Consider the following 288,358-nt stretch of genomic DNA (forward strand, 5'->3'; position numbering starts at 1 on the left):
ATTATTTCATTTTAATCATGAATTTTAATTTCAAGTCCGTTATGCTGACTAGCAATGTTTGCAGAGAGTGAAACATGCATCTATTTATTTATATTTAAAGAAATACGATTATGATATTATTAATTTTAAACACACCTTTTACAACGGTTTTGAACTGCCAGTTTCCAGTGGTTTACACCACTGCGTCCACTGAACAAACATTAATTTAATTTCTGAAGAATGGACAAAGAATATAATGGCCATTTCAAAGCCTAAGGGCCATAAAAAATTTAAAAATAAAACGATTAGAGAGACGAAACCACGAACACAAGCAGCGCCGTGGTAAATTTATGGTCCAAAAAATAAACGGCATATTTGAGGATAGAATGGTAAAAAAAAAAAAAAGTGGGCGAAATAGCAGACGCATTCATCATATTGTTGAGGTTATGAAAACGTCACATCAATTTGTATGGTTGAGTTTCAAATGTGGTGTTTGATATTTCATACCAGTGTATTTAAATATGCTGTGCATTGCATTTTTTAAACAAACCTGCGTGTAAGTTGGTGTGAAATTTGTAAATAAACGCACGTGTCATTGTTTACGTCGGGTCGTTACCACAACGCCGAAATACCATAACGCCGAATGTCAAAATTGACCACAACGCCGACAGCTAGAAAACTGCTGTGTACCACAACGCCGAAATAACAACTGAATGAGTTTGTGTGTGTTTCTTAAATGTACCTTAACGCCGAAATACCACAATCAAACCTAACCTTACCTAACCTAACCTAACCTAGCGTAATATAACATAACCTAACTTAACCTAGCGTAATATAACCTAACCTAACTTAACCTAGCCTATCCTAGCCTAACCTAACCTAGTCTAACCTAACCTAGTCCAACCTAACCTAGTCTAACCTAACCTAGTTTAACCTAACCTAACCTTTGTGGCAGTCCTTCAATGACATTTTTCGGCGTTAGTGTATTTCGGCGTTGTGGTACACAGCAGTTTTCTAGCTGTCGGCGTTGTGGTCAATTTGGCATTTCGGCGTTGTGGTGCGTCGCCGTTTACGTCTACTGATTTGACAGTTCCGTTGGCAAACCGTTGAGCCGATGGTGTGCGCGGGAGACAGGAGTCGGTATGTGTGACATCATGTGCGACCCGCGCGGAAGACAGGAGACCGGCGCCTCGCGGCGACCTTGCCGACGGAGGGGGAGGGGAGGGGGAGTGGGAGGGCAAGGAGGGGGAGGGGACACGCGCGCACGCCCACGCGCGCGGGGGAACGCCTATCCCCGCGCGCGCGCGGCCCGGGAGCGAGCGTGACGGCGCGTGGGACCGCAGCTGTCCCGCCCAAGGATGGAGCGCGCGCCGGGGAAAAGGTTGCGGCGCGCGGCGGACAGCTGATTCGGCGACTCGAGCTGGGCGAGGACGGACAACTGGCAGTCGGCGCGAGGGACTCCAGCGAAGCGCCCGCGAGCGGTCGACCAGGTCGCGCGATCAGCGACGCGTCGCCTCTCAGCGAGCACTCCTGCTAGCATGTCGCCGCTGCGTCAACTCGCCGTCGTGGTAAGGCAGTTCCTCAGACTGGCTCGTTGTCTCTGGCCGCTTTTTGTCACGCGCAGACATGAACTATACCATTAGCACTCACTGTAACTATAGCGTATTTATGCAAATGGTAAGCGTAATATTAACACTATTTATATTATTATAATTTGAGATTTAAAAAATATTTATTCTTCTCAGCTCGATGATTATTATTTTGGAAATTAAAATTTAGAAAGCTATAGTTTTATTTAATATTTAAATTATCAAGTAGAATAATAGTATAAAATAAGTAAACAGAAAAATGGCATTCGAAATTTTGTGGTTAACTTCGATACAAACTGAATAAAAAAAAGTTAAGAACAACGCACAGAGATATTGTAAAATATCAAGGATGGATTCGTTCGTGGTCTATGGTGAGGCACTACACGTAGAATTGCCTGGATGAAACCGTGGGAAACCAAACAAAAACCAGGAATGCCATATCGGGATCCGAACTGCATCCTTCGAAATGAAAGGCCAGTGTTTAACCATTGTGCCGCACTCAGTATTGTGGCTTGAGAATTGGCCAAACTTCAATATATATTTAATTAGCGAGTTTTAAAAAAATGAACTATTTAATTTTGAAATAAGTACCTTTAAATTAAGTAACTATGCTATATTTTCTTTCGCTACTGTTACTAGTTTTATATTATTGCACCTATAAATTCTATCCCATTTAAGGACTGAACGTTCCATTTTTCGGCAAAATTAGGTAATTAAAATATTTCTTTTTAAAATTAGACTACGATGCTGATATAAAACACATCATACAGACTACAGATGAGTTTGAGATCAAGATAATCACATGTTCTCTCGCATCAAACAATATACAAGAAGGTGGGCGTGGTCATACTCTATGACAGCACATCCCTGCATTTTTTTTTTTTAAATTTTCATTTTAAAGAGACGTGGTTTATTATTTCACTTGTGTAAACTTAAATTACTGAGAAAGAGGGCAGTACGATATTTGATTATTGTTTCTTTTTTATGATTGTTATATAAAACTATATAAAAATTCAATTTTTATTTATATTAAATTTTTTATGAAAAATATATTATACTATTTATTTGTTTAGAGAACTGACCAACAAACTTGAGAGCTGTTTGCATAGATAAGTGCCTGAGGCTATACATAATGTGTAAAAGCAAATAGCACGTAACTCTATTGAATTCATACGATACGTGCGACTGATGATTAATGGAGCGATTTTTTTTGTTTCGTGAAATATCACAATAGAACAGTATGTCTTTTTTTTCAGTAACCGTCGAAAAATATGCCAATTATGAATCAAATTTTAAACTACGTACAAAACACAACAATTGCTCACGTTTTCAGTTAGCAAATCACAAATTGTGGCTTATTGGCCCATTGGATTAAGGGTATGATTCTCGCTAAGGTTGCAAGAAATCTCGGGTAAAAAAAAATCCAGAGGAGCTGTTTCTTTAATCTTCCAAACTGGAAATTTTGCTTGTAGGATATATTAAAAAAAAGTACATATGTGTTTAGCGAATTTAAATGGGGGTTGTAGTAAATATATACCGCATCATTGTAGCCGCACTTCAATTTTCCTAGACTGTGCACGAGACATCTTTAATTTTTAAAACCACCCCGGTGTGCTACTATCGAACCTACTATCTTTCAAAATTGATTTAATTAAGCGGTACCTTATGACCAAAACCGCTCAATATTAATGTATGAATGGGTGAAATATTCAAAATTATGTTATGTTAAATACGAATAATTTAGATCAGTTTGAAAAGTCTTCCAGTTCCCTTATCTTATGTCCTTTTACACGAGTAGTAAAAACTTACTTTATATTATATTAACTCATGTTTCAAAATATGTGTTTCCTAACAACATTTTATAATGTGTTAACAATATTTTTCTCTGCGATTAATTTGTAAATTCATCTCATTTAAAAGTGTAATCTTAAATTTTATAAATATCTTTACAAATAACTGAAGCTGGTTTAATTTTAAGCTTAAAAAAACCTTTATGTGAATATAATTTATTTTTTTTAGTATTATCACTAACAGACGATAGATCTCCAATAGTGTGAAATGCAGTAAGCAACTAACTCAACTTTGTGTCTCTACTACAGTAAGCAAAATTATTAGTTATTTTTTGCACAAAAAATTATTATTTTCTTGATATAACAAACAAAGGAGTACAACCTCACTCACTGGTTAAGTTGAGTTATTTCATTGCTACATTGCAATTTATATTTTTAAGGCAATATCTCTAAATTTCGCTCGAAACTTATAAAAAGGATATGCCAACTGCAACGTCTCATATTAAAAAATTTTCATTGGACTCAAAGATGATAAAGTTTTTTTTTTCACTGCTGGATAACGCATACAACTTAACTTTAGCAGCCTCGTTTTAGAAATATGTTTTCAGAAATTTTGGCATTGGCAATCAACCAGATATCCAGCATGCAGGAAAGGCCGTGGCTCCATGAAAGAGAGGTCAAAACATGCACGGGCATAACAACCCCTATGCGAATATTCGGGGCTGAAAACACAACCTTCCAAGTGGGAGTAGGTTATGCTACCTGCTTGACCAAACACGAGTATGGGACCTACCCTTGGTTGGGTTTTCTGGGCCACATCAAGTCCTTCCCGGGTGACGTCAGATATTACCTACTACCTGCTTGGCCAAACCCGAATATGGGACCTACCCCTGGTTGGGTTTTCCTTCCCGAGTGACGTCAGATATGACTACCTGCTTGACCAAACACGAGTATGGGACCTACCCCTGGTTGGTTTTTCTGGGCCACACCTAGTCCTTCCCGAGTGACGTCAGATATGACTACCTGCTTGACCAAACACGAATATGGGACCTACCCCTGGTTGGGTTTTCCTTCCCGAGTGACGTCAGATATGACTACCTGTTTGACCAAACACGAGTATGGGACCTACCCCTGGTTGGTTTTTCTGGGCCACACCTAGTCCTTCCCGAGTAACGTCAGATATGACTACCTGCTTGGCCAAACACGAATATGGAACCTACCCCTGGTTGGGTTTTCCTTCCCGAGTGACGTCAGATATGACTACCTGCTTGACCAAACACGAGTATGGGACCTACCCCTGGTTGGTTTTTCTGGGCCACACCTAGTCCTTCCCGAGTAACGTCAGATATGACTACCTGCTTGGCCAAACCCGAATATGGGACCTACCCCTGGTTGGGTTTTCCTTCCCGAGTGACGTCAGATATGACTACCTGCTTGACCAAACACGAGTATGGGACCTACCCCTGGTTGGTTTTTCTGGGCCACACCTAGTCCTTCCCGAGTGACGTCAGATATGACTACCTGCTTGACCAAACACGAATATGGGACCTACCCCTGGTTGGGTTTTCCTTCCCGAGTGACGTCAGATATGACTACCTGCTTGACCAAACACGAGTATGGGACCTACCCCTGGTTGGTTTTTCTGGGCCACACCTAGTCCTTCCCGAGTAACGTCAGATATGACTACCTGCTTGACCAAACACGAATATGGAACCTACCCCTGGTTGGTTTTTCCTTCCCGAGTGACGTCAGATATGACTACCTGCTTGACCAAACACGAGTATGGGACCTACCCCTGGTTGGTTTTTCTGGGCCACACCTAGTCCTTCCCGAGTAACGTCAGATATGACTACCTGCTTGGCCAAACACGAATATGGGACCTACCCCTGGTTGGGTTTTCCTTCCCGAGTGACGTCAGATATGACTACCTGCTTGACCAAACACGAGTATGGGATCTACCCCTGGTTGGTTTTTCTGGGCCACACCTAGTCCTTCCCGAGTGACGTCAGATATGACTACCTGCTTGACCAAACACGAATATGGGACCTACCCCTGGTTGGGTTTTCTGGGCCACACCTAGTCCTTCCCGAGTAACGTCAGATATGACTACCTGCTTGGCCAAACACGAATATGGAACCTACCCCTGGTTGGGTTTTCCTTCCCGAGTGACGTCAGATATGACTACCTGCTTGACCAAACACGAGTATGGGACCTACCCCTTGTTGGTTTTTCTGAGCCACACCTAGTCCTTCCCGAGTGACGTCAGATATGACTACCTGCTTGACCAAACACGAATATGGGACCTACCCCTGGTTGGGTTTTCCTTCCCGAGTGATGTCAGATATGACTACCTGCTTGGCCAAACGCGCTCGGTGAAAGTGTTTCGAGCAACACGGGTCGCTACCAGAAATAGCTCCCGTATTCAACAGCGCGCCCGTTTATACCTGCCTGGGGACTTGATCCACGCCTTCGCAGATACAGCACCTCTGTTCTCTGCGGGACCGGTCCCTGTGACGTAACTGTGGACGGCGGCCGATACGGTATTTCGCCAGAGAGAGACGGTGCGTGCTTCAAGACCTTCGCCTCGCTTCCAGCTCGCGTTTCGAAAAACTGTAGCGTCGTCTGTGTTTCGTGCTTCGTTGGGTTTCCTGTCTCTATTTTGGCACACGGATCACCAGTGCGGAAGCAAAAAGCGTCCTGGCTGGCCCGGCCAAACAGGACTCTGGATTCCTTTCCAGACGTCCGCCGTTCACAAGGAAGCAACTGCTAACGCAGACGTAGGCCCTACCTAATTTCAGTGTAATGAGGGTTCATATTCATTCGCGGGAAAATACCTGCCTTTTCATGTAATTGAGGAAGTCTGTGAAAAATGGATATATGGTACAGTGGGCACTTTTCTTCAGGAATGTTTTAAATTGTTTATTTTAAGGTGTTGTATTAGCGCAAAAAAAATTAACTTCGTAATTTTAACACCAGAGATGAGGGCCTTATATTTTCGATCACATTGTGTATTGCTGTATCTTTAAGGCCAAATATTTAAAACATTCCTTGTGGGAAAGAGCCATAGCTCTATAGACCCATATTTCCCAGATATTTTGTTGGTATATGTTTTAACTTTACAGTGGTTATGAAATTTTATTTAAAATAAAGGTGAAAAATCATCGATTATAACTTAATTTACGTAAATTTTTTTCATAGTATATTTTTGAAATTTTAAATACTTTCTGCACTTACATTATTTCTCATTCAAAAAATTATAAAAATAAAACAACATCTTTACTTCTTTTGTTTATACATGTAATTGGCCTATGTTTTAAATCCAGAACTAATTTATCCAAGACTCCATCTTTGTCTCGTGAAGGACGTATCTTTCTGTGGTTCCAAAAACCTCTCCGCCCACCTGGTTGACACCAAAACCTCACTAAACTTGAGATCCTCCCAGTTACGTGGCTTCTAAAAGACCAAGTCATTCGTCTCTTTCGCAACCGTTCCATGACTATCTTCAGCTCTGCTTAAGAACGGCAACACACGGTGTCCTCAATTTATTTTTTGCAGGATTTTCAAATTTTTGAAACTAAGTAAAGATTCTAGTAATACCTCCTTACATGTTTGTTCATGAAAAAGTGAAGAACATGGTTTAAAGTCTAGCGAGTTAGTTTTGTCTAAATATATGTTAAAAATAGCTTCTAAAAATCGCACCTAGGTAAATGTAGTTTTTAACGGTTTTAAATCAACTAGTAAAAATTAATGTTCCCAGGCTTTCACGGCCATTGTCTGAAGTAGCTTGGCTTCTGGGTTGTAGCTGCGTCCTTGGCGAATAATTAACCGACTTTTCGGTCGACATTGCAGTCGCCATCATCAGGGAACAATTACCTACTGCTCCCTGAAGATGGTGACTGCAATGTCGACCAAAAAGTCGGTTAATTATTCGCCAAGGACGCGGCTTCAACCCAGAAGCCAAGCTACTTCAACTAGTAAAAAAAATCAAGCAATAACGGTTAAATCTAAAACTTTACCCACTTCCTGTTCCCTGTTGCAGTGTAAATGTCAGCTGAAAACACGACATTGTCACTCATCGATTTTAAGAGTTATTAACAGGGACATTTAGTTTTCGCAAAAAAAAAAAAAAAAAAAAACTTAGAACACTCATTATATTGCAATTAGTTTTCTTCCTTGTAATTTGGTGACCGTATGCAAGAGAAGCAATTGCCCTCTTTGGCCGAGCCACTCAGGACGCATTTGCTTCCAAACTGAATGGCTGTGATGCGTGTGCCAACAGTTAAAATGTACCTGAAAGAAACTAAACAAATAACGAAACACAGACAGGTGCGTACGGAGAATTTATTTCATTTAATATCGGTTGGAAAAAGGGGCCAAATAAAATGGGGGGGGGGGGGGGGGGGGGGGGGTGGAAGCTTTGCCTGCTGTTTGATTTAAATTTTTGTTTCCGTTTGTTGGTGGGAATGATAGATTTTTTAAAAAAGATTTATTAGTAATACGGAGTTTTCCCAACTGGTCTCTAAATCTTTCTCGAGTTCTTACGCTAGAGTGAAACGCCTGCGCTTGCGTCACGAACGCGAAGATGCACCTAGTGAAAGCACGCAAGGTCACGATGAACAGGTTCCGAAGGCGCAAAGAGTTGGTAACGGTAAATATGTGGCCTTTAAGGCTTGGTCACACACAAGTTGATTTTTTTTTTTTGTTTTTACAAAATTACTCTCACAGGATGTCCATAAAAGAATGTCCCAGTTTAATGTAGACTATTTACAACTCATTAATCATATTGAAGATAAACTAACCTAGTTTTTTCTTACAAATGTTCAATGTGTGCACCTTTAGTTATATGGCACACATCCAACCTAAAGTCCAATTATTCCCACACTTAGTTAAACAGGTACGGAGTAATAGAAGCAATGGCTTCTTCAATTCTGTGTCTCAACTTTGGCAATTCATTAGGTAGCGCCGGAACGTAGACACGATCTTTTATAAAGCCCCAAAGGAAAAAAAATCGCTTGGCGTTATGTCAAGTGAACGTCAAGGCCAGCGAAAAAGAGCTCTGTCGTCTCGACCATTACGGCCAATCCAACGGTCAGGGACTTCGACGTTCAACCAGTCTCATACAAAGATCTTCTAATGGGGAGGGTCTCCATCCTGTTGCCAAATAAAGTTTACGTATTCACCCTCTAATCATTTTGGAAAGAGCCATTCTTTCAACATATCCAGTTAAGCCACCCCTGTTACGGTAGCTTCAGCGAAACAAAATGGTACGTATACTTGCCGTCGAGACACAGCGCCGAAAACTTTTAATTTTGGGGAATTTCTTTGGCGTTCTGCTAGTTCTTGAGGATGTTCTGCCCCCAGATACGAACTTTATTAGTGTTTACCTCCCCACTTAGATGTAAAGTTGATTCGTCGATCAACACCACGCGATCAAGAAAGTCATCTTCCTGCTCAAACACTTGAAGTGCAGTGTTACAAAGTACACCAAAGTCATCTGGCTTTAAGGCATGCAGCAACTGTGATCGGTATGGACGTATGTGTGAACGTGTTCTTAAAACCTTCCACACGGTCGTCTTTGACAACTGAAGTTCAAGACTTGATTTCCGAACAGATTTCTTAGGACAACGCAGGTAAGATGCTCTGAAACGGTTAACGTCGTGTTACAGACACCTTTGGTAGTCCCGTGCATTTCCCTGTACAAACACATCCGGTTGTTTCAAATTGCCTATATCATCATCGGATGTTTATGCCACATGTAGGATCACAATTAAACTTTAAACGATACGCACGTTGAACTGAAATTACAGATGCACTCCTAGCAAATTACAGAACACAATGCTTTACGCTCAGGAATCACCATTTTGCGTAGGTGGCGCTGTAATAAATAGTTCAAATCGTTAAAAAGAGCGACGAGTTATGTATGCAAGTTAAAATAAATCAATATAAACATATAATATTTACTAAACATTACAATAATTCAATGATTGCAATACATTTTTTTTATCAAAGGAAACCAGTTTGGTGATACTTTAGTTTGGAAAAATACTTTTTGTGCAAAGTTTACTGTAATATTTTACTTAAAATTGTATACATTTTTCAAACAAAAATCTTCAATATAGCATAATAAACATTTTGAAATATCAAGTATGAACACGTAGCTATTGTTAACTTGTGATAGTAAGTTGTGACCACTGTGACAATATTTATAGTGACACAGTAAAACAGGCCACAACTGTTAACACTAAAAATTAAATGCCAAAAAAAAATTACATTCATCACGCTACCGTTCTGTTATGAAAATGAATATTTAATATATATTATGGTATTTCTCCATTTTTTTCATACGTGGATTGTCTACATACGGTTAAAATGACATATTTGATTAAAGTTATTGTTTCCTTCACTGCAGTAAATAAAATACTATATTTTTGCAAGGAATGTTAGTCAGAAATTTCTTATGTATTACAATTTTACAGAAATTTAGTATGCAGCATCAAACGAATATAACATAAAGCAATAAAAGTTTATCACATCGTACAAGAAATATTATTACGGAAAGTTCACTTTAATACTACAGCTGAATTTTATAACAAATATTAATAATATCCAATACACCCTTTGGTGCCTAGATAAAAATGTATTAGTATGCTTTATATTGAATTGGTCGCTGACTGACTTTTTCAAGAATGAAATATGCATATACAATAAGATAAATATATAAGTATATAAGATAAATATATTAAATAAATATATTAAATATAAGTAGAAATATGTGTACGAGATATAGAAAGATAGAGAAGGATATAGAGATATATAAATGACGAGATAAATAAAGACAAATGTTTTTTATGTGTGTACTACATACTTCAAACAAATTTTTAAAAAAAATTGATTGAGGTATTGCAACGCATGCCGGGCAGTACCTAGTCAGTAATTATTACAGAAAATCCGTAATATATATATATATATATGAACAAACTGGGATTACTTACAAGTGTTGAGCCCGTATGACCGAACGATGCGATGCAAAGGCAGAACGCCTGACTCGCATACGGGAGGGCCCTAGTTCGACTCCTTGTTCGTTCATTTTTTTGATTTCGGGTCTCCCCTTGGGGTGTTCGTAACGACCCACAGGCACGCCGGGACGTGTGCCTTACGAAAGGCCACGGTTGACTCCTGCCCCGCCTGCCCTGACCTCTGTGGCCTGTGTTCGTCTCCACTGACCTCGTTCCCGACCGGACTGTCGACCAAACTGCACGCCAACCATCTTCCAGCAGAGTTCATAACACCACTGTGATATCTAACCCACATATTTCTTTCAGATACAGTTCAATACTAACTAAAAACATGGACATTTGTATAATTATTTTCCTCTGGATTGATCATACCTGCATCAATAGGTTATATGTAAACAAAAACTCATGTCGCAAATTAAATTTAAAAAATTTCGCTTGGAACGAAAAATTTTGACACATCCTTCGATATATTCTGTTAAATAAGCAATGTGTTTGATTGAAATTTGTGAGATTTGGGTTTTGAGAGTCGGGAAAATGTATATCTTTAAAAGTGTACAACCCATATCACAAAGATTATTATTTAATGAAAAAAAACGAACATGCTGAATAAACTCATGAAACTTATAATAATTTAGAACTTCTTTATCGATGGTATAAACATAAATGCACTGGAACAAAAGTGACCAATTTAAAGCATTTGAAAAATGCATTTGTATTAGTTAATTTCACGTAAGCTTGGTAAATATTGTTTGTAATTTAAGGGGGAAAAAATTGGTTTTCTGTAAAGTCGGTTTACGGACGATAGTTGAACGTGACAACGTCATAACAAAACATTGATGAAATCATTGCATACTTTTATGAATAAAATTGAATCATTTTTGTTGAATTATCACTATTTTGTATGGATACAAAGAAGGAGTGAAATGAATTCTACAATTTAATTGATAAATTTACTTATATTTGCATTAATTCATATATGTTTATTACTTTAACGAACAGATTATTTTAACTATAACTTTTATACAAGTTTGCTATTTAACTTCTTCCAATCTGTGTTATTCTGTTAAGGATAGGACGATGATAGGAAAAGTAGGAAACGAATGGGAGTGTTTCGAGTTTAATGTGCCTCGAAAAAGTCAAATCGATGGTTGTTCCAATCGAGTGGAAGAGAGATAGATGCGGCGCAAGCGTACAATGAGCGTAACGGGACAAAGCGTAACGGGACAATGTGCGTAACGGGACACTTTTTCGTGCGTGCAGCCGGCGTTCATCGATTTATTAGACGTTGTCACGTCAATAATATTTTAACCTACAACTTTGAACTACACAAATCCTGCATTGCAGCAACTGCTCCATATGGTGGCTGCCGACAGTGAAAGCAGACTTCACACTCGTCTAGTTGTGCTCTTTGGCATTGGCGTCCACAAGCCCAAGCAGGTGATGAGTGCCGGCCTTCTCGTTACTCGTACATGACTCGTTCAGCACAATAGTGACGGTTCCTGTGAACCGTGAGTCTGTGTCGTTCGTTGGGAAGCACCCTGTGACGCGTCGCCGGTTGCGTTCCGAACACAACACTGTGCTCGCCTGCTCGCGCTTTGCTACCCTCTGGCGTATGCGCGACGAGATTTGAGACATTCTGTGTAGTGATCTAAAATAGGGTCAGATTGAGAATTTTCTTGCGACACAGGATGTTTCGAAACACACGTTAAGCTCAGTGTAAACACGTGTTGCTCAATCCATCCGCTCCCAGACCGGTTCGCAACATCTCTCTCTCTCTCTCTCTCTCTCTCTCTGCCCGCGTGACCCTGAGCTAATGTTTTCTTCTCGCTGAAACCAGTCCATCCTGTGTGTGCAACGAATGATCTGATCCAATATTCTATCCTTTGCCTACCTCTACAGTTCTTGCTTTATTCTTAAACCTCCGTTGCTAAAGTATACGATGTCTACGTGGCACATATCACAGGCACTGTAATAAATGGATTGTGCTGTTTGTTACATACTAAATGCAAGAAAGTGAATGTACGCAGATTATTTAATGGAATATTAAAACTAATGAGACGACAAATACCCAGTAAACCAAGGTAAATTCCTCTCTTCCGAAGATTTTTTTTTTTTAATTCGTTCATGCAGAATCCAGCAAAGGCACGGAAATAAATAAATGCACGGTTATTGCTATAACTAGAGACCGGAAAAATTCGCGAATTCATTTCGCGATAGGCTAAAATACAAATAGTTATTTATACCTCAGTGCTGCCTCTGCTATTGGCTCACAACTCACCTGGATGACTCTGGGCCAATGAGAAACGCCCGACCAAAGCTTTATTGAATCACAGGCTGCTACGTTGGGACGTCTCACAAGACAGCAGCCAATGAGTGGGTGGCATTTGACCTAGTGTACGTAGAACTATGGAGTTCATCCTAGAGGTCATTGAATTCGCGATTTTTTCCGGTCTCTAGCTATAACTAGAAACCGGAAAAATTCGCGATTTCAATGACCTGTAGGATATACTCCATGATCCTCTACGCACGCGGGAAAATTACGTCTGCTCATTGGCTACTGACTCGTGTCGCCTGTTAACTGGGACACTAGTGATTCGATACTTCTTTTGTTAAAGGTTTTATTTGGCCGAGTATCATTCAGATAAACTGTGGCCCAATCACTGATGCAGTAAAAAGGCAAACGTTTTGGAATTCTAGACTATCACGAAATGAATCCGCGAATTTTTCCTGTCTCTAGCTGTAACTGTTGGCCCCCTCCCGGAAGTGTCCGAGGGGTGGTTTGAAGGATGCCAGCGCTCGGCGCGCGTGTGCGCAAACACTCGCACACTCGCCGGGCGAGCGAGAGAGGGGGGGAGAGGGGGGAGGGAGGGGGCAGCGCGCGGCGTGTTGCGTCAGCGCGCGGCGCTACAAGGAGAAAGTGGCCAGAGCGCTCCTGCGCGGACGCTAGGCCCTGCGGACCGACTGGCCACGCCCACTCGGCCCGTCTCACGGCGCGGCTACGGGCCCTGTCACACGGAAAGGTCACGCGTCCCACCCGATAATTACGTGTTCCGTAATTTCTTCTTAGCACAGTATTTTTCATAAAATAACGTCCCAGTCATACATTCGACTGTAAGCGTTGTAGAGTTTTGGTTCAAGGTCACGATTAAAGAGTAACTCGAACAGTTGTAGATAAGAGCACGCGCGAGTACTGCTTTGTTGTTTTTTTCGTTCGCAGCGCCACCTACGCAAAATGGCGACTCCTGGGCGTAAATAGTTTTGTGTTTGCAATATGCTAATTTTTATTTCAACGTGCGTTTCGTTTAAAGTTTCATTGTTGAAGTCCCCGACCGTTCGATTGTTCGCAATAGTCGAGACGACAGAGATTTTTTTTTTTTTTTTTTTTCGCTGGCCTCCACGTTCACCTGACATAACGCCATGCGATTGTATCTTTTGGGGATTTATAAAAGATCATGTTCACGTTCCGCCACTACTTAATGATTTGCCAGAGTTGAGACACAGGATTGAAGAGGCTATTGCTTCCAAAGTGTGCGGAGAATTGGACTTTAGGTTGAAGGTGCGCCATTTAATCAAAAACAATATTAAGGGGCCCATACATGGTTAGTTTAACTGTACGTTTATCTGTGTGACGTCGTGTCTGAACGATAACTGAAGCTACAGCGCAAGTTTTTTATACGTCCAGCCATCCAGGTTCTTGGACTGAGCCCAGGGATGTCGACCGATCACCGACAATCCTTCAGTTTTTCCATCCTTTATCTGTCCAGTTTTTATTGCTTGTTTAATTGAATATGTCAGTCGTGGTGGCCACGGAGAAAAAGGAGACCCTACAATATACATTGTCTCTTCCCGCATTGTGGGATTTAGAAAATCCCGACTACATCAATAATTTTATTTAAAAAAAATGATGCAGCGTACGATACGTTCCTATTCAACCACTCCTTTGTCCATACTCTTTTCTTTTTTCACTGATTTTCATATTTATTCTCTTTCTGCGGTAATGAAGCAGCTAGCTACCAAAAGGCAAAATGATAATTTTCTCTTATCGCCCATACTGCGCTTTTTTTTATGTTCAACATGTGGTATAACTGACACAGCTGAAGGAAAACTGAAGAACCTGGACTAAAAACTGAGGCGTGGTTACATACTCTCAGTTCAGTTAATCGTTCAGTTTTTTTTTCCTTCCGATCAGGATACAGCAAAACTGAGCTAGTAAGTGCTGCTTTACAAATTGCAGAACTTACAGCGATACGATTATTAATTGGGTAAATAATATATATAACTGTAGTATTTATTCCTTATTACTAATAAGTAAGTTACTAGGGACGGATAAACTCAGCGACACAGTTCCAGGAAACCGGGGAAGATATCCGCCGTGAACTAAGCAAGGAACCATCCCAAAATTGTGCTGGAGAGATTTAGGGACCCCATGGAGTATTGAAATCAGAATGTTCGGATTGGGACTTGAACCCATGTCCTCTTACCACTGTGCCATCCCACTCAGTGGCGTCTGTTTGCAAAGATCTTTGGTGGAGGTTGAAATAGTTATGTTCTCGCTTCGTCTCTAAAATGAGTTCACTATGAAATTCAAGTATTAAAATCACAGCATCGAATCTGTCAAGCACCACAAGGACTTGCGTCAATGTTTTATAGTCATACGTTAACCTTAAAAAATTATTATCACTATCTAAAGTCCCATAGTGGCTCACTTCAGAACGGAAAGACTGTGGACCAGTTCAGATCCTTGCGCTTAGAGGCGATACCACATTATGTGGAATAGCGAACGTTGCACCTATCGATTATCCGCATGCACACACTACTCACTGTCACACGTGGGTTAGCGATGTACCTTTTATTTTTGTATACTCATTTTGCAACGAGTGTTTTCTTAAGTAAGTGAACTTTAGACGTGCCTCCCTGGTAAAGTGATTTCGTGTTAAACGTGTAGGAAATTTTCTCCTTTCCTTCCTTTTTTTGTTGATGGGCATGTAAATGCTGGTTATTTGGCTGCATGAATATCAACAAACAAACAAAAACTACATTTAATGGAAAAAAAATAATTTGGAAAATTTTGTATCTTTAATCTTTCTGAAAGTTCTTTGAACTTAAATAAGTAAACGTGCTTGCCTGCACGCACTTAAAACATGTCACACGAATACACAATAAATCTTGGACTGTAAAACTATTTCACGTGCCGAACAATTATTATGTGTGAAATATTCATTTACAGAGACAATTTCGTGAAAATTTATTTCATTTTGCAGCGAAGAGTAAGGTATTTTATAATATATTTATTTGATTATGAAATGTGATAAACAACATATAATACTTGTTGAGATTTCAGGAGTTTATTTCTGAAACGAGACATTATTTTATATTTAAAAAATTCTGTCTGTGTTTGGAAAACCATTTGAGTAACTATCCAAGACTATTGTTGGTCCTATTGTTATTTTGGTAGGAACGGAACAAATACATAAGTCAGTTGGATTGTGTAACAGTTACTCTGCCTGTAGCTGTAGATTGGATGAAGTCTGTAGAAGGTACTTACCACAGGAGCTAGACGTCCAAGTAGGATGCGTAAGTGTTACCCAACACCCAACTCTAAGTGGAAGAGAAACGCTAGCAGAAAATTGTCTAGGAACCTACTAATGAAAGAGGCGTCGCACCAGCCTTTATCCGCTTCATAATAGTTGAAACAAGAAACGTGAAAAAAGCTGTTGTCTGCTGCTCAGAATATAAACATGTTTAACAAACGAGACCGGTAATTCCGCACACTCGAAAAGTTGTAATGACGTTGTCAAGCATAGGAAAAAATTATTTATTACGAAGAAATGTACTCACTTATAGCTTGAATAAGTTTTGTACGTTATTTTCTTCTCTGAAAGCAACGATATTAAACTGCCAACATTCCGTCATTAAAATTATTGCATTTCCATGTAATTTATCATTGTTATACTGCAATTCCTATGGATTTTTCACGATCTAAGCATTGGAAATTTCAGTTTGTTCAATTTCTGTGTCAGATTTATTCCACGAGTTATTTGCTATTCGTTGAATCGCAGGCAAATATTTATTACTAAAATGTTGTGCCTGGTTAACGAAGTCATGGTTACGCGCAAAATGTTCGTTTCACGTTTTCACACAGCTGATAATGTCAGCTGTAAATAATTATTATTTTACAAAAAATAAAATGAAAACGAATTGCCGAAACATTTTCTCGTAAATCTACAAATATTAAAGTTTAAATTGTAAAAAAAAAAAACTTTACTGGGTAATCTATAAATTTAATGGTTTATCTGAAGAATAAGTAGGTCCTATAGTATTATTTCAAATTATGATAACATGATATTAACTCATACCTTTTTTAGGTCTCTCAGATATTTTTAGAAAATGCACAACGTTTTCAATTGTAGCACTACTATGAAATATTTTGGCGAATAAGTTTCCAACGAATTACTTCGTAATTTGATTCAGTAAATAACTTTTCGGAAAATTTCTTTATAAATATCTGAAATCAGCAAAAAGGAATTCAATATTATTTAACATGTTTAATTTGCCTTTTGTTCACATGTGAATGTTCTCTCCTGGGTACCACGTAAATACGAATTGTATTTTTGACGTGGTAACGTCTTATAAATCCATGAACGCCGGCTGCACGCAAAAATTGTCACGTTCCGCCTGAGCCGAGCGTGCAAGAACCGGCCAACCACCGTGCGAGAAAATCTTCTATAATATCAAACAGGCTAAGGCGGGCTTTTTAACTAGTTGTTCGTGATCATATTGAAACAAATTATTTAAATTAAATTTGCAAAAACTGTAAATAATATTTGAAAATTAGAAAGTATGCAATTTTTCATCAATGTTTTCTTATGACGTTATCACGTAAAACTATCGTCCGTAAACCGACTTTACAGACAACCCTCTTTTTTTTTCAAGTGTTTCACTGACATTCTCCGGGAAGAGCGCTCATGCTCGACGGGTCGTTACCACAAAGCCGAAATAACAACTGAATGAAATTGTGTGTGTTTCTTAAATGTACCTTAACGCCGAAATACCACAATCAAACCTAACCTAACCTAACCTAGTCTAACATAACCTAGTCTAACCTAACCTAACCTTTGTGGCAGTCCTGCAATGACATTTTTCGGCGTTAGTGTATTTCGGCGTTGTGGTAATTCAGCGTTGTGGTACACAGCAAATTTTTTTTCTAGCTGTCGGCGTTGTAGTCAATTTGGCATTTCGGCGTTGTGTTATTTCGGCGTTGTGGTCAATTTGGCATTTCGGCGTTGTGTTATTTCGGCGTTGTGGTCAATTTGGCATTTCGGCGTTGTGGTATTTCGGCGTTGTGGTCAATTTGGCATTTCGGCGTTGTGGCATTTCGGCGTTGTGGTGCGTCCCCATGCTCGAGTCTTTGCTGCCGGAGAGACACGTCTCACGTAATGAACTCGAAGGTCGCAGCGCAGGCGGTGTGTTTGTTTGAATGGCGGCCTGGCACTCGGTTCCCCCAGGCGCGCTGTGGCGCGTGAGCTGACTGCGGAACGCGCTCAGGCGCGTAGAAAGTGGTCCGACATCTGGAGCACGTGACGCAGTTGCAACAATCGGCTCGCCATTACAGCCGGGGTCCCGCTCACGTTCCGACTTGTCTGGCTTCGTGTCGGGTCACTTCAAGCACTAACAGCACTTCGTGTCGGATCAGTCATCGTGCGCTGTTGCCAGACTTCCGCCATTCCGGCCCACCGCGTCAGTTCGCGGTCACGAGGTGCCAAGTCAATAGAAAAGAACGAGCGCGTGCAACTCAGTACACGTGATGGACGTGAAACCTCCTTTGGCAATCATAGCCTCGACTCGTTACGTATTTTCGTAAGGGGTAAAGCGTGAGAAAGGAAGAAAGAGAAAAAGAAGACAATTTTCTAAAAATAACACAGCGTTGGGATTTTTTTGGCTTTCATTTTGACGTGACAACGTCTAACAAATCGATGACCGCCGGCTGCACGCACGAAAAAGTTGTTCCGTTGCGCTGTGTCCCGTTACGCTCATTGTACGCTTGCGCCTCATCTATCTCTCTTCCACTCGATTGGCCTATGCGTCCGAGGAGAAGAAAGACAGCGACAGCACACAACTTACATCTACACGTGAACTATTTCGTCGACTGTTTATAAAGTGAAGTGAAAAGTTAAGTGGTTTTCATTGCTTATTACAACAACAATTTCGGCAATAAAGGTTAATTATTCTTGCATTTTAAAAATCTGATTACTAGTATAATTTCAAGTATTTATTCTTTTATTTTTAAAATAAAAATGATTCAATTTTATTCATAAAAGTATGCAATCATTTCATCAATGTTTTGTTATGACGTTGTCACGTTAAACTATCGTCCGTAAACCGACTTTACAGACAACCAATTTTTTTAAAGTATTTAAGAATTCCAACCTTTATTGTAGTTATTAGAAATTTGATTATTTTAAAAATTAAATTAATAAACATGAACTAACAAAATTATTGCTTACTTTAAAATAACTGCTCAGTATATTTATATTACTGATGAATTAATGATAATCAATTAACACTTAATATTACTCACTGGTGAAATAGTCCCACCATAAATAAAAACCGTGCGTTACTGTTTCTTCAAACAATTATGCCCTTTGGAACACGCAAAATCTCTGAACGAAATATGAAATTCATAACAGGTAGCGCTATCTATGCAGGAAATGCAGGGTCTGTCTCAACAGCACTCTCTACGCTGCTGGTTGAACAAGGAGGAACACGAGCGCGCTGGTAGCAAATATAAAATTTAAGGCATTCATAGCTGACTGTATAGGATACCTATATATATATTTTCTTTTTAAAAAAAAAAGCACATTAGCACACTCTTTGTCTTATTCTTTCGTTCCTCTATCTCTCTCGGTTCAATTTTTTCGGGGGTTGGTTGACGAATCATCGCACAAAGAGGGGAACGAAAACGAGCCCAAAAATGTATATAGCATAGTGCTCTCTTTATATCTCTTTGGCCAAGTACCTATTCTGTGTCCTTTTCGCGTCAGAAACATTTCACAAAAACGTTTCATTAAAATTCGGCCTTGAAATTTCACTCTCATTGCGCCCAAAGAAGTTTCACTTTAAAAAATAAATTACGCAGGAAAGTGTAGCGTGAACAAAAACTTTTAAATTACAGTCTTAAATCCTTACACTCTAAATTTGAATTTTTTTAAATTGCTCTTTATGAGATCAAGTTCATATGCCTGCAGAAAGGTCTGGCAACTTCCTATCCTTTGCCTTGGCGTGTCTCGTCGGCTAATGAAGCTCGCGGCGGCCTGCGAACTAACGGCGCTAGTAGTAGTGGAACCCATCATTAAAACTATGTTAAATAAGTGTTTCGTATATAATCAGATATTATTCCTGATTCCGTCTCAATTTTTGCCTCTTTTTTTTCCTCCCAGATTACTAGTTTTTCATTCGTTTGGGTGCTTGGTAAATGCCTAATCTGTACCAATACCTTAAAATTTCTCCGCATTTGTCAGTTAAGTTGAAGTGGCGAGAGAGAATGCCTCACTCTTGTATTGCGCCTGGGTTTAATGGCTCAAAACCGTCTCTTTTTTTTTTTCCTTTTTCTACGTTCCTAAGGAACCGGTTAAAAGAAAAAAAATGACAAGCTGCAATACTAGGAAAATTAGAGTTGAAATCAAACTTACATTAAAAAGATTTGCTGGATCTCAAAAATCACATTCGAAAGAACGACATTTTCTTGAATATATAAATGTATAGCAAACGAAAATTCTTAGTTTAAATACGCAATTAACATTTAAAACATGCTTTCTTGTGGGGGGATCCAAGTTTGTTTGGGTTCCGCACTCTCAACACTCCAACTGTGGTAAAGTGTGGTAAAGTTATACATTCAACCTCTACAAAGCTCCCAAATAAATTAAAAATCCTAAATTGTAATCAACGTTTAAAACGAAACAGAGTGTTAAAAAATAATGCCCACTTTTATGCGAAGCGCCCATTTAAAACGGAGTATTCTTACTCCAGAGGAATAATTGAAACCTTACCAATGCAATCCGTGACTGAAAGGTTCCGAATAAGCAGTGATTTCCATCAATCATGTAATGTATTTTATAATTTATAACCCCGACCACTGGTTCTCAGTAAAGTTCACCACTGACTTGTTAGACAACATAACCTTTTTCTAACGGAAAATTTATGGAAAATATATCACCTATTAAGCTCGATTTTCTGCATTTTTTGGGGGGGCCTGCGTAGTAGATAGTTTAGAGTTTGTGATCCAGCATCAAATTAGTAACATTTCTTTGAATGAAAAATCCCAGGCTGACTGTAATATGACAGCCATTAATAGAACCTGGTAGGCATAAAACACGTATGCCACTATGCTAAATCAGAGTATTTATTATAGTGAAATAAGATACAAATCATATGTATATCTGTTTGCAGATCAGACTATTCTGCTCTATTTGATCTGATAACTAAATGAGTGCAATGCTTTTTTTTAACTTAAATTTCTATTTATTTTGCAGTAACTCGCTGATTTTGCAGGTAATCTCACGACCGCAGGCACTGATTTTCAGCCAAGTCCACAGACTTGTCACTCAACAGAAATGGCAAAAAATCATTTTACAATAAAAATATTTTGTAGAACTTTTAATGTGCGTGTTAGCATTTTTAAACATACTGTTCTTAATTTGAACTTTCAGTTGAATTGAGCACTTTATAAAGGACTTTTCTCCTAAATTCATTTAAAACTCTTGAGCATAATTAATTTTACCAAGACACATGTGCTCTTTGGAATTTCAACAAATGTTTCTCATAACACTGAAAGAAGTGTATTTTGGAGGATGCTTTCTAAAATGATGAATGTTTTGTATGTCTTTAGTAAACCAGTTGCTACTCACAAAGTGAAAGAGTATAGTTGACGTGACAATCAGAACTCGGGAATTTTAAACCGTTTGTTGTAGGGTTAAGAAAGAAAACAAATGGCGCACTCACGGAGCGCGCATTGTGACGCGTCGCCGGGGCAGAACGCTTTGCACTGTGGGGGCGGCAGGAAAGGGAAGGCAGTTCGCACCGCGCCATCTTCCTTAACGAGCCGCCGGCGAGGACTGGCTTTCACCTCGCGCGACGCGACATTGTGCGAAGCGCTGACGCCCGCTTCCCACGGCACAATGCCGCCGCGCCAGCCCGTCCCAGCGGTTCCCAGCGAAAATTGGCGCATCATTTTATATTCAAACAGATGTTTCATTCAATTATATTTTTTTTAAAGAATAGGAAGGATAACCGAATATTCAATATTGGACTTAATTTGGTTTAATCGAGCTTACTAATGTGCGCAGTTAATACTGGAAAATTACACAGAAAACTGTTTACAAAAAAAAAGAACAGAAGGAACGGCAGAAGGGACGGCAGAAGGGACGGCAGAAGGGACGGCAGTAGGAACGGCAGAAGGGACGGCAGAAGGAACGTCAGAAGGGACGGCAGAAGGGACGGCAGAAGGGACTGCAGAAGGGATGGCAGAAGGGACTGCAGAAGGGACGGCAGAAGGGACGGCAGAAGGGACTGCAGAAGGGACGGCAGAAGGGACGGCAGAAGGGACGGCAGAAGGGACGCCAGAAGGGACGCCAGAAGGGACGGCAGAAGGGACGGCAGAAGGGACTGCAGAAGGGACGGCAGAAGGGACGGCAGAAGGGACGGCAGAAGGGACGGCAGAAGGGACGGCAGAAGGGACTGCAGAAGGGACGGCAGAAGGGACGGCAGAAGGGACGGCAGAAGGGACGGCAGAAGGGACGGCAGAAGGGACGGCAGAAGGGACGGTAGAAGGGACGGCAGAATGAACGGCAGAAGGAAAGGCAGAAAGGACGGCAGAAGGGACTGCAGAAGGGACAGCAGAAGGGACGGCAGAAGGGACGGCAGAAGGGACGGCAGAAGGGACGGCAGAAGGGACGGTAGAAGGGACGGCAGAAGGGACGGCAGAAGGGACGGTAGAAGGGACGGCAGAATGAACGGCAGAAGGAAAGGCAGAAAGGACGGCAGAAGGGACTGCAGATGGGACGGCAGAAGGGACGGCAGAAGGGACGGCAGAAGGGACGGCAGAAGGGACGGCAGAAGGGACGGCAGAAGGGACGGCAGAAGGGACGGTAGAAGGGACGGCAGAATGAACGGCAGAAGGAAAGGCAGAAAGGACGGCAGAAGGGACTGCAGAAGGGACGGCAGAAGGGACGGCAGAAGGGACGGCAGAAGGGACGGCAGAAGGGATGGCAGAAGGGACGGTAGAAGGGACGGCAGAATGAACGGCAGAAGGAACGCCAGAAAGGACGGAGTTTGGAAGCACGACCATGGAGTGAAGCCAGGAGTGGACAGCCGGGGCTGGACTTCGACGACCTTCTGTGACCAACCAACATGCATCACGTTCGCATCACCAGCCAGCACAAAGTATTCATATCTAACAAGCAAACCCACTTTATTTTAATGAAAAACTTCACTGTAGCAACACAACTCAATCGGTATGTTGTTGATGATTTCCATATCTTATTAGATTCGATCACCTTTGGTTGTTATTCCGATCATAAAAATGACGTTACAATGAATCCTGAATATTTCATCTATATTTGTACGTCAATCGCTTCGATGCGAAATTGCAATGGCCGGACGCCCAGCAGCGCGCGACTCGTGGTCACGGTGTCGCGATCAAGCGATCACGGGAAAGCGAGATCTCGAGGCGAGAGGGAACTCTTTCCAAATACGGCCAGGAATGCAACGGCGCGGCGTCCGGCGGAACGACAGCCGCCCCCTCCAGCCCGTGTTCCAGCCGACGAGCGAGCTTTCAGCGCCTCCTGACGGGAGTGCAGTGAGTCAACTGGGGCCGCCGCTGTCGAGATACCCCTGCGCCGCCCGTGTTCCAGCCGACGAGCGAGCTTTCAGCGCCTCCTGACGGGAGTGCAGTGAGTCAACTGGGGCCGCCGCTGTCGAGATACCCCTGCGCCGCCCGTGTTCCAGCCGACGAGCGAGCTTTCAGCGCCTCCTGACGGGAGTGCAGTGAGTCAACTGGGGCCGCCGCTGTCGAGATACCCCTGCGCCGCCCTGTTCCAGCCGACGTGCGAGCTTTCAGCGCCTCCTGACGGGAGTGCAGTGAGTCAACTGGGGCCGCCGCTGTCGAGATACCCCTGCGCCGCCCGTGTTCCAGCCGACGAGCGAGCTTTCAGCGCCTCCTGACGGGAGTGCAGTGAGTCAACTGGGGCCGCCGCTGTCGAGATACCCCTGCGCCGCCCGTGTTCCAGCCGACGAGCGAGCTTTCAGCGCCTCCTGACGGGAGTGCAGTGAGTCAACTGGGGCCGCCGCTGTCGAGATACCCCTGCGCCGCCCGTGTTCCAGCCGACGAGCTAGCTTTCAGCGCCTCCTGACGGGAGTGCAGTGAGTCAACTGGGGCCGCCGCTGTCGAGATACCCCTGCGCCGCCCGTGTTCCAGCCGACGAGCGAGCTTTCAGCGCCTCCTGACGGGAGTGCAGTGAGTCAACTGGGGCCGCCGCTGTCGAGATACCCCTGCGCCGCCCGTGTTCCAGCCGACGTGCGAGCTTTCAGCGCCTCCTGACGGGAGTGCAGTGAGTCAACTGGGGCCGCCGCTGTCGAGATACCCCTGCGCCGCCCGTGTTCCAGCCGACGAGCGAGCTTTCAGCGCCTCCTGACGGGAGTGCAGTGAGTCAACTGGGGCCGCCGCTGTCGAGATACCCCTGCGCCGCCCGTGTTCCAGCCGACGAGCTAGCTTTCAGCGCCTCCTGACGGGAGTGCAGTGAGTCAACTGGGGCCGCCGCTGTCGAGATACCCCTGCGCCGCCCGTGTTCCAGCCGACGTGCGAGCTTTCAGCGCCTCCTGACGGGAGTGCAGTGAGTCAACTGGGGCCGCCGCTGTCGAGATACCCCTGCGCCGCCCGTGTTCCAGCCGACGAGCGAGCTTTCAGCGCCTCCTGACGGGAGTGCAGTGAGTCAACTGGGGCCGCCGCTGTCGAGATACCCCTGCGCCGCCCGTGTTCCAGCCGACGTGCGAGCTTTCAGCGCCTCCTGACGGGAGTGCAGTGAGTCAACTGGGGCCGCCGCTGTCGAGATACCCCTGCGCCGCCCGTGTTCCAGCCGACGAGCGAGCTTTCAGCGCCTCCTGACGGGAGTGCAGTGAGTCAACTGGGGCCGCCGCTGTCGAGATACCCCTGCGCCGCCCGTGTTCCAGCCGACGAGCTAGCTTTCAGCGCCTCCTGACGGGAGTGCAGTGAGTCAACTGGGGCCGCCGCTGTCGAGATACCCCTGCGCCGCCCGTGTTCCAGCCGACGAGCTAGCTTTCAGCGCCTCCTGACGGGAGTGCAGTGAGTCAACTGGGGCCGCCGCTGTCGAGATACCCCTGCGCCGCCCGTGTTCCAGCCGACGAGCTAGCTTTCAGCGCCTCCTGACGGGAGTGCAGTGAGTCAACTGGGGCCGCCGCTGTCGAGATACCCCTGCGCCGCCCGTGTTCCAGCCGACGAGCTAGCTTTCAGCGCCTCCTGACGGGAGTGCAGTGAGTCAACTGGGGCCGCCGCTGTCGAGATACCCCTGCGCCGCCCGTGTTCCAGCCGACGAGCTAGCTTTCAGCGCCTCCTGACGGGAGTGCAGTGAGTCAACTGGGGCCGCCGCTGTCGAGATACCCCTGCGCCGCCCGTGTTCCAGCCGACGAGCTAGCTTTCAGCGCCTCCTGACGGGAGTGCAGTGAGTCAACTGGGGCCGCCGCTGTCGAGATACCCCTGCGCCGCCCGTGTTCCAGCCGACGAGCGAGCTTTCAGCGCCTCCTGACGGGAGTGCAGTGAGTCAACTGGGGCCGCCGCTGTCGAGATACCCCTGCGCCGCCCGTGTTCCAGCCGACGAGCGAGCTTTCAGCGCCTCCTGACGGGAGTGCAGTGAGTCAACTGGGGCCGCCGCTGTCGAGATACCCCTGCGCCGCCCGTGTTCCAGCCGACGAGCTAGCTTTCAGCGCCTCCTGACGGGAGTGCAGTGAGTCAACTGGGGCCGCCGCTGTCGTGCTCGCCGTCAAACCGGGCGGAGTGAAGCCGCGCGCGCTCCTCGACTGTCGGCAGGATTGACAACCGCGGAGGGGCAGGGCCAAGGAGAGCTGACGGTTAAAAAATGCGGTTTGACGCCGGCGCGGCGCGCGGAACAATGGGGCCGTGAAAACAGCGGCAGGTTCGGCGCGGAGGCGGGGCATTGTTGCCGCGCGCTTGTCGCGAGCAAGGTCATGCGAATGTCACGATCACGACAGTCCGCGCGTCGCTTTCGCCCGTGTCTTCACGAAACCGGTTTTGCGCAACGCCTGCACGAAACTGGAGCTTTCATCTTCAGATAAGGCCTACAGATCCCGCCTTTCTGTGTACAAACAAATGTGTAACGTAGAAACCTAAATTTTCTTTTTTTAATCATGCGATTCTTCACGTGACTGTAATCATATTTACTTAAATCAGTCTCCAAAATGTGTCAATGAGAATTTATGAGCGAAACTAAAAATACGTAACAAATAATCCCATGTAACAGCTTCATCGCTTGAAATATAAAAAAAACATTGTTTGTGACAGTCAAACCACTGATATATTTATTTTAAAAAGAATTTAATGATAAGTGTTTATTAGCGTTTGATCTCATTGGTGCTACTTATTATTTTTTTACTTGGGAAGAAACATCACTAATCAAACCTTACACGAATATGCCACAAGCTGTTAGATGACGGTTTAAGTAGACTTTATTCTCAAACTGTCGTGATTTAGACAGAGGAAACGATGCAGACTGAGACTCTGATGCTAAAATTGGGCCAAGTAGCGCGCAGTACCTAACCTCTGCTGACATTCAGGTTGACTGTCTAATGAAATAAAACGTAAAAAAAAAAAGTTTTTGCTCTGGTATACTCTTACCAAGACGCAGGTGTGTAATCAGGCTGGCAGGGCAAGTGGTTCACCTTGTTGGGGCACGAGAACAGGTTCGGGCGGCAGATTGCACATGCTGTAGTTCCGTGTTGCGAGCCCGGGGGCTGGCTGGCGGCGACCACCTGCCCACCGCCGCGCTGAGTCACCGCGGAAGCAGCTGTCGTCACGACGCACGAGCCGGCAACCCAGTGGGAGAGGCTTGCCCACTTGAGGGCGAGCACGCGTTATTACCGCGCCGCGCTATTACCGCGGGACGCAATAACTGCGCCGCGCTGTTACCGCGAAGCTCTATCACTGCACCGCGCTATATTCGACCGACGCAGTAACCGCGCCACATTATTACCAAGAAGCCCCTTGACTTCACCGCGCTGTAGTCGCTCGATAAAATAACCGCGACGCGCCATAACTTCACCGCGCTCTAGTCACTCGATGCAATAACCGCGAAGCGCAATAGCTTCACCGCGCATTAGTCGCTCGATGCAATAACTGCGAAGCGCCATAACTTCACCGCACTATAGTCGCTCGATGCAATAACCACGACGCGCCATAACTTCACCGCGCTATAGTCGCTCGATGCAATAACCGCGAAGCGCCATAACTTCACCGCGCTGTAGTCGCTCGATGCAATAACCGCGAAGCGCCATAACTTCACCGCGCCATAGTCGCTCGATGCAATAACCGCGAAGCGCAATAACTTCACCGCGCCATAGTCGCTCGATGCAATAACCGCGTAGAGCGATAACCGCAAAACGTCAGTAGCTCTTCCAGCGGAGCCCTCCCAGTGACCCAGGTGTCAGCACCGCCACGCGTCGCGCTATGGACCCACAGCTGTCTGCACTGGCGCGTTCTGCGATTTGGGTAAGTCACTCATGAATAGGGACTGGAAAAATTCGCGGTTTCAATGACCACTAGGATAGACTCCACGATTCTCTATGTACTCGGGCAACTATCACCTGGTCATTGGCTACCGACTCGGGACACCTGTTTACTGCGATTCTTATGATTCGATACTTCTTTTGTTGAGTGTTTGCCATTGGCTCAGAGTCCTTCAGGTAAATTGCGGTCCAATCACTGACGCAGCATTAAGCTAAACGAGTTTGGATTCCAGCCTGTCTCGAAAGGAATCCGCGAATTTTTCCGGTCTCTACTCATGAAGCACTCGCGAGGAAACTACTTTTCATCCATTCACGAAGAGAAATTTAACGCTATTTCCCAACGATCAAAACTGATTTCATAGTTAAGTCATTTGTGGGAGATGGGGTAGGGAGACTATAAGAAAATGGAATTGTATCCATTTTTACTTCGAAATTAACCCTTTCTACAGGACTCATATTAGCATACAAATGCATATTTGGCCTCCCTCGAAGTGTAGATGCGAGTTTTTGTTGATGATGAAACAATGGCTGTGCTATCAATCAACTCTTGTGTAAGTGGCTTCATGATAAATGGTTGTCTCGAGGCAAGTGTGCCAGCGCTGTTACGAATGACGTAAGGTTAAATTCGTAACGTGATATATTTCCATCTAACTGTGACTCGAATTTTTCAAAGATTAATACTCTATTGCATTTTAAGTCGATGCTATAACAATTGTATTTCTGCGTGCTTGGTGATCGTGTTTGCAGAGGTAATTCTTATGTAAATTAATAATTAGTTAATTACTGTTTACTGGGTGGGTCGTTTTACTAACAAATAACCGTATACTTTATATTGCTTATTTTAAAACACCGCTTTAAAATCAACAAACCCAATAAAATAAATCATATCAATCATTGGTCTAGACATAATAGCAGTTTTTATTTAATTAAATATAAATCAAGCGTGCCTAAAATTGTTTACGTTCATTTATAGTTTTAGAATGAATTACTCTAACAATGCTTTTGTATCGTTGTTTTGAAGAACTTAATATCCTGTGATTAAATTGTTTGGTTCGGTTTCCAATAAATCTCCAGTAGCATCACAGCTTTCAATGATGAGGAATCTATTGGCGGAGGGACAAAGGGACTAGACAGGAAGAGTTTGCCCCAAAGTTGATTGAGTGCTGGACAAAGTTTGTGTTTTGATTTTCGTGCATTCATTCTTTCAAACACAGTGTGAGAAAAAAGCTTATATTATAGTGCTTATTTAATGTTATTTTAAGTAATTCAATCATTTTTCGAATCTTCTTTAGTAACCCAGACTTTTTTTCGAAGTGTTACATACGAACCTCTCCCAAATAAATGATCTGCAAAACTTTCCAGCATCAAACGGTTGTTGATTCCCGTGATCGTCTTATAATGTTTAATTTTTGTATGCGATGAAAACGTAACTGTAAAAATGTAGCAACGGTAGTGATACCCAGTGCGATTTCAAGGAAGATTCATTAGCTTGTACCAAGTCCTTCGTGAAGACGGTTTGTGCAGTGGCTAGGAAGTCAATGAGACCATCAAGAGTCATAAGGGAGAGCTCACCCCATCATTCGATACGAAATTTACAGCGAATCTTACTTTATTTCAATGATCAGGGATACTCCAGCTATCGTACCTACTGGCAAATTGTTTTAATATTATCGTACGCTTATAACGAGATATTTTAACGGTTTATAGAATTTACACTTACTTGGCGTAGTAAAACAAAACTAACTTTAATTGTGCGTGCAAATAATTAATAGAAATAAAATAATAAAATGACTGGAGTGATAAATACGGTTGGTAAAGTATAAATTAAATCAAATTAAAAAAAATTAATAAATAATCAGTATTCAATATTAATATAAACACGCATTTAAAATTTTTTAATTTAGTAAAAAATCGAGATAAATTTTAGTTAGTAATTAAAATATTTTAAATATGCTGTATAATAATTAAAAGCCCATATATTTTATTATTTACAACCTTTTTTTTTAGTATGCAAAAATTTCGTTATATAGTGCGCGTGCACTGTAAAAATTTAATCTCCTCATTTTTTTATAATGTGCCTTAAGAAGTATAATTTAAAAATAAATTTTTTAATGATACTAGTTCAAATGAATCAGTTACTGCAAAACTTGTGTGCAAACATTAGACTCACGAAAGGGGAAATATATGTTTGCCAAGTCAAATAGAAAAATATATATTTTTTTTTTAATTTACATATGTCATAATTTTTACAGAAGTAAACGCACATGGACTATGACATAAGCGGCTGCTTGAAATAGCTGCCGACTCAGACACCCGGTTGTTTGAGCGTGAGCCGTGAGGCCACAACATTCACTGCTGAGACACGAGACTCGGCCTAACAGGATCCTGTCCCGCTGTTGCGGCGGCCAGAAGACCTTGCCGCGGGCGGCCTTTTACCCGCCGTTCCTCCAGCTGTCCGCCCCTCGCGCCGTCTCGGCTTGCTTCGCTCCGGTCTAGTGGCCCGTCCCGTCAGTGAACCTCCGTGGCTCTCCGACGCTTCACCTGCTGAGCGCTACAGGTCGTCCGTAAGAGAATGTCCCAGTTTCAATGCTATAACAGTTTAATTTATAGTACTTACAACAAATCATACATCAAACTGAAGTTAAACTAACCTTGTTTTTCTCACAAATGTTAAATATGTGCACCTGTAGTAATACAGCACACATCCAACCTAAATTCCATTCTTCCCACACTTTTGGTTAACACGTCCGGATTAATGGAAGCAATAGCCTCTTCAGTTTCTGTGTCTCAACTCTGGCAAATCATTAGGTAGCGGCGGAATGTAGACACGACACGAAATTTTACAAAGCCGAATACGAAATCGCGCGAAGTAAACATTACAACTAAACTGCTTCTAAACTACTATACTTTTCATTTTATTTCTAAATATATATGTCTAACGCAATGTTTTTTTTCATTTTAACTTTAAAGTGCTCCAAAAACATAAAAATTCATAATTTTTTTCTCGAAACTGCTTGTGTTCTATCATATAATCTTTCAATAGAACAAATTATTTGAAACAAGTAAAATTATCTACAACTTTTTGTGATTAAATCTATTAAAATAAAATCTTTAACATATACTTACATACGTTTCCGTAAATTCATAAAGATATATTTGTCGTGCAAGCTGTATAAATGCCAGAAAAACCCTGTTGATTACAAAACCGTTTGTTCATAACTTTCCACGGCGTCATTTCGTTGCAGTTTATATTTCAGTTGTAAAGACAGCTTCTTATGCTATCTATCGGCACTACGTTCGGTGGGCAGGATAATGCACGGTTGGCTGACTGAATATTTACCACGATAATTACTGTATCACGACAATACCTTACCTTACCTTACCTTACCTTACCTTACCCTACTCCACGAGAGGTGTTAAAGACAAACATCGTGGGACATCTAGCCCAGATTTTTCACCGTGTCTGTCAGTGCTGACATATAACTGTGCACAGCAAAAAAAAAAAAAAAGTTTAGCAAGAATGTCACATTTTAACAATACTTTTAAAAGTACAATATATAAGTTTAAAATACAAGACTCTCTTTCCAAAAATATAGAAAAACGAGATATGATGTGTACATATGTGTGTAAATATGTAATCATATTTCAATGATTAGCCTCTTTCAGTCACTAAATTTTGATTGGAAAGGCTTATTAGTAACATAAGGGAGGAAATAACTATCATGCCTCTTATATACTACCAACAATGGGTAGTACATGCATTACATATTTTGTCAGCAGCGATGGGGACGTGAAGTGTGTTGTCGACTGTCTTAAATCAGGGCCGATTTTTTTTTCTGGAAAAAAAAAGTGGGGGAGGGGAAAGCAAGATAAAGAGAGAGAGAGAGAATTTAGTTCAAGGAGAAAAAAATACTGTGGCAACCGAATTCCTTGCACGATTGATGTATACGTGCGTTGTTAAAGCTTCTTAACGTTTTCTTGTAAATCATGTTTGAAGGAACGAGCGACTGAAGAAACTCGAGACATAATTCATAATTCCCAGTGTCGGCGATGATTGTAAATGTTTCTGGAGCATGGCCGGCCGATACTCCCACCCCCCTCCCCTCCCTCGTAAAGATGTGCCCTTGATGCGAACCTTGTTCGCGAACGGGAAGTTTCGTCTCGTCGAACAATGGCGGGCCTGACTTCTTTCGAGAAGCGTTGTGTGCAGCATGCTTAACTGGGTACTTCTCTTTCTACTCGGTTGTCTTCCTCGTGCAGTGGCTGTTTGCGTGCACAACTGAAAGTAAATATCTATGTTTAAAACACCTGAGCACAAGGAATAATATTTATATATATATTTTTTGAGTTTTATGGTATACCACATGATACTTCGAATGTTCTTTTGGAAAATTTTGAATTATTAATTACGTTTTAAAAGTCAATACAAGGTCAAGACTAAACCACTCCACAACAGAAAAAGGTCTCTTTGTAGTAAGTGACAGTCGGGTAATGAAGTATTTTTTTTCTATAAAATTTTATGTCGTCTACAAATAGAAGTCCCACAGAATCATTTAATACTTTAACTATATCATAAATAAAGCAATTAGGGGAAGAGGGGAGAGAGTTTAACATTGTGGAACACCAGACTTTAAACATGTAATTCAGATTTAGAATTAAGAATTTAAACAACGAAATTCCCATCTTTTAAATAACTAATGAAACATTTGAGGTGTTTGTCACTTAATACTATATTCGATTATTTTTTGTAGTAATTTGTGATGTTTACTGTATTGAAGGCTATTTATAATTTGAAATAGCAAGCATCCACTTTGTCTCATGTTATCACTTCAGAATAAATTGGAAAAATAAAAGTAATTTAATTAGTAATTGTTTTGCCAATTATGTTACCATGTTGGCAATCAGAAATTCTAGTTTTTAGGTTGAAATCAAGGCCCTTAACACTAGCAAACCTATTTAAAAGAGATGTGGGCCTATAATTCATAACATTTAATTTGCTGTCTTTCTTTTGAGTAGGAATGACCTTGACTATTTTCCATTTATTGGGGTAAACACCGCTGTTAATACTGCTGTTTAAGATATACTACAGGATGTGAAAAAGAGCCAGAGAGCATCATTGTATTATGAAATTTGGAATACCATCTGCACTTGTTGACATTGTAGATTTCAAGGATTTGATTCCCCAAAGTAAAATACTCTCAGTGATAGCACACATGGGAATGAAAAAAAAATTAGTTGCATCAGGTGTTACACGATTGTGGTTTGTTAGTAGAAGATACATACACACTAGAAAAATAGTTTGCAAAACTGTTTGCAATATGTAAAGGGTCATTAGTAACTGTATCGTTGATATTGAGAGAGCTAGCTGCTGATCATAACTATCTTTCATAAATTTTACACAGCGCCAAAAATATTTAGGCTTATGTTTAACCTTTTTTTGCAGCCATTTTTTTTATATTGTGAAATGAGAGACTTAATTTCTTTACTATATTGTGAAAACAAGGCATGGTATTAGTAACATGTTTTTTTGACGTGATAACGTCTTATAAATCGATCAACGCCGGCTGCACGCATGAAAAATTGTCACGTTCCGCCTGAGCCGAGCGTGCAAGAACCGGCCAACCACCGTGCGAGAAAATCTTCTATAATATAAACAGGTTAAGGTGGGCTTTTTTAACTAATTGTTCGTGATTATATTTAAACAAATTATTTAAATTAAATTTGCAAAAAACTGTAAATAATATTTGAAAATTAGAAAGTATGCAATTTTTAATCAGTGTTTTCTTATGACGTTATCACGTAAAATAATCGTCCGTAAACCGACTTTACAGACAACCCCCTTTTTTTTTAGATGTTGATGCTCGTATAAGTTGCTTAGAGCACAAACAGTAATATGATCTAGGTTTCACAGTAACTCTTGCTATGTGCAACCACAATATACTGGTCATGTTCTCCAGTGCAACTCTAGTGGAATGCTTAGAAAGAGCAGGATGGAGTGGAGGAGTGGAGGAGTGGAGGAGTGGCGGAATGTAGGAGTGGATGAGTGGCGGAGTGGATGAGTGGATGAGTGGCGGAGTGTTGGAGTGGAGGAGTGGCGGAGTGGCGGAGTGTCAGAGTGTCAGAGTGTCGGAGTGGCGGAGTGGCGGAGTGGCGGAGTGTAGGAGTGGCGGAGTGTAGGAGTGGCGGAGTGGAGGAGTGGAGGAGTGTTGGAGTGGCGGAGTGGAGGAGTGGAGGAGTGTTGGAGTGGCGGAGTGAAGGAGCGGAGGAGTGGCAGAGTGCCGGAGTGGAGGAGTGGAGGAGTGTTGGAGTGGCGGAGTGGCGGAGTGGCGGAGTGGAGGAGTGGAGGAGTGGAGGAGTGGCAGAGTGCCGGAGTGGAGGAGTGGAGGAGTGGAGGAGTGTTGGAGTGGCGGAGTGGCGGAGTGGCGGAGTGGCGGAGTGTCGGAGTGGCGGAGTGGAGGAGTGGAGGAGTGGAGGAGTGGAGGAGTGGAGCGTGCTTGTCTGCTTGCAGGTGGCGGCCCTGGCGGCGCTGCTGGTGGCGGAGCGGAGGAGTGGCGGAGTGGAGGAGCGGAGGAGTGGCAGAGTGGCGGAGTGGCGGAGTGGCGGAGTGGCGGAGTGGCGGAGTGTCGGAGTGGCGGAGTGGAGGAGTGGAGGAGTGGAGGAGCGGAGGAGTGGAGCATGCTTGTCTGCTTGCAGGTGGCGGCCCTGGCGGCGCTGCTGGCGGCGGAGCGGAGGAGTGGCGGAGTGGAGGAGTGGAGGAGTGGAGGAGTGGCGGAGTGAAGGAGTGGAGGAGCGGAGGAGTGGAGCGTGCTTGTCTGCTTGCAGGTGGCGGCCCTGGCAGCGCTGCTGGCGGAGGAGCGGAGGAGTGGAGGAGCGGAGGAGTGGCAGAGTGGCGGAGTGGCGGAGCGGAGGAGTGGAGCGTGCTTGTCTGCTTGCAGGTGGCGGCCCTGGCAGCGCTGCTGGCGGAGGAGCGGAGGAGTGGAGGAGCGGAGGAGTGGCAGAGTGGCGGAGTGGCGGAGCGGAGGAGTGGAGCGTGCTTGTCTGCTTGCAGGTGGCGGCCCTGGCAGCGCTGCTGGCGGAGGAGCGGAGGAGTGGAGGAGCGGAGGAGTGGCAGAGTGGCGGAGTGGCGGAGCGGAGGAGTGGAGCGTGCTTGTCTGCTTGCAGGTGGCGGCCCTGGCGGCGCTGCTGGCGGTGTCTGCGGCCGCGGGTAAGGGCATGGGCGGCTGGGACGCGGACCCCAGCACGCAGTACCACATCCAGACGGACGAGGGCGACGAGCGCTACTTCCGCTACCAGACCACCTCGGGCCAGTACCGCAAGGAGAAGCGACTTGCGGACGGCACCGTGGTCGGCACGTACGGCTGGGTCGACCCCAACGGCTACCTGCGGCTGCGCGACTACGTGGCCGACAACAGCGGCTACAAGGTGGTGCGCACCAAGATGGTGTACGTGGGCAAGGACTCTGGCGCCACGACGGCCCTGCCCGCCGCCCCGGAGACCACGAGCTCCGCCCCCGCGCTCGGGGACCCCTACTCGCTGCAGCTGCCGCCCGTCGCGTCCAACGACATCTCGCCGCCGCAGAAGCCGCAAGCCGCCGGCCCCAACACCTTCCTCTACACCAGCAGCAACCCCTACTTCTCGATCGCGAGCGACCGCAACTTCGGCAACGCCCTGACCAGCGGCGACTACCACACCCCGGAGGCGAGCGCGAGCATCCAGAGCTACCAGAACTACCAGAACTACCAGCAGCACCCCTTGTACGACGGCATCGCGACCACGCACAACGGGTTCCGCTACTACCTGCCGCGGCACTACCACGAGGAGGAGAACTCCGGAGGGCAGACGCGGGCCGGCAGCTTCGGCTACGTCGACCCGTTCGGCATCCGGAGAGTGGTGTACTACAACACGTCCCCGGACACGGGCTTCGTGCACAGGAAGAACAACAGGTACGTGGGCTTCAACGCCGCGCCGTACGACCCGCGGCTCTGAAGACGAGTGACTGTGCGATCCGCTGTGCGAATATACGTGACTCCATCACCCGCGGAGAGGCAATCCGTCAGTGTTTAACACAGAGAAAAAAAACTCTTCGCGGCTCGAAGATGATTTCAATCAAACAAACTATACGTATCGTGGTATATCTGTAACACAACCATTTAGCGTAGTCTATGTAGATATCATTTCAGGTTACCTAAATTCCTGAAGAAAAAAAAACTGAAAAAAATTTTCAACTGCCGACGTAACTAATGAGTTTTAGAAATAAAAACATTTCGATGTTTTTTTTATCAGTGTCGCCTAACAACTCACAAACCTACGCGGTATTAAGTGATTTTAGTGGTATTTTAAACATTCCAGTCATCTTAAAATTGTGGTAGAAAAAAAATTGATAGGGTGAAAATAGCACTTCCATGTTTCAAATATATTTTCTTTGGTTTCTGAGCTTTTCACATTTTTGTTAAGATGACACAGGAAAAAAATATATATATGTTTAACTAAATAAACTAAATTACAGGTACGGTAACTGTTCTCTTTACCTGCTCAGTTAAGTGAACAGCAAAGATATGAACTGGGTATCATAAAGTTCTGACAAATTCCAAAACATTTTTTCAGAACTAAATAATTTACTTAATTTACTATTTTTATGCCAGTTACGTTTAGAAGAAAACTACAAAATGGTTCCTACACACGGGTTCAGAAAAAATCTTATTTTTTGTGTCATGTAGCCTATTCATAATATACAAGTTTGGTCATAAAGTCCACTTTCACTTTATATATTTCGTTAATTCAAAGATTAATTGGAACATGTAACTTAAATCTAGGTAAATTTGTTTAAATTTTAGCAGAGTTTAGGGAGAAACATACATTATTAAAAATCATTACTGAATTTACCTGGCTTAGTAATAATAATTTTTGTCTAAACCCTAAAATAAAAAGTAATGACTAATAATTACGGCTTTCAAAATAAATACATTAGCTTGGATATTCTTGTTTGTCACTCTTAAATTTTTAAGAGTGTTTGATAACATGTATTTTAAACATTAAAAATATCATATTTTAACGATAAGAAAATGGATACTAGTAAAATATTCTAGCAAATATATATTGTTAATATTTTTATGAAGATTCTATGTTGTCTATGCATGTCCTTGTGTATTTATGTGTATGGTTTTGTATAGCTAACCATGTTTTGTATACAGAAATAAATGGTTGTATGATAAATTATACTGCAGTCATGATGATTCAAATATAATTTGATTTTGTAACTTAAGCATCTGTTCTTATCATCTGGCTTTCAACCACAAGACCAATATTATTTAAAATAAATGTTCATGCTTAATATGTGTAACTTTTGTATGTATATGATAATTTTACGTTTTCATAGTAGGCTATATAACTGTATTTAGTAATTCTGAAAAATTAAGTCGTAATTTTTCTATGAATTTAGCAAAAAAAAAAACCGCACACAGTTATCGAGATGAAAGAAACCACCTCGTTATTTTTTAAAAAGCATTTGGTGCATTTGTTTACAGTGTACGCTGTACATGAGAGGATGACGCACAAAGATCGTGTTAAGCTTACGAGATTCAGATGGAAGGAAAGTACGTGCTCAAACTTAGTGCGCAGCTTGTGACAGTGTTCTCGCGACGTACTAAGACACGCTCCTCCAGGTTCCAAATGATATTCGCAGTCTTCTTAAAGACAGTTCCCTCGCAGCAAAGTTGGATTCAAGGAGATAAAAAGTCTTTCAAAACATTTAGGTCGCCATGGCTATCCAAGCCAAATTTACGAGTAGCATACTTGTATTACAGGATGTCCATAAATAATGTCCCAGTTTCAATGGTATATTATGCAGACTATTTGCAACAAATCATATATAAAATTGAAGATTAATTAACCTAGTTTTTCTTACAAATTTTCAATGTGTGTACCTTTAGTAATAAGGCACACATCCAAACTAAGTCCAATTATTCCCACACTTTGGATAAACAGTCCGGAGTAATGGAAGCAATAGCCTCTTCAATTCCGTGTCTCAAGTCTGGCAAATCGTGAGGTAGCGGCGGAACGTAGAAACGATCTTTTATAAAGCCCAAAAATCGTTAAGTCAGGTGAACGTGGAGGCCAGCGGAAAAGAGTTCTGTCGTCTCGACCATTACGACCAATCACAACGGTCAGGGACTTCGACGTTCAGCCACTCTCGTACAAAGAGTTTCAAATGGGGAGGGGCTCCATCCTGTTGCCAAATAAAGTTTACAGGTCCACCCTCTACTAATTGGAAAAAAGAGCCTTCTTTCGCGCTGCAAGCGAGAAAACAACGCAGCAGTATTCGCGTATGTGCTTGTCGAAAACTCTTGATTTACTCTTCAATTGTCATCTTGAACCAACACTTTACAGCGCTTACAGTTGATACTATTAAATTTTATAACTGGGACATTATTTTATTCACATACTGTACTACTACAGTCTGCTCTGCTCTTATACCTGCCAGATATGCAGTACACCACTGTTGTGTGGATCGCCTGTAGCCTACCTGCCAGGGGCGAGGGACAGCTGCATTGCAACATCTTATAACAACACGAAACAATCCCCCGGAATATTTTTCGAAGAATTTGTATATTTGTACATCGACGCACAATGTTATTTTTGACGTGACAACGTCTAATAAATCGATGAACGACGGCTGCACGCACAAAAAAGTGTCCCGTAACGCACGTTGTCCCGTTACGATGTGTCCCGTTACGCTCATTGTACGCTTGCGCCGCATCTATCTCTCTTCCACTCGATTGGAACAACCATCGATTTGACTTTTTTGAGGCACATTAAACTTGAAACACTCCCATTCGTTTCCTACTTTTCCTATCATCGTCCTATCCTTAACAGAATAACACAGATTGGAAGAAGTTAAATAGCAAACATGTATAAAAGTTATAGTTTAAATAATCTCTTCGTTAAAGTAATAAACATATTTGAATTAATGAGTGTAAATAAAAGTAAATTTATCAATTAAATTGTAGATTTCATTTCACTCCTTCTTTGTATCCATACAAAATAGTGATAATTCAATCAAAATGATTCAATTTTATTCATAAAAGTATGCAATCATTTCATCAATGTTTTGTTATGACGTTGTCACGTTAAACTATCGTCCGTAAACCGACTTTACAGACAACCAATTTTTTTTTTTTGCTAGCCCTGAGAAATCAATAGTACAATCTTGGTAAACAGAATTATAGACAGGTTTTAAAAAAGGGAAATTTTTTTTTTCCGATATTCCCTAAAATGAATATGTTTCTTATATTTATCAGGCATGGCATTTTTTAAAAGAATTATACATTAAATTTCGTTTCAAAGTTTTGTATTATAAGTTTATTTGCAACATGAGAACACAAGAAGTTGGCCGTCACCGAGGTTACAGTTCACACGTCACTGAAGAGAACTGAAAGACTAGCTCACAATATTTTTGTGACTCATATTGTGTTTTTTATCAACTGTTAATTTACTTAATAAATATAATGCACAGAAAATTTATATCATTATTCAGAATTGTTGTTTTGAAGTAGAATGCCAAAATTTAACTACAAGATGTTTTCATTCAGTATTTACTTTTAGTTAGTACGTACGTATTCAAATCTTTTGTAACTAACTTCTAGCGTAATAAGTATATTTTTTATTCTTCACTTGGCTTCATGTTGACACGTATTTACCGAGATGTCACCCCTACTATATACCACCACAGGTTTCTCAACATTAGGAAACTTCATCGCTAGATTAGCTTGTCTTCTCCGGAAGTAAATATAGCTATGATAATGAACAAACATTTCTAAAAGTTAAAATTTCAGGTCCATAAAGGTGCACGATGTAACATTACACATGCAACATCTCCGAATACCTCGCTACCAAAAAGACGGCAAAACAACTGATAAAAAACAATACATAATCTGGATGCTATTAAAATATCAAATTTAGAGGAGTTATTTTTCTCGGAAACTTGTTATTTTTTATACTTACATTGCAGATTATGTTAGTTTCATTTAATCAGCGGTGGTTTTATTTATTTGAAATGACATTTCTTCACAACATATTGTATGACATTTTGGCCAAATAAAGACAAACAATAACTTATGGAATCATTTTATTTGCAGATAAAGTCTGTTAACGACACACAAAGTTGTAGACAGTGTAGGATACAAATTACACAAAGCATAACAAACAAATTTTTTTAAGTGATAAGAAAACTTAAAACACCTACAGCAGTGTTGATTTTCGTTGACTTCAGAGGTTATCAGGAGGAAAATCGTTCCAACAATGACATGATATTGTTAATGACGATCTTGAAATGTCAACAGCACAGGCTGATCTGGTTTATTGATGAGGAGCGACACAGCATCCAACATGCCTCCTTCCCAGCCAATCTTGTACCTTCGAGCCACCTGTAATTGGCAAAAAAGGCAACTGCAGTATCCTCCGCTGGTATCACGTCACTGGTTCGAGCAACATGGGGCTCCAGTGCTCTGTCGCTCACCTTCAAAAGGAGAACCTGCATGTTCTGCTCGGCCAGTCGTCGGGCGATGCAGGTCCTCGGTCCGTGGCCAAAAGGCAGCACCAGGTACGGACTCGCAGGCTTGTGCGCCTCCTCTCCTTTCAACCACCTTTCAGGGAGGAAGTCGTGTGGGGACTCGAAGTACCTGGCGAGTCGACAGGAGACCTGGTTCTGCGTCACCACCACAGTCTTCGTTCCCGCAAAAACACAAAACAAACAATTTTCTTCAAACGATTCAGACAACAGGGAATTTTGACTTAATGCCATTTCTTGAACACACGCCAATGCAGTTTTGAACTGTTTGTCATGGAAAAAAAAAATTCAAGAACGCAAATTAAGAAATAGAAAATAAAAATGGAAACATAAACCCCCACAGATAACAAGCCTAAATCAGCACGTCAAACAGATAGACACAACGATGAACCTAAACCGGTATTATGGACAACACAACGACTACAGCACAGACGAACACATTTGAACTTGAATACCAGACAGCACAAAATTTCCGTGAAAGGAATTTTAGTCACGGAAACAATTATAACAGTAAACGCAGGCAGACAGCAAAACCTGGATACTGCAGCAAAAATACGAACACAACGATGAAGATAAGAAGATATTATGGACAACACAACGACGAACACAGTAGGTATCCGATGACATAGAGTAGTCCATAATATATTCGTATATTTGCTGCATTATTAAGGTTTTGTTGTCTTCCCGCATTTACTTTTATTGTTGAAACTGCCTCATAGTTTTTAGCCCACTGGGTTCGTCTGTACGGTTATTAATTTTTTCATGACCAATTCCTGCCACGGAATTCTTGTTCTGTTTGATATTTAAGTTTGAATGTGTTCGTATGTACTGTCGTCGTTGTGTTGTATATAATACCTATTTAGGTACATCGTTGGTTTTAACTGTTAAACATAACTGATTTAGGCTTGTTCTCTGTGGGTTTATGTTTTAATTTTTTTTTTAATTTGCGGTCTTGATTTTTTTTTCTATGACAAACAGTGCAAAACTGCAATGGCGCATGTCAAAGAAATTGTATTAAAACAAAATAAACCCATTCACAGACAATACTTCGTTTAAAACTAACACGACATAACTAATAAAGTACACATTTCAAAAGTATCTGAACAATTTTTTTTATAGTAAAAGTGTTTTTAGTTACAAAGTTAAATGTATTGACCTTTTATCACAAACTGCGCCCGCCGAAATTGCGGTGATCGAAAACACAAGCTGCTTGCGCAAACAAAACACGATTATACGAGTCCCGCTATTTCTTAAGTAGGTCGTGTGTACAAAATGAGTTTTAGGGAATTCACTAAGTGAAATTAAAATCATTAATGATAAAATAAAATTTTAATCTTAATTTACTTGTTTAAAATTTAAATGGAGTTAATTTAACAGATATTTTTTACATAAATCATCAGAGCAAATCAGTTACTGTTTTCCAACACCAACCATCTACATTACCAAGACACTGAGACTAATGCCAGATGCAAGCTGATTCGGTGTCTGTCGCTGTATCGAAAGAACACAGGTGTAAGTTTTGCAGCAAGGAATTTATCTTGCGAAATAATCGAAGACAACACGAGAATAATGACTGTGTTAAAAATTTACTACGCAATATAAGTTGTGTTCGATGTATCAAGTCGTTTACACGAAGAGAGAGCTTAAAAAGACACGCTAGAACTTGTAACGCCAAGCCTGCGTACAAGCTAGAGGACAACAATGGATCTACTAGTCTAAAGAAGAGTGATCTGCATTACGTCAATAAGTTTTCTTGTCTTGAAAGAGATTATGTTCATGGAACTTGCGATCTCGACAAAAAACTGAAATTGAAGGACGTTGATGATTTATGGAAGAATGAAGACAATGGAAGAATCCTTAATGTGAAATGTGTGAATACATTTAAGCCGAATTCAAGTAGATCCTCCGTACTTTGTAAAAATGATGGACTCTTAAAAAGGAAGCTGGAAGACAATGAAGAAGCTTCGACATAAACGATATAGAATTCTTACAGTAATCTGGGTGAAGACGATGCCTTCTACGATGATGGCGACAGTGACTTTAAGGCTGGTGACAAAAGCAAAGACTGTGATGAAGCACCCAAAGCTGGCAAGATCGAAAGCTGTGATGAAGTCCTGAGACCGGAACGTTGGAAACATCGTGTTAGAATAAATAATTCTGATCATGCTTATGATTAACCCTGGGACGAAAGTGATCTTAAAAATATTAATAACATAGATTCCAGGAAGATGACGATAGCAGGTGACATTAATTAAGCTACATGGGAAGATTTTAACATATTGGTTGACAAGTTAATACTTCTACATGCTTCGCTTTGTGCAGGAAACTATTCGCACATCAAAGAAGTATCATTCATACTCAAAGAACTGAGAAAGACTGGCTACATACAATAATGACTTGTTTAACTTGACTTGTTTAATGTTGTGAAATAAAATAAATAATTTAATTTCAATAATTAATGTTTTATTTCTTGTATTCTGATTTCTAAATAAAACTTAGTTCTCGTAACACAGATTCCTTTTCTTTCCTTCTTTTTTTTTTTTTTTTTTTTTTTGGTGCTTACAAATATGCTTCCTTTTCTATGATTGTCCTTCATCTTCGTCGAATGTGCTTCCGATTGTGCTTCCTTTTCATTGATTGTGGTTCCGATAGTGCTTACTTTTTGTTGATTGTGCTTCCGGTTGTGCTTCCTTTAGTTTAATTTACGTTTTAAATGTGCGTCCTTTTTGATGATTGTGCTTCCTCTTTGTCGAATGTGCTTCCGATTGTGTTTCCTTTTCGTTGAGTGTGCGTAGTAAAAATTTGTAGTGACTCTGAATATTTACTAGTTCAAAACCTCTTGGTCTTGATAAAATATTTTTCAATTTTCTTGGTCCTTTAGTATGCATAAAACATGTTACGTTGGTCTAATTTATTGTAATTGATTTTATCGAATTGATTTTATCGATACTATAGGTATGACTGTTTAAAGACTTTATTTTGACTGCTTGAAATAGGTTATATTAGCTATCGATGAAGGTCATGAGGTTCGGAAATGTCTAATCTATACGTCTGGCATGTTAATTATCTGGTCTCGTGGTCCGAAGATGCGTGGCCTATATGTATAGCATTTTACATGAACTGGTCGGAATGTATTCTAAATATCGAAAATTTGACTTCCATGTTAGGCAAAGTGAAAACGTATTTAATTCGTCGGACAAGTATTTTGGCGAGAGTTGTTTTACGTAGAGTGAATGATTAATAAACTCCCTGAAAGGTAATGGGAAACAGAAATTCAAATATATTTTAAGCTTTAGTAACCTTTATCTTTATCCGAGAATCAAACCAAGGATCAAAATCTATCACTTCAATCATTATTTTAATAAGTTAATTTTTTAATGAATTTTGGAATTTTCCCTGAATTTATATCTATATAAATACGAATTTCCAAGATGGCGGCCATAGTGACTTACTGAAGGCTAGTTGGCTAGGAAACTAAGCTTATTTTATGACTTTCCACCATATTAATTAAAATTATTTTTACAAAAATTTCATTTTTTTTCATCGCCCAGGGATTTAACCAAGGACATGAATTGATCGAATCAATCAGTATATTGATTGGAAATTTATTTAATGAATTTTGGAATGTTTCCCGAATTTCTAGCTAAATAATTACAGAATTCCAAGATGGTGTCCAAATGTCAAGATGGTGGGTATCACAGTAATAATAAATTATTATTGCATTCTAGCAGCTAAGAATTAAACTAATATGATGGCAGCGCAATCTAGCAGACGAAAACAAGGTGACCTCCAGCAGACGAAAACAAGATGGCGGACATTACATCATACTAGCTGATGATATATATATATACCTAGGCATTAGTGGTAGGTCAGTCTGCCGGCAGCTTCCGTAGATAAAGGCTCTATCGAATTATTTTTATTTTTGGCCTCACGGGGTTCGAACCGAGGACTTCGAGCTCCATGATGTAAGTGCGTTTTAAAATAATTTGTATTAAAAAGTTATTAACAATTTTTTTTTATAATTTTAAAATTATTTTCCATTAAAATCGGATAATTATGGTTTTTCAAGATGGCGGCCATAACAAAATTGCAACTTTATAAAATACAATATGGCGGCCGTAACGTTAAGTGTAACGATGATGTCATACTCATCCAAGATGGCGGGCGTAACGAAACATACAACCATTTCTAGAATTCAAGATGGCGAAACGATATGTGTAACATGTTTTTTAAAAGATTTTTATTAACAATGTATTATTTGAATTTTTTTTATAAATTTAGGAATTTTTTTCATTAAAATCGGATAATAAATATTTTCAAGATGGTGGCCGTAACGAAAATTGCAACGGTGACGTCATAATCATAGATGACGTCAGAGGCTTATCGGAGGCTGTAGACATGGATTATTAAGCCTCAATAAGGAATTTGCGTTCCTTATAAGGCAAAAAAAAAAGTCTTTTGTTGTTTTTTTGAATTTCTAATTTTTGAATTTTTGAGGAATAAAACGGGAATTTTTCCCTCGAAAAAGAGAAAAAATTTGAGATTTTATGGCGGAATTATTTTCCAAAAAAATTGGTTGTCTGTAAAGTCGGTTTACGGACGATAGTTTAACGTGATAACCTCATAACAAAACATTGATGAAATGATTGCATACTTTTATGAATAAAATTGAATCATATTTATTGAATTATCACTATTTTGTATGGATACAAAGAAGGAGTGAAATGAAATCTACAATTTAATTGATAAATTTACATTTATTTGCACTCATTAATTCAAATATGTTTATTACTTACTTTAACGAAGAGATTATTTTAACTATAACTTTTATTATGTTTGCTATTTAACTTCAAGATCGTCGAGAGTGTTTTACGCTTTATCGCAATTACACATTTAACGACGAAGTTTGTTCGTCGTGAGATTAAACGTAGAATTTAATAAAAATGCCCTTGCAGTTAATAAAAAAGTATTAGTAAGTTTAAGAAAGAATTTCGGCTTTAATCTCCAACCCAGACGCTCGTGGTGCGCTGGGGCCGAGATTAAAATTCGTCGAGAATATTATACGTTTTTATGTCTTCCAGTGCTCAAAATTACATGCAATTGTAGCCCCTGGCACGAAATTTTATTTATAATTCATTAATAATAACGCCCCTCGCGATAAATAAAGGCAAATATGTATTAACGAGTGCCTGGTTGCCGCGGAAGCGGCTAGATAGCGCGATTCGTTCGGTTCGCGTCCATCACCGTAGATGGCAGCACCGTAGGAGAATAATATTATTTCGTTTTTATAATACGATTTTATAACAAATACGCATCCCAAATACACCAAACTTATTTATAATGTGTTACAATACTTTTTAAAACGTGCGAAAGATCCCGGGTGTAATTTGAATTATTATGTGTAACTGTAAAACACCATTGTTCGTACGAAAACGTATTTGAAAATTCAACATTACTTTTAAATAAACTTACCGATTGTGCTGAAAATCGGTGGACGATCGTTAAATTACATAATAGTAATAATTCAAACGACGAAAACATGATTGAAAAGTCAAATCGATGGTTGTTCCAATCGAGTGGAAGAGAGATGCGGCGCAAGCGTACAATGAGCGTAACGGGACACATCGTAGTGGGACAATGTGCATTACGGGACACTTTTTCGTGCGTGCAGCCAGCGTTCATCGATTTATTAGACGTTGTCACGTCAAGAACTGGAAAATTTTGCGAATTTTGGGCAAATTATGAAAGTCAAGACCATCCAAGATGGGCCAACGTAACATCACAATCCAAGATGGCGGTCGGCACCTCCTGCGAGCGCCTGTGCCAGTATGCCCTATTATATGCTACTCACGTGGGATGTGTGTTAATGCCTGACCTTGATCTAAATGTTGCGTTAATCACGGTTATATATTTGTGTGATTGACTGTATTAGAGGCCTTGCTACTCTTTTAGTTTGTTACGAGATCATTTCCGTGTATAACATACGTCATATTCTACAATTGTTATTACATGTATGCATTTACAATTTAACATAAATTATATATCTATGTATATACAACCTGTTTTTATGTATTTATGCCCTCGGGTTGTTATGATTATTTAAGTGTTTTGAAAAACACGTCCATTAAACCAGGCTACGCCTGCAGTAGCCGATTTCCACATGGTAATATATTTCCTTGTTTATCATACTTATTATTCTGCCTTGAGAGTTCCTGTGGTTGTTTTGCAGCAGGTTTTCAGACACACAAACTGCTTCTGCTTCTCCGTTCTAGCACGGAGCTGTGTTTCGCTTGTTTCCAGTGTTCTCGTGCGGTCCACATTTGTAGTCTCTTATGACGTCTTGTCCTAAGGGGCTGCATAATTATACTTGCTGAATGTAGTACGGCTGCTATACAAACAGAACGCCAGAGCAAGAAAATATTTAAATCTGTGATTTGATTAAAATTTTGAGTAATTTTAAATTACTCTCTGACTATGGACATTGTCCTTGGACCTACCGAACTATACTAAACAAAAATGCTTAACTTTTACAAAAACAATTTTTAATAACTAGTAAACAAAAAATTAGTAACTAACCAAGAAACTTTTAGTTTATTTTACAAAATATCTCCGTAAGTTCAAAAAATATGCAGTCTTGTGCCTTCACAAATATTACTGAAGCCACAACGTAGTTTCTACTAATAATAAAAATCCACAGTTTCTTATTTTCCAATTTATTTCTGTAACTAAGCAAGGTTTTTGTATTAACTACAATCAATATCTTGTAATATTGGAAATATTTCTGTCGTTAACTAGAGAAGATATTTGATTTAACTCCCACAGAAAAAAGTTTTAGAATTAAGGAAAAATATTGTGGAAAGTTCAAATGGACGAATTTTATTCGTACAAAACCTTAATGCGGAAACTAGTAGGTATACCTTATTTTTTGTGAAGATACAAAAATATATTTTGCAAATTTCAAAGAAATATTTTGTAATATTGACAAAATTAATCCAAAGCAAAGATTTTAAAATAGTTTTTGACAATTTTTTTCCAAAATTAATATTTTTTTATATTTGTTTCAGTGTAGGTTATTTTTAAAATTCGGCATATTCCTTGGCAAAGTAATTTTTGTTTTGCTAAGAATAACAAGATAGTAAGAACCTAAATATCTTGCAGATACAAAAAAAGTGATACTTAGTTATTATAACAATTCTTTTCCATTTTCTGAAAATGCTTCATGGCCCACCATAAATTTTGATGACTCTGCGTCTAAGTGTTTCCGCACATACCTATCAAACAGGTTAAGGTGGGCTTTTTTACTAATTGTTTGTGATTATATTTAAACAAATTATTTATATTCAATTTGCTAACACTGTGAATAATATTTGAAAATTAAAAAGTATGCAATTTTTCATCAATGTTTTCTTATGACGTTATCACGTAAAATTATCGTCCGTAAACCAACTTTACAGACAACCCCCTTTTTTTTCTTTCATTTATTTCGTTACAATTCAAACATTCGTATCATTGAAACTCGATTCAAATAAAGTCATTTATTTAATCTCAATTGGGTTCTTTTGATGCTGTTTTATGTAATTTTACTTCATTTTATTTATTCAATTACATTTGGGTACAAATCAATTCATTTGTATTGTATCAATTCATTCTGTTCGATGAAAAAGTTTTGGATGCTTATCGGTTTATGTGGTTGTTTCATTTCCATTTTAATCGTTTCAGATTATTTGGGTTATCTGTAGGGACCGGAAAAATTCGCGGGTTCAATTACCTGCAGGATGAACTCCGTAGTTCTACGTACACTCGGTCAAATGTCACCCACTCATTGGCTGCTGTCTTGTGAGACGTCCCAGCGTAGCAGCCTGTGATTCGATAAAGCTTTGGTTGGGTGTTTCTCATTGGCCCAGCGTCATCCAAGTGAGTTGTGAGCCAATAGCAGTGGCAGCACTGAGGTATAACTATTTGTATTTTAGCCTATCGCGAAATGAATTCGTGAATTTTTCCGGTCTCTAGTTATTTGTAGGGACACCTGTATTTCGCGAACACATTTCGTGTCAAGGTATTTCACAAAATACTGTAGCTTTTTCTAAGAGTCATGGCTAGGGCCATGAAAATTTCGCGATAAGATCCCGAGAGTAGCTGGAAGTTAAAACACTGTAGCATCGTCCGTGTTTCGTGTTGGGTGAGTTACTTTGAGGTGCATGTCGATTTTTACAACAACCAATCACACTAATTCAGTGTGGAAGCAAACTCGTCCTTAGTGGCTCGTGCAAAAAAGGCAACGACTTCTCTCGCAGACGGCCGCCAATCACAATGAAGAAACCGCTGGTGTGGGTGTACCTTGTTGCAGTCTAGTAGGCGTTCAGATTTTTTCGCGAAAATTTCCTGCCCCTAGTCGTGGCGAATTGTGAGGGTGCAGCAGTACGGTGACCACATTCTCATTGGCCCCGTCAAGAGCGGGACGACACCTCTCACCGACCTCAGCCAATAACCACAGGAGAAAAGCTGCAGTACTTTGTGAAATAGCTTGGCACGAAATGTGTTCGCGAAATACAGGTGTCCCGAGTTACTAGTCAGAAGAGAGGTTGCTCCTCCCGGCACCGCGCCACTGCGGCAGCCCACGACGGACTGGGCCCCGATCCAGGGTGCTGACTGCGCAGCGCACCACGCCCTCTGTGGGCGGGAACCTGCGCCCTGCCTGACCCGCTGACCGTGAGAACCAGTTTCGCAACCAGACGGCGTCACCGAACATGTGGATCACGCCAGGTCCGGGAGAAATGGCAGCGAGCAAAACAAAACAATAAGGTCACTCTAAATTTATCTCTTTCGATCGAAAACTTGTTCCCAAGGAAAAAACTAAATTAATGCTCGATAAAAAAAATATTAGCTTGCTTTCATCGCCCATAAATTTTGTATGGAATTTTTTTCGTAGCTGTTTGGCGGCTAATACAGCGAGTTTTTACGCTTACAGCCTAATAAATGTTATTTCCTAAATCCACTCTTGTGCTAATGTCACGTCCTAAAAATAGTTCGGTTGGGCCAAAGATTTTGGTTTTGATTTCAGCCCAAATCGGAGATTGTCTAGTTTCGGAAGAGAACAATCCTTGAGTTCAGGACTTGGCGTTGTGTTCTCCTTTCGTCGCTGCAGAGTGCAAGACCGAGATATTACTACAAAATCATGACCCTTAACTCTTATCGTTCATTGTAGTTCTCTGTCACGGCGACGTTGCCAGTGTGTGGACTTTACTTCCAGGCGGTGGTGGAAGTCATGGTGGTTAAGCTAAACATGATGACAGTTCATTAAAGCTCCGTGTGCTAATAATTTTTACTGCAAATAACAACTAAATTGATCCTAAAAGCAATATTTTGCATGACTTTTTTTTATTATTCTTGTTTTCATTCTTAAACGCAATTTTTCGTTGGATTCGTTAATCCTCGCCGTTGAGTAACGTGTACAACACGACACTGGCAGCATTCGTGATGCTTTCACTGGAAACACGCAGTACGGCGCATGCGCCACGCTTCAGGAAAAGGAACAGCTGATACTGGGCACACTACTCGCTGCGTTCCCCGAATCCATAAAGCCGAGCGTAGTTGACTCGACCATGACGTCACCAACTGTTAGTCACCACTTCTGGCACGCGCAGGCACATCCTTCTTTCTTTCTTTCTTTTTTTTTCTCACGGCGTCTAAGGCAACGAGAAACACCCCGAGAAAATCATCCTGCACACAAAATCATGATGCAAATAGCTTCACCGCTCTCAGGAATCACACAGTAGTTCCTCTTCGTCATCGTCGAGAGAAGAACGAGGCGAAAAAGGCATCTTCACGGCCCCTTGCACACGGACCACTCTGTCGCACCACTCAGTGGCCCGTGGGAACGAGTAAGCTGCAGAGAAGCGCCACCGAGGAGAGTGGTTTTGTCTTGGATTCCGACGAAGAAGCTCTTATCCCTGCTCTTGTCGTCGTTCGGCGCAACAGCAATCTTTACGGAAGCACGCAATTACACCAGAACGGTTGCCTAGCGGACAGATCCACCCAATGTAGTAGAAAAAATCTACCAACTGCCGACTTTCGCGAGCTAGAGTCTACTTAGAAAGTTATTTTTGTCATTGTCACAAATAAATGGAGTATTCTCCAAGACCGTTGAATGCAACCGTGCGGAATGCTGAAAACATCATAAAGGCGTGTTGCACGCTACAAAATAATGAGATAGAGGAATGGCGAAGACTCTTGACAGCACCCTGAAAGTTGTGACACTAGACGAAGGTACATATTCCTTAACTTGATTCCTGGCTGCACATCTGGCTGAATGGTTTTCACATTTGCTTTTAAATCTCCACATGAGCATCTTCGACCCCTGTTCGCGCCCGACACACTGCACTCAGTATTTTGTACTACATTTGGGAACCAAAATGGCTGCCATGACATGGCCGACAACAGCAGACGACAAGACAACACTGCTGGCCTTGCACTCAACGTCGCACACATTCATCCAAATTCTTGTGATCTCTCTACCTTGTTTCATTTGATAATGAGATAATACTAACTCCTTTCGCTCTTTGTAAAAGTGACATTTGAACCACAGCTTTGAAACAATGAATCTTAATTTTTTTAACCCCTCCTACGTTATTTTCAAAACTGGACTTGCAAAAATAAAAAAAGAAGATAAATTACTAAATCAATTTCTTGCTTAACATACAGCTGCATTTTCATATTATCGCCTTCGACTTTGTACGTGCATGCTCGCTAGACCGCACAATCCGCACCTAGACTCAATGTAGCGGCACGGGCTTTAAAAAAAACAAATCTCGCTGTGAAATACAGCGTATTCACTTAAGAACAAGTACACATCTGCATTGTTTAACTTGTGTGCAATAAAAGCACACACAGCGAAAGATAGAAACCAAATGTTTTGAAAATATTATAATAATGGAATGTGCATAATGAATTACGCTATCTCCCTTGCGATTTCTGTTTGGTCAGAAATTTTCTCAGTAGATATTACTAAATAATATCTAATTAGTTGCGGTCAAAAGTCACCCTATATTGGATAATTATGAACAATGTGTGATCTCTAACAGATCGAAAATAACGTTCAGTTAATGTCTCGTGAGACATTTTGTGACCCAGTAGCGAATGCAAGAGAGATGTTGGAATATATTTACAGGAAAATCTCTTAATCAACGGTAATGACAAGAAAAGTAATAACAACTTGGTGTATGAGACCGGCTCTTAAACTGATAGAACTGCAAAACAGATAACTTAAAACTTTGTAACAAAATCGTAGTAGCGCTACCGTTGTTTTTTATTTACAGTCAAACTGCCTGCATTAGAGCTGATTTGGCTTCGTCGAATAAAAAAAATTAACTAAGGTTACATAATGCAACTACTTCGCAAACGAAGACACAATATAGATGCATTGAATCCTGATACAGTTCACAAATCAGTTTGTTAAAAATAACTTGCGTACCAAACAGAAAGTCATGGCGAAATTAAATATAAAGAAAAAAGCGATCACTTTGTTAGCTATGGGTATGTAAATCAGTGGATTACGAACAAGACAAATAAAATTAAAAGAAAAATTCAAACATACATACATATCACTAAGTTATTTTCATAAATTTACTTTCATAATGCATTCCCATCAATAAAATGTCTTATATATAATAAAATAATTTATTACTTACTCCTTTTGGTACGTTGTAGCCTGACAAAACTGCATCTTGAGCAAGGATTCGGCCAATTCCTACCGATATGGGATTCAGTCTAAATGACTCCTTGATTACCGCTTTTGTGTACTGAGCTTCAGAAAGCATTTCAGCAGTGACAAGGCAATCGACTCTTGACAGCAGTTTACAAGATTCTTCGTGTAACTTCATCTGAGCGTGAGGGTTCTTTGCGAGATGGTACAGAGCAAAACTCACTGAGTTCGAAGTCTGAAAAAAATGAAACAATGTTTTTATTTGTATGTATAAGTAAAAATTATTGCGTACAAAATGTACCACGCCTGCCCAACAAAATTGTAACAGTCAAGTTACAAATTATACAAGTAGTTTGAAGAAGTCAGTTCTAGTATATCTGCTTCTATGCAGCTTTAAAACACGAGTACTCAAACACGGACTTGTGAGGAGACTGGAAAATGTCTAGTCCGCTAAGATGGAGTAATAAAATTATCATTAATAAACCATCTCATCCACAACGATAGTATTGATTACATATATTTTAGTTAAAACCTATAAATGATTGTCTTTAAGAAAAAATGGTGGTGGTTACAGCAATTAAATGACTGTGGATTTTTTTTTTAAATATTTTTTCCATAAGGCTCATAACAACTCTGTTGGGAAATATAAACACACCCCTACATACATTGAATGTCTTTAAAAAATAAATGGTGGTCACAACAACAAAATAACTGTGGATTTTGTGGATTTTGTAATTTATTTTAACAAAATTTGTGAATTTTTTGGTCTATTAGGTTCATAACAACACTGGTAGGAAATATAAACTCGACCTTATACACACTAACATACTTTAGAAACCTACACCCGATGATGACATCCATCAGATGAAATCAAGATGCCTGCCTCCAACAGACTATAATGTATGGGTAGGAGTGGGGAGCTTGATGATGATGGCATCGTAACGAAAAGTGCAACGCACAGGAGTGATGAGCTCGATGATTAAGTCAAGTTTTTAAATTAAAATTTTATTAAAATATTTTTATAAAATTTTTCCCGATTTTCTAAGTTAATATTTGAGGATTTTCAAGATGGTGGATGTGAAGTCATAAATCAAAATGGTAGAATGTTCTAGAAAAATAAAATGGTGACATATTCTAGAAAAACAAAATGGCGGAATGTTCTAGAAAACAAAATGTCCGCCGGGGTCAAAGGTCAAGGTCAAATCCAAGATGGCCTCCGGAAGTGACGAAATCCAAGATGGCCGCCTCGAATCCCTGAATCCCGCGCCATGAGCCACTGCACCAGAACATACAATAATTACCTACTTACAGTGTGCGTTGCAGCCCTTCTTCCCCTTTGTATCCACTACTGGTCTGAGCTGTTGCAGTGAACTGTGGCACAGGGACAGTAATGCACATTAAAATTTAAAAAAAAAAAAAAAAAAAACGTAGTGTTCCGAATGAGTTATAACTCTGGCTGCAAATCAGCTGAAACTGTTCTGTTGGAATTATTTAAATTCTAATGAATATTTGACAGAGAGAATCATTAAAATATACCGCGGTTTTCTATTGAATCACGCAAAAGAAAAAAAAATACAGGACGTAAGGTCAAGACACTTCGATGGCCATTTAAACAGCAACAAGCCACACTCGACGTATTGTCTAATAGTCTGATACATAGGTGTTGGAATGCAGTTTTGGGATGGCGACACATTTGAATGTGTGCCAAAGGGACAGAGCACAAACTTGTGTTATTAAGAAATTTCCAAAATAATATTTTACTTGAGGAAAGAGACACTTCGAGGGTAATACAAATATTTCAAAGTGTTGGCAATTGAAACCGAGAGAGAAGAGGATGTGACGTTTCTATATTAATCTGCTAAACAGAAGCATCAAGATTTTACGTGCCCAGAATCAGGTAGTTGTGATGGTAAGTACTACACGTAGCTTCATTACTGAGCACCAGACAGGCAACAAAAACATCGCCCCGTATTTCTTCCTGCGTGAGATAAAAATGAACCCTGTCGAACGTTACTCGCAATCATCGGGATGTTAAGTGTTGGCTACAAATGTACGGAATACTTTTTTCCGTTGTGAGCGCTGTCTCTAAATCTTGCCAAAAGTTTGCGATTCGCGCGGTTTGTTGGCTGGCGTGGGCGGGAAACTTTCTCCTGCCAACTCTCTCCAATGTTTCAATAGTAACGCTTGGTCGCCTGGTGCTTTTACATTCACACAGGCGTTCGGTGGCCTTGGACTGTTAATAACACCGATGACCGAATAATGTCTGGGTTTTTTTTTGACGTGACAACGTCCAATAAATCGATGAACGCCAGCTGCACGCACGAAAAAGTGTCCCGTAACGCACATTGTCCCGTTACGCTGTGTCCCGTTACGCTCATTGTAAGCTTGCGCCGCATCTATCTCTCTTCCACTCGATTGGAACAACCATCGATTTGACTTTTTCGAGGCACATTAAACTTGAAACACTCCCATTCGTTTCCTACTTTTCCTATCATCGTCCTATCCTTAACAGAATAACACAGATTGGAAGAAGTTAAATAGCAAACATGTATAAAAGTTATAGTTAAAATAATCTCTTCGTTAAAGTAATAAACATATTTGAATTAATGAGTACAAATAAAAGTAAATTTATCAATTAAATTGTAGATTTCTTTTCACTGGATCTTTCCACATGGTACAAATTTGATTAGTTGAATCTAAAGTTTAATTTTGCATTGTAAGTGTTTTATAGAGTTTCTATACAAATGTTGTCTACTTTTCGCTGAGTTTTGTCGCGCGATATAATTTTGGTATGTGTTTTGATCCGAAGCTGTGATTCACAGCTAACTTCACCTTTTATGTACTCCATGTGTTTATGAATTCATCTTTGTTGTCCATTCTTGATATTTCCTCACAGCCAGTGTAAACCAACAATGGAGTTATTTCAATGGAATTATTAAAATATAACATTAGCACTGTTCATTAACAGTTAATTATGATCCAATTGCAAACACTAAGATACAGAAATGGTTTTTTTTGTTTAAAAACGTAAATATCTTTAAAGCATGAGGTCAAAATGTCATTTTCATGGATTTAATATAACTTTGTAAAAAGTTTCCTTTTTACCAGCGATTTCTTAACAAACTTTTTCAAAATAAAGTTCCAAATATTTTAATTTCATATTATGATTCATTATCTTACTTAGCAACTTTTATAGTTTGGCACATAAATGTGTATGTAGCCTTTTAAAATATAAGCAAAAATTAAAGTCGTGCTCATTTTAAAAATAATTTATCTATAGTTAAATTATTTGAAAGATATTATATACATGTTTTTAAAAAAATAAATTGCTGTTAAACTTTGTAACTTAATGAAAGAAAAAGACTCCTCAAAAATGTGAATTCAATATTTAATTGTCTTTAATCAAATGTGCTTTACTTTAATTGTAGGAAAATATTTTGGTAAGGTTAGTTTCAAATATTTGTTAATGGAATTTGAGAACTTGATTTTTGAAAGAAAAATGTATATATATATATATATATATATATATATATATATATATATATATATTTATATATGTATAACAAGTAACATGATTTAGTACTTACAGTATCAATTCCGGCAAGTATCATATCTACAGCCATTCCAATGACATCTTTATAGTCAATATCTGGCGATGAAAGATACGCTTCCAGTAACGACGGGTGATGTTCTGGACTGCACTTATTCGCACATTCTTTCATCAACTCCATTTTTTGCAAAACCAATTGAACGGCAATTCTTTAAACAGAATAAAACAAATCCAAACAATTTCGTATTACAAAACCAGTATTTGTGGCAAGAGCATAAAAAAATCATCTAATTATTTAGGCCTTCACAATAATAACTATTCCAGTTGAGGAGTTTCGTAAGCTATTTACCAGCTCAAAATGCGCACTAAGCCCCAAAACCAAGTCTAAATACAAAATCTGACTAATAGAAAATAGGTTTTCCGATTGGAGGAAACTGAAGTTGCAGTCAGTAATACACTTTAAAAGCATTATTGTTTTCTTGCTAATTAACTCATTTGCTATTCCTGAATACCTCCATAAAGAACCATTGGGCTTGGTGGATCATTGAAAAGTGCATCTAAAGGCTCGCTCTCACAAGCCATGTCCATGTTTTTTTCTTAACTTTCTCGTTATTAGCTATTATTCTTATTTAAAGACTATTTCTGAAATTTTAACGATATCTCCCTTAGTTGTTCTGTCACTTATATTTTCAACTGATACCAACTTATAATTTAATGGGTGTAAAAAGTCGCGCAAGTGATATTAATTGCCAATTGGAGATATATTGGAAGATAACTTTATTACCTAATCCTTACAACCAAGGCAGAACCAATGAGAAGCATATAAACCAAGCATCTTCAAAACATAAGACTTTAGAGCAGTGCAACACAACTTAAATTCAGCCATCATCTTGACTGCAAGCAGAAATTAGCCCACCATTATTCACCAACACTGCCATTACGTTAATGCCATGCGGCTAGATTCGGACATTCAGTTGTCCGCTTGGCTACAATCCTTGTGCTCATCTTCACGCCCATCATCGCACATTGACGAACATCCTCCGACTCATCGTTGCAAGGGAAGATGGTTAAATTTATGGCTACGTAAATTATTACGTAATCTTCGTGAGTGCATAAAAGACTTTAATCACGCACCGAAGTCATTGGCGCGGAGTGCCGGGAAGCCTACAACTCACGTAGTTTCGGTTCCCTGCAAGAATTTCCGAAGATTTCCGAAGTTTTGCGTTTTGGTATTAACGCCACTTCAGCCGCTAAATCAGAAGTTTCCAATGAAAACAAGCATGTTGTGACTGACCTAACCTAACCTAACCCTTCGATTTTTTTAAATTTCAATTTTTGAGAGAAATCCGAATTTGCACGAACATGGTAGGGAACCGAAACGACGTGAGTTGTAGCTTTGAATATATATACTGTATAGAAGTCGCGAGTGGATAGGATTTACTCTACGTTTTTCAGAAGCGCATGATGAGCAGCTTGGGAACTTCACCGCTGCAGTGCGCTGCCGTAACGCCCTGTATCGTCTTAGTTGTTATTTACACGTTAGAGCGCAGCGCTGTCGCCCGCTGTCATTCCCCGCACCCCTCACCTATCATTCACTGCAGCTCAACGTCGTTCTAGGGGAGGGGGAAGGAGTGTTTGAAGAGTTCGACACTTGTCCGCTAGGGACCACCACAAGTCGATGCCCTAGAGATGGTGGCGATTGCAGCGGTGAATTAACCAACTACCTCAAAACCGTATTAGAAATTTTAACCTGGGCTGGCGACTTCTATACAGTATATATATTCAAAGGTTGTAGGCTACCGGCCGCGCGAGGAGGGTAACTGGAGGGGGAGTGACGTCAGAGGTCAGCTGGTGGGGAGTGCGCGCTGTGCTGCGGACGGAGTCTTGTCGGGTGAGCCTCGAAAGTGAGTTCGGGACGAGCACAGTTTTCAACATGCCTACTAGTTCATGAAGCTGTGGGCCATTATCGTGTGTGCGTCCAGCCCAAACTGGGCCACCTGTGTGCCTGCCAGACACGTGCGGTGTTTGGGGAACACGCGAACCAAACGCACCGTTTGGCGCCTTTTCTGTCAACAGACTTTGCGAATAAGTGACGTCATCCCTGTAATCTGGCCCCCGTTTAAGATATAACTTCCCTAAGTCTACGTGGGCATCAGAGCTGGATGTTGCAGTATGGAACGTTCGCGAATTTATGACTAAAACAGTTCTACCTTAATTTTTTGGGGGACTTTTGTGAAGATACTCCTTTGTAGACGGGAAATACGTGAAAGCGATATCACGTTTAAGCTGCGTAATGAAGGTGAGCACACACACGCGTCAAATGAACTGGAACTTTGTGAAGAAACTGAAAGACCGGACTATAGAACTTGTTCTAAACTAAAATACATTTATATTTATTTTGTTATTCACGTAGCCGAAATACTGTACTTATTTCATTTTTACTAGCTTTATACCTGTTTGTCTTTTACATATTATTTTACAATGTTAGGTAAGCTTGCACGCAGTTGTCATTTTGTATTTTAGCTTTTTTCTTGTGATTTTAGCGTTAAGTTTTTATCTACAGCCAGTTAAATGCCTTTGTATATTTTGCCTGAACGGACGGGATTCGTATTTTTGGTGCTGCTACTGGAAAATAAGGTAGTCAACTTTTACACTGCTATTCTAATTTCTCCACTCCGTCAACTTTCGTTTGTAAATTTGTTGGTTGGGTTTTCAGAACGCTATTATGGTGTGAGAGCAGGTCAGAGATAAGTGCGGATTTGAGAGTTATTTAAAATTTTACTCAAAATAGTATCGCGACTCATATACCTCGTTTAGGGTAAAATTTCAATCCGGATTGAACCTGGAGTGGAGTGAACTCGGAGTGAATGTGTAACGAACATAGACTGAGTAAATGCGTTTATGGTAAATATCACAATCCAGATTGAAATGTAAACAAGATCGAAGTTGGAGTCAACATGGACTGAAAATGTTGTCCTTTCCATTTAATTATTTTCTGTTCTGTTGTTCTTTTGAACCCCGCACTGTCCATTTCTGCCTTCACCAACTCAAATATCTCACCTTTCCTATACTTTTTTCCGTTCAGCAATCTTGAAATATGTTTTTCAATCATTACGTCCAACAATAACTCTACTTCCATCTCTGTCCACACATATTTCTGACCTTATTTTGCCATTTTCACAAATTATGCCTGAAATGCAACGAGACCAATAACAAACCATGCAATATGGCGGCGGCTTGCTCCTGCGTGTATTCTTTTCACTCCAGTCCATGTTTAAAGTAAAATCTCAATCCGGATTCTTCAGTACAGTCCACCTCAACAAGTGGAGTGGATTATCTCACTTCACTCCAACTTTAGTCCACAACAAAGTGTTTTAAGTAAAATTTCAATCTAGATTCCTCACTCCACTCCAGGTTCAATCCGGATTGGTGTCCTGAGTTGTGTTCGCTGACTTGAAATGCGAGTAGTGGCCACAATATAACCGATACGTTCCTTAAATGATTCATGCAATGGAGAATTTTGATTTAATGCAGTTTTTTTGGACATACGCCATTGCAGTTTTTGCACTGTTTGTCATGGGAAAATTCCGAAAATCAAAAATAACTAAAAATATGAAGATGAAAAATTCACAGAAAACAAGACTGAATCAGCTGATGAAACTAAACAAGTGTTATGGACAACGCAACGACGACAACACGGACAAAAAATGTTCAACATATAAATATCATACAACACTGTATATTTATATGTTGGACATTTTTTGTCCGTGCTGTCGTCGTTGTTTCATCGTTGGTTCCGTTTGTCCGTAATCAGCTGATTCAGTCTTGTTTTCTGTGAATTTTTATCTTCATATTTTCGGAATTTTTCCATGACAAACAGTGCAAAACTGCAATGACGTATGTCCAAAAAACTGCATTAAATACAACTTATGTGTAACTTACAAACGTACTACTTACTGCTCCATGTAGGAATGCGCTTTCTTCAATTTCCTGAAAAGAGGGGTATCAAACCATTTCCACATCTGCAGGCCATTGTCTGTGCTTAAAATGCTGCTGTTTATGGAGTGTGCTGCTTCAATCAATTTTGATGATTTTGACATGGGACTTTTCTCCGATTCGCTGAAGCTTTCAAGTCTGATGTCAAAAGCAACCACGCCAATCACTAAAACAAAACAAAAACTTAATGGAAAAGAAATTTGCTACAATTTTTGATAAATAATGTATGTAGGCTGTTAAAACAAATTAACTAACAGCGTACTTACTCTCTCTAAATTAATGAATATGATGAGAGATTAAAACGTTTTCACATGAAGATCTACAATATCACTAAACTAATAACATCATTGCAGTGGACAAACTGAGTAAGAGTTTACCAGCCAACTTCGACTTCAGGTTCATCAAGAAATAATAAGTTGTAAACCTTTATAACTTTTATGAACTAAATTTCTTCCCAAGGCCTTCAAAGTTGGAGCTGAACGAAAATGATTATTGCAAATAATAGAGAAAGGGTTTGAGCTAGCACACTAAGGCTTGCTGAGTCAGGCAAATAAATTGTAAACAAAACATTTGCATGTCAAACAAATGGAGAAATATTTTGATTTTCCTGAAGTCATGAATGTGCATTCTGGGCTAAGTGTCTAAACAATGTTTTACAAAACCATTTTCTACAACCACTGCCAAACTTGACGCTGAAATAATTGAACAAGAAAGTTCCGTGGTGGAGTGGTCAGAGCACATTACCGGCGGGGTCGAACCCGGAATTTTCCACAAGTGGAAAACGTGGCAGGCGAGTTTCCTCGGGGTACTCCCGTTTCTCCCGCCAATTCATTCCGTCGCTGATCCATCCCTTATCTAATCTCAACTCACGCATTCTTCGGGCTGGTCGGAACGACAGGTCTGTCCCTCGTGTTGTGCAGCTGGCTCCTGCGAGAGTCAGCTCCATTCCATCCGTGCGCATCCCAACACCAATCATTTGAAAGACGTCATCAATATGGCAGTTCTCACGTCATAACCACCTTACATTCTTACGGGACCAGCTAGGGGTTGTGGTGGTTTTTGTGCAGTGAACTTCCATCCACAACATTTTAAAGTATTTTAAATGTATCTTACTGTCGATTTTCATTTTCAATTGAAGCTACACCTTTGTTTACAAAACAGTTCGTTGAAATGTTGTTTATCCAAAATACGTTAAAAAAAAAGAGAGACGTTAAACGACAGCGACAAGTTCTACGAATGTTTATATATTAGTTGAATTAAACATTACCCCAGACACTCAATGCTAGCTCTTGAATACTTTCTCCATTTATGCAATATAAATTTTTACGAGCTCCAAATTAAAAGGAGTTCATCAACCTTGGAAAGCGTTTTAGGTCATAAGTCGTATGTGGGTTTTTTAAACTCTTTTTGTTTCGTACTGAACCTGCCTCTAAAGTTTGTAGGTTGAATTCTGACTCAACATGTATAGCAAGTCAACTCCACCTCACGTGTTACCAGTTCCCGAGGGGGGGGGGGGGGTTTCTCCTCGGTAATCGTGAACGCGAACACTTCACGCCCACGTGACTAGATCACCCAGCCTCCCCCACCCCCCTCCCCTAGATTCCAATGTTTAATTTCTATGAAAAAAAAAGGGGGGGGAGGCTACAACTACTTTGTCAGCTGTTTTTCTTTCATTTTCTTAGCATTTGTTGGTGAGAATGATAAGATTTTTATATAGTAGATATGTTTAATATGTCGGAGCTTAAAAACAACACTGATAATAAAATACACTGTACCTCTTCTGTATGAAGACTTATTCAACAAATACAAGTGATTGAAATTTGTTCAAGCATTCTTCATCAATATGAAGATTTGGGACATAATGACGCTGGGTTTTTCCCCAGTCTGTATTTTAGCACTTATTTACTATGCTCTTATAATTTTTTGATTGATATAGCACAATCCACTAATAGAAGATGTGATAATGGTTTATCTGCAGTTTTCAAGTTAACTTATTGTTAGAAAAAAATTAATGTTTAGGGTATTTTTGTATCTTTGGTATATTATTAGGTTGTTTCAGAATTGACACATCTAATAATATATGTTAACAAATCTGGCTCATTCCCAGTGAATGAAATATTGACTGGAGTGCTCAGAGATAACCCAACGTCTTACAGCAACATCCCTCACGTTTCTCACTGGCGAAAATTCCTGGTTTGACTGCACTGAGACTCGAACATGGTTTACTTCGGAGGGAGGAAAATGATCTGACTTCTTAACCACTGCGGCAAAGTTTTTGTTCTCAAGATTATGGTGTTAACCAGAAGGTCTTGCTGAATAAGCTGTTTCATCTCCAGTTTATTATACGGAAACAACTTTATTATAGTCAAATCTACGAAAAATTGACTAAGCTCTTGCCTGCAGCAGACAGTAACCATAAAATGGCAACCTATCGCAAAGCAATGGGCATTGGGTTCCATAACTATCGTCCGTGCTGTTGTATGATTGGATAACTGCATCTACGTGATAAGGGTGAATTTCCACTATGGAAATACTTAACCCAGGATTTAAAAATATTTCTGATAACCTCTATTTGAATTTAATACATTTTCATTTCTTTATAACAATACTGCAAGGATTGTAGTACTTATTAATGTAGTATAAAATGGTCGATTGTTAACTTTTCATATTGTAGCTGGTTCTTGAATCATATATTTTATAGTCACATTAGGTCATGACTAAACTAAAGGTGTATGCACTACACCCACATGAACAAATATACTTCCAAACAAAATATCAAGCGAGGTTACTCACATTCTAGAAAAAGCCGAGACAGTTTAGGCAGTACATCTCCAGCAGTTTTATTACTGCTCTCATTAGATTTCAGTTCCTCCAAAAACTCACTAATAACTGTGTTTGTCGTCGGGAGGTATCCCCTTACACACTGCACTTTGCTTATTTCGCGCTGAAACGCACTGCGCAGGCGCCACCATTCAGGTCCGTTTCTGAAACAACACGATTTTCGGCAAGCACGAACCATGAATATCAAACATTATAAATACTTGACAAATTTTTAAACAGCCTCTAAATGTTAATAACTGAACACTTACATCTTAAAAATTACTTGAAAAGATTAAAATACGAATACTTCACTAAATTAACTCCTTGATTTCTAGTGCGTTCGGTTACCGATTTTATGAAACAAAAGTATTTTAAAATATTCCACTGCAAACCAAAAACATTATATTAATATTTTCGCTGAAATAAGTGGTCACTTATTTCCCTTAACCTTTATTTACTTCTTAAAGTACGTCCTTGCTTGAGCACAATGATATGCCAACATAATTACACTGAAGTTAAACCACAGTTTATTATGTTAAACTACACCAAATTTGTAAACCCACATGAATGAAAATAAGTACACAACGCAAACTTCACCAACTTCCTCTTGTTAACATATAATTAAAATTATTTATGTATTAACACTCCCGGCATCAATAGAGAAGCTCAGCAATTTAAATATGTTGGTTAAATTACTAAAAACTCCCGAATACACTAAAACTCTTTGCTTTCAATATTAAACTGAGCTACATAATCATGGCATATTGTTTTCTTTACTGATGCAATTGTCAGAGTCTAAATTACATTACAAGATCTTACTTTTAGTTTAGTCATCTTTGAACTTGTAACAATGAAAGTTTTTTTCCAAGTGAGGACCAACAGCAAAAACACTCAACAGAATCAAATTTTATGAGTTAATGGACACGGTAATACTCACGTTGGTAATAAGCCACCTGTGTTGAAAACTTCCGGCTTATCCTGCCTACATTTGGCCAGTGCAAGATGACTTCTTCGCTCCGGGTAACGTCCTTCAGCTTTGAACACTCGTCCAATGTCTTCTGGACTAAACACCCACACTATAGGGACACCAGGTACAATTTCTTCCCTCACAATTTGTCCATACTTCTGATATTTACGCAGTCCATTCCAGTGGAGGCGAGTGAATTCGTATTCTCCTAAAAAAAAAACGTCATAAGCAAATATATGATCCTAAGATGCACGATCACACAGAGGCTTAGAGTGACAGGACCTTCAAAATTATAGTGAGCTGATAAAAACTGGCATACTTACTCAGCATTCATTAACTGAATAGTGCCGAGATACGGGTTCGAACTTTGGATCTCACGACGAGACCCTCGTCAGAAAAGAGTTTGTAAACGTGTTCTGTGATGACATTGCTCTTACTTAGATTACAAAACATGTTCAAACTCCATAAATAATTCTGAAGTTAGCATCATTAGCATCATCATATCCACCTCGGTAGGTGTCGGAGAATCTCCAGTGGTCGTCATCGATGCAGATGGATTCAACAAAGTTGACGCTGATGATGAAATTGTAGGCATCGAGGTATCCTCTGCAGGCTTCACTAAATCAAGAAAGTCTCCTGTATTGTTGTGACTGTAGGTGATGTAATTTTAGGCATCGAATCTTCTCTGCTAGACAAATTATATTTACAGAAGTGTCCAGTATTGCCGCGACTTAAGGCGATGCTGATGCAACCAACACCGAAATATGCATGGTTGTCGGCGTCGCTGGCATCGGGATCTCCGCTGACAAATGGCACACCTTCCATGAAGAACAATATTAGCAATGCTGATTCACTGACACAAATTAAATTCCAGTTTAGGTAGCGAAGAGTGTTGATTCAAAATTCACCAAAGCAACTAGAGAGGAGTATGATGGGTAATGTGCCTTCAAAATTATTGGCTGATTAAAAACCCATTAACTGCAATCAGTCACACCCCTCTTCCCGTGCCACCCATAAATTAGTATAAATTAAATCAATCAAGGTCAATTACTGATCCCCTCAATCCCAATTAGTATAGTCTGCCCACTTGGTCTAGTGGCCAGCAAGTCTGGCTGGTGGGCCAAGGGGCCCGGGTTTCTTTTCCCAGCCGGAGGGATTTGTCAAACATTAGCCCTAGGTTCAAGACCGGGTGTTTGTGATGTTCATTTCACATTCATCCTGCGGAAGTCGATGGCGAACCACCGCAGAACCATCCTCCCTTAGCAAGCATAGGCACGCCACGGCTGCCTTCACTGTGGTGTTGCCTGTACTCGGGACACTCAGTAATGGGCAAAACGACTCGTCATCAGCAACATCAACATGCATACTGCGTACATAACAAATATAAACTACCTCAGCAGTCAGTTTCTATGTTTACAACACCTCATACACTCAGAATATAGGCGTAATTAATGTCAAATTTGACATCTTTAGGCCTAAATGTATAAAAATTGTAGTAATTTAACAGGATTTTAGCTAGTATCATTGGCTGTACATGGTGATAAGAGATAACTTTTACTTTTTTCGGAGAAAATTAAACTTTTTTTCTGTCAACATATGTGCTATGGTGGGAATGTATACAAATGTATCTATATATATATATATATATATATATATATATATATATATATATTCCCCCTTTAAGTGTATAAATAAATGTAGCAGGTGCCGATCCAATATTTTTAACTTACCAATCATGGGCGCATATTTCCACAAAGTTCCCACCAGCGGCAGACTTCGAGGTCCAGGGATGTCGCAGAAGTTTTTAGGTTTCACTGATGTGCTCTCCAATCTAATGCATGTATTGAAACGAATACACGTGATTCTGAAATTTGAAAATTTGTCCATTCGCATGATGTACATGCTCAACATGGAATATTTTTAAAGTCAAGCACCCAACTGCTGTTAAATCAAGTCTCTCGACCAGCCCTTGATATGCTTCTCTTTGCCATTAGGCTGGTTTACGTATATGTATGTTGAATTAGAATTAAAATATTAAATGCCCACACTTGTTCTGATGTTTACTCCAGTTGGATGTATGGCCAACACCAATGAACCTGAAAAAAAAGTGGCTTCTGTTATTAACAATTTGAACTAATAAGTATTCAAATACTTTTACCTGTAACAACATAGGGCCCTACCTACCGTATTCTATTTACGTATATTGCACAATAATATTTAATCTGTTTTAACAGTATTTAAATTATAAAACTATTAATATGAAGGTTCTTGTATAGATACGGGACATTTTAGTGTATCTATTAGTACAGGAAGATTTTTACCTTTTAAGTTGTAAGAATTATTATAATTATAGTTTCCAACATTTAAACTGGTAAATATTTCAACTACCAAAGAATACGAAGGATTTTTGAATTGTATACAACTTAGCTCTCGGTATAAGGCATTTATTTGTTTGGTATTGGTAATTCCGTGAAACTTGAATGGAAATCTATGAACGGAAATGTGTCACAAAGATGGCGGACCAAATGTAGCAAAATAAAACCTTGTATAGTCAATTTCGTAAACATTAAGGGCCGTACCAAACGTTTTGTTATAATTTATATTCATAAAAGAAATATTGATAACATGAAAAATACACAATACCATTTTGACGTTCTTAGTTAACATTGAAATGTAGATATTGGTTAATGTTAGTCATAAGTATTATGATAAGACATACAATTTTGGCTTGAATACATTTGACGGCATGTTGAATAAAATACTTTCGTGGTTATATTTTCACTTTTATCTTAAAAGTTGGATCGGTTGAATAAAGTTAAGGTATTCGTTTAAGCAAAAACATGAACATACATGTACTTAGTGATATAATATATGTTCAAAATATGTTTGGTTAAAAATGTTTTCAAGTATCTATTTGACTGCAAAATTTAGTTTCAAAAATACTTAAAAGATGATGGTGCATTCCTAATGCTTTAGATAACCAACAAAAAGGTTAAATAACATTGGCCAGGTATTCTCGAAAACCATAATCCTGGCTACTAAATTAAATGTTTTTTTTTTGTAATGATTACAACTTATGACTATCTAATTTTACAAAATGATTTCCAGGATAGTTTCATAGACGCTTATGGGCGCGCTCCAGGTATAGTCCCGGCCACCACGCCGATGTGCGCGCACCAGGTATAGCCCCGGCTACCACGCTGATGTGCGCGCATCCGGTATAGACCCGGCCACAACGCTGATGTGCGCGCACCAGGTATAGCCCCGGCCACCACGCCGATGTGCGCGCACCAGGTATAGCCCCGGCCACCACGCTGATGTGCGCGCACCAGGTATAGCCCCGGCCACCACGCCGATGTGCGCGCACCAGGTATAGCCCCGGCCACCACGAAGATGTGCGCGCACCAGGTATAGCCCCGGCCACCACGAAGATGTGCGCGCACCAGGTATAGTCCCGGCCACCACGCTGATGGGCGCGCACCAGGTATAGCTCTGGCCACCACGCTGATGGGCGCGCACCAGGTATAGCCCCGGCCACCACGCTGATGTGCGCGCACCAGGTATAGCCCCGGCCACCACGCTGATGTGCGCGCACCAGGTATAGCCCCGGCCACCACGCCGATGTGCGCGCACCAGGTATAGCCCCGGCCACCACGCTGATGTGCGCGCACCAGGTATAGCCCCGGCCACCACGCTGATGGGCGCGCACCAGGTATAGCCTCGGCCACCACGCTGATGGGCGCGCACCAGGTATAGCCCCGACCACCACGCCGATGTGCGCGCACCAGGTATAGTCCCGGCCACCACGCTGATGTGCGCGCACCAGGTATAGCCCCGGCCACCACGCCGATGTGCGCGCACCAGGTATAGCCTCGGCCACCACGCTGATGGGCGCGCACCAGGTATAGCCTCGGCCACCACGCTGATGGGCGCGCACCAGGTATAGCCCCGGCTACCACGCTGATGTGCGCGCACCAGGTATAGCCCCGGCCACCACGCTGATGTGCGCGCACCAGGTATAGCCCCGGCCACCACGCCGATGTGCGCGCACCAGGTATAGTCCCGGCCACCACGCTGATGTGCGCGCACCAGGTATAGCCCCGGCCACCACGCCGATGTGCGCGCACCAGGTATAGCCTCGGCCACCACGCTGATGGGCGCGCACCAGGTATAGCCTCGGCCACCACGCTGATGGGCGCGCACCAGGTATAGCCCCGACCACCACGCTGATGGGCGCGCACCAGGTATAGCCCCGACCACCACGCCGATGTGCGCGCACCAGGTATAGCCTCGGCCACCACGCTGATGGGCGCGCACCAGGTATAGCCCCGGCGACCACGCTGATGGGCGCGCACCAGGTATAGCCCTGGCCACCACGCTGATGGGCGCGCACCAGGTATAGCCCTGGCCACCACGCCGATGGGCGCGCACCAGGTATAGCCCCGGCCACCACGCCGATGTGCGCGCACCAGGTATAGTCCCGGCCACCACGCTGATGTGCGCGCACCAGGTATAGCCCCGGCCACCACGCCGATGTGCGCGCACCAGGTATAGTCCCGGCCACCACGCTGATGTGCGCGCACCAGGTATAGCCCCGGCCACCACGCTGATGGGCGCGCACCAGGTATAGCCCTGGCCACCACGCTGATGGGCGCGCACCAGGTATAGCCCCGACCACCACGCCGATGTGCGCGCACCAGGTATAGTCCCGGCCACCACGCCGATGGGCGCGCACCAGGTATAGCCCCGGCCACCACGCCGATGTGCGCGCACCAGGTATAGTCCCGGCCACCACGCCGATGTGCGCGCACCAGGTATAGCCCCGGCCACCATGCCGATGTGCGCGCACCAGGTATAGCCTCGGCCACCACGCTGATGGGCGCGCACCAGGTATAGCCCCGACCACCACGCCGATGTGCGCGCACCAGGTATAGTCCCGGCCACCACGCCGATGGGCGCGCACCAGGTATAGCCCCGGCCACCACGCCGATGTGCGCGCACCAGGTATAGTCCCGGCCACCACGCTGATGTGCGCGCACCAGGTATAGCCCCGGCCACCACGCCGATGTGCGCGCACCAGGTATAGCCCCGGCCACCACGCTGATGGGCGCGCACCAGGTATAGCCCCGGCGACCACGCTGATGGGCGCGCACCAGGTATAGCCCCGGCCACCACGCTGATGGGCGCGCACCAGGTATAGCCCCGGCGACCACGCCGATGGGCGCGCACCAGGTATAGCCCCGGCCACCACGCCGATGTGCGCGCACCAGGTATAGTCCCGGCCACCACGCTGATGTGCGCGCACCAGGTATAGCCCCGGCCACCACGCCGATGTGCGCGCACCAGGTATAGCCTCGGCCACCACGCTGATGGGCGCGCACCAGGTATAGCCCCGGCGACCACGCTGATGGGCGCGCACCAGGTATAGCCCCGGCCACCACGCTGATGGGCGCGCACCAGGTATAGCCCCGGCGACCACGCTGATGGGCGCGCACCAGGTATAGCCCCGGCCACCACGCCGATGTGCGCGCACCAGGTATAGCCCCGGCGACCACGCTGATGGGCGCGCACCAGGTATAGCCCCGGCCACCACGCTGATGTGCGCGCACCAGGTATAGCCCCGGCCACCACGCCGATGTGCGCGCACCAGGTATAGCCTCGGCCACCACGCCGATGGGCGCGCACCAGGTATAGCCCCGGCCACCACGCCGATGTGCGCGCACCAGGTATAGTCCCGGCCACCACGCTGATGTGCGCGCACCAGGTATAGCCCCGGCCACCACGCCGATGTGCGCGCACCAGGTATAGCCTCGGCCACCACGCTGATGGGCGCGCACCAGGTATAGCCCCGGCGACCACGCTGATGGGCGCGCACCAGGTATAGCCCCGGCCACCACGCTGATGGGCGCGCACCAGGTATAGCCCCGGCCACCACGCCGATGTGCTCGCACCAGGTATTGCCCCGGCGACCACGCTGATGGGCGCGCACCAGGTATAGCCCCGGCCACCACGCTGATGTGCGCGCACCAGGTATAGCCCCGGCCACCACGCCGATGGGCGCGCACCAGGTATAGCCTCGGCCACCACGCTGATGGGCGCGCACCAGGTATAGCCCCGGCCACCACGCTGATGGGCGCGCACCAGGTATAGCCCCGGCGACCACGCCGATGTGCGCGCACCAGGTATAGCCCCGGCGACCACGCTGATGGGCGCGCACCAGGTATAGCCCCGGCCACCACGCCGATGTGCGCGCACCAGGTATAGCCTCGGCCACCACGCTGATGGGCGCGCACCAGGTATAGCCCCGGCCACCACGCTGATGGGCGCGCACCAGGTATAGCCCCGGCCACCACGCCGATGTGCGCGCACCAGGTATAGCCCCGGCCACCACGCCGATGTGCGCGCACCAGGAAAAAAATTTATAGTTTTTGTTTTTCTAATATGAATACATTACGCTCGACATTATTTTAAGGAATTATAGGCTACGTTAAATTTTGTTAAGGAGTTTCGTATTAAAGTTTAATGCAACGTGAGCACAAATTTAGTTTTCTCGGTACCGAGATTAGGTGTTTACAAATCACTGAGTCTCGCTCAATTTTCTTTGTGAACTGTAGTTTTTTAAACACTCAAAATTCAAAAATTTCAACTGCTAGGTAATTTTTTTTTTGAATTTTGGATAAAATGTAGAATATAATTGCAACGTCTAGAACAAACCCCGTATCCCCCCCCCCCCCTTTTTTTTTTTACAAATTCTCGCGTCAATGCTTCGAACCATAATACCTTTTGAGTGTGCTAATGGTAAACAGATCTATTGTTTGTCCAGCTACAACAAGCCTTTCGAAAATCTCTGACATATTTGACCTTAAAACTATGCTTGAATCACTTTAGCTTGCTAGGCACGGCGTGAAAGACGCGGTGCGACACCAAAATATTGTGTTATTGTGAACATGCTATTTTTACACGCGCAACAAGCAATAATTGCATATCTTGCAATTATATACGCACCAAACATCAACTCCATCAATGTTTGTCAATTTTTAATCCCATGTTTGTGTAATTAAAATTTACGATCTATTTGGAAAAAAATCACTGTGTGTGAACACATTTTAAAGATTTCACATATAAATTCAATTAGAGGATCCTTAAAAAATACACGAATAAGACTATTTTTACCAATGCACAAGTCTAAACATCTTTCGAAAGCAAAAATTTGTTTACGCTCATTTAAGAAACGTCATGCCCGCGACACGATAGATATAGAAAATCTTTGTAATGAGAACGTATGCCACGCCCGCGAATTTTTTTCGCGCTGATATGTTACAAAATGAGTCGAGCGTTGATTGGTTAGCGTCCGACGCGCAATTGTGATCACAGCTTATCACTTACGCTGCTAAATGATAGGCCTACACAGGGGCGTAGCCAGGAGGGGGGGGGGTTAGGGGTTCAACCTCCCCCCCCCCCCCTAAGCACCAAATCATTAATTAATTTCTTATTCATCACTTAAACAAATTTCATATTAAAATTAATAAAAATTTTACCACTACAATATTTAAATTAAAGTACCGAAAACTGCTAAAATAGCACTATTTTACACCTTAAAATCCAAATTTTCCCGGGGGAGTATCCCCCGAACCCCCCGCTTTAATACGGGGGGGGGGGGGGGTGGCATGCTTCTTAACACCCCCCATACACAAATCCTGGCTACGCCACTGGGCCTACAGTGGTGGATATAGAAAAAACTCGTTGGGGTGGGTGGGGGGGGGGGGGGGCGAGGGAAGACCGCTAAAACATCTTGAGCTATGGATGTAATAACAAATCATCAAGTTATTTCGAGCAAAATATTTAGTTTTTATCTATAATAATGAAGTCGTTCTGGGTACGTGTATGAAGGCGTTCGAATGTGCATTGTACAACATGGACGGTGGGGTTGCGCCCATCCCATGCCATGAACCGCGTCAATCATGTTGGTGATTGGGTGAGTTTGGGAGGACATACGGTTCTTACATACGTACTGTCGCGCTCTAACACTTCTTAACTGATTACGTTTCTATTTTGAGGTAAATACTTAAAAGTTTCGTTTACTACTTTATTCAGTCAGTTTTAAATATTTTACGGCATAAAACTATTGGAAATTGTTACTAGCATCCAATCACGAGGGACATGGTTCTATTTTAACAGGGCAAAACTTTTTTTATTTATTTATTTATTTATTTATGAGTAGAAGGTAGCCACATGGCTTGGGGCCCACAACATATTCTTACTTTGCTGTATTCATTAGCTCTGTGCATTGCCGTGTGAAGTAAAACTGTATAGGTACCTGCCTTTAAGATACTAACATTTAACATTTAGCATCATTTGAGCAATATCGATATTTTAAATTTGTTCGCTCAGTACGAAATTTATGCGATTTTCGAACTTTGATAAACACTTGCCTAAACACGGCTATTGTATGGACTAAACACAAATTATTGGTACCAATATTTTTTCCTGTAAAAACTCATGTTTCAAGAAAAATTTTCCAAAAATTTGTAGGTCTTATTTAACGCAGGGCCTATAAAAAGTCGATATATTGTACCCAGACTCATTACATAAAACTATTATAAAATAAAGGACTGGTTGGAAGTGAATTGAGATAATTTAGGTAAGTTACAAACATGTAAAGTATATAGTGATAAAAATATAAAAAAACAGAACAATAATTTCATTATAGTTTATGCGTGTATACATTTTCCAAAATAAGGCTAATTTTGTTTGACGACGGCTAACCTTTGAACGTTTTAACCAAGGTGAAATGCGTATTAATTAACTTGAGGTAGGTAGGCATATTATAAAATCTAAACAAATACTTAATACTATTCTCACAGTCGTGATATTACTTATAGAGCCTCTCCAGTAACCACGTATAATAAACATTAACATTAGGTTCACTTAATGCGGTAGTAACTGACAACTTTACGTATACTCACAATTATACCTGGACTAGCACCGGCAAATCATTGCAGCGCGAGTACGCACGTGTTATGAAAACACGCGAACTCCCAACACAACAGTTACTTCCAACGCAACAGCACGAACTCGGAACTCCGGACCACAGGTGTGCCAACCTCTACTGTAAAATATCACCAGGCAGGCATTCGGGCACGACACAAAGGAGCAGTAAAAGAGAGGTTTTTTTTTTTTCTTCTCCGGGTACGCTGTCTCCTCTGATCAACAAAAGGTTTGCAGAACTCCAATAAAAAAGTTTTGTTTGAATGGCCAAAGTAAGTGAGTGGCCCCAAAATCTATTCAACAAATTTTTCGCGTCCGCTTACTGAGTTGGTGTTTTTGTTTTTACTCTGCTGTGCATATTTTAAAAGGAAAAATTATTTTAAAAAAGTTTATACAGCGCGCATTTCTGCTACGGGTATGAATGTTGTGCAAAACTTTTTGAGGCGCATTGCACCATTCGGCAGTGGCTCTTGCTGTCAGGAATGCGAAACGGAATAGGTAGCTACTTGAACACCCACCACAAACAAAGCGGACAGTCACGTTATGAATCTCAAAATCATCTGAGCAGCTTCAAGAATACGTTGCTTAAGCTCCTCTCGTATCTAAAATTCTACAGTCGCTATGGAACACTGTTTACTGAAGTGAAAACTTAGTTAGCCGCGTTGAGCGATTTTTTATAGGGGCAAAATAATGGGTTCGAATCACCGACATGCGTGTTGCGCCAGATTGGTGACGCGCAGCGGCCTGTGTACATGTATACATGTATACGCAAGGGCGTAACAACAGGGGGGGGGGGGGGGCAAGGGTATTTTGCCCCCCTCTGAAACCTTGAAGTGGGGGCAAACGGGGGCAAAGAAAGTGCTGTGTAATAAATTTTTAGATAGTAAAACTGCTTAAATAGCACCATTTTCCACCTTGAAATACAAATTATCCCGGGGGAGGACCCCCGGACCCCCCGCTTCAATAGGGGGGATCGATGATTCTTTATAAAAAGGTATATTGCCCCCCCCCCCCCCTTTTGGAAATTAAGTTGTTACGCCCCTGTGTATACGCATTTATACACTAATACATTGTATATAGGCCTACTCGACTGTATCATGTGCGTGTCGGACGTTTTTTGGATGGTTAAAATCTTGTGAGTTCGCGTCACCGACATGCTGTAGTAGCAGTAAGTGAAGTTAAATTGACCACGTGAAAAGTTTAATTTGTGTATACTGTGCATTGCCCAGTGAACACATGACCTAGGTCTGACATCACTGGTAAGTCATAGCTAGGTAATGATTTGTTAAGTAATTATGACATACCACTGACATCTGTTGTGACTAAAAAATTATGTAAGGATAAATTAGACCATGCTGCCATTATGCTGACATTGATAGAAATCGAGGTATAGATAGCTGAGAAAATCGGTATGAAAACTTCTGAAACCCTCACCAGATAAAATAGAAATCAAGAATTTCAATTTTCTTAATTTAAACGTAATTTTTTTACAATATTCTTCCGAAAAATAAAACAAGAAAATAAAAAAAAGTATAGATTTTATATATATTTTATAGCCGATAAGATAGAGTCCAGCTTTTATAAAATTGCCAACTGCGTACATAATTATTTTACACGTGATCGTCACCTTTTATTCTTTCTCCCTTAAATATTCGACAGAATGCATTGTAATTTTGTTAGAGCCGTGGTTTACGACTAGTTTATATAAACTTACTAAAAATACGTGGATGTTAATCGGTTGCGTAGCTTTGCGGATAGCCCGCAAGACTGCAGAGTGTTAGGTACTAGGCTCGGATCCCGACTGTTGAGATTTTTGGTCTATTATTTTTTGTATTTGAGTAAGATTGATTTGTTTCATTATATATTTATAATTTAATATTAATTATGATTTCATAAATAATCATAATAATAACGACACTCGAGTTCTTTTATTTAGTTATTTATTATTATTTTATTTTTTAAAAATAAATAAATAAAGGATCCGAGTGAAATTCGAACCTGAATCGCTAAGCATTTGAAAATACTATTACTATAGTAGTATACGAATGAGGTCCCTGGGACACGGGTTCTGGATGTGGTTCCGGGTGCCGACCGAGCTATGACGTCACGTCCATCTCTGACGTCACGGCGACCATCTCTGATGACCTTGACCTTTAACTTTGACCTTGACCTTTGACTCTCAACATTTGTCAAAATTTACCAATATTTGCCCAGATTTGCCAAAAATTCCTCAAAATTCGCCCAACATTTCCATTTTTTTTTTTTAAATTCCGCCAAAAATTCTCAAAAAATTCCACAATTCAAAAATTAGGATTTCGAAAACCTCATAAGTCATTTTGCATTAGAAAGAACACAATGTCCTAAAAACGGCTTAAGAATCCATGTCTAAAGCCTCCGATAAGCCATTTCTAGGAATAAGGATACCATGACCGCCATTTTGAATTATGACGTCACCGTTGCAATTTCTGTTACTGCCGCCATCTTGAATATCCGTAATTTTTATGTTAAAAAATCGGGAAAATTTTTAAAAATTATAAAAAAATTAAATTATCGAACCCGACGAGGTAAAAAATAAAAAATGACGACCGATCCTTCCTCCACGGAATCCGCTGTCAGACTGACCTCCCACCCCTTATTTCAAGGTATATGTCGACAGCTAGTATGACAGCATGTCCGCCATCTTGGAAATCTTTATTTATTATCCGATTTGAAGAAAAAAGTTTTTAAATTTATAAAATAAATAAATATTTTTTAATAAAAAATCTTTTAAAAAACCATTGCATGTTTCGTTACGACCGCCATCTTGAAAATCCGTAATTTTAATGCTTGAATTTCCGAAAAAATTAAAAAAAAAAAATTTAATTGCCTACTTCAAATGTTTAGTTACATAATCGATTTCGGTCCTCGGTTCGATTCCCGACGAGAGTAAACCAGTAATTTATTAATATATATAAAAAAATTCTCAATAAAAAGTAATAAAAACATCTTACGACACACCCGACATTTTTAATTATGTCACCACTTGTATCAATTAACGTTAAAGGCGCCATCTTGAAAATTTTTATTTATTATCCTATTTTAATGAAAAAAGTTCAAAATTCACCAAAAAATAACTTATTAATTTACTGATTGATTAGGCTGATTCCCGTCCTTGGTTCGAAACCGGTAAAGCAAAAAATAAAAACAAATGACTGATCCTACCTCCACGGAAGTTGCCTAGACTGACCTCTCACCACCAATAACAAGGAATATATCGTCAGCTGGTATGACGTCATGTCCGCCATCTTACCTTCATCTGCTGGTGACCACCATCTTGTTTTCGTCTGCTAGAGTGTGCTGATGCCATGTTAGTATGATTTTCTGTTACCATACCTTTGACCTCGACAGTTGGCATAGAACTTTGACCTTGACCTTTAACTTTGACCTTGACCTTGAAATTTGACCTTGACCTTGAAATTTGACCTTGACCTTGAAATTTGACCTTGAACTTAAACTTTGACCTTGACATTGACGACCATCATGGGTCCGACATTTTGTGTTCAGTACATGCTAGCTACCACCTGCTAGAGGGCATTGCCACCATCTGGTTTTCGCCTGCTGGAGGACACCATCTTGTGTGTACTCGTCTTATAGAGTGTATTACCATCATACTTGTTTAAGTTTTACCCGCTAGAGTGCAGTTATCATTTATTATTACTGAGGTGTCCACCATCTAGATATTTGGACGCCATCTTGGAATCGTGTAATTATTTAGCTAGAGATTCGGGAAAAAATCCAAAATTCATCAAAAAATTCACTCATTAAAGTAATGATTCATTCGAAACTTGGTTCGATCCCTGGACGATACAAAATTAATTTAATATAACATAAATTTAGCATAATAGTGGCAGGTTCGAGAAATACAATATAATATTTATTACTTAATTTATATTCTACTGTAGGATCACCCTGCGAAGGTTAGCAATCTTATAAACATTTAGGTCTACGTACCCGTGAAATGACTAATTCTTAGCTCCAATCGGTTTATACTAGACATAGACCAGCCAGAACGTTTTACTGACATAGTACTCCTCTTCTTGACATAGTTTCTGGACACCATGTTTAACAGTCTGCTTCACGACGTCAGAACTGTAAATTACTGCAGCCGATGTCTTGAATGCACACTTCTTCACTTTTGTCATCGAACATATATGACTTTCCATATATAGAGTCCAGCCACATGTTATATTTTAAAGGAATGTTTGTTGCTACATCATCAGTAAGCTTATTTATAATATTGTAGCCTCTCGTGTTAAACACTCGAGGGGAACAAGGAGTAGGAATGGAACAGAGTGTGGCGTAAAGTCATCTAAAGCTATTACAACTGAATGGTAACAACACATTTATTATTGATTATACATGAAATCATTCATTACAACTTCATTACTAACAAAAACGTAAACAGTCGATATTTGCGGCGTGGCTCTGATTCAAAAGTCTGCGAACAGAAACGTTTAAGAATTATTGCAACATGAGACACGTGAATGCAGCTTAACAAATCCACTTAACAATTGCCCGTGCTCTGATACTTGGCACGCCGCTTGGCGCTGGGTACACCGTCAAGAGAAAAGCTAAGTTACAAACAACGTACATAAATTCCCAGAGAGCAAATGAAAATAACTAACAAAACCCCTCGACTTATGGAATATTATTCACCTCTGTCAATGCGCAAGTTAGCAAACTTCAGCATAATCATTACTATCAATTAACTAAAATACTACTATTTTTACACAAGATGACTAATACATAAAGCACCACTATATATGTTTTTACGAGGGTACGCAGACCTCTAATTATTAATATAACAGGTCGTCGACTTCGTTTACTCTTGTCGACACGTATTTCTGCGGGAAAGTTCTTATTCGTTGATGCAGAGGTTACCATTGACTATCTCCCCAAACTATCATAGCGGGAGAAATGCTCGTCGTTGTGGGCACTGGCGTTATTCTTCACGTGTCACTGCCGGGTTTCGCACCTAAGTGTTGTATGTCCAGTCAGTTGTCAAGTCTTTCATCGGGACTCACAAGCTCACACCGCCGTCTCCAAGCCTTGCCTCCGTCACCACTACCCCTCTTCTCACTCTAAGTTTTCTACCCACTCGGTCTATAAGTGTCTACGACGAAACAGTACTTTACCAAGTGGTAGCTTCTTCCAACGGGCAGTGTGACGGCAGGCCGGCGAGACGTGTTGACGGTGTAGCTTCCTTCGGCAGGGAAGGCCAGCAGGGACTCCGGCTGGTGTCGCTGGTGGTCGCGACGAGTCTCCTAACTCAACGCAAAATGGGACCCCTTTTAAACTCTGCGAACTGCTAGTATCAAACATGGCAGATTGTTCTCGGTCGGGGCAACCGGAACCGGCGCCTTCGGCGATGTCCGGTTGGCAGCCCGCCAAAACGAGCTTCCCCGTGGGCTCCCGAGCGGCTCCGAACGTCATGCGCGCAGCGCGCGAACACTTGGCTAGTGCTGGTTGCATCGGCGCGCGGTTAGGCGCCGCGCGACATATCTTGATGTGCGTATGCGGAGCACACGCAACAATATTCTGCCTGATACTGCCAAGGAAAATAAAAATGTCTTTGGCTCCAAATGCTTTAACAGCTCCATAGCTCCAAAGTTCCAAAGCTCCAAAGCTCAAACAGCTCCATAGCTCCATAGCTCCAACAGCTCCAAAGCTCCAAATTCTCCAACAGCTCCAAAGCTCCAAATGCTCCAACAGCTCCAAAGCTCCAAATACTTCAACAGCTCCAACAGCTCCAAAGCACCAACAGCTCCAAAGCTCCAACAGCTCCGAAGCTCCAGATTCTCCAACAGCTTCAAAGCTCCAACAGCTTTAAAGCTCCAAAGCTCCAACAGCTCCAAAGCTCCAACAGGTAATGTCCACGCAATTGACACGCAATGTACGCGCAATACACGGAATGAACACACAGTACACACCGTAAACGGAAGGAACACCCAATGTCCACGCAATTGACACACAATACACGCAATGTACACGCAATTTATGCAGTGTACACGCAATGACTACGCAACATTCACGTAGGTCAAGCATTTAATGAAAAGGAAGCACATTTGGGCGGAAATTCTACAAAACGGAAGCGCATTTAACGAAAAGGAGGTGAGTTCTCACGTACATTCAACTCGGTAGGATGTGATCGTCAATGTTAATTTAGGATATAATGTCTCCAACAGTCTATGAATCCAACATTTTTTTGATCCAAAAGTCATTGGCTCCAATAGTCATTGGCTCCATTAGTCTATGAATCCAACAGTCGTTTGGCTCCATCAGTCATTTGCTTCAACAGTCTTTGGCTCCAACAATCAGTGACATCAAAAGTATTTGACTCCAAATAGTCTTAGACCCAGCACTATTTGACTACAAGACTAGGAGTCTACGAAGATCCAAGACTACAGAACTGCACGTCTACATGAGTACTTGACTATGCAGCTACATGTCTAAATGGCTCCAATTGCTGCATCTGTCTTCAGTTACAGTTGGCTGCCGCCATATTGATTTATTTTGACCCACTAAAGAATACCAAAGTCATTCAGCAGACAATCAACTATCTTAGCGTCCACCATCTTGTCGGCCACTTTGGCCACCAAATTAATAATCTTGAATAATCAAACAATAATTTCTGAAAAAATTCCATAAATAAATAAAAATATTTATTAATATGTATTAAAAATATTTGATAATAAGTATTAATATATTGAATTTTATATTTATATTAAATAATTCGTTCGATAACGGTCCTCGGTGCGATCCTTGGTCGATGTAAAAACAATCAATTAATGCTCAAAAATACTTATTAAAATTAAACATCCTCACTACTAACTAGGGCATAGTAAAGACAACTTCCCCGGCTGAATAATATGTTAGGTATGGTACTATCACAATACCGGCCATGAAGGTCGTATTGGTGCACTTTATGACTACTAGAGTGCCAATTACAAGCTAATAGGCCATTCACCTCCAAAACATGGGGCCTTCTACGTGGATAAGCGTATATTATTTAAAGAAGTCGTGGCCAATGTCAAGCATATAAGACAAACATCTTCGAAACATGAATCCTTTTTCGTTATAGTTGGTATGAATTTTAACCAAGTAATGTCCATTGTGGGGCCTATAGGTAAAGCATCTTCGAACCACGAGGCCTTCTTTTTCGATTATGATAAAACTTTCAACCAGGTCATGTACTACATGTCAGGCGTATAAGCCAAGTGTATCTGAACCACGATGACTACTTTTTCATTACCTTTCAAACAAGCCTCGAATTATATCAAGCAAACAAGACAAGAGTCCAGGACTGCTAGACCTACATTATGTCTAAAACCTGGTGTACTTGACGTTTACTATGAGGTGTATTGTAAGCAATTACACCAAAAATCTTTGAAACACAAAACTAAATATGATTTCACACCAATCATATTTGACTAAATAAATATTAGTTTCCATATTCATCATGCTTCAGCTTAATGTAGAAATTATACAAAACCAAATAAAATACCCCGACCCACGAATGATCACAGGATAACTAATTAGCATTAATACACTTATTAATTCTATCATGGTATACTGCCACTCGTATCCTGTCGTATCCTATCGTATCCTGCAAATCGTATCCTATCACATCCTTCCAATTATCATTACTATATTCTAACAATTGTATCCTCCCATAGTAGTGTATTATTTGGGGCTCCGGTGGCTGGGTGCTGGGTGCGGTGCTGCTGCTAGGGTCCACCATATTGGATTCTGATGTCACGGTGGTCATCTTGGATGACGACCTTTGAACTTTAACTTAACATTTGAATTGTCCTATGACCTTGACCTTTGACATTAACTCCAACCGCCATTTTGTTTTCTATAAATTTCCGCCATCTTTAAATCTATAATTTTCTGCCATATTGGAATCGAGCACCCCACTTTCTGGACATTGCACTATTCGTTATGGTGACATCACCATCTAGCACCCCACTTCCCTGACATCATACTTTTCGTTATTGTATAAATTTCCGCTATTAAGATGTCACACCCGCCATTTTAAATTATAATGTCACGTCGGTCATCTTGAATATCCGCAATTATTATTGTAGAAAATCGGAAAAAAAATTAATTTATAATAAATTATGAAAAATACAATTTCAATAAACTTTCAATAACAAATGCACTTAACTCAGACAGCTCGGGGTCCTTGGTTTGTACTCGACAAGGACAAAAAAAATCTTCCCACTGCGGTGGCAGCCGGCAGACTGCTTTCCCACCACTTTCGTCAAGGCAGATATACTAAAACAAACAGTGATGTCAGGCTGAGGACTTCTTTGGGGTCCCATTTTTGCTTGATCAACATGGTTGCTAGTGTCTAAGAGCCTTAGCCTTTAAGCATCATGTATTGTTTTTCGTATGTCAGGGATTCTTTGTGCGTATGACCATGTAGCATGGGCAAAAATTCATTAATTTTAGCGTTGTGTAGTGTAACATCATGATAGGAAGCAAATCAGTATAACATGTCAGGCAACCATCAAGTGACTATTAGCCTACTTCTCAGTGTCATGGATTTTTATTCGCATATGAGTGTTTGCTTTGGTGTATGACCACATAGTATGGGCAAAGGTTAAAATGTTTTATTATTTTATACCGTAAATTCAGATTAGAGTTCAAATAACTATAACATACAGTCAATCGCCATGCAGTCAGTAGTGTAATACACGTCACAACTGTAAAGCAGTACATGCCGTAGCGAGCTCCTGACCTGGGAAAAGAACAGGTCATTTATAAGAGCAGTACATGCAGGGCCGGCGCGTCCATATAGGCGAACTAGGCAACCGCCTAGGGCGCCAAGTAGCTGGGGGCGGCGCAGCACGACACATAACAGCTGATATAATATGTTTAACGATTATTGAAACTAGATGAAAATGGATTTTTGTAACAGTTTGGAATGTTTATATCTTAATATATATATAAATCCAGTGTCCTGATGTTTGTTTCCAGTGAACTCTTCACCAAGTCAACCAATTTCGATGAAAATTGGCATTTATGTGTATTTTTTCCAACTTGAGAGATAGGATAGTTTTTATTTTGATTAATGGTCTTAATAATTTATAATTAATTATAAATATTAAATAACCGATCGCCATGGGTAAACAAAAAATCATAGGTCATAAACATACAGTAATTGTGTGACATTTCTCTATGTCCAACACACTGTCATATAGCGCTATCCAGTTTGCTTTGAGGCGATTGGTGCACGGTAAAAAAACGGTCACAGGCCCGAAAACAATGAATTTTGTATCATAGGATCACTAAAGAGTCTAGATGCCTGTGTGGGTGACCGTTACTATGTAGGGAGGTCAGGAGCTTAGTTCCAGCTCTTCAGTGGCGAGATGGCCTTCAGACAGGAAGGGTGTTGCTGGCGGTCACTCTGCAGCCTGCCATCTATGAGAAAGTAACAGAACCTCGAAGGTTGTATCTCGCTCTCCCTCTAACACACAGCCAATACAGTTCTATCGTGCCCGGAGGAGGGGAAGGTGTAGCAGGTTTCTCTTTCACTCATCCTTCGCCATGGGGAAGCGGAATGGATTATTTTTTGTCCGCAACTGCGCACGAAGTCATGTGGCTGAGAGCTAACCTCTACCACTCCCGCACATCTTCTCACTCAACTCGCTCATTCTTTCACACTATTTCAATAAATCTTTTCAAATCTTCAGCATCAATACTTTAAACCATTGCGCTTCCTACGGATTAATTATATTTAATGCACGTGCCCGAATTCAGCTGCAAAAAAATAAAACGTGTAGTCAATTTTTTCTTCAAAAACCTTCCGAAACACTGTGTGTTAAAAAACATTCTGAAAGCGAATTTTTCTAGATAAATGGAAATTCTAAATCACCTACGCCACAAGGATACATTGTGCTTTAATATTATGTAAAGAAAACACCTCTTAGTTTAATAGTTATGTAAAGGTGGTGTGATATGTTTTAGATGTCGCAACATCTTATCATCCATGTAGAAGAGTTACCCAAAAAGCTAACAAGACTATTGCCATGGAAATGGAAATATGGTTGACATATTTTTCAAATGTTTGTAAACAGTAAACAACATATAAAAAATCTTATAACTGTAAAATTAAAATACAAACAACCCTATAGCAAATTTAATTTCAATATGAAAAAGTCTACAATAATGTTTACAAGAAACGAAATTGCAATAGCAATACAAAAATATCGCAATTTTGTTACATTGTTAACATATATATTATTTTTAATGAAGGCAATAAAAATGATATACTCAATATTTGGAATACAATAAATACCTTAAGCCCTACATAATTGCTGCGATATTCACAATAAATGCTTTTCTTAAATATAGTAGTTAAAAAACATCGTAAATAAATTATGAACATGCATATTATGGTGAAGGAAAGTGGACACAATCACACTGAAAAATCTTAGAGGGTAGTTTTCCTCATCTTATTTCTTTCTTTGCGTTTTTGGTCTTGTTCGTTAAAATATTTCATGTTCAAATACTTGATACGCATATACGTTCTTGTCCTGACAAAACAGTATATAACTTCTTCTGGATATTTATTTTCAGTAGTTCCGCAAATAATTTTAGTCAGTGATTCAAAAATCCGCTCTTTTTTGCACAAATTGTTGCCAGAACATTATCAAAACACATTTCAGCGATCTTTATTAATTCAAAAAATTCATTAGTGGGACATTTTAAGTTACCCTTTGATTTTACATGTATCCAGCTATCGTCCTCCGAATTGAAATCCGTAGTGCCAAGGTCAGGATATTTATTTCTGAAACGGTGAGCTATATAGCCAGAAACATATTTCAGCCCTTCAAGAGAAATTTCGTCACTTGAAAGGGGTCTGGCCTCTAAATCTAAGTCTATTTCTTCCATGTCAGCAAGATCTATTTCAAAAGGTGATTTCTCTTGAAATGTCTTTGTGAAATGCATTTCCTTACACAAAAGTAGTTCTGTACTTTCATTCTGATAAGCACTGCCCTGTTCCATTTCATTTGACGAAAAATCACTTACCAAACACATTTCGTCTGTCTTCTCATCCGTGTTTTTCCGTTCAGCAAAAACTGCTGCAGAATGTTTTCACAATATGTAGTTTATAATTCTGTATTTAAAGTCAATGGGCAACAGATGCGTATTTTGATGTCCCATACCTCTAATATACGGAGAAAAAAAAACAAAAAAAAAACACTCTAACACATCTTGGTTCAGTTTAACTGTTAACAAACATTTAGGTTAACAGGTCCTATACATATTTTCGAGTGTTTTACTGACTGAGTTATACTGGACATTAATTAAATTGATCGCTGATATTTATACTTTTAAACGATATTTATACTTTTAAACGAAATTTTGGATTTATCATTTTATGTGAACTCTAATGCGTTAAAAAGTGTAACGCAACACTACACACAGGTAGTGATGTCTAGTGCACTGCCCTATGCACATTAGTTAACAAAAAAATAAAATAAAATATTAATTACTGATAAATAATACCTAGATGTCGTGATACAAGTAACACGTGCTTATCTGATATATATCTCAATTAGAATACGAAAGAGGAAGACAAAATAATTAACTGATTTTAAGACTGATTTATTACTTACACACGAATAAACAAATACCACGTATCCCTCAATACAGTAATAATTCCATTTGACCAAAATATCACTCCGATTTTTTTTAACTATCGTTGCCAGGTACATGGGCACGACTTCGCAAATGTCAATGTTTCACGTAGAGTTCAAAAATGGATTTACGGTTCGAAAAATTCACTAACTCATAAATTAAATCAATTGTCCGATAAAACATAAGACCTATAGACTCAAGACCACTAAGATAGTTGTGCATTGTATGTTCATATGATCGTGCCATTAATAATACTGAGAGGCTAATTAATTTAGTAAATATAATATTTAATAGCGGCTGGTTTTAGTTTATCCCAGCAACACCAATAAAGTCATAATATCAATCGGCAATGTTAAAAAGTTGCAGGGCGTCAGTACAGCGTTAGTGATAGAGTAATAACAAAATGGCCATAACTGGACTAATGATATCTTCTGACGTTAATAACTTTAAAATCACGTATTCCCGTTCGCAACTTCACATACCATCAGCAGTCTGATGATAACATTTTTATACATACTATTATTACCGCACACGTAACATAACTTATGGTAGGCCCGCGTCAGGAACGTCCTGACGCGGAGCTGCACGCACCAAAACGGCCAAAACCAAGCTTCTTTTTAGTAGCAACTTTTACAACAATAGGCTCGAGGCACTTTTTGAAAGTTCCGCCGAAACCTCGGGCAATTTCTGGCCGTGAAAAACGTAATTCCAAAAGCCGAAATTACTTAATAATTACATAGAGAAAAGCCCAAACGTCTGTAACAATGTCAGAAATATAGTTCAAAACCCAAAATAAATTAAACGTATAAATTTAAATAACGTAGCACAGAATAATAAAACTGTAAACAAACATTTGAAGTATTAAGGTTTCAGTGTTCTGTGCAATGTAATATTACAAAAGTACATTTGTAATTAGTGTGCCCGACATTCTGGCATCGCTAGCTAACATTTCAATTTTTTTTATTTCATATAACTGGAATAGCCTAGTGTTGATTTCATGTTCTAAATAAATTTTAATACATATAAAATCTATTTTTTGACGTGACAACGTCTAATAAATCGATGGACGCCAGCTGCACGCACGAAAAAGTGTCCCACTACGGATGTCCCACTACGGATGTCCCACTACGGATGTGTCCTGTTTGCTCATTGTACGCATGTGTGGCATCTCTCTTCATGCTCATTGTACGCATGTGTGGCATCTCTCATCATGCTCATTGTACGCATGCGTGGCATCTCTCTTCCACTCGATTGGAACAACCATCTATTTGACTTTTCAATCATATTTTCGTCGTTTGAATTATTAATATTATGTAATTTAACGATCGTCCACCGATTTTTAGCACAATCGGTACGGTTATTTAAAAGTAATGTTGAATATTCAAATACGTTTTGAACCAACAATGGTATTTTACAGTTACACATTATAATTCAAATTACACCCGGGATCTTTTGCACAATGTTTTAAAAAATATTGTAACACATTATAAATAAGTTTGGTGTATTTGGGATGCGTATTTGTTATAAAATCATGTTATAAAAACGAAATAATATTATTCCCCAACCGTGAACAAAATTTTTATAAATCTGTATATACCATCTGAAACTGTAATTTTCAAAAATTGCTGCGTGGCTGTTCAGTTAAAAACGCAATTATCCAATCCAAAGATTATCGGTTCGAATCCCAGCAGCTGCGAATTTTTTTTTGTACTTGTAAATAAATACGGCGCATGCAACATTTCAAAAGTAATAAATATATTTGAATTAATGAATGCAAATAAAAGTAAATTTATTGGTTAAATTGTACATTTCATTTCACTCCTTTGTATCCATACAAAATACTTATAATTCAATAAAAATGATTCAATTTTATTCATAAAAGTATGCAGAGATAGATTTTATCATACAAAAGATAGAAAAATTAAAAAAAAATTTCCTCAAAGAATATAATATTTTTAATGCCTAACTGGTTTGGTTGCAAGAACCTATTACGGCTCAGTCTCAGGCCGAATATGATATTTCCTATTCTTCTGGATCAATCATTTCATCAATGTTTTGTTATGACGTTGTTACGTTAAACTATCGTCCGTAAACCGACTTTACAGACAACCAATTTTTTGGTTAAATTTAGATCTGTCATTCTAGTGTGCATATAGCATACCCTAACTAACCGGAATACACAACTGATGTTCTATGCTGTCAAAACATATTAATCTGGAGGGTAAAAATTTATTCAGATGTGTAAACAACCACCACAAAGAATAATCACCGTGTCAGTATTCAACTTCAAGTCAAAACATAACCGCTAAAAAGAATTTCGCTGTACGAATTTTTCTGTACAGAGACAGATTCCTTGCTTGAGCGTAGATAGACTCCACTATGAAGCGCGACCTTGACAGACCCTTCGTTTCTTCGGCCTTCTCTCTCGTCCTCCCTCTACACCCCATTCTTCCCCCTCCCCTCCCTCAGGCAGCGGCCAGCCGGCCGGAGCTCCGCCGGACTACCTGGTTCCGACAAGCGCCGCCCCTCAGCGCCACATCGCGGGGACATTCTCCCGGTGGCGAGAGTTTTACACGCAGCACTAGAACTGACACTCCAGAGGGCGTGTTTTCAGTCGGATCGTATCAAAAACAAAAGGATATGAAAATATATACATAACTCAATAGTGTTCTGCCAATTATGTTTTCATTTTCATTTAAATTTATTCTTTAAATCGCTCCTGAAGTAGTCCAGCAAAGATTGATAGAAATTGTCAACATTAAACTGTAATTTTGACGATGAAAAAAAAATTTCTTACTGTTATAGGTGCAGAAACCTATTCGTACACTCGTTTCTTGAACTATACTTAAGTTTAGCATAATTATGTGTTTTATAAATAATTCTGGCTTGGAATAAAAATAAATTCATTTAAAATGACATAACTCAGTAAAAAAAGTTTATTAAAAAAGATCCTAGGTATATTATGTCTTAAAAAGAAGCATCAAAAATAAATATGTACAGATAAATTAGTTTTGTAGTAATATTTTCCATGCACCAATCGCCTTAACTCGCAGACAATAAAGCTCCATGTCTTTAGCCCGGGCAACGCCGGGTACTGAAGCTAGTATTGATATAAGTACCTAATTATTTAAAGTCCACGGTGACCTGTTTATTATTTGTAATAAGTTCAAAAGTAAAAAAAAACACAAGCCTGCTTACATTTGATTGTTGACAAAATCTTAGGCTTACGTGATGTATTTTGAGTAAAAAAAATTTTGGGGTGTCCGGCCAGGGGGGGGGGGGGGGGACATTAAGGTTTTTCGCCTAGGGCACCAATTTACTTTGCACCGGCCCAGATAACATGTATGAGAGCCCTGCTGTAATAAACTGCACTTCACCTGAAACATTTATTTTATTCCAGCACCGTTATCAGCATTATGGAGGCGTATTACAGCCTAGAGTATTTTTGTCTGTGCCTCCGCCTACCCCCTTGTAGCCACATGACGATGTCACATAGGAGACTCGAGAGTCACAGCATTTGTGTACTAGCACAAAGCCCTCCGAACCCTGCTAGTTGGTGTCCAGGCTCACCAAAATCACCAATCAATACCCTGGAAAGGTGGCAAGGCATCAATATGACATCTTAGACAAAATATCGGTAATCGACTGGCAAAATTACTTGGGCGTATCTCAACGATTCCGACGAATATGACGAGTCGGAGGACATGGTTGGTATTTTTTGGAGTAGGTACTGAAAAACTCTTCATTAAGACTGTTTTCATTGATAAACTGCCCTCATACATAGTGTTACTGCTAACATGTCTTGTGTTATTTCGACATGGCACCTGATACACGAATGTACTAATGCTGTGAAGGGACTATGGGCCCTCTGGCCTTAGGCTAAACATACAATGGGCAGGCATTACTACAATACTGCATTGAATTGAAAACAGTGAGACTTATTACATGATGCAACATTTGCAAATCATTACAGTTTACGAAAACATACTGTGGCCAACCCCTAATGATCATATGCACGGCATAAAGACAAAGACCCTAAATCACTGTGCAGCAAAATTACAAATAAACCACTTAACTCGTGGGGAAAACATTACGTATTATGCAGTATACTATCTTATGGCGCGCGGCCTTACACTTATGAATCATGTGGACGAAACAAATAGCGGGCCCCGAAAGTCTGTGGGCCTTAACTAAGCATTCTGAGAGCGCACATACCACCTAAATGGCAGCCCTGTGCGGACGAAACAGAGAGTCTTGGGGACTATAGTTTGTTACGTGAGGTCTGGGTCGCTACCCGCGCCCAGAATGAAACACAAAAAATTATGTATTAAATGAAAATGTCCCTCGCATGGGCACACATTAATAGGTTATGTGGCTGGTGAATTCAAGCCAGTCATAGTGGGCTAACTACTTAGTCGATGGAAAAGGATTTTGAAGAATTTACATTATTGCTGAGATATGGTTCGTGCTGAACAAAGACTTATGAGCCCAGCGGCGCAGACGCGACTAGCACAGGCGAGAGCGAACTGACCGAGACAGAAGTGCGTGCGTGACACCCCAGCCTGGTTCCTGCGAAAATGTGCTGTGTGCAAAATGAATAAGTGAAGCCATGTTTCCTGCCTAGTCGCAGATTTTACAGTTAATTAAAGTACCTACAAAAAAATTTATCAAATATCCCATTCAGCAATGTGATGCACAAATTAATTTCAAAGTGAGGAAAAAATTGAAAATGTAATATAACTCAGAAAAAAGCAAACTTTGATGGTGTGACATGAATTAAAATATTTCTGAGTTTATTAGTCCAAATTTATGTTAGGTTGAGAAAATAAGAAACCATTTTCTGCCTAATATTATTGCCCCTTCTTAAAATACTATTGTCAAATATATTAGATGGCATAATTTTGTCAGTGATACAGGGCTTTTAGAATCCATTTAATATGCAGACTCTTTTATAGAAACTCAAGTAATCCAATTTGTTGAACAAAAATAGCTGTGCTAGTGATGTTTACCGTTTCATTATAACCCCCTAATATTATTTGACGAAACATTGTTGAAGGTTTTGGAAGTGAAAGTTTGAAAGTGCGTCCGGGGAAGGGGGGGGGGGGGGGGGGGGGGCTTTCAGTACATAAATTTCCTGCTGTAATTTTCTTTCAAAACACCTAGTAAAATAAATTCTGGGAGGGAAATTTTGGCCTCACTAATTAAAATCTTAAGTTCATTGCCTATTTGTCTTTGGTTAATTGAATGAAATTAGGCAAAAAGATAAAAATAAGAGTTGTATCGAACGATATTTTTTGTAATGTTAGTCTTGTTTGAAAATATTGATATTTTTGTAGGGAAATTTACCAGAGCGTGTTGGTCACACTGGTAATGGATTAAATCATCTTAGAATATTCATATGTTTGCAATTATGTAAATGAGCAATAAATGGATGTAAATATTTTAGGAATGGAAATTGCATGAATACTGCAAGTAAGTTATTTAGATAATTGTTATTTATAACCTATGAATATTTTAAATAAATTATATTTTACTACTTTTTTTTTACTTTCAATGATATGTTTGTGACTAACCTTAAAACATGTTTGCGAATGATTGTAGCAGTTTAAACAACAGTTGTTTGGTGTTTGATACAAAAAAATGTAATCATTTACGTAACTAGCTTTTTTTCGGATGAAGGTGAGCTAATAAAGGAATTAATTTTTGTGAGTTGTTTACATCCCAATACCAATCATTTCAAGACGTCATCAATATGGCTGTTCTCACGTCATAACCACCCTACATTCTTAAGGGACCAGTGTGGGGTTATGGTGGTTTTGTGCAGTGAGCTTCTATCCACACAATTTTTAAAGTATTTTACCTAATCCAACCGACCATTCTCATGATATCACACTATCTAGCTAACATAATACTTGCTAAAAGGTAAACTATATGAAGTATCACAACACCCTGTGAGGTGAAATGATTCAAAACATTAGGTACATTAAAATTATTGTTGAATATTGTGGACAGTTGGTAATTTTGGGTTAGCTACATTTAAAATGGGTAATTTCTATACTCATGGTAAGACAATTTAAACAGTATTTTAAATGTAGCTCATGTAACCAACTGTCCACAATATTTTACAATATTATAAATGTAGCTTACTTAACCAAACCAACTGTCCACACTATTTTACAGTATTTAAAATGTTGTGAACCCAACCTAAGCAACCGTTAAAAAGTTAAAGACTAGAATTATTATAATGTCCTTTTACAGAACCATTATAAAACTGTCAGTAACTACAAAAACCCATTTTCTCTTTTTGGATGCACCTCATAAACTATTACTGTTAATGTACCTTATTGGAAAAGTTCTTGAGAGACTAAAACAAAACATGGTCTGGATTTACATACCTAATATGATAAACTAGACCAGGAAGTAATGTTGGAACGCTGGTTGTATGAAAATAGTTTTATACTTGAAACAACTTAAGTAAATGTGGCTACCACTCCTACCAAATACTTAGCCTCTAATCATCACACATGGTAATGTAAATGAAAGAGATGGGAGTTTTCCAGCTCATTTGTACGTATCTGTGTCCGCGTATGGGCCATTGCAGTTAACTCTTTTCTTTGATTTACGTATTGATATGTGTGATCCTCTTAAGTGTTATATGATGGCCCAAAAATAACTTAAAACAGACACTTAAAAGTTTTAAATATAGTTCCAGCACCAAACATGCTAATAGCCAGTCATCAATTACTTTGGCATCATAATGCCTTACACAAACATTATCGCTTAAACGCACTGCATCAAATATGCCGATATGTGCAGTACATCTTGGTGGTCACAATGATTTCTATTCTGCATTGAAAACATAATAGTATGACAGGAAAATTGTCAGAACACAATAAAACCCATTTATATGTGAGCGTTATATTTTGAGATTTACTGTATAGAAAAGTCGCTACTGAGGTTTTTTGGAACAACTTATAATTGTTAATAGTGTTTCTGTTAGAGCAGCTTAGGTGATATTTATTTACAACCATGGTTGAAAAAAAGGGGGTTTGTTCCAGTGAAGTCTATTGCTGATTCTTGATGTGAAATTTCATAAATGGTTTGTTTTTAGTTTTACTGCTAATATTGACTAACCAACTAAAGGGTTGTTGCTATTTCCACTGTTTTTTAAGAAATTCAATACAGTAGTGGGGAGAGTGCAAGTGCAGAGATATTATAGGGTGAAATGAATTACTATGGAGGAAAAAAAGTAAATGCAAAACTTCTTAAAATGACTATTTATAACAATTGAATACATTAACCCCACAATTTTAACCTCAGTTTAAAAGCTTAGACAATCCAGTCCTACACCCTGTCTTTGCAAAGGACGTACATAGCCTGCCTTGCAATTAGTGTTAGTACCTATATAGACAAACTGAGTTTGAATAGGATCCTATAGTGATAAAACATAAGAGTTTAGCAACAAAATGAAGTAAAGTGTAGCAAAAAAAACATGCAGCGCTAGAGACATTTATGTCCTCCAATCACTAAATCCCAGAATACATCTGAAATTATGCTACTTTTATAGTGTAACTGGGCATTTTAACGAATTGGTTTTGCTGATAGCACTTACTAAAATGATGGTGAATCTTAAAATACTGGATTGTTTCCATATAAGTCCTATATACATTAAATACAAACACTGAGTAATTTGGTATTTATTTCCATAGCAAAAATCCCATGGGACATTAAATAATCCTTGTTCTGATAGCAGTATGTAATTCATTATAATTTGTATGTTATTTATTAATAAGCAGTTTGTTCACTTCTTTCCTATTGTAAATTATGGCACATTTATTTTCATATTTTACAGAATGTTGTTCAACACATTTTTTTTTAGTTTGTGGTTAGTATTATTATGTGCTTACTGATATAACCCCTTTGAATATCGGGGGGAGGAACCATGTCGTAGATATTAAAATGTAACCTTTTTTTTTTTCCAGGTTAGTATGAATGCTTGTCACTAAAAGTGGGGCAGCATGGCATATGTGAATGTAGCTGAATGGAAGCCTGAACAAGTTACAGAATGGTTGAAAGGTATATGTACATATATATCTGATGATCATATATCATGTTCAATACAACATACATAGCTGGACGCATTAAAGCTGAAAATAGTTACTCCTGTGCTGTTTATCTGAAGTCATTAATTATAGGACAGTCACTAAAAAATTATATCTAATATTTTACTATTGGTGTTAATGTATTTGCTAAGGTTAAACCTGTAGTACGTATAACTTTTATTTTATTTAACGTTGGAAATGAGTTAATGGTACATTTTTTCAAATGTATGCAGTCAGGTAGGCATGGTCGGGCAGAGAAATTTGACTTCGGGCGGGCTCGGGCGGGTAATTGTCCAAAATTTTCGGGCTCGGGCAATCTCGGTCGGGCATCAAAATCAGTTAATGAAATAAATTTTGAACATAAAATAGTCGTACTTAAGTTTGCATTGACAAACCTGAACTGTTTTTATTTATTTACTATACCGCACTGATATGAAAGTTAAACATTAAACTAAAAAATAGAGTGCATATTAATCTTGGAAATAAAGTGCTTATTAACTAAATTGTGTTTGGGTAGCTGCTTGAAGGTTCATTGTCACTGTTGATTGTTTGACCTACACTTCCACTGGTATCCATTTTGGTAAAATAATGACATGAATTAAATAGAAACAATTCACAACCACTTTCTGCAAATGCCACGCAACTACAATGTGTGTAATTAAAGTCAGCTTATAATCCTTCTCGCACACAGCAAGCAGCTCCACCGGCCTTGAACACTACTTTGTGACTATTGAGCAGTGAGCATCCGCCGTGCGTACACGCGCGCGTGTGTGTATGTGTGTGTGTGTGTGTGTGTGAGAGAGAGACGGGCGACCAGCTGCATCGTTAGTCAGCCAGCGAGAGTAACGGTAAATGTTGACCTTGACCACTTCCGCTTGCTGCAGGGCTCGCTCTCTTATATCTGTCTCCCCCTCCCACAAACACACTTGCTGACCGGGCACCTTCTTTATCTTATCTCTCACACACACTCACTTCACCGGCTGGTGCCGGGACGGTGGCGGCGTGGCATGTTCCTGCAGCTGCCGCGCGTTCCAAAAAAAAGAAGCTTTGTTTACTTGCGCCGTGCGGTATTGCCGTTTTCCAAGGTGCCTGATATTTTCGGGCACTGAAATACCCGCCCGGAATTTCGGGTATACTTGATACCCGAAACACTGCCCGAAATTTCGGGTACCCGACCATCCCTACAGTCAGGTGATTAAGAAGTTATTTATAGAAAATGATTTTAATTTGATAATTGTTAGTGTGGTGAATGCCAAATCAGCAGTGTGGCCAGAACAGCAAATGTTTTCTTCCTGAACCACGACTGGAATACCAGGGATTGCTGTGCTGGTGTCTAAAAGTAGCATCCGGAGGGCCAACCTGCTGGAGATAATGTATTAGCCAGGGTGACTGATGCAGCTTATTTCCCCTCTGGTCAATGAGAAGGCTTTCTTTCAGAGACGAACAGAAAATAATTTTAAAATTGAAATTTTTTTATTGTTATTTAAATTTTGTTTTAGAGAACATGTTGTACAGGTCAACCTTGTTTATTCGGACTAAATGGGACCCAAGGTAATCCGGACAGTTGAGAATCTGGATAATCCAGGTAATATGGATAATAACTAATAAGCAAAGTAAAATTTTTAAATACCTAGACTTAATGTTTGCTACCGGCTGCTACGATAAAAAACTATGTTTTGTAACAAAATTGCTTAGTATACATTCCATATATTGTTTACAGGTCGTTAAAAAGTACAAAAATAACTTTTCACATAACTTCTCAGCAAAGAATTTGTCAACTTTCTTCTGTTACAAACATATTTGATTGAAGCACGGTCAGGTACATTATTGTGTGCGTACCATCTTTGTTTGCACAGATGTAGAATATAATAAATTGTCATTTATATGTGAACTGTAAATAAAATGTCTACAAATCTGATTCGGATTATCCGTAGTTCCGGATCGAGGGCTGGCTGGCTGGATAAACAAAGTTTTACTGTATTTGTGTAGGTATAAATGTTAACGAAACAAAATTTTAATCCAGTGGTAAAAAACTGGCTGAAATAAAAAAAATTAGCTGCTGAGACAAGCGCATAGATGGTTTTGAATGCTGTTCGGTGAACATGGAGTGTTCCGGGTCGCTGATTCGGCAGATCCCAAGACGACACGGTGCGAGGAAAAGGAGGACGCTTGAAACAGCCATGGAGATGAACTATGTTCATTGGACAAGGACAGTGTTCGATCTTCGAAGGGCCGGCACCCATTTAATTTTCTATGATTTGGGTGTTGGAGGGTGCAGAATGCCTGCCTAGATCTACTGACTGGGCTTTCAAAGGGTTGAAGTAGAATTAGTCTTTCCTGGTGGTGTTATGACAAAATCACAGTAAATTATAGTTCCTGCACCAGAGCCACTATAAAATAGTAACAGTAGGTTGCAACCCTTCAGTATTCAATTGAAATTGTTGTGGTGGTAATTATCAAAGAAAGTTTTATTTCCAAGAGAAAAAAAAATATTCATATAAATCTGAAACTTGTATTTTTGAGTTTTATTAATTAGGCTTGGTGGTTCTGTAAAACAGCGATGTAATATTGCAATAAATTTTTTACCTGATAAAAGATGTTATTTTTGAGAAGTGTGTTAATATTAGTCCACCATTTGTGGCAAGTATAATACGGAAAATTACGTACAATTTTCGTTTGTGTTTTGGGAATGAAAAAGAATTTTGGCCAATTGCACTAAAGTGGTTACGATGTATGATTGCAAATTGAGTCCGGGAGTAAAACTGCAACTTGGAACTTTTTTTAGAAAAGAGGCTTTCTTTCAGAATTGCCAATAATTAATTTCAATAGGGTGAGTTCTACAGAGTAGGAACGTATAGGTGCAGTTGAAGTCTCTTTGCTAGTGTTTTCTTCAGAGATAAGAGGTTTCATTATGTAATTATCAATTTAGTTGGGTATGCATATGTTTTAAGATTAAAATGACACCTTTGAACGGCATATACAATCTTCTTTTTCTGCAGAAAACGTCAAGTGGCGCCGCAAGATAGTTCGTGTCTGAAAGGTCAGGGAAATTAGTCAATTCAGGTCTGGAATGCCTAGAAAAAACAGGGAATTTTGGACTTAAAAAAGCTTGTAGCAACCATGATAATTTCATTTGGGTTGGGGGGGGGGGGGAGACACTTTGCCTGCTGTGTGCTTTAAAATTCTTTTACCTTTTGTTGGTGGTAATTACAGATTTTTTAGGATTTCGGGGTGATATATCTCTGCATCCCCCGCCTACGTACATCCCTGGTAGTTTGGTATATAAAATTTTGGGCTGTTAAGTAATTAACAGAAATTTTTTGTAGTTAAAAGATCCTCTATTATTTTGGTCCAATGATGGTAAATAGTTGCTTCAGCTAGCATAGAGCATGTACCACTGAGCTCTGCTAATGATTTATAGTAATGCTTAAAGAATTTTCAAGATATTGCTGACAGAAGTCACTCAAAAGATATTCATATTGTGTGACAATGTTGATCAAATTGGTTTACTAGCATAACAATTTTATTAATATTGTTTACTTGCACTCATACAGCCATTGCAGTTGACAGTCATATAGTTCTCTGAATGCTTACTGTTATGGAAATGTCTTTCTAAGCCTCGAACTTCCACAATTTTGATAAGTAACATTTCATGCACATAATTCACTGAGCAGTAGCATATTCACTCTACAACTCCTGATATTCCAGTCAAATGTACAATACTTGCAGTCCTGAATGACTGAAAAATTCTAATTATGTCATCTAGATAACAAGAGGCAAATAAATCTTGCTGTCAATTTTGTCCAGCAATATGGGCGGGAAGGATTGCCTAAAAATGTTTAAATTTCAACCTCTGCCGCCTCCTTCTCGTAGAATGAATGAACACAAGGCCTAGAGCTAACAACGGGAGGGTCCAAGTTGGGCTCACTAATTTGGCTTAAACTGTGTGAGCATAAGCAGGTTGGTGCCCCTTTCAAAGTCCTGAAATATCTCGCCTGAGTGGGCCCTAGGAAGCGAGAAAAAGCTCTTTACCGTGAAGATTTTAAAGTAGAGTTAGAGGGATAATTTTTCATGAATCGTCAAATCAGCGGCGTTGGGCAGTGGTCAATAGCATTGTCTGGTACTCCACCGGCTTGGGTTCAATACTCGCTGGTACTGATTTTTTTCCATTAAATTTTTATTTTATTTATCACAATATTAAACTGTTAGTTACATACAGAATTTAAATATATTTAAAAAGGCAAATATATAATTAGGTCAGGTTTTGAATAAAAGAAACATTTACAAAAATTCTATGCTGCTTTTAATTTATTATCAGGAGAAACATTCCTTTTTTTTCTTTTTTTTTTTTCATTTTCCAATAAAATACTATGTTTTTATGACAAATCGCTGCAGACACGTGGCGAGATGCTGTTCACAACAGTAGAGACTTTTACAAACTGTAGGAAAAAGGTATAGTAATAGCCGACTAGGGGTTTTAAAACCACTGCCAGAGTCATGTGGTCTGAACGCACAAAAGCGAACAAAGTAAAAGGATCAAATTGGGATGTAATGACTTCTACAAAACTTTGCTATTGAAGGACAAAAGTTAAAATCACAAATCATGCTCTGCAGTAAATACAATTCAAAAATGTATTATTTTAAAACAATTCCTTTGTAAATATATTAATTCACTAAACTATGTTAAAATTTACTAAATTGAATAGATACATTTATACATATTTGATTATATACATTTAACTGTTTAAATGTATTTAAATCTGTAATTAGTAGTTTAATATTGTGAGAAATAAAAAAGAAAGTAAAAAATTGCACCGGTGGGTATCGAACCTGAGCACGCGTATTGCCAAACAATGCGCTTGACCTATGTGCCACGCCGCTGACTTGACAATTCAAGAAAAAATATCCCTCAAACTCTACTTTAAAATCTTTAGAGAGCCTTTTCTTGCTTCCTAGGGCCTACTCAGGCGAGATACTTCAGGACTTTGAAAGGGACACCTGCCTGCTTCTACTCTGACAGTATAAGCCAAATCAGTGAGCCCAAACTCTGGCCCTTCCCTTGTAAATAAAATGATTTGTCATACAATGAAAAGTTTGAATTTCGTGTAGTTACCATGGTAATGTAAAAGCTAAACACAGTTGGTTCCCAACTTAAAAGTTGCATTTATACTGTGTATAAAGTATTGATTGACAAATGATTTTTGAAATGCTGTTGCATTACTAATTAAAGGAAGGAGTATTAACTTTTTACAGGACACTTAAAAAACTTGCTTGGACTTTGCTTGTGCTGTCAGGGGTTTCATAACATCTAAAAGAAAATCAAGAAATGTAAAAAAAAAAAAAAAACACCATATGCAAAAAGTAACTATGAAAAGGTATCAAATGCTATAAGAATAAATCTTGAAAACTAATAAAGGACACTAAAGATAATTTTAACCTCATTATCGGAGTTTGGGGTATTGATCAAGAAACTGAGGACAAATGCCCATGACAGACAAAGCAGACAAGGAATTTGCAACCATTTTTTTGGGTAATAAGATCATAAGCCTAAGATAAATGAAAGATATTACAACAAACATTTTTAAAAAAAGTTGCTGAATAATTGTTTTTTTTGTATTTCAGGTTTGGATAACACTGTGTTCCAGTATGTTCATTCTTTCTTGAACAATGAAGTAAATGGACAACAGCTATTAAATCTTCGCCCTGATGATTTAGATCATTTGGGTGTTCAGAAATTAGGTCACCAAGAACTAATATTAGAAGCTGTTGAACATCTAAGAAATTTTGTGAGTTTTTTATTTGGTCAAAACTTTTATTTTTCAGGGTTAATGTTTCTTGCTGTACCCCATGGTTTACCTGTAAACAAAAAATCTATGAGAAATTTACATTTTGTGTCTTTGATTTTAAGTAAACTTTTTCACTGATTCTATGGCATATAAATTGTGATATAGATTTTTATATTAACAAAAACTTGAACTTGGATCAAATTTTGAGCATACCAAATGTAAGTGTGGGTTGCGTTTTAGCGCTCTTCTATTGATATTCGTTAAGCAGCAAACATTAGTTGCCCTCATTTGTTTGATTTTCTTTGTTTTCTGTATAATCTTACATTTACCATCATTTTGATTTATTTTCTATTTCACTATTCAATCACTGTTATCTCTATCTTTATCATTGCTATCATTTTTGTCATTTCCACTGCTCTCATTACATTAATCCTTATCTTCTGCCTTATATTTGTGGTCAGTGTTTTTTTGCTCATCTTCTTCAACCTCATGTTCATCTACCTTCTTCATCTTCCTCGTGTTTGTCTGTTGGAAGTGTTGTCAGTGATGTGTTGACTATTATGTCACCTTCACTATGGGTTTAACCCACCTTTACCACTCGCTGTCTCTCACTCAAAAAATATGAAGCCCTGCAAGCTGACTGCGAATGAAGTCATTCTGCCAGCACCAGAGTTTTATTACCATCACATTTTTATACACTCGTACTTTACTATTACGTTGCATGGTTAGGTAACAGAGAGGGAGATATATATTTATTATTTACTCTTACATAATTAGTCATACACTATCCTATAAGTTAACAGTGTGTGCTGAGTTTACAATTATACTATTTGCTTATATTATACTAAAAAAAAGTTCCATTTTTCATGCCATAAAACCCAGATTTCCTACAATCTGTTCACTTTTCCCTGAGAATTACGGTTGAATAATAGTCTTCTATACTTAAATTGTTGAAATTTTTTTATTCACAAATTTTGTTTAGTAATTGCTTTTATTAAAATTAATTTTTTTTTATAATGGATATTCAATAATTTTCTGATAATTTCACTGTCAAATACAGACTGTGAAATTGGCAGTGCTATGTGTAAATGTATGGGCTAGAATTGTTTACGTACCACTAAAAAAAAAATTTTTTTTACTATCTCTTTGGCAGATTCTTACTGCTACATACAGTTTTACCAGAAATGTGTGACAATGTTTGGTATCAGTGTGACAGTGCTGCTTTCATTGGGGCAGAATTGCAGTTGTAAGTACATATATTAATACAGCATGTAATTCCAACCGAGTAGTAAATGGGGACTTTTTTGCAGGGTTGCTTGAGATCATGAAACGTGTTAAGAATAGTGGTGAGTTTCTGCCATTTCTCCTCTGAACCCATATAACCAAGTGTATGGGTTCAGAACCAGTCAAGACTGAAGAGTTTTAAAAAGGGCTGTCAAAAGTCCAGTAGCCCAACCTTTGAAACTTGTGCTATGTAAAACTTCCCCTTAGGGTGCTGGTTACAAACATCGCTACAGTTCGGCTGCTGAGCTACCCTTAGATACTCCTACTATGCTTTAGAAAGAACCATAAGCTTTGTGTGCCCTCACAGTTCCTCTAAGACATTACAGAGTTGTTATGCTTTGCTACATGTGCAAGCTGCTATTGTACCTTGAATGAAATGTGTGTAGCGTGGGCAGTAAAATGTATGTCTGTAAACTGTTCTTTAAGTATCTTTTCTGTTGTTGAGCATATCAAACTCTATCAACACATTTTCCCATACATAGATTATACTTATTCCCATCCAAAACTCTGAAAGATAGTCAATTTTTGACCAGAGTTTTCATCTTAAATCTGCCCACAGAGAATACCAATGGTGGTTGAGTAGTCAGTTCACTTGCCTCAGACCAATGTGGTCTGGGTTTGATTTCCAGTGGGGTCAAACATGGATTTCCCGTAAGTTGGAAACATGGTGGATGTTGCCGTGAACCAGGGGCGTTTTCTTGGGGTACTGTTCCGTTCATGTCACTTCATCCCTCATCCTCTCTAAGACCTTGATGTGGATGAAACATTGTAAGCCACAATTCATTATTTTATTCTGCCCACAGAGTGTAGTGACGCTGTTTGTGTTCAAGAAGTTTTCTCTTACTTTTGACAGCACTATGAACTGGACAGAGAGAACCTTCAACTTCTGGCCCTGCGGTTAGCTTGCAGAGCACGTAGTTTGTACAATGAATTGAAGCAGAGATCTGATTTACAGCCCCTGAGCACTCAAACCTTGGCTGATGTTGCTTATGTCATTATGGCTGTGAAACCTCTTGTGTGTTGGCTGGACAGGTACGTTCGACTTTGAGTTGTGTTTTTTCTTTAATTGTATGTAATGCAAATACTGCTATTTTTTAATGAAATCAAAATGAAAATTCTTTGTTAAGGTTCACCTCTGAATGAAAATAGTTTTCACAAAAGTGAGAAGTAATTTTTTTTATGGTATGTGAAATAAAAAAAATTAGTTTAATGAAATTTTAATTAGCCAAAGGATAATCAATCACTAGGCCTACTTGACAAACTGATCAAACTCTCATGTAAATTTTTTATACAAATTAGCAAAATAAACCCTATTCTTATTTTTATTTAATTTTTATTTATTTATACCATTAAGGCTTTTGATTATGGTAAGTACCATAAGGCTATGGAAATATCATTTGCACATTAATCATTGTAATATTTACAGTTTACGTATCCAAATGTTCACTAAAATCAAAGTGAGACATTGATAAACTGAAATCACATTTGCAACAATATAATATGTACATGCTTTTAAAAGATAACAAGTTTTAGAATTTTTTACATTTAGTTTGTACAGTTCAAAAAAAAATTTTAAGATACATACATCTGTTATAAATTTGTGCATGCTAAACATTAACAGAATGTATACAATATGTACCTAAATCAAGTATGATATAAAATTGTTACTATGTACTTATATACTTTGGAAATAGAGCAGGATTAGGATATTGATATTGCTCCTGTACACAAGGTAAACTACCCAAACCTCCAATCATCCTTTCCCACCATCACTCTATACCAATACGTATTTTACCAATTTATATTCACATTCATTGGTAGTTCACAAAATGTTTCCCTCTTTCTGCAGTGTATCCCATAAACCTTTTTTTAAATTGTAGAATGGATAAGATAAAAGTATATTTTTAATAGTAGTTTTAAACTTGCCAATTTAGTCCATTTCCATTATTTTATATTGTAGCAATCGACAGAGGCTATAGCAAATTGTCTGTCTCTGTATGAAAGTAAAAAAAAAAAAAAAAAAAATAGAAAACTATAATGAGTTGGCTTTAACTTCATTGAGGGAAAACTGTAACTCGAGGACATACTCGCTTAGGCTAGCAAGAGGTTTATTCTTACAGTACCACTTAACTTGATAAAACAGTTTTCATTGTAGGATCGAAACAAATAGGTCTGTCATCCTGTACGGGATATCTGGTAAGAGGTGAATTAAAGGCGTTTTTAAAAATAACTTAACACTTATTTAAAAACCCAATTGCAATTAAAATTGCAATTAAAATTCACAACTATCTCTCAGTTATGACTCAACGTTATTAACTACTGATCGACCATACAAGAGAGAGAGCTACACCAAACTCTTCCCTAATCCTTTCTGACGTGTTAAATTAAGAACATCTAAAACCAGAATTTATTATTACAGCTATGAAAAGATAGTTCTGTACTCACGTTTTTAAAGAAGCTGAACATTTCTTGATCCATCACTTTAAAACTAACATAGGGGCCTCTCCTGCCCTAGAAAACTCAAAAAACTTCACATTTTCAAACTTGTTCTCTGCCGACTTGCTGCTAATTTGGGCTGCATCCCTACCAGTGAGGCTACCCTGACTACATTTTTATCTAGGCTACTCATTACCACTGATGTGAGGCATAGCCTCTGCCAGAGTGAGCCTAAACATGACTACATTACTATCTAAGCTACTCATTACCACTGATGTGAGGCATAGCCTCTGCCAGAGTGAGCCTAAACATGACTATATTACTATCTGAGCTACTCATTACCACTGATGTGAGGCATAGCCTCTGCCAGAGTGAGCCTAAACATGACTACATTACTATCTGAGCTACTCATTACCACTGACGTGAGGCATAGCCTCTGCCAGAGTGAGCCTAAACATGACTACATTACTATCTGAGCTACTCATTACCACTGACGTGAGGCATAGCCTCTTGCCAGAGTGAGCCCTGAGCTCACACCAACTCCCGCTTAAATCCCCACGTACGGCCGCGCGTACCAGAACAATCCGTGGGTTGTTAAACCCAAATTTCACAAACAACTAATCAGGACAGCTGAGCAAGCTACCCCCTTCACCCAGATGTGCTCCGAGACCGTGCTGCTTGTTGCGCCAGCGCACTCTAGTAATCTCGGCCGGTGACCGCGCAAGGCGCACGGCTGAACAAACAAACTACAATGTGCGTACCGCGCCCGCCACTTGTCTTAATTACTGGACACGTCACCCGTGCGGTGAGGGAACGAGCAGCCAGCCCAGAGTCCCTTCAGTGAAGTCCTAAAAATATTGATTTCAAGAGCCATGGGAAATTTTGACCCGCGACAATGTGGTAAATATATTTACGACTAGTAACACCCCAGCTTCGCTCGGGTAGATAAATATTTTTACAGAGAGATAATGCATTTTGATGGCTTAGAATGAAAACCTTGTATCTCATAAAATGCAAATTTTACAGCAGAGACAAAAAACCGTGCTTCTGATATACGTGGTTTCTTTTTTTTCCCGATAGAAAGCAGTAGGATGCACATTTTATTTCTTTCAGCCAAACATTTTGTGAGATACGAGGTTTTCCAGCCAAAAACATAAAAAAACGTATTTTCGTCCAAAAATTGAGATACAAGGTTTTCATTTTAAGCCATCGATTTGAAGAATCATAATATTAACTAATATTTAAATTACTGCTAATTTCCAAAAAATTGCAAAATATTTTACAGAAAAAGTAAGGATAGGTACTCAAGATGTATAAGATAAATAAATGATCTGTTTATTTTACATAGTCCAATTTGTTTATTAATTTTTTTTCACCTTCTGATCGATTCCAAATATACTGACACTCCACAATCCCTGATCTAGACAGACACAGTTGTCCGTGAGAAAAGCATTCATTTCTTAGATCAACACCAACATATTTATATATTATGTTTGACCCTGAGATTTTTTGATGCAAATTAAATTTTAACTGAAAAGTGTAGTCACTTAATTAGAAAAGGTAAGTCGGTTAGGATCATGGGAAGTTGAGGAATGTGCACTATTTGCCCAACTGCTGGTCCTGTGAGGATGGTTTAAATTATGTTGTTCCTGAGTGCTTTAATTTGCAATCTTGTCCCATTGCATAAGTTTGGAGGGTGTAGGTTATGCATCAAACTAATGGGAATCCCAACTTTATTTTTAAGCAGTGAAATGGAAGTCTGATGGACGAGGGTTTTGAGAAAATCTAGTTTGTCATAAAAACACATGTGAGCAATTCCACTTAATATCAGCACAGATATTTTACCTTACCCTCTTAGATTTCAATGTTTTTTGGTTTACAGCTTGCAAACATGAAGTAAATAAAAAAATTTACTTTTTTTAAATTTTTTTATTAGTAGTTTTGTTTTTAATTAATTGGCAAAACTTGCACAAAAACTAAAAATTTTCATGTTTCTGATTGACACACGAACAACCTCTGAAGCTACCGTCTTGCTCCCGGCTTCAACTCGCAGGTCTGCCACCCTCTCTGCACCGCACGTCCTGTAAGGGTTGCCACATGTAGTCTTGCAGCCCGCTGGATGCCTTCATCGCCCTTCCCACGGTGCTCGAGACATTTGACAGGACAGCTGCTGTGATCTTGCACTAGCGGGGTTTACCCTTCTGTTCCTCTGGGTTCTCTACCAGTCGCCTCTGTACGGTCACTGGTACCTTCGCTGGCTCCATCAGAACAGTCTGCCGGCTCCGTTGGAACTGTCCCTTCGGATGGCATGAGCCGATGCGTGGTGGTACCGCCACGGCTGGTCCAAGCACTGTCATCAGTTCATGTAGATGGACATGCCTGTCATGCCGGATGTGTCACTTTGCTGCTCGGTATTTAGTCCACGTGACGTCCATATGTGTAGCCATTCTTGTTTTGTTAAGCTAAAATGCGTCGGCTTACTTCTGAAACCTCGTAAGTCCAGATTTTCCCAGTTTTATATTCCGGATGTGTTTGGTGTATTTTTTTTTTTTTTTTTTTCATTTTTTCATAGTGCATATGCTGATAAAACCTTCGTAAGTCAACTCTACTCAGTCTCTTTTCTATTCACAAATTATAAAACCTCATATCTTTTGTCAGTCGAAACCGTGCTCCAGAAGCTCATAAGTTCCCCTGTAAAATTGACTGAAATGGAGTTACGAGGTTTTAGAAGTAAGCCGACGATTACAGTTCCTGGTATCCAGGGGGGGGGGGGGGGGGGGGGGTGCTATATGAGAACCAGTTTGGAACTCCGCTGCGCACTATGTCACGCTGCACTCATGGTAGCCTGCCGCGTAGAAACTAACATGACTCAAATGAATTTCCATAGCATTGCGTGTGTGCACATCTGTATGTGTGTGGCTTTGTGTTGTAATGGGAGCCCGAAAAACATATCTTAAATATATATTTCAGAGTTTGTAATAAACTATTCGAACATCCAACAATGATTTTGCAAGTCTTTTACATGTACATATGCCCCTTGAAGTAACGTAGTTTGATTTGCGCAGTTTAGATGTAACGACACCAATTAATTAGGGCATGATTTGAAGTAGCTTGGTCATAGATTGAATTAGTGCTGTTTTTTTACATGGATTTTTATTTCCCTGTAGCATTAAATACAGTGCTATGAATTAATAATGTAGCGAATCAACAAAATTTTGCTCTGTCCTTAATAGCTATTTGCTTCCTTCATTGTGTATTTATATCTGACGATATTTGTGTGTTCAGCCAACGTTTATTTCACGCCATCCCACATGTCAGTAGCAGCTCTGGAGAGTAAAGCTAAAAGTTTATCTTGCACCTACAAGGATGTGGTAGTGGCAAATGCATTAGTGGCATATCATGGCAGACATACATTTAATAAACAGTCGGGAATTATGTTAATCGTTTAAATAATCTTTATATTTATAGAATATGTCAAGTTTATGCTTTTTTTAAATCTTACTAGAACTTAAATGTATCTCCTAAATAATAACATTAGTTTGTAGCTCATAAATGTTGTTAGTGTCTATTTAGGAATGTTATGCCGAAGCCCGGTTATGGAAACAATGTGGTACGTATTTTTTTTAAAATTAATATATTATGTTCAGTGAATAAACGTTATTTAAAATTGATTTTAATGTACTTCAAATGTATTAAGACATACATTTGTACCATAAATTAATTTTAGCTGAGCCCATTTTTGGTTAATAAAATAATATTTCTGCAAAAAAAATCAAATAACCTTATGTAATCTCAATATTTAACATATTTTTTAAAACACATTTTTTTTGTTAAATGTATACACCTAAATGAATGCCTAGTCTACCTTTGAGTGATAGCTGAAATGAACTGTTCCAGAAGAGTTAATTTTCATTTTTTATTAAAGGAGTATAATTTGTTTTGGCTGTAATAAAAGTTTATGACAAAAATTCATGCAGATGTGTTATGCTGCTGAAAACTTGTAGCTAGTGATAATGACAAAGTCGCTTTGAATGTCGTCTGCAAACGGCTGGAAATAAATCAGTTCAAAAGCTACTACAAGACTAGTATTTATTTATTTGCAAAATCATATGAATTGCATATGTGAGAATAAACTTGAGTAATTAACCTAAGATGTATTACATTTTCTATATGTAATTAAAATGCTAGAGTCACTACCCAGCCAATCTGTCCAGACTGCAACTGTGGCAAACAAGAGGCAACAATAGTTCGCAAATGTAAGAGAAAGCTAAACTGGAATATGTACCTGTCGCAGAAAGGAAATTTTGTAAAAATCACAGTTTACTATCACACCAATTTAAAGTGTCCAAATGGAAAGGTACATTTCATAAATAAATGAAAATTATAATAAAAAAATTGTCTTCTGAAATTATACTTTACAACTAGTGTAACCTGAAAGAAAACAGCACACAACCACTAGACATAGTCAGGTGGTGATACCTGCCATGGTTGATTGCGTTTGTGTGTATCTCAGTATTAAAAGATGCAATAATGATACTTTTTTTTTTACTCAGCTGGGAAGATTAAACAATAACAACAGATATAAGAGAGAAAAAAAAATTGAGTACAAAGGCCACTGTTTGCATCTTTGCAAATGTGTCTTTGTAACCAACTTACTCATGTAATGACAGACAATTACACGTACAATTATGTATGTTGAAGGTTTTTGTGCCTTTTATTTAGTTTAGTATGTGTATAAGTCAATATACAATCTATTCTGAGCCATTTTTACCCAGTAATACAATAATTGCATTAACAGTGCTTATTTGATGTACTTTGTCATACTAAAATCACAATTACAAGTCTCATTCATAAAAAAGAATAGACTACAGTTTAATAAAATATTATGTTTTTATAAAGTTGACATATTTAAAATTAAATAATATCCATATATTGCCTTGCCAAAAAATTTTAAAAGACTAACCAAAACATAAGGAACACAAATGAGAGAAAATCTGCTCAGATTCTGGACAGACTACTGCTTGACTACAAGAGGTTACAAGTAAACTACGGTATTAGCACCATTAGAGAAAAGAAATGCAAAGTTTTTATTTTTGCATTTATTACCACCAATATATTTATAAGTTTAAATAATTAAACAATTTTAAGTTATTGCACAAATATTTGTTGCAAACATAATCAAATAACACATTGTATTGTTCCCACGGTAAAAATAAATTGTCAACTTCCAGTCATTGAAAGAAAATTCTTTTTAAAAATGGAAAGATTCATCTAACCAACATTGCTAACCATAAATGTCTTATATACACTGGGCGAGCTAAAACAAAATTTTATGTTCAATTCTGACCCTGTGTGTGAGCTCAGTTTGAAATTGATCCACTGCAAATAATTGAAGCTGTGTACTAAGAAAATTTTGAAAAGAGAGTAATTAATTAAATATTTATTAGTTGAACCTTGTGAACTATTTTAAGAAGCTACAAAACTAAATTTCACCCTAATGGAGATCAGCATTACCTGGCCACAGGAAATTCAGGCCGGCATCTCTGCGTTATTAAGACTCCAGACTGTGAGGACCAGGCTTCATACAAATACAAACTAATCAACAAAAAAAAAAAAAGAATTTAGTGTATTGCTGCATCGGCCGCCTTTGTCAGCTGGGCATGCAAACCATGCCTAGGAAATATAGAAATATCATCCTTGTGCTTAAGGCCACCAAACACACTTCACTTCCACTGCGTGATGCTACAGCCTGACTATTGGACTGTGCAGGTGATTCCGAGCGTGCTAGCCATTTACAGCCCAGCCTGTGTGCATCATGCCCCACTCGCCGCAGTTCCTCGCACACATCCTGCTCCCCGCAGCTCATGCCGAAAATAACACACTAAAGACTCCCCAAAATTTATATTTTCTACTTTATATCTAAACAAAGTAAAAACTAAATGAGTATTACGTATAAAAACAATGTTTAAAATAGCTTCTGTGACAATATGTAAATACAGCCTTTCGAGTAAGTCAAAATTAGTGAAAAACTGTGCCATGCTTCTGCCTAAAGTGCAGCATCAATTAGAAAGTGTTTACAGTTGTGAGGTGGTGTTTAGTAGTGCTCAGACCAATTACTCATGGGCACAATACACCTCTACTGCATGCTGCATCATTTTGTTAATGGCCTTATGGTCTGGAAGCTTTGCAGATTTCCAGTGCTGAGTCCTAGGCAGCAGATTACAACACTGCCTTTTGAGTTTAAAAAAAAAATACATTAATGATGATTGCAAAAAAAATTTATAGTACTGTAAAAACAGTTTGAAAATGGAAAATAAAATTGTTGGTAATTAAAAGTTAATATTTTAACAGGCTTTAATTACTCCCAATGAATGCATTTACAGTGCATTCCAGTTGAATGAAAATATTTGTTCTTGCTAAGTGTCTGGTTTGAGTCAAGGTGGGATTAAAATGTGAAAAATATGACTTTGCTGGTTATAGTATGTCATAGATGTAATGCAAGCTTTGATTAAGTATGTTTAGGTTTAATTTTGATACGTGTTCGGAAGTTAATAAAAAATTATTTAGATTACGAATACACTTTATATACAGTACTGATTAACGTTAAGTCAATAAAATTAGGACCACAAATCAGCCTAATTGCGGCACTGGGCCTGACAAGTATGGGATGGAGGTGTGTGGCACATTGGTAAGACACTGGTCTTGCAGTCCAGAACACCTGGGTTCAAATCCCGTCCTGCCATCCTGAACTTGGTTTTCCATGGTTTCCCGAAAGAACTCCAGATGAATGCTACGGTGGTTTCTTATCGTCAGCCATGCCTGATTCTTTTTCCAAAATTCCTCAATTATGGCTAGAGCAGTATTCCAACACACAAAAATAAGGGTTTAGGTGTTAAATATGTTATAACTGTAACCTAACCATATTCCTAGAGCAAACTACTGCTCCCAAACCCTTAGATAGGTCAGGGTTGGTCACTTTATTTTAGGAAACAAATCCTATCTGATGCGAAAATTACTGCACATGCCCAGAGCTCACATTTTTGATGATTTCCTCCAGATGGCGGAGCTACATCTGGTACCATGAACTCTTATGTATTCACTTTCATGAGCTTCATGTACCAAGTGTATTGGTGTGCCAATAAAATATTTATGATAGAGAAACTGCTCTGGAATACATTTTGTATACTTAAATGGGCCATAACTAGAAATAATCGCACTTAAAAATACCTCATAAAATTAGAATAACAGCCTTGAATCCCATAGTTTCTTCTCAAATCCTGTTGGGTCTCGGTAGCAGAGTGGAAAAATGTGTGGTAACCAGGAGCACGAGTATGGATAGTAATGTGTTGAAAACCCTGCATTGGGGAACTTTTATTGCATATGAACACTGTAATTCATGTAAAATATATTATTTATTTGTTTGTGTGGTTGCTATAGTACTTCTAATATATAGCTGTCTGTTGGTTATTTCATGGCATATAGAAAATAAAATTATCAATATACATAATTAATTGTACATCCTCTAGGCCGTGAAATATTTTTGTGTTACAAAAATTGTGTTAGTAAATTTTTTTTTAATTAAAAAATACTTTTTATCAGGTGTAAACCGTACACACTGATTTTTGTTGTCTTCCATTATTCTCATGTAAACGTAAACAAACAAATGTTGTGTAGAGGTACGTCAAGTAGTGTGCAATTGTTTCTAGCCTCGCGGAGGGCACCGTTCATTAAAATGGCTGCCTATCTGTTAACTTACTGGGATTAGATTTGGATATGTTCTGGAAAACAAACTGCGAGTTAGCTTTTGGCTGTACCCTAACATGACATCTTACCCGCTACCTTACCCAAACGTCTTGGAATATCGCCGTGAAAGTTGCCATCTCTAATGACTCCAGCTGTCAAGGAGAAGTTAGTCCAACTTAATTACTTTTTTTCATGCAATTGCACCCTATAAGTGCAGATGTGCTCATGGATAAAGTAAAATATTTTTGAAAAACATCAGTATTGTATTGTTACAATCAACCCTACAGGATCGAGAATCATTTAAACTTATCGTCACAGTAAATTAAGACATTGTATTATTAAAATGTGGCATTATTTTGGTCTTTTTATGTGTTATAAATTAAATTCAGAAGGATCCTAAAATGTAACTGCCTTCGAATTAAATTTTTGAGAAAACAAAGTAGTTTGGATTCTGCCTTTAGTTACATATGTGTGGATGTGACAACTTTGTTAAAACTGTTTGGTTTGATTCTTCTACTGTTAACTAGTAAATTAATAATAATTAATACCATTTAAGACTAAGCAAACAGCTCAAGACAAGATAACAAGTAAACATATCATCAGTGTACTGTTAACTTATGTATGTTGTATTACTTACAAACAGTGAGTACAGGTAATGCCAAAGCTGACTATACTTGGTGCATTTGTTGAATATACTCTTCAGCCTATCATTCTCTGTCACTCTGTACATGATCTCTAGCACAGGGCTAATTTAATGTTGTGGCTGGAGCAGTTTTCCATAAACTCTGTATGTGGTCTCTAGCACAAGGCTAATTTAATGTTGTGGCTGGAGCAGTTTTCCATAAACTCTGTACGTGGTCTCTAGCACAGGGATAATTTAATGTTGTGGCTGGAGCAGTTTTCCATAAACTCTGTACATGGTCTCTAGCACAGGGTTAATTTAATGTTGTGGCTGGAGCAGTTTTCCATAAACTCTGTACGTGGTCTCTAGCACAAGGCTAATTTAATGTTGTGGCTGGAGCAGTTTTCCATAAACTCTGTACGTGGTCTCTAGCACAGGGTTAATTTAATGTTGTGGCTGGAGCAGTTTTCCATAAACTCTGTACGTGGTCTCTAGCACAAGGCTAATTTAATGTTGTGGCTGGAGCAGTTTTCTATAAACTCTGTACGTACACAAGGCTAATTTAATGTTGTGGCTGGAGCAGTTTTCCATAAACTCTGTACGTGGTCTCTAGCACAGGGTTAATTTTGAGGTTGTGGCTTGAATAGTTTTCTGTATCATGAGCATGCTGTGAATATTAACTCAGAGTCACGGTGCTCATGATAATAAAATAATTAATTTTACTTTTTTTTTTAATTTTTCATACAGTTTTTTAAGCCTGAGCAGTCTAATAGTTATCTGGTACTGCATAGACTACAATTACAACATAATAATTACTTATTTAAAATTTTAATTTATGACATTAATGATTCAAACTTTAAAAAAAAAATTATCTTTATAAAGCATCCATGATGGAAATGGTTTTATAAATATTTTGTGCAATCATTGTTTTTAGAGTTATTGCAGTTAGTGTAATTTTAATGTGTTTTTTTTTTAATTTCAGTCAAGCTTTATCTCTTTAAGTGAGATCATTAGAGATGGTAACACACGACGATACACTTGAAGAATATACATATTTTCGCACATGAGCAAAATAGAGTAAGGAATCATCCCATCATTCGCCTAGAGTGATTTCGAGAACCCACGGAAAACAAAATCAATGAGGATGGAACTGGGATTCGAATGCATTTCTTCTGGAATGCAAGTCCAATGTCATGCCACTAACCCACCTTGTTCGATAGAATGTAATTTATAGCCTTGGTTATTCTAAATTAAATAAGAATATATTTTATTTTTTGACGTGATAACGTCTTATAAATCGATGAACGCTGACTGCGCACACGAAAAAGCATGACTCATTGTCACGTTCCGCTTGAGCTGAGCGTGCAAGAACCGGCCAACCACAGTGCGAGAAAATCTTCTATAATATCAAACAGGTTAAGGCGGGCTTTTTTAAAGCAGCAATTTAAAAAATTTATTTATTTGTCCAATTTCATCATTTCAAATTAACCATTTATTGATTTGATTTCAGTTTATTTCTATAACTAATTGTTCGTGATTATATTTAAACAAACTATTTAAATTAAATTTGCAAAAACTGTAAATAATATTTGAAAATTAAAAAGTATGCAATTTTTTATCAATGTTTTCTTATGACGTTATCACGTAAAATTATTGTCCGTAAACCGACTTTACAGACAACCCCCCTTTTTTTTAGAAACTATAAAAATTGTTTTCTTATCAAACCTAGCATGAACTGAGAGCATGTATTCACGTGTGAGAACTGCCACTGGAAGATGTCCGTTCACGGCAGCAGGCAGGTTCGTCTGCATGCTGCGTACTCAGGATCTGGATGGCAGGGCTGCTTCACACACCAGGATTGTCTTGTTCAGGTGCCTTAGGGGTCGTCCATTAATCACGTGATGTTTTTTTAGTAAACTTTTAACCCCCTCCTCCCCCCTAGTGATTTGTGGTGAGGTTTTAGACTTACCCCCCCCCCCCCCCCCCTGCAATAAATCATGTGTATTTATTTGGTACAAAATATTTTTAAAAATTTCAGAATATTATCTTTAAATATAGGTATAATCTAATTTAATTCTGGAAAATTAAGCACAGTGATAAAAATGTCCAGACACACATTAAGGTTGCAGGTTTATTCTCACTGGCATAAAAATAATAAAGGAAAGGCTTATATGTGATTTACGCATGTATTCGGCGCCAAAATCACAGTCTTACTGGCGACTGGCAAGCCGAGCCGGGTGGTTCATGTTGCGGCGGGCGGGGATATTGTTGCCTGGCTACGGCGAGTCAAGGTCACGCGTCGCTTTTCGGTTTAGTAGAAATCGGCCGAAAAAATAAATACACGTGATATCTCTCTACACCACCCCCCTCCCCCCTTGTGATATTTCGTGAGTTTTCCCGACCCCGTCACCCCCCCACCCCTTTCGAGCCTCACGTGATTAATGGACGATCCCTTAACAGGTTCAGTGGCCAGACCTGCATGTTTCCGGTCTCATCTGAGACGCCCGCACTCACCATGTAGACTCGCAAGGCCAGTGGGTCTGTTGGAAGGGACTCCATTGCGGTGGCTGGCCATGCCACCACTGCACAGTGTACAGTTGTGCCCGCGCGGGGCGGCATGCAAGACTCACACTTATGTTGGAGGCCCTTCTCTTCGAGACTGTCGTGCCACAGCTTACTTTCACAGAGCATGGTGTGACGTGTGGACTACATCACACTGTTGCAGTCCTCGTGTTCTTACTAGGCACTTACTTAAATAATCCCTGAAAAGCCCAGGAAGCAGCTCAGGCGGGCAGAACATCAACACCAGAAACCCGGAGATGAACACGAGCATGAACATTACAATAATTTAATTACTCCCAAAGGAGTAGAGTAAAGAGGATCGAGTGGTCACTTAATTAAAATTAAATAATAAAAAAAAGTGTGTTGTTTAAAGTAAAACCTTTTATTTGTTAGCACTCTTTTTTCTTTGATGGAACTCGCACGCACAAACACAAAGCAACCCATTCGTCTGCCGGTAACTGTACGTGCGCAAGCACCTGCAGTTATAATTGTTTTGGAATCATGGCTTCTAAGTGAGAGCGTAATTCATCATGTTCAAGTATTTGAAACAAAACTGGAAGTATTATGGCATGCAGAATGTCATGAAGGCCACACTTATGTTGGTCACATTTTAGTTTTAAGCAAGTCAACTGTGCGCACAATTGTACAAAACAAGGACTCTATCAAACGTATATAAGTCTGATGCTGTTGGTTGTACTATTGAAATATATTTGACATTAGGTACCAGAAAAGTAATGAACAGTTGATTCACATGAGAAAGGTTGTTAAATGATTGGTGTAATAAAAAAAATCACAAGCCTGGCAGGATTGGTGTAAACCAAGCGGTGATACACGAATAAGCACTTGAATTTTTGAAAAATTAAAATGTAAATATCCAGACAGTAAAATCGGTTTCACTGCCAGTAAAGGATGGTTTGGAAAGTGACGTGAGGTGAAGGTCACGCCAGGCAGGCAAGCCAGCCAGCTGATTTGTCATACATGTATTCAGTTGTACGCTTATGAAGATAAATGGTGTGACACATTTATTGTTGAGTTTTATTCTACGCATTTGAATTATGTAAAGAATATTTCCCTACACATTATGGAACACATTTTGTAAATTAAATTAGCCTTGCTATTTGTGGAGACTAATGCTTCAGAATACGTGATTTTGAATAACACGAACATTTTTAGGAACACATTAGTCGTTCTAAGTGAGGGATTGGTATATAGCCCTTGGTTGCTTAAAAATGAATTATAAATGAATTTGTTACTAAAATAGAATATTTAGCAGCCAAGTCGAGTGTTTTTGTGTGTATAACATTTATTTCTTATAAAATTTTATACCTGCAAAGCACTCTTGAACACATGTACAAAAACACGAACACATATCAGCCAAGCACAGATGATATAAACGCTAGTGGAACAGATTCCAGCTCTGTCTCCTTTTCGTCTCAATTAAGGAAGAATAATTATGCACAGTGCAGTTCTAAGATAATAAACTACTATGTGTACAAACAGCTCTACGGAAGCTGACAAACTATTTACTAGCACATTTTATTCAATAAAACATTAATTACAGAGGTAAGTCATGCATTAAATAACATATGAGGAGATAATTCATAAATTTATAATTTTCTTTTCGTGATAAAATATATAGTTTACTCGCACTTTATTTAAAAACAAAGTATGAATGTATAATAGAAATACATAGATGATGACTTGGCAACTTTCCAATGAATGGTATTTTGAAAAACTGTAATAGTTAGGAGAAATAGGGAATAAAATTATTTATTTTGGATAAAGGAAATCTAAAATAAAATTTAATACAAACAAGACAAAGGTACTGTACTCTGACGGACTACACAGATTAAGGTACAAAAAAGACTTGGGGTGATGACCAAATGGTTTTTATTCAACTACCTAGCTATTATTGAAATAAAAGTGGCGGTGTGTAATTTAATATTATTGTTTTGCATTTTGCTGTATATTTATATATATAAAAGTACATTTACAGGAAAATGTTTAGGACCACCCAAATAAAAACACATTTCAATTTACTATTCATCCATTTGTATTATATTATGTTAAGAAAATGTTAAAAAAATCAAAGAGACTAAAAAACAAGTAACCCTTACACTCTCCAGGACCCTCTGAGGTGATGCATCCCCAGATCATGACTGCATCACCTCCGTTTGCACTGCTGGGGCAACACAAGCTGGCAGAAATTTTTCAGTTTTTGTTCTGCGAATCTGAACCTTATGTTGGAGGGGGGGGGGGGGGATAGTTCAAAACTGCATTCATCAGAAAACATTACTCCCTCCCAAGCTTCTTTGCACCATCCCAAACGCTGTCTACAAAACTCGCGTCACTTCCTTTTTGTGACAGTCATTGAGAAGTGGTTTCCCGATTCCAGAAAATGATCTTAGGCCTGCCTCATTTAATCTATTGCGTACAGTGTGATCTTTTATGGCAACATTGTCACAGGAGGCCCTTAGATCTCTCAGAAGATCACTACAACTAGCATTTATGTCTTTCCAACACAGTTCCAATAACTTACGGTCTTGTCTAGGTGATGTTTTCCTCGGGCAGCCTGAACTTGGCCTCTAAACAACTGTTCTAAACTCATTGTATCTCTTAATTGTTTGTTGCACACAAGTCTCTGACTCTTGCAAAACCTCTGCAATTTGTCTCTGTGTTTTTCCAACCTTTAGTAAACCAATAATTTTCCATTTGGTTGCTCAGTCACAGACTTTTTCCCCATAATGAAATTGTTATCTCCAACTCTGTTAAACAAACATAACCTCCAAATAATGAAGAAAGAAACAAATGAATAGCAGGAACTGACAAAACAGGTGTGCCAGCCTACACCCTACACCCTACTTTATATCACATAAAAAAGAACACATGTTGCCAACATCATGGTGACTGTAAAATTACAACAGAAATTCATTTTTTTCTCTTTGTTTTTCCTTCTCTTTTTTTTTAAAGTTGATACTTTTTTTTCCAAGTCTTGCATACATTTTCCCTTGGTATATTCACTTTGGTGAAACAAACTCATGCCTGTATCTTAACCCATTTCGAAACTATGATTTTTTTTCATTAAAGGATATTGGAATTTCTTGTCATTTATTAAAACTTCAAAAGCTCTGTAACTTCTTAACCATTTTAGCTACATTAGTTTCATTGATACCAAAATCTTCTACTTTTCAAATAGATGAAGGTATTAACATAAATTAAAAACAGGACTTTTAAGGTTACTAAAAATTAAAAACCAAATTACACATTTTTAGACCTAACTTCAAAATGATAAAGCAACATATTTTTAAGTTTATAATTTTTTTTATTTTTTCCAAGACTTACATTCAATTCTCCTTGGTGAAACAAAATCTTATCCATATCTTAACCTTTTTTTTCTTAAAGAATTGCTCAAATTTAGGTCATTTTATAAAAACTTAAAAAATCTGTAACTATTGAACCATTACAAATACATTAACTCCAGATATACCAAAATAGTCTATTTTTTTTATGTATATTTAAGGAGAATTAACAGAATTGTATGATAGAAAATAATTTAAGACCCACAACACTTAAACTGTTTTAGGAGTGGTCTCAAACATTTTTCTGAAACTAAGTTATAAGTAATTGCATAATGTAAAGAGAGTAAATGCATGCCTCTAAAAAATATCGTAATCTTTTAACAGCTGCAACCCATTTACTACAAATCCTATTTGGGTGTATATGCTTCACCTTGAAGTGTAATGTGAAATTATACAGTCTGTTCAGAAAAGAAGTATTCTTGTGGTCTTCATAAATAAAAATCAGTGTTTGCGAAAGTGTTGTTTATAGTGCTACGAAGGCACCAACATGCCTAAAGGAAGGGTACAAGACACATGGCATGCAATACCATCATGATATGTCAGTGTTTGTGTTAAAACCCTATGACCAATAATAGCAACTGTTTCCTTGAGATAATTTAAGTGTAAGTCAAACTTTGCATTTCGGTAAATATTTACTTGGGCGGTATTTCCGAAAAAAAATGTTAAAAATCCGAAAATACCTTTATTTTATGCTCTTCAACTTCCTCTTTTCATTAAAATCGGCGGAGATTAGAAATTCCAAATACTTTAGGAGATATTGAATTTTTAAATTTCTTCATATGTAGTTGAGCGGTATTTGCGAAAAAAAATGTTAAAAATCCGAAAATACCTTTATTATATGCTCTTCAAATTCCTCTTTTCATTAAAAGCGGCGGAGATTAGAAATTCCAAATACTTTAGGAGATATCGAATTTTTAAATTTCAGCACAAAACCAGCGCATTCCTGTGGCGTGCGTGCACCATTGTTTCTTGTTTACGTACGAGTATCTATTTTTTTTATTGGATAATGATGTCACGTGATTGTTCGTGATAGGCCAGAATTCAAATGAACTAATACGTGATTATTTAGTTCAATTATTGTTTAAAACGGTGTTTAATTACCGCCTCCAACTTAGGTGAGTTTTTAACGTTTCTAATTTTAAAGTCTTATTTGTTATTTTGATATTGTTGCGCAAGTAATAAATAACAAAAAAATTTACGTGAGTTGTTACTGTACATCCTTTGTTACGGGTTTGTTAGGTAAGGTCAGTTACATTATAAATAATTTAAAACTAAAGAATAATTAAAATTAATTCACATTATTTTTAATGTCGGCTTAGTTTGAAAGTATTTATAATGTAACTGACCTGACCTAATCGACCATTTTAGTTTACTGTTCACCCTCTGTCCGGGTTTGTTTGGTCAGGTCAGTTACATTATAAATATTTTAAAACTAAAAAGCCATTAAAATTAATTCACAAAATAATTTTTAATGTCGGCTTAGTTTGAAAGTATTAATAATGTAACTGACCTGACCTAATCAACCATTTTATTAATTACGCATTCACGATTCACGTATTCACGAACACACGGCAAAATAACAAAAATGGCGCCGCTCGAATGGTTCCACAGGTCTTGTATTGCAAAATTAAAAAATTCGATATCTCCTAAAGTATTTGGAATTTCTTATCTCCACCGCTTTTAATGAAAAGAGGAAGTTGAAGAGCATATGATAAAGGTATTTTCGGATTTTTAACATTTATTTTCGCAAATACCGCTCAACTACATATGATGAAATTTAAAAATTCTATATCTCCTAAAGTATTTGGAATTTCTTACCTCCGCCACTTTTAATGAAAAGAGGAAGTTGAAGAGCATAAAATAAAGGTATTTTCGGATTTTTAACATTTTTTTTTCGGAAATACCGCCCAAGTAAATATTTACCTGCATTTCACATGCAGAATCAAACTAGCATGGCAAGTTTAACATGGCAAGCGTATAGTTCAACTTTTAGGCTTTGCAAGTTCAACTTTCTCTTAACTAATTTAAGCATACAAGCTTGCAATACGAGCTTTATTTAGCTTGAATTAAGTTAACATTTTAAGCCTGCAACAAGTTTCAAAACCATCTGCTAGTAAACTTCCTGCAAGCTTTCCGTAAGCTTGCCATGTCTTGCTTGCTACAAGCTTATTGGCTTACCGTGGCAATATTGCTACAAGTTTGCATTGCTATATGGGTCATTATAATTTTTATTGCTTCAATATATGACACATTTAATAGGTTTTTAAATTACAAGTACTGGTCTGCTATGGTTGTTTTTTTTTTTAACACCTGTCACGTGAAAAATTATCCCAGAAAATATGTTTACATATTTTCTGTGTGTCAACAGAAGCATTCAGAAAATACATTCCTAATGAAACATATTACAAAATGTATTATAACTATGCTAGTTGCCCTGAGTACTTGATTTGATTGATATAAAAAAATAGTTCACTCAATAACCCTTTCAAACAATAACACTACATGCATAAAAAATTAACTGCACTGTTTCACATGTACATAAAGGAATCGTTTGGATTTCACTTGCTTGTTTTAGATTTCACTTCTTTTAAACATGCAATGTCTTTCTGGAAAAAAATTACTTATTATTTCAGTGTTAAGAGATCTGTACACTTTACATCATAGAATGTATAATCCTTTTTTTAGATTTTGTAAATCTTACACCAGACTTACTACACTACCACAAGTTTACATGTAGAAAACTAATATTGAGATTGCAGATTCCTGAATTATGATGTCACTGTCTTCTGACCATGGATTTGCAGGTGGCACAAGCCCATTTAATATAAATGACAGCAATGTTTCTAAAAAATTAGGCATGTGTTCCATTATTTGGCTACAGTTTTAGAAGTATCAATCACACATATTAAGTAGTTATACTGCTGGAATTGCATAAAACATACAGCAAAATTAGTGTGTGATTTTTGTCTAATTTTAATTTTAGAGTAGCCACAGATAATTTTTTTGCTATATTCAACAAAAATGTTTTTTTTTTTTTTTTTTTTTCTGTTTTCCTTACCTATAAATATAGTTGGTAGAGTAGTTAAACGAAATGCATACATCAAGAGTTTTTAAGTGTCTTTTCTTATTTGATATCAACCTGAGTTCGATAAGACTATCTAGTGTTTCACAACATGAGAAAGAGTCAAATATTGCAACTTGTGGATATTAAAAACTTAAGGACCTAAAAATAAAATTAAAATATGAACATAAGAAAAGTCTGAGTATTTTTTTTTATATGCACCGAGATGAACAACACAATGCCAAATATTGTTTTAATTTTTTCCATGGTTTCAGGTCACATACAGATTGTCCATAAAAGAATGTCCCATTTTCAATGGTATATTATAACCGTTTAGTTTTCAGACTGTTTACAACAAATCATACATTATATTGAAGGAAAACTAACCTGGTTTCTCTTATAAATGTTCAATATCTACATCTTTAGTTTGTACGGCACACTACCAACCTAAAGTCCAATTCTTCCCACACTTTGTTTAACACATCCGGAGTAATAGAAGCAATAGCTTCTTCAATTCTATGTCTCAACTCTGGCAAAGCATTAGGTAGTGCTGGAACGTAGACACAATCTTAGCCCGAAAGGAAAAAAATTGCATGGCGTTATGTCAGGTGAACATGGAGGCCAGCAAAACAGACCTCTGTCGTCTTGACCATTACAACCATCACACAGTCGAGAAAGTTTTCTTCCCACTCAAACACTTATAAATTGCAAAGTTACAACGTACACCATAGTCATCTGGCTTTAAAGCATTTAGCAACCGTAACCGGTATGGCCGTATGTGTAAACATGTTCTTAAAACATTCTTCATGGTAGTCTTTGGCAACTGAAGTTCAAGATTTGCTTTCCGAACTGATATCTTACTTTCCAAACAAATTTCTTAGGATTAAACAGGTAGATGCTCTAGCAAGTTCAACTCCTGTACAGACACTTTTGGTCATCCTGTGCTTTTCCATTTACAAACACATCCGGTCATTTTGAATTGCCTATACCATCAGCAGATGTTTTTGCCGCATGAGGGATCACAATGAAACTTGGAAAGAAAAAAAAAGCACATTGAACTGAAATTACAGATTCACTGTTAGCAAATTGCAGAACACAAAACGCTTCACGCTCAGGAGTTGCCATTTTGCGTAGGTGGCGCTGCAAGCGAGAAAACCACAAAGCAGTACTCGCGCATGCGCTTATCTAAAAACTGTTTGAGTTACTCTTTGTGACCTTGAACCAAGAGACTACAACGCTTGCAGTTGATACTATTAAAATTTATAACTGGGACATTCTTTTATGGGCATACTGTACATCTAATTTGACTGGCTAGTTGGATTTGTTTGTTTAGACATGTACTTGGGTGACAATTGTTTTTTACGATTTCATACTATATGGATAAAATGTACACTATAAAGATTTTTTGAAATAATTATAGGATCATAAAAGGCTTTCTTCAATTTTACAAAGAATAAAATAGTATTTTTTAAGCTTTCCTTCACTGTTATGTCCGTAAAAAATTTTTTATTTGGTCTGGCAGTTTCACAACAATGTTTGATTTTTTTTACTTTTATTTTAGGTCGCCTTTCTCGGGACAGTTCAACTATCAGGAACGTAAAGATGACTTACTGCACCTGAGCTTACAGATTGCTACGTGTGCTCAGCGAGATCGCTTTGCAGAAAAACCTGTGGAAGAGATTCGATCAAGCTGTAAAACATTGGCTGAACTTGGGGATGAAATAATACAGGATATATTTGACCCATTAATACTTCAGCCAGCTTCCCTGGATCTTGTTACACTTAAGAAGAGAGCCAGTGATGATTTGGTAAAAAAAACTATTGAACACTATTTCTTGTGTTTTCAGTAGTCTAGAGAGAAACTCTGCCAGATTAGATTTTGGTACCCTTAATAACTACCAATGTTTATTTTCTTGTCAGTTAAGCAGTGTTATGCTTCTGTATAGTCTAGAGCATTTTGTACTGCCCACTTAAAGTGTCTTAAACAAAGAAATATTATGTGTCTGTTGAATACTAGCCAGTTTTTAGTTTTGCATATATGTAGAACAAGTGGTCAGCAGAGACCTATTGGAATATATATTATTGCCGTCGGCCGGGGCTTCGCCCTGAGCCTGGACAGGCTCCGCTCCCTTCCTCACTTTTTCCCCCCGGCATTTCACAGCGAACGTGTGTTTGTTTTGAATTGCGCGCCAGGACCTCCCTCATGAGGGCGCTGTAGAAGCAGTGCGACGGCCCCTAATCATGTACCTACCTAATTAATTATTGTAACCTTTTATTTTTAGCCCCAGTGTTTTTATGTTCAAGCCAACGTGCTCTTTTACTTAATTTAATAATATATTCTAGTTTTACAGACGTTGCGCGGACGAATCCGCACGGACCGGAACTTGACCTCAGTTGTGATTCTTTTAAGTCTCACGTTAAATAATTACAGAAGTGTTAATGGTTTTTAATTAAGAGTATTGTGTTTTGTAATTAAATGATGTGTTTTGTAATTATCTTCACTTTCGCCGGGTCACGGGATCATTAATTAACGTAACGTTTTTTGTACGGCGGAAGTGCGCCATTGCGAGGGTTGCGTTGCCAGTTCCTCTTCAACAGCCATCGAGAGTAGACGCGTCAGCACCCCGGGGGCCGCAATCTTTGTGCATCTGATCAAGTATTTCTGTTTTATAATTTGTTCCTAAATAATTTCAATCTCTAGCCCTCGGGGCCGCTCTCGGTCGGTGGGACGTTTAATTAAATATTTATATAACTCGTTACGAACTTCTTTGTCGCAGTCCACAGGAGACTCATAGCGCATGGCCACAAGGTTGGCCCATGCTTTACCTAAGCTGATCCGTGCCCAGGCCTTTTACTGTTTTAATGGAGAACGTGTAGGGAGGCGTGAGTTATGTTATTAAACCTAAATTTTAACTGAGTCGTGAGTTATATTTTACGTAATGAGAATCCAACCTTTGTACGAGTGTGGCGTGCCCGACGCCTAGAGCGGGCCAGGTTTAGTGTAGATCGACATAAGGGAATCAATAGGGCTGGTAACTCATCCCACATGGGTCACGTCACGCCCTGAGAGAGAGGATCGGCCGGGGTCCACGTGCCCATTTCACATGGTGGCGCTCATATAAACATCTTTCCCCGTGAAGCAGTGGAGAAGATAGCCCTCAATATATATATATATAATATATATATAATATATATATGTGTGTGTGTGTGTGTGTATTTTCGTAATCTATGTATTGTTTCATGGTAATTCTTAGATTTAAAGTTTTTTTTAATATTTTGTAAATGCCTTTTCTCTGAGAATGATATTTTTTTATTCATCAGAAGCCAAGTATAGTATTTATGGTGTATTATACAGAATAATACAATATTTAAAAAAAATTTGTAAGAAATTGAATATTAACTCATATTGATCTGGCCGTCAGATTAGTTTGCAAAAATAATATCTAGCCCTCGAAAAGAGGGAAGTTGACCATCACCGCTGTAAAGTAAGTCACCGACTTACGAACAGTAACATCTGTAGATGTTGCTTACAGCAGTTAATAGAAAATATGGCTTTAATGCTTTTCAGGACTAGAAAGAACAAGAAGTATAACTGCATAAATAACTGTAGAACTTTTGTTGGTTTTTTTTTTTTAATGAAGTTGTATTTCAATATTTCATACTAAGACAAAAAAAATAATAAACGAAACTCAGTAGAAACCCTCAATATCATAATAATCCCATGAAGTTATATCAAATAAACTAACACAACAAGAATACAACAAAAACCAACTGAATACAATTGAAAACACTAAAAAAAAAGTGTGTAATGTAACACTAATACATAAAAACCTACCAAATAAAATAGAAACCTTTAGAAAACCTTAGACCCAAATAAAGAACATGACAACAGAAACTTACAAAAAAAATCAAAAGTAACATTAAAAAACAACAGTATGATTTACAACAGACACAAACAAAAACAAACTCAAATAATTGAAAACAATATAACATTACACATCACAAAACAATGCCTTGCAACAAAAAAAAACATAATGGAAAACCGTAGGAACGATAGTAATCAATAGAATCCTTTACAACAGAAACCCAACAAAAACCAACAGAATACAACAAAAAGCACTCAATTACAACATAAAATTATGTAATGTCTCACCACAGAAACCACCAAACAACAGAAGCCAACAGAATGCTTTACACCAGAAACTAATAACACCCAACAGAATACAATAAACCCACTGAAAAACAACAGGAAACAATAGAATGTCTTACAACAGAAACCAACAGACACCACTAAAATACACTGAAAATTACAACAGAAAGTAACCAATTTCTACTTTGAATACAACAGAACATCTTGTATTGTATTTATGTTGGTTTCTGTTATATTATGTTGTATTTTTTTCTTGTTTTCTGTTGTAAATTTTTGGTAGGTCTATCACATTATGGTGCGGAAAAAAATCAAACTTAATATATCTAACCATAATTTAGAAAGAGCGAATGTCAAGCCAAGCCATAAAACGGGGAGCGTTAACTCCAAGCACTGCAAAGTGGTTGGCGTCGGCTGACCAAGAACGGGGGAAGAAGTAAGGAAATAGATGTACACGGCAGGTGGTCTATATGTGAAATCCACTGGGGCAAACACTAATCGCAGTGACTGCTCAACTATTATGCAGTATAAATTTTATAGCTGATGTGTTACCTTTCACCTGAAAACCTTGACTACCAGTTGTAGACATAGTTTCTGCTGCTGCTATCTGAAAATTATGATCTAAAGTGGTCCTGGTTCCAACCATTTTAAATACAAGCTGCTCCACAGTATTCAGGAATTTTTATCTTTATCATATTTATTCCAGAAAAGCATATAAATTCCTGTGTACATGTTAGTTGAATATAAATGCATAGGATATGTTACAGAAAATAAATCTCTACTTGTTATTTGTTATGCGTGTTTTCAATGTTTATGTGCAGGGATTTTTTATCTTGCCGTCATTCCATGGAGTGCATCAAATTGCGGAAATCAACTTCAGTTCTCCAGCTCACCAGTGTGGGAAAATAGAAAATGGGGATGAAATTGTCCAAGTTAATTATCAAACGGTGGTAAGTGTAGTGTTCATTCTTACTGTTCAAGATAAAATTTTATCTTAAAAGTTCTTTATGTAACCAAAGTCCACTTTCTTGATGTAATGTGTTACATGGTGTATTGACACGGTGTTCTGTGTTATTTTGGCTTTACCGCAATTCACAATATAATTTTGTCCCTACTTATGAACCCAAAGCATGGCTCGTAACGAGCATAGTTCAAATAAATTATTATATATGTGTATTGCTATTAGAATATTAAACTTATGAAAATATTTGTCAAAATGAAATGGTTTTGGTGAAATATGTATAATAAAATATCTAAGTGTAACTTTTTTTCCAAACAGGCTATATTTATGAATATACAGTACTAATAAAAAAACAATAACCCTGGAATCTGCTGTTTCAAAAACGAAATTAGCCTAAACTCATAAAATCTTGTCCTTACTCATTAATAATGCATCCCGGCCACTTGACTAAACAATCAAACCACATGCATTATATTCATAGAATACTATGATAGTTTATATAAATGTTTCAATATTTTTTTTTTTCAGGTTGGCTGGCAAACTAAGAAAGTAATGATACTGTTTGAAGAGTCACCAACGGAAGTATTCTTGACCTTGAAGAAGCGTCCTCGTCATACAAAAGTATATGGGCAAATCTACATGAAACCATACAGGTTACCAAGTAAGAAGAGATCAGCTCCGTATTCACGTTGGAATGATAACCTTCCTTCGCCACGACCAGAACTTCTCACGATTCCAGATTTTGAAATTCCACTTTCCAAGTATGACTTTCACATAAATTTTCACTGCATGCTTAATTTGTACATTTATGTATATTTAAGTACTTGTGTGCAGCATACATTTCTACAATTATCTTTGTTTGCAAAACAAATTATTATATGATGTGGCATTCTTCCTCGTAGGCAATGTTTTCTTTGAATTCCATCCAGGAAGAATGAATACCATCACATTCTCAGGACTTTGCTATTTTTATGATTAGATGGTTTCATTTTTTAAAAGAAATATTAAAGCTAGGGCTGATCGGTTCCCACATTTTCAGTTCGGTTCGGCTCGGCTCGGTTTTTTGTTAAAAATGTCGGTTTTCGGTTCGGTTCGGTCACTACTTCAAAATTTTTCTTTGAGCTGTCATACCAAAAAAAATTCCACTATAGTATTTGATTACTTGCAATATCTTGCAAAAGTTTCATTTCTTAGGGGAGTCACTTTCTCAGCAATATAAAAGTTATTTTCAACTACTATTTGTATTTATAAATAAGTTTATATGCTACTGAAACAACCATATGTGTAAAAAGGAACAGAACAAAACAGTTTAGAACATTAATAATTAGTATTACATTAACCTTGTTGCCAGCTTCACTTTCATTTGAGTTTAACACCTAAATCTATTTAAGACATAAGTATAAAATCAGTGAAACTTACAAGTATCACATGTAAAAAAATAATTTATAACATTCATAAAGAGAAAACCTTGGAATCACCTTCACTATCATTTCAGTCAGACCCCTAAATAAATTTAACAGAGAAGTATAAAAACAATGTATCTTCCAAATGTTACTTAATTGTGTGTAAAAGTAACAATAAAAAATCACAGCATTTATAAACATAACCCTGAATACAAATTCAGTTTTATAGCAGGCACATTCACTTTCATATCAGTCAAATCCAGAGAATCACTCATGTATTGTATCATAGAGTATTGTCACTTTTTGTTGAGATGAGATAGGTACTGTTTGTTTTGTTCAATGAAAACAAGTTTCTCAATGGTGTCAGGATTAAGACACTCCCTACGCATTGTAACAATATTACCTGCTGCTGAAAACATTCGTTCACTAGAAACCTGGCTCGCAGGGATGCTAAGATACCGCATTGCAAGAGTTGAGAGTGCTGGTTATTTCTTTTTGTTGGTTGCCCACCACGCGCAGGGATTACCTTTCTTAATAATAGGCTCTCTTAAATAGTTTGTAACTTCATCATGTTCATGGTTTTCTTTACAAGCTACCTTAGCAGCACGTCGTAAACTATCCCAGACAGAATTTCCTTCCTGCTCATCCGAAGAAATGTCTACAGAGTACTCCAAATCATTGTTTTGGAGAGCACTGGTCTCATCCTGCAAGCCTCTTGTAACTTCACTGGTCTCTTCGTTTGTAAATAAAACACTTTTAAATCTGGGGTCAAGAACTGTGGCGTATAGGTACGTTTCCTGTTTCCTAACATCTGAAAAACGTGAATCTAGTTCTTTTAGCAGATTAGCAGCAAAGACTTTGCCTTTGGAATTTTCCTGACCCAGAAATATATTCAGTTTATCCTTCACACCATCTAGCAGGGGGATAACACATGATGATGTTGGGTACTGTTCTTTGCTTATTTCCCGAGTTGCTTCTTCAAATGGTGCCAGCACTTCAACATAACCTTCCAGAAGAGCCCAATCAGAATCTTGCAGTTTCCTTAAGTTGGTTTCTGCAGAAGCCAGTTCAGCAGTTATAGAACTTCTCAGCTTACAAAGGCGCTCAAGCATAGCATATTCAGAGTTCCAACGAGTAGGAACATCTTGAACAACTTCAAGTATGGGTTCGTTGAAAGCTTTTTGAATTGTTTGGAGTCTGCTTCTTGCTTGGCTGCTTTGGGAATAATGTCCAACAATACGACGTGCTTTCTTGAGAATTTCTTCCATACCTGTGGTGTATTTTCTGGCACTTGAAATTACTAATTGCAGTGTATGGGAAAAACAAGAAATACCTATCCATGCAGTACGAGAAACAGCGTTTACAACATTTGGCCCATTGTCAGTAACTATGTAAACAGGAATTTCTTTGTCCTCAAGATCCATGTGCCATGTGTTCACAATTTCTTTTAGCTTTTCGCATATTGCTTTTCCATCTTTTGGTCCATGGAAACACGACATTCCTAAGCACAAGCGTTGAATCTCAAAATCATCCCCCATGAAGTGACATGTTAGCGAAATAAAACTGTCCATGGACCGACTAGTCCATATGTCTGTAGTAAAAGACAATGATTTTATCTTGCCAAGGTTACTCTGTAGAACATTATTGACATCTTTCTTCAATGTGTCATATATGTTGGGTATCACACGCCGGTAGAATGTGTGGCGTGATGGAACATTGTAGCTGGGCAGAGCTTCTGCCATTATATCTCTAAATCCTTCTTCTTCAACAATTGTGAAGGGGTGCATGTTAACAGCTATCCATGTTCCAATTTTGGTGGTAAGAGCTTCACTCTTTGTGCTATCTGCAGGCCATTTTTTTTGTTTTTTGGAAATCACTTCTGCTAGAGTTTTTTGAGTGGCACTACTTTCTTCACATTTGTGTTTTTGTGCTTCTTTTACTTCCTGACTTTTTGTGAATTCAAAATGTTTGTCAGGGTGCTTTTCAAGGTGTTTAATTAAAATACTAGTTGAACCATACTTGGTTTTATAGGTGTTGCCACACACTAAACATTTTGCACTGCTTATTTTATTACCTGAATCCAGCACCTTTTCGTAATACATCCACACATTTGAGCCACTGACTTTTCTCTGCAGCTCATTTCTAGGCTTCGATTCATTGTCGTCCGGTTTTGTAGGTGGAGAAACCTTGCTGATCTTATTTTGCTGTTTAAAAAGTGGAAAGATTGCCACTTTATTTCCCCAAGTGGAACAGCCGGGCGTATTGATGTTAACTTCTTTTTCTGGTTCAGTCATTGTAAAAAGAGTTACTATTATCTTACCATCCTTGCGTTTTGCTACAATTTGTAACAATAAATAATAAAGAAACTACTTTCGGTCAGCTTGTACTAGTTACATTCACGAGCGTCAAAATGTAAACAAATGCAACCTGTATGGCTGTAAGAAAAGAATTCCCACCTTTGAAAAAAGTTTCCCTATTTATTTTTAAATGTTCCGTTAAACATGATTGTCAGACAACGTCTGGCTGTATGGGCTATTAAACCATGAATATTAATTATCGTCATGAAAAAAAAAACTAGCAAAGCTCTTGGAAATGAGACCACTACTGGAAAACTCAATGTACAATACTGTGTACGTGTGTACGTGCGCAGACGTGGTAGACATGACTGCATGGCGCCATATTCACTAATAAAAAATTCTCATTACCTACTTGCTATTTTTTCGTGACCTTTTAACCTCTTTTACTACTTTTCGTAACTGAGGATATTTGTGGCAAACATAATTTGAATTTATGAAATGTACTGGAATAAAATTCAATAGCAATAATGTGATTAAAAGCAATATACAAATAAAAACTTCCTACTGTAGCCTCTATGCCGGGAGTTAATGGACAAGCCAACATAAACAAACGTCTTAACCAAGAAAACGTCTTAACCTACCAGTGCATTAAAGGCAGAATGAATCATAATGACCATATTTTCAAAATACACAAGTAAAGTATTCATATTTAGTATGCGGTATTTACTAGGATTTTTTTTCCGTCACGTGCGTAACATCATCATCTTTGCGGAACACGGGCGGTATTATTTTTAATTCCTTCGTCACAGATGTTCATAGTTGCCTCCAATTACCAAGACGTAGTGGCAAAAAAGAATTTTTATTTTACGAGAAATCAAATACTCTAGACTATAACGACGCAAAGGCGCAATAATCACGCGCGAATAGTAAGCAAACTACATCTAAAGGGTCTGACGACATGCACATTCATTCTCCAACTGCCATTTGGAACGGAACTTGGAAGGCAACTAATCGATCCTAGCGCACGTATAGCGCATTCTGTGATGTGAAAATAGAACTGAGTGACGCCATGCGTCGTGAGCGCCCTGCAGAATACGAACGGAACTAAGCAATGCTACGAAACTTCTACCGTTTTAGCTTACGAACCGGAAATAAATAAATATTATTTTAGTAACGGAAGTGATATATCCTTTAAATAAGAAAAAACCATATATTTAAGAGAAAATAGTAGTATTCCGACAGAAACTTCCGACGTTAAACATAGGAAATAGTGAACTGTAAGAAACGCTTAGACTTTACTATCCCATGGTTAAAATGGCGAACATTAAGAGAATAGATGATTTAAACGTTTTATAGTGAAAAACTTAGCATGCGTCTTAAATGTGTTTTAATGTATTATGCAAGTGGTACGTTTCTTATCCAATATGAATGTTAAATACATTATTTGGTAGATACTTGAAGTTAGTTTTTAATGCCCTAATAAAAACCGAATCATCGGTTTTTTCTGGGAATTCGGTTCGGCTTCGGTTTTTACTAAAATGACCGAACCGAACTGAAAATTCGGTCAACCGATCAGCCCTAATTAAAGCTATAGCAAAAGTCTCAATAATGTTTTAACAACAGTAACACAGTTTCATTTACGAATGTATATTGCATGTAATAAACAAATGGACGGTCTCCGGGTAAAAGGTAACAAGTCACATTTTGGTGATGTTTAGTCAACAAGTCACTTAAACTCTTAAGTATACTTAGAATATGTAATGCATTTTTAATCATTGGCATCTATGTTGGTAAATATGTTGGTAAATAAAAGAATAATGCAAGAAAAATTTAAGTATTTAAATTCAATTTTTATCTAAGAGTTTTTTTGTTTCTCCTGCAAAAGGTGAATTCTTGACTTGTTACCTTTTACCCGGAGACCGTCCAAATGTTCATGGAGAAAATAATAATTAGTGTGCTAATTCATACTAACTATGACAGCATTTGATTCATTTTTCATTCAAATCATTTGTTTTATTTTATAACTGTTTGTTTTGTGCCATCATGTGGGGTGCTGGCTGGTTGGTTTGTGACTGCTTGCGGGCGTTGCCTACCTGCATGGGTGCTTCCTGTAGGTGGGGCCCACCTCTACGTAGCGCAGACTTGCAGTGACTATATCTCTAGTGTAGTTGTACATTTGTCAATTTTGTCTTTTGTATTTAGTTTTTTCGTACCCACCATAAACATGGTGTCATAGCTGCCGGTGGGCATCTCGCAAATCTTAATAATTAAATAAATAAATTCTTGTAAGTTTCCCACTTGCATTCAATTTACACATAATCCTCACAACTACATTCAAGGCTTAATTGTTCAAATCCTGTTATGAATGCTTGGCTCACATCAACTTGCTTCTCTGGAATTTATTTGAGTGGAAATTTTTTGAACTTAAATTACTTAAGGCTGTGTTTTTAACTTATTTGTCATTAGTTTGTGAACTGTCTAATGTCCCAAGGCTTCTCAAATTCTGCTATGGACACAGCAGAAACATACTAAAGCATAAGGAGAAAATAAACTTATGCTTAAAGTGATATGAATTTTTTCACCCATTAGCCCCACTTTTTTTTTACCCCTTGAGCAATGGTTGGTGTTATCAAAAAACCTTACTAACAAAAATATTTGCTACTACTCATAGGATGTATAATAACTTAAATGGATGCAATATTTTTCATATATACTATAGAAATTTTTATGTTGTTTGAAAATTCTTCCCTATTACACTACCAAATATTTGTACAACCCCACTACCGTGTTTTATCACATAATTGTCACACATTTTATACTAATATCAAGTTTGTAAAGTAGGGGTGTGATTTTTATGCGAAAAAAGGCATTTTTGTTAGGTAAAGTTATTCATGAAAACCAAACGTATTCATTTAAAGCACGCTTATTGAAAAAGAGTATACAAAAGCACGCCATACAAATTAAATTAATAAGTCATGCAACAAAAACATTTTGTTCAACTTTAAATAGAAAAACGAAAACCATGACTTAAACGTGAGCCAGAACTATGCATAACAATCGTCGTAGTACACACTTACCACGAAAGAGTGCGGGCTATCAAATGTAGTTAAATCGGCACTAGATAGAGCAAAACGTTTCATGCGATCGGCGAGATATCGAAATTAATATTCGACTATGCGCGCTATATACGAGAATCAACATAACCAAACATTTTTATAGGTGGTACACGACGACAAAGGCGAACAGATAAAGGTTGTAACATTTTAAAAGTCTTTAAAAGAAAATTTACACATCAGACAACTTCGTATTCTTGTTAATTAAATAAGTAAGCGGTAATATCAGAATGAATATTACATTTAAACTTTAATATACATTGTTTTGTATGGGAAAACTACCTACACAAAGTGCTCGTAATGATATAGTGGGACCACATCATGCAACGTTTATGTGAGAATTTTTTTTCACCAAATTTTGATGGCTTGAAATAACTATGCGACAATTAGGTGCATGCAACGATTATGTGAAACACTGTATGTACCCCTTTCGGCAAAATGGACTATTCCCACAATTCGTCCGACAGTCAACAATAGTGAAATTGTGTTTTGGAATGCAGTTATGTGAATGCCTTGCATTAAAAAATTTCTAATTCACGGAATATATTTACAATACACTGTTGATTTCTCACCAACACTAGTTGAATGATGTTATGGTAAATAATTATTGTGTTTACTTAAGTTGTGCATTTTGTGTAATGTTTCTATGTTGTTTTGGGTCAGGCACTGTAAGAATTTTTTTTAGTAAATGTTTATTTTTATTGTGTGTGTATTTAATTATGAATTTGTGTGTTGACAGAGGTATTTCCAAGAAAGCTCTACCTCACGCACACTCCCAGTTTGAGAGTAACGTCGCCTTGTCGACGTTCTCGGAAGAGAAGAAAGAAGAGGGTTTGGAAGATACGTTTGCCAGGAAGGTTGTAAAGGATGACGACGACGAGGATCATGAGGATGATGATGATGACTCGTTTCTGCCAGAGGCAGCAGATGAAGGGCAGACGTCGCCAACTAGCATGAGACTGTACCTGCCCAAACCGAGGGTCACTGTCCAGCGCCGAGCCACAGTTACGGGAGCAAGTCCCACGAGCAAGAGAGCACCTGTTAATACTGAACAGGTAGGTCCTAATTGGTACTTATGAAAACTCCATTGTAGTGTTTTGATTTTTATCACTGCATTAGTTTCAAAAATATCACATGTGTTGTACAAAAATACGTAATTATGAATAATTTTGTATTACTTGAATCTAAAATTATTTCTTAAATATGATTTATTTGCATGTTTTAAAATGTTTTCTTGACTTGTTTCTCAGCTTCCAGTCAAATTGTAAAGGATATATTAAAACTATTATCTTTGAAAGATTTGTGCAATGGGAGTGCATGACTTTATGTAAGCTTTTGGACATACGCCATTGCTAAAGCACATGTATGCCTGAGGACGGGAGCAGATAGCAGATCCCGAAACGTCGCTTGTTTCTGTTTTAGAAAACTATTGTGTTTGTTTCGTCTTTTTGTTTTGTCGTGTTTTTGTCTCGTTTCAACTGTTGTGCTGAATTTCTTTGGGTTCAGTGTTTTTGTGCTGTCATCATTTGTGGGGGTTTTTTCGTTCTGTTAGTCCATTTTCTTTGTTTTTCTTTGTTTGTGACCATATTCCTGTTATGGAATATTATGTGGTGTTTATATCCTGTTGACAACAGCAATTTTTTGCTTAATTTGTGTTTTTATCTTTTGTGTTTTTTGTAGTTTTCTTCTACAGACATGCATGTGCTTTAGCAATGGCGTATGTCCAAAAGCTTACATCAAGTCATATATTAAAACTGTCTAAGGCTGAGTATGTCTCATTAAAACAGTGCTTAGTGAACAGGTATGAAATTAAACAATTGTCAGGGCTGCTCAATCAAGATTTTTCGGGAAGTTAAAAGGTTATATAATATATATATTTTTTATTGTCATCTTTAATTAATATACTCCATTTTCTCTTGTTTCCCGTATTCAACTGTTGAGAGGGTAGTAACATGTAATGTGATCACATTTTTAAGCAGCGCCCGCCCATGGAATTAATTTTATCAAACCCGTTGTAGTGGAGGAAACTTGTGTAGACATGGTGGAAACATTTGGAGCATACTGCAGTTGAACTCTGCTAGGTTTTCTGGTAGATACAAAACAATAATTGATGGAATGCATATACCCCTTCCTTGTTACTTCTAGCTTTGCAACTTACTCCAGGGATGTTTATTTTGACAGCTCTGACAATTATGTTCTCCTGCGTGGCTTTCAAGTTTGTTTTTTTTTTGGGGGGGGGGGGTGGGGGGTTGCCTCTAAAAATACAGAGATTTTTAAACATGGACAACAAATATTTTGGATTAAAAAAAAAAAAAAAAAAAAAAAGAATTCCGTAGAGATTAAAAACGACAGAGAAATTCTTTTGGTGGTTTTTAATGTAATACATGCAACTGCCCTGGCAATGCCCCTTTCCTGAAATTACATCCCCAAGATGTGTAAAAGCTTTTTCGCTCTTTTATTTCCAAAAGTGAAGGCTCATCTCCTTTTAGTGAGGAAAGTTGAATGCCAAACATACGAGTGACGTTACTGCAATGTCATTATAACAGCCAGTAGAAATAAACTTACTGATTTGAATGTCTAAGCAAATGCTTACTGGTGGCCTCAACTAGAGCGTTGTGAATGTGTACTCATAGTGCCAATATATAAATACTAGTCCATCCGTTTGTTTTAACTTCTTGTTTTCGTTTTCGAGATGCTGGGATAAGTATTTTAGCAATTTTAAGTCGGTACCGTCAGTTGGGGTAACATTGGCCCAAGACAAAAAACATGTTAAACCATGTTACAACTCTTCAAAATATTTATTAGATGTGATGATACATATGTAACATATGTATCATCACATCTAATAAATATTTTGAAGAGTTGTAACATGGTTTAACATGTTTTTTGTCTTGGGCCAAAGTTACCCTCAAAGGGCCAATGTTACCCCAACTGACGGTAATAAAAACAGTATTGAAGTATTTTACGGATTGAGCACGTATCAAAAAGTTTACTTAGTAAAGCCTTGCGTTAAGTTCTATTGTCTCGAGGGGTTAAATTTGACTATAATGAACATTTATCTACTGCATTAGTTGTTCATTCAGTTATTAAAACTGAGTCTTTCATGTTGAAGGGAGAAGGTTGTGTGCTTCAGGGAGCAGACAAATGAAGATTTCCCATTATGAACGTGGTTGGAATAGGTAAGGGGAATAATTAGATGAACACGTGTTTGTGGGATAGTTAACCAAGACTTTTAAAACCACAAAACATTATTTTCAGAATTTTTAAAATATTTTTCACAAATTTTAATGTACTTATCTTGATATTAACTCAAGACTACCCTTTTTTCTGTTTTAAGCATATGCTTCACTCTTCACACCAAGAATTATAATCCAGGTTATTTTCTTACACTGCCACAGAAAACTGCATGTTACAAACTGGTTTATATAGTATACAGTGAACTCTCCATATAGCGATTCTCCCTATAACGATACTTTCTCTATAACGATTGATATTGACATTAACGTTTGGTCTACCATAAGAACAACATATTTTTTCTCTCTAAATAACGATATCGTTCACTCTCTATAACGATGTATTTACTTAGAACACTAATCAAAATACAGTAAAACATTACGATGAAACCAAATTTCCAGTCGTACCACTTGACGAGCGATCGCCAGTTGGACTCAAGGTCAATGCCCGTAACCGGTTATTTCCAGTGTTTAGGCGAGGGGGTGGACGAGTCCACTAGTCGGCGCGGGGGTGGGAGGTCAGTGGCGGGCGAGGGGGTGGTCGAGTCCACTAATCGGCACGGGGGTGGCAGTTCAGTGGTGGGGAAGTTGAGCGCGCGCCAAGCAGCTCAGTCAGTTTACTCAGTTAGCCACGTCACGCCTGGCTGTTCATATCGGAGCTGTTTTTGTACACCTTACTGCACCGTGTAAGTTAATGAGTGTTTTATCAGTTTTATTCAAACCATTATGCTACCAAGAAAGCGGAAAGTGCTCACCGTGGATGAAAAAGTGTCATTAGTTAAAGCAATTGAAAATGGTGAAAAACAAACTGATGTTGTGCGGCAAACGGGGCTTTCCCAATCGACTGTGGCTACCATTTGGAAGGATAGGCGCAAGTGGCTTGACGCAGATGTGCATGGGGATAAAAAGAAAATGCGAAAACCTCAGTATGAAGACTTAGATCGTGCTATTCTGCAGTGGTTTCAACAGCAACGCATAAATAACATACCGCTCTCTGGACCTTTGATAAAAATGAAAGCTGAGTTTTATGCAACAGAGCTTGGCATTCCTGATTTTAAGGCTTCTGAAGGTTGGCTGAGCAAGTGGAAGCAGCGCCACAACATTAATTATGGACAGATCAACGGGGAGGCTCGTGACGTCGATAGGAACACTACAGATGGCTGGCTAGAAAAGGTATGGCCTGATCTTAAGGCTCGTTATTCAGCCGAAAACATTTTTAATGCTGATGAGACGGGTCTATTTTACAAGTTGACACCAAACAAAACTTTAAAATTCAAATCAGAAAAGTGTATTGGAGGAAAGTTGTCAAAAGAAAGAATTACAGTTTTGGTAGCGGCCAATATGACAGGATCGGTAAAGAGAAAACTTTTGGTGATTGGCAAATCTAGAAACCCGCGTTGTTTAAAAAACATCAAGCGTCTGCCTGTCACCTACAAGTCAAACAAAAGTGCTTGGATGACGTCTCAAATTTTTGAAGAGGAGTTGAGAAAATGGGATTCTGAGTTGAAGGGGAACAAAATCTTGCTTTTGGTGGACAACTGCCCTGCACATCCAATGATTGAAAACCTCGAAAACATAGAACTCTGCTTCTTACATGCCAACACCACAAGTGTCCTTCAGCCCATGGACCAAAGTGTTATCAAAAGTTTGAAAAGTCATTATAGGCGCAGGCTTTTAATGGAACTCGTCGAGTCTAATGGGAATTTCAAACCTACGATCCTAGACGCCATACAAATGGTCAGTAGGGCATGGGCAGAGGTAACGGATTAGACCATAAAACATTCCTTCAAGCATGCAGGATGGCTGAAAGATCCCGAGCCAGCAGATGATGAAGATGACTTGCCTTTGGCCGTTTGGGTTCAGCAGCTGGAGCTTCCTACAACATTTTCAGAAGAGGAGCTTCTGGATTTTGAAAACATTGATGGGCAAGTGGCTACAGCAGCGGGTGTTACAGACGAAGACATCCTGAATTCTGTTCGTGTTGATGAAGATAGTGATCAGGAAAACATTGATCCAGAGGAGGAGCCTGAACCAGAACCGGTCCCAACTCCAAAAGAGGCATTGGAGGCTGCTAAAGTACTGAGAAGATTCTTTACTCACCAAGATGATCCTGTGGCTACGGAAGATGTCGGTCGTTTAGAAGATAAAGTGAGGTCATTGCTGTGGAAAACTAAAAAAAGGCAAACGACGCTAAAAGACTTCTTCCAATAAACTGTATGAACTGTATGTCTTGTTGTGTTATGTATGTACGTATTTTGACATTCTAAATACAGAGTACTACATATGTACTAATGATTGTATACACTGTATCATTGTATCATTTCATATACATATGTAATTTACTACTACATGTGTACATATGTGTGTTTGTGGACAATGTAAATATAGTACTGTATATTGTATTTATACTGTTTAATATGGTGTTTTATTTCAGCACACTACTCCATCCAAGATTTAAAAATAGGTTTCTCTCTGTATAACAATCTTTCTCTATAACGATGAAAATCGCTGGTCCCTTGGATATCGTTATAGGGAGAGTCCACTGTATAAGTATGTGACAACATTCCTGCATAACAATTCTACAGATATTTTTAATAACTTAAGCAGTAATTTTATAATTAATTATATTTTACTTTTCTACATGCTCTCATATAGCATGTAGGGCTATGTTATTTATAACAGGTAGGCCTACCACAAAGAACTACTTTTATGCTACATGTTAATAATTCATTCGACATTTCAACAGTGTGACAACCGTGATACAGTATTTTATAGGTTTATGTACCCTGAGCAGTACTGTATAGTGAAAAATACTGTAATAATTAATCTCTTACGTACCCTCATGTAGCAATAAAAGCCAAGCTACAAATAGACCTACCATAAGTAATCACTTTTATTCTACATGTAACTAATTATTATAACATATGAAGAGCAGAAAAATGTATACAAAATCAAGTATATTTAATTCCCAACTTAGCCCTTACTAGTTATTAGAATTACCCACAAATGTGATTTTGTTCCTAACACAATTGCTAGTGTTTGACAAGGAAAACTTTGTTCTTCTATTATTTAACATGTAAATCCATTGTACATTTCATTTTCGAAATTCCATATCCATTCATGATTCATTCTTCCGTAGGGAGCAAGTTACACAGGCTCTACTGATGCAACTTTTACACCGTAAATAACTTTCTTGCAAAACATTACCACTTAGGCAATGCAAGAATTTGAAGGTATAATCCTTCATGGATTATTCCCATCTCTTTTTGCTAGCACAAAATAGGTGCTGCAACTTGAGAATTTTTTGAGTCAAGCAGTACTTAAATGGGACGAGCCACATTAATTGTGCATTTGAATTTTCACAAATCATTTTTTTAACTTAAGAAACCACTCAAATACTACTTTCTCTTCCTCTGATGAATCTAAAAAAAAATAGCAAGTACCAGCAGTATTGGAACTGCAAATATCCACATCTCAGACATATGTTAATAATTTTAAGATATATATAATCAGTATACATTTCAAATTGGTAATTTAGCAGCATGTCAGAAGGCAAACTAAACTGATGTTCGCTAAATGATACGGTGGTGAAGCTGACTCATTAGAATATTTAAAATGTCAAACGTGCAACAGAATTCTCTCCCGCGTTCACTACAATAAATTATCGTTATTTTATAGCTGCACGGGCCACAATTATTCTCGAATTTTACGTAGAAGATAGATAATCAATAATGTTTTGTGGAAATATTGCCCTATTGTCTGCCATCTGGATTAAAGAAGCCTTTAGTTTCAGCTCTGGCTTGCTTATTTCTCACAACTTTATTTTCATAAAGAAAAGGAGGCCTTGAATAAGGAAGGTTGAAGGTTAATTCTGGCATGGTAGTTAAGGCTCGATCTGTCACCCATATTGATGTTTTTAATTTTCTCATCATTGTTTTTATTTTAGGGCAATTTTTGTATATTTTAACATGTTGCCGCCCTTGCATTTGTTGTCCTGTCCCAAATATTTTCACCAGATATTCACTTAGTGTAATATAATGGGCGTAAAAAGTGGTGCAAGTTTTCTTAATTATTATCACTTGTGCAAATTTTTTACACCCATTATATTACACTTAGTGAATATCTGTTGGAAATGTTTTTAACAGAATAACGAATGCAAGGGAGGTATCATGTTGGTTTTAACAGAAAGAGCCCAAAATAAAATAAATTATGAGAAAATGAGAAAAATCAACACAGTGTGTGAGACCAAGCCTAATTGCTCCTTTATTATTATTATTATTATCATCATTATCATTATCATTATCATTATCATTATTATTCAAGACCATCTTAAAGATGTGTATGGCCCTAGTTGTTGGAAAGCTATAGCAAGAAATATTTTTAACATCCTTTGACTTGAAAATGTCTCGAGTATGTCGTATGTTTTATCTTAATTTTTCAGTATGTGAAAATATATTAGAAGAATTCAATACATTTATTTTATTAACTTTATTGCGCCTATGTAGGTATTATGATTGCTTTTGAAACAAAATGCATTTGTTCTGTGAGAATTTATAGAAACACCATTGCAGAAAAGCAAGAATGACAATTAATGTAATGAAATATGTACTAAACATAAAAAACAATGTTTACATATTGGGTTATTCTTGTTTTCTGCATAATTTTTCACCAAATAATGTACCTCCATTAAAAGAAAAAATTAAAAATGTTTTATCATTTATGTTACAGTTTTGGGCGGAGCTACGCCTGAAGCATCACTGGCGAGATTGTGGAGTAAATGAGAGCACAGACAGAGGAAAAGGTGATCTTTACCAGCTGAGGGATAAATCAGCAAGTGTTGAAAATGGTTTGTCATTTCATGTCTCACGGCCATGCACTACACTTGGAATTTCAACATTTGCTTCAAAGGTAAAATGTTCTCACCACCCTACGGCTCTGATAAGTGAAGAAAAACTCTGCAAAGCTTCAGAAGCAGAACCGAGCCAGACTTTGGAGGAAAATTGTGATTCGGGTCATTGTGTTGAAGACAAGCATCATGAAAAATGCCATTTTAGTTCAGAAAAACATCTCAATAAAAATGAAAGTTTTGCTGAAGAGAGTGCTGTAAGTGTAGCTGACCAAAATCAATGTTGTGTTGAAAATTCTACGGGTACTTTAGTTTCAAGCGATTTCTCACTGGCCTTTATGCCTCCTACTTTTACTGATCAAATTTGTGGTAGAATAACGTGTTCTGATTCAAGAGGCTCAAATTTTTCTGCCATTAATTTTCCAGTTGTTGATCAGTTTAGCTCTCGTACAGAAAATAACTCTGAAGCTGTGATAAAAGAAACGCCTGCGGAACATAATAGAATGTTAACTTGTGAAAATAAGGACACTACAAGCATTTTGCAGAATTACTGTTTAGATCATTCAAATGAAAATGTTGGTGTAAATCCTGATGAGTGTTTAGGTTATCAGTCGACACAGATTTCAGGCAAAGAACGAGGAAGACTCGACAAAAGTTTTAGTACGCCAGCATATGATTTACTGGAGTCCTTAACATTTCTAGAGAAAAATGCAGATTTGCATAAAGATAGTGTTAAGAGAGAACTGAAAAAAGTTAAAAATGAAATAGTAACAACAGAGGTTAATTATTGTACCTTACAAAGTGAAGTTGATCTAAGCAGCATACCTCAGTTACCTGATGTTCTAAGTATGCAGCCTACAGTGTTCGATAATGATTTTAGGACTCTTGATGCTAATGAGTGTAATGGTTTGACTGTAGCTGATCAGTTTGCTTCTTGTGCGAATGGAGTGTCTGAACCAAGTAGTTCGCGGTTGTTTTGTGAAGAAATTAATAACAGATATACCAGTACAGATGGTCATTTACAAACTTCAAATTCAGAAAATCACCTGTCAAGTAATGAAACATCTAATTTATCTACAAACTCTGTTCGAGGAAATTTTGACGAAAATTCATTGTTTCTTCAAGTGAACACAGATATTTTTTCTTTGGGTAACATTACAAAAATTGTATGTGATTCACAAAGTAACCTACATGAAAATACTGCTACCGAAAAGCTTCACTTACCTCACGTACCTGGAACGCCGTGTATTTTTTTATCAGACGAGTTTGATCAGACAATTTCTTGTGATGATAGTTTCAAAGGAGTATGCTCACATTCTTGTAAGATTTCAGAAAATCAGAAGTCTCTAGTTTGTGTGTGCAAACCAGGGAAAACATCACAAGCATCTCCAAAATCGGACACTTTGAGGTGGCCAGTGAAGACGGCTCACAGTCAGGGCACCGTAGGCACTGGTTTGGGTACAAAGGGCGGCCCTCCAAGCAGGTCTAGCAAAGGATTTCCTGCAGCCTGTTTCTCCAGCCCACGAAGCACCAGAAAGAGAAATGCTTTACTATCAAGTAAGTAATTTTTTTAAATAACATATTATGTACGTCATAATCTATCTTAATTGTATGGATATTAACTTTTAAGAATCAAATATTAGCTCTAGAACATTATTTCTCCTGATACTATATTCACGCTCTCAAATAAGCTTTGCACCCATAATATTTTGACCATAACCAAATATTTGTTGTTTAGAATAAACCTAGCACCAATATTTTGAAACAGGACGTTTGACAATATTTCAGATTTTTATTAAATGTTTTTTCAGGACTTATGTAATTATTCAAAGTTATAATTTTGTTTAAGAGTTTTTCTAAACTAATAGCATTTTCGGTACCAGTGTTTATGTCAGCTGATTAATGTTTTAAACGCTCTTTATTCTTACTATATGATTTAAATGTATAAGTATTTCCAATAAAAGATCATTTTTCAAATACACATCCTTATAGTATATATTTTATTTAGGGATTGACTGTGATAATATTTTTACTGTGATGCGAAGAAAAAGCATCATGACTGTACACTGGCTACTGACAACAGCTGTTTTGTTTAATGCAGTGAAGCACCACTAACATCCCAGCCACAAATGATCAACATTAATTTATAACAAAATTAACTGAGAAATTGCTGAATAGGCACATGCAACAAATTCTCAATTTTCAAATAAAAATTTTTTGAAAAAACACCATCACTCAAAAAACTTTTTTTTTCCTCCAGTCATGTATACGACTTTCCACGATAACGTAATTTCTTCTTGCAGCTTGATTTCCCATTTCCTTAGCCTTTTTTAATGATTTTAGGTTTTTTTAACAAACCGTAGATGATCGCAGCCACAATCAGTCAGAAATTACTGCATCTTTCTCACAGAAATACACACAAAACACGTTCAGGATGTCCATCGTCCATTAAACAATAGCAGGTTTACAAACTTTGGAACTTGACTGACATTTTATGAAAAATTATGCGCAGGTTATCCGGGTAAATATCAGCTTACTGCCAGTAAAATAATGTTTTAGAATTGTTGTAACCATTTAGTGAAGTTAAGACCTTACAAATGGGGATTGGAAAATGTTCTTATTTAGAAATGGCAGAAAGCAATACTTTATAAAACTGGAAAGAAAATGTTTTTTAATCAAGTTTTTTGACATAATTTTATAGTTATAACCCTAAAAATTATTTTCATTCATGATTGAAGGACACCGCTGAAAAAAAAAAAATGAACATAAACTAAAATAGGCTAGTTGGCTTAGAATGCTGTAATCATAAATTTTTTAATGAAATATTTTAACATTCAAGTCATTATTTTGATGAATGTTAGGAGCTGTCCATATGATTTTTCATCCTCATTAAACAGCACAAAATTCTATAAAAAAAAAGAACTTTTCAAGTTAGGTTGCAAGTCTCTTCATTGAGCAAACAGTGGACTTGTTTCATGTAAAAATCATAGTCTTTGTAGCATGCCGAATCTTGGGATAAATTGAAGTTTTAAATGAAGTTGAAAAATATCAACTGCAAACTTTTATTATTTGGTTTATCCAGTGATATGTTTGATTGACAAACATTTATACATCTCCCAAGATTTGCTGCTGAAAATTGTCAGAAGTTTTTAAAATCAATATGTCTGACAAAGAAAACCTCCAGGAAATCCAGTCAGTAACCTTATCAAACGCAAGTTTAATGTTTCATTTAATACTCTTGAATCTTACTTCTGGGAGTGAAAAATATTTCACAGGAAACAGATTCTTCAACAGCTATCAGTTCCAATCAATAATTGGAACTGAAGACTTTTTTTCTGTCATCATTTGTCCATGCTCCTTTAATTTTGGCTTACATTTGATTTATTATTTTATTTTTTCTCTTTGTGATTTGAAATGCAAAGACTATAAAAATTCCAGGCATTTAAAGAAAAAACACTACAGTAGAGCACCCCTCAACCGGAATCATTTGGGAGAGGTCTATTCCGGTTATGGGAAAATTCCGGGTAAGGGGAGTTGCAGTAGGGCCGGCCTCCGGGCCGGTTGAATGACCTTCATTCAAGCAATCTGGCAGGTACTTGTTTCTTATCTCTGTGGGTGGGTGCGTGCGTGAGCGAAGAGGACGATGAAGAGGGTTCGGGGGAGGTAGTAGGACTACAGCTGCAGTGTTGTGTTACTTCTGTGTTGACGTGCAAGTGATTCACACTTCCTGGAGAGTGTATAGTCACTGCCACACACAGTTGCACAGTTTACATTTCACATACACAAGAATAACACTTCAAGCATCTCGTTTAAAAACACAGAGATAGAGAAATACAGGTAAATGTAGACTGTTTAACCATATATTAACGTATAAATATGTACATAATACATATTTGTATAGGTACTAAATTATTGTCTATAAACTGAAAGCATCACACGTTGGAAGTTAATGTTACTCGCTATCACGTGTGTCAGCGTGTATAGTGAGAGTCGGTGTACATACTCTCGGGCCGGCCGGAATTTTCCGTTTACTTGACATAGTGAAACAATAAAACTACTTATAGCATAAACATCTTTATAGTAATTCACGTCCGACGCGAAAACCAGCGGTGTATTTACGCAATGCGCGGGAAAGACTGGCTATAATTAGCTCTCTGGCAGACGTGCGCGCGCACGCCTACAAGATATGTACAGTCGGGCAAAAGCAAAAACGCCTCGTTCCAGTGCGGAAATGTTATGGTGATATTTTGTAATGTTTTAATTTTTTTGGAAAATTAATTCCGGATATCGGGAGTTCCGTTTGTGGGAATTGCGGTTGAGGGGTGCTCTACTGTATTGCATTGTCCAGGTTCAAACATTTTGATCTTAGTGCTAAAATTGCATTGTTTTTGAGGGTTATGGTTAGTTGTATAGATCAAGAAGTCAATGTAAACAATTATGATTTTTCTTTTGTTTGTATTAAGTGACTTAAAGAATTTTTGTATTGGATTTATTGCAATTTTATTATAATTACCAAAATTTTAGAGGGTTATGAACCAAAGCCAATAAATTTTTTAAAAACTCTCTAAATACTCATTTTTCTATCATACATCTTAAAAAACTTGGCTAAATTAAAATAATATAAACTCTCATTATTTTAGTGATAACTTTAAGATTTTTGGAAAAGATTGTAACTACAGTACGACTTCAATGAAGCGTGGAATGGGAGCTGTAATAGCTGTAAATAAATTTAATTTTTCAAATGTATGACATAAAAAATTATCTTTATTGTCCTGAAGTTGATGCAGTTTGGATAGAAATTGATATCGGACATCAATCGAAATTTCTAAGCATAGCAAATATAAATGACAAGTTAAAATCCTACTCATCGAAATTTTGGAACTTTATTAAAATTATGAAGGAATGTTACAAGCCGTCTCCTGTTATCTAAAATGATTCTGAAATAAGTGACCTTGAAGCTATACCTATTATTTTGGTAAGCACTTTGCTATAAAATCTATGATCAGTACAATTATATACTGTTACAACCACAAATGCATAAAAATTAAAATAACTCACTACCACCAACTATTACCATCAGCTTTTTTCTTTGGGTAATAAAATCTCTTAAATCAATAAAATCTTCTGGAGTTAATGGCATTTCTAACTTCATTATTAAAGGCTGCATGTTTATGTTTTTTCTGAACACTGTAAATATTTCACAGTTTAAGAATTTGGTTTTGTCAATGAGTTACATAAACTCTTGTTTTTTTGTTTTATAATTCATGTGTATTTATAATTAGTCCATTTTTATGCAGGGTATTGATTGGTAAATTCATAGTGGCTGTGATTATTTTTATTTTAATTTAATGCAAACACAGTGTAATGTTAATGTTGTCATACTGCATAAAAATTATGTATATCACTAGAAACCATTACGTCTTATCACTCCATTTAGTGTTTGTTCTATAATTTCATTTTTATTATTTTTTTTGGTTTGCAGTTAAGTGATATTTTGATGTTTATGTAGTTTCTGAACACTGTAAATATTTCACAGTTTAAGAATTTGGTTTTATCAATGAGTTACATAAATTTTTGTTTTTTGTTTAGTAATTCATACAAAAACATATTGCTAAATTTTTTTAATTTGCATTAAGTTAATCAGATTGGATGTCAATTTCATGAAAAATGTTTCTTTACCTTTCTTTCTTCCCCAGAAAGACGAAACGTGAGTGTGAAAGATGTTGGTTGTGGTGATTGTAAAGGCTGGTTACTTCATCGTTTCCGTTCAAGTGGGGCAGGTGCTACATGGCTCAAAGTATGGTTTATATTAAAAGATATAATTTTTTATGGATTCAAGACTCCACAAGCAACTAAAGCCCACATTATGATTATTTTACCAGGCTTTACTGTGTGTGTAGCAGAAGAAGTTAAGTCCAGAAGTTTTGCTTTCAAGATTTATCACACAGGCAAGTGAACATTTTTCTTTTTATTGGTTTACAGGTATTTTTGAACTAATGTTTGGCTGTACAACCTGTTGGGCGAGCATTTAAAACTAAATGATAACAAATATTTTTTTTTACTTTTGGGAGATGTATGCCAAAATAAATTTGATGATTTTATTTTGGATAATAAAATATTTCTAATTTTTTTTTAATTTGTGCTTGTAGTAGCTAAGTGTATATATCTCTAGAGCCACAGTTATGATACTTTTCCAGACCTATTTTGATTTATTTAATGTAATTCCATTTCTTTTGTTATCACAAAAGGTGTATTATTTTATTTGAGATTTATGTGTTGTCAACAATCTGTAAATCACACTGAAATTACTCAAAAAAAACAAAGCTGAAGAAATAATTGGCTACTTCCCGGATTAAATATTCTGATATCTTGTCACATTCAAAGCTATTCAGGAAGTTTTATACAACTTATGTGACTTTGCAGCTTAAAATCTTCATTCTACTATAAAATTTCTTGATTCACTTTAAAATACAATATGACTCAATGATTAAAAAATTCTGACTGAAAATTTTATAATTTAAAAAAAGCTACCATAATGTTGTAAAATAATTGTTATTAAATTGGATTGAATTTCGGTCCAGCAATCATTTTGGTTTCCATGGTTCCTGAAATCACTCCAGGCAATTGCTGGGGTGGATTCTTAGAATAGAGCATGGTTGATTCCTTCCCCAACATCCCTGATCTCTGCCTTAAGTTACCGTCTCTAATGACCTCGTCTGTGAAAATAAAATGAATAAATTTAGTGATGGTATCACAGGGTGTCTACAGGTCACGGAAGTCACGGAAGTCTCCAAAAAGTAACTAAAATGAAGCGCTGGTCACGGAAGTACCGAAAATGTGGCGCAATTGTTGTGGAAGTCACGGATTAATGTTTATTTACCCGTCGTACGTAACGTTTCGATACAAATCGATAGTTTGCGGGTGTAGAAATCGACATATGCTCATCGATAGTCTCGCGGAAGCAGACGTTGATATCTTCTAATCGATAGTGCTTTCCTGTTTGCTGTTTCCTTTGTCTTCGAAACACGTATGTTTGGATTTGTTTGTAGATTTGTAATGGCTGCCGACTTGTGTTGTGTAAAGTGGCGTGGGTTTTACTAATTATAACGTCATGTAGTTGTAATTCTTGTGAATATAAAACCGGAAAGAAAACGTTTTCGTTTGTGTGCCAGTTAACTGAGTTTATAGTAAAAACGTTCCGTGCGTTATTTACCAGTAAATCGATGTGTGCTTTTCTAATTAATCGCCACTGCAACGTTTTAGCACGTGGTACTAAATATAGATCGGCCAAAAGGTGATTCTGTAATTGGTGCAAAATATTTCTTGACTTTTATGTATCATGTGCTATTTAGGAACATGGAAGAGTTTGTTGTAACAAAAAGTTACAGTTAATTATTACTTAAGTTCTGGAAATTCTGATTGACACGTCTTCACGTGTTTATTTATTTATATGTGTGAAATATAAAAGAAATGCCTGGAAAGTGCAGTTTCCAAGATCAGTGGTTCAAAATGCCTTGCGCAATAGAAGGAAATTGGACGTCTTGGCTTAGGCCTGTAGAAAAGTCACAATACAAAGCTTATTGCACTATTTGTAGAAGCGACTTTGGTATTTCCGATGGTGGTGTATACTGTGTTAAAGTTCATGAAAAGGGGAAAAAACATGTTCAGAAACTCCTGGAAATCTCTAAAGGTAAGCAAACATTACTGCAATTTTCTAAGAAAAATGATGCTCCATCTGTGTTGGCAACAGGCACTTCACCAATGAACACTGAAACACAGAATGACTGTTCTAGCGGAACAACTAATAGTGATACTAAAAGAAATGAATGTGCAGGTACTTCTGGCATAGGCCTAGGCAATTTCATTTTGAAGGATGACGTAGCAAAGGCAGAAATTGTTTGGGCTTTAAATAAAGTAGTTACTCATGGGTCTTCACGTGGCTCAGGATCAAGTTCTGAACTGTTTCCGTACATGTTCCCCGATAGTTTGATTGCAAAAAATTTCATGATGCAAAAGGACAAATTGTCCTATGTTATTACTTATGGTCTTGGACCTTATTTTCAAAGTAAACTTGTAGATGAAGTAAAAAATGCAAATTTTTTTGCTATTTCCCTCGATGAAAGTTAAAATAAAATTAGTCAGAAAGGTCAAATGGATCTGATTGTACGTTTCTGGGATGAAGATTGCAATGCAGTTGTGACCAAGTACCTGACATCAACATTTCTTCAACGAGCAACAGCAAAAGATTTGTTGGAAACTTTCACAACTACTATGGCCAATCTAGGTTTGCCCCTAAATCACATTTTGCAAGTATCTGTTGATGGGCCTAACGTGAACTTAAAGTTTTTACGTGACTTGCAAGACAGTATTGGTAACGAGCTGGATGGAAATGGAAAGCCTTTTGATACTGGAACATGCCCTTTACATGTTGTGCAAGGGGCTTATAAAACAGTACACACTACAGTAGGATGGAAAATACATGAATTTTTGCGATCTGTGTACTATCTGTTCAGGGATTTTCCGGTTAGAAGAGCTGAATACACTCTGAAGACTGTTTCTGAAGTTTTCCCACTCAAGTTCTGCCAAGTTAGATGGGTTGAAAATTCAAGAGTACTTCAAAGAGCCATTGAGATGTTTCCATCACTTGTGAAATATGTCAGTGCAGTAGAGAAAAATCCCCCGAATTCTCAGTGTTATGTAAGAGTGAAAGAAGCCTTGAAAGATAAGCTATTGTTTGCAAAGTTGGAATTTCTTCTATCAGTTTCATTGAAGCTAGAGCCTTTTCTAACGAAATTCCAGTCCAATGATGCTTTATTTCCGCTGCTCTATCAAGATACGTTGTCTCTCTTGATAGGCATTGGCACTCGCATCTTGAAGAAAAATGTGGTAGAAGACATCAAATCGGGTGTTCAGCTGACAAATGTTGATGTATACAATTCAGATGTCTTGAAAGCTGTGAGCAATATAGATATAGGATTTGGTGCCAAAGCAGCATGCAAAGACCTTAAAGAGGTTGTAGTGTTGTTGTTTAGAAATGAATGCAGGTGTTACTTACAACATATATTTTCAAAGTTTACTGTGAAGTCTCCACTCAAAAGTAAAATTGTTAAAGGAGCATCCTGTTTATCGCCTGAAGTCATCAGAAGTAGTCTATTAAGAAACTCACGCATTACCACTGCATTAGACATTTTTGTGTCAAATGGACACATGGCTCCACATGTAGCAGACTGCATCAAACGAGATTACTTGATTGTTTGTGACAATGCAGCTGTTAAAGATGCTATAGAGACATATGATTGGAGGTCTCAAAAATTGGATGCCCTTGTTTTGGAATTAATTTCTATGGCGAAGGTGGACAATGCTGCCCTGATTCAGTTTTGCAAGAAGATTTTAGTTATGTTTCATGGCAATGCTGCAGTTGAGAGGGGGTTTTCAGTGAACAGAGAATGTCTGGTAGAAAACTTGTCGGAAGCCTCTTTGATAGCACAGAGATGTGTGTATGATTCTGTTCATTCAGAAGGTGGAGTTAAAAATGTCCAAATCACTAAAAAAATGATCCATTCTGTAAGGAATGCATCTGCCAGGAGACAGGAAGCACTCAGGATGAAAAACATGAAGAAAGATGAGGAAGTAGAAGCAAAGAGGAAAGCCAAGTCAGAACTGAAGGAACTGCAAGCTACAAAACGCAGGATGTTAGAAATGCATAAGGAGGAAATGACCAGCATGGAGGATAGGATAACATTTTTGAAAAAGCAGGCTTAAAATTATGAATTATGTTTCTATCCATATCCACAGTGCAGAAACACATAGGCCTACAAATTTAAATATTAACTGTCAGTGTTTTTTGGCCAGTGTTGACATTGTGGTCTTGTATAACAACTGCTAACACCCGGGACTATTAAAAGGTAAGCACATAAAACTGTGTAATATTTTTTAGTATATTTTGTTGCTTTTTCGTTATTTTCAATAGTGTATGTTATTACATAGTCAATAAGTTGCATTAAAAATATTCCTTTTTTCTGTGTGGTATAATGTGAAACGTTTCTGAAAACTTTTTACCTAAAAATGAAACGTGTAATTCGAAGTATCAACTTTTCTTGAAAAGGTCACCAAAAGGTCACCAAAAAGTCACCAAATTAAATTTTCTGTTGCCTGTAGACACCCTGTATCATCTGTTGTATCAATCAAGACCTCTTCCTTGCTCATTTTTAATTTGTAAAGTAATATGTATATGAATGTGAACTATGTTAATTTTATTACTTATATCTTTTTTGTTGTAGGTACTGTTTTTTACTTTGCTGCAGAGACTGCAGATGAACTTGGAGTTTGGCTAGAGTGTCTTTCAGGGGTGGCCATTTCTCAGGAATTGGTTAAACGACCCAAAGACATGAACTCCCACGGTAAGCTGAATTCGTGTAAGAACCATTTTTTTCGCTGTTGGTACCATTTTTTAATGGGGCTTAGTCAGGTCTATTGAACCATTGGTTACATTCCAGGTTGGCCCGGCAATACAACCCAGAAAAATAACAAGACATTTTAATCACTTGAAAAGTTTATTTTTATATACGATGATTTTGAGGTTTGGTTTTTTATGTTCGTATAGTTGCCAAAATTGAAGATAAATTATTCCCTTCGGATAAAAAAAATTTATGTAGTTGCATTAAAATTTAAAGAGTTCAGGGTAGTCTTTTATTATTATTCCTCAAAACAAAAAAAAATAGATCATAACTTACATAACAGTTCCAGATGATGTCACATATTCACTATAGCGCATCACTCGACTAAACAAAAAAAATTCAAGTTCCTTTGTTTCAATTTTAAGTTAAGCCTGGCCCCGACCATCAGGCGTGAAGTTGGCTATTCGTAACTTAATTGTTTCCGGCGAGCTGCCGACGACGCGACCACACATAGAGACAATCGAGCGACAATTGACTTGCACCACACTGTTACCTTCCTTTGCAAAGTTAGAGACAAAGGGAGGCAACCCCGTGGGCCGACTGACCAATCACAACACAGTATTTATTACCTGACCACATAGGGAAAAATGTTTTTCTCTAAAAGTCTGGGAAGACACATCACACCACCTCAAGGCTCGCCCTGATTGGCTGGCGAGGCAGCGCCCTGAGAAAGTTCCAGTCTAGTGCTGCGCAGTCATGCGCCCACGTGCTGGGTTTTTCCAACAACGCACTAACTTGAGGCGTGAAAAATAACTTGCTGGCGACAGTGTCGCGCCTGTCTTCCTTTCTTTTGAAACCTTCTAGAATGTTGTAGAAGTTACAGTATTACTACCCAGAATATGCTTTAAAATTTGACAAAACGTAATTAATACACGTGTTAATTTTAAGTGATAAAGTAAATTACAGTGAAACAAATAATAATAATAAAATACACTAAATTCAGCTTTATATAGAATCCAACCTAACTCAGTAATAATATTAAAGCACAAACAAAATTACTTAAATTACTATACATAATATACATACGTACAAAATAATTATGAAACATTCAGAAAACATCAACATTAAACATTCTCAGCCAAAGTGTTATTGATAGTAGAGGGCAGGAATCCTGCAATGTTACACATTTTATCAAAATTTTTAATAATATATTGGATATCAAACATATTATCTCATACCTATCAACAATAGTCTATCAAAAGTTATGCAGTAAATTTCTTACATTGCTGTCTACATAAAATTTTACTTTTTGCTTCCTTGAATAAGCATATTATTTTTTTCTCGAGTACATAACTTAATTAAGTATAGTCTTTTCTCTGAGTAGAAAGTTTGATATTTTGATGCTTGAGTGACTGAAGGTTAGGTTATCTGAGAAAAATCACACACATTGTAAAAATAACCTTTAAAACATGTCAGCATGACCATGAGGACTGTTATTTAGGAAGATGAGGCTTGGCTGAAGACTTTGAAAGCATAGCATCAATTCTGCATGAGTCAGTATCATGCTGCACTTTCATCCTTCCAGTGTAAGAGAAACAATTTAATTTCATTATGTTCAAAATTATCTCCATCCAAAATAAATGACTCGTTAGGAATCATGCCTGTCCCAGCTTCCAAATATTCACTGCTAATTGAGTTTAAATATGGAGAGAAAAAAAAACCAACCCTCTATTATAATAGTTATAATGGGAGGGGGTGGTGGTAGTAGTAGCAGTAGTAGTAGTAGTAGTAGTAGTAGTAGTATTAATGTATAACCCCTTATTTATATTTTTCAAGGGACCTCTAGAAAAGTTTTGTAAATTGCAGTAAAATGTAATTCAAGGGAAAGTTTTTTGTCTGTTAATGCTCTAAATTGTACAGTGAATATTGATTCAGTATGTTATGTATTGATTAGAGGTGTGCGAAGCTTTGGAAAGTCGGAAATCAAATCAAAGGCTAATCTTCTACTTCTTCTGGAAAATTAAAAAAAAACTTTGAAGATTTGGAAGATTTTTTCTTAGAGTCTAATACCTTAAAAACATTCTGAAACACTGTTGTTAAGGGCCATTAATAACATCCGTGATGTCTGGCTAGCTGCATTTTTTACAACGGAAGAGAACCAGCCACAGTCGTTATAAATTGATTAGAACTGTCAGCACGATGCTCTGCCCCCCCCAGTGTTGTAACTGCTGCCGAAGATGTTTATGTGGGCAGTTATCTTCTCCCACCTACCTAACAAAAAAAAGTGTGGTGTTAGAAGTTTTTTGATTTTAGGCACTGAATTATTTTGAAATTTATCGTAACAAAAATTAATAAATAATCAGAATTCAATATTAATTTAAACATGTGTATAAAATTAATTATTTAATTTAGTAACTTAATTAAATTACATTTTCATTAGTAATAAAAATTAATATACTGAATTTTTATTCTGATTTATTATTCTTGATTATTTATTAAATAATAATGTAATGATTTGTAATTTATAATGGAAATAAAATATACAAACAGGAACATAACCTCACTTACATAAATACTCTTGATAATACACTTGAAAATTTTACAAACACAATTTATATCACTAATAATTATAATAATAACGAAGGTTTTTAATTATCTGAAGCACTATTCAATATCAATAACTAAATTTCTTTATGCGACACTCACGTAGTTCTGCACTCGCCGCTAGAATTTGTTACCGGAGCAGCCACGTAGACTGGTATTAACTTTGTGTTGGATATCTTAAATTATAAGTTTTAGACCACAGGTTTTGGTGCATCTGTGGCCACGCGGAGCAGACAATAGATCTGTTGGCCCTTCTTACTATGCATAACAAGCAATTGCAGGATTTTCATTAACAAACTCCAAGTGAATATCGTGCCCAAGTGATGAACCTAGAATTTTTGTTTCACTACGAGTTTTAGTTGGTTTTGGAGTGTGAATGTTATAGCGTTGTAAAATGGCGGCTATGTTCAGTGTTTGGTAAAAAGAGAAAAATAAATCTGCAAACTTTATCCGTGACTTATTTTATTTATGCAAGGCAATCTTAAAGATAAACAGACTTAACCTAAAAAAGTAATATTCTGTGGAACTGAAATTGTTCTTCTGTATTGTCACAACGTAAATAGCAAGATATAAGTTTTTTGGGTGTAATCAAACATTGGTTTGAATTTAAAATAAACCCTACTTCAAGTAAACTGCATAAATTACAGGAAAGCAGAATTATTAACAACATAAATTTGAGGTTTTACAGTATAGCCATCTCTGGATAGTTAAACACACAGTGTATGAATGGTAAACTTAATATTATAATATTTATAGCTACCGTAATGAGCAACTAATGTTATTTGGACAGTTTTTAAGTATATTCTGAAATTTTTTGAAGCTATTTATTTCAGGTTTAAATTTCTGGGTAGGTTAGCTTTTGAATAACATCTCTTAATTAACATTAATGTTTATGTTAGTATCAGGATAGAAATTTTTATGGAATGAATGAATTAAAGGTTAATTTAAGTCCTAATTTGGCATGTTTATGCTCAGAGATTTAAACCGAGACATCCAAGAATATAGCAAACCCTAAACCATTTGAGTACCGACTTGGTACTCATAAATTGAGTTTAAACCTTTGACCCTCGTCACATGAGCACAAAACCTTAGCATTCACAGCTACCAAGGTTCACTATATTAGTTTTGTAATGTATTGTAACTGTTTAAGAAAGTAGAGACTTTTATGGAAATCAAATCATTTACTTACTTTGATCATAAATCTGTATCATGAAATAGAAGTTGTTTGTAAATTAATACTAAAAATTGTGATCTTAAATATATATTTTTTGTTTTGTTTAGATCTCTACTTTAGTGAAACGGATGAGGATTCTGATGGTCAAAAGGATTGTGATTTTGAAGCTAGCATTCCTAAAAATTCTTCAAAATTTAATGGTATTCTTGGCAACACAAATCAGCAACCTGGAAAAGTCTGTCATAATTCAAGAACAGAGTCCAAGAAGTGAGTAAATAATACTTTTCTACAATTTTTATAAGTTGTTATAAATATTTCAACCAAGGTGAGTTCATGTTCATGACATAAAATCTGTTTTATCTGTTGTATTTAAGAAGTCTTATGCTACAGCCTAAATAATTAACAATATGAATGTGATGTAGTCATGAATAGACTAAGGATTAGAATGAACATGTATATTGTAGATCATACATGTTTGTAGAGTTGTGGTACCAGGTTGTCAGTCCTGTTCTGTTCCCAGGGCCTCGACTCCCAACCCCTTCTATCATTAAATTAAAAAAATCTGTTTCCGCTCGTTTGCTTTTTCACAAAAATCTTTGGAACTGAATAGTCAAAGGCTATGTCACGTTTTTGTAGGAAAAGCAGATGGTGGCCACAAGTATTTGGTACTATGCAGTTTTGCCGGCTCTCTACTGCTATATTCGCTCTACAGGATTCGTAAGCCGCAGGCAAGAAGATTAGTGTCACCTGCCCGACCTAATGGGTGTTCTTGTGCATACACTGTGCTGTCGATGCAGTATAATGTGGCTGTTAAGTGTATTTCACACTTTCGTGTGTAGATGATCTGCAGTTTACCAGGGATGTAAACCAATAAATACAAATTTATACAAGATGGTGCTTACATTTGCAAAAACCGTAAATGCATTTTTGTTTGTGTTTAGGAAGGGTGTGATGGATTTTAGATTTCATCTGTCAGAATACAAATTAACATACATTTGAGTGAGAAGAGCAAGTGATCTGAGAATAATGTACATTCTAATATCACCCTCTAATTACAAATATTTAGCTTTTTTTTTTGACGTGATAACGTCTTATAAATCGATGAACGCCGGCTGCACGCACGAAAAAGCATGACTCATTGTCACATTCCGTCTGAGCCGAGTATGCAAGAACTGGCCAACTATCGTGCGAAAAAATCTTTATAATATCAAACAGGTTAAGACGGGGTTTTTAAAAGCAGCAATTTAAAAAATTTGATTTATTTGTCCAATGTCGTCATTTCAAATTAACAATTTATTGACATTGATTTGATTTCAGTTTATTTATATAACTAATTGTTCGTGATTATGTTTAAACAAATTATTTAAATTAAATTTGCAAAAACTGTAAATAATATTTGAAAATTAAAAAGTATACAATTTTTCATCAATGTTTTCTTATGACTTTATCACGTAAAATTATCGTCTGTAAACCGACTTTACAGACAACCCCCTTTTTTTTTTACCTTAGAGATACAATTTTATTCAGGAAGTTTTACCATTTAACAACTACATGTTTATATGAAGTTAGTGATTTCTTAATATATCAGAAATCTTATCATTTGAAGCATTCTTGAATAATTTTCACCTGTAAATACACAACAGTGAAAAAATACTTTGTAAAGTACATAGAATACATTCATATACATACATATTATCTAACAGCAGCTTCGTTGTAACAAGGATTTGGTTGTACCGGATTTTATTGTACCGGAGTTTGTTGTTCAAGGTTTTACTTTATTTATGTTTTATCTAGGTCAAGGAAACACATTAACACAGATATTAATACAGCCATAACATCTTTTTTCGTTGTTAAGGGTAGGCAAACTGAACCTTTATGAATCCTAATACTTGAATTCTTTGTATGTCTGATGTAACTGTAGGAATTTTTTATTCTGTGCATTCATATAAACTTGTTTTATGTGTGCAGTGCAGGAATATTCTCTCGGTGACAGGTCATAAACAGTAATGGATAATGTGTGAAAGAACGTTGATATCAAATGACTGAGACTTGCTACAAAAGCATCTCTTTAGTAAAACTTAAGTTGTAGCCGACACTATAGTCGAGTGATCTGGTACCATTGTGGGAGTGGGATTAATTCTTTGTAATACAGTCATTTGATTTGTGAACAAGTGTGAAGTGTAAGGGTGTGCGAAGACTTTTTTTTTCCTATTTGAATCAGAGTTGATGAAGAAGATAAGTATTCGCCGAAGATGTAATCGAAGTCAAAGATCACTTAAATATTTTGCTACATTAAGAAAAAATCCATAGATAAACTTTGAGTGCTTGAGTAGATGTTCAATTAGCGTATACTAAGTAAGAACAATGTAGGAAACATTTAGCAAGTTACCCAACTGCCTCTGCTTGTAAATAAAAAGCTAAAATTGAGAAACCAAAAATTATACATGTAATAGCAGGATTAACTCATAAAGTACATTTCAAACCTGGACAATTTAATATTATTGCATATATCTTAGCATATGTTCAAATATCTTGAAAACGGGCAGTTTTGCAAGTTCTGAAACACTGTGTCAGGAAATTGGCCCTGTTTTTTTATTAAATGTATAAGTATACAACCCTCAGTAAACATAAATAAACTGAAAATTTGATATGAAGATTCTTGTCTCTCTCTCTCTCTCCCGCTTTATCATGTACACCTTAAATAAACTAAACAATTGTAACATTTACAAGCACTTAGTATAATGTTAATCTGCTATACAAATAGAGTTTAGCATCAGCTAAATACAGTTGTTTGTACATATCATGATTTCATATTGCTGATTTGCAGAAATTTAAATTTTTTGTGAGAAATAAAATGAAAAAGGTGAGTAAAAGAAAGAACTCAACATCAAGATGTGACCAATTTATGACATTTCTGAGTTATAAAGAAGTGTCGTAATTTTCTATTCACATGCAATATTTGTACATCAAATTATTAGATACTGCTACAAATTTCCATATTTCGCTAATTTTTCTAATTTTTGCTGTGATATAAGGTCCACATTCTCTCTGTTCGTGCCTGATGACAGGAACAGATGTCAGTTCTCAAAACGTCGCAACTGTTGTCATTGGAAACCTTCTGTGTTAGTGCTATCGTTGTTGTGTTGTGTTGTGTTTATATGTTTGCTGCATTGTCCAGGTTTGTTGTCTGCCTGCATTTAATCTGTCTGGTCGTTGTTAGCTTACTGTGTTTGTCTGTGTTGTTATATTATTTTTCATGACTAAGTTCCTTCAATGGAATTTTTGTGCCGTCTGATTATTAGAGGTTGAATATGTTTTTGTCCGTGCTACCGTCATTGTGTTGTCCATGATACTTGTTTAGTTTCTTCGTTGGTGCCGTTTGTCCAACATCAGCTAATCCAGTATTGTATTCTGTGAATATTATTATTATTATTTTTTTTTTTTTTTTTTTTTTTTTTTTTAATATGACAGACAGTGCAAAACTACAATGTTGTATTGCCAGCATTAAATCTGACTTCAAAGCTCAAATTTAGTTTGTCTGTGTTAGACTGATAATAGTGCTGGCATTCAATATGAGAGTAAAAAAGTTTGTAAATTCAAATTGAAATTAGCCATTGAAATTATCTAATCAGATTAAAGTCAATGGTTTATCATCCTCACTCTCTGTCTCGCACAGACTAACTGAAACTGATCTCTTAGCTTGTAAATATTAGGTTTGTATTATCATAGTTCAGAAACTAATTTGAAATTAGATAATTTAAAATAATATAAATATGTTTTCATAAATAAGTAGTTTTTCACCATTTTTAAATTTTCATAAATGAATTCTCTTTTAAAATAACTTTCCAAGTTAACAGAGAAATTTTTCTTACAGAATGAATAGTTAAATTTTACCAGATTAAAACTTTTTGTAATGTTAGTCATATGCAATCATTTTTTGTTTACCCAAAAGTATAGCTTGTTTGATTTTACTTTGAATTAACAATAGTAGGGTTATTCATGATTGTGTGACAATAATTAGAACAGAGAAATTTGGTAATTTGAAGCCACAGTATGTAATAATTTGGTGCAGGGTGGCATTTAAAAAAAAATGTTTAAAAATATGCCTATAGCTCCATAACTAGATTTTTTTTCATTCAGAACCATCATTAATTGGCCTTACAACTGTTCACTGTTTATGCTTATCACGCAATATCGTATTCAACATTTATGAGTTTTATTTTAGATTTAACTTCCATTTAGGGAAAAAAGATAATACTCTCTTTTCATGATAAGGTGAGACTTTTTTTTACCCATCCTTCAGCAAACATTCAAACTTTTGTCACCTCATTACTGTCACCAGACTTACTTATCATGTTTAATTTTTATTTTATTTCACAAAATATCCAGCTACCTAAGTCTAAATGTTAACTGAAGACCTGGGAGATATGTCTCGATTTATCTTGAACAGATTGTAACCACCACGGATGTTATTTATTGCCCAAACAGCAACAGTGTATTCAGCTTTTAACGTATTCTGCTCTAAGAAAAATCTTCGGAATCTTCAAAGTTTATAAATTTTTCCAAAATGAAGTCGAAGAAAATTCCTCTCTGATTTAACTTTGACTTTCAGGAGCTTCGCACACCATTACTTAAGTTTTTTTTTTTTTGTGTTCTAATTCTTTATGTGCTTCAGTAATATTCTAACATGTATTAGTTTACTATATTTATGTTATAAAAGCATAGAACAATATTCTAGGAATATTTTTTTGTGTATTTGTGTTTCTGACCTGTTGGAAAAATATTTTTCACCTTTCCTCAATTGTTTTCTGTTTAGAACTGATAGTCCAAAAATATTTGGCTCATTGAAGAAGATAGTTTCTAAAGCAGATAATAATGGTCCTGCAGCATATTCTGAATTGCCAGAACCTACTTCTGCTAGTTTGGATCGAAAATATTTAAATTTCTTGGGTGGAATGCGAAACGGTAATGTACCTGTGCCTACGGCTCAATTCCGCAGTTACCGTAGATCCCCAAAAAAAAGACTCGTACAGGAATCTGGAGCAGGAGACAAAAATTCAGATCAAATATCTAATGATGTGTATCTACCTAGCAAAAGTGGTAAGTTTATGCCTCCTCGAGTGAACATTTTGGATACTGAAGATATGTCAACTAACGTAAAACTTGAAACATTGTGTATGGAAAATTTCTCACTCGAAGACACTTTCAAGTCATGTGACACTTCTGATGCAAATGTTAGAGGACCACCCATTTTTAAAAAAAATCAAGGTGTAAATACGCTACCAACTTTAGAAAGAAGAGAGAAAGCTATGCTTCAATCCCACAAATTTCTCAAGGAACGCAGTGCTCGTGATCGTCAAATTCATGCTTCGAATCCAACTCTCCAGCTTTCATCTGATATGCAAAATTATCGCTTAGCAGCAGAAAGACTGAGAAAATTTGGATTAGGTCATAATCATCAGCAAGAGGACACGTCTGGTTTCATAACTCTTGAAGAGTTGATGATTTCTCGTCAGGAAGAAGAGAAATTTAAAATGCACCAATCAAAATTAGGTTCTGTGAGCAGTATTGGGTCTAAAAGTAATTCACCCCATCAAAATTCTGATCCAAGTAATGGTAAGTTTTTTTCAATGGTATTTTTTTCTGGCATGAAATAACAGCATTATTTATAATAATACAAATTACACTAGAAATGACAATAATTTGTATTAAGATAGATTAATTTTTAAGGTTTATTTAAACTAAAGGCCATTAGAGTCAGTTAATTAAAGTAAATTAATCCAGGAAACAAAGCTACTCTATCTAATCTCACCTGTGTGTTGGTGAATAATCGTTAATTGCTATTGCAAGTGTGGGCACATTTTATTCAACTTTCTGTATTGGCAGTTGTAAAAGTAGTATAGATAATATGTATAGCTGTAGTGAAACATCCTCTTCATTTACATATTTGTAATTATCAAGGACACTAGAGGCCTTCCAGTTCATTATTTTGTATTCAAAGCAAATGCAGTCCAGTTTGCATTCATTGTAAAGAATTTGGTAGTTTCCATCATATGAAGCTTCTTCTGTTCCCTAGGTACGTTTATGAATTTTAGTTATTTGGGATTAAAGTTTTATTATTGTTTAAAAAACTTAATTTGTACCCAAAAACGTAATTTAAATTTTTGGTGCAAATAACAGTTTTTGGGAGTATAAATTTTAACATTTTCTTGACATACTGTTTTTTAGTACTTTTTTTTTGTTTTGTTTTAATGTTGCATTTAGAATTAAGTAATGGTATTTTTCAGAGTGAGAAAGAGTACTTTACCTCGTAAATGTGTATATCAGCAGGTTTCTTCAGTCAAAGGTGGCTGGCTGCCTTTAAAACTTTGTGTGTACCTGTCTTGCAACAACTGTTCTGTGTTCTTTCAGTGTTAACAAATGTGCAAATTCTTTTATGGTCTTCAACCCGTGTACGAGGGGGGCCCAAAAAAAAGGGAATTTTTGTCATAAAAAATTTATTTATTACCTTTTTTACAAAGTTCCTTCAGTCGCCTTCAAAGCACTCTCCATTAGATGCAATGCAACTTGTCAAATTGTTTTTCCCGCGGTTTGAAGCACCTCTGTAACTTTTCAATTGTGATATTCTCCAGTGCCCTTCGCCAAGCTATTTTTACTGCCGCCACATCATAAAAATGCATCCCTTTTAGATTTTCTTCAATCACAGAAACAAGAAAAAATCACATGGGGCAAGGTTTGGCGAATACGGAAGGTGGGGAACGACAGACTACCCCTGAGAGGCCGAATAGCGGTTCACTCGTAAGGCCGTGTGTGCGGGGGTGTCGTGATGAAGAAACCAGTCACCTGATCTCAGGCGTTTCCTTCGCACATTCTCTCGCAAACATCTTAAAACTTCCAAATAAAAGTTCTAGTTAACAGTCTGGCCAAGGGAAACAAATTCCAGATGCACAATTCCACGAACATCATCGTTTTCGTTTTAACATTCGACATCACTTGTCTTGCTTTTTTTTTTGTCTAGGGGAGTTGGAAGTCTTCCACCAGCTTGACGCATGCTTGGTTTCTGGGTCATACCCGTAACACCAACTCTCATCACCTGTAATGGCTTTGGTCAAAAAGTTTGGATCACTTTCAATCTCTTTTTAAAGTCCTGGCTCAAATTCACTCAAATGTTTTTTTTTTTTTTTTAATCCTGCTTGAGAAGGCAATAAACAAATTAAGCGGTGACAAGTCTCATTTTAAAATCCTCAGTCAAAATCCGCTGGCACGAGCTCCAACTCACTCCTGTCTCTTCTGAAATTTCGTCAATCATGAAATGACAATTCTCGTTAATTTTTTGGCAGATTTTTTGACGTTTTCATCGTTTCGAGATGTTGAAGGGCGCCCAGAACGAGCATGGACTTCAACACTCACCTCACCATGTTTAAAGCGTCCAAACCACTCAAAATCTTGTGTGCGGCTCATAGCAGCCTCCTCAAAAGACTGTCGAAGCATTTGGTTAGCTTCCGTTGCCTATTTTTCAAGCAGGAAACAAAATTTCAAGCACACTGTTTGTTCTTTTAAATCTGCCCTAACAATTTTGCAGGCAAAACACGAGAACAGTAATAGAAAAACAATATTACGATCAAACGTTAACCTACAAACTGATGCCGTCTACGAATGGCAGCGCTCTATCAGTCTGGTTTCTTTTTAGGTCCCCCCTCGTATATGTGCGGCAGGAAGGTAGATTATAATTATTATAAATGATGGGTGCTGGCTATCTTAGGCACTATTATGATAGTGTACTGAGCTAGTGTTGCTGCCAAGACAAGTGAAGTGCATGCCTAAATCGTCTAGGCACGTCTGGTCTGGCCTAGTGAGACACTAACGCCACATTTATCTGATACCTTACTGAAAAAATAAGTCATACTGCTGTGGTTTTATGCTACCCACTGTCTTTTTATCTGTCTTTCTCTCTTTCTTTCTTTCAAGAACATGCGTGGGGCACACATTAAAGTAGTTTCAATACACACTGTTTCTGTGATACACAATAACTGCTCATTTAATGTGATAAAGTGGTAGGCAAAAATGATATGGCATATTATATACCAAAAAATCAGGCACATAAATTACATTTCACTCAGGTGACAGTCTTTCTTGCCTGTAGATTGAGCGAAAAGCATGCAGGTCCAAAGTTTCATAGTTGGTCTGAGTAGCACAACTAACACTCCACACTGCAACCACATAGCAATGCCAAATTTGTGCAGCTTGGTTAAGCTATATACCTGAAATGATTAAGGGGGCTTGTAAAAATTGTGAAGAAAACTATTCAAGTGTGTGTAGTATTAAAATAAGACGGAAGCCAAGAGATCATAAATTACAGGAAAGTTTTGACATTGTTTTTACAGTAATACACTTATTTTATTATTTGACTAGGTTTTCATAAAACTTACCACTTCACTGCACCAGAAGATGGTGAGAACATTCTGATGGAATGGGTCACTGTTGACAATTTTGAAATCTTGTTTTGAAGGTACAGTTCATGGAGGTAGGTACATCTTCAGATGCCGTACTCTGGACAGGCCTAATATTTACCCATCAAGGATCATGAAAGGTGCCAAGTAGAATTTTAGTATTTGGTCAACTAAGGTTTATAATTTAATTTTGGCAGTGATTTTGTCGTGATTTTGTATTTCCTACATTTTCACTTTGGTCTCCCAGCGTAAATACTCCCTTATTTCATATAATTATCTACTTTTACAGTCACTTGTCACTTTTGTCAACCTCTGTATTAGTTAAAATCAAACATCTCCCTTTTTACAAACTATTTTTGGATGAAAATTAAACCGTATTAACGTTAACAAGAGTTATCTGCCAGTGCTTCAAAAATATTAGTAGAACAAAATTATAACCTTTTGCTAATAATACCAATTAATAACCCATTAGGATATTACTAATCATACCAATAAATTCTTTATGATGGCTAAGCAAGAATATTTACTGACAATCCCTTTGTGTCATGTAAATAAACAATACCGTAGTTATCTTTATTTTTTCTCATAATATATGCTGGATGGAAGTTTCACTCTCTCCTCAATCGGGTCCTTGATTGGAATTACAAATTGTTTATTTAACTAAACTGTTAACTCTAGGACATTGGTCATTAACCCCTACAAAATTTTAAAGAATCGTTAAAACCAAGGCATACAACTCACCAAAAAGATATTTTTTTAGATTTTGCAAGTACAGGGTATCAGTGTGTCTACAAGTCACAAAAGTCACAAATAGTAAGACAACTGTTGACTGGCCAGAAAAGCCATAAAACTTAAACAAGCCTTTGCTAACTTGCATTTTGTTTTTAGACTCGTTACTTTAGTGTATTGTCACACATTATGTATAAATAGTTGGAGACTGTCCACTTAAATCATGTGGAAATTACCTCTAAAAAGAACTTTAAAATAGCACATTCCTACTAATACTGGTTCTAATGCACATTACATTTGCTCATGTTTAATTTTGCTGATTTATGTATGGTATAAAAAATGTGTAAGAATTTTTTATTAAAAGGTCCTGAAAGTGGTTCACCTGATATTTTTAAACATGCTGGGTATGTTATAGATTAATAATCATAAATTTGTGAGGTGCTGAAACCTACCAAACATTAATAATGGAGTAAAATAGGTGCAGCATGCTTTTCGTCACACTGAATTATTGTTTTTTTAATTGGTTTTATGTATTACCATGGCTATAAAATGTATTTTCTTGGATTTTGGTACTGGTTTCAATTTTTTTTTTTTTTTTTTTTTTTTTTTTTTTGTGAATGTTCTGCTATCTAGTAGGTAGTTGGAAAAGTTAGTCTAACTAAACAAAACCGAATGCAGTAGAAAAAATTCTATTCTGGTTTATTATATTAATTTTTCTGTGTTTCTTTTTGTGGATAAAATATCAATTCCTTATGTTTTTAAGGTTTTAATTTCAAGGAGTTTTGTATTCAATACACACAAAGATTTTTTAAAATCACATTTTTAAATTACTTTCCATACAGTATGAAGGCTCGTTTGTGTATTGTAATTTATTTTATAAGAATGGTATTTTTTTACTGCCTAGTATACCATTAAATCATTATCATTATTTAAGCATGTGTAGAACACAATGTATCTCAAGCTTTCTCTTGATATAGCATTGCTGTGCTAAATGGCAATCTGATGTGTTTTATATAGCATCCTTGCACTTTAAGGAAAGTGTAAACTTAAATTTTTTTCTCATTTATAACAGCTTAAACATTTTATTCTAAGGCAAGTAGCAATGACACAAATCAATAGTTAAATTACTACATTTAATATATTCAACCAAATGTTTATTTCTGTCTAAAAAATTTTTCACTCCAATGTAACATACACGTGATAGAATGTCTCAGCATGCTAATTTATAGTTTCAAACCATGGAGATCTGCTTGAAATTTTTTTTGCAAGGGTAAAAACATAGGAGCTTAATAAATATGTATATATTTTTGTGCATATTAACAAAATTTAGCTGTTTTATGATTTTGAACTCAGTGTGATTTTTCATAAATTTAGTTAGCTTTTTATAATGAAAAATAGTTGGTTTTGTCTTGTCACAAATGTCAAGCACTTCAAAACACAACTTTGTTCTTTAACAATTATTCCCAACCAGCTGCAAACTGCTTAGCCTTCACCTATTGTCTTTCACGGGTTGTAACTTTGCTTAGTGCGCCGACAATTAACTTGCCGCGGGGCGTCATGAACAGGCGCTGTCGGAAACACGAATTAAATTAGGTGTGGTGGCTCACATCTGTATAGCTTATTATTTAGAATTACTGTTACATCAAAACAAGGCAGTTTAGACTCGCATAGAAATTCTCCGGCTGTCAGCTAGCAATCATTTTAACAACATGCTAGAGTGCAAACTGAGCGAGCTTTTCAGAATTCCCACAGCCCAGTCACTTATTTTTTTTCTATGGCCAGTCTTTGTCAGCTTGGTGATTTATGCCACAACTAGTCCATGGGAAATGCATTCACGCTATTTCTTAAAACATGCCCAAATAACAAGTAGGTAAGCATAATTAACATATGCTTTTTGCAAGCATTGCTTCATAAGGTTCTATATTACATAAAGGATTTTGTGCATAATGATGCTATTGTTTTAACATGAATGGGTTTCAAGATCAATTAAAGAAAGTTTAAATCATTCATAATTTTTTTATTTGGATAATTTGTTATTAATTTATGGCACACTTTCAAGGCCCACGCTTAGAACAATAGCTTAGCCATATGCAGTGCGATGTCTCGAACTTTCAGCCAGCAGTGAGTTATTTTCAATGTGGATGGCAGTGATAAAAAGTTTGACATTTTTAGCATGTATTATGTTCAAAAAATTTGGCTTGATTCCATTATACATGGTAATTATATAAATGACGTGAGCTAAAGAGAACTGAATTTTCTAGTTATATTCCTGGTACCTTGAATCAACTCCAAATTGGCATTTCACGCAGTTTCTATTGGTATTCGAACTGGACAACACTTTGTGGGCCCTTTTTGTACTTATTAACTTAAAAGCATATTTCCTCACATGCAATTGCATCATAACAGAATGTCTTTGTCTGGCTGAATATATATTTTTTTTTTTTTTTGCTATGTGCATGCAATTCTTTCTTTCCTTTTGTGTCCACTCAAAGATCCTCCCTGGCATTCGCTTGTACTCTCAAATGTATACATATATGAATGTGCTTATATTCGTGCTTGTACATTGATATTTATGCATATATGTATGTAGATACATTCTTTTTTAGTTTTACTTTGTAAGCTCTGCACAGTCTATGAAATATTGAGATATGGTTTGTTGAAATATATTTATTCTATTAATTTTTCTAGACAGTTCCACAGCCAACAGTGAACTGACACCAAATGGCTCAGAAGTTAGTTCTGCAAGTGATCTGCATAATGAGATGCCACCTGTATCAGTGAACAGGAAAGGAAATTTTAGTAAGAGACATTTCTTTCGAGACAACCCTCAAGATGTCAGGTAATGTAAAACTTCAGTTTCTTTGAACATGAATAAGTTTTTATAGATTGAGAGATTTTCTTCTAATTTGTGTGTAGAACATAACACTTTAAATAATTACTGTGTGAATGTAATTTGGATTTTGCAGTTTTAAATAGTTCAAAGGTACATAATTCAGACTTCAGTGTGCAGTTAACAAAAATAATTAAGTAACTGTTGTATTTCAATTAATTCTCAGCTACTCCTGATCCAAACATAATTTGCCGCAATAATTTTTGAAAAATTTGCGATGTATGCCACTGAAGGTTGTATGTCTCAGATGACTGTTTGACTTGACACACAAATGCATGTAAACTGTTTCACAGTTTGGATTTCCTGGGTCATTTTCTTCCCAGCTTCTGCCTACCTATTGATTAGTTTCCTTTCCTTTTTCTCATTGTCTCATGTTCCTTCTCCAACCTTGCTTCCTCAAGCCTTCAGAGCCAGGTATTGGGAATCTCCCCTTTCAACCTTGTGGGCAACAAAAACTGATCATCACTGTTGAAAACTTAGAACAGTAAGTTTACAGTTTTTTTATTATTATTTTTAAACTCACTGTCATGCCACCTAATCTAAATTAGTGTTTTCATTGGGATTGGGTTTTATTCTAGCGTATTGTTTTTAAATTCTGGGTGGGCATCACTTGGCCTAAAATATTTATCTTAGAACAGTTGCAGGACGGTCATTTGGCCTTAAGTTATTTGGCCAAAAATCATGTCACCCATTGTAACTTGGCATACAATTATTTGGCTTGATGAAACTTAACATTGATTCATTTGGCAAAAAATTCTTGTTCTGAAATAGTTTTGCCTAAAGTAATTAAGTCCAAAACTAATTTGGTTGGTTTTAGACCAGCTGGTAGGTCCTTTAAACTCCCCCTTCTCAGTCATGTTGACTCATCCCATGTGCTAGTACTTTAACTTTAACCGACCATGCATGGTCAATATTCGTTCTGGAATTTTATAGCTGATCTTCAGTCATTATTACAATATTCATCCTATTTTTTTCCTTAACGAAGTGAGTATTAATCCCTTGTACACATGAAGTACTGCATTCACCATCAACATTTTTTGTATGGAAGTCTAACATATGTATGACTGTTGTTATAAAAAGTTTGTACTGTAATTTTTTTTTTAGAAAATACAGTCAAATCTAGAATCCTTCAATTGTGTTTGGTTTACAATCTTTCTGCGTACCAGCACAAACATTAGTCTTGTGGGCTGTATAGTTCCAGTTTTGTTTGCAGCATTGTAGTTTTTACTATAATCATAGTTATTTATGGTCAGTATGGAAGCAGCAATGGTGCTACTTCAGGTGAAATGGACATTTTACCTGCCTGGGTGCACCATCACCGAATACGAAGAAATCTTTGTTTCTTGCGACTGCATGGGATATGCTGTGTTTAAAGAGCAACTTTGGCACCGACTTCATAGCCGTGGGGACTGCTGCAGATTAACTTTCTAATTTTGATGCTGAAGCAGGTACAGCCCACATGGCCTGTTTTCAAGATCACTTTACGTAGTAATGGCTGCAGTTTAAATTTTTAACTCCATTCAACATAAACGTTGCAGAGCTGGTTGAGGTAGTATTCTCTAGTAGCTCTCATGTTGTGCTCCCCAAAATTAATCTTCCAACCTTTGATGAAAACCCAAAATAGTGGGTGGATTTCTCCAACTATTCACTATACCATTCACTTATAATAGGCCATTAACACCAATAAAAAACTAGTTCTTTTGAAAATATCACAGTGTGGAGCCTTTAAGCATGATGTAAGCATTGCCAATTTTGGCACCAAATTTTGAAGTTACGTAGGATATACCTTCCTTGTAGTATCAGAATGAAAGACTAATGGTATCACTACACGTTGAAGCCTTTTTAGAAGCACCCTCTGCTTGATCTGAATCAACACCATCTTTAAGGTGAATGGTGGTGGTTGACCATAGCTGTTGAGAATGTTTCAGGGCTTGAAGCACTTAAATACCAGTCAAGCATTGCGATCTGCTTTTACTGCCTCACTTGTCATGGAGATTGGATTTACTATTACGAACTCAGTGAGAGTTGATGATACCAAAGGATGAAGTGCCTAACCCTTACAGGATTTGGGAAGTTTCTGAAAAAACATTGTAGGACTCTGAAAGTAGTTTACCAGTTAATGGCCACTTCAGCCCACCTGATACTAGTAACATGGTAATTCAATGGCATTAAAAAAAAAACAATCCTCTCAGCTAGAATTTTATACTTTCTCCACTTCTTGGTGATTTTATATCAGAACAAGTCAATTAGAATATAAAAATATATTATGTTCATATAAGCCTTTTGCCTCCAAAAAAATATATTATTTTTATGTGAGCCTCTAACTAGAAAATTTCACCTCCTCTCTTGGCTCAAAACCTCATATCTACATGTACAGTAACAAATTTATTTCAAGAATAATTATCATACTGATTTTTTATAAGTTCATGCTTTGTTTATAGTATATAAATATTCTTGTCTGTTTACTCACAATATTAAAAGGAAAAATTCATACAACAACCTTCAACAACTTATTTTTATCACGAAATGCAAATATTTATTAAAAATATTTAAATGGGCTGTTCGTATAGAAACTTTGGTCCAACTCATTTATTTGCATATCGTGAAATTAGCATACAGAAACCTCATGTGCTCTGTAAAAAATTGGAACTCAACAAGTTACCAAATATTTCAAGCAAGCAATAAAATATCCTATAGTCTAATTAACTTTGTAGATGCAGAAAATTTAACCATCCTTCTGGAGAGTAATAATTTCCAAATCTTTCCACTCAGGTACTAGAAAGTAGCACCAGAGAAAAATCGCTTTAACACCCATAAAAGGTTAATGCCAAGTACGAACCCGATACGCAAATCGTACAAATTTAGGTTAGCTGAGTTGAATTATGGCCAACTCGTAAAAAAGGAAAAATGTAACTTAGAGTTTGAAGGCCGCACCCATCAGTAGGAAAAAAATTTATTTCTTCCAAAATTTAATTCGTAGAGAATGCCTCAACAACGATCACACAGCTCCCCACTATAAACGCACATAGCATTCGATTCATTTCCTATTTTGACTTCGACAACTACCATGCAGTTACACGAGGCTAGACAGCAACATTTCAGAGATGATGTTCTTTAGAGCTGCAGCCACAGGGTTGTTTTGGTCACCCCTGGACAGTTCTTAGAGTGCTTGAGAGACAGCGATAGAGGCTTGGGTGACTCCATTTCGTGCTAAGATGATTATAAACAAAAAGCGATGTAAAAACTACTGTGAAATTTAAATTGTTTTCTTTTTAACATAACCTTTTTCTTTCATGATAAAACACACAAGTTTTAAAAAAATTCCAATTATTTTTCACCATCCTTGAACGATTTTTACCGGGAGCCGACCTAAACACTTCTTACCCCACACGTGCCATGGTTGGCTAGTTTTTAGTTAAAATATTATTTATCTTGTTAGTAGACTCTTGGTGTGCAAGTATAACCTCTAATACACATCGTATTTCAGGCAACTAGCTCACAATCAGGATGTGTGAGGACAAGCATGTGTGGCCTTTGCATTAGGGTAGAACTAACCTCATAAAAGTGGTAGGTACAGAAATAAAAATACCTAAACTCTAAAATTGGCAGGATTATAAACACCTTAGAATATTTTTAAAAAAACATTGCTGCTTAGTAAATCACTTGTTTCTATTAACAATTTTTTTTCCATTTCTTTAATGATTTCTTTACCGAATCCTGCCTGGGGTCTCTTTTTTAAGTGAGTCTTAATGAACACCAGCGGGTAGTAAATCACAATAATATAGCAGGTTGCTATCTTTTATAATGCCAGGAACTATATATAACAAAATGTAACAAAAATCTTACAAACACATAAACAAACAACGAACACAAAAGATAATAAAGTATCCTTAGAACCACAGATACAGAAGAAGCACTTCTTAGTCAAATGATTGCGAGTCATAAACCAAATACTGCATACTAAGAACTCAAGATATCGAACAAACTATTGATTGTGGAGCTGTCAGTGTCTGGCTCCTTGCATTCATGTAGTTTAGTACTGAAACATATTATCTTAGGTGATGGTACCATGTTTCTGAACAGCAAATGTCACAGATGTATATAAACCAAACAGTAGTTAAAAGAACAATATGCAGACATTTTCCAATGTTTTCTTGCAATTTTCAGATACAAACTATAATTTAAATTGCTGTAGTTTTTTTTTTTTTTTTAATGTCAGTTTCACAGTATCCTGAATGTTTGGTGTTGAATTCTCAGTATTTTATAAAAAAGTTAAAAATACTTGTTTCCTCCCAAAAATCTTTTTGAAATTCGCTTAAAAAAATTTTCATTATTGTAAATGCAATAAATGTATGTCCCGAGTGATAAGGTGTCACCAGAATAGAGAAGAGTGAAAACTAAAACTAAGGCATAACAAACTATGTATGTGCATTAACTATCCCAAATATTATACTATCTCAAATACATCTCCACATTGCTCTTGTGATGTGTTTTGCTGCCGTGTACATATTTTTTATAGTATTTATGTTTTAAGGTATTCTTCATGCCAGAGTGACTATGATAGCTTAAAAACTGACAATAGTAATCTGTTTTGTGGCCTTAGAGTTAACATTTGTTTTAATATTTTAGCATTTAGCTCTCTGCTTTGCTGTGGTTTCAAAGTATGGTCACTTAAAATAAAATGTACATTCTTGTTGGCCAAGCTGGTCCACCAAGCCCACCAACATAATGGTCAGGAATGTTGATTAGCACTCTAAATTATTGACTGCAGCAGCTGCTTGGGGTAGTAACAAGTCCTTATGTTTTTGATTTATTGTCTATCAAAATTAGCGGTTTAACTGTACATCCTGCACATGGATACAGTTTCTTTTAGCGGTGGTTATTATTTTTCCCTGTTTTATTTTCTTGGTCGTGATTCTTGGTTTTACTGTTGTAGAGTTACAACACCGCACAAACAGCCGAGCAGTAAAACACCTGCCGTGCAGAAGGTGGCTACAAGACTGGAGTCGACTGCAGCCATGAGTTCCAACCGGAACTGTGATACCCTGAAAGCTGCAGCCCAGTATCAGCCTCCACCAATATCTCAAGTGCTTGCGAGCGGAAGGAAAGTGCATCCGAAAGAGGAAGGCCCAAAAATGAAATTAGCTTTTGAAATGCATTTAGGTGAAAATAAGTTGCCAACAGCCTCGAATAAGGACACATCCAAATCCTCGAAATTTCGAAGTTTATTTTTGTTCGCAAAAAATCAAAACATTATGTGTTCACCGGATGATGCTTTCTTGTCGAGTTCTGGAGAGCCATGCAAACCATTAATAGCATCACCAAAACTTAATAGGACATTTCTTTGGGATAAACAAGTGAAGGGCTCAAAGAATTCCTCCAAAAAAATAAATTTTAATTCAGTGACACATTCTTCATCTTCTAATGTACCATCAGGGTGGACTGCAGATTTACCCAATCTACAAACAGACTGCAGTATTTCAGAGATGAAGGTAATATTAGTATTGTAAGTTTAGTAAATTTTCTGGAACGTATACTGTATTTACTCGCATAATGTCTGCAGTAATTTGGCTTCATTTTTGACCAAAAAAAAATGGGGTGCGTACATTATGAGGTGAAGTCCGAAAAAAAAATTTTTTTTCCTCAAAATTTTACATGTTTTGTGTAGAGTAAAAAAATTGTTCTCTCATAATTAGTTTACTAGTACCCTGATTTTACGTATGCTCATGGTTCCGCGGATTGCATTAGTAAAATCGCTGCTTCGTAAAATTGGCACCCTTCCCTCGACCCAGTTGAAAAAATATTAACGGCGGCACACTACTTCGCAGAGCGCTGCTGACTGGGGACCCTCCGCAGTGGACGTGAGAAATGTGACAGATGTTGAGATAATTGGGTGCCGGCGATTAGTGGAAGACGCCACTCATTTTTTTTTTCTTCTCTCACTCGCATGTGCGCTCTTACCCTCTCAGTGACCGCTCCGGAGAATGAACAACTCAAGGTCAAAGCATTGTTGACAGCATTGGTAAATTTCCATCCCGTTACTGTGCCTTTCAGGGGTGGCCAAGGTTGCTTTATCTGGTGCGGACTTTATGCGAATTTTAAAAAATTCCATTTCAAGTATTTAAAAAGAAATGTGCAGACATTATGCGATGGCGGACATTATACAATTAAATACAGTAGTTCTTCAATGTATTTGAATATTTCTCACAGGATAAATGTATTTTCTGTGCTTTTATTCTATATAGAATCATGCAGGATGTTGCGTCCATGATTTTGGAGGCATCACCTTCATGTGCCAAGGGGTCAACAGTTTTATCTGAATCCCTGCCTTGGCTCCATGGTGGTTCAATGGTGTGAGCACTCGTCTCCCACTTAGGAAACTTGGGTTCGATTCTCTGCAGGATCAAACTCCAATTTTTTTGCTAGTGGAAAACATGATGGGCGTTGCCATAAGCTGGGTGGTTATCTTGCAGAACTCCAGTTTCTTTCATGCATGCATTTTGTCAATGCTCAATTTCAACATTTCAACCCCATACCTGTCTATTGACCCTGATATCAGTGGGGCATTAATGCATAATTCATTCATTCATAATTCATTCAGTTGCATGCACTAAGTCAGTCCCCAAGTATTTTGGAGCTCTCTATGTATTTCAAAATGTATATTACGCTGTTATCTTTATTTAGCATAACCATGTCATTTCTAACCTTGACGTCATCTGGGGCTGTGCGTTCCACTTCTCCTGGCATGTGAACTCCTCGCTGTGTGCGTCGCAGACTCCCGCAAGAGACGCAGTCGAGCTAGTGATAAATAATAATTAATATTGTAAGCTTTTTTTTTTAAGTTAATAGTGTTTATGTCCTTTCAGGTATTATAAACAATCAGACATTTTCATATTTAAGTACCACTTAACAGCAAAGCACCCGGACTGCCAAAGGCCATCTTAAAATTTTATTTATCAGAGCTGTAATTGTTTTACATAAATTGCTAAAGGGTTTAAGTCCGGCTTAATTATTTTGTAATTTTAAGGGAAGTATTGTATATGTTTAACTGACGCACATCAGCGGCACGGCTCGGGTTCGCCTGACGGTACTTTCAGTTTGGCGTCTTTGCGCTGACGAACCACTTCGGCGGCCAGGTATCTCCCCAGTTGCTTCGCGTCGCCACCCGAGGTAGGGCACTCTCTGCACTCCGGGAAGTTCATCTTTTGTGCTAACTGACCGTGGTGATTCTGTTTTCATATTTAATCTAAATCGTTTGCTAATATCCTCGGAGTCTATCTCGGGGGCGCGGCTGATTAGTTAATTACGTTTACATCCGCTCGGTAGAGTTTGTCAGTAACACAAATCTTTTGTTCAGCCACAAGGTGTCCGTAAGCCAGTCATGTCACGAGGCGTTTTGCAGCTTACTTATTGTAATTATATCTAGTGTACAAGAGATGTGTTTCACATACCTCGTGTTTTTCATACTCGTCTTGACCACACGTGTGTGTGCGAGTACCTAGCGGTTTGTGGGACACCGTTAAGAGCCCAAGTAAGCAGTCAGCACAGCGTGCCTGACTCTTAGATCAGGCCAGGCTCTGGTAGTCTTATAAAGGTGAAGGGGGAAACGAGTCACGTCCCCACACTGGCGATGTCACGCCTAGAGAGCAGATTCTCCGCCGGGTCCATGCCTCCTAGACACGGTGGCGCCCACAAACTTGCTTAAAATGTTCGCTAACTGAACCCCCGCCACATCACCGTTGTTTGCTTTCCACCGGAGCATATTCAAACTGTAATCATAATAATTGGTCACTGGATCTTGTGGATCTTGTGGTTCATTATACACCCCTCTTAGTAAGGGGTTTCGATTTGCATGGTTTTGAAGTAATGATGCCAATGAATTAGGACGTGATTTTAAATAGTGCTGTAATAGATTCAAAGTGGAACTCTTTTTCATCTACTTTAATTTTTATGTGCACATAATGACAATGTAACTTGCAACATTAAACACAAATGCAACGAATTTATAACATGATTAATCATAAAATGATAGCTTACGCTTTCCTTAATAGTATTTTCTTCCATCACTGCCTATTTACTTGAGCCCTGTTTAAATGGTACAATAATTTACGTAACGCAGAAATATTTCCAACACACATGTGTGTCCAGCCAAGGTTTATATTACGCCGCCCCACAAGTCAGCACTCAGCAGCATCTCTGCTGAGAAGGCTAAAAGCTTGCATGCTGCGCTAGGGGCAAGTCATGTGGTTAGCGATTCAAGTGTTATAGTTGGCAGACATGCTTGTAGTAAACAACAGAGTTGGGAACTACAACTTAAATATTAATCTTATTTAACTGATAACATTTGTTAGTGGACTATTTGAGTCATTATGCCGAAACATATGGCCATAGCTTTTTCTCAAAAAATGTAATTCTTTATTCTGACCAGGAGGTAACTTAGATTCATCATCTCTAAAAATTTACACCATATCCTTAATTTTTTTAATGCGTTCAAATGTGTGGGAGTTGGCATGATAATAAGCTTATAAGATTCGAGGTTTCAAATTGCATTTCCACTTTAACTTACAGTTGTTTATCTATCTTAGCTATGTTTAATGTATGCCATTTCACAATGATATTATTTGTTCTTAATACATGTTCAGATAGTAGTAGCTAATTACTCATTTCTGCACTTACTACGTGCAAAATAATTCTGTACAGTGTCAAAATAAATACTCTTCAACATTATTTATGTGAAATTTATTTTCTTCGTAATATATACTCGATTTTCAGAAATACCCTTTCTTCTTTTACCGTGGTTTTGCATACAACTAAACTAATGAAAATTACTCCAGTTATCCCTTTCAATGCATTTCATAACTGCTCCACCTTGCCATTAATCCTTGTTTGTTTATTTGTCATGTTGATTTCTCTAATGTTTATTATTGTTCCCATACACTGTGTCCAAGTGTTATGTGGGATTTTCGATGGATTTTACTTGAAGGTTTGATATATTTGACTGTGGTGATTGTTTTTATTATTATGTTTGTCTATGTTTGTTTTTGTTTTTTTCAGCCAATGATGGGTGTAGCAATGATTTCAAAAAAATCTTGCAGAGCGGCAACTGCGCCATCTTCGTCGTCTCAGAGCAGCTCGGCTCCGGACTATCCAGGACTCAAATACCCTCCAGTGTTTGAACCAGAGACATATACCCTCTCAAATGCCAATACTCTTCTGAAGTCCCAGTGCCACCACCCTTGTACGAACAATAAATCATGTGGCTGCAACACGCTGGATAACAACCAGCAAACAGGGTAGCAATAAACATTGCAATATTTTGTTTTGGTCTGTAAAGTAACATGTTTTCCTTTAAAACTATTATATTGCAACATTTCAGTTTTAGGCTAAATATGACAATCAATTTAAACTTCACATTCCTGCATGATTATGCTGTAAAATAGATTTTTTTTGTATCTGTTTATGCTACTAAAGTACAGGTCCAAACCAAAGATTCATTTATTTAGTTGTGAATTCAATTTTTATTGTATTCCATAATAAGCATCTTTGTAGCCAAGATGTTCTACAAAGCTTACTCATCATAGTATTTGTAATTAAACTAAGAGTATTAAAATGTGTGCCTAAGAATGAAAAATACTTTCAGCTATGTTGAAAATTCTAATAAGAATATAGTATTATGAATAGTGCTCATATGTATTTTCCTACATCTGTTAACTTTTTAAAAAAGTGATAAAGTAAGTTTTAGCATTTGTTACATAAATAATGGTTTTAATAATGTTATGCATTAGTTTTTCTGTGATAAAGTTGAGAGACTGAATTTAGTAGTTCTTTGTGTGGTATGAGATTCTTCTGATTGACATACCCAGTAAAGTCCACAAATGGTGCTTATAAAATATTGTTTTCGGGGTGGTATTGTTTTATAAAAAAAAATAGTAGTAGTTTACAATTTTGTTATGATTGCAACATTATCTTTAAACTAGCTAATGACCATTGGCTTCGTTCATGCCAGTTTTAGGATATTGCTGATATTTTATCATTCCAAGAAATGTATGTGAATGATTCCAAACATTTTTACTAAAAAATTGGACAAAATAAAATTTCAGGTGTATATAAGATACCATTCGTAACAAGACTGCTTACGGTTGAACTTTATATTGTGAAAATTTGTGATCCTGTTTTGAATATAGATTAAGTATACTGATTTTATAACTTCCTTTTTAGTGTTATGCCTTTACAAAATCACACTTCCTACTTTTACAGTTCTAAAATTTGCTAAACATGTGCCTATTTTTTTTTAATTAGATGCCATCTTTTACAGTTTCAGTGTTATGTAATTTGATTATTTGCACAGAGTATTTAAAATCAAACTTTCCCTTGTTTTACCTAGATACAGATACCTACATTATTTTAAGGTTTTTGAAACAATCACATTTTTTATGTAAAATGTATACTAAAGTTATCAAAATTATTATCTTATGAATTAGTAGATTAGTATGTAGTTATGCTTAGAATTAATGAAACAAAACTCACAAAATTTTTACCCCTCTTCTCTTTTCCCAAAGGGATGTGTACGTGAAAATTCAGAACCACGTATTTATTAAATGCGGCAATATCTGTTAACCAAGTAAAACCAAACTCATCTCGTTGTTCCTACCTCAGGTATTAATTCAAATATATTTTTACTACACTTACATTTATATTAAGTTTATTTTAGTATTGCCAAATGTACCGTATACTGATTTAGTGGTTTACAATGCATTTCTTTCTAAAACAATACTCACCCCTGTTACGTTAGAGTTTAAATTTCAAAAAATGGTATATTAAATTCACTTAAATAAAATTAGTATATTATGATTTGTTTATAATAAAACCATATTTATACCTTTTCCACCTCCTTAGAGGTAGAAATTCAGAAATTGGTAAAATTGAGTTTGTAGATTTTATGTGTATATAAATCATACTGAATACTTTACCTCCTGTTTGATTAGCTTTGGTGATATGACTTTTATGAAACAAACTAAACTGACCACGATTTTACCCCCTTTGTGATCAAATATAGAAAAATGATAAAAACATGCTATGAAACTCATTATGTTGGTTATTCTTGCTTAGTTTCTTACAGCCTGCTTGATTTGCTTTAGGGATATGATTTACATATTATATTATTGTTATTGAAAATCAAACTTAATCTGTTTCACCACCATTGCATTGGAATTGCGAAAACTGATTAAAACACGGTACACATTACATTATGTATGTTATTCTTGCTCATTTTCTCACCTCAGCTTGATTTTCTTGGCGATATGATTTATTACAATCAAAACTAACTTTCCCCCTTTTCACTACTGTTGTGATAGATTTTCTAAAAATGTGTAAAACCATGCTACGTTATTAATTATGTGTATTATTTGTCCTCGGGTTCCTACCTTCTGTTTCTTTGTGAATATTTTTTTTAATATATAACTTAACTTACAATTTTTTTTTTAATATATAACTTAACTTACAATTTTTTTCACCCCCTTTGTAGTTTAATCTCTAAAAAAAATTTCAAACACACTATGTAACACATTATGTAAATTATTTGTGTTGAGTTTCTTATGTCCTGCTTGATTTACTTCAGAGAGTTAGATTATTTTTTACTATGAAACCAAACTTATCATTTTTCACCCCTTTTGTAGTAGAATTTCAATAAATGGTTAAAACACCCTAGGTAACTCATAACGTAAGTTAATGTTCAGTTTCTACCTACCCCTATTTCACCCTCCCGTGCAGTCACATTTTAAAAAGGGGGGGGGGGGGGGGGGGAAGCAAAAACAAACATTATTCCTTATGTAAGTTATTCATGCTTATTTGGCTACCTCTCGCTTAGTATTCTTTCAAAATAGTTTTTTTTTTTTTTTTCTATAAAACCTATCTTTTCACCCCCTTAGCAGTTTAATCTCGAGAAAATATAAAAACATGCAAGATAACACATGTTTGTTATTGGTGCTCAATTTGCAACACCCATGTTTATTGATTTGCTTAGGAGATGTGATTTTTTTTTGTGATGTAATAAAACTCACCCCTTTAAAGGTTGAATTTCAACAACTGAAAAGAATAGGTACGTAACTTTACATGTATGTAGTTCATTCTTAGTTTCTTACATGTACCTAGTTCTAGTAAAATTGTAAATATATATATTTTTTCTTCTTAAAATTAAACTTAATCCTGTTACACCCCTTAGGGTTGGAATTTCTTAAAATGGTATAAAGTCTGTTAAGTGTTTTGGTATGTGTATTATTAATACCCAATATTGTAACTTACCTTGTTGAGCTTCGAAGATATGATTCATTATTTTAAAACCATATTTATTTACCCCCTCATGGTTGGAATTCTGTAATTATATGTAGCCTAGTGTTTAAGTTTGCTAAATACCATACTTGAAAAAAAGTTTCGTCCATCAAGTGGTTTTCGATTGATGCCGGAACAAACAGAAAAACAAACTGAGAAAAATTTAAAAAAAAAAAAACATTTTTGACTGCCGGGTGACATGTGAAAGTAAAAATTCGTAAATCTTTGAAACTCCCTGGTGACGCGCTTCCCTTCCTTCGCTCCCTTGCACTAGCCCACCCAGATGGGGAGATAGCGTGGGTAGGAAATGTCAGAATGAAAACAAAAGATTTCTTTGTGCCGATTTTTGTTGTCCTCCTTTACACTAAAACACAGGGTTGATAATTTCATTTAAAAGTCGACCTATGGGGAAAAAACAGGCTCAGTATACTTTTAAAACGTATCTTAAATATACTGCAGTGATTTAAAGTTGCCTAATAGTACCTACTCATTAACTGTAGGTATTTGATTGTACTTTTACAGCCATCCATCACTTATAATGCAACCAACAAATCATGTATTAATTATAGGTACTCTTTTAACAAACCTCAGGTAACTTGGGAGTTAATACATATATACCTTGCAATTGCTATGGTATGTTCCATTTGCTGAGTTAGTTTTTAATTGTATTTTATAATTTATTTAATCTCTTGTGAACAAATATTTAAATTCCTATCAAGTAGTTTTTGATTGGTTTACCTAAATTAAATACTAGCCCTGTAAAAAAAAAAGTTATTAGTTTTTGTTTCTGGATATTGTAGAGTGCTGCTCCAGCTGTCTAGTTTGACCTGAAGCAACTGTGCTACCGAGGGGGTTTGTGGTTTGATTATGGTAAAGTGGGGTGCTGATAAGTCATAATGAAGAAATAAACTTACCTTTTATTAGGACGTAATTTATCTTTGTGAGACTGTAAATTATGTATAGGTTAACCTAAAACAGAACCGTAACTGAATCGAGAACCGGGAAAAATGTATAACCCTACAAATCACTAGGATGTATACACAGAGCGCTGAGATTAGCACAGCTCAGTAGATACGTCGTGAGACTTGCCAATAATAATAAAATAAGAAATATTTGTTCCTAAATAAATTCCTGTACATGTTATCTCAATTATGGTATTAAATTAGGAAGTTTACGAAAGGTCTGAGAATCTAGTTTTAGAAATTTTTAGTAATTTTTTTTCAATTTTTACAAATGCATCTTATGAGAACATTGTCATCCATTGCCAACTCTCGTAGTACGGGTGTTTCATTTCACTTTATAGAACTATACAACCGATAGATAGCATTTGTATTTGAGCTACCAAAACTCAGGGACAGTTTATTTTCTGTTTAAAAATTTTTATTTAAATTTGATGGCATGTTTTTCCTAATAGTGGACACTTTTCAAGAACATATATTTTTCATTCGCCATTGGAAAATTTAACTGATATGTAGGTTACGTCCTTTTCATAAATTTACAGATGCCCATCTTTCAAAATATTTGAGGGTGCTTCCTAATAATATTTTGGTGTTTGTGTATCTCATGTTTTTTTTATTTATTTATTTATTTTTTTTGTTGTCCAAGCTTTATTTTCTGTGTGTGTGTTTACCATTCATTTATTTATTTCAGTCCATGTACAGATTTTCTTGAGCTAGTCATAAAACATCACTTTTACAGTCACTCATATTGTAAAAATATTAATTGAAATACTAATGCAAACATAACAGTAAAAAACACAAACTTTCATACTTAATCACTTGCACATATGCTGCATGCAATGCCTCACTGTGCATGCATCAGTGTAACACATGAGAATGTAATATCACAGCAGCTGAAAGGGTTTTGTGGAAACCTCAGCATTGTTCGTAATGTTTTGAGAAACTTTAAGGACAGACATGTTCTCATAGCGTGTGCTTAGCCTGTGTGTGGCAAAGAAACGAAAATGTCCTTGGGTTCAAAGAAAAATGAAGATTGTATAAATAAGAAATATTTTCAATTTTTAATAATTAGTGAATACTATGTGAATTAATGAGTATGTACAACATTTTATTTTTTACAACCAGCATTGCATTAATGGAGAATACATTTTGTAATGCTATACTAAAGCATACATTTTATGCATTATAAATTATGAATTCAGTCTTTTAACTTTTAAAGTTATGCCATATTTTATTTTTATAGTAATTATGCAATTAGTAAATATTTAAATTATATATGTTTAAAAAAATGTAAAGTATTTCTTTTTCCTCTGACAAATATATGTGTACAAATATGTGTCTCTGTATGTACAGTAAGTGTGCGGAAATTACTTTTTTTTTTTAATTTGTGTGGTTGTATTCAACACCAAACTGAGTGAAGAATGTCATTGAAATTGGGATGTAAAACCCATTCATTTGAACTAGGATATAAAGTGGGCTTGTCACAAACAAGCATGCAAACAAACATGTGAGGCCTTGCCGAATGCCACTTTGCTCTAACCAGTCCCTCTGCCACTTAGTCCTAGCAGATTGTGCCACTGCACACTTGCACTGTAGTTTGTTTCTTGCCGTAGACAATGATGCTCGCGGAGGTAGCAATGGAAGAAGAGGTTGTGCTAAGTTGTGCAGTGCCTCCTGAGGTTTAAGTGACAGGGCAGTGCAAAAGCTGACACCCAACAGGGAGGCACATGCAATTCTTAAAAAGAAAATAAACTCTCCAAAGCAAAACACCAAAACCTCTCGTGAACTCTATATCGGCAGGCACTGGATCTGTAAACACAGGTAAACTAGTAGAAAAATTAAGAACCGAGTAGTAATAGCAGGCTCCCAAAATGTACTTGCGCACACATTTTTATTGATCCACAAAGAAAGTAAATTAAGACTGCTGCTTGCAAATATTTGCATAATTACCAAAAACTGTACAAAAAAATTATTCCCTAAAGTTACAAGTACTAAATCGTTGCTAAATATTGCAGCTGACACAACATGTTGTGCTATATGTTTAATTTTACAATGTTAACATTCATTATTAATAAAGACTTTACAAATTGCAAACAAAACTAAAATTTAAATGGCCCATTTATGTTACAGTCCCTGTGTCAAAAAATATTACGGCACACCTTAAGTCCCTCATTTTACAACAATAGTAAAAATAACCTTTATTAAATTATTCTTGCATGCTCCTTTAACCTACGCGGTGAGTTGTCGCACACAAAAAAAGGGCAAGACATACTCCACAACGCTCTTTTCTGCAAACGCCATGCATAAGTTTTTCAGGTACTGTGCATGAGAAGACTCGTTAAAACAACATAGTGCTAGAGTTCGTGAAAACTCAGTGCGAGTACACCACACAGTCTCACCAGTTATGAGCGTTGGGCGCAGGCCAACTTAACTAGGCTTGCAAAACGTTAACGCACAACCAATCTTTTTCCACTCCAAAACAAAGGCCAGTTCACAGTTTTGTTTATTACAAGATGAAAACACATTAATACACACACACATACATACACACACACTTTTTACTTAACCAAAAAAATTGACAGATTAAGTAAAAACAAAATAATAACTTTTAAACATAGCAACATGTGACGGGAATGTCACACTTGTGATTGGTCAGCTCCAGTGTTTCGTCATTTGACATTGGCATGCATTACATCTCATGTTCACTGATTTTTTTCCACTCTATTTGGTATCACGAAAAGTAAGATAGGAAATTTCCAATACCTGTTTTATTTATGGTTTATCATTTGTGGGTGTATATAAATGTTAATTTTCTATTTATTCAATTATTTTTGTTGGCATTTGTACATTTGTATGTTTAATTTTTGTATATCTTAAGTAAGCTGTATCATTGTATTTTCTTAAAAACATGTTTTATTTTGATTATCATTTATTCAAGGAAGAGATTATGATCAGACATTGATTTAAGAATAAAACAAATGTGTATTTGTTTTCTACGTGCATTTCTAATTCATGGTTATAGAGACACTGAATATGTAATGTGATTATGGGCTTACTAATGTCCTGAAGTTATGACAGATGATCTTTGACGTACAGACATTTTTGGCTTTATTTCTGTATTTTTATTTTGATTGTAATGTGTATGTTGGTGTTCAAAAAAACGTGAAAATACAGAAACCTGAAAATATTTTCATTCAATTTTTAGACCTCAAATAAAATATGGGGGGAAAATGTTAGTTCTTATTCCATAATTGCAATAGCTAATTTAAGTTTAATTTTAGATGTATTTCTGTTCTTACTAGTATTAAATAAAAAATTGAATGTTTAAAAAAACTGCATTGCTATCAGTATTTTGTCCAGCATACAGTTAGGAAATAGTAGGTTATTTAAATTTATAACCTACTTATTCTTTTACAATTTGTAATTTTGATTTTACATTTGCAGCATGTCAAAGGTAAATAAATTTCACACAACATACAGTCTTACCATGCTTAATCCTAAGACCAACATTTGTATGTTTATTATTCATGCCCAATATCATGTCATGCTTGATTAGATTTGATTAAAAAACCAAATTCACCCTCTTTTTGCCCTTTTATTGTTCAGATTTCAAAAAAGAGAAATAAAAATTAACTACATATTTAACTTTTTATGTATGCTATAGATTAGTTTCTGATATAAGATGTTTTACGATAAAACAATTTTCAACACTTGGCGACATCTAGCGGTTACACAATTAACAAGAAAAAAAAACACAACACTATGTGACACTGAAATGGTTACTGCAGCAGTCTCGCGGGACGTGGGTCGATGCTCGCTGGAGACGGCCAGTGCCGAAAGTTAACGGGTGGGGGTGGGGGGGGGGGGGGGGGGGGGGCTCGATGAGCGGGCTCCTAAGTTCGGCGAAACACTTACGTTAGTGATCACGATGAAGACGGTCGGGATAGGCCCGGTTCCGCAAAATAGGCACCGAGTCGACGTGGGCAGCAATGAATTAATAAAAAGTTTTAAATTTGAAGATGTAGTACAGAATAAATATAATCAATGAAACAAACTTGAATGCTGCCCACGGACACACGTCTGTTCCCGGCGCAGAGTGGTTGGAGACTGCCGAACATGGCCGCCTCGCAAGGAAGAGAAACTTTCTCTTCTTTGTGAGTCGGCACCAAAAACTTATAATAATTTAATTGGTTACATGATGAGTAAAAAACATGCTCCAGGTGCTTGATTAAAATGTAGCATCTGGTAATTGGGTGCTTAAGGCTTAACAATGGTTTTAATGTATTTAATTATTCAAATTGTGACATCAAGTTGGTGACTGTAAATTTACTAACATATTGTCCCACTGCGAATTGTTTTAGAGGGATTTCTCCTTGTCTGACTTGATCATAGTCACGGGCATTTTAATTAAGGCCAGTGGCCGCAGTGACTGTTAATGAGGTTTGTTGTCTGCTCCGTACGTGGTGTACTCGCCCGGAGTGGCTACGACGCACTTATTACATGTCGGGTAATTAGTAATTTCGTACTAATGGCTTTTAGCTTAATTGAATAATGGGTTTCATTGCGTCTATTGGGGTCACCCCCGAGGGGCTCGCCTGACTCATTCCGGCTGGGCAAAGGGGCACGCTCCAAAAACGGGATACGGTACTGGCGGTGCGGAGCACGGGCTTAACGGCCATGGTCGGTATGACGTCAGATGGTAATGTATTCTATAAGATGAGTACACACACAAGATGGAATCTTCCGGCAGACGAAAACAAGATGGTGGCAATGACCTATAGCAGGTGGTAGTTCCTGGTAGCATGTACTGAACACAAAATGTCGGATCCATGATGGTCGTCAAAGTTTAATTTCAAGGTCAATGTCAAATTTCAAGGTCAAGGTCAAAATTCAAGATCGAGGTCAAATTTCGAGGTTAAGGTCAAAGTTCAATGCCAACAGTCGAGGTCAAAGGTATGGTGAACAGAAAATTATACTAACATGTCGCCAGCACACACTAGCAGACGAAAACAAGATGGTGGTCTCCAGCAAACGAGTACAAGATGGCGGATATGATGTCATACCAGCTGATTATATATATACCTTGTTATTCTTGGTGGTAGGTCATTCTGTAGGTGGCTTCTGTGGAGGAAGGATTCATTGTTTTTTTATATTTTGCTCTTACCGGTTTCGAACCAAGAACGGGAATCGATCTAATCAATCAGTATTCTAATAAGTTAATTTTTTGGTGAATTTTGATTTTTTTTCATTAAAAACGGATAATAAATAAAGATTTTCAAGATGGCATCCATAACGATAATTGATACAGTGGTGACATTAATCAAAATGTTGCGTGTAGTGTAAGACGTTTTAATTACTTTTTATTGAGAATTTTTTTAATATATTAATAAATAACTGGTTTACTCTCGCCGGAAATCGAACTGAGGACCGAAATCGTTTAAATAACTAAGCATTTTAAGTAGGCAAATTATAAAATATTTTTTGGAATTTATTCGGAATTTCTAGCATAAAACTTACAGATTTTCAAGATGGCAATCATAACGATAATTGCAACAGTTACGGTACGTCTTAATACAAGATGGTGGTTCTGTCTCGAACAGGTGATGATATTATTACTTCAAATTAAAAAAAAAATTACAAGCCCGAATATGCATGTTATTTTATATATACCTTATTTAATTCTCAATCTGGTAAATGTCTCGATGGCCGTGCGGTTAAAGGTGTATGTTTTCCAACCTAGAGATCAGAGCTGCGATGGTTCGAATCACATAGCTTCCAATGTATTTTGCATTAAAAATTAAATTTAATATGTCGATAAAGACCACAATAGCTATGGTAGGTAATGGAACATCGACCTTACGTGATGAGACAGAGCGATGCTGGCGTTCTCTAGGAAGAAACAGCAGAATCAAAGTCAATGGTATCCAAGATGAGAGGCCACTTGCTGGGCCTCAGTCTTACTGCACCTTTTTATATAATTTCTTTCATATTTTCTATTGGGTTTTAAATATTGGTTTGATATCTTTCTTGTTATTTAAGCCAGTCATATTTATTTAAATATTTCTATGTGTGTATTTTTTTATATTACATTTTTGTTTTGGGTTTGAATCAGTTTCTTTTATACGCTACAAACGCAATATCGATACTGTTTTCTCGGACGGCCACTGCGCGCGGTGTCATCGGCTGCTAACTGACGTCACGATTGCCGGACGAGAGAACGGTGGAGTCTACTGCCGGCGGGGCTGGAAGACACATCGTGGTACGACTCCGCGCGGACGAGCGAGGTCTGGCCGGGAGGGCGAGCCGAATGCCTGCGGAGATGGAGAGGCAGCCCGCCACTACTTGTGCTGGGACATTGAGCACTACGATTGTTGAGGACAAACGGGAATGATTATACTACGGATCGCCGGCACTGGCAAGGTAAAGAGACGTCTGGTAGATTTGGATTTGGCTCCCGCCCACAGTGTTACACAATTGGGATTTGACTGAAATCCACAAATTGGAAGACTTAAACATTCGTGCACGAATATATATTTGACCTGAAGACGTGTGTGGTACATACCTTTAAGGTGCAATGAATAGGCCTACGTTCCTCTCGTTATATGACTTTTATTTAGGAATCCGGAAACAGACAATGTGATAGCTAACCCCTAATGATAATGGATTTTGCCTTTACGTGAGCTGGCGTGTAGGAACTTGTGCGTTTACGCAGTGGCTCGTCCCGCATGCACGGATGCTATTGACATAGTTGTATTGTGGTATAGGACAGGAAATCAGCTGATCGTTTGTGACTCTCAGAAAAATGTATACGTTAAAAACTATAAACTCTTTTACGTAAAATATGTAATTAATTAATAAGACACTTGTTTTCAATGATCGTATCAATAATTTCTGCTTCTGAAATGACTTATGTATTTTATCTACGCTTGTAACTAAGTCTTTTGGTATAAGATTTTTGATACTCACTTGTATTAATAGCTACGTCTATAATTTATTATCCCTGTAAAGGTATTATTTTTTATATTATATATTCTAACTATTTATTATTAGCTTCCATATGAGGCATACTGTCAATTACCATATGTTGTACCATGTTGAAGGATTATCTAGTTAACCTCTATATTTGCTTTAAATTCTTTCGCATAGTTAGTTATCCAAGACTAGCCCTTAATGCTTTTACTTGCCTTTTATGTTTACGTCCGGCTACGGCGGGCTACAGATGGCAGCCTCCAGTAGAACAGAAAAAAATCAAGAGTGACTCTGGCGCTCTCTAGGAACTGACGCCTTCTGCCTTCTGCCGAGGTGATATTAAGTGTGTGGTGTTGCTTTTGGGCGCCAACTAGCAATATTAACTACGTGCTAGTGCGTAGCCGAGACTCTTGGCTCAGGGTGTGACGTCGCCACGTGGCCGGCAGGCAGTAAGGGTCGTTCCGCCAGAGTTACCCCCGGCTGTTTTAGCCACCAGGGACGCTATGCTACGGACGTTGTAACAGATACGCGGAGGCTCAATTTAGAGTGATTTATTACAAGGTACGCTATACATGCGCTGTGTCGTGCATGGCCCGCTTACTGGGAGCGGGGCTCTACAGGCCACGTTTCTGATGGACTTGTGCCGCACTACCCTAATGTTCCGTGCACACTTCACACTACACTAACCTTAAACAGTTCCGGAATTTAAGTAATACTATTTGGAAGTTACACACAGTTCAGGGATCCACGTAACACAGGGAGTTCCGGTAAAGGGCACAAATTAGATAAGGCTATCGGTGAACTCAGGTCGACTAGCCGGGCTGTCCGTGAGGCTCGGAGCTGACGGGTTTAAAAACTCACGCAATTCCGGTATAAACGGCAAGGGTGGAGGTCGAGAGGCTCCGAGGGCGTCCCGCGACTAGTCTCCTTGGATGACGGTGATCAACTGGCGATGGCTGTGGCGTCCGTATGACTCCCCAGCCTCGCTCCCGCGAAAACGTGTCATGTGCAAAAGTAATCCCGGGCTATGCGCGCCGCCTGATCGCGCTAAAGTCCAGAATTACATATAACATTTAACCATAGCCGTTACTCAATTAAGATTGTTTTCAAGAGAGCTGAAAGTTAATTACAATGTCCAGATAATGAGGTCACCTCACGGTACCCCCCCGTGGTCGACTATCGCGCGGGCGACAGTCGATTAGGCGGGGCAGCTTATGTTCGAGGCGTTGCACCACCCTGCACCCAGGTGCGTTCACGTCGCACATGCTCGGGGCGAGGCAGCGACGTGCCATAGCGGTCTGTGCGGATTCGAGGAGCACTAATGGTTGGCGTCAGAACAAACAATGGAAACAAAGTCGACAGTATCCAAGATGGCGGCCTCCAGCAGAACAAAAAAAATCAATATGGCGGCCATGACGAAAATTTCATCATGAGTGAGTGGAATGCTCGATTTAAAGATGGCAGATCCAATATGGCGAATCCCAGATGGCAGATCCAATATAGCTGCCGGGGTCAAAGTCAAAGGTCAAGGCCATGGTTATCCAAAATGGCCACTGTGATGTCACAATCCAAGATGGCCGCAGTGATGTCACAAATCCAAGATGGTGGTTCGGCACCAGTCACCACAGCCTGAAGCCTGCACCAGCTCTGGCTATTACATACTACTAACACTTCAATTTAATGTGTTACCATAACGGTGACAGGTTCAAAAAATGAAATTAAACATATTCACAAGAATAAAATATTTTTAATTATTTCTACAAGCACAAAAACAAGAAAAATAACAAGTGTTCCTTGATTTATACAGTCTTCCTTGAGTACGGAGCGACTGCTTTACATGTCTCGGCATGAGTTTTAAGGACAGCTTCACCTGACAGTTGATTACCACATACATAACAAATCAAAGTATTTTGTTTTGTTAAAAGAACAATGCTATATTTTATGATGCCTTGCAATGAACATGGGAAAAAATGTCTTGCCACAGATGAATGCACAATCAGTCCATGGCAATTCCTGATATGCCTTTTAGATTTTCAGTATTGTCAAAACTGGCTGCAGCACTTTTTGCACTGATATTTAATAAGTAGTATGTAAATGTTCCTCCGAGCGCAGGCTTCAGGCTGTGGATTGTGATTGTCGGTCCGCCATATTGGGTTGTGACATCACGGCGGCCATCTTGGATGGTTGTGACCCTTGACCTTGACCCCGGCGGCCATTTTGGATCCGCCATCTTGGATCCGCCATTTTGGATGACGTAATTGTGTGTTCTCGAAAATTCCGGCGATGTGTTTTCCGCCATATTGGATGATGACGTCACCGTTGCAATTTTTGTTACGGTCGCCATCTTTAACTTTTTTATTTATTATCCGATTTTAATGATTTTTTTAAATTATAAAAAAATTCAAATAATAAAAATGTAATGAAAAATATTTAAAAAAACAAACATTAACGACACGGAGTTCGGAGTCCTCGGTTCGAACCCGGCGAAGGCAAAAAAAATTAAAAAATGGCGACCGATCCTTCCCTCGTGGTGGGTGCTGGCATACTGACCCCCACCACTTTTTGCCATTCATATATATCGTCACCTAGTATGACATCATGTCTGCCATCTTGTCTTCGATGCTAGAAGCCATCATCATTGTATCGTCGGCGAGAGTGCGCTGACGCCATGTTAGTTTAATTCTTACCCGCTAGAGTACAGTTATAATTTATTATTAGTAAGGTGCCTGTCATCTTGAAAATTAGGCGCCATCTTGTAATCGTGTAATTATTTAGCTAGAAATGCAGTAAGAGTTCCAAAATTCATTAAATAAATCACTCATTAATTTACATATTGATTCGATTGATTCCTGTCCTCGGTTCGATGCCCGATCGATGCAATAATGTTTAATTTTATGTAAAAAAATAATAATTTCAATAAACCATGTTCAACATTCGTAAAGAGACTTTAAATCCTTTACCATCATCCTATCAGACATCAAGACCAACATATTGGAAATTCGTAATTTTAATGCTAGAGATTCGGGAAAAAGTTCAAAATTCATTAAATAAATTTGTAATCTATATACTGATTGATTAGATCGACTAAGGTCCTTGGTTCGATCCCTGTCCGATACAAAACAACTTTAATATTTTAAAAAAGTACCACTAAAGTGGCAGGTTTGAGAAAATAAAAACCACAAGTTCTTTTTAAAAAAAACTTTTACTACATACATACTACACTACTACAAGTACAAAAAAACACACAGACAAATAACTAAAGTCTTGAGGATTTCTCTATTTCTGCATCTGCCACCCACGAATTAAAGTGAGGAGGAAAGCCCCACCACTTGACGTAGGACAGTCCATTTCTTCGTTTTATAATCTTCTCCACCAAGTACGTATTGGTATTGGGATACATCGTAGGCTGAATCTCTTCGGCATAGAAGCCGCCACGGATAGGTTTGTGGTCCAAATTTTCGAGGTAGTAGGTCCTAGGCTCTGATTCACGAACATGTGTCACACGGAAAAGTTCGGGACTCCAGTTCGCAGTGAAACCTTTCTCGAAGATACCTTTCTGCTTGGATATTCGCACAATGTCACCGACGTTAGCTTTACACTTTCGTGGATCTTTCTTCTTCGTGTTGGAAAACACTGTTTGAAGCAGGCGATTGTCCGTTACGTCCTTTGGCTTCATTTTCGTGGTAGAATGCACCGTGGAATTATACTCGCTTATTAGTTTCGTCAAGATGTCAAGCCACTTGTAATTTTCGTTAGCCGTGAACTGTCGCTACATCTTGGAACGCAAAGTTCTGTTAAACCTTTCGACAACGGAGGCTTTGACGTTACTAAATGTAGAGTAGTGTCTGATGCCATACTTCTTCATCAAAGCCTTGACGGTTGCATTGTAGAATTCTTTCCCGAGGTCCGTTTGCAGGTTGCAATGGTACACGTCCATCACGCAAAATACTGTTCATGGCCTTGGCTACTTCAGTTGCAGTCTTTTATTTGACAGGTCTAGCCCAAGCGAACTTGCTATAAACATCGATGACTGTCAACATGTACTTGAAACCTTTATTCAATCGGGAATACGGTATCATCTCAACAAGGTCCGCCTGGAATAAATCATCAATTCTGCGAACTATGACTTTACAACGAAGGTATTTCCATCTAGCAGGAGCATGAAGTTCACGAGCGATTCCAGGTCGACTCATTGTAGGTAGCCAGCTTCCCTCAGTTCTTCAAGTATGGAGACTATTTCGTTGATGTGTGAATAGTTTCCTACACTAAGCGAAGCATGTAGAATTCTAAGACGATCAACTAATTCATTGGGGTCGTCCCAATATACATAGTCAAATATCTGACCACTTTCTAACATGTTTAAACCTTCTCCATGTATCGTTAGTTCACTGAAGAGATTAGCGAGAATATCGATTTTTTCGTGATCTTCGTCTTTATATACACCACTATCTGGATCGTTATCGCGAAAATGTGCATTGGTTAGCTCTAGCAGTTTTTTGTACTCTTGTAAGTCTTTGTGAGAATATCCTTTAGGCTCCCTGCGAAACAGCAATTCGTACAGACCCGGAGTCCCGCGCATTTTGAACTCTGCTACGCGCACGATATTTCCTGGTAGAAAGTCTATTTCTTTAGCACCGAGGAACCACTTATTATGTTTTCTGTACACTCCGTAGGTCGTGTCATTATTCCGGCTCGTAAACGACATCAGGTATGGTCGGACCATTGCATTAACTTGATGTCCCTTTTTCGGTATTTTCTTCTTGTGCATGGACTCTGTACTTGTAAAGTCCTCTTCTTCTCGATTTGGTTCATACTTTCTCTTCTTTACAGTCGGCATTTCATCTTCAACTTCAGTCTTCACAATGATGGCTGGTTCTTCCTTGTTTTTAAGTTCGTCGAGGCGACTAGTGATTGGTTTAAATATCTCCTCATTTTCCATCTCACGTGCAAGTCTGGTTCGTCTAGCAAGTAAATATTTTTCACGAACAGACTGTATAGCTCGATGAAGGTCACTGGCCAGGTCCGACATTGTACTGGATGAAAACTTATTGCAAGACCTCCTTTTATACTTTTTTACTCGTTCGCAGAAACTTCTTTCTTGTGTTTGGTTAAATCTGAATTTGTTGACAAGTGAGATAGTGATGCTTTCAGACTACTTTGAAAAGTCCTCAAATCGTCACGTCTTTGTGCATTCGATACTTCGATCATGTCGCGAATGCGAGAATCCGAGGCTTCCACACGCTGATCGATGGCAACGAGATACTCTAGTAATTCCTTTTTCACACTTGCTACCTTTTGATCCAGTAGCGAAATGTATTTGCGGATAACGTCGTCATGAGACTTGAGAGCAGTACGTAAGTCTCGACTGCTGCGTCCAAATTTGAAAATGCTATGACTCATGTTTGACGATAAACTGATCGAAACCTCGTCTGTACCTGCCCTTATATAGCGGCCAGTCTTTGACTATAACTAGGAATCCGTGTTCTTCTTTCCAACACAAGGAGCACAAGTCTTTGAATTCCTGGAATGTCATGTCGGTGTTTATGTGATCATCATAAGCGTGGCGTAAATTAAATTTGTCCATGCGAAACAAAACTATGACATTTGCGTTGTCTCGTAGGAGATGTTTTGGAATATGACTGTACGTCTGACACAGGTATACGCAGTCTACCTTGGAGTGTCTGCCCATGGAAAAGTACTCTTGTATTATGCCTTGTTTCTCGCACATTACATCGTCGAAAAAAACACGGAATTGGCTTTTGTTTCGCTTGGAGGTACCACATCCGCATTATCATTAAATGGAAAATACTCCAGACCATCCACCGAGCGTAGAACAGTAGCTAGGCGCTGGTACTTTTGCTGTTGCAACGACTTGGAATACAAGTTCACGCCGCCGTCAGTGCTCCTTCTGAGAGCACTGGCCGTTATGTGTCCTCAACACCTGATCAGTGCTGTGCCTCGAACGCGCCCGTGCGTGCAATGTAGTGCAGTGCCTCGAACGGCGTGACATCAGTCACAGCCTCCTACGTGTGCAAAGCGCCCGGCCGGGTGTGGCACTGCGCAACTAAATAATTTGTTCATGCATTCGATAAAACAAACAAAAACTAATACTTGTAAAATAACTAATAATTAATGTTAATTCAATAATCATTTTGTAAACTAGTATCATTCACAAAACTGGCCGAAATCATCTTCCCGCGCTCCACAGTTTCCCGCGGAATTTCCCCCCTCCCTGGCCCCGGTGGCCAGGAAGGTTAGTCAGTCGTCATCGGTGACTCGCCAGGGCCGGCAGCCCCGCGCACAGGAAGCACTCACCTTTCGCGCCAATTCATCATTAACTACAATAGGTAATTATAGTCAAACCGTTTCAACAGCTTCCCGGTCGGCCCTAACCGGCCGTATGAGATTTCGTACGGTCTTTAAATATAATGTGTGGCTCGCCACCGAGCCTTTCTTGTGATACGTAAGTTAAATAGGCGACCCGCCGTGGCGCCTGCGCCTCACGCTATCAAAATCCCCACGGGGAATTAGTTCATCGCCCACGCGGGGCGGCACTGCGCCAAACGCGAGAATAAGTTTACGGACGATTCATCAACTGGGACGTGCGACGGTCACGGACGTGATATCCCGCCGGATTCCGCCGTGCCCGTACCCAGCATAACGTGGCCCTCGCCACCACGCGGAGTAGCCACCATTGTGTAACCACCTGTGTGGGGCACCCGGACCTGGTCCGAACCCGGGACTAGCCCTAGTGACTTTAGTGTATTATTTCAGTGTTTAGTAACTTTGTGTAACCCGCCGTAAGCGTACTTCATATCACGCCCCGCCCAGAATCTCTCGGGCGCAGAACCAGGCTTACCGCTCACCTGAGCATTCATTTCGCCACTCGCCGGGTAACTACCCCTCTAAATGTACTAGCCGCCGGGCTACTGGACTATCGTAACGAGTACGACCAAGAGAGGGTGGTGTAGGTTGGGCATAGGTCGACGATGAAGCGGCCAGTCGCGTGAGCATGTCAAGTGTAACGTGTGCGGCGTAATAAACTAGTTAAAAGAACATGTGTGTTTTCTTAATACGGCGTCCTGGGAGGCCATAACAGCCCGGGGAGCCCTTTGCCGACGCGTCCCTGCCTGCAGCCACGAGGCCAGGAACCCCGCCCTTGAGATCAAAATTAATCAAAACATTTCTAAATCACGTAAATCCAAATCAGGCAGCGGGGACGGCGTCAAAGTAAACGTTCTCGATCCGAAGACCGTTTGGTTCCTCCAGTAAACTCAGCAGAACGCACGTTTTGCCGCAGTTGGACGAACCCGCCATTATGCAACGTACGGCAGAAGGCAACAGTAAGCCATGTCGTGTTTCACGCGCACTAAATACATCGTCTTGCGTAATGCGCACGGGCAAACACACTTCTTGCTTGACGACCTGCATTGTACTAAAGAAATTGTATAAAATCAAACACATTTATACTTTCTGGTCAGTTGTGCGTAATGACTCGAAGAGGTAAGAACAAAAAACACATCGGTGCAGGACTCGTGAACTCGCTGATAAACAATCTGCCATTCGAGCTACACATTCCCGGCTACAGATTCTGCGGCCCCGGCACTAAACTAGCGAATAGGTTAGCTCGCGGTGACGTGGGAATTAATTATCTCGATGAAAAGTGCAAGCAGCACGATATTGCATATTTATTAAGCAAGGATCTGGAATCCAGGCACCGGGCCGACGAGATATTGGCACAGGAAGCCGAAGATATAAGTAAATCGTCGAACGCGGGACTTGGAGAAAAAATCGCAGCGTGGGGCGTATCTAAGATCATGAAGGCAAAGACGAAATTAGGACTGGGTGCTCGTCGAGCCAGCTCCACCAAGTCAAGACTAACTCACGCAAGACCAAACGCAAGACCGGTGCAGGCGTGCAAAAAGCCAAGCAAAAATTACAGACTCTCGACAAGAAGATTATAGGAGGATTTCTGCCTTTGCTTTTGCCTGCATTGGGTGCTCTCGGCGGCCTCATCGGTGCAACGAGCGGTATAGTGCGGGCAGTCAACACTTCGAAGAATGAGCGCAAGCAGTTAAAAGAAGCACAGCGACACAACGCCAACATGAAAGCCATTGCCATGGGTAAAAAAAAAACGGCGCAGGACTGTACTTACGGCCTCACAAATCAGATAGTGGCATGAGGAAGAAACTAATGAAAAAATCCTAAGTTCTTTGCCGAAACGTCCGCTCACAAATATAGATTTGATCAGGTACGCTCGAAAACTGAAAATACCAAATTTCCGCGGTGTGTTTATGCGAGACACTTTGCCCAGAAAGCCAAAAACGCACGAACGTGCCATCATTAATTTAGACACGTCGGTGGGTCGCGGCACGCACTGGGTGGCCTATGTAAAGTCTGGAAACATGACCGAGTACTATGATAGTTTTGGAAATTTACGGCCTCCACCAGAACTGCACAGTACCTGGGCCGGTCCACTACGTTGTTTTACAATTACGAAACGGAACAGAGACCTAATCAAACAAACTGCGGACACTTGTGTCTTCGATTTTTAACAAACAAAAATTAGCTGACAAATAAAAATTGCTACCTAAAAGTTGTGCAGTGATGATAATTTATTAGTCATGTCGATAACACTTACCTTGACAGGTCACGCATCTGAGCTGCAGGCGGTTCATTTCCCGCCTCTGGATTTAGACGAAGAATGGTGTATCGGACTCGTAGATTTTCAAACGTATAATGCAATACCTAATATCGACGAAGAAAACTGCAAGATCTGCTTCCTGAAAAGCGATGGGACCGCTCATGAAATACAGTTACCTGTTGGCTCTTACGAAATTGATAACATTGCAAATTACATCAGGGATATGTTACCACAGGATGTAGACTTTCAACTACGTGGAAATCCAAACACTCAAAAAAGCATTCTAACATGCAGTGAAAATGTCGACTTTACGAAACCTGGCACCATAGGTACGATGCTCGGATTCGAATTAAAGTTGTATGATACAGGAAGAACGTACGAATCTACGCGCGCAGTAAACATTTTGCCTGTGAATGTCATAAGAATCAACTGTAATTTGGCAAGTGGAAGACTAAGCAACATGCTGCACGAGTTTTCGCCGATGGTCCCGCCAGGATATAAACTGGTCGATGTACCGCAAAGTATCATTTATGTTCCAGTCGTCGTGAAGTGCGCACACGAAGTCGTCGTCAGAATCGTTGACCAGCGAGAACGACTGGTGAATTTTCAAGATGAAGAAATTAAATTACGTCTGCACTTGAAGCGATGGGCATAAAGTTCGTAACACCGAACAGTTATAAAAGAAATCGTATTGTCGTGAATAAGAACAGTTCTCTACCAGACATCGGTGCATTAACACCTGACAGCATAAAGTATCTTCTCAGTATTGGACAAGTGCCGAATAAATATGGAAGACGAAATCCTCAACGTGGAAGATCCGGTCATTTTTGATGACAGCATTACGAAAATGGAATTGCACGAGTACCAGCCTTTCCTGCTCGGACCGTACACACTACCATCGGAAGTACGCATTGCAGTACAGCACCAAGATATTTGTACTTTACCTTCGCAGTCATTTCTACGTATAAGAGACACGCTGACAAAAGCGGATGGTACACACCCGACAACGACATCAATATCCTGCAATGGTATTCTTCACCTAATCGAGCGCATTACATATGTACTCAATGGCGTCGAGGTAGACCAGACGAGAGATGTAGGCATAACATCTGCTATGAAAAATTACCTTTCGCTCACGCCAAATGAACTGTCTGCTTCAAATATGGCCAGTTGGGCTCTCGAGGATGAATATAAGCTTCCGGTTTATGCCGAAGGGAAGTTCGAAGTTTGTGTTCCTCTGTCCATGCTTCTTGGATTCGCTGAGGACTACAAGCATATAATCATTAATTCGAAACAAGAACTCATACTGCTTCTAGCCAACACGCACATTAATGCAATTGTCGCCGCTGCAGAAAACCCTCAAGATGTCTCGCTAACACTACAGTCTATCGAGTGGACGCTGCCCCACATCCAAGTGAGCACCGTTGAACGAGTCAAGAAGTTGAAGAACATAGAAAATGGCAAGAACTTCGATGTGCCATTCCGATCCTGGAGCCTGGAAACTTATCCTGGCTTGCCTCATAGTCAGCGTATCAATTGGATAGTAAAGACCAGCTTCGCTACGGAAAAACCAAGATACATCATCGTCGGGCTTCAGCCTGGAAGACAGCTCAATGCAGGAGTAAGTCGCTCCGTATTCGATAACTGTCAAATACGTAATGTAAAAATATTTTTAAACAGCGAAAGTTATCCGTACGTTGACATGAACATGGATTTTGAAAGTGGAAGATTTCTTCTCGCATATCAAATGTATGCCAAGTTTCAGCAAGATTACTATGGGCGGAGACATTCACCGATACTGAGTCCCGACAGTTTCAAGAACAAGGCTCCGTTAATGGTGTTTGACATTTCCAAACAGGATGATCGAATAAATTCAAACATCATCGACTGTAGGATCGAGATAACGACTATCGAAAATATTCCGCCAAACACCTATGCTTTTTGTCTGATACTTCACGATCGGCTTGCATCGTACAATTGTCGAGACAAACTTGTGAAAATTCTGACATAAATAGTGTTTCGTTTTCTACGATAATTTAGTTACGACCGAGCATTGCTAGCGACAAGATGTACTGTAACATGCAAGGTTTCCAGAGCCAAAACGGCTTTGTTCTCAAGGAAATTGGCATCACTCACGACAGCTGGACTCGAACCCGCAGCTTCCGCCCCCCGTATCCTTGGAAACTATTAGACGAAAAAAGTAAACGGTCGAACGAATGGCTATGTAAATATTATCATGGACTAGAGTGGGATGAAGGAAAAATTCCGTACCACCAAGTCAAAAACACACTTCAAGATTTACTAGTTCAAAACGAAATAATCTACGTTGCCGGACCTGAACAGAAGAAATGGCTACGAGAACTGTGTGACGACGGAGAAGTTGAAATCGTAGATTTGCATGATGAATACAGCTGTCCTTCCCTGTGCAAACTCTGTTCAATGTACGAAGCTAAGCAGCCACGTGACAAGTTTGAACGTGTATGTGCCTGCACAAACTCGCAGCTAATGCAGAAATGGCACGCACAGTGTTAGTAGGAGCCTGCATATATAAATGACGTACATACGTACGTGCCTTCAGTTGTCGTTCGACCTACAAGAAGATGTTTACGTTTCATCCTGCTAACGTGTACGTGAGCGCAAGACCTAGCTTAAGCAGTGTCGAGTACAGCTACTGGGATTCCGGGTATCTACGTACATATACAGAAACCTGTGATGGAGGCGCTCAGCATTGGCGGTTTGCCCACTTTCCTGTGTCCTACGAACCGACTCAGCAGCTGGTAGATTGTTGCGAACCTGGAAACTGTGCCGTCTATCACATGAGACCACACACAATCCTTCCTGCTAGCATCGCTGAGGTAGTCGCCTCGTCTGCATGTGCAACACCAAACATGGACGTGTTGCAACCTGTTTCGACCTGTGATGCTTCTACGCAGACGTCCAAACGGTGTGCGTCTCGTCGTCGCAGTTCAGGCAGTGAATCTGTCCCAACTAGCACTGAGCCAAAGCCCAGGCGTAGACGTGGTCACAGACGTCATCGACCATGTCTTGTCGGAGTTGTAGACGTCGCAGAAGATGACCAGCTGGAAACCTGTGTTCCTGATCCCGTGGCCTGCGAACCAGTTGGAACCGGAGTCGATGATACAGTGCGTACGACATTAAAGACTTTGCTTGTGAAAATGCTTGATTCCTTAACCTAATGTGTATTTGTGTAATTTTTATAAATAAATGTGTAAAACTTGAACTTGTGTGTTTTTTATTTCTATAATTTTTAGGTACCTAATAAAAAAATAATTTTAAATACAGACAATATTTTGACTCATGTAGTATACCAGTAGACCGCGGGTATATAAGCGAGGTTCAGACGACTGGACCCGCAGTTCACCTCTGACCACGGTGCAGTACGGACTTGCTCTCTTCAGGTAGTTTCGTGAGGTTTAGTTATGTCGACCGGAATAGACTGTTTACCGTCAGCAGCGGGGACCTCGATTTCATCAGCGATGATGGAGTCGGAGATCCCGATACCGACTGCAGAGGAGACAACGATACGTGCTGTTCCATCATCAGCTGAAGTTTCATCATCTGCATTCCAGACTTCAATTAATGAAGAGCGTACAGCGCATCAATGCAAATATTGTGGCGCATGTTTTACTAAACCTACAAATGCGCGCAGACATGAAAGAAGCAGCTGTCAGAATAATGCTCAAAGAATAATGTTTCAGTGTATAAAATGTAATAAACTAATTTCACGTCTCGATAGCTTACATCATCATTATAAAAAATGCTCCGAGAAAGTTAAGTGCGAGTATAATGAACATGTTATTGTTTTGACTCATGTGTTGTACCAGCTGATGAGACTATATAAGTGAGACCCTGGTGATATGAACTTCAGTCCGTCTCTGACTGCGGTGATGAACGGATCGGATAGTTAGACTTGTATAACATAATAGGCCGGTATCTAGCTATTCTTGAGAACTCGATGGCATCATTACCACTATCTACACCAACCTGGATCGAACGTCTACCATCATCAGTGCAGAGCACGATGACAACGATGTCTACAGCTACACCTGCTCTCTCAGCACAGCAGGAGATTTCGACGCGTGCAACATCTTCTACAGAGCAGACCTCAACGGCTTCAGAAGTTAACATGTCAGCAGTGTTACAATGGTTGTCAACAGTTCCAGTGTCATTGATGAAGGAAGGAGCATCCAGCAGTGTTCCATCACCCGACTGCACGTACTGTGAGAAGATCAAAAACTTGAAATTACGGGATTATGTAATACACAATTGTAGTAATAACTCTGAACGCATTAAATATCAGTGCAACAGGTGTTTAAGCAAGTTTGTACAATATGGAAGATTAAAACGGCACCTCAGGAATTGTGATAAACTGGCTGTACATTCATCGGAATCAAGCTGTATATTTTGTAAGAAAACATTGGCAAATATTCAAAGTGCACAACGACACGAAATATATCACTGTCCTTTTAATGAAGTCGATAATTCGTCTTTGTGTGAAAATTGTGGTGTACCAATATGTCGACCAGATAAACTGAATAGACATTTACGAACATGTAAAAGACTTACTTCGTCCATTAAGAAGACTGTTTGAATCAAGGAATCCTCAAGACTTTAGTTATTTGTCTGTGTGTTTTTTTTGTACTTGTAGTAGTGTAGTATGCATGTAGTAAAAGTTTTTTTAAAAAGAACTTGCGGTGGTTTATTTTCTCAAACCTGCCACTTTAGTGGTACTTTTTTAAAATATTAATGTTGTTTTGTATCGGCCAATGATCGAACCAAGGACCTTAGTCGATCTAATCAATCAGTATATAGATTACAAATTTATTTAATGAATTTTGAACTTTTTCCCGAATCTCTAGCATTAAAATTACGAATTTCCAATATTTTGGTCTTGATGTCTGATAGGATGATGGTAGTAGAGGATTTAAAGTCTCTTTACGAATGTTGAACATGGTTTATTGAAATTATTATTTTTTACATAAAATTAAACATTATTGCATCGATCGGGTATCTAACCGAGGACAGGAATCAATCGAATCAATATGTAAATTAATGAGTGATTTATTTAATGAATTTTGGAACTTTTCCCGCATTTCTAGCTAAATAATTACACGATTACAAGATGGTGCCTAATTTTCAAGATGACAGGCACCTTACTAATAATAAATTATTACTGCACTCTAGTGGGTAAGAATTAAACTAACATGGCGTCAGCGCACTCTCGCCGACGATACAATGATGATGGCTTCCAGCATCGAAGACAAGATGGCAGACATGACGTCATACTAGGTGACGATATAGATGAATGGCAAAAAGTGGTGGGGGTCAGTATGCCAGCACCCACCACGAGGAAAGGATCGGTCGCCATTTTTTAATTTTTTTTGCCTTCGCCGGGTTCGAACCGAGGACTACGAACTGCGTGTCGTTAATGTTTTTTTTTAAATATTTGTCATTAAATTTTTATTATTTGAATTTTTTATAATTTTAAAAAAAATTCATTAAAATCGGATAATAAATAAAAAAGTTAAATATGGCGACCGTAACGAAAATTGCAACAGTGACATCATCATCCAATATGGCGGAAAACACATTGCCGGAATTTTCGAGAACACACAATTACGTCATCCAAAATGGCGGATCCAAGATGGCGGATCCAAAATGGCCGCCGGGGTCAAGGTCAAAGGTCAAGGTCACAACCATCCAAGATGGCCGCCGTGACGTCACAACCCAATATGGCGGACCGACAATCACAATCCACAGCCTGAAGCCTGCGCTCGGAGGAACATTTACATACTACTTTAATAAGTTTAGAGTTATTATTACAATCATTTATTACATAGTAGTGAATCTTCAAGTGATTAATGTTGCCTCAAAAGGCGCAGTGCGGTGATGTAAAACAAGCAGTATTTGCTTCCTTGGATATCGATCTCACTGCTGCTGAAGAGACTTCACATGTTAAAAGCCTCTAATGCTGTCGGTGATTATGGTACACATATAATTAAGATATCGGGAGTTATCAGGATCTTGGCTGCTGGAATCTCTGCAGCTGTTGACATTGTTGTCATTGGGATCTTCACTGTCATTGTTGCTGCAGTCATATTTCTGTTGATGATGGAGTTGACATAGCTGTTGTTGTATAGGTAAACTAGACCAAATAACTTTTAATCGTTGTTGGTACATATGTCAATGCTGTTTCATCTTTCAATTTCGAGTAAAGGTTAACACTGATGAGTAACTGTTAGGAGAGTCTATGAATACTCTTTCTTAAACAAAGATGACCTGAGAGTCACACCCAAAGCAGGCTAATTATTTAATCATATGCAACAGTCATGTGACACTTTGTACCCAATCAAATTTCATTTTGTATTGCCATCATTAGAGGACTCTGGTTCGGGATGAGCCCAGTGATTTATAGTTGGGATTTTTTTGTGGATTTCGTTATGAGCGAGCTCCCAGGCTAGCCGTTGTGATTCCTTGTGTCATAGGACCCAGTTTGGATCACTGGACTCGCGGCGATGAATAACTTCATAACTTTAGGCAGCGAAACAATTTTATGGGATTACAAGAGTTCCCAAATAAAGCCTGTTCGTGTGCACATAATTCTTCTCCCAGAGAATTAACTGTTGGTTGTTGTGTTAGCTGGAACACTGGAGTGGATGCCACCACATACTTCACATAGTTCTTCAGCACCCACACAATTAATGTTTGTCGTCATTAAAATGTGCTGTGGAGCACAATCCCGAATTTAGCCATCATCCTAATCTGGACACAATGTTTTGTCTTTTTCTGTGGGATGGCGCATTCGCCCTAGGCCGCATTCTGTTGTCTATTCCTGGCAGTGGTGTTGCGAACTTCCTCCCAGCAGGCCGCGCGAGAGGTGTGTTCCTCCAGTGTGATCCGGTGATGAAGGGGTTGGGACCGGGCCTTATGCCACATGAGGTATGATGTCAGTATGTTTACAGTATTTCCAATCGACTGCAAAATAGTCACAACCTCGGTATAAGACACTACACTGTTCGCATGTGCAAAAAAATCGACTTGTTCGTTGGATAATTACCTACAGGCTTTGTGGCATCTAGAATGCTGTACTAGCATTAAGATTTTTCCACAGAATTTACAAACAGATATTGGCTTACGCTTAACTGACCCAGTGCAGATTTCATAATTTTGATTTAGTCTATTTCGTTGTGGTATTTAACTATATTTGATGCTCTGAAATAATGTTCTTTGTAGTGCATTATTTTGATACCTGCTTCTTTCATGTCTGCAGGCATTTGAAGTTGTGGTGAAAGATGTACCTAACATAGAATCTACACTGGCGCGCCGAACATGTCAATGAATGTCTATCGTCCATTGAAGTCTCCGAAGTTTCTGGTAATACTTGTGAAACTTCAACTGTGGATGTCTCTTGCAGTGATAAGACAGTAGGTATAGCTGTCACCAGGACTTCTGCAGCTGGTGGCACAGATGCCATCGGTATTTCTGCTGCCATCGATGTTGATGCCATTAGGGTCTGCATTATTAATGGTAGGCCTTCCATCAAGGTCAGCTTTAAAGATGGTAAAGACACCATAGAGTTTTCAAGAATAAGTGATTTCTAGACTTAAGCACCATACTAGTCGAACAAGATGATCCACACTGAACCACATACAGAGGAGGACTGAGTCTCGAATTGGCCAGTCTTCACTTGTAAACTCTCACGACTGGTATTAGACTTGAGTGAAAACAACAACCTGTTTAATTTGTTTAATTTAATATTTTTATTAGTTAAAAATGAAGGAACCTTACAACTCTAGATATAAAAACTCACAAAGTTATAATTTTATAAATTTATTTTTAAAAATACACAAGTCACAAATATATACATCAATCTCTCACTTAGCACACCTTCAGATTGCACGAATTCATTTAGCGAGATGTTAATTTTACTCCCCCTGTCTTGATTAGCATGTCTGTAAATTTCATTTAGCAAGAAATCGCAACTGGAAAAAATAATAATTCGGGCAAGACATCACGCAGTCTGTTTTGTAACTCGGTAAACAACAGATGTACCATGGTATGTATTTAACCATACGATGGCCCCATGGTTTGGGGGGGGAGGGGGAACTCGCACGCACAAACACAAGCAACATCTGCCGATTCATCTGCTGGTAGCTTTACGTGTGCAAGCACCTGCAGTTGGAATCATAGTGGAATCATGGCTTCCTAGTTAATGCATATTTCATCATGTCCAAGTATTTGAGACAAAACTTAAAGTATTACAGTATGCAGATTGTCATGAAGGCCACACTTATGTTAGTCGCAATTTAGTTTTAAGCAAATCAACTGTGCGTACAATCGTATGAAATAAGGACTCTATCAAACATTTATATAAGTCTGATTCTGTTGGTTGTACTAGCGGGAATATATTTCCCATTAGATACTGGAAAAGAAATGAACAAATGATTCACTTGGAAAAGAAAGTTAAATGAATGGTGCAAAAAAAATGGGCCTGACAGTATTAATGTGAACCAAGCAGTGATACACAAATAAAAACTTTAATATTTGAAAAATTAAAATATAAATTTCTAGATAGTAATATTGATTTCACTGCCAGTAAAGAATTGTTTGAAAAGTTCGCGGAAATGTACGCGACATGAGTTGAAGGTCACGGCCTGGTGGGCAAGTCAGCCAGCCAACTGATGATAACTATATCTCCTGTTATGTGGCATCGCATTTGTCATACAAAGTATTCGATGGTAGGTTTATAAAGATAAATGGTATGACATATTTATCATTTAATGTTATTAAACGCATTTATATTATGTAAAGAATATTTCCCTACACATTTTGGCACACGTTAAGTAAATTTGACGCTCGGCCTATGGTCCCTAATTCCCTGTGGTGAACTGTCCTGATTTGCCCATGTAGCTCTCGTCGGAGAGGGAGTTGAGTTCAGGCCAACGTGGCCGGGACCGGAAAATAAGGGACCAGGAGGGAACTTTACGTATGTGGAAGGAATTGTAGGTGGTAACAAGGATAATACGATGCTGTCCGTTTTCACGAGCTCCTTTATTCCGTGAAGAATCCTGTCGCAGCCTGGCCGGCACGTCGCGAAACGAGCGTCCTCGTCTGCCACGACCCGGACTGCCGGAAACAAACACTTGGAGACAAAATGAGAACCGGCGTAACAGTGAATGCGGTCCCGTAGCGAATCGTACCGGTTACGAAAGTTCAGCGGTGCTTCGTAGCACGTACGCGACTCGTGACGTATGTGTAGACGACTCTATAACGATACATACAGATTAAGAACGTAGGAAGGTCCAGACGTGCACGGCGTGCGTCTCTAGCGGAGTGAATGGCGAAGTTACGAAGACGCGATCTTGTTAACGAGGTTTATCGCGAGGAATCCTGTCACAGCCTGGACGACCACGTCGGTAGACGAACGTTTCATCCACGCTGCGACCCCATGGAGCTAATATACAGTAATACATCTGGAGAGGACAAGGGAAGGCCAGCAAAGGATGCGAGGTGAAGCCGGGTATCGGCGTTTGTTCCCTGCTTCCTACGCTGGAAGAAAACGAAAACGAGCCAAACTTGTCTCGCGCGGTCGAAAAATCCTCCAAACTAAACTCGCAACAGCTCCGAAACTATCAAAACAATCAAACTGAAAATTTTACTGGATTATCTGTAAACATTCTTCCCCACACCGCTTTAATATTTTTTTCGAAACATGAATACTTTCATTTTTAAAAATTAAATACCTATTTACTGCCAAATTTTTTTGTGAATACGCAGAGTAAATTTCAACATCGAGGAAAAATTTTTGTTTGCAACTATAGGTGGGGGACACCTGCGTATGAAATTAGGAAGAAGCTTCAAATTTTATTTATATACCACTCTAGACGCATTCAACCCAATACTTTTATTTTTACAGAGAGTTGAAGTGGGAATAATGTTTCAGTGGGTAACACTACCGACATATGTCTTCGTAACGCACTTCTTTTTGTTATTATACTTCTCAAATTTTATAATTTCATACACAACGTTTATAAAAAACGAATTCTTACTTACTTCATTTAATCTATTACAAATCTCTTGTAATATACGTGTATTAGTAGAAGTTAGAAGTCTTTTCAATATCATGTTCATGTTCCAGTCTACTTACTCAACCAACGTAACATGCAAACCTTAGCTTAACACTGGTAGAGAATTGTTTGTAATAACTGTAATGCTATGCATATACTGACAATGTAAGAAACTTTCAATTTTATTAATTGTTTGCATAAGAATTAATAATTTTAAAAAATCATAGAATAGGCATTTATAGACTGAAAACCTTTCACGTAGTTTCAAGTAGCGTACATAAAAGTTTTTAAATATATATAATTACCAAATATTGTTGAATATATTTAACATTTTTATACATGTTACAACACAATATAATAACAAGCCTATATAGGATATAAAAAGACAGACGCCAAATTTAACATTTTGTATTTCTTTTCTCTGTGTGAATAAAATAACAGTTCTTAACGTAGTTGCTAATACATACTGTACTATATTTCTAAAAAAAATACGAAAACCCCTGACATCGTCACCATAACAATGATAAATTTGCAAAATAATTAAGGCACGTCTTTTAATGCTACGACGCACACTCTTAAGAGAAATGTTTTAAACTTATGTTGGGATTTATCTAATATCTTAAAAGCATTGTGAAACCGTTCCTTTGAGGGAAACCTTAATATACCGAACACCATATCATCCTTTAATCGAGTTAGATTTTCGCTTCTTAAGACCCATTTGTCTTCAAAATGCACTGTACACAATGCATTGTTCGGAGACGCAGTCCAATTTTTCCGCTTTGTCGCTTTTTCCCAGATCTGTCGTTGATCGTCACGTTTTGGAAATCTATGAAAAAAGTAAAGAATTATACAACTGAAACTACTTCTCTTTGTTAAATAGTTTTCTTAGGTTTTTCGAAAAGTTCGAAGATTAGTTACTTCTGTTTAAAACATTTGCCACTTTTTTCTGATGCTTCAAAAGTTTTGGGAATTAATTTAGTTAACAAATGAAAAAAAAAATCTTTAATACATGTGAAAAGCAACGCCATCCGGCTTGGAATTCCATAGATTTGTACAGCCATATGCGCTACAGGAAATCACCATTGTAGCCGCACACCAGCGCCACTCAAACCTCAAGGACAAGTGGGCTGGGGCTGCGTTTGCAGTAGAAATACGCTCTCCTCCTCTTTCTTTTCAACCCTTCTTCGCAACCGGCTGGCTTCGCTCTCGCCCTACACATGTCCACTCCAGATCTTCTTACATGCTCCTTGTGCGACCCGGACCCCGTGCTACTTCTCGCGGAGCGGAACGAAGCAGGTCCGCCCCGTGCGACTCCCAGCAGACGACTGACTGACACTCCGCGCCAGTGTTGCCAGATTGCAACATTCCAAAAGTCGTACCGAAGACTAGAAATAGTCGTACATTGGAGCAAATAGTCGTACATACTATAATTTTTAAAATAAAACGTTAATGAGTACCAACTTTTATTTTATCCGGCGATTTTTTTGCTATTCATTTTGGTAGTATTTTATTGGCATGACACAATCGTGAAGGAAAAAAATTACATGGAAACAATTACACTAAGGAAAAAAACTACACCAAAATTAACACATGTTAAGTTAAAAAAAAAAAAAAAAAAAAAAAAAAAAACAATTTTCTTAACAACTCAGTCATCCTTTTCGAAGAGAATATCCACAATATCGTTTTCTGGTGCACTGGATGCATACAAGTTTGCTGATGTCATGCGCGATAACATTTCAGCTGTAGGGCGAAACAATGCACAGGTACCACTTTCCTTCACACACTCGGAAGCAAGGAGGCGATTTCGTACTTTGGTTTTCACTAGATTTACCTGTAAAGTAAATACACATGCTATATTTTTCTAACAATATTGCAGTTAACAAAAACTCAAATTTTAAAATAAGAACAGTAGGTAACAAAATAGTTATTTATGATGCATATATTTTCATACCTGACTGAAGACTCTTTCACAGTCTGCATTAGAGTGCGGGAGACTAAGCACATGAAGTGCAAATGTAGCCAATTCTTTGAAATGAGCTTCTTGTGTGTCACAGCTTGGTTTCAGAAGCATATTCCAGAAAATGTCAGGACTGTTTACATCATCAATATCTTCTGGAAGCCTTGCCCTTGAAAATGGAAGCTCCCTCCACTGATCATCAAGACGCTGTAAACTTGCATCATCATCACAAGAAACAATTCTTGGGACTACTTTTACTAGTGGAAGAAGGGAAGGGCAGTTAACCCTGAATACTGGTGAAAGAGCTGCTTTAGGTTGCAGGTAGCTAAGTTTCGACAGAACCGGATCATTCATATTATATCTTTTTCTTATTTCTTGAGCAGCAACCTGAAAAATTATGACAAACATTTATCATTATTTCAGTTACAAAAATTAAAATTAAATAACAATGAGGCTTGCAAGTGATTCAACTCACCGTGAGGAAAGTTCTACACCTGTGAAAGAAATGACAGCGAATATCGGGCTTGGAAGTGATTTCTGGTTTATCAATGTGCTGCAGGACTTTAACTCCTAAATACATCTCAGTGTCTGGAAGATGATACTTCTCCAGGGCAGGATCGACTTCCTCGAGTGGTGTTTTCATGACATAGTCCCTTTTCATGAAACTAAGGAGAATGTCAGTATAGAGATCTCTTAATTGGGTATGTAGTTCTGTAATAACAACATTCTTCGTCTGGAAAAATTCGTTGAATTTTGTGAATTTCGGAAGAACCCATGAAAGGAACATGAAATACAGTTTCAAAAAAGGATCGTGAAGTGCATTGAAGATGTTTTCTGCACTTAAGAGTCTCTGTGACAACCAACAGTCTGTAAAATACAATTTCAAAGCATCCCACTGCTCCAAAATGCGTTGAACAACTGCCACCAAAGACAACCACCTGGTCTGCGAGGGATGAAGCATTTTCAAAGGTTCCATGTCAAGAAATGTTTGAAACTCTTTCAGCTCACTCTGTCGTTTAGCACTGCTCTTCAAGAAATTGTATATTTCACGAGCCATATCTTCACAAGACCGAGGAAGCACTTTACATGCTTCACTAGCACACAGATGTGCCGAATGACAAATGCACTTAACCACCACGATCCCAGGACAAGCTTCTTTGAGACGAGATGATACTGAATTATGTTCACCCATCATCACATTACATCCATCTGCTCCAAATCCGATCACATTTTCCAACGGAATTCCAAACTCTGTGATTGAAGCAACCAAGCCACGAAACAGGTTTTCTGCACTGGCGCACACAACTTTATTTGAAGAGTCAAAAATTTCTCTTAGTTCCCAGAATTTGCTCTCTATCCTTCCAGACTGGAAATCATGGTACCTTACCACTATGCACGACATTTTTATTGTCCCTATGTCTGTTGATTCATCTGTAAGGATGCTGAATTTGGTGTTCTTTAATTTATTCGCCAACTTCTCCTTATGATCGGCAGCTATTACATTATTTACAATACTGCATGTTTTTGTTCGTTTAAGAGTCAATTTCTGTGCAATTTTATGGTCAGAAAAGATATCTTTTATGACAGCTGTGAGATGGTCTGCAACAGAAAAAGCAACATTGTGCTCCGCAATGAATGCCGAAAGTTTTATTTCAGCAGATGCAATTTTTTTGTCTAAATCAACTTTAGGTGCTGCAATAAATCTAGAAATCGATGTTTGTCTAACAGTAGCAGACATTCTAAGTGCTGTATGTTTCCCACCGGTTGCATGCCGCTTTAAGTTACTTATTTCGGTAACAAGTGTTATCCCACAAAATTTACACTTAGCCTTGTATTCGTCTCCATGTACAGGTAACAGCCACTCTTTAAATTCTGTTTCAGACAACCACTCTTTTCTAAATTTTTGAGCCCTGTGTTTACCTGCACTTTGCTGAATACACACCTTTTTTGGTGGCGAACTTAGCCCATCTTCTGCGTCACTCATATTTACCAAACAATGTAAACAACTGTTAAATTCTTAAATTGTTCGTACTGTTCCAAAGATGATAGGTACTTACAGAATATCACACATATTTTAATAATGTATCCAATATGATATTGATTTATGTGCATTCTGTTGTCATTCCTCTCAACTATTATAATGAAGCTATCGATTGTTTCTTGAATTGGATTAACATTCAGATCGATTTCATTACAATTTTCGATTTTGGCTTCTTTAGAACTGCATATATTGTGTTTATGAGACCAAAATATTTAACCATAACATCTTAACCACCAAAATTTCAAAATAGTCGTACAAATAGGTGTACGACCCTATGTTCAGACGTACGTCGTACCGAACTACGAAATAGTCGTACATGTACGACTATAGTCGTACGTCTGGCAAACCTGCTCCGCGCTCCGCTGCCCGCCCGCGCGGGCTGCGGAGGGGAGGAAGGGGAAACGGGCCGGCGGGGAAGACACGACTCGCGCGGCGGGCTAGGCTTGCCGATCTACATGATAATGACACAGCATAAGCACTTAAAATATATACAGAACTCTCTAAATGCAAAGTATTAAAAGAAAAGGACATTATAAATTATTAACAAAAACCGTAGACACTCGTGAATATTTACAATGGAACATAGTAACAATAAATATAGGATATTAGAAGTTATTTACAAGACACAAGATCGCCTTTGGACGTTCCAGGGCGCACGTGTGTGCGTCCCTGTTTGTAGACACTGCACTTAGGTTGCACTAATAATGCAAGAGAGGACGTTGACGAGGCATAACGGCCTGAAGGAGCCGAGGAGACACTTGGGTCGACGTCAAATTAGCCTTGCTATTTATGTAGAACAATGCTTGAGAATGTGCCATTTCGGGTATAATGGACATTTTTAGGAATGCATTAGTCGTGCTAAGTGAGGAACTGGTATATTATGATAGGGCATTAAGCGTTTTCGTAATCAAAGTCTTTAACACTGCACTGACTGCCTCGTCCACACTAGCTACTGCCTCGTCGACTCCGGTTCCAACTGTTTCGCTGGTCTGGAGCAAAGAAACACAGGTATCCGACTGGTCATCTTCGGCAATACTCTTTGCGAAGACTGCTTTGGTGTGACACAGTGCTTAATTTCTAAAGTTTTAGGTGTGGGAACTCTAAAGCGGGATGCTCAGACCGGGGGGTCTGGAATACCCCCCAGGAAGGAGGAGGGTCCGGGGGCCCTCCCCCGGGAAAAAGTTTTGAAAATTATAACTGTAAACCCGCGTTTTTAGGCCATCCAGACATAATACTACAATTATTTTTATAAAAAATTGATATTTTAATGGTGATTACTTTTTAAAGTGCTTGATTATGATGTAAGAAAATAAAAACATGAATTTAAATTGAGTTCACCCTTTGCTCCATTAACATCTTGTTGACTACTTTCACTGACCATTTTGTTTGAAGCAATGAAGCTTACCAATATTACTTTTTTAATGAATGGTAAAATAAAAACAAATAAAGCCTTATTTACAATTTTATTGATATACAGTACAGTTGTAATAATACATATCCATATGTAAATAGATGTTTTTGAATATAACAGCTTGCTTGAACTACAATTTTGCATATTTTACAAAGAAAATTTGGCCTACCTTATGGGTAAAAAAACAATATTTATACATTCAAAATAGACCAACTTCTTGGAAAATAAAAGGAAGTGTTTAATTACACACAAAATAAATGACACAAAGAAGTAACACGGTTTCAATTTAAAAATTTAATGAAATTTTAAAAAGTTAAGGTGTTATTTCATCTACTTATTATGACAATGTACGGTTTGTAGTCATTGTAGTCTAATATTGTAAGGCAATGCCTAGTTGGTAAAATTAGTTGTTTGTTAATTTTTTGAAGTGAAAACTGCAAAAAAACATCAATACACAACTAACTGTAAATACAAAAAGAAAACTAAGAAAACTTTAGTTTAGAACACAACTACAAGTTAGGCCTAGTTATTTTTATGAAAACTTAATGTTCTGAAATTCTAAAAGATATTAAAAAAGAACGGGTTTAGGAAAAAAGTTCCCACAATGCAATGCTGTCTTCATTGTACGTTTTCTGCCTTCGTTGTTTTGACTTGGTGTCAAGTGCAGAATGGTGTCCCTTCGCCAGCCAAGTTTTGACGTGTCGCTCGGGATTGTATCTAGCCACAGGAGGTCCTAGGAGCCTGATCCGCAATAAATCGCAAACCGTGCTAATGTAGAGTGAAGATCTAAGAGGAGTCATAATTAAATTCATTGCAGAAAATCCACGTTCACATTCAGCACTAGACACTGCAATGCTATTTATGATGGATATCAGTTTCTTAAACGACGGTGGCTTCTCAAGAATAGTAGGTTTCTCTCCACTTAACATAGGCTTCAGTCCCTGCTTGAAGTGTCTGAAGTCTCTAATTATATCCTGAGAGCTGCTAATCTTAAATCTATCGCAGATTCGCTGGATCTCACATTCTCCGTAGGTGATGGATAAGTCTTTTGGCCAATACATGGGGTGGATCACTTTGATGTCATTCATGATTGTGTTGTAGTTTTCAGACGCATTTGAAGATGATAGCAACCTTGAAGTCAAGTTGTTTGCGAGGCTCCGATAGAACTGTTTTTCTGGAATACTTGGTATCTTGGCTCTCACATAAAGTTCAACATCTTGAAACATCAAATCGTCAATAGCAATTTTAGCTTCCACTGAACGTCTACCCATGTTTTCAACTCGGTTTTCAAACACTTTGATTAACAGTGTTATATCACTGTGGGCTTGGATAAGGTTGAGGCTTGATTTTTGAAGCTGAAGGGACAAATCAGCTAACTCTTCTAGAGCATCGTACATCAATGCAAGGTTGTGTACGAAAGTTGTAGAAGACAATGTACTACAAAGCCCTTTGTAAGTCGAACGTTGCTTCGAGTCCCTTTGCTTGTCTTCAGATGCTTCAAGGAAATGGTTGTACAAAGCTTTAAAATCTGTCCAAACTGCTTTCACCGCCATTAAGCTGGAAGCTACCCAACGAGTATCTAAAACACGGCCGATTTTCAAAATTTGCTCCTCTAGTCCTTTAGCAACTTCTGCCAACTCCCTGCTATTTTTCGGAGAACAACTAAACATGTTTCTAATTTTATCCATGAAGATCTTAAAATGATTGATTCCAGCTACTTCTTCTACGGAATCGTGTACGGCAAGCTCTAAACGATGGTTCAAACAATGCCAAATGAACAAGTTGGGGAATGTTTCAGTAAGCTGCATAGCAAGGCCAGATTTTTTGCCTAGTAGCACTGATGCACCATCACAAGTTAGAGCAATCATGTGGTCTTTTATGAATTCAAAGCTTAGACCTAATGCTTGTAACTGATTAAAAAGTTCTTGTAATATACCAGCTGATGTTGTGCTATTTAGTTCAAAAAGTGTTAAGAACACTGTCATAGGGTTTTGCATTCCTTTTAGAACAGTTCTGATATAAACCACCAAAGCATTTTTGTTTGAAACTGAAGTGGCTTCATCTAAAAGCAGGGAAAATTTAGAGTCTGACTTGATTAGGCCATTTATTAAGTCTGATTTCATTTCATCAGAAATATGATGAACTATATTGGAGCAAGCGACATTTGAATGGAGGATTCGGCCCATATCTAAACCATTCATTATTTGAATATCAATTTCAGTTTCAAACTCAAAGAATGGCCTATTTAATTTGGCTTGCTTATAAGCCGTGCGGAAAATGCGCTCAGTTACAATTTGCTGCTCTTGATGCATAGAAGCAACAGCTTTTTTCATTGTATCTTTCTTTGCTTCATTGAGTATTTTTTCAGCTAAAGAGTGAGCTCGAGACCCACGGTGTAAAAATATATTTTTCCTAAGAGAGGATTGCTGGTCGTTCTTATTGTTTCCGGAAGCGGTAATAGTTCCTAAAACCCACTCTTCGCTAATCTTTAGGCCCTTCGTTTTCCCGGCACCTAGAGTACTCACGCTTCTGCAAACATTGCAACCTAGTTCTCTGTTCACAATTAACCATGGATTTTTTGCTTTGAATTCAACAGTTTGTTCTACAGACCAACAAACTGGCTGTTCACCCCCAACAAAATCATTATTTTCTATACTAACCTTAGCTTCGTCTGTATCAGATCCCAAACCCTCCAACCTGGATACTGTTTTGTCCGACGAGGAAGTCGAAGGGGATAGGTAATCGCAATTATCCTCCTTGATTCCGATTGTGTCTTCTTTTTTATCTTGATTAACAATTGAAGTCGTACTTGATGCTTCCGAATTCACGTAACCTTTTTGTTTCTTAGGGTTAGGTTTAAAAAAATCAACAAATTTTCTGGTAGTCATAGTCAAACTATTTAGCTGCACTAGCACTAATAAGTATAAAAACGAACACAATCATCGAACACAATGCAACTTGTAACTTAAACGCGAAACGGCGTCAAGGTCAAGTCAACGCACCTGTTGTAAACTGACTAAACTCCAACGATCACGGGGGCGGTGGCGCGGCGAAAGAATGGAGGGGAGGAAGGGGTGGGCATTGTTATGTTATAGAGAGGCGCGGACGAGGATGACTCACCAGTCACCTTCCTCCCTGATTCTTTGCATGACTTATCACAACACAGCTCACAACGGCTTGTACGGGCGCTTCCTACCTGCTTACGAGTCACTCGCAAACAAAGCATAATATTGATCCAGCGTAATTGTTTTTTAAACTTTTAGTTTTAAGTGCATTCCCTTGCGTTCCGGCACTCTTGGGAGGTAAGGGAACGCCATTCCCTTGCGTTCCCACTGAAATTAACCCCTGGTGTGACATGGACGACGACGTCTGCGACCATGGTTGCGACTGGGCTTTGAATCGGTGCTTGTTGAGTAGGAATTACAAGATGTATGTCGTATGATGTATAACCTTGGGGAAGGATACCAGCAGATGATACTGGCAGTGATTATTTCTTGGTTTAGAAGAGTCCTAAATGGGGTAGGATAAAATGGCCAAAGAAAAGGCAGACCACCCCAGGAAGTGATGCTCTGAAGTGGGAAAACAGAGGTACTAAGAGGCTCACTTAATTGACAAGTGCACCAGAAGATGGCATTCCAAACACCAAGTTAAATATAGGCGAGGATCTAGGGGCAACTACGATCTGGCTTGAAGAGAAATGTTGGTGCTATGGCCTACTGGAAGATGCCTCTGGAGATGTTGCTCCCAAGTGGACAATTCAAGGGCTATGAGAAGGGGAGGCATATTATTAGTTACTACTGCATCGTACAGATGGCACACTGATGTTGCTCTATGGGTGTGAGCATGGGCCTTTGGGTGTCGCCAGATGGGTTGATTGAACAAAAAGGAGGGGGGAGTGCGGACGTGTGGTAAAGTGGGCTTGCTTATGATGGATGTGCCAGCGGAGCTTTGACATGGAGGCACATCGAAATGCAACGCCAGTGTCTAACCGTCCGTGCTTACATGGGCTAGTGTATTGCGCGATGCTGTGTCAAAAAGTGAGGCCTCTATATGGAACACTGGAGACTGTACATGCGGGCAGGTGGTGAAAATATGACATGTTGCTAATAGGGCGTGGGATGGTGTGGCATGTGCGGCTGCTTAGCGCAGTAGCTGTAGCAGTGGACGGACTGACTGCCCAAGCCTTAAATGATAACGACCCCATCAATTAAAATATATGTTAGCCCCTGAACATTTATGAAATGTTCAAACAAATAAAACGTGGGAAGGTGCCAAGGAAATCACTCATTTGTGGCACAGTACATAACATTAGTTTATATGAGTACGAAAGTTTGAGCCAATGCCATTTATTCACATGTATAATTTGAATTCCCATGGTAATGTTGTCTAGGATGTACGTTATTTGCAATTCACCAATGAGAGCAAAATAGTGGGTTGAGATGCCTGGGTATTTTTAGATATTGTTTTAAAATGATTTAAGACATCGAAAATGATGTCACAGAGAAACCGTGGAATACGAAACTGTCGAAAATTAATGATGATCAATAAGTAATTACAATGTATGTAACTGCTCCCTGATGATGGCGACTGCAATGTCAACCGAAACGTTGGTGAATTATTTGCCAAGGACACGGCTACAACCCAGAAGCCAAGCTACTTAAGTACACCTATCCCTGACTTAGCACGTCTTCAGATTGCGCGGATTCATTTAGCGCGATGTGAATTTTACTGCCCCAGTCTTGAATAGCACGTCTGTAAATTTCAGTTAGCACGAAATCTCCGCAGGTAAAAAAAAAGAAGTCGGGCATGACGCCACAAAGTCTGTTTCATCTTCTGTAAACAACAGATGTGCCGTGGGATACAGTTAGCCAAACAAGGGGGGAAGAGATGCACAGTTGTACAAACATCAACTATGGCAAGTTAAATTGCGGCTATGGAGTGTAAAGGACCAAATGTTTTTACGTCCGCGCGTATGCCGCCGTGCCATACCGTTGTTGCCTGGCCACAGACCGGGCCGTGAACTCAGTCTAGTCAGTGGCAAGGAATTCACTCAAATAAAAGCAACGTCTGCCAATTCAGCTGCCGGTAACTGTACGTGTTTATTCACTCATAATGCATCGTGTTCAAGTATTTGAGACAAAACTAGAAGTATTATGGCGCGAAGATTGTCATGAAGGCCACGCTTATGTTGGTCGCACTTTAGTTTTAAGCAAGTCAACTCTGCGCATAATCGTATGAAATAAGGACTCTTACCAAAAGTTTATCTACATAAGTCTGATGCTGTTGGTTTTTCTAGCGGGAATATATTTGACATTAGATACCGAAACATAAATAAACAGATGATTGACGTGAAAAAATTTTTAAATGAATGTTGCAATGAAAAAAAATAATCATTGGCCTGACAGGATTGGTGTGAACCAGGTGGTGATATGCGAATAAGCACTTTAATTTTTGAAAAATTAAAATATAACTATCCGTATATTAATATCGGTTTCACTGTCAGTAAAGGATGGTTTGTAAAGGTACGCCTTGTGAGTTGAAGGTCACACCCGGACGGGCAAGTCAGTCAGCCGATTGAAAATAAAGTACATAACCACGTATCTCCCATTACGCGGTGTCGTATTGTCGTCCCCAGGCCGCGTCTCCTTCCCGATCCCCGACGTGCGACTATGAATTTAGGTTGGAATTATTGTTGCCGACTAACTCAGTGAGAGGTGGGGGTTCGTGCCTACTGTGGCCGGGACCGGGAGCTGGGGAGAGGGGGAGGTGATGAACAGGGCAGGAGTATGGGAGTGGAGATCGAACCAGGAAACGTCCGCTGTTAGTCTACAAGATGTTTTATTTAGTCCTTTTCCCTGAGCGCGCCTGACCCACAACGATGTTACGGGACACGTCCCCCGCCGCGCCGGGAGCGAACGCAAATTGCAGGTCAACCACGAAGGTGCACTACTCCGCGACTGAAGATGTCGAACGTGGGAGCTAACCGAAACGATGGTAGCGACGCTAGCAACGCGCGTGGCAGAGGGCCTACGGACTCGCGGAGCGCAGCGATACAGAACCTCCCTCGACGGCAGCCAAGCGGCGACTGACTACTCTCCGCCCCGCGCGGCCGCAGCGCCGCGCGAGAAGAGGAGGGGGAGAAGGGGGGAAAGCGGCACGGAGGGTCGCGTGTCCACTGCGGGCCAGGCGCGGCCCCTGTACAAAGCTACACGATTCAAACAAAACACATAACTACCCTATTTGAATACACAATTACACGTTAAGTTTTTACAAATAATTATACAAAGATGTCCGTCCTTGAGCGGTCCAGCAGCGAAGTTAGGGCGCACGCGGGTGCGTCCCTAGCACGGAGCACTCACTGCACTGCACAGAGGGGTTAGGGGGAAATAGCCCCCCTCAGGTACCCGGCGGTGGGCAGAAACGGCCTCTAAGTCTATGAGGGCACGACGACTGTCGTCAGTATTTGTCATACAAACTGCAATGGGAGGCATATAAAGATAAATGGTGTGACATTTTTATAGTTGAGTGTTATTCAGTGCATGTTTATTATGTAAAGTATATTTTCCTACACAATTTTGGAACACATTAAATAAATTAGCCTTGCTATTTATGGAAACTATTGCTTCAGAATATGTGTTTTCAAATAACATAAGCATTTTTAGAAACGAATTAGTCGGGCTAAGTGAGGGATGTTTTATTTCTTGTTCACACCTTTATTCTCTATTCTACACTATACATCTCCTCCATCTTTTCTCTACCTTCTTCTTCCTGCCTCATGGCCTCTGCACCTCCATGTGGCCATGATGGCCACTACAATATATATTACATCCTTCCACCTTTACAATTACTTCTTTAGCTCTACATAACTCACCATTACATGATACATATAACAATACTCCACTGCATTTACCGATGACACACAACGTCTCTTACTCTTATAGTACATGACATGTTACATCAAACAAACATATAAATACTTTATTAACTGACATGTTACATAACCTCACCATCTCTTACTGCAACATAAGATTCTACTAATATCACTCATTATATAACAATACTTCTCTCCTCTCACTTCCAGACCTGTGTTTACTTATATTCTGCTAGCCACCTAAGTTTATGTACACATCTCCCTGATCTCTTCCACCTCTCCTTAGGTTGCTCCTTGTTTGGGGTGGTTCCCTGTTCACCCTCTTCAATATTTGGCTCATTTAATTCCCCATTGTTACCCACGCTTACACTGGTCTGTTTATCGGACTCATTCATGTCCCCATCGATATCTACATCGACACTGGTCTGTTTCCTTCCTGATTCCTTTAAATCTATCCTATTTCTTCTAAGTTCTTGTCCCCATCTATCACTCACAACATAGGACCACTGATATATGCTTTCCTTTACTATTCGACCTGGCTGCCATGTACCTGTCACCTGCTCTCTCATCACGACCTCTTGCTCCGGCTTTAGAACTGGCAACCTTTCATCCCCCTTATCATAATACGTTTTACTACGATCTGATTGCTCCATTTTTTGCTTGATTACCTCTGCCGGTTTGATTGTGCATGGCTGTACAATCCCTGAGTGGACTGGCATCTTCGTTTTGCAAACTCTTCCCATCAGCAACTGAGCTGGCGAGTGTCCCATATGTTTGAGCGGCGTATTCCTGTGCTCCAATAACATGCTCCAGATATCCCCAGAGCGCAGGCCTAGTTTGCTACACATCTGTTTACAGATTCCCACCCCTTTTTCCGCTAGCCCGTTACTCCGTGGGTAATTTGGACTTCTGAGTTTTACCTAAAACTTCCACTGCTCGGCAAACTGCCTGAATGTGTGACTGCCAAATGGTACATTGCCTGCACTTACTACATCTGGCACACCATGTGTTGCAAATATTGACTTGCACTCCCCTATTACGCTAGATGCTGATTTGTCTCTAATTGCCCGCATCTCCACCCAGTTAGAATAAGCATCTATAACTACCAAGTATGGCTGTGTCCCGTACGTAAAAATGTCAGCTCCTACCCTCTCCTATGGTCGTTCTGCTATTGGCCACAGGTGTAGTGGCTCTTTGCAATTCTGCCTACTGACCCTTTCACATGTTGCACAATGTTTCACCCATGTCTCCACATTTGTACTGATTCCTGGCCAGTAATATAATTGCCGCACCCTTGATTTAGTCTTTTCAACACCCATGTGACCCTCATGAATTTGCCTTAATACCTCTGCTCTACACTCTTGTGGTACAACTATCTTGTTTCCCAACAACACTATTCCTTCCCACTCAGATATAGCCTCCCTGTTTTTCCAATATATCTCCACCTTCTGCTCTACCATTTTTTTTATTCTGGCCATTCTTCTCTAATGTAATGGAGCACCTTATTTAACTGCACATCCGCTAGTGTGTTGTGTTGTAATTCTTGTCTTTGCCTGTCTGCTACAAGAATGTTGTCTACTACTACTACTACTTGTACTGCATGTGTCACCTCCATATCCTGATTCTGCTCCAGTTGTCCCATGCATGCCCTGGATAATGTGTCTGCTATGTATTGCAACTTCCCAGGGAGATAACAAACATTTACATCATATTCGAGCATTTTTAACCTCAGTCGTTGAAGCCTGGCCGACAGTTTGTTCAGATCCTGCTTGCAGATTGATACAAGCGGCTTATGATCTGTGAACACTGTAACCTTGTGATGGCCATATACAAAGTTGTGAAACTTTGACATTGCAAACTGCACAGCCAACAGCTCCTTTTCAACTTGTGCATAGCGCTCTTCGTGTTCATTAAGACTGCGTGAAGAGAAGGCCACAGGGTGGCCTTTCTGTATTAGGCAGGCCCCCAGCCCATCTTTGCTAGCATCCGCAAACACCTGTATAGTCTCTTTCGGATCATAAAATGCAAGCACCGGTTTCCTACAGAGCAGCAATTTTAGTTTCTCAAAGCTCTCCTTGTGCTCCAACTCCCATCTCCACTCTGCCTCTTGCCTCGTTAACATCCTTAAGGGGGCCGACACATGCGCCAAGTTGGGGATAAATTTCCCTACATACTTCACCATCCCCAGAAACCTTAATACATCACCCCTACACTGAGGTTCCTTCATCTTCAATACTGCCTGCACATACCCCACATCTGACACCATGTTTTATTTCTTGTTCAAACCTTTATTCTCTATTCTACACGATACATCTCCTCCATCTTTTCTCTACCTTTTTCTTCCTGCCTCATGGCCTCTGCACCTCCATGTGGCCATGATGGCCACTAAAATATATATTACAAGGGATAGGTGTAATTACAAATTTAGAACCTAGTTACTATTTATATCTACGAATAGCCCTTTGTAATATTACATTTTTCTTATATTCAGGGTGCATAGTTAGTTCAGCCCACATGAAAATGGTAATTTTATTAATGCTTTTTCGTTTTTGTTCCGGGAATCCTACTTCTGTGCACTGGTTGCACGTATATATAAAGTAATTTCACCCTATTTTTTAAGGCTATATATATAATTATATATTCGTTTTTATAAGTTCTTTAACTAGTCACATTTAGCAGAAGTCATTACGAAATGTCCCAAAAAATAAATTTTAAATTTTTGGCTTGTTTTGTTGGTCACCCTAAAATTGGTAAACAAGAAAGCAGTGCGTGACCCCCTACCCCAAAAGAAAAGTGATGTGCTGATTAAACTATTCTTTTCTTATTAATAATATGCTTTCAAATATAAATAGAACAATTTGTGATTTTTATTAATAAAAACACAATCATAATGATACTAGGTGATCAAGAAAAGTTAAAATCGTGGTTAACATACGTTCTAGAGCCATTGTAAGTACAGAAGCCTGCAACATTGTAATTGGGGAAGGGGGATTTGCAGCATTTAGGTTATTTGTTTATATATGACACACACATGAAAATTTTAGGTTTCATTTAACACGTTCCTTAAATTTAGATTTATTGTATTTTTGGCGAGGAGACGTTGTTTTGAACACCAAACTAAACAAAATTTATTAATGAATTCATAGATATTATAATTCACGTTTTGCTTAATTTGTAATACCATAATCTTCTACATAAATTAATAAATTATGGTTTAGTGTTTTTCTTTAATTCTTAATTGCACATTGAGGATTCTAGCCTTATGGTATCTGTTTTACCATAAGTGTGCTTGTGTGAGACCAAAATGTATTTGGCTGCTACTCACATAATATTTTGGTCTAAACTAAAGGCTTTTTATTTATGGACTTTCATTTGTTTGGTCCCACATGTGTATAAGGATAGGCTCCGGGATATTGAACATCAGTTACATATATATATAATACATGTCAAAGACCTTAAAATTTGCTTATATTAAACATATGTACATTAACAATATTAACAAAAATCACAATTTTAACAAAATTTATTCAACCCTATTGATTTATCGGATATTACCACCTTTAATTCAAGAAAATTTAATAAATATTTCCATTAAAAAAATAATGGAAGCACCAGGAATAAGTGATGTAATTAAGTTTAAAATTAAATTAAATTCAAAGTTTTAAACTTTTTACTATAAGTAAAAGTGTTAAAGGATAATATTTAAAACACAAATTTCATCCAGTGTTTAGTGTTAAGTAGTAAATAATGTTCCAAGTTTCATTTTGCACAGCTTTAAGATTACATGGTAAAATATTTTTAAACCTGCTATATAAAATAAAATATAAAAATTGGACACGTTTCTGGAATATTTGTATACTATTTGCAAGGCTGCATTCAGTGAGAAACTAGCCGAGAAAAAATATCCAAATTATTTTGACACTAACACAACTTGTATCAATAAATAAATACTTCTCAGCAGTCATTGGTTTGGCCATGGTTCCGAACGTGGCTGATTAAAGACCTTTCAATTATTAAAATGTATGGTTTTTTTGGACTTCACTTCAGGCTCTGTGTGTGCTACATGCTGAATTTCAGTATGGATGTTTTGACATAGTGTACACAAACTGGTAATTGTAATAAATGTGATGACGAGTGTTTATAATTCAAGGCAATTAGATGAGTGTGTTTGTAAATCAATGTTAGGAGGTAGTGTGTAGCCTATATAAATCAACGTACCAGCACTAAAATGAATTAGTTTTCAAATTTTGTAGAAGTGAGTTCTTTGTTATACCTTGGAAATGGATTAAAAACATAGGAATTTAATTTTTTGTAATGAATGGCTTGACTAAAGTGACATTAAACAGTGCATGTTGTAGTGAAAATTGTGTTTTATGTTAATTTATAGGTGTGATGCAGATCCTGCTGCTTTGGCTAGATACGTAGTTGCCTTGTTAAAGAAAGACAAGCCACTTTCAGAACTACAACAAACAATGATTGAACAGCTAGATGTTTTCCTTTTGAATAGTAAGTACCTAACATATTTCTCGATCATTTTTTGTGTTGATATGTTATGATTAAAAGCTGTACTTCCTGCGTCTGTTTAAAACTATTCAATAGGTTTGGTAAGTTTATTTATAGCTAAACCTCTTGTACAGTGTCTAAAGGGCCCCCCCTCCCCCCACATGATCAGAGTAAATTGTCAGTTCGGACTTATCAGTCGGAACTTAACAGTCCAAACTGCCGTGTGTGAGCAAGGATGGTAGGCTGATCAGTTGTAACTGATGGACTGATGGCTTCTGATCAAATAGATCTGTGGGCTCGAAAGCACTCAGTCTGAACTGCAGTGTGTGGGAACAGCGTCTCGTCAGACCAGTCAATCAGTCCATCAGTCGATCAGCCGAGCGTCTTGGCAGACATCTTTTTTTATACTCTTCGGTTGCTTTCCTATTTTGTTTTAATTTTATAACTAATAGTGAAACTGCAATTGCAACATTCAGAGTTTCTTCCCTATTCCACGATGAAACAATACATCCATCAACAACAGCAGCCACAAGACTGATCGTGTGTGGGGAAGGCTTCATTTCAGTCTAAACTGTCAGTTCGGACTTAATGGTCAATTGATTCATTTGATATTTACGTGATGTAAAACAGCCAGAGCCTATTATGTATTGTTGACACAAATATGAAATACATTAAACTTTGCACAGTAATAAGATGGTATAAATAAATTATTAATACAAGACATAGGAAATTGGAGAGGTCATAAGGTACAAATGTCTAGGGATAGTTCTCCAAGGAAACCTAAAGGGGGGAGGGGAAATTGGTGAAGAATATCGGACAGGCCTTGGGTATGCGGGTAATGGTGTACTGAAAGAGAAGCCATGCATCATCGTGGTCGCCTCATGCTGGAGTATGCTGCTGTGGTATGGGAGGGAACTGTAGGAGTGCAGGGGAGAGCAGCCAGGTGGGGGAAAGAAAGGGAGGTGGAGGAGAAAAGGGAGAGCACACAACTGGCCCGTTAGTGCCAACGAAAGAAATGGAGTGGGAGAGTCTATAAGGTAGACTGCAGACAGAGACGTTAGTTAGTTAGGGTGTACTGGATATTAAGTGGGGTGAGAGGGGTAAAGCTAGAATCAGGAGGGAGAACTCCAGGAGCATTTTGAGAGAGAGGAGAATGGAAAGGGGGAAAAACTTGCATGTCATAAGAATGATCGGGTAATGGAAAATTTAGATGAGAGTGTGTGGGCAATGAATCAGGTACAATTCAGGAGGAGGGTTTGTGCCCAACAGATCTGAATATTCAATTATTAGGATTATATAAAATACAGCTAGCCTATAAGTTACCCAAATGTAAAACTTTCGTGTAATTAAAATGATACAATATTCTGATAAAAATATAAATTTTTGAAAATTATTTGATAAAATATATAAATGTCCTTAATTTAAGTTATTTTATTGGCAATACGTTTAGAATTTTCGACTGTAGGTATTATATGTGATGTTATACATGTTGGTGGTGAATATAAAAAAAAATTTCATAGCCCATCAAAGAATGTGATTCTTATTCTAGTAGCGAGAATGATTTATGAACAGTTAAAAGGCCATGGCATAGCGGGCCCAAGTCAGACTCCGACTTGTTTGTGCTTGTGCGATCACTCCCTGCCAACAAAGGACTTGAAAAGTATCCAAGCTTCTTTTGCTCCTAGTAAGTCATAAATAAGTTATTATCATCCGCTTAGCAATAATACACTCACCTAAAATAAAATAATGTATAGTGTGTTTGTATTCAAATGATAATGCAATATATTCCATAATGACATTGGGGGATTTTCAGTTTTTTTTAAATAAATAACATGGTGTTCCTATTCAGAGAATCTTAATTTTGATGCTTATTTGCAGGCACTTTTAGCACAAAACAGTAAACAAATATTGTTAAATAACTTCCATTCTACAGACAGTTTAATAAACATCAACATCAGTTTTTTTTCACCAGTGATGTGTAAACATCTAACCTAGGTAACAAGGACATTAATTGTTTTCATGTTGCGAATAAACTTATAATACGAAACTAGGACACAAAATTTAATGTAGAATTTTTAAAAAAATTATCCTTAGCATGATAAATATACAAAAAGTGTTCAGTTGAAGGGAAAAAGATGAAAATGGTTTCTCCCTTTTAAAACCTAACCATAATTCTGTTTAACAAGATGGTAATAACCTAACCAAACCCAACCGAGGTTAGGCTAAGTTAATTTTTTTTTATTTCCTACAATTTTTTTCAAAGTCTGTGCATTTGATGCGTTTCGGGTAGAATGGACATTTCTTATTTTTATAGCTATTCTAAATTATTCAAAAACTGTCTTTTGTTTTGCAATTTTGAGACATGTGCTAATGAAATTTTTGTCACAATTCACACCACTGCCTCCACGTGATTGTTTGACGTGCAGACGACTTAAGGGTGCCTTCTGGTCGGGGTGTATGTGTGTCAGTGAGGCAGGATGGTAAGCGTGATGCTTGCTGGTGTGTGTTTATAGCGCGGTGTATCCTCTAAGCGCAAGGCTCTGAACTGGCGCGCAGTCTTCTCATCCTCACAGGAAAACTGCAAAATTTGAGCGGTGACCATACATTATTTGGCGGAGAAATGATGTTAAAGGTGTGATGCAAGTCCCTTAAATGCTTTCAAGAATCTGTACCGGTTGTATTACGCCTAAAAATTTCTCTGAAAATGTGGCTTTAAGCCATTTTCACTCTTCTAAAAACATATCTGAAATTATAATCTGAAATCAAAAGTACTTTTTGGCCATCAGCGAATTCTTAAATGCTTTTCGTAAACAGACCCCATTCTGATATCTTGAGTAGTTTTGAAATAGCATTGTTTTTCCTGAAGCTCTGCACACCGTGTGTGTGTCCGGGTAGACGTGGCCTTAATTACACAGTTGACTGGCATGTAACAGAGCATCGTAAAGCGTGGTCTCATACACTTTGTTGGTTATTTAATTTTTGGTCATAACTATTATTTAAGGACTATTCCTGTCAAATTATCCTGATAGTGTTCTTGCATTTTATGTTTTACCCCAAATTTCATTACCAGGTAAAATGTCATTGAAGATTGAAGTTATCATTATAATCATCACTTGAGCACCTTTTTACCACTTGGTAAATATTTAGTAACAAAGTTCGAGAAACATAAAATGGAATAAATACCTATATGGTGATAAATTGACTGGCATGTGTGACCAAGCCTTAACTGCAGATTTTGAATGATAACAGTTAACACTATAATCATAAAATTTACCTTAAGTAATTTTTGATTGTAGATACTTATTTTGATTAGTAAGACAACCTATGATTATGAAGCATTATAGCAGATTATCACAGATTAATAGAACATCTCTGAAAATGTATGTATTTTTTCTAATGGATTTTTTGTATCTTTTTATGGAAGTAGAACATGGGAAAAAATTGTTGTGGTAGAAAAAGGTTACCATCAAAATATGTGAAGCTTTTTAAAATGGGTGATTATTGCCATGTCCGTTAAGGGAAGCCTTCAGTGAAATGTGTCAATGAACCACGTGTTATTTTGATTTTTAATATTTATACATATTGCTGTTAACACAAGTTAGAAACACCCTTAAAACTATTTTTTCTCAAAATATTAAATTGGTTTAGTTAAGGTCACTTGAAATTGGGCAAACAAATGGTTAATTACAAACAGGGTATGTTGATTTTAATCAGCATGATTTAAATCGTGATTTAAATCATGTGATTTTTTTTTTCAAATCAGTGATTAAATCAATTTATAATATGATAGTATGAACGTTAATATTTCCTATACGGTATTGTTTAAACCAAGTAATCATGGCTACTTACATAAAAATTGACTGCTGCAAAGATAGAATGAAATTTGAATAGTACTTAATTTCTTCTACAATGTATTTATAGTTATTTTGAAACACTTGTTAAATATAGGTGGGTGGAATGTACCTTTAAATGCCACCTCATTTTCTCTCTTCTACTCTCCTCTACCTCATGTGTTTGTGTTGTGTGTGTGTCATATCTCCTTGGCAACAGGTTTGTCTTCCAACAATGTCAAATGCTATTTTTAGAACTGTAGGAAGGAAATTTTCAGTTCTTTGGTATGTCTGGTTTGGTTCAGTCAACATTAAGAAATCGACTGGGTACAGAAAAAGCTGCAAAACTTGTATTTTTGTTTAAATAAGTAATATTTTATGTAGAAGTTTTACTTTGAATACTCTCGTATGTGTGCAATTCTGAGAAGAAGAAAAAAAGGAAATTGTGGTTTTGGTTTAAATTACTTTATTTAGAACAATTGGACTATAAGACTATAAGGAATGACAGAAGTGACAAAGTTACATTTAAATATGATATATTTTCAATGATATAGTTATTTTCTATAAGACATCGTTTTTTTTACTAATGTTAACTGTGTTACTGTACTAAAAATTTTCATAAAGTGACATCATTAATGTTTCCTTAAAACATTATGCAATGTAAAATGTGGTTATTTCAAAGAAAGAAAATTAGGTTAGTTGTCTTTACAAAATGAATTAATCTGTTATTAATTGTACGGTAGAGCAAAGTCAAGTCATGAAAACAGTCATAAAAATGTACTGTATATTACACAGATTACGTATAATTTTTTACATTTTAATCAAAAAAATCGTATTTTAATAAAAAAAAAAACCTGATTTTAATCCAAAAAATCTGATTTTTTGATTTTTTTTAAAAAAATCAGGATTTTTTCATACCCTGATTACAAATGTTATAAGCCTATGCTGTATGCTAAAATTAAATGGGTGTTACTCTGAAATTAAAACAGCTGGGGGGGGGGGGGGGGCTGTTGGTTTTTTATTCGACTGCTCTTAAATTCATTTCACTGGAACAGTCAACAAGCATTTAAAAAAATTAGAAATTTAAGTAACATTAACTATTTTGGGAATTTTCACACTTGTTTTCCACACATGGAGACAATATCCAAAGATGATAATTAGTACAATGTTTACTCCTCCAGTATCAGACTAAGCCATATTTTTCTCTTCATGCTAATAGTTATTTCTTTAGACACATTCATTATGAAGATATTAAAAAAATGAATAAAAAGTCTTATAATTTGACAAAATTAGATCTCATTGATAGGCATTCAAACTGTGAAAACAGAACAATGGGTTCTTGCCTTTTAGATTTCATATAATTTTTTAAGTGCTGCTATCTTTCCTGTGTAAAATAAAACGTTTTATAATGTGAAAAAAGCTTAAAATGATTGAGTTTCATGATTTTATTAAAAATATATATTGTTTTAGTGTAAGTTTATGTTTTAAAAAGCTTTTAAGAAAAATTTACTTCAAGAGCAGTCTGTAACATAGCATAATTCCTACCCTCTGCTACTAATTGAATATGCTACGTTACTTATGTTCTCTTCATGTTTCATAATTATTCTCAAGTTTCTTCTATTATGCATAGGCATTTGAGGTATTTTATTTGTGCTTAAATATTATTTATTATTAATTTGGGCTAGGTTTTACATAAAGCTGAATGAATTGTGTTTTATTATTATTATTTTTCATTCTAATTTGGTTGGTCAGTTAAAATTAGTGTATTTATTAATTACTTTTTTTGCAATTTTAAAGCAGCCTCTGTGCAGTAAGACTAACATTCGAGAAGGTTTAAAAAGAAAGGAAGACATGAGCGCGAGACACTGTCGCCAGTAAGTCATTTTCATGCCTCAAATTAGTGGGGAAACCCAACACGTAAGTGCACGACTGCGCAGCAATGAACTAGAACTTTCGCTGGGCGCTGCCTCGCCAGCCAATCAGGATGAGCCATGAGGCGGAGTAATGTGTCTTTCCAGACTTTCAGAAAAAAATTCTAACCGCATAGTATCCCATATATGGTCATGTTTCTGGTTCTGTATTGTGGTTGGTCGGTAGATACGGGGTTGCCTCCCCTTTGTTTTCACCTTTGTAAGGGAAGAAAACTTTGTTGTTCAGCTAGTTGTCGCTTGATCGTCGCTGCGTTGTTGGCAGCTCACGGAAAAATTGAGCTGAGTTACAAATAGAGAATTTCAATCCTGTTGGTCGGGGCCAGGCCGAATCTTAACCTTTTTTTATCATTAGTTTTTCAGAACAGCATGTGTTGTGTGATAATACATTTACTATAAGTTACTATGCATAGTTCATGTAAAACAACAAATCTTGTAAACCATGCTTTATATATTAATCTTCTTTTATATATGATTTTTCTAATACTTTATTTTTCGGTTCAGGTTCATGCAGAGCAAATAAATTTGAATTTATTTAAATTTTAATCGGCTCAGAAAACACAACTGTTTTTAGTCACCATATTGTATTAATTTTTCTGTTTTGAAAATTAATTAGTATACATAGTAAGTTTTAAACTGCAATATATAAAAATGTTTGGAATGTTCAATTGTAATTGGGATTTTTTTTTTCAGATACCAAAAAGTTTGTTGATTACCTCTTCAAGTCAATGGAAACAAGAGAGTTTGATGTGCCAAAGACTATCACAACCACTACCACAACTTTGACGACGACTGCAGCGTCCAACAGTCTGAGCACTGTTGTCACTCAGTCAGCAGATCTGGCTCATGATTTATCTGGCAATTTGTACGGCAGAAATGTCGCAGACTTAAAACCTCCTGTTAAAGTTACAGTTGAAGCCAATACTGTAGCTGAGCCCACAAATGTGCCAGCGAATTTGTACAGCATACCTACCCCAACAGTACCTGAATTGCCACCTGTATTGTTTTCTGTAAAGGAAGTGTCACAAGATCCCGGTCCGTTAGTACCACCCTTTAAAGTTTCAGAACCAGTCCAAAGTCACCAAAGTGCAGGTGACAAAGTTCTGGGCTCAGGTCGAGAGGCTTTGGATAATTTTGTGCCTGACAAAGAACAACAATCGCATTCATCCATGGAAAAACGTAGTGAGGTACGATATATTATTGTTATTTGATCTTAATGAAAAGTGTGAAGTTGTGTTTTTCACTGTTAATTTTTATTTTAGCTTATTATTGAGTAACATGTTAATCATGTACATATTTGAAAACACTCATTTCAATTTTGTTCTATGCCTTCCTTTAAACATGTAAAATTAATGAACAAAATAACAGTTCTTGGTGTCTGTATAGCTTGGTATGTATAGGACATCTAAATAGGTGGATGATAGTGTAATGCTTGGAAAACTGCATGAAGTTATTAAAAAGTACGTATTGTTGATCCAGTTATAAGCGGGGAAACAGCAGTGAACACAGAGAGAATATATGAAGTGAGATGGCACATTGTTAAAACATTAGATTCAAAGTCCCAAGGACCAGGGTTAAAATATCTAATCTTGGGCTGGCCATCTTGTTTTTGGTTTTCCAAAGGTTTCTTTAAACCACCAAGAAAATCCCAGGATGGTTCCTTTCCAAAGCAGAGATCATTGCCCATTCTTTCTCCAATTTACCTTGATTTGTATGTATATGGGTCTTGAAGATGTAGGGTTAATTGTGTGTGTGAGTGGGGTTAATTGTGTGTGTGGGGTTAATTGTGGGTGTGTGGGATTGATTCTGGTTGTGTGGGGTTGGTTGTGATAGTGTGTGCACATGCATCTGTCTGTATAGTCGTTCGCCGTAAGATGTAAGGCTGTGTAAAAATAAATTTGGGTGATTATTGAAAATTACTTTCTGATTTTGCACCTTGGCAGTAGGTTTCAATTCCTAAAATATCTTATATTTTATTGTTCAAGATACACAAAACATATTTGGGCCAAAATAATTAAAATATTTGTAACCTGTTGTGACAGTGTCCAAGTCTGTTCGAGTCCTGAGCTAAACTTTAATTACCTACATATTTTTACAAGTGGTCAAAATGATAATGAAATTGCTGTGTTTGGTTTTAAATACATTTTCAGTAAACAAGCGTAGAGTTATCATTCATCTAAAGCCTATTCAAATAATGTGCTCATAATTTCTCATATTGTTATTTGGTATGTTTTGATTTATTTTCAGTAAACTTTGACTCATTTCTCTCTCTTTATAGATATCTAGTTATGAAATAAGTATTAATGAATTTAAACAATATCAATCATTATAACTTTATCTTTAATTATTATTTATATGTCCAAAGGGCACCTAATATTAGTTATGTTGTAAACAATTCAGTATTGATAGTTTTCAATAAACAAAATAATTTATACAAAGTATTGTAATCCATTTTAACTTCATATTTTAATCCAGATTACCACACATTTGTTACCTTCAAACTGAATTTAAAAACACAGTTTTTATTTTGTATAAGAGCGCCATCCAAACGAATTTGTTTTTGGTAAAAGTCGTAATTTTTGAGAGAGAAAAAAAATCTGTTTACTTGACCATTTCATCAATAAAATCGGCAAATATGAACACTGTCAAAGAACTATCTTATTGTTGCCAAGTTAATGGACGCGTTAGAGTGGCATATAAAACACTAAAATCTTAGGTTGCGAGAGGACCAACTCTGCGAGGGCAGAACAATAAGAATGAATGTTGTGCCTTTTTTAAGCCCCTTGGTATAACGCGGGCCGAGGCTGGTATATGGTATATTGTGCTGAGGCGAGAACAGCTCTCACTCGCATGCTGACTGAAGTCGCACACTTAAATGAATGTACTACTTTATAAACATCACTTTTGAAATACATTTTGTTCTTATTATTATATACTGATTAGGACATTCACTATTTCCATAATAGGTATGATTAATATGAAGACTTATACCACAAATATTTCATTTGCTAGTTTAATGTTAGAATTGCTAAAAGCAAAAAAAAAAGGTCTTTGGTTGTGTAATATTAAAAGTTTATGTTGAATTTCAGGATAAAAATTTGAGAGACCACTATAGGAGGAAGGAGCGACCAAAGTCATCTATGAGGAATGTAAGGATAAGCTCTCGTTCATTTGATCATCAGAAAAGATCACGAAGTAGTACTGAGAGGGATAGAGGCCGACAACGTGGGCATAATTGGTTAAATAAGTCTTCATCCACTAATTGGCATGATCGAGACAGAAGGTATGTTTACTTTATTGCCATTACACTTGTTGATTATATTTCAATTAGCTAGCAGTAATTTATTTATGTATGAATTTATGACATGCCTACTGACAGTTGGAAAACTTTTGAGATAGGCACGGCATAAAACAGTCAAGAGACTTAAAAATGTATACAAACAATTACACAAATGACAAAGCAGGTAGGCATTACCTATAGGTAGGTACCACATGCAGCTAGGCACCATACTGCAATCAGGCACCACCCACAAGCATGCAGCAACTACAACAGACAGGACATTTATTTTCTACAGGACAAGACAAGATACTTAAAAGACAAGAACTGGCAAATACATATAAAAAAATTAATACAATGTATGCTAGGGCTAAAAGTAATAATAAAAAAATTATAGTTACTGGCGGGGAAGCAGGTTTGAAAAGGATAGCCCAATTAGAGTTTTATTTCTTAGCTAATATTTACACTATTTATTAAAATTCAACGCTTAAAATGCCTGCCCACAAATTAATCACTTCTCAAGTCCACAATTCACTTTCTCCACTGGAGCTCGGCTAAACAGCGGCTCTCTCTACTTCTGGTCTCGTACCGCACACCCCTGTCCCAACACGCCGCCACACACACAACACAGTCGCAGATGCTTTGGTCCCCGATGCACCAAGCTCGTAACTCGTCGTCCACTTACGCCTCCCCAAGGGGTCGCTCGTCCTCTTCACTTCACTGCCCCGCGAGTCTGTCTCTCCGCGTATGTACCTGCCGAGTCCTGCCCTCGGAAGTGTCGCGTCCCAGACTCAACACTTGAACCTCCGAGAACAGTGGCGACGTAGTTAGGCCGCATCCCGAACCCTCAAGAGCCACAGCTCGATGGGAAAGTGCTTGGAAAGGGAAGGGGAGTAGCGAGGCACCGCTGATAACCAGATCAGGTGCCTAGTAGTAGTAGAGGGCTGGGTGCTACCTGCAACGCTCCCCACCCACAGGCATGCAGACTGGCTGGCCAGCGTTGACTCTAGAGTCCTCGTGACAGTATCAGATAGGAATAAAGTTTGCTTGTTTATATATGTAATCAGATTGGCTAGTGAAACAGGGTGTCTACCGGTCACGGACTCATGGTCACGAATAAGTCACGAAAGTGCCCAAATTGGTCACTTTTTTTTTTTTTTTTTTTTTGTTACTGTGTGAGAAATAATTTTCAATATACAACTGTGGATGCTTGTCAGCAACACAGGCATTTTTTTTTATCAAACGTTACAGCTTCATTTTATATTAAAATTTTCATTCTTTTTTTCAACTTCTCAGCGAAAATTACCCTACTTGGATGTAAACAAATACCTTAATCAGAGAATGTACATATCAAATATGTTTCGTCATGCAAGTGTCTTGTTATGCGTGGCATGCTGGATAGTGAAGCGTTATGTTGACAACGTGGCGGTAAGAGCCTGTGCGACATGTGACGACGCCTGTGTGGTTAACAGTAATATTTGTATACGCAGCAGAAGCAAAAAATAAGTCAGTTATTACAGAATTGATGTTTTCGGCATAACAAGTTACAGATAAAAAATAAAAAGTGTACCGTTAAGTTGTAGCAGTATTTTAAGGATGTGTGTTTGCGTGTGAAAACTTAATTGTTCAAAAACTTGTGGTAGACGTTTTCAGCAGTGTTTTATAAGCGTTAAAATTGCCAGGGAAGTGTAATTTTCAAGACATTTGTTTGGAAGAGGAGGAATATAAATTGTGGCTAAGAGCTGGTAAGGATATGTTTTCGGCTGTTTGTACACTATGCAAAAAATATTTAGATGTTTCTCACTCTGGAATTAATGCAATCAAATGTCATGAAAAAGAAGGGGGGGGGGAACATGGCAATTTTCTTAATGTTCACAAGTCAGACAGGCAGCAAAAGCTCTCGTTTAGTACTATCCCAGGAGAGACACATCAAGAACAAAAGCTCTCCACTTTCCTTGTTAGTGATAGTGCAACCAAAGTGGAGATAGTGTGGGCTGCTCATTGCATCTGTACGCATGCTTCAACCCATTCAGAAGCAGCTGCAGTGGAACTTTTTTCACTTATGTTTCCAGATTGCTTCAAAAATAAAATTACCAAAAGATAAAGTAGCATATAGTGTCACATATGGCCTTGAGCCTCATTTTACATCATTATTGTCTGATAAGAGTACAGAAAAGCCCCTTTTTTACTATCTTTTGATGAAAGTCTGAATGATATTTGCCAAAAACAGCAAATGGATATTGTTGTTAAATATTTGGATTCAAAAAACAGTATATCATGTACTCGACACTTAACATCTGCTTTTCTTGAGCATTGTACGGCTGTAGATTTGCTTTAAAAAGTTCTAGTTTGTGTTAGTGAAGCCAAACTTTCCCTAGAATGTTTAATTCAACTATCTAATGATGGATTAAATGTAAATCTGAAGTTGATTTCTGATCTGAAAAGTTACATGAAGAGTACACTTTATGCTGAAAAGGAACCTTTGGATATTGGTACTTGTTCATTGCACATTATCAATGGTGCCAACAAAACTGCACACACAAAGGTTTGTTGGCATTTCCCATCCAACAAACTGTATAGCACCAATTAATTTATTTACTGATGCAGTAAACAACTCGCTGTACAGGTTTATTTTAATAAAAAAATTTGCTTGGATTGTAGGAGTTTTTGGGACTTATACTCATACATACCAAGAAGAAATGACTCCCATTTTATTTAATTAGGTATGCCTTTTTTGATATAGAACATACCTGAATGTTTTCACTGGAGAGTCTGTTAACATTTACTTGTAATCAAGATGAAGATAGAATTAAGTATTTTTGATTGCAAATGTTATAATTGTAACAACCTTCTCATATTACTAATATAAAAACCTAAATTAAATTATACCTTGTTCCAAATTTTTTTTTTTTAATTATTAAATGATTCAATTGGTTTACATTGATGAATCCAGGAAGCGTTTGGATATGTATCACTCAGTTATAAAACATAATAATACTCTGATTTGAAACAAGAAATACATATTTTTTTATGAAATTTTATATGAACAAACTTTATGGTAAAATTTTAATGAACCATTGTATTGAGTTATACAGAAGGATTCAAAAATCCTTTGGCAAATTTTAGTTTGCCTAGTCATACATGCAGAGTCTTTAGTTTGCATACTTTAGTCAGGCATACAGAATCAAGTCATTTTTACAATAGAACATTGGGTTGCAAACGTCTTATGATGGGGCTCCTGCCGATTTGGATAGCATTATCGATGCAAACTCTATGCTGCATGGCCAATTCCTTTTGTTTCACGTTACATTAAACGCATCTCTGCCATCATATATGTCTGTTGCTCTCCAATCTTAATTGGCAATTTCCGTGCCTCATATGATTCTGCAACAAGTCCCAACTCGCTTGCTCACTTCGCATTTGTGACCCCTTGTTCTATTGTAAAAATGACTTGCTTATACCTGACCTACACTTAACGTTTGTGTGAGGACTTTCGAATCATCGTGTATTTGATTGCTTTGTATTTATGTAATTTTTTATTTTTTTTGTTTAACAGGAGAAGCTGGTCGCATTCTTTGTCTCCAATTGCTGTTGGGAAAAAAACCAAAATTGCAGGAACAACACGCTCCAGATCTCGTTCGCCGCGTTACTCACAGAAGAGTCACTACCACGGTGGCTCACCGTTATCAAGGGCCAGGTCGTGGTCTCGCTCTCGGTCGTACTCGAGGTCTCGATCTGCTTCCAGGACTCATTCCAGATCATCTCGCTCACGCACCAGAACTCGAAGCCGGACTCGATCATCAGATTCCGAAAATTCATTGAATGGGTTACGAGTGCATGGTAAAAGTGAGCTGTGTTACAATATCTTTATTCTAGTTGTAAAATATTTCATTTTTAGCTAAAATAAGCTAAATGTATGCCTAAATTGGATTCGATCCCAGTTAGTTATTGCAGAATACACATCATGATCCACTTTCCACAGTTGTAAATAATTTTTGATAATCTTTACAAATGGCTTGCCTCATTGTTTTACTTTTAATCTTCCCAATTAAAAAAAAAACTAGCTAAAAAATGATTTTTTTTGTTTAGTTTAAGTTAAAAGATCATATATATATATATATATATATATATATATATATATATATATATATATATATATACACACACACACACACACACATATATATATATATATACATACATATATATATATATATATACATATATATATATATATATATATATATATATATATATATATATACACATACATACATACATACATACATATACCTACACCATTGGCCTTGATGCTGTTACCAATCTGAGGTCTGGGCTAGATGGCTTGATTTACTTTGATACGAGAACTACTGCATGGCTGACACGGTATGAAAGGGCACACGGACCCTGTAGAATCTCCTCTCGGGGCGAGTGGGAGCGAGATTCGGACCCTCTTAATTTCTTACACCAATTGCCTAGACCTGGCCCGCTCTCAGCGCCGGGCACGCCTTAATGATTAACACATTGGGTTCTCAAGGCACCCCACATGCCACCATGAAGTAGATGTTATACACATAGAAACATGAAGAAAGGAACACCATTTAAATCACATGTCTAGGTTTATTAAGAAGTTACACGCTCTCGTATACATTGTCCTTTAAACAGTTAAAAAGCCCGAGGCACGAATAAGTTTATGTTGCGGTGTGGTCCACCCACGTGGCCGCACAAGAATCACGTAAGGCTGATTAAATACTCGCGGAGAGTAATAAGAATAATTATTTAAACAGCCTGTCGGCCGAAAGAAACCTTGAGGAGAAATGTAAAAAGATTTAAAGACTTGAGAACATGAACGGAAAACTACTTATCAGTGAATACAGGCTTGTGTACGTTATATTCAGAATAAGTTGGCATAATTTTGTCAGCAGATATTGCAAATGTAACTAAGACTTGTAAGCGATGATTTGTTATTCACTAGAAAGCTAAAAGCAAACATGGGTTGCTGGCTACAAAATATATAACGGTGCCATGTATCCTGTTTGTAAATTTACGACAAAAGAGTTACAGAAGTGTGTAACATTTACATTTTACGACTGGTGTAAGAACTTCAGAAAAGAACATAACATTTTATAAAATAATGGTATATCTTATTTCAGGTATACTTAAAGTATTTTCATTCACTTTTATTCAGTTTAGTTTGATGCTACCTTGTGGAGGGCTATGTTACTTGGTAAAGCGTCATTACGTGTTTTCTGGTCGACCTGTCAATTCCTGGAATATATTGCATGGAATGAAGCCAACAATACTATTTTATTTTGCAACCTTACAACACAGATGTTTCCTAAATAGAAAGCATTTGACAGCGAGTTTACGGATTGCTTGTAGTTTTCTGTCAATGTCAAACAGTTTTAGCAAAAAATTGTACATCATCAAGCATGTTGTTTTTCACCTCGTGTTACATACATGGATAGGCTTATTGCATAGCATGTTTTTCCAACATGTTTACATCAGTTCTCAGTGTATCATTGCCAGTATTCTAAATAATTAATTTTACACCTTAAAATTTTTTTTGTGCAGTCTAGTATTTTATTTGGCTTGCCAAGTGGCAGGCACGTCTACACAACAAGAAAAGTGAGCTATGTTAGTTGACATTGGCATAAAACTTCCAAGAAAGAGTTAATAATTTGAAATGTACCATCGTTGGTATTGGCTTGAATTCCACCATCCTTGTTTACAGATCGTAAAAAGGAATTCTATTCTGGAGCCAACACGCCAACACAGGATAGTAATCACGGAGATGTTGATATGAGGTTAACCACTACTTCTCAAAGGATACAGAGCCTTGTCAGTGCAAGTTCTAGCTCTCTCCTTGATTCCTCTATCACTGCTTTGACTACAGCATCCTCAACAATGTCTATGTCATCAAAGTTACGCTGTAGGGATTTTGATGGTAAGTGCTGTCATTTTAATAAGAAAAACAATTTTAGTATAATTTTTTGATGTTGTTATAATTTTCAATGTAATATATAGAGTGCCTTACACTAGTTTGCAGTATGGAATAAATATATTTCACACTGTTCCCAGATTCATACTGCCCAGTGACATATAATTTTTGCACTCCGCTGATTATAATCATTTCATTAATAAATATGGCATGCTTACATTTAATGTTTAACTTAGTAAACCATTGTAGATTGTTAAGTTTTAATATTTTATAATATTACACCTTAGTTTACGTTTTTTGTAATTTTATGCATTTGTGTACACTAATTGAAAACGACAAAAAGTTAGTTTTCTTGGATTCATAAATATAAGCATAAAATAAATGTGTAAAAAAAGTATTTTGAAAACTAAATACATTTTAGTCATCGGTGACCATAGATGGCACTCCTTTGCAAAGTTAATATTCAAATATGGCTGTAATTAGATCCTATAAATATAAATTTCAGAATTGAAAATGTGGCAATATTATGAAACAAAATGGTGTAAACAGTAATCTCTAAAGTACTGTAAATGATACTATTATATAAATATTTGCTATTACATAAATTTTGGGCTTTACTTTTGCAAATATTTCTAATGGCATAAGGGTTCTTTTAAAAAAATCATAATGCTACAAAAGCATCCTTTTTTGTTTTCTAATACTCATGCTGTATTAAAAAATGCAAAATAAAAAACAATGCATTAATTTTTAATATTTATAAAACTATAAAATAATTTCAGTTGACATTACTATTGAAGTTGTAGACCGTCTCAAAAATTAATTCAATTGTAATTGCCAATGGTTTCATAGGAGAAACTATCTGTAGCAGTCAACTCCTAATAATTTAATCTATTTCATCAGCTATGCTTTAATGGAGAGAAATTTCAATATTGATATATAAAAAAATAATAATGACCAAAATATTGTTGAAACTATAATGACATCTCTCAGTTCCAGCTCCTTAAAGGTAAAAATAAACTGCTATCTGATAGTGATTTTGAGAATTGCAGCAAAAAGATATATTTTTTATTAAATTCTCATTTCAAATTTTTTTAAAGCATAAATGTTTCAGATTTATTTCAAAAATATTTCCTGACCCTACTGAAAGTTTCTAACTTTTCTGAAACAGTACAAAGTTGTGACTAAAAATGTTGTGAATATGGCCTATATTTGGCAACAGTGCATACCAAAACAAGAACAGCATTAAGGTCATAAATCAAATATTGGAAAGGGAAAGTAAATTCCCATCATACTGCACACTTAAAACTAAGGATTAGGCATGCTATAGTTGTTCACCATTATTGTGTATTTGTAAACCATCACTTTCTGTAAGTGTATTTTATTCCATGTCAAATCACCCAATAAAAAATTAATTTTACACCCACCACCTCACATTTTAATGAAAATTGGCACAATTGTTTATATTAATATCCTAACACTCGCCAAAGGTTTTTTAATCCAAATTTTGACGCCCTAAAATATTGGTGCGACAATTATGCGATAAAACAGGTTATGTCCAAAAGGAAATTACAAAATGGCTGGCAATAAATCATCTGTAAATAGACACAGTCCATTATTTTACTGATGGCTGTGCTGGTCAATATAAAAAAAGGAATAGTTTTAAGAACCTGTCTGAGCATTTGAAGGACTTTAATATGAAAGCTGAACACTAATTTTTTGCTACAAGTCATGGGAATTCAATATTTGATAGTCTAGGAGGATCGGTATAAAGAATTTTAAGGAAAGCACGCCTCCAACTACCATATTAAGATCAAATTATGACGGCAACTGCTGTCTACAACTTTTGTGAAAAGAACATTGAAAACATTCACTTTCACTTTATTGTCAAAAAAATGCTTAATCACTACGATTGAAACTAGGAAAACAATTTTCAACAACCCGGACTATTCCTGGTACCAGAAGTTTTCATAATTTCAAACCACTTCAGACAAACGACCTTGAAATTAGAAGGACTACTGATAGTCTTAACCCTGCACCGATCTTTTCTTATCAAACTTCTTCTGATTGGGTATGAGTTCGGCCATCTTCAAATAACAATGAGGCTGCAAATTATGATGTTAACTGGTATTTTGGACTAGTAAAAACTATCTTCAGTGAAGAAGATGTGGAAATTCTTTTTCTCCACCCTTCAGGACCAGCTGTATCTTCTTATTGGCCTCAAAGAGAAGATGCCTGCATAGTGCCTTTGGAACACATCATCATTGTTGTAGAGTGGCACCGGAAGAATGTATTATTTCAAAAAAGGTTGTGTAGAAAAAACTGAAATATGTTGGATGAAGTGGAAAAAGTATTTCAGTCAGCCTTAATATGTATTAAACTCACAATATTAAATGTGGATTTTGAACAATATATTTTGTTTGACTTAAATACTCAATCGTCTATTGAATTTGAAAAGATATTTTTCTGTTGTGCACAGAAATCAAAACATGTTAAAAAGCCAACGTTATTTTTTATTTATCTAATCTATAATATAAAAATGAATCACAAAATGTGTTGGTAAGCGCATAACTCAACAACGCCTGGACCAATTTGGCCAATTTTTTTTTTTTAAATGTTCGTTGAAGTTCAAAGATGGTTTTTACGGCGATAAAAATTCGAATAATTGCCGGAAAAACCCTAAAACCAGCCCTTTTCTTTTTCCCATACAAACATTTTCTAACTAAAACGAGCACTCATTGTTGTTTAAACAATGTAGGTATGTTCCTAACGTCAAAGAGTCAATTTGCACTTTATTACCTCTGTACAACGTTCAATCATATCTATCAAAACAGTGTCCGTTGGAGCACAGATAAATAAAAAAATTAAAAAAAACGAAATTGTATAGTTTAATTTGGTCGGCTTCGCGATATTATTTCATTTGTTTTACTTTAAAATGCATCAGTTTTCAAGTCATTACATCAGTCAAACAAAACCAGCGTTACCAAAAGTATTTCATAAGTTTAAGTTTTTATTATTTCTTTTCCCTATTTTAAATACGGCTTGAAGGATTTCACTCCAAGTCATATCAAATTTAAAAAAAGTTGAAACAACAACAAACTGTCAATGTCAGTGTTTTTTTTTTTTCCTTGGATTTTAGGTTACCTACCCTAATGAGTTTGCTTTTGTCAACTTATACACGAAACAAATTCTTACCTATATAGTGATTTGTGCAGTGTTTATTTACCTATGATCGCTAATTATTGCATGTGACAAAATAATCTATAATATAGAAGATATGCCTCCTATTAGACGAATCAATTTAGGTAGAAGAACCCGAAATGCTACAAACCAAGCTAATTACCGATCTAATCATGCACTACAATGAAAATAAAAATTATTATGTTTCACATGATTAACAATAAAGAGATTACTTATTTTTTTTATTTATCTTTTTATTTATATGTTTTATTTAATTATATTTCTTATTCACAACACCCTATCACCAGGGTGACAGTTCTGTTCAGGAGTATAAAATATGTAGGGAAAAAAAATGTCACATTACAAATCATTTTGAGAGGACTTTATTGCAATTTAATTAGGCAGTACGAAGTCTGCCGGGTCAGCTAGTAGCCTATATATTTAAGAGTATTTTAAAACAAATTTGAGCATTCTGTCATGTCTGAGACTCCAAATATTGTGGTTTTTGTAAAACAAAATACCAGTTTCTTAAATTTATAAAAAAAAAAAAAAAAAAAAAATGGCCGAGATAGGTTGATAAAGCATTTTTTTTTATACTGCTTTTAGTTATCACACACACCCTTCCTGCAAAATTTCATGATATCTTGAATAGTTTTCAAGAGAAATATTTTTAAAGTTCTGAGTGAACTTTAAAGGCATGATTTCGGAGGCTTCAGATAATGGCAAATTAAGAAAATAAATATATATAAGAGGTAGAGCAAAAAAATTTTGCATGTGTTATCAGGATATTAATAGAATCAATTGTGCCAAGTTTCTTCAAAATCTGAGCGGGTGGGTGTGTCATAACCTGGGTGACTTGACATGGAGTGACCCTTGAGCAACGTGTATGGCATTGAACAACGATAAAAATTTCAGAAAAAGGATACTGCATGCGAGGAGACATGTGCCCTTTTGATCACGGAAACGACCCAGTCGTGGTGGAGGATGTGTCGCTTACGTCTGGATTTCCGTTCGGGACGTCGTCGCCCACGTTGCCAAACAGCCTGCAGCCCCCGCCCCCACCCCCGCCCCCTCCCCCTCCGCCGCCACCGCCCCCCGCCGCCCCCCGCCCCCACCAGCAACACAGACTCAGCTCAAAGGGGTGGACTTGTCTGTCCCACCGCCTGCCCTGCCGGTCCACATGATGTCGCAGCATCACATGAACATCTCTTCATCCACAAACATGGGTAAGTTTTAGCAACGAGTCGGCAATTGAGCTGACGATATATTTTTACTGCTCTGAGCAAGTGTTCTTCTTCTGCATTTTTTTTTTTTTTTTTGTTTTCGTTATGATCCCAGTACCGTCTCAGTTGGGGTAACATTGGCCCTTTGAGGGTAACTTTGGCCCAAGACAAAAAAAATGTTAAACCATGTTACAACTCTTCAAAATATTTATTAGATGTGATGATACATGTGTTACTTGGCAGTAAAAACACAATTAGTATGCATAAGAACAGTAAAAGATTCACTATAAAGGCATTTATCTGTTTTCTACCAAAATTTAAAAAAAAAATTGATTAGTGTGAAATAACAATCGGATGGCACGACCTGGAAAATTCACTTTGGGGCGAGACTTGGGATATAGGTAGTACCTCTTTAGGGTGTTCAACCCTCGAAACAAGAAAGCACAATGGCCAGCCAATTTTGAGAAGAAAAAAAAAGCCTTCAAACATTTGAGCTTAGCTTATGTACTAATAAGTATCACTTTGTCGGCAGCAGCTGAGCAGCTTAGTTGGTAGCATTCTTGGCTACTGCCAAGTTGTACAGCGTTTGAATCTCGGTCGCGATCACGTTTTGTGTTTATTTTATTGTAATGTTTTTGTCTACAAATATTTTAAAATAAGTATTTTTAATAAATAAATATTACAATTATAATATAATAAATACTCTTATTGAAAAATCAAATGAAATATATTGAATACAATTGACATGGTATTTTAATTATAACAATACAAAATAATTATTAAGTATATTAATAATAGTATTTATGATTAGATTTATATTAAATATAATTAAAATGTTTACAACATGCATTAAAACTAGACAAAAACTTGTCTATTGAACTCTCCAAAATCGGTTTTGACCTGACACAGGTTATATGGGTACTAGAGAGCAGCTGTTATTTTGTTGAATACAAAAAACGTTCCTTACTCCAAACGGTCTAATGGGACAACAGTTTTTGTTTATTATTCCATTGTATCAAATCTTTTGAAGGTTAGAATGTGTGTTAGATAAAGTTTGGATTTTGCATAGATCATACTATTCTCCATAATACGGATAGTTTCAATAGTTTACAGTAAAATGTCTCAGAGTGAAAATACTATCAGTCTACCAGCAGTTGACAATGAAACTGCTGAAGAATCGATAAATAGTGATAGTTCAAAAGTGAAGTTAACAAATGTATTTGAATATTGTAAATGTTTGCTTGCTGAAAATAATTTAAATGTTTTGGAATGTTCTGCTTCAATTTCTCATGAAGCTATGTTGATGGTTGAGGAAACATACAAACACACTGTGCAAATGTTGGCTGATAAAATGTTTGTAAGTGGTGAATAGCTTATTCGTGCTAATGAAGTGTGTGAAGAAGAATTTTTTGAGCAAGTGCAAGCCCGAAGAAAAGAATAAAAAAGAGAAATAGAATATTATGCCTTTGGATTATAAAATTAAAGTCGTTGACATTAGGAAAAAGAAATCCTGCATGGCATTTGAAAAAATTGCAAAAATTGGATGTAGTCTGTTAAAAAAAAAGTATTTATTCAAATGGGAAGAAGACATAAAATAAGGAGGAATTAAGTTTGATAAATATGCATTTATTGATTCTTGGACCTATGATTGTTTTGTTGAAGTCAGACAGAATTATCAGCAAGTAATTACAAGAAATTTGCAGCATTGGGCTTTATCTGCCGCTGGACAGTTGGAGATTTTGAATTTAAATTTGAATTTAATTTGATTAATTAATGAAATAAATTTGATTAATTAAATTTGAATTTTGAACGATGGGTGAAGAAATTCAAAAGCTCTAACAACATATGTCTACGAAAAATAAGAAACTTTGTTTCGCAAATGGAAACAGCAAATTTCAAACAAATTTCAGAAGCAGGCATTACAATTAATAACTATATTTAATAACAACTTTGTCATTAATAGGACCAGACATGTATGTTTATATAGCAAAATTTTAACGTATGCTTAAGTTAATTGTAATTGTAAAGTTATCCATTTCATATAACTCATGATATTATCTATTTTAGGGTGCCAGTACCAATCTACATTTAAAAGGTAGTAAAATTGTATGACACAATATGAATAAAATGACACATTCATACATAGCACAATATGCACTCACCTTATCTGGAAAACTATTGCCTCAGGTATTAGTATGTCTTCAAGAACCAACAGGGAAATTTGGTCAAAGAGTGCAGAAAACAGCACAAAATTATAAAAATGTTATAATAACATCGTCAAAGTCTGGAACGTTTACTACAGAATTATATATTGACTTCCTTCAAAACTGTTTAAACCCTTACATAGGAAAGGAACAGTTTCTTCTACTTATTGACTCTTGGGGAAGATAAACGAAACCTGAATTATATGATTAAATATTCCAGAATGACTACTGTTTGTACGATTAAAGTAATTCCTTCAAAGTGTACTCCACTCGTTCAACCTTGTGACGTCTATTTTTATAGACAAGTAAATTCAAATTAAATTTTTCATAGTGCTGCTTATTTAATCAAACATAATCAAGAAATACATTCTCGAGAAGATTGTATTAAAATACAATCAATTTCCATTACTAATTTTTGATAAAATGATAACATATACATACTTAGTATGCTGCTAAACTTATAAAAGCCAATAAAAATTGTTTTTATAGTTCATGTCCTAGTTCTCTACCTCACATGATTCTTTTACATAGTCCTTATCCCAAAAACAAATTGATGGATAATAGTGTTTTTAATAAAATACCCAACTATGCATATTCCCCTTTTTGGTTTGCATCATATTTCTGTTTTGGTTTTCATTAGAATGCTTAAGTATGTTAAGTATGTAGTATTTCTAACTTTTTGATTTAATTGGGAGAATATCTCGTTTTGTCCAGCAGGTAATGAGAAATTGGACCATTGTGCAAGTTGTTATTGAGGCATGCTAAATTTTGCGAACAATGGTTTACAAACATTAGTACTTTTACTACACCTATGAAACTTGCAGTAGTCCTTTACACAAGCAGTATTTGAAAAAAAAAATTTCATTTTGATTTACATACATTGCTCTCTTAATAAATTGCTTTTGAGTTAACTTAGCTACTGAAAGTTATATATTTGGTTAATTTACATACATATTAATTTTAGTTAAGAGAATGTACACAACTTTTAAATAAGAAGTAAATTTTGTTACAGAATATAATCCTGATGCTCCCAGCATGGATTCTAATATGATGTGGAATCGGCCGTCCTTCCATGGTTCTGGAGGTATGGTATGAAGTAGTTTTAAGAATGTTAAAAAAATAAGCTTTCTCTTATTAGTGAGGGGAACGAAAATATTCATGCACGTGTCTTAAGCAGAATCAACTTGGGTAGATTTTTTTGTTCTCTATTTTGTATGTAGAAAGTGTGAAAAAAAAGGTGCTTTTAAAAAGTGGGGGGGGGGAAGAGGGGTTTCCATAAGAGACAGCCAAAAAAATAAAAGTTTTTCTCATAAAGTTTTAACAGTAGTAATATGTTATGAATTAAACCTCATTAATGATACCAAAATGCATTATAACAAGAGACTGAACACCACTTGCTTGTCTGTGAGACATGACGATACTGCTCCTGGGGTATGTATTGAATTTTAAACAAATGGACACTCTTCAATACAAAATGTGTTAATTACCGAATATCATTCAAATTATATGTATCACCAACTGTATTTCAACTTCTCACAGTAATTTATGGAATTGCTAGACTAATTGTTAGTTCCCTTGTTTTTGTTTTTGCATGGTCAACAGCCCCTAAAATTAGTACTTAAATCTGCCACTGATATTAAGTGGAACTGGTGTAAAAAACCAATGAGAATTCTTTTTTAGATATTTATATTTGAAGGTCTGACAGATAAAAATGAATATTTCTGGGGAGTGGGGGATTTTGCTCACTCTATGTTTCATTGTTTTATAGCAATATTGCTGTGAAGCTATTATTGACTTAATAAACTCAAGTCCAGCCCATAGCTTTTTTCTCAACAACCTAAAATGAGAAATTGACTAGGATAACATAATAAAAACCACACAAATATAATGAGTGGAATAATGGGCCAGACAAAAACAAAATTAAATTATCACAGCTTGTGTTGTTCAGATAACATTGAACAAGTTAAAAAAATTGCAACATCAAGAAGAACTGGAGCTAGAGCAACCAGAATTGTTGGGTAAAATACTGATTGTACACAGGTCACACGATTACATTTGTAGCTCTGTTTGACGTTCAGAACGTTTAGTACTGCAAGGCCCCACTTGGGTGGCAGTTACCACTGCTACTCCACACGACATTGAGAGGAGATTGTGCATGCTCGCAGTTCATCCGTGGTAGCTGCAGAAGTCCTGTAGCGGGCCATTGAACACTCAGGCCAAGGAAGCTGTATGACTTAGTGGTCCTCCAGGAAAGGTAAAATTATGAGAGCCTCATGTAGCCACACATTGTCCTGTTGGTACAGGGCCCCAGACAGGGTCTGGAATAGAGTATGAGATAAGGCTCCGATACCTCAGTGCACCAACCGTGCTGACTAGATGCATTACTCCTGGTGCTGGGCGCAACAACAGTGCATCATGCAGGTCTCAGTCAGGCGGGCGTCGCTGTCTCGCCACGCATGGTTGCGACCGTCATGGTAATGCAAGAAGAAGCGGGATTTTCAGCCACGTCGACGGCATGCCATTGGTCCTGCCAGGCTTGATGTTCCGTACCGTCGCAGTCTCAGGTGCCCGCGGTGACGGTCAGGTAGCCACAGTGACAGGCGCCTATAATACCGTATTTACTTGCATATAGGTCGCGGAAATTTTACCAGATTTGATGGGGAAAAAATGAAGTGCAATCTATATGTAAAGAAAATTTTTTTAAAATTTTTGAGGAATTTTTTTTGCAATACAGTAGAATCCCGCCGATGCGACCCCCCTCTGATGCGTCCATTCCGTTTATGCGACAGTTTTTTGAGAAACCGTGAAAAATTTGAGCAGAGAAAGTCGAAAATTTGAGTAAAATCGGCTGAAAAACAAGTCTGTTACACTTTGTTGGGCGCTATGTGTTCACGTTTATCTTGGCGAGAGCTGTACTGTAAGCAGGCAGGCATACAAAAATGGCTAAAAATAGATACCACCCCTCTAGACTGTCCACGCGGCAGTGTCTAGCCGAGCTCGGCGCGTCCACTATCGCAAGAAAATCTGTCTCAGCTGTCATGTTATCTTACCCGCCCGCACGAAAAGCCACTGTGGTAGCTTCTGCGAGAGCGTAAGAAACTCGTCCGGCCAGGCTGGCGGTAGCGGCGGCTTGACGTCATACGTGACGTGACGCTTACCTCTCCCATCCCCTGCTAATTCTTCAAGGCTTATCCCTCCAGAGCCATAAACCATGTAAAAACACCCTCCCCCCCCCCTTTTCATCTAACATTTCAACACATTCCCTCCCTTATTTCAACCTTCTGCGTGGAATGTCAGCATCCTCCTCCCCTCCCACACCGCGTGCGGCAAAAGCCAGGTTGTATAGTCCATTCTCGGTAAAATAAATATTTTTATGGGCTTATATGACTGTCCTTCGCCGTTAATAAATACTTTATAAGTTTAAGTTATTATGATACAATTTGTTTATTAGTCACACAGCAGTTTCTGCTGAAAAATCACTATAACCTCGAATTTTATTGAATAGAAAAATTTAGCAGGGCCGTAAATATATTTATTTTACTGCATAGTTACTTTTCCATCTGCATTTGAACGTGCTTTTTTTTTTTCTTTTTTTTTTTTTACGCTGTGAAGGGTCGTGGAAAAGATAATTGCTTGAGCTGTCAAAATAAACATCGCTGACGGCAAGGGCGGGAGCGCATCCTGTCGGTCTGTCGCTGTGATTATCTACTCCAAAAACATGTCACAGCATTTCAGGATAGCATTGTTCTTATATCTTTTGTTTATAGCCAAATGTTTTCTACCTGATCCACACAAGTTCCTTCGCCACGTTTTGAACAAAAATAACAACCAGCCGGCTAGCATAGCCGAACTCGCGTGACGTGAATTCACTTAGCGTGAGTATTTATCGGAACCCATAACGAAAACCGCTGAAGATATAAAAAATCATAACAGGCCTTTTTATTCGTAATTAAATTTACTACAACTTTTATTCTGTGCATTTTTTCAATACAAATCACTGTTTTCGAGTTATAGTCTACAATTAAGACATTTTAAGAAGTCAGGAATCTAACTTGACTTCAATTTTCTATATTCGGTTATTACGAGTACTTGTTACAACAATTTATCACGCTATTATCAGCTCTCGTAGTAGCGGAGTTTTACAGTACCCGTTAACTCTTTCGTGCACGGCGCGCTGGCCGTTCGCTTCATTAAATTACCGGTGCGACCTATATGGGGGGAATCTTAAATACCAAATTCAAGACCTCAAATTATGGGTGCGACCTATATGTGATGGCGACATATATGCGAGTAAATACGGTAGATGCCGTGAAGTTGCAGACATTGACAAGCCATGCGTGTGGACACAGATATTAATGTGCCACATGCCTGAATAGCTAAACGAGGGTGTTTGATATGGTTGTACGGTTTGTTATTGCCACGTGCGCCAGATGTCTGCCCTTATGTGACAGGGCTGTTTGCTTCCGGCACATCATTTAGTTGGTCTCTCCTCAACCCACCAATCTCATGTGCCACTCCGAGAAACAATTTTATAGTTGGACAGTCCGAATTCCTGACATTCATGCAATCCGTATTTTTTTCGTTTAGACTTGATGGTCTCAACTTTTATTTATGATAGTTTGTTTGATTTACTCTTTTTCTTCCATAACTGGGTTTAGATGGAACCAAGTAATACTTTTGTTTATTTACCTTTTATTTGTGATGTTTGTTTCATGGCACTTAGTATTAATTTCTCGCTAATTTTGTGTTGCCTGTTTGTGACATTAATATGTGTTGTTAATTTTTCAGTAAGAAGTGCTGTTGTGCGAGCAGTTCCTGTGTCTCGTTCGATGATTTACTCATCACAACAACGAGAACTGATCAGTGTTCCTGTGGTAGATCAAAGCCATAATTTTGGGCTCTCTCGTAATAATACCTCTTTTGTTGGTGGAAACACTGTGCCCAGTAACTCTGGTAACAGTGCACCATACATCTCATCATCAGAAGTAAGTGAACATGTGATGTATTTACTAACGGATTGGTTTTAGGAGGTTTGTAGCCAGCTGCATTGATTTGTTAGAATACACAATTTTAGTTACTCAGCATAACTTACCTACAACACATCATTACTAACTTATCCATTTTTCAAACTATTAAAAATCCCACATGCCAAATATTTATTTATTTAATGTGAAGCACAGAACCACAGAGAGGTAAGCTTTTGGACTACTCACACTTCCTGTCTTCTTATTATGTAAGAAGAGAATTGTGAAAGGTGATAAATGTCTATTGCTGTTAGAAAAATCTTTTTGCGCAGTTACCCTTTGCCATCAAATTTTTCTGCAATGCTGTCAGTTTTTTTTTTTTTTTTTTTTGACAAATTAATTTGAAATATTTGGCTTTTGTTAAGTAAAGAAAAAGACATGTCATACGTACTTTTTTTTTTTTTTTTTTTTTAGAACATTGCATCATACACAAGTACATATGCTTCAATGGTGAATATTCCCTGCCTTCTTAAGCACATATGTGTGTGCTCTCCCATGACACGAGCCATGTTGTGAGTGACTGACATGTAGGTTGACGTGATTGGTTTGTTTATTTGGGTGCAGCAGCTAATGTCACTCTTTCTGGATCGTTTTAACTCATACGGTTGTTGGACAGTGAGTTTGTTTTTCCTTCTCAGCAGTTTGTTTGGTAAAACTCACTTGATAGTTCCTTTCATTTTACTTGGCAGATGTCCTAAACAGGGCAGAACACAAGGTTAGACAATACTGTGTTTAGTCAGTTCAAACTTTTTTTTGCACAGTGCCAAAATTATGGTCTCGTCACTTTTAATTGAGGCTGGTTGTTTACCATTATTTTACTTGCAAAATGCATGTGGTAACTTAAAAAAATTGATTCACTTTGAATTATTAAAAAATTGATTTACTTTGACATTGTTTAGTTGAGTAACATTGGTTGTTTCTTGTCGCATTTAGATTTCCAACTACGGTGGCAAGAAAACCTCTGGTTTTGATTATTCACGGCTGGGGCCCAGGAGTAAGAACCAGAACAACTGTTCACTGAAACTGAAAAAAGTTCCTCGTGGACTTAATAACATATCACATCTCAACAATCATTTCTGCAAATTTGGAACTTTGGTTCACATACAGGTAATTAATATTGTATCTTTTTTTCCTTCATAACACATAGTGGATTTTAAAACATTTCCTTGTAGATTGTTAGCACAGTATTATTTTTATTTTGCACCTAATCCTTGAATAATGTGGATTGTAATCGTACACAGATTTTGAATGTGTGTAGAAAGTTATTTTTTATGACATTTCTTAAAGCTTGTAAGTTGGTCAAGTAGCCAAAAATAACAAAAAAAAAGTGACAAAACATAAGGAAAAGCTAAGCTTATCATAACTGCAGTCTATTTGATAGGTAATTTACTTATGCCCTTTGAAGTAACACTGTTCGATTTGTGAGATTTTGAAGTAGCAATGTCAAAAAATAATGACATAATTTGAAGAAGTGCTTTCGTAGATTTAAAGTGGCTCTCTTTTTCATCTTCATATATTTTTTATGGCAACAGCACTTGTGTAACAGTAAACAAATTGCAACACATTAATAATATGATGAATCAAAAATAAATAAACTACTCTTTCTTTAATAGCTATTTGCTTCCTTTGATCCTTATTTACTTTATCCCAATTAAAATAATTTAGTGATTTATTGTATACAGAAATGTTTGTGACGTCAGTGTGTTCAGCCAGTGTTTGCATTATACAGTCTCGCAATTCAGCTGCAACTCTGGTGGGAGATGCGAAAAGTTTTCAAGGCCAGTTTATTTCATGTCTGCCAGGATGCGCTAGTGGCTAGTCATGTGATCAGCGATTAATGGCAGACATGCATTTAGTAATGATCAGAGGTGGGAATAACGTTAACAGGTTAAATAACCTTCTTTGTTAATGGTAAATATGCATTTGGCATGTTTGTACTATGTGCTTATAGTAATGTTTTTTTTTCCTCCAGGTTTGTTTTGAGGGTGATCCAGAAGGTGCATTAATTACCTTTTCAAGCCATGCGGAAGCAAATGCAGCTTACAGAAGCACAGAGGCTGTTTTAAACAACAGATTCATCAAGGTCTTCTGGCACAATCCCGACAGTGTTGACGGAAGTAATAGTGGGAACAGAAACAGTGCGCAAACAGTAGAGGTAAGGACCAGAAATAATATTTATTTGTATATTTGTCATAAGGTGCAGATGTTTGAGACTCATTATAATGCAGTCAATTTTTACATTGAATTTCACTCACAAACTGTTTGCTTTTGTAATTATATAAAAAAAATTGTGATTTTGTTAGGACTACATATTGGTTGAAAGCATTTTGCATTTATTTGTAGCTTACCTCTAAAGTAGACTACAGGCTTTCGCAGTCATTGTCTAATAAACGAACCTCAATCTAAGGTACTGTATTAGGTTACATCTTCTGGTTAATCAAGTAAACCCTTAAAATTAGATTATTGATGAAAATATTTTAGTCTGCGTAATGTATTATCATTAATTTATGGCTTTGTTTAAAGGAACATTACACTAAAATTCTTCATTTTTTGGAATAAAAGTACCATTCTCGAGTGACGGGCAGGTACAGCGGTGTAGGTATAATTTTGTGATGTAATTGTAGCGTTAGTGATTCGGGCATCTTTAGTTTTCACTTATACATCTAAATATTGTATCCAAGTTTATTTTTCAGAAATAAGTCAGATGTAATGAGATGTTTCTATCTGTAAATCCACTGAAATCTATTTTCTTGCATTTATAAATAGAAGTAATTCTCCAAAGTGAGGCAAACTGTGGGAAAACAAATGATTTTCAAGAATTCAAGAACTGTAAGGTATGCCTCAAAAACTTCAAAACAAATTACTTTTTTGAAATGTACCATCTAAAATGGGAATTCATTCTGTCTCAAAAACTAAAACCCTTTTTTAAAATGCAAGCTGGTTGAATCACAAGTGAATACTTTTGCAGAAGCAGCAGGCTATTTAAGCAGAAGTAAATCTTTTTACGAGAGGAAGAAAGTTGTAAGTGAAGCTCTGGGTAGTAATTACATGTCTAATGTTCTCCAGCCTAATGAAGATATTAGTGTTATCACAGAGAATTAAAATGGCAGTGAGGAAAATATTTACTTATAATTAAGTACAGATGTCCTAAGACTAAAATAACAAATGTGGAAATGAATTGTGAGTTTGATACATACATTTTTAACCTTATCTTTCGACATATTGTTGTTTCAAAAAACTAAGTATAAGCACCAATGATTAAGTTTTAGCAAAATGTTTTCGTAGAATCCATATTCATAGACTTCTATAATGATTACTTTAATCACATTTTTATTGAATTATAAATTTATATAAGAAGGTTATCCCCCAAATAAAACAATACCGTACAAAGAAAAATTCTAACGTAAACCCGACCAAAATTAATTAATTTTTACTGTAAAACATAAAAAAAAATTTCTAGCAACATGTTTTCTAACAGAATTTCACTGAAGACAGGAATATTTTATATCTTGTTATTCTAAAATGTTTCATTTTCGTCACTAAGGATAGCATAAGTTTAAGCGATGCATTCACAAAGTTTATTCACGGTTGCTAAATGTATAGAAAACAAAAAAAAAAACTGGGAAAAGTAAGGAAAATCAAAATAGTCAGGGAGTACAGGGAAAAGTAAAAGAAATCACAAAATATTACTGGATTTTTTTTTTTTTTTGCGAAAGCAAAAGTTAAGTGTAAAGTACTACTTTTGTCAACGTTAGGCACCTCAAAAAATGCATAAACGTTTAATATCACAAAATTTGGTTGATTTTTTTTTTCTTTTTGTGAAATCCTAGGCTTTTTTTCTGTTAAACACTGAGCTAAACAAGAAAAAATGTCTCTGGAGTTAATTCTGAAGAGGTAGTCAAATATAATAGAATAATTATATCATTTACAATATAATTTCAATTAATTTCTTTTCTTGCGGGAATGAGATCAAGACAGGAGGGTTTTCGAGTAGAATATATTTATCTGAGATTTCTGCAATGTTCGTGTCAATTGTATCTGTAGTCAGGGCGTATGATTTTAATATCAAACAAAATATATGAAACTAAAAGCCAGACTGCACATGCTTTGATGGCAGCAAAACAAGAATGTTATTGGGAATCATTTAGAAATTCAAAATTAGGAAAACATTTGAGACAAAACAACACTATGGGCTATGAAGTATGGGATGACCATATCAGCAAATCTGCAAGAGCGTGTGTATAAAGTGAGCGACTCGTAAAACTAGCTTTCAACATTAGGTAACCTCAACTTGTGAAACTGGCACCCCAAGGTATACACAAAACATAATTATTTGTTTTTAGTATTGTTTGTGATGTGAATTAAATCAAAAATTTTGTACTACTGATTTTTCACTTTTACATAGAATGAGCTATAGTTTTATCATAATTTTTTACAGTCAAAACCATCATCGGATAGTCCACCCCGTCCTTCAGTGAAGGAACGACTTGGAATCCCAAGCGTAAATAAAAATGATTCTTTTGTGCAGCCTAGAATTTCACAGGTGTCAATGGAAAAGGTAAATTTTCAAATACTTAAGTAGTTTTGTCTTGAAATAGAGCATTGGCTATGACTTCCGTGTATGAGGGGGAACCCAAAAAACTGGATTTTTGTCATAAAATATTTATTTATTAACTTTTTTACAAAATTTCTTCAGTCACCTTCAAAGTACTCTCCACTAGATGCGATGCACTTGTCAAGTCTTTTTTCCCACTGTTTGAAGCAGCTCTGGATATTGATATCCTCCAGTGCCCTTTGGCGAAGCTGTTTTTTTTTTTTGCCTCCACATCATTAAAATTCTTCCCTTTTAGATTTTTTTTTATTCTCTGGAACAGGAGAATGTCGCACATGGCTAGGTCTGGGGAATACTGAGGGTGGGGAACGACAGACCACCCCTGAGAGGCCGAATAGCGGTTCACTCGCAAGGCCGTGTTTGCGGGGGCGTTGTCGTGATGAAGGAACCAGTCACCTGATCGCCAAAGTTTCGGCTGTTTCCTCCGCACATCCTCTTGCAAACATCTTAAAACTTCCAAATAAAAGTGCTGGTTAACAAGCTGGCCAAATCCCCGATGCACAATTCCACAAGCATCAAAAAAGAATATGATTATCGTCTTAACATTCAACCTCACTTGTCTTGCTTTTTTTGGTCTGGGGGAGTTGGATGTCTTCCGCTGGCTTGACGCTTGCTTGGTTTCTGGGTCATACCCGTAACACCAACTCTCATCACCTGTAATGGCTTTGGTCAAAAAGTTTGGATCACTTTCAATCTCTTTTTTTCAAGTCCTGGCTCAAATTCAATCAAAAGTTTTTTTTTTATCCTGTTAGAGAAGGCGAGGAACAAATTTAGCGGCAACATGTCTCATTTTCAAATCCTCGGTCAAAATCCGCTGGCACGAGCTCCAACTCACTCCTGTATCTTCTTAAATTTTGTTGATTATGAAATGACAATTCTCATTAATTTTTTAGCAGATTTTTTCGACATTTTCATAATTTCGAGATGTTGAAGGGCGCCCAGAATGAGCATGGTCTTCAACACTTATCTCACCACGTTTAAAGCGTCCAAACCACTCAAAAACTTATGTGCGGCTCATAGCATCCTCCTTGAAAGCCTGTTGAAGCATTTGGTAAGCTTCTGTTGCTGATTTTTTAAGCAGGAAACAAAATTTCAAACACACACTTTGATCTTTTATATCTGCCATAAAGACTTCGCAGGCGGAACACGAGAACATTTAGAGAAAAACCATACTACGATCAAACGTTAACCTACAAACTGATGCTGTCGGGGCAATTGTTTAGTGAAGGTACATCTACTAACCCCATCTAGCAGGAGAACTCTCTACTACGCCTATGAATAGCAGCGTGCTCTCAGTCTGGTATTTTTTTGGGTCCCCCCTCGTAGTAAATTAAATGTTCATACTTTTATGGTTTTTGCTATGGAAGCATATGCTGCATGCAATATGTAGCATACTTTCTGTAGATAGAATTTTGTGAACTCCTCTGTAAAATTTGTTCATTATGAACATCTTAATTATTATTTTCAATTTTTTTCTTTAAGCTTTTTGCAAACTGTACTGTTAGGGTTTTTTTTTATTAGGATCGCAGAAGCAGAAACTTTTATTTCTAAGTAAAGTCAACATAAAGTTTTCACGTGTGCTTGATAACAATGTTTATAATGGTCCCACTAGATATTTATGTAAAAAAGTTGGTGATGGGTCAAATGTCAATTTTCTTGAATCCAAATATCAAATCTTAATCTCAAATAATGCCTTGAATTCACCCCTCGAATCCAAATCTAGGTCTCAAGGATCAAAAATGAAACAATATACAAGAGAAAAAAAAATGTTAACTGACATCAAATCCTTCTTCATAGCACTTTTTGGTTGATGAGGAGATTAGCTACTTTTTAAATTTGTAACTTTTAATGATTTAACAGTATTTTAAATGTAGCTAACCCATTACAATCAAGCCATTTCACAATACTGTATTATATTTATAATTTATAACATTTCATAAAATTATAAGCTACTTGAAGTATCACTATGCCCTCTTACAGAATTATTGGAATACATGCCAGGATATTAAGAAATATATTTTCAAGGTCATTTCAAAAGCATACATATCCCTCTTCCTCCCTTAGGGTTTGAATTTTGCAAAATGCTAAAATTTTGGTTGGTACTTTTTGTATGTTTATTATTGATACCCAATATATTTTATTATTCTTGATTAAATTCAGAGAAATAAATATTTACATTAAAACCGTATCCACCCCTTTTTCACACCTTAGAAATTGAATTTCACAAATTGGTAAAATTGTGTTTTGAGTTTTTGTATGTTTATTTTTGGTACCCAATATATTTTCTAATGCTTGATTATATTCAGAGTTATAATTTTATCTTAAAACCATGTTCACCCCCTTTTCAACCCCTTTGAGCTGGAATTCTGAAATTATATATAACTTAGTTTTTAAGTTAGCCAAAGACATTTCTAATAAAAAAAGTTTCATCAAAATCCATCCAGTAGTTTTTGATTAATGCTGGAACAAACATACAAACAGACAAAAATGTAAAATATATATATATATATTTTTTTTTGAGTTCTCAATAAGGTAAATACCCTATTTACAAAAGTTTGTCATCATTTCATCCAATGTTCAGACTTTTTACCTCAAACAGTTTTATTATTAGTATAGATTATGAGCATCTGTAAGTGAAGGTCACCGCATTACAGTTTTGCTGTTAGGAATCCACAATACTGGGGTATACATACATTCCTGTCAACTAAATTTCAAACATGATGAATAGCTACGAAGTTTTTTTAATGTTAAATGTCATTGTAAAAAGTGAGTGTGCAGCCAATCAAGAAGTGAACATCACTTCATGTTGTCACATGTATTTTAACTAGTGATGAAACGGATAGCTGTTTGGCTGGATACCGTATACCGGATATCTGGCTAACCTTGAAGCCAGATAGCCGGATATTCGGCTGAACACTGCAGATTGGCGCATCGTAACGAGCTAGCTCGCGTAGGTGGCACACGAACGATCAAGCAGACTCGGGCGAATTTGGTTCTTTTCATTCATGAGCAAAGTTAAGAAGTGTTTCATTGCCTTGTTTAATTGATTGAAAACACAATCATTGGAGGTTATTAAAAGATTTGCTGTTGTAGTTTGAGGTTATTATAAAAGTATTTATTAATACAATTCTAAACATATTTCTGACAAAAAATTACATCGGTAAAGAAAAGATAGCTTTCATGGGTATATTTTGATATAAACAGTGACAAAAGTTTGCTGTTTGTTTGTTATGCATTGTTAAAATTTCTCGTGGTGGTAAATGCAAAAAAAGTGGGTATATACCAAACAAAACGAACTTAACTTTTTTCTTTTGTTTTCAATTACTTCATGGCAGGTACCTATATAATATGAAAAAATATGATTCAAGAATATTTTCTAATTGCTATTTGTGTAAATTTTGTATGCTTTTATATAAAACATAGTTTTTGAATAAACTTCTGACTCACCCAGACAATACGATAACAACAAAATCATTTACACCGAGTTTTCAATATTTGATTAATTTTCGTAAGGCACGTTTGTGGCAGAGTTTTGTTGACTGTATGCTATTTTTTCTAGGTACTTCTGCCATGAAAAATCTTATATAAACAAAACATTCAGATGAATTCCGTTCACTGAATAAAGATCCAGCCGATGTCGTGCCTACTAAAATGCCTTTAGCCATCCTGGGGACAAGTTCGTCTTCAGTTTCGGCATAAAAGAAATAGACTATTTATGATTGAATCATTCGAAAGGAAATTGCTTTGGGATGTAAATGATGCAAAAGCCAAGAAGTACCATTATTTAATAGCAGAAATGATTGCACTAGACAACAGGCCATTATCCATAGTAGAAAGAACCGGATTCACCAGACTCCTAGAACAAGCTTTGCCCCGCTATCAATTGCCAAGCACCCTGCAGCAGCGTGTACAGTGAAAGCCTTTTTTCTGAAGCTGGCTGTGTCTGTGAAGACTAGCGAAACCGTTTGTTGCCTCTTAATGCAGAGAAATTGGTATTCATTCACCGTAATTTGCCATCAGTGCAGTACAAGTACTAATTCTTTGTTATAAAATTAAAATATGGTTATACCTATCCCTCACTTGCACGACTAATTCGTTCCTAAAAATGCTTGTGTTATTCGAAATCGCGTATTCTGAAGCAATAGTTTCCATAAATAGCAAGGCTAATTTATTTAATGTGTTTTAAAATTGTGTAGGAAAATATACTTTACGTAATATGAATGCGTTGAATAATACTCAACTATAAATTTGTCATACCATTTATCTTTATATGCCTCCAATCGCACTTTGTATGACAAATACAATACCATGTAACGGAAGATACGTGGTTATGTTCTTTATCGTCAGTCAGCTGGCTGACTTGCCCGCCCGGGCGTGACCTTATACTCACGTCGCGTACCTTTACAAACAATCCTTTACTGACAGTGAAGCCGATATTACTGTTCGGATAATTACATTTTAATTTTTTAAAAAATTAAAGTGCTTATTCGCATATCACCACCTGGTTCACACCAATCCTGTCAGGCCAATGATTATTTATTTTCATTGCAACATACATTTAAAAACCTTTTCCACGTCAATCATCTGTTTATTTCTGTTCCGGTATCTAATGTCAAATATATTCCCGCTAGTACAACCAACAGCATCAGACTTATGTAGATAAACTTTTGGTAAGAGTCCTTATTTTGTACGATTATGCGCACAGTTGACTTGCTTAAAACTAAAGTGCGACCAACATAAGTGTGGCCTTCATGACAATCTGCACGCCATAACACTTATAGTTTTGTCTCAAATACTTGAACACGATACATTATGAGTGTCAAGCACGTACAGTTACCGGCGGCTGAATGGGCAGATGTTGCTTTTGTTTGAGTGAATTCCTTGCCACTGGCTAGACTGACTTCATGTCCCGGTTTGTGGCCAGGCGACAACGGTACGGCACGGGGGCATACGCGCGGACGTAAAAACATTTGGTCCTTTACACTCCATAGCCGCAATTGAACTTGTCATAGCTGATGTTTGTACAACAGCCGATAGCGTAGACAGACCTGCGCGCGCATCTCTTCCCCCCTTGTTTGGCTAACTGTATCCCACGGCACATCGGCACATCTGTTGTTTACAGAAGTTGAAACAGACTTCGTGGCTTCGTGCCCGACTTCTTTTTTTTGCCTTCGGAGATTTCGTGCTAACTGAAATTTACAGATGTGCTATTCAAGACTGGGGCAGTAAAATTCACATCGCGCTAAATTAATCTGCGCAATTTGAAGTCGTGCTAAGTGAGGGATAGGTGTATTATTTATGTTATGTAGATTTAAAGTACCTAAATTTCATATTTCACATTTTTTTAATTCAGTGTCCGGCCAGATACTCGCTTATTATCCTGTATATGGCCGGATAGTAAATTTAGGCCAGATAAGCCGGATACTAGATAGTTACCAGATATCCGTTATCACTAATTTTAATCATTGTTTAGCTTAAAATTTATTTATACCCTGTTAGAAGTAATTTGAGTAATAGTCCTTTCTAATCATTAGTAAGTGGTTCAATTTAAATGTATCATGTGATAAGAAAACCAAGACTTCAAATGACATTGTGAAAAAAAAATTTGATTTAGTAATCAATGTCAAATTCTTTTTCAAATAATTTTTTATCATATAAAGTCAAATTCAACTCATTGCAGGGTTTTTAGCATAATAGATCAAAAGGTCAACATTTTAAACTAACAACAATCCCGCTATTCATTTAATTAAGCCTTCATATTTTGTTTATTGTTATTGTTAATGTTCTTATGTGAGTTTTAACAATGCTTAAATATTCTACCATGTCATATTTTTCTCTATCTTTTTAAGTGCTTGATATGTTTATGTGTCATTTAATCTGCATAATAACAAAATTAAGTTCATTGACAATTTTTGTTAACTATAGAAACTGACAAATAGTGCATAATTTCAAAATAAATAATTTGATTTAACAACCGTATATAATTAAGGTAAATGTTGTGATTAAAAACCATTTATATAAACACTTCCAGCTCTTAAAAACCATAGGTTTAAATGTGTGGTCCAAGTCATATTGGTTATTCCACATTGTATGCTAACTAATTTTGATCTTCTGTGGTTTATATATATATATATATATATATATTATATGTGTGTGTGTGTGTGTAGTTCATGTGTTTATACAGTGCATATTAAGTATAATACAAATGTACCAAATGTTAATGAATTTCTTATAGGTGGTAATGAAAGGCAACAACATAATGAAAACAGTCTATATACCAACTGCTGTAAAAAAGACACCACCTGTTACTGCTAGTTCAGTACCTTCTGCAGAAACCAAAATATCTGTGAGTTCATCATACTTCATTATTTTTTCATGTTTGTAGCACATTGTGTACAAAAAAATGTAATGAAACAGTATTAGCATATTGTTTTTATTTTTGGAGGTAAACTGTTTATTGTTGTTGAACTAAATCAGCCAACAAAAAAAAATTAAGATTTTTTATTTATTAATTGCACGGAGATGCTTGACTGCATACAGATCAGTTATCGAACGAACTGTTGTGCAAAGCATGTGTGTCAATTGTGTAAACCTGTCACTCCCTGTGTTGGTCTTGCCACACCTGGTTGTGTTAATACCATACTTGGTGACAGTTTCCAAAGAAAGTATTTTGTCTCCAACCATTTGGTTGCATCCAGAGTGTGGCTGACCACACACAGCTATGCATGGATGTCAGTGGGCTCAGGGTGTTAGCAAGTTGTTGTTAGCAACAAAGGAGAAATTTTCACCATCTTATTTCTTGTGCTTTCTTCTAATTGGCCAGTTTAAATTTCTTCTCATTAAAATATTATGTTTTCAGATGATCTATTTTTTTTTTTTTTCCCCCTTCATGTACAGCTAGTTTTGAGCAAGAAATGTTTGCAAATATTAAGTAGAATTTTGTATTCAGTCAACATGTTTGAGTGTTATTTCATGTGTGAAAACCATTTATATAAACATAGTGTGGGCTCTCGTTACACTATACTTAACGAGGCCCCTCGTTACCGACAGTTGCTGGGCAACGGGTTCAATTAAGGTAACCTAAAAATTAGAAGCAAACCAGCTGCTACCCAAACTTAATCAAGGCTAAAATATATTAAATTATTTTAAAGTGGTCAAAGGGCCACAATATCGCTGTATTACATATGAGGGGCTCCAAAAGGTTAAAAATTTGGCAGGTTTGAGTGAGCTCCGTATTTCACCCCGGAAATGTTCAAATTACGCTTTGGTATGGCAAACTCAAATCTGAATAATTTTGTGACTTACACTACTATGTTGTGGAGCCCCTGATATGTGCTTTGTTTTATTGCAATTCTAATGTTGCACTTACACTTCGTAAACATGTGATAGTTGCAGTGTATTTTTCTGGGGGGGGAAAATGTTTATTACAGGCAACACCAGCAGCAAAGAAATCTTCAGATGCGTGGGCAACCAAAGAATTACTAAAAAAGTACCAAGAAGAGAAACAAAAGGTTTGTCATGTTTTTTTTGCACCACTTTAGAGAATATTTGTAAATAATCCTACAGTTTAAGACACTTGAGTCCTCACATTATAAAGATGTGACTAAGGATTTTTGTACCACATTTCATGTCATTTCATTTGTGTGCTAAACATGCTCAATTTGGTGACACAAGTGAAATGATCTTTACTAAAACTGTGGTATGATTCTTGCCACCCTAGCACATATTATATATTTTTGAGGCTATAGTAGAATTTTCTGGTGTGCATACACTTCTACTTCTAGTCTGGGGACATTTATTTAGCCAAAAACTCTCTCCATAATCTTGCCATGGATTTACAAGATATTGTTTACTAGTAGTTGTAAGGCGCCCAAGGTGCCCATTAAAAAATGATGAATATAAAAAGCACTTGAATTTAATTGACACAATATAGTTATTAAAAATTTAATTTCTGTTAATGTTGTGTAAATGAAAATTATTTCTGATGATATTAAAATATGTGAACAGAAAATTTGTTTTTAATGAAGAACCTCTTGAAAAATTTCATTGTGTGTGAATTGTCTTTGGTCATTCAATAATCTTTAATCAATTATAATGATGAACTCACGTAATCGTAATTTATTTTCAGCGATAAATGAATTATTTACTTACTTTGCGAAGTTAATAAATCAAATTTGAAAAGTTAAAGAATGATTAAGAACTCACAAATTTAAAAAAGATTTTCTTTATCTTCTAGCGCAATCTTTTGGTGAAAAATTCAATACACACGTAAAAAAATTGGTTGTCTGTAAAGTCGGTTTACGGGCGATAGTTTAACGTGACGTCATAACAAAACATTGATGAAATGATTGCATACTTTTATGAATAAAATTGAATTATTTTTATTTTAATAATAAAAGAATAAATACTTGAAATTATACTAGTAATCAGATTTTTAAAATGCAAGAATATTTAACCTTTATTGCCGAAATTGTTGTTATAATAAGCAATGAAAACCACATTAACTTTTCACTTCACTTTATAAACAGTCGACGAAACAGTTCACGTGTAAGATGACTTGTAATTAATTTTAAAAACTGGCGTTTAGCTATAAAGTTTAAATATAATAATGAACAAGTTTTCATATAAATAAACTGTAATCAAATATCTATCATCAATTATATGAATCACCATAATTTTTTATTCAATTGTAACATAACCTATTATTACTGCACTCGCCGACAGCGTAACGGAACATTGAGCGTAACGGGACACAACGAAATGGAACAATGAGCGTAACGGGTCACAGTGTAACGGAACAATGTGCGTAACGGGACACTTTTTTGTGCGAGCAGCCAGCGTTTATTGATTTATTGGATGTTGTCACGTAAAAAATTATGAAAGTGTTGCTATGTGTAAAACAGCAAGTGCGGCAACCTGACTCCTGGAGGGCGACTTCCCGTCTCGCGCTGTCATTCTGCAGGCAGGCGCTATCTTACAGCGTTATGAGGTCATTAAGTCAGCGATGAGCAGAACTATATATAGGATGGAGACTTGGTTAAATTCTAGGCAAAGTAAACCTCGAATTTTTTGAAAATGGGAATCTTGGCAAACATTCCAGTAAGCTAGTGGGTTTTCTCAAAACACTCCTGTTTTCCCCGCCAATACATTCCATCAATTCTCCATCACACAATTTAATTCATCCATCAGTCTCTAATGACTTTGATGTTGACCATACATTAAAACATAATTTAAAAAAAAAAATTTTCTCAAGGCCAGACAAATACTGATATGTAACACTTCATCCAACAGACATCACACCCCTCCCTTGACTATTTTATATTTTACTAGCCATGCAGCAGAGGACCAATATGGGATGAGGTGAACCAAGCTAGGGTGGATTAGTTATTAGATGCTTCGGAGAGCTAATGGATAGTAAAATTAGGAGGGCCAAGTAGCTAATTTGACTGGCCATGAAATACAGGAGCAAACAGATGTGTCACTGCTTTGCAAGAAGGGTGACATGGATATGCAAGTGAGCCAGTAATTATTCCACTTCTGTGGTTTAATCTATTTTATTAATATAAAAATTCATTAAAAAAAATTTTTTTCATAAGGAATATTTTTTTCTTTTGTTATGGAAAGTGTCACTTCCAAACTTCAAAAGTTATTTAGTTTTTAATTTTCATCACAAGTAAAATTGTTAAAATTGTACACAATAAAGTGTACTTTTTGAAACAGAAATTGTGTTGGTTGAAACAATCCAACAAAGTGAATTTTTTGTTCTATTTCCTAAATAAGCTGAAGGTGCAGAATAGTGTGAGGAGGAATGCAATGGTGATTCATTTAGTATTTTATTTGTAATCTACCTCCCCCGTTTCATTTTACATTTCATTACCAGTCTCTTGTAGACCTTGTTCCTTTTATAGACATTTATTTTAATGTAAAGCATTATTTTGTGTAATGTGTAGTGCTGTGAATGTATTTATTTTAATTTTATTGTTTTACAGGAAGCATTGAAACTGAGTGCAGATCTGCGAAGGCGCACCCAAATTTTAATTACGAAACATATAAGTGAACACAAATCTGTTGTTGAGAAACTGGAGAAAGGTGTTAAAACTCCACAAGAAAGAGAAGCATATTTAAATACACTTAAGATGTTGGAGGTAATGTTCATTTATCCTTCTCAAGTAATAGTAAATTACTGCAATTGGTAGCCTAGCATATTAACTAAATTTTTTTTATAAAACTGCAATCCACTTGACACATTATGTACATGTGTATGTTCACATAATTTTGTTGTTACATTGATTTTGATTATCAGTTGTAGAACTTGTAAAAAAGGTATGTAATGTTATAAGGGTTGCTGTTTGAAAGACTGAATCAAAAAATTTTCAAAATTACATGGTATTAACTTTGCCGCTCATTTAAAGGAGTCATTGTACAAGATAAATATCCCAGCTTAGAACAGCAGCAGATTCATTGCATAGCCATTGATAAGTTAGTGGTTGTTATTTTTCCACTGGTAAAAAAACACACAGACAATGCATTAAAAGATGCAATTGAAGCTTTTAAAAAATGTTTGGTTGTAAAAATAAATAATTCCGTAATCAAGTGTCCTTCCACTAACACATTCGCTATTGTTTATTCATATACAATAGGTCCTCAATTAACAGACACTTGTTTAGCGGACATTTGTTATAACGAACTCTATGTGTTGTTTTGGTTAGCGGACACCAAATTTATTACCACCGCCACTCGAATCCAAGCGCTGCACTGCGTACACATGTGAATAATTCTTGCATGAATGCTACATGGTTTTCAAAGGATGGCACAACTGTTTTAAAAGTGTGTCTGCATATCATGTCATCTGTACCTTTAAAGGAGGGTAGACGCTGTCTTAATATTTACGATGTGCATGGCAAAGAAAACGACCGCTGGCTCACTGCTTCCACCAGCCCGTGTGTTCCATTATGACGAGGGAATCTGTGCTGTTGGTTTCAATGACTTCCTGTACGGTGACGTACACAAGCCGTTCTGTTCCAAACAGTTTTGTAGCCAGTCATTAGTACTTCGTTGTACAGGCACCGTGCGTTAGCTGTGTTCCCTCAAATAAATACAGATTAAGTTTTTATAGTTTGTTGCGGTCAGTGAAATATTATTATGTGGGTGAATATTTGCAAAGTGACACATATAATGTCCCTAGGTGAATACTGTGCTTGTTATAAGTACTAAAACATTCTTCCAATTTTGATTTGTATTTGAAATCATGATTAATCTTATCATTATTAAATTTATTTTATAAGTACATTTTTTTAAATAAAAAATAATGTTTTTATGTCAAAATGTCAGTTCCGTGGCATGTCCCTTCTGCAAGTGGTTTTATTTAAATTCATCTTATTGTATATATATTCATGATACAAATTTACAAATTTTAGTCTGATTTTATAATATTTACAATTTTACAAACCATACTATAAAAAAAACCTGCATGTTTAATTTTTTTTTTTCCTAATTAGTTAAATCTTGTCCCCAAGTGTTTTGTGTCAGTCCCATGGCTAATCATTTAGTTACAGTTATTAATAATATATGGCAGTTAAAAGCCATCTGCATATGCTCAGGCTTGTACCACAAATATTTGTTGGAAGTCATGTTGTTATTTCTCTTTCAGTGAGTACCTGTGTGTGTATGTTAGTGGTATTGTGTGTGGAATTTGTGTTGTAACCAACAAGGTGGTCAGTCCCAAGCTGGCTGTGAAATTTTTTTACGGAAAGATAACTTCACGGTTTTATTTATTTTACTTTCCAGGTAAGTACACCTACAGATGACCCAAGAATATCCTAGGTATTCCATTTCTCTGATTAACTGTGCCAATTTAACCTCAAATTTGTCAGTCCCGTGGTGTCAGTCCCGTGCCTAGCAAGACGACACGGAACTGACATATTTTCCATGGGACTGACATTTTCCATCAAAAATTCAATTAAAGCCACACTGGGTGGATAACATAACCTTAAATATAATGACAGATTAATTTGTTTTATTATGATGTGAGCATGATGTTTAAAATAATGCTTTATTTGTACATTTCAAGATTCTTATGTGGCAACAATGAGAACTATAAAATATAATGTAGGCTTTAATTGGCCTTTGATATATTTTAAGCTAAGATGATCTCAAACTTCTTTTAACATTTTTTTTTTATCACATTGGCTACGTTATTCATTGTTTGACACAATTTTTTTTTGTTTGACACAATTTTTTTTGACAATTTTTTTTTGTTTGTTCGGATATTTTATTTATTTATTTATTTATTTGATTTGTTACATGCCACACCAACAGCACAAGGCTCCAACGGTGGGCACAACATGTAAGACATGTAAAAAAACAAATACAGTAACAGAACAAAAATAAGAACAAAACAATAAATTATAAGAACAACAAATAGTAGGACAAAAACAAAGACAAGACAACATAACATACAAATATCCATATGAGTGCTTAACTTCTAAAAAGTACTTAAAATAACAAAAATGTTTCATGAGAGTAATAAATGTATAAGTACAGAACATATAATATTATGTAGATAAATACAGTTAGTATCCTTAGATTAATACATCTGGTATTAAATAATTTAGGTAATAACATTAGAGCATAAAGATAATTAATCTTTGGATGCCGAAAGAATAATATTTTTAACAAGTTTTTTTCTCTCTGGTAGGTTGTAAGTGATTAACATACATATTAAAATTGTTAACAAGTCTATATATAATATCATTTGTATTTAAAAGTGTGCACAAAAAAGGTGGGTTACGGCTATTAAAAGAAGGAATTTTAATGCCAGTAACATCAAATATATGAGGACATATAAGATTACCATAATAACAATGGAAGACAAAAATGGCATCTAAGATCTTTCTTCTAGTTGATAATGAACCAAGGAGGGAATTTAAATCTATTTTATCGATGGTATTTAATTTTTTGTTAATATAGTCAGATACTTTAGATTGAATCCTGTCAAGCTTTTCAATATCAGTGTTATTGATGCTATTCCATATAATAGAACCATATTCAAGTTTTGATCTTATTAGAGCTGTATAGAGGGAGAGAATAGAGTCAATATTGGAGGTGTTAAAGGTGATAAATTTAATTAGACCAAGTATTTTGTTAGATACCGAGATAATGTTTTCAATGTGAAGATGAAAAAATAGTTTTTGATCCAGTAAAATTCCTAGGTCTTTGACATGTTGAGATTTTTTAATAGGTGAGTTATCAAGTTTGTATTCATATTGCAACGGGTAGGTTTATTATTTCTTTGTCACCTGCATAATAATGAATATGAGTTTTCCAAGTTTGGTGTCATTTGCTATGTATTTTCGAAGGTTTGTGCCACATCTTTGTACATCAGACAGTCAATTTGACTTGATTTTCTTTTAAATTCATAAAAGAAAAGGTTTTTTTGCTTGTTCTTGTTGCATAGAAGTAATTAAATGTAATATGTTAGCATATAATTTAGTAAACAACTACTTTGGAGACATTGAGCCATTACTGTCTATATTTTCAAAGTTAGATGTCAGTCCCGTGCCAACCTGTCAGTCCCATGGCTCAGTATTTTTGTTTTTAATTTAAGAAAACCAAGGAAATCAATATTATGTTGGTTACTTCAAGCTACAAAATGATCAGTTTTATCTTTCCACAATAAATGCATAAAAAAACTATTTTTTAATTTTTTTTATCTCGGACAAATGCAAGTCTCAAATGTGTCACTTTGCAAATATTCACCCATGTACGGGTATAATTCTATGTAGCTTATTGTTTTTTCTGATTTATTCTTAAATTATACGTTGTGTGATAATTATTTGATTCGATCTCGAATACTAAAACTTTGAAAACAAATATTTGTGTGCTTACGAATACTTGAAATGGCATACCTCGTAAGTTTGTCAGATGCCAACGTTCACTGCTGAGATTAAGTCATTTGTGCGATATAAATACCCTTTTTGGACGTTTAATTGAACTTCATAATCAAGAACATGAACAATAAGCGACATTTTAAAAATGCAACAAGTATACAAAGTTTTTTTTCGCTGCTGTCTCGCTAAACAGTATTGAAAAATAATGCATAAACAATTTGAAAAAAAAATTGCATATTTGTCATTTCAAACTTGGAAACAAAATATTATTTGTTATTATTTTCGTCACATGCACCAGAAATGGGTGGGGGGGGGGGGGGGGGGGGGTGTAGGAACAATCGTCAACAACCATGGACTTCAACACACACTACAAAACACGAGCACTCCATTGAGATGGGCATTAAAAGAAGTAATTGTCATAGTTTCAACAGCGTATAAATGAATAGTCACAATCGATAACACAATGTGATACAGTAGCAGCTTACTGGATGTATATGTCTTTGACGAAACAGAAGTTGTGACTGAAAAATATGTATAAAATAAATAATGGTTTAAGAGTCCGGATGAAATTTGCAAAAAATTGTGTTTATCATAATGCTGAACTAAATTACAATTTACCTGGCTGCCGTTAACAAAGGCAGTGCTAATATTTACTAAACAATTCTCAAAATAGTTACAAAAAAAATACCAATTACCTCTCTAAGTGACAACATAGGCTGACAAAAAGCCTCATATACCTAACAACATGTACCTAAAATTTGCATCCTCTCAAATTATGGGCTTCCAGCAAATCATTAGAAATACGTACAAACAGTCATTGCATGATTGGACTTCACACAGCATAGTTCTCAAGTTAAGTGACGTGAGCATGTGCTTGCAATTTAAAATCTTTAGACTGTCCAAAGGGAGGGTGTACAGTTATACATAAAACAAAATTGTAACCAGCATAAGCAACTTTCTCATACAATGCACATTTCACACGCAACTTAATTGAAAGTTCAGTTTCCCCAAATACAATAAATTACTGGGAACGACCAACATTTGAACTTTGCCAAAGCATTAAGCATACCATAAAGCATTTGGTTTTAGATTTTCTGCTTATTTATATTTATTACACCAACACTTTTAAATTTACACTCACTGAATTTAAAATACAACATAGTCTCCCCAAGAGCCAAGAAGAAGTGATTTTGAATTACTTGGAAATAATTGGGTTTTGAGGGAAAAGGCTGATTAGTTATGTCAAAAACCTCTTGTTTTTAAGTGACATTATTTGTTGTGTTGCAGTTTTTTTTTATGTTGCTTTGAGTTATAAATGCAGTTTTGTTGTAACATATTTATGGATTATTGATTGAGAATGAGTATTAATACACCACTAGTTTGCATTTTGTTTCTGTTGTAGGAGCGAATTAACTCACTCCGTAATGAGCTTCTGGACATGGTAGAGAAGAGTAGTTCATGTGCCAAGGACACATTGCCTCATGATCGTCAGCTGCAGTCTAGGAAGAGCAAAGAGGAGGTAATACCGCTGTACTTTCATTGCCTGTGGTTAGCTTATACAGTAAACTCTTGATTTTTCGTGTTAATTGGGACCTACCAATGCCCCAATAATTGAAATCCTGTAAAAAAAAAAAAACTTGGATAGTCCGTTTCCCGTTACGGGCCGGCCTCGAATTTGGGTCGCGCCATATATTTGTCTTCAGTATAATTCTGAGTACAAGTGAAGTCTTTGTGTACTGTCTCTTGGCTTATTGGAACATAAACAATACGGTGCTGTGACACCATGCGGTCCTTCTTCGTCTGCTGGAGAGGCGGCAGTCACACACGCCTCTCTCCCCTTCTCCTTCCTTTTATGTATTTAATTTATCAAACCTTTCTTTCTTCTCAGTTCCATGACCTTTCATAAAACTAGCACGCACAGAAAGTCATGCCATGCTGGAGGAATATGTAAGTAGCACTTCAGCACACAGTAAACAATTAATATTTTTTATCTGTCTTACAAGTTTGATTGTATGGTTTGTGTGGATGAGATCTTACGAAGTGACTTTCATGAATATTATCAAATAAATATTTCAAAATCTTCAACTTTAAAGTTAAATTGAATGAAATTAACTTTAGCTGCTCTTCACCAACATACTTGACATAGTTTAGGGAATATGTTGGGAACTGTGCCATGTAAATCTTTGAGGGCAATTGTCAAAATAATTCTTCTGATGTAAAGTATGAATGTCATCCACCTGTAAATAATGGTCAACAAAGCTTCTTACACACAGGATAATATTTTTCAGAAGCAAAAAGTACGGGTTTTGTATTTCAAATGCTTCATACATAGTTCATTTCTTATAATGAGTGTGGTGGTCGTTCATATTATTCTAGAAGACTCCATAACCGCACATAACCAAATAAATGACCAATACATTTCTGCAATAGTAACATGCAATTAATCCCTGCAAAAAGTTTTGGGAGGTAAAATGCCCTAACTAAAGTTTTCTGGGTAGTAAATACTGAATTAATGAAAGTACCATACACTATTTTTGTCACTCCTATCCTCCTTGTGTATTATTTGATTTTAATTACACATGTTTAAAATTGGTTTAAGTTGCATGGCAATGAGGTACACATAATACCATAGTTATATTTCTTGATTTTTTCTTTGAAAAAATTGAGAATGTGCATTGATTAAGAAATTTTAAATGATGAAACTGAAGTATTTTCAGTATAAAATTATAGAAAATTTATATTGTGCATGTATTGCAGTTACAGCGTGAACTTCTTGATGCTGAACTTGATTTGTTGACAAAGCAAAATGAGGGTGGTGACACAACAGATTTGAAGAAAAAAGTTGCCGAGTTGAAACTTCGTGCACATACAATGGGAGCGTTGCCCGAGACAGCTTCTCATGGTCCCATCAGGGGAGCCAGACACAGTTTGGCTTCGACAAAAACTGCACGAGTCATTCCTTACCACGTGAGGTAAGTAAGGCTGTGTTTATAACTGCTTTGAAGTTTATCAATTTTATCTTTACAGTCATGTCACAACTAGGGATGTGCGAATCCTTGATTTTCAGTTCGGTTCGAATCCGATTCGAATCCCTGGCAATATTTGAGATATGAATCTGATTCCGAATATTAAGCACAGAATAATTAAAAATAACTAATTTATTTAAAAATAATGTGTGTTCTGTTTTTTCTAACTGTAACTACTGGCAATTATTTATTACACTGAGATTGAAATGTTTATAATTATGTAAACTTAATTAATAATAAACACTTTAAAATATGAAAACCAATACATATTCGATTCTCCAACTCAATCGTAATAAACTGCACGCCACAGGGAAATCTCAGTTTTATAAACGTTTCAGAAAACGAAACCATTTTTTCTCCAATAAATAGCAGAGACTCTTTTTCTTGTAGGTATGTAATTGTTTTTAGTTTATAGTTTGCTATACAACAAAATTCGTAAGTATAGTTTAAGCTCTCAAAATCTCGAAATTCTTTTAATGTCACTGTGTTAATTATTTAATTTACATATCTTTCTTTGATACATCATATTATAAATACTTACGTAATAGTAGCCTAGTTTTATTTTTCACTGCTAGTATTTTTGAGCCGTATTAAATTAATTTATAACTTTTGTGAATATTTGTAATACTGTTCGAATCCATGTACGTACGATTCCGGGTTCGGGTAATTGTGGATTCAAACTGTACCCGAAAATATCGGGTACTCGCACATCACTAGTCACAACCAAAAGCTAATATTTTCAAGCTTTTCCATTGATTGTTGATTCTAAATTAGTACAATTCACAGTTACTGTAACATGTAATGGACAAAGAAAATCATACCACATGTGACAGGTACAAAATGAGTAAAAAAATACAGGAAAACCTAGTATTTTTACAGTTTTCTTAAAGTATTGTTTATTTACCACTTAATAACTAGGATTTAAATATTTAAATCTGGAACATTTAATCATTATTTGGCAAAGACAAAAAGAATTTTTTAATTTTTTGTAAAATTGATTGGATCATGCTGTATTTTGCGGTTCAAGATAATTTTCTGGATTAATTTATAAAGTAGCTGGTTATGGGAAATAAAGGGATTAAAATTTCTAAAAAGGTTGGTTTGGCTATGTTAGGTTAGCTACATAATAACACATGTTTCAAAAATATTAATATTTTAACAAACATTTTACGTATAATTATTTTAGCTGACTTATGTAACCAACCTTTCACTTCAGTATTAATGGTCTAATGTCCCAAAAGCCACTACACTACATATTTAACCTTTTTCTTTCCCTACGTGTGTTATATGATGTGAAAAAAAAATTTTAAGCAGTTCCAAGTCTCATTTTTAATATTCTAATTTAATATTCATATACGAGAATAATTTGGTATTCATATTCAATTCAAACTTAAAAGCTGATATATGCACAGGCAACTATAACCGAAAAAATTAAAAATATGTTAAATTGAAATACTAAATTATTAATGATAAAAAAGTGATTAGTACAGTAGAACCCCGATTATCCGTGTTAATGAAGGGGACGAGTGAGTCGGATAATCGAAAATCGCGGTTAGCCGAGTCATGCTTGCCTCAAAGGTCATTAGCCCACTGACAGCCATCTGGGGACATTCGGAGATTACATATATACACATGCTTTGTGTGCGTGTGCGTTGTTGACATAGAAGCGGACTGCTTAGTGCTGGGTAGCAGTGGTTTTTAAGTCTTTTGTGTGCGGAGACGTGGGCACGCGAGTCGTTGTTGCACCGAGGTGTGTGACTAGCCGCCCGCCAGTCCGAGGGCCCAAGACAGCTGATAGCTGCCAAGGTCACGCATTCTTTTCATCGCCCGTAAGCGACGCTGCCACACTTAGCTCATTGCTCTGTTGTCAGTAACACCATCGGGCTGGTTATTGTTTTACAGAACGACTGCCTTCAAAATTCTTTTCGAGATAAGATTTTTCATACCAGTGAATTGAGACTTGATTTGATGGTTTTGAAACGGTGTCTCTGTCTCGTATAATTCACGGTGTTTTTATCCCCCTTTATTTATATGAATTTTAAATGTTAGATTTTTTTATTTTTAGCTTGCTGAACGTGGAATTAGTGCAAAAACGGCCTATTATGACTTAGTGTTGCAGATGGGTTGGAAATCTTATAACGACCACCTCTCTATAACGACCCTAATCTCGGAAACCGTGAGGGGTTGTTATATCTATTCTCCGTTCACTCTTAGCTGAGTTTTGAAATAAACAAACACCGTCGTATCACTGCGCCGCGTCAGCAAGTGATAGGCTGAATTTATCTTGCGTGCCAAGCACTAGTTGCAACACACACACTTCCGTACAGTCGGTGCTCATAAAATAACGGAGAAGTAATATAAGAGGATAATGGTTCTTCTGTCAAGCCTAGTTTTTTTTAAAAAATTTACGTCTGCTGTGATAAAATTACGCCACTTAATGGTACACCCTCCGACCTTTTCTGTTGAAACCATTCAAACAAACAAGTGTCCAAGCTGCTAAATGTGGATTCTTTCATCGTCTTGCGTTTATTTAATCCACTTGAAGTGTCAGCCTGTGAAGCAAACTGAAGGATTTTTTCGCGATTTTTTATGATGTCGCGCACTATTGTGTTACCGACATTAAACTCAGTCGCAAGTTTGCAATCGTTTCTCCACTCTGAAATCTTTCTATAATTTTTGTTTTGCTGTCGATGGACAGTACCACTCGCTTTCTTTTCTGTTCATTTGATGACATGATGAAATGTTGCACTCAACACTTCCGCACAACACAACGGTATAATCCATCGGAATGCAGATCACTGTTAAAATACATAAAATTATCACCACCTTCACGCTTCAACAATGTACACTAATGGAATGGACTGTCTCCATGCGCCGGGTAATCTCTGTGGCACGGCGCCGTGCTGCGCGCGGGAGTGTACAGTCCGGTCATGCGGACGTGGAATCACGCACCAGTGTATAATCTATTCACGTAACATGGAACACAAAAATATTATGTACATACGTATGTATATACTAGTATTTTTTTTTTTAATTTTCTGTGTATATAAACATAACTGAGTCAAAGTACTTTGACCAACATACATTTTGCAAAGTATTTTAACATTTACATACATTTTGAATCATTGGTTATATGTAACTAAAAAATTGGACTTGATGGACATAAATCGCGGTTAATCCGCGAATCGGATGATCGAGTCGCGGATAATCGGGGTTCTACTGTATATAAATATAAATTATAAATTTGTCATAACATTACCTTTTTAAATTACAAAATAGTTATCAAAGTATTGTGAAAATCTAAATAAACAACTAAAGTTTTTAATTAACTTAATTATTTTAGATTTACCAAAATAAAATTTAATGGCCAGCAAAATATATTAAACATATTGCAAAAAATTAAACATGGGTGTTGTGTGGGCCCACATCATGGCAAAATTAAGATAGCTTAGTGGGAGCAATAAATTGTATGAGTGATGAGGCTGTATAGATTAAAGGAACTAGGATTATTTGTTTTTTAACTGGTTTGTTTTTCCAATATTGATGATAGTGAATTTTTATTCTACTGACGGCTTGAAGACTGATGTTTTTATACTTTACATGTTTAGTATACTTACATACACACTATATATTCTGATATTTATTTACTTAATTAACTATTTTGAATTCTTTCATCGTTCAATTAATTGATAGCTAGTTTATGATTTGAGATATAATTATTATGAAATCGAGAGTCATATTTTACAGAGTATGTATAGTGTTATGAAAGATTTTGAGTGATTTATGAAGATATTTTATTGATTTCAGGCCCCGTGGAACATACGCTCATGTCTCTGTGGACCATAGACCAACAAAACTTCTCATTTCTGGTTATGAGCCCGAAGAGAAAAATGATGTGCTATCCCACTTTTCTGTGAGTTCAGTAATTAGAAATTTAGGAACTGGAAGGGTTTTTTTTTTCCAGACTCCATCGCAACTGCATCTTTTTGTGGATTCTGTTGTGCTCCTAACCTAGCTGTCCTATTATGTTTTCGTTTTGCGTAAATGTAACTCTTTCTGTGATTGCAACTATTTCAATTACTCATTTAACTACTTGTGCATTTCCAAATCTGGATTATTATTTTTATATTGTTTTGTGCATCAATTTGAATCATAACTTCATCACAAAAGCTGCAAGGGTACCCGTAGGATTTGTGGAATTTGGAGATAAATATATCTCTGTACTTTTCATAAGAAACTTAATGTTCTGGGAACTTTGTCTTCTACACATGATACTTTTTTTTACATTCAGTTCTTCAGGCAAGTAACGCTTTTTAGATTTATCCAAACTGTAATTCCTTAGGAATATTATTAGGCCTGTTCTCGTGTTTTCCAAGATTGTCAAATGTTGCCATGCCGGTACTTTTAAGCCCTTCCTGCAAGGTTGCACTCTTTTTGCAGTGATTCCATGAAGTGATAAGAAAGCGTTGTAACAAACTGGTATTTCACATAGATCATTATTTTTTATAGCTCTTACCTTATAGGTACATGAGTACGAATGTAAATCAGCCTCATCATCTGATTTTCTGGGATGGTGTCAGGCAATTTGTGTACATGTAATTAGTCCTCAAAAGTACACTGACTGTTCATCATATGTCTTAATCTGGTTGAAAGCAGACTTCTTATTTCAGGTGTAACACTTTCTAAACACTTAAGTTTTTTTTGCAATGGCAGTCTTTGCCAATTTCATGACTACTGAACGGAAGCTTCTTTCCACCATCTGTCATTCTTCCAAATGACTTATGTTTCATAGAACTAGTAGGCCTACTCACTATATCATCTTCAGACATTTTTAATACTAGTATGATAATATCATACCAGTGTTATTATTAAATCTACTTAACTTTAAACAAAAAACTGACTAAACTATCAGAGCATCAAGACACAACTAATCACTTCGAGAACAGATCAGCAACAAACAGCTGGTGACAGTGCACCATTGCAGCCAACTTACTTGGACCCTCGTCTGTTTTTCCTAAATTTACTGGTACCTTGATCTTTCTTCCCCAAACCTACTAAATTTTAGACTGCAATAACTTTGTACCCTCATATTTTATGCTCACAAAAAATAGACTACAAGATTCTGCATGTTATAATGTACAAGAAATAACCTCAATCTCAATAGCTTGGAAAAAAAAAAAAAAAAAAAAAAAACCTCTCTTAGAATGTTTTTTCTAGCCTCTTCAACTGCTCTTTTAAAATTGAAGCTTTCAAATTGGTAAATACATTGTCTTCCAGTAAAATGTTTGCCCAAAATCTGCTAGGTAATACTGTGGGGTGAATGAACTATTTAAGAGAACTAATACACAAAAAATTAAATTTCACTTTTTAGAAACAAATATATGACTTAAATTGAAGTTTGCCCTACACTCATATATAATTAGAATGCATAGTGTCTTATATTTGAGTAAATATAGTACAACCACAAAAATCTTTAATGTAACATACATGCTGAATGCTCCTTCAAAATACCACACTTTTGTATTATACTTGCTTTCATTCCTCCTTTTTTTTTTTTTTTTTTTTCATGTGGTCAATTACTAGTGTTATGTTCCGTGTGGCAAGGAAAACAAATTCATAGAAAGCAACAATATTTATTGTACAACAAGCAAGAAAGCATACATACAAAGTTAGTACTCACTTGTTGTGACATAGACTGGTGAATGAAAATAAACTAACAATGTTATGTTACGCTGAGAAAAGACCATCTATGTGCTTGAACATTACTAAGTTAGGACGAGTTTAATCTCAGCATCGGAGATGATGTCCCTAGGCGTTGACCAAAAGCATGTGAGCGAGATCGAGCGTGGCTGATGGACGTCGGTCAGTCATGCGGCATAGTGTCCAGTGTGTGATGCTGGAACAGTCACCTGGCAGATGTCACCAGGGTTACGGGAAATGAGCTCAGAGTGAGACGACTCTAAAACTTGCTCATGCCTGGAGCAAGGTTGAGCAGGGCATGGCCCGAAACTTCAGAGAAAGTGGGCTTGGCAAGCTAACAGTCTTGCAAGTAACAGTTGGTTAAGCCATTGACAAGCCATAGGGCATCACACTATAGTTTTATCACCAACAGAAACAGCTTTCATCGTGATTGAATGAACAGATATAAATAATTATTTTTTTTCACAATTGCTAATTTTGGTGCCTGTAAACAGACAAGTTATTCCTTCCTCGCCTTTATCAGATGTCGCTCAAAGAACCCTTGGAACTACTGCAATCAGTGCTAAAAAGAAAAGTGGCGGCACTTTTTTTTTCCATGAGCGATTAATTTGCCTCAAGTTAAAGCCAATTGCATGGTATATCAAACTATGTTATTTCAGTTGTATACTTTACATGATTATAATTTAATCTTTTAATTTTTTCAAGGCAATTTTATTAGTACTAATGCCATCAAGTCGTGGCTCATTTGCAAATAGGTTAGTAGTATTTGAAAATATTAATTTTAGTTTTTTGTTAGTCTGCGGTTTACTACTGCAACAGATTTTTATTGGTTTGTGGAGTTTTTATTGTAATTTTTAATTATTTTTTTTTTAGGTATTTGGAAAGATTGTGGATTACTTAGAAGATGAGTCAACACCTTCAATTGTTATGAATTTTAAATCACGCAAAGAAGCAGAGCATGCGTTGCAGAAAGGGCGTATGTTTCAGGACCGCGTTCTTTCCATAAACTGGTATAATCTTCCTGTTGCATACAGCAGCCGGTAAGTAGAAATGTATTATAGTTATCGATAATCTTAACTTCAACTTTTTGATGGGATTTTTTTAAAGTAACATGGTGATAACATCTGGTGTAAATTTTTCATCAATAATAAATTATGCCTGTAGAGTCACTAGCCTTATTCTGTAGTAGGTACATATTATCCTGTAGTAGGTACATATTATCTTGTAGTAGATACAATTTATCCTGTAGTAGGTACATAATTAACCCACTGCATCACTTCACTCCATGCCAGAGGAAAATTTGAAAGGATGATTAAAAATTAATGAAAGCATTTTAGCAACAAACATAAACCAAGCTATCAATTATATTGTTACTGGAATTAAAAATTATAATAAAGTGGATGTTGTTGATAAATGAAAATGAGGGTTTTGAGGATTAATGGGTAGGTATATGTGTGTGTTGGAAAAAAGAAGGCTTTAATGAAAATTTAAATGCAGAATTGTAGAAAAATTGCTTGGTAACAATATTACAATAAAGTAGAAGTAATTAAAATACTGATTACAAAAACATTACAGTATTTAATTCCCCCTTTTTTTTTTTAAATCCTAATCTCGAGTCTTCACTGCCACTGATTTGAATATCAGCATAGCATCCCCTGTATCTACTTTGTGGTGTTTTTGAGAAGTATAATTAGATATGTAGTACTGTATAAAGTTTGGAGATTCATTTTACATCAGCCAATGAATATATTTGCTTGTGCATATGTAGTCCCTTTCCCTCATTTTATATTAAAACAGGGGGAACGCTAGTGAAAAAACTAACTTTTTTCTTTATTTATAGTTATTTGCTGCTAAGAGAAGTTATTGGAAAATGAACATCAAAGATTTCACACAAAAAGTACAAATAAAAGTCAGGGACAGACTGCCAAAAGATTTCAAAATTTTATCATTTAAAATAATTTATGAATACTTCTTTCTTTTTTTAACTACCATTTGTTAAATTGGAAATGTTTTCACTCTCTTTAATGACGTAAAATGCTCTGGGTTCAGTAATCTTCAATTATGCCTTAGAATTAGGTTCAAATTTACAAATGTCTCATCAGTACTAAAGTTCTTGCAGCAAGTTTAATGGTTTATTGCATACTAAGTAAGTTTTAACTCAGCTGTGGAACTACAGTGAATTTTCCTACTGTGGGGCAGAGTACTAACGTATGAAAGAAACCAATATTAATTGGCAGATTGAGGGCGTACGGTGTTGTGGTGAAATTATTGGTGAAAGTTAGTGGGCGCCACCACGTGAGTGGGCACGTGGACCCGGCTGGAGACCCTAACTCAGGGCGTTACGTGGCCCGTGTGTGGCGAGATATTGGCCCTCTAGATATTAAACGCGCTGCTCTCGACCCTACCTAAGCCCGCTCTCAGCGTCGGGCACGCTTCTAATCCGCAGTGGGTTCTCAGGGCGTCCCACATGCCGCCGGCCAGGTTGGGATCCCACGTGGCCCCCCGAACACAAAGACACGTAACACAGTTAATTGGTTTATTCTACTCACGATTTATATCCGTACACGCTCCTTCACTGATACAACTGAGAAAAACGCCCGAGGCACGAATCGGCTTAGGTGAGGAGGCGAGCCACGCACGTGGCCGCCCCAAGTCGTTACGTATTACACTGATGTTACAAAAACTCCGAGGAGTGAATATTGAATATTTATACAGTCTCTCCGACCGAGAAAGGCCCCGAGGATGAAAAGAAAGAGATTCAAATAAATTTAAACTATGGAATTATTACTCAGTGACTCAACGGTGATGTCCTCGGGGTGTCGACAGAGACGTCCGCTCTCGGCCGGCTGAAGGAGACTGGGGTGAGCTCATGGTTTGCAGGTCGCAACATGGCGCCCTTCGCGCCGAACACAATTACCGTTACAACATTCTGCGATTCCGTGCCCCGGCGAAAGTTAAGTAAATCATAGATTACATTAATAAATATATAAAAATTACTGGCAATTTAAAGTACATTAATGTTTACGTAGTTATTGAGAATTTATATAAAACATTCCTACCCTCGTCCAAGTCCGTGCCTATTCGGGTCCGCCCGGGCAACGTCTATAGTTTTATAATTAATGTAATATTTAAATTAAGGAAACACATGAGTAAACTGCAACAAAACACTGGGGCAAAAGAATGAAAGAAAAAGGGTTACAATATCAATTAACACATTTAGGGGTGCGGCGCACTGCAGCTAAGCGCCCTCTTGCCGGGCTAGAAACACACGCACACACGAGCGGGAGGTTTGAACTGAGACGGTGGTTTGGCGGTGTCATATCGGGCTCAAAGGGGCCGCAGGCCCGGACGACGTCAAGATCAAGTTGGCAACAGTGTATGTACACGTGCATGCCCTTGTAAAGCCATCTGGCCAATTAGCTACGTTCCTTGATACCTATTAATGGCCAGTATCTGCCATGAAACATTGTTTTTCTTGTAAATAGTTAGTTGTGTGACATTTTTCTATAGTGTTCTCTAACTCTTCTTACTCAAGTGATTCTGCAATCAAATGTTTGGAGTGGTGTTATACAGGACATTTCCCCCTTTTTTTTTAATTCACCACTTAATATAATTTTGGGCAGGTCTTTGTTTTAGCATATTTAAATTTAACTCTTTGATTGAATATTACTCCTTTTTTACCATAACATTATTTATTCCTTTTTTTTTTTTCAGAGGTACTCATATGACGTTGTCAAATATACATCATCATCTGGGATCTAACCATGAAGCAGTTGATGAGTCTGGTACAAAACAGGACGGCCGTGGTGTTGGAGATGATCTAATAGATGAAACTGAAAGTTTGCTTCTTGATGAGACTGATGATGTGAATGTTAGTAGTTTTCATAATATTTTACTTGTATTTTTTTTATTTTTTTTTCATGCACTGTAGTAGGTACTGAAACATTGACTTAGCAATTTTCCAGTTAGATTTTGAAACTAGCTTACTGCTTGTAAAAGGTTGTTTGCATAACATGTCAGAATTATTTTTATTTAGTCTCTAGTCAGTACTATAGTACTCCTGTAATAATGTAATGCATAATTAATTTTATTTAACATATATTTTATTCTTGGTGGCCATAACTACTAAGGCTCATGGTGAGTTGGCTAAGTATGTAATATGCATTTTCAGATACAGTTACAGCACAGAAAATCATAAATCTTATGAAATTTCTAAAGCTACACAGAAACATCTAGTTAATTTTAGAGAATGTAACTATAGATTATTTTCATGCCATGTAAAGCAGTATTGTAATCCTCTGAGCCTTGATTGCTGATGTCAGTGGTTCAATCACAACTCTTGATATGGTGATTTTATATATGTAATATGCAGTTAACATAGCATGTATCAGCTCCACACACTTTTGGCAAAAAGGCTTCACAGCAGTTAATACTAGTGTGCAATCTTTTGAGTGCATTCAAACTTTTCCAGGACAAGTTAAATCCAGGAGGTGGATTGTGGACTTCTATTATTTTTAGTAGCTTCACACATCTGCCTCAGCTAAATGTATACTGAGCATTAAAATGATTTTATAAATATCACATGAATAATCTATCTCATTAAAATTTATTGAGTAAATATTGACAACTTGGAACACAGCAAGCAATCCAATACCTCATTGTCATTGGTTTTTATTTTAAAAGTTCTTTGCCACACTTTGTTTTGGCTGCTTTACACGCTGTTTGGAATATCCAAACAATAATTTTTAAACATGTTATTAGAGCTGGGCGAGATAGGGAATTTCGGAACGGAAATTATTTGTGGATATAAATTTCAAAAATTTCCATACTATTTCAATGGGAAAATGTCAGTTTTATTGTGTAGTCCTGACTCTAGTAATTATTCATTGATATAGTCAGGTAATTTTCAAGGAGGGCAAAATACCTCGAAATAAGGCTAACCTTATTTTATTTCATGATGTTCACAAAAATAAACAAATAGCCTAATTGGCAAAATAGTGAACAAATTAGCTCATGTTTACGCTTTTAACTCAAATTATTCACTATTTTTAGTTATTTGTGACTTCCACGTACCCATTCTGCAATATTACAATCATATTTACAGTGATTTTCCACACGATTCTGGCACTCTTATATGCGTTAAAAAAATTTTATTGCTTTCAAAGTGCAAGTCGCAATGTCTGTAGTGTCATAGATTAATGCAGCAAGTAATGAACATATATATTGATCATAACTATAAATTTAAAAATAGTTTCAACTACAGTGTTCACATTTTGTCTATAGCACAACAGTTCCTGTGTTTTTTGTTGATATAGTCTATGGTCGGAGAAAATTTTATTTTTTTACTATACTAGTACATGACACAAAACAAACAATAACTGTTTATTATATGTGAAATTTGTATTTTCAATCGTAAACAAGATATGCTCCACTACCGTTTCACAACAGTATTGGAATAACTTTGATTATTTTTGTGTCTGTTTCAAATTTTGATAAAGTGCTTGTTTACGATCTTTCCTGTGAATATATTTCACACCATCGTTAATAGTTAGAGTGTGAATTGCTAAAAATGGTGCATTTTGGACTGCGTGCGTGCATTGAATCAGGTTAGGTTGTAGTGCTTTCACAATAGTTTTGTAACAAGTTTGGATCATCATGGACAAGTATACTACCAGAGTAAAATCGGGAAACAGGAAAAAGTAATTTCTCGCTCTATGTTTCAGGAAAGACCAGTCTCCAGTTTCTCTGTAAAAATCATGCTCAACTCGGCATATTATCTTATTCATTATTTATAAGTGTGAGTTTTTTCATGCTTAGAAAGGAGGCTTCTTAGAATACTTTTCTGTCATTTTGGTTGCCAAAAAAAAATAAAAATAAATTTTACTGGATGATAGCTTAAAAAAATTTAAACAAAAGTTCCACTCTAACATACTGTAAGCTCATCAGCTTCAGTTGTGGCTCAAAAAAAAACAACATAAATTGTTAAAGTCTGGCCATAAAAAATTTCTCTGAAATGGAAGAATAAATTGTTAAAGTAAAATGTTTTCCACGTGCATACATATTCAGTTGGTCTTGTAACAATATAATTTTTTATCCTTTGTGTTGACATGTGTGTTGTCATTATTAGTAGACAGCAGGCTGTTTAGTACATAACTTCTTTATTTTATTTTATTTTTGTAGACTCCTGTAATGGAACTTGCAGAAGATGTTCTTCTGCAAGATGACGATGACGACGATGAGGATGGAGAAGATCGGAGCTGGAGACGATAACATTGTTTTTTCACACTGTGTTATGTGACCAAACTATCAAGTGCGCTAGTCCAGAAGATGAATTCCAGATAGCACAATGGTAGTTGATTGACTCATGAAACTAAATATCTTGGATTCAAGCCTGGTCTAGAATCACATTTCACTTAGTTTCAAACTATTTATTGGCTGTATTTTATTTTCCTATTGTGAATGTTTGAAATGAAATCTTATAGTGACTAAAGATTTGTGTTTGATGTAAATGTTTGCAGCCAACGAGTAGTCATAGACATCATATTTATACCAGATTTCTTAAAAACATTAATTTATATTAAAAAAAGTTAATCTTTTTTAAGCTTATTTGTGTATTGAATCATTGTATCTTTTTTTTTTGTTTCATGAGCTATTTTATACCGAATATTCAATGAATTCAGAATAATTAAGGAAATTAAGTAATAAAAAAATTTAGGTAATCTGTTTATAAAACATACTTTTTAATGAGTACAAGTAAGTTACTCAAGCTAAGGAGTATTGATTAGTATAGCACTAATATTTTGTACCATTACTTTGCCGTATGTTATGTTGTGCTCACTATTAACCATGCCCCAGTTTATTCCAACTGTCTCAAATTTCTGTTTCATTCATAGAAAAACTGTAATTGAAAATATTGTGTTTTGTGTCCAAATAATGTAGATTGTTTGCAGTTTTATTTAAATAATTTTTGTGGTTGGGTATTTTTGAAATCTTAAATGTGGTTATTTAGACACACATCTTGGCTACAAAACCACTTAAGAATTTTTTTTTTTCAAAATACAAAAAACCACTTTTTTTATTTATATACATTTTCAGTGACTATGTTCATTCACTTTATTTTTTAATTGTGGAATGATTCTGCAGGCAAGACAAAATACAAAGGGAAAATTTTAGGTTTGAAAAAAGAATAAATTGTGTCATGTTGGATACCAACCATCATAAAAAAAAACTTATTTATGGATTACAAAATGGAAAAATTCATATGTATAATCACATTTCAACAGAGTAAGTTTATGGATCATTGGTGGTCATTTTTTTCTGGATTCTTTCTTCTTGTTTTGCCAGATTTTATCCTTCATTGCTGGCCATCTCAGAAGTGATGAAATTTTAGCATGGTATACACCGCATCGTAATAACCCATGCTGAGACCATCAACAATGTCATCATGATCACTACTTTGGATCCTTACATCTTTTCCTCGTTACCTTGTGTTCCACGAACTTCTATTTTTTGGGTTGTTAGCTTCTCACTAGCCAAGTTATACTCTGAATTGCTGTCTAAATTCAAAGACAAGTCTGTCTTGAAATGCTCAGTTTATTAATTTATTTTGTTTTAAATATATTTTATTATAATAATAGTAAAATTTAAAATTCCATAGAAATTTCAGTTATAGTTTGATGTGTTTTGTCCAAATAACTGTGTAGTTGAAATTTCAGTTGTGTCTTAATTTCATTATAAAAACTTTTACATTATCTGATCATAAATATAAGTCAATAAGTTACATGATAAATCCTCAGATTTTAGACCCAATTGAACGTATATCTACATGTGGGGTAGATATACATTCAATTAGGTCTAAAATCTGAGGATTTATGTAACTTATTGACTTATATTCATGATCAGGTAATGTAAAAGTTTTTATTTGTTGACTATAAGCAAACATGAGTGTTACCTTTTTAAGTTGTTTTGAAAATTGGTGAAGAAAAAAAAGATTCAGTTTCCCCAAATTTCATTGCCCTAGCTGCAAACTAATTAAATAGATTGCAGAATAAATATAAACATAAATATTTGAGGAAAATTTAATGCAGGCCCGTTAAATAGCAATAAGTTTAATTGTTTTTTTTAGAAAAATCCCAAATTTGAAAGAAGAAAAAAAAATTTATTGCACCGATTTATAAGGTGGAATCAGGATTGCATTAACGTGGTTGGTTGATTCTCTTTGGCGCCACCACGTGGAAGGGCACACGGGCCAGAAGAAGGCTCTAGGTAACGGCCGTGACGTAGCCCGTGTGACTGCAAGAATCAAAATTCCCCCAAAATCATCCGACCACAGGGTCTGGCCCGCTCGAAGCATTAGACACACTTCTTACTGCTGTTTGGACATTCCACATGCCTCCATTCCTAAGTTGTCAAACGTGTGGTCATTTAAAAGATACAATATTATATCTGGCAAGAGTGGTTATTTGCCGCAGCTCTTGTACAGTAGTAAGTTTAATTGCGATACGATTAAAACTGTTCAAAAAATTTTCAACAGCACTGTATCAGAATACATAGAAGTCCAAAACACGACATGGCCGGGCCCAAGTTCAGAGTTCGTCATGTAAATTGCAAAAGTCCAAAAATGGAATAAAAATAATACGGTAAAACCCTACCACCCGAAGTAGGCCCCGGGGAAGATAAAAAAAGGATTAAGATTATTAAAAGAATGGCAAATGCAAATAGATCAGTGATGGAAAAATGTTTAATGTCCTAGGGGTTGCGACAAGCGTCCTACTTCTGGTGACGATCTCAAAAGATTGGGAGGGTGGCTGCAGGAAGGCATCCGTTCACAGAACTAAACGACTCTTATTTTGATTTTGAAACTGTGCTGAAAGCGAAGGAAAAAAAACTTTAATTCCTTAGTATAACAGACACCCTAGTACAATAATTCTGTTTAGTTACTAGCTGAAGTACCTAGCGCACCCGGGCTTTACACACAGGTCAAATCTGTAGGACATATACTTGAAAGACTGGAAATTTTTAATCTTTAATGCCCTTGCAACCCGCCTTGGTAGCTGATTAATATCTGAAAGTGAGTGAAGAATTAAAATGTTGCCAGGAGATCCAGAAGGCACCAACACTGCAATAGCATTGAAAAATAGAGGAATTTGGATCTTTAACGTGCCTGCAACCGTCCTTAGGAGCTTATTTTCATAAAATCCTTTCTTAGCGGATGTATATGTAGCAAAAGGAATATGCGTGTAGGTCTTATAGTTCCGAAGAATTTGTGATGAGTGAGTCAGTGAGTGTTATTTCGCTTCATACAAACTTGACGACCCTTTTTCACCCCTTTACAGGTAGTAGAACTGCAAAACATCTTTCCTTAAGGGGGTGCCTCCAATTTCAGGTCAAGATTTTATATTTACAGTAATTACAGACAAACTTGTAGATTTTTAACTTTCACGAAATGAAAAATATATGCAGCGCATACGTTTTGCATAATTAGCTGCCAAAGTTACATTTTTAATGTTTTTGGGTTGTACAAATAAGGAGAATTTAATTTATTGCAGAACTGAAACTTTTTAGGTTTAATTGCAATTCCACTGGCTACTTCATGATATGGTTTGCATTTCTATCACAAAAACTCATTTCATGTTTCTTGGCTCTCAAAATCGTAACATGTTTGATAATATTGAAATGCCAGGTAAAATTAATTAATATTTTCTGAAAGAAATTCAAACCATTTAGCCAGTGGTATTGCAGTTAATCCTTTAAAAGTTTTAGGTCTGCAATAAATTAAATTCTCCTTATTTGTACAACCCAAATATGTAACTTTGGCAACTAATTATGCAAAACGTATGCGCTGTATATATTTTTCATTTCGTGAAAGTTAAACAATTGAAAAAATCTAAAAGTTGATCAGCGATTAATATAAATATAAAATCATGACCTGAAATGCGCCCCTAGAGAATTCAAAGAATATTTCCTAAAAATTTCAAATCTTTAGGTCCACCGGTTTAGGGTGTGCATTGCCTTTCATTGAATCAGTGTTTGAGTTTTATTAAGTAGATTAAATTATTTCAATTTAAAAGTTTATAAATGCTATTTCAGAACAGGGTTTGTTAGACACCCACATGCGTAGCATGGCTCCGTCATAATTGAAGAGGTGGATTCCAAAAGGGGTTAAGTCACATTTTAGCGATTTTGTGTTTATATGTGGAATAACTAACTTTTTACTATTCGCATCTATGGCTGTAACAGGTATTCCAAAAGCGCTTAAGTTATAGCTGTTATGCGGTAGTGAAATCTGGGTTTCTTTCCAAAACGTCCTAAGTCAGCAGTGTTTTCCAAACAAGCCTTGGTTAGTCATGCACCGATATTCGCATGCATAAACAGGTATTAGTTACTCTATGGTGAAAGTATTGTCATGGTTTTGTACTGCATAGAGGTTATGTCTGTTTATTATTGTTATTGTGGTGGTTTGTCTTGTCAATAGTTAATGTATAAGTAAATGCCAAAATGAATGTAAGTGAACTACAAGATAGCACATGTTCTGTAACAGATATAAGTAGTACACGAAGTAGAAAACGAGCAAGAAATGAAGATAAGTGGGTTAAAAACCGTAAAAAGTTTGCCAGAAACAGCAGTGAGGCCCATGGTTGCATGCACGCATAAAGAAGGTGGTAATAGTTGTAAGGCTGCTTTGCTGTCTACAGCAGATATAAGTGCATTTTATGACAAAATTTATAAACACAAAACAGCTGCTGAACAGAATAGCTTTGTTTTCAAGTATATTGTCGCACAAGAGCCCATACAGCGTAGGCCCAGAAACAAAAATAAGCCTAGAAGCCGTACCGTTACTAAATATTTCATACGACAGACAAGCGGTCGTATTCTAAATGTATGTAACAAAACGTTTTTGTCTGTAATGAGATTTTCTCGTAAAAGAATAAACACCTTAAGCAAACACATGGAAGTATATAGGGAATGCCCACATGAAAGGCGTTGTGGGGCTAGGTTAAATCCCAAACACACTGCGATAAAAGACTCAATGATTGCATACATTAAAACGTTTGGATGCAATGAAAGCCATTATGGCCGAGGAAAAAGTGTTCGTGGTTATCTTAATCCTGAATTTTCTATCAAAAAGTTGTGGCGAATGTGGAAAGATAACCAAAAAATAGAAAACAAACCAATTGCTTCATTATCTAAGTTTTTCAAGGTGTTTCAAAACAACTTCAATCTCAGCTTTGGAAGCACAAAGACGGATGTGTGCTCATTTTGTTACAAGACTAAGAACCAAATCAAGACGTCACGTGACCTTGCTGAAAAGGCTCGATTAATGACTCAGTGTAGGCTACATACTCTTAGAGCTAAAAATTTTTATGAAATCATGAAGAAACAAGAAAACAATATAATAAGTGTTTCATTTGACATGGAACAAAACCAACCACTGCCCAAATTAAGCATTGGTGAGGTCTTTTATGCCAGACAAATCTGGCTGTACAATTTGACGTTTGTTTTGATGGAAAACCAACAAAACACTTCCAACACATCTGTGTACACTTGTCTGAAGACCAAAGTGGTCGAGGTTCTAATGAAGTATGTTCGGCATTGAGTCATTTTTTTGGAAAATCTTGAGAAAAAATTGGCAAATACCAAAAATCTTTTTGACTCTGAGATTATTTTCAGATGCCTGCAGTGGGCAAAATAAAAACACCAATGTTATGATGTTCTTACTCAACTACGTTGCCAAATCAAGAACCTTTGCAAAAGTGGAACATTACTTTCCAATCAGAGGTCATAGCTATATGCCCCCTGACCAAGTATTTGGAAGATTTGAAAAGGAGTTACGGAAAAAAGAAACAATATTAGAGCCTAGTGAATATCACAAGGTATTTGCGACGGGTGCTACAGTAAATGTGTTAGGCATAGATTGGGTGGTCTCAAACTTTATGGAAGCTTCAAAGAAGGCCATAGTAAAAAGACTTCCCTTTAAAATGCGTGATCAACGTGTTCTCATCTACTCAAGAATGCATGACACTACTATTGACATTCAAAACACATATTGTGGTCTGCCAACAACAGTCAAGGTGACTAAATCACGTACAGTATTGAAAGAAGCGTACACAAACGTTCATGTTTCGCCAGCAGAAAACCATATTAGTGAAAAAAAGCGACAAGATGTGAAGAAACTTCTGCAGTTTGTTTCACTCAGTCAATGTGCAAGACAGTTTTACCAAACTGCTCTGACTAACAATGTAGAAGGAGATAACGACAACAATATTGTACTATATGATGAAGAAGATCCATTCCTTTAAACATTGTAACCTTAATGTTCACTCAAAAGACTTGACACATTTTAAAGATCATATTGTTGCTTTTGTTTTGTACTATGCATAAGTCTACATACATATTTTTTCAGTATTATGTAAACATCACACTTAGGCCTGTCAATCTGGTAGGACTAATATTCTTCAATTACATGTTTTTCAAAAAGTCCTCAGTCACTGACAAGTTTTCCAAAAAGCTCTTAGTCACTGACAAGTTTTCCAAAAAGCTCTTAGTCACTGACAAGTTTTCCAAATAGCTCTAAGTCACTGATGTTCCGTTTTCTTAACCTAATTACAGGTAATATATTGAACTCATAATCACAATAACTGCCTGAGAACATGTTCTTAATGTAAAACATTAGCATTATGTGGATTTTGTGCTTGACATTATCAAAATACACATTCACACAAAAAAAATTGTTTCCTGGAAAAAGTACATTTTTGACTTAGCCCCTTTTGGAATCCACCTCTTCAATTGTTATAAGTGCTGGGTTGGTAAATTAAATTAACACTATTAGTAATAATTAAGATTAGTTAAGGCAGTATGGCACTGACTCTAAATAAAAACTATGCAACGCACGCACACACACGTTGGCGGAAGATTTGAGCACTACTGGGGCAGGGTGTAATATGTCTGGTAGCTGGTCACATTGGGTTCATAGTTTGGCTAGGCCTACCTTACTATTTTTCCAACCAAGTTTCTCGTGTTGAGGTTGGCCGGTTGTGAATGCTGCTTGTTTTACAAACCATTGACCTTTGCTGGTGCATTTGCAGATTTGCTGTTAACAGTCTGTCCACTCTTCGTAACTTATCAGCTTGTTTTGTTTCAAATTTGTTTTCTTTTGGTTTTTGAAAACCATCCTCAGTGCCATATTTTTTTCGGAGGTATCAAAACACACGATAGTGCATGCATTATGTTGATGACAGGTACTCTTAATTGACCTATCATATTGTATTGTCGGTCAGTGGGTGATTTTTCCAAGCTAAAAAGCTTCTGAAAACACTTAAAATGGGGAGTAATGAATTGTAAAACCTTTATACCTGGCAAAGAATGTAAGAGTATATTAGGTAGCTATTTTACAGATTACTTAAATTTTATTACTGAATTTTCCATACGTTTTGAATTTCTTATGTAGCTCATGGCCATAAAATATAAATAGCACTTGATGTGAAATGGCTGTTATTGTTATAATCTTGGAAGATTAAATTGTGTGTATAAGTTTTGCTCTACTTATTGCTGATGCAAGTTTATGTTGAAATAACTAGTTATGGAAGCGATATCTCGTACTATGAAATATAAGTTTTGTTGTAAATTAAGTTTGTATGGAATTATTTAACTTGATTTGTTCCAGGGTTGGAAAAAAAACCAGGGTTTAAAAAAACTTGTTTTTTTTTGTTTAAACTAGGTTTTTTAGGTTTAAACCAGGTTTTTTTTATTACATTAATTATTTTGATACTCACCATGTTCAAATGAAAGCCATACAAACGTCCTGCTTGCTGCAACTCATGTTGATCCAGAAAAGTTATAACATCAAAGAACTTAAGTCCAGTAAATCTGCACAACTGACCAGGACGTAACTACAGAAAGGTACTTCCCCACAGATGAAGGCTTCTCCATAGAATAGATGTTCCTCACAAAGGTATTTCTCCATAGGATGGGTGTTTCTCACAAAGGGTATTTCCCTGCAGGAGAAGGATTCTCCATAGAATGGGTGTTTCTCACAGAATGGGGATTTACTGTACAATTGGGGATTTCCCACAGAATAGGAATTTACTATTTCATATT

General features: G+C 37.2%; 5 protein-coding genes across 10 annotated transcripts; 3 read left to right on the plus strand and 2 right to left on the minus strand.

The window, feature by feature from the left end:
• The first annotated feature begins 1,269 nt into the window (after nucleotides 1–1,269).
• LOC134529811 (uncharacterized) lies at nucleotides 1,270–36,399 on the plus strand. Of its 2 annotated transcripts, none has more exons than XM_063364275.1 (2): nucleotides 1,270–1,547; nucleotides 34,345–36,399. In XM_063364275.1, exons 1-2 carry the CDS (start codon nucleotides 1,518–1,520, stop codon nucleotides 35,167–35,169), a joined length of 855 nt encoding a protein of 284 aa, XP_063220345.1. In that variant the 5' UTR covers nucleotides 1,270–1,517; the 3' UTR covers nucleotides 35,170–36,399. The 2 variants fall into 2 exon arrangements, with proteins under 2 accessions (XP_063220345.1, XP_063220344.1); XM_063364274.1 differs by lacking the exon at nucleotides 1,270–1,547 and adding an exon at nucleotides 25,342–27,166.
• A 2,864-nt stretch (nucleotides 36,400–39,263) lies between these two features.
• LOC134529810 (cytochrome P450 302a1, mitochondrial) lies at nucleotides 39,264–71,902 on the minus strand. Of its 2 annotated transcripts, none has more exons than XM_063364273.1 (9): nucleotides 71,749–71,836; nucleotides 64,513–64,878; nucleotides 62,753–62,990; nucleotides 61,789–61,979; nucleotides 58,957–59,161; nucleotides 55,037–55,208; nucleotides 51,436–51,684; nucleotides 39,698–39,886; nucleotides 39,264–39,605 (listed from the first exon to the last, which is right to left on the minus strand). In XM_063364273.1, exons 2-9 carry the CDS (start codon nucleotides 64,691–64,693, stop codon nucleotides 39,495–39,497), a joined length of 1,536 nt encoding a protein of 511 aa, XP_063220343.1. In that variant the 5' UTR covers nucleotides 64,694–64,878; nucleotides 71,749–71,836; the 3' UTR covers nucleotides 39,264–39,494. The 2 variants fall into 2 exon arrangements, with proteins under 2 accessions (XP_063220343.1, XP_063220342.1); XM_063364272.1 differs by having other exon boundaries at nucleotides 39,265–39,605; nucleotides 39,698–39,904; nucleotides 71,749–71,902.
• A 16,917-nt stretch (nucleotides 71,903–88,819) lies between these two features.
• On the plus strand, nucleotides 88,820–181,425 carry LOC134529812 (uncharacterized). 4 transcript variants are annotated; one of them, XM_063364277.1, is made up of 16 exons: nucleotides 88,820–88,933; nucleotides 91,444–91,537; nucleotides 97,186–97,349; nucleotides 99,487–99,665; nucleotides 119,978–120,224; nucleotides 123,385–123,513; nucleotides 124,053–124,285; nucleotides 131,077–131,392; nucleotides 138,299–139,973; nucleotides 144,113–144,364; nucleotides 148,697–148,816; nucleotides 152,699–152,858; nucleotides 157,408–158,207; nucleotides 164,459–164,609; nucleotides 169,597–170,152; nucleotides 173,715–181,425. In XM_063364277.1, exons 2-16 carry the CDS (start codon nucleotides 91,480–91,482, stop codon nucleotides 173,955–173,957), a joined length of 5,283 nt encoding a protein of 1,760 aa, XP_063220347.1. In that variant the 5' UTR covers nucleotides 88,820–88,933; nucleotides 91,444–91,479; the 3' UTR covers nucleotides 173,958–181,425. The 4 variants fall into 4 exon arrangements, with proteins under 4 accessions (XP_063220347.1, XP_063220349.1, XP_063220350.1 ...); XM_063364278.1 differs by lacking the exons at nucleotides 88,820–88,933; nucleotides 91,444–91,537 and adding an exon at nucleotides 91,854–92,754; XM_063364279.1 differs by lacking the exons at nucleotides 164,459–164,609; nucleotides 169,597–170,152; nucleotides 173,715–181,425 and adding an exon at nucleotides 161,004–162,326 and having other exon boundaries at nucleotides 88,842–88,933.
• Nucleotides 181,426–205,443: 24,018 nt separating this feature from the next.
• Nucleotides 205,444–207,263, minus strand: LOC134529813 (uncharacterized). The gene is made up of 2 exons (XM_063364281.1): nucleotides 205,599–207,263; nucleotides 205,444–205,478 (listed from the first exon to the last, which is right to left on the minus strand). The coding sequence occupies exon 1, from the start codon at nucleotides 207,004–207,006 to the stop codon at nucleotides 206,071–206,073; it is 936 nt and encodes a 311-aa protein (XP_063220351.1). The 5' UTR covers nucleotides 207,007–207,263; the 3' UTR covers nucleotides 205,444–205,478; nucleotides 205,599–206,070.
• An 11,440-nt stretch (nucleotides 207,264–218,703) lies between these two features.
• LOC134528987 (RNA-binding protein 26) lies at nucleotides 218,704–282,072 on the plus strand. The gene is made up of 23 exons (XM_063362654.1): nucleotides 218,704–218,876; nucleotides 220,315–220,433; nucleotides 226,882–227,375; nucleotides 229,278–229,471; nucleotides 233,022–233,311; nucleotides 235,200–235,412; nucleotides 239,499–239,757; nucleotides 239,799–239,809; nucleotides 243,023–243,094; nucleotides 246,799–246,995; nucleotides 247,449–247,484; nucleotides 247,968–248,141; nucleotides 249,007–249,189; nucleotides 251,473–251,592; nucleotides 257,882–257,992; nucleotides 259,077–259,157; nucleotides 261,636–261,791; nucleotides 266,938–267,054; nucleotides 268,293–268,507; nucleotides 272,369–272,474; nucleotides 275,135–275,301; nucleotides 277,976–278,132; nucleotides 280,442–282,072. The coding sequence occupies exons 1-23, from the start codon at nucleotides 218,818–218,820 to the stop codon at nucleotides 280,529–280,531; spliced, it is 3,621 nt and encodes a 1,206-aa protein (XP_063218724.1). The 5' UTR covers nucleotides 218,704–218,817; the 3' UTR covers nucleotides 280,532–282,072.
• The last annotated feature ends 6,286 nt before the right edge of the window (nucleotides 282,073–288,358 follow it).

The sequence above is a fragment of the Bacillus rossius genome, chromosome 2 (genome assembly GCF_032445375.1).
Source record: "Bacillus rossius redtenbacheri isolate Brsri chromosome 2, Brsri_v3, whole genome shotgun sequence".
NCBI lineage: Eukaryota > Metazoa > Arthropoda > Insecta > Phasmatodea > Bacillidae > Bacillus > Bacillus rossius.

Bases quoted from the DNA above. Each gene is read 5' to 3' on its own strand.
- LOC134528987 (XM_063362654.1), top strand. From the start codon at position 218,818: ATGATACTAGGTGATCAAGAAAAGTTAAAATCGTGGTTAACATACGTT. The intron at 227,376-229,277 runs GTACGATATATT...GTTGAATTTCAG, and splicing joins CCATGGAAAAACGTAGTGAG to GATAAAAATTTGAGAGACCA. The intron at 259,158-261,635 runs GTTTGTCATGTT...ATTGTTTTACAG, and splicing joins ACCAAGAAGAGAAACAAAAG to GAAGCATTGAAACTGAGTGC.
- LOC134529813 (XM_063364281.1), bottom strand. From the start codon at position 207,006: ATGTCGTGCATAGTGGTAAGGTACCATGATTTCCAGTCTGGAAGGATA.
- LOC134529812 (XM_063364277.1), top strand. From the start codon at position 91,480: ATGGCATATGTGAATGTAGCTGAATGGAAGCCTGAACAAGTTACAGAA. The intron at 139,974-144,112 runs GTAAGTAATTTT...TTTCTTCCCCAG, and splicing joins GAGAAATGCTTTACTATCAA to AAAGACGAAACGTGAGTGTG. The intron at 158,208-164,458 runs GTAAGTTTTTTT...TAATTTTTCTAG, and splicing joins AAATTCTGATCCAAGTAATG to ACAGTTCCACAGCCAACAGT.
- LOC134529811 (XM_063364274.1), top strand. From the start codon at position 27,125: ATGGACCCACAGCTGTCTGCACTGGCGCGTTCTGCGATTTGG. The intron at 27,167-34,344 runs GTAAGTCACTCA...GTCTGCTTGCAG, and splicing joins TGGCGCGTTCTGCGATTTGG to GTGGCGGCCCTGGCGGCGCT.
- LOC134529810 (XM_063364272.1), bottom strand. From the start codon at position 64,693: ATGTTGAGCATGTACATCATGCGAATGGACAAATTTTCAAATTTCAGA. The intron at 62,991-64,512 runs GTAAGTTAAAAA...TTTTTTTTTTAG, and splicing joins GAAATATGCGCCCATGATTG to GAGAATACGAATTCACTCGC. The intron at 39,606-39,697 runs GTGAGCGACAGA...TGCCAATTACAG, and splicing joins TGCAGGTTCTCCTTTTGAAG to GTGGCTCGAAGGTACAAGAT.